The sequence below is a fragment of the Diceros bicornis genome, chromosome 17, assembly GCF_020826845.1.
Source record: "Diceros bicornis minor isolate mBicDic1 chromosome 17, mDicBic1.mat.cur, whole genome shotgun sequence".
NCBI lineage: Eukaryota > Metazoa > Chordata > Mammalia > Perissodactyla > Rhinocerotidae > Diceros > Diceros bicornis.
Window position 1 is genome coordinate 50,491,026 of NC_080756.1, and position 288,358 is coordinate 50,779,383.

A 288,358-nucleotide genomic window follows, 5' to 3' on the forward strand; every position below is an offset into this window, starting at 1 on the left:
TGAATGCTTTATTTAGTCATATTGTGTATGTGTATGTGTGTTTTGCAAAAATGTGAATATGGAAGGCAAAGTTCAAGGGCATTCAAAACATTCTTCAAATTTCTCATCTTTCTGTTTTATTAACAGTTGTTCAGATAGATGATGTTTTGTGCTTCCAATTTTGTGCATCTCTGATCAAAGGGCCATGCTAGGAGTTTCAGTTAGTCCCATCTGAAGTTACTGCTATCTTCTGATGCTGGTTTTCTTCTCATTTAAGAAGAAATTTGCCTTTTCCAGAAATTTAGAGCTTAATAATAAAAAGGAACTAGAGCTTAGAGGGAACAGCTACACAATTTGGCTTTTCAATCATTAATCTCATTCTGCCTCCTTCTAAAACTGAAAAATCTAGATTTTGTAGTCAGTTTCTCTTAACTTGAACACGTTCATCAAGTGCACGTGTAGGATCGCATCTCTTCCATGTGATGCAGTTATAATAATGAACAAGACAGATGTCCTCACTCTATGGGGTTTTTATAGAAGAGACAGACAACTGTGTAAGTATAAAAAAGTATTCTACACCTGTCCAGCTTCCATCATGAGAACTATCTACCCTCCACCAGCCGTAGGGATGTAAATCAAAACAGAAAAAAAAGCTCAACATTACCAATATCTCCATGGGGCAGTAAGATGTTAATAACCAGATCTGAGGTTACAGAATGGCTTTTCTAGAGAAGTAGTGGTGTGCTGCTGCATGTTTCCCAGCTCCTAAATTATAATAACATGTGTCCCCTCCCCCATTACACACACACTTTCCTCCAAGCATCTGCACTCCAAACCTGACACGTTAGGATGGAGAACCCAGCTCAGTGTGTCAGGATTTCTGGGTTGCAGTCCTGGCTCTTCCACTATTTACAGAACCTTGGGAAACAAGGAAAAAGTGTCTAAGAAACTCTATCTGTAGTGATAATGTCATTGAATTCTTACAAGTCTAGGAAGTGAGTGATATTCTTATGGACCATGTGAGGAAAATGAGGCTAAAGATTTGGGGTGATTTGTTCAATTTTTTACAGCCAGGAAGGATTTGAATTTTGGACCTCAAATAATAATATTTAACATTTAATGAGTGCCTACTATACATTTTGCAGGTCTGGTGAGGCACTTTATATACTCTATCTCATTTAATCCTCACAGCAACCTTGGAAGGCAAATGTTATCCCTATTTTACTGTGGTGAATCTGAGGTGTAGAGAAGTGAAGTGACTTGCCGCAAATCACACATAGAAGCTAGGGCTAGTGTTTCAAGCCAGATGTGCCTGGTTCCAGAATTCATGATTTGTGGCAGAGGTTTGTTGAAAATCCAGGGCATTTGAATCCATAGTCCATTTGTGCTCTATGTATTCAGTCATGCCTGATTTTAAACATGGGTCAAACGTTAGCAATAATGTGTCCTTTGGCAAGTCAGTTAACCTGTTTACATTATCTTCATTTGCAAAATGGAGACGATAATAAATAGCAGTCAATGTTGAGAGGTTTCAATATGGTTATACACACAGTAAGTCCTTCAATAAATGATAGTGTCTCTGCCACCTTTTGGCATCCATTACTTTTTCTCCAACCCCTATACCCTATGTTCTCTCAGCAGAGCTTCTTTTATTTCTTTATTTTTGGCATTGGGATAGAGAGCTGGGTATCTATCTCTGTTTTGAGATTGACAAAGCCAATCCAGGATTAGGGTAAAGAGAAGGAAATGCCCAGCAGCAAGTATTCCTGAAGTGTCCAGACTCCACTCATGAATCTGTGCTTATATTATTGAATTAAATTAGTCTCTGGGAGGTATTTCAGTTGACCGCCTGCACGTGGTTATAAGTGGCAGACCTCAGTGGTGATTCAGAGATTAAGGACTTCATCGGGGGACAGAAGTAAGCCAGTTGAGGGCAAACAACAGGCAGACAACTAAACTGGGTCCTAGTGGTGAGGACACTCAGTAGACCATGTCTGTGAAGTAGTTGGGATGAGAGGTGGGGGCATGAGCAAACTGAAGTATGGGGAAGCCTTCTAAAGTGTGACGGTTTAGTTCTGCCTAGAAGTGGGTAAGAGAAGAAAAGAAAAGCGAGGAATTTGGTCAGATCCTGGTGAAATAGGGGTGGGTTTGTCTCTGCATAATCAATTTCCTCTTCTGTTCCACATCTCACTCTTTCTCCTCTACAAGCCATATTAACCACTATCACTGATTTGAAGAGCAATTTAAACTGGCTTCATAGAGCTGTACGTCAGAAGATTGACAAGCCTGTGTCAAACGAAGGTAAACTTCATGAGAGATTTAGTTGTATTTCAGCAGGGTGTCGCTCATAGAAACAGAGTTCTAGAAATAAATCTCTTTTACCTGGAAGGTTGTAGGTCTTCATGAAGTGAGATTCATACACAAAACTCAAGTAGAGGAATAATTCACCAGTATGTCTTAAATCAATAGTGAACATTTTCATATACAACTAGTGGTGTATAAAGGGGAACAACTTTTCTGGAGGTCATTGGTTAATATGTGTCAAAGTTCTTTGTTCTTTACTGTAGATACCCCTTGACCCCATAATTTCATGTTTAAAATGTTTTCATAACAAAATATTGGAAAGTACAGACCAAATAGTTTTTATGCTTGGGAACAACCTAAATGTCCACCAGTATGTGATTATCTAAATAAATTATGGTATAATCCATATGGGTAATAACTATATATGGTTTTAAAATCACATTTTAGATAAATATTTTTTAATTGAAGAAACACATATTAGAAAATAACAGATCAAAAACATTGTGTATGGAATGACAACAACTTTGATAGTAAACATAATATACAGATAAAAATCTAGAAGAATATAGACCAAAATTTTTATAGTGGAATTATGGATGTTTTAAAATAATTTCTAAAATACATTTACCTGCAATAAACATAAATGGAAGAAAGAAATAATCTATTTTTCAAATAGCAACATGTAAGAGAAAGTTTGTACCATGTTATTTAAGAGTTAAAAAATTTAGTGATAATATTTCACGAGAAATATTATTAAAATACATATTGAATATATAAATTAATAAAATTATACATTAATAATATTAATACATTAATAAAATTATACATTAATAAATAATATTAAAATATACGTTTTAATCATTTGTTTTTACCAGTCGTTTCTTTTAAGTATGCTACTTTTTGTTAAAGATATTAGTTTTCATTTTTTTCCAAAGCTGTGTTCCTTTATCTTTTCAGTCCTCAAATATAGTTTTTGAACGTTATTTTGCAAAGAGTACTAAGTGGTTGGTTAGTTGAAATGGAGGAAGGTATAGCTCATGACCATTTTTCCTTTCCCATCAACCTCAGCTTTTATCATACAATTTCCTTTTACCAGTTTGGTCAGGAGGAGGGGCAGAGCATTTTGAGTTGTAGTACCACTCAGAGACAATTCATTTCTGCCTGCTGTCTTGCAGCCTCTCACACATCCAAGGGATCCAGGATTGGAAAGGCTAAGTTCTCCCATCTCGTTTTTGGGTCAGCTTCCTCCACCTGCATGACTGCATGGCACAGACACAGGTAAAGTCTACTTTTATTCCTTCAGATCTTTGTACCTGAGTATACTGTTAGTCCTACTTATAAAGAAAAGATTCTAGGAATATGGCATTTTATTACAGATGACTTGGTATGAACATGGGATTGATGGGAAAACATTCTCTATTGATTGCTTTACAACTGCATTAACTCAAGGATGTGAAAACCGTAGTTCAGCATTCATGGAAAGTAGTTTTCTTTTTCTGAATATGCTACGATTTTAGCTTTGTGTTATCTAAATGAAGAGAGATTTGTGGGATTAATTACTTTTTATTTGGGTCTAATGATTTACATATTATCTTATCAATCTTGAAGGATTCTGTAATAGAAAAGACTCCTTTTCCTTAGGAAATTAGAGAAAATGTGAATAATTAGGTTTAGAAAATTTTATAAATTAAAAAAACTTTTAAAAGAATATAGTTACATGTGCAATTTGTTTTCCATATTTCTTATTTTCTGGATGTCATCTTTTCACACTGATTAATATAAGCATCAAGGTAAATTTCAAATATTTACTGTTTAAAAGTTTCTTGTCATATTAATATCCATTAATAGATTGAATCCTTTATGGATAATAACTAATGACTGCCCGCTGACAAATTTTATTTTCACATAGGCTTCTCTGGCAACATCATACACTAGAAGATTATTTCTAAAATTTTAATATACATGGAATCATTTGGGATTAAAAATACAAGTGTCTAGGTTCCAACCTAAGAGATTTTTATTCAGCACTTCTCGCATGGGGCACTGGAATCTGGAATGTTAACCAGTCTGCAATGGTAACCCTCAATATTTCTTTTGCAGATAGTGTATGGGATACACTCTGGTAGAGTCATGTTGTAATTGAAAATAATACAAGATCTTTTTAATATTGATATGTAGATCTGAATGTGTATAATTTTTTTTAAGGAAAGAAGTTTATATTTTTTCAGAATTTCAAAAACATAGAATTTTTATTTTTTGAATCGATAGTTTAAAATTTTCTCAGTAATGTGGGATGGTATCAATTCTGCATAACATTTGTATATATATGTTGAACATTTTGAGCTATATTGGCTGGATTAGTAGGACTCAGCCTATTCAAACTATTGGTAGATTTTTAAAAATTCTTTCTGTATTTTCTAATAATTATGGCAGTAATCACTAGGAATATAAATGACTTTATCAGAGATATTGAAGATCTTCCATTTCTTATATAAATCAAACTCAGTCTACATGCTTCAGGCACTTAAAGGAGTTAATAAACACACCCCCACATACAGATATACACAATACCTCTTAATCCTGGGTATGTTCCTATAGACTGATGTTCAATTTTTCATTAGAAATCATCCTGTTTAAAAGTTTTAATGAAAAACATATTTCTCTTCTTACTCTAGACATGAGCAATCAGGAAGTGATTTATTCCTCTGTGAGATTTCTTCAGTCTCCATCAGAGTCACAAAATAGATTAAGGCCTGGTAGTATTCAAAGGCCTGGGAAAACGGACAACAAAGGTATGTGTTTTAAGCATCTAGATTCACCTGTCTCTTATGGATTGTCAAACTTTAGACGTTTGAAAAAAGTGTTCCTATCTGTACTTCAAGTTCTCAGATGGTAATATGAAATCATAATTGTGTAGACTAGTAGAACAAATCTTTTATCTTTTAAGTTTGTGAGAATGGAGAAATTAATGAATTCTTTCAAATTTGAGAAGCTAATAGAATGTTTTCATTCAAATTTGTATAAGAGCAATTTATGAAACCTTTAAAAGTAAAGGACAGAGCCAGCCTGCTTGGCCTAGCAGTTACTCTTCGGCCCGCTCTGATTTAGCTGCCCAGGTTCGGTTTCCAGGTACAGAACCACACCATTTGTCTGTCAGTAGCCATGCTGTGCCAGCAGCTCACATAGAAGAACTAGAAGGACTTACAGCTAGAATATACTACGATGTACTGGGGCTTTGAGAAGAAAAAAAAAAGAGAGAGTAAGATTGGCAACAGATGTTAGCTCAGAGTGAATCTTTCAAAAAAAATTAAAAGTAAAGCACAGACTGGAGTCTCAAGGAAAGATTGCATTTTCTAGAGAGATAGAAGTCTTAAAGAATGAGAAATGAAAAATATGCAGTAGAAACACTGTTTTATTCAGACAAAAGATATTTTTGGTGTGTTAAATATTTACCAAACCTTAATGGCAATGAAGAAGCGAAAATGTTCAAATCAAAAGGAGCATTCTAATTTTTCTATTCTTTCTCTCTCCCCTCAAATATTGTCACAAACTCTTAAATGAGAATAACTTTTACTTGTTTAATTTAGTGACAGAGATACAACTTTTAGATACCGAGGACCTCAGAAGTAGGAGGATAAATATACTATTGACTAGAGAAAAATAGAACTGATGAAAAAGAAAGGAAAGTTGATTTCTAGAAACTCCTTTAAGGATGAACCCCAATCACATTTGCAGCTTCAGAATATCCACTATTGGCCACCAATTTCTCAAGAATATTGACTGCTTTCTCCTTCATCTTCGTGGTTAATTGTGATCACAGGAAGGAGTATACATGTCAGTGTGGATTCTCATATATGTGTATTGTGTCTATTGCCATCTGTGCTTTTGTCAGAGATGTAGTTTTGAAAGCCTATAGGACTGTTCTTGTGTGTAGGATTTCTACAATGGGTGTATGTCAGTCAGAAATCTGCAACTTTAGAACTCTAATGACTAGATCACAAATTTAAATCCATTTGTATGATATATTATTGTAAAATTTTTAACGAAGATTGTCTTTTGTTCCAAATTGTGTCCTAGGTGAAGGTTAGTAGTAGACTAGGCTGTATTCCTAATGATTATTTTCTTCCTTCCTTATGTAAAGAGTTTTCAGTGACCTGGCATCTCTTTGTGGTGACTCTTGGGATCCTCTGTCTACTTCTTTTGGTGACAGTCACAGTGTTGGGGACAAAGTGTGAGTAACTGAAATAATCCTTTAAGTCTGAGTCGTAGCAGTAACCACTAACTGTGCAGGTATTAACCAGACTCCAACAATTGTTCCTTGTCTGTAATTGGGGAATATCCCAGGTGGCTCTTTTTTGGTGACTTTTCCTCAGACACATCACAATGTCATTTTCATTTTACTTACCTATCCCACTGAGTGCATCTGTAAAGAGCTGTCTCATTCTGCATAATACATGGTAACATTCCTTCTGATAAGGACTTAGTAATATTCTGCCTTCTGAGTTTAGATCATTGTGAATCTTAGGTAGAAATTCTTTGAGAAGCACTCTTGAAAAGAAATTATGACTTTCTCTAAGAATACAATGAAGAAATGGTTTAGTAAAAAAAGTGATTTTATACATGGACGTTAGATGATCTTCAATTCACCGTTTATCTTCTATTTGAATTCCCTGACATCTTTAAAGAAAATCACTAATATGTTACACTCAGATAAAATTACATATTTGGATCTTCCTCTCTTCTCTCCCATGGATATTCCATCTACTCCAATAATAATGGTACCATTTCTTCATGTTGTTAGTGCAGATTTTCATACTCAGAAGATGTGTCACTAAATGTTGATTGACTGATTTTTACTTTGGTGCCTATTTGTAAATGATGTTCTAACTGTTAAAAAGAAACTAAATTGAACGGTAAGGTGTTACCATTATAAGTTTATGCAGATATCTTATTTTATTTAATATACACTTAAGTTGCTAATAGTGAGAAATTTGATGATTCTATTTCTGTGGTCAGTTTATTGAGGTGTTACTTTCTAAATGTCAAATTACTAATTAAAGTAATGACATGGGTTGGTTGTCAAAGTGAGACTTTTTCTCTTGTATTAAATTTCAACATTTAAGCAGTATGAGTACTTTTTTGTATTGTATCTATGTTATTAATTTTAGTTTTTCAGTATATTCAAGAAAAACATCAACAGGAGGAAATTCTACGAAACCTCCGTCAAAAGAACGACATTATACAAAATGAAAACTACTTAAAGGAGCAACTTTTGACAAATAAGACTTTAGAATATGACATTCTCAAAAATGAAACCCTTCAGCAGAAAAAAGAACTGGACTCACTCTTTATAGGAAAGAAGAGATGTCATAGAAAACAGATCTTTTCAAAGTCCTTGCAAAATACAGGTACAGAAGAACTCGTGAATGAAAGATAGCATGATTTTCTTTATTTCTTCCCCTCCAGAGGCTTTGAGGCCTAATAAAAGCCTTATGGTATATGCTAGAGATCTGTGTCTACTAAACAACTTGAATTTGTGCCCCTTAGATGGAGTACGGGTATCTGGGTTTACTGGTTTCAAATATCGGATTACAACCCCAGAAGCCATGTTTGGATTAGTGGAGCCCTATGTTTCCAGAAACTCAGTGGCATTTTTTGCATTCCTACGGCTCCCAGAAGGTGAAATAGTATATCAGCTCCCCTGAAAATTTGGGTCATTTTGGAACTGTGGGCAAATTAGGCACGCGCACTTTGTTGCTGACATGAAATATGGAGGCTATCAGTGAAAATATATTTAGGCAAAAATGGGCACAAGGCCTTTTATTCGGATGCTGTTGTAAAGATAATTGTGTATGTGTGTGTGTTTCCATTCTGCCTTGACTTCAGGTATTTGGTCTATTTGTGATCAATACATATTCCCTGCAGCACATCTGCAAGATTCGCCGTAGTGTTGATGCTTGTGCAACTCTGTATGATGATACCATTAAAAACATCCAAGAGCTAAGAATATTAAATCTCATACAGTAAACTCTGTTATCATGCATAACAGTGAAATGAATTGACCTGGTTAATCAACAACTACTAAATATTTGTTTAGGATTTAGAGTTTACAAAGACATTTTGCATATTTAATATCATTTAGGTATGGTAGTTAGTAGAAATTCACTGTCTCTGTTACTAGAGGATCAAAAACATTTTAAAAATTTGGTATACTGGGCCGGCCCGGTGGCTTAGCGGTTAAGTGTGCGCGTTCCGCTACTGGCGGCCCGGGTTCGGATCCCTGGCGCACACAAACACACTGCTTCTCCGGCCATGCTGAGGCTGCGTTCCACATACAGCAACTAGAAGGATGTGCAACTATGACATACAACTATCTACTGGGGCTTTGGGGAAGAAAAAAATAAAAGGAAGAGGATTGGCAATAGATGTTAGCTCAGAGCTGCTCTTCCTCAGCAAAAAGAGGAGGATTAGCTCGGATGATAGCTCAGGGCTGATCTCCCTCACAAGAAAGAAAAAAAAAAAAAGAAAAAGAAAATCATTAAAAAAAAATTGGTGTACTGTAAAATACATGTAGAAAAGAAACAAATCCAAAGAATACTGTTTATTTTATTTAGAAGGCATTTCAGAATCTTCTTCTAAATTTTATTTTATTGTTTTTAAAAACAGTTTTATTGAGGTATTATTATTATGCAAAGAACTGCACATATTTAATGTATGGAATTTGATGCACTTGGGCCTGTGCATATATCTGTAAAACCATTCACAATTAGGGTAATAGACATATCTATCACCTCCAAAAGTTTCCTCCTATTCCCTTTTATTTTTATTTTTGTGGTAAGAACACTTAACATGAGATCTACCCTTTTAACAAGTTTTCAAGTACACAATTCAGTATTGTTAGCTGTAGGCACTATATTATACAACATATCTCTAGAACTTATTCATTTTGCATGACTGAAACTGTATACCAATTGAACAACAACTCCTCATCCCCCCCGGCCCCTCCCCCAGGCCCAGCAACCACCATTCTACTCTCCGTTTCTCTGAGTTTGACTATTTTTTATATCTCATATAAGTGGAATCATGCTATATTTGTTCTGTGATTGATTTATTTCATGTGATTAGCATAATATCCTCAAGCTACATCTATGCAGTCCCATATGCCAGGATTTCCTTCTTTTTAAGGCTGAATAATATTCCATTGTATGTATATACCACATTTTCTTTATCCATTCATCCACTGATGGGTTCTATACCTTGGATATTGTGAATATACCTTGGATATTGTGAATAATGCTGCAATGAATATGGGAGTGCAGATATCTCTTGGCCTTCCAGAGTATTGTTGGACCTCATATTATCGTTATTGATAGCTATTAAGAGTTTATTTGTTGAAGGCTGATATATATATTACTCTGCTTAACAGAATACCAGATGACAACAAATTTAATGTTTCACCTTATGTGTTGTAGGCAAACTCTATGAAGACCGCTGGTCCTGTTGTGGAAGAAAGTGTTATTATTTTACCACTGAAAAAAAAGACTGGAAGGGATGTAAACAGACTTGCCGAAATTACAATTTATCTCTTTTGAAGATAGATGATAAAGATGAATTGGTATTATGCATTGTTATATTCACTTTTGTTCTCTTGAACTCTGTCTCTCATTCTTGGACCTAAGATATTGATGGGGGAGTCCAGAAAGAGGGACCTTCAGTTATTCTTTGTGTTGTGTCTCTTGAGTGAGCAAAAACTGTATAGTTAAGAGTCAACCAGGAGACCCCTGCCTGCTAATAGGCATATGATCTTGTTACTAAACATTCAATACACATTATCTATCCTGATGACTGTTATTATTTCTAAAATAGAACTCTCCTTGAAGGTACAGTTTGGGTCTTTGCAATCATCTCCCTCTCTAAGGAGTCTGCAGGAGACTTGCTCACAGCGAAGTATGCTTTTCCTTCCATGAAGTACTTAACCCTTTGATAAATTGCAGCCTGGAACCAGCAGTTATGTCTCCCTATAAAGTGGTAACTAAGAACCTGGAGGTGATATAGTCTAGTAGTTACTGTTTGGAACACAGGAGCCAGACTGCCTAGGATAAAATTCAGTTCTGCCACTTACTAGCTGGATGACCTTGGGTAAATTACCTAACCTCTCTGGGCCCCAATTTTCCCATTTGCAAAATGGAGATAATAATGAGGAACATAAGAGTGATAACAGTTTTACAAGTTAGCTTTACGATGATTTTCATTGCATCTGTATGTAACATTTACTTGATCAGTATTCTTATATGTTACATCAAGATGTATGTCTTTCAAAAAGAATTATAGAAAGAGAAAATACAGTGACAATAATAGCAAAATTATCTTTTTAATTTATTACTGATAAAACTATCCACACAGACAAAATGTGTTTTTATAGAGAAAGGTTTGCAAAGATCAGCCTGAAACCTCTGTCATTTAGGAAAACAACATAAAATTTATATGCAAATCTAATAGATGTTTTAAATCACAACACAAAAGAATTTATGATATCATGTCATAAAATAACTTTATATTTGTTGCAATAAAACAGTTAAAATTAAACCTATATTTTAAAATACATTCAGTCATTTAATCAGACATTATATAACATGTCACTTTGCTACATTACATTTTTGGACAGTAAATACTTCCAAATACTACCACTTTTCTCTTCATCTCTTCCAACTACTGAACTAAAGCCAGGCTTTCTCTTATGAGGCTGAAGGCTGAAGGCTCTCAAGTACATCTCCCCAGGTACACTTTTGTTTTAATAAATTTATTTTGAAGATTCCTTTTTCACTTAAGAATGTGTAATGATCATTTTTCTACATCCTTAAGTATTTTTCTGGGGCATGATTTTGAATGATTTCATAAAGTATCATAAATTATTTAACAAATCTCCTATTGTTAAATATTTAGATTTAAAATTTTTCCATGTTTTAAATAATCTATGAGACTGGCAGCCATTTTTAACATAAATAAATAATCCTGGAGATAATTACTTTGAGAAATGATAATGCAGGGATTGAGGGGAGGGCAGGTTTTCTAGGAAGAAGCGATGAAGGATGAGGTAGCAGTGTAGTGGCCGTAGAAACAGCTGGGCCCTTTACCTATCCTTCTTTTCATTCATCTAACAGGTGGGAATTTAGTCACATGATATGTTTTGTTTCCTTTATAGGCCTTCATTCAACCGCAGACTTATCCTGATAACTACTGGATTGGCTTATCATATAATGCAAAGGAAAGTAAATGGAAATGGATTGACAGTGGCACATCTTCTGGAACGTAAGTCTCTGGAATGCATTCAACTCTAATATTGGTGTTGGGGTTGGAAGGATTGTATCTAAAAGGAATCTTATTTCACACAGCTTAACTCATTTTTAAGTAGAGGTCATTGGTAAGAATAAGTAGAATGATTAATAAAGTGTTTTAGGAAGTATAGTTAAAAAGGAACGGATGCATCATAACAGTTATTAATAATAAGATTATGATGCTAAACACATAGAAGTGTTTAACACTTAACAGAAGAGCATAACACTCAGAGGTATGTGTTATGAGGTGCACAAAATAAAACAAAATCATAAAATAAAGTGATATGGAGAGATTAGACCATCCTGACTTAGCCATAGTGTTCCCTCCCACAACCTCAAATGAATATCTTGAGTATCCTCAAAATTCATTTGAAACTCCTTTACATGATTAGTTTATATTATTTATAAATATAAATATACGTGAATATGCACACAAACACGTATACCTTCACTATAGTTCTATTTTGAAGTGTAGTATTTAGTAAACTCTTGAGTTTACATTCAATTATAATCTGCTGTTAAACTGTTACATGATTTTTTTTATTGATGTCATAATAGTTTATAACATTGTGAACTTTTAGTTGTACATTAGTGTTTGTCAGTCACTGTATAAATGCCTCCCTTCACCCCTTGTACGTACCTCCCAACCCCCTTTCCCCTGGTAACCGCCAAACTGTTCTCTCTGTTTGTATGTTAGTCTATCTTCCACATATGAGTGAAATCATGTGGTGTTTATCTTTCTCTGTCTGGCTTATTTCACTTAGCATAATACCCTCCAGGTCCATCCATGTTGTTGCAAATGGGATGATTTTATCTTTTTTATGGCAGAGTATTATTCCATTGTGTATATATACCACATCTTCTTTATCCAATCATCAGTTGATGGACACTGGGGTTGCTTCCACTTCTTGGCTATAGTGAATAATGCTGCAATGAACACAGGGGTGCATAAGTCTCTTTGGACTGTTGATTTCAGGTTCTTTGGATAGATACCCAGTAGTGGGATAGCTGGATCATAAAGTATTTCCAATTTTACTTTTTTGAGGAATCTCCATACTGTTTTCCATAGAGACTGCACCAGTTTGCATTTCCACCAGCAGTGAATGAGGGTTCCCTTTTTCCCACAACCTCTCCAACATTTGTTATTTTTTTCTTGGTGATTGTAGCCATTCTAACAGGTGTAAGGTCATATCTTAGTGTAGTTTTGATTTGCATTTCCCTGATAAGTGACGTTGAACATGTGTCTATTGGCCAGCTGTATGTCTTCCTTGGACAATGTCTATTCATATCCTCTGCCCGTTTTTGATCCAGTTTTTTGCTTTTATTGTCATTCAGTTCAATGATTTTTTAAAAATCTGAACAATGTATTATATTTTTTATTTCCAGATATTCTATTTTATGTTTCCAAATCTTCTTGCTAGTTACTCATGTTTTCAAGCTGTCTTTTATTTCTTGAAAGATACTAAATGTTCTTATTTTATATTTGGTATCTGGTAATTCTTATATTTGAAGTTTTGTGGGTCCACTCAATTGTTGCTGCTGGCTTTCATTCATGATGCCATTTTCTTTGTAGTGTTGAGTGATTTTTTTTCTCCTTTTTGAGCTGCTGTGGAAATTATTCAAGGACTGAGATGAAGGTGGCTCCTCAAGAAAGAATTTGCTTTTGTTGGATGCCTTGGGGCACTATGAGTCAGGGCCATTTTTAATTCTAAATATGAGCCCTGCAAGTAATGTAGTTCTGGGCTGCAAACCTACAAAATATGTCACGCGGGAAATTACCTTAATGTAATCATAGCCTGTAAGTACACTTTCAGGAAAACAATCTCAGAGGTCACAGAACAGAGAGGCTCATGGGCCAAATTAAGATGCTCAAATTGCACAATTAAATCAATTTAAAACACATCGCACTATGCAAGGGGAAATAAATTGTATTGCTATCGCACTTGGATGGGATGGGATAGGTTGTCACACTTAGGATGAGGTGCAAGTGGGTGAAAGGATCACCTGGATCCTGGGTCATGCAATCTTCATATGGCCTGCCTTTCTTTGCTGCATAACCCTTTCCTGATGATGGTGTGGTTTCTAGCACCAGACTTGAGGTTTGAGTAAAGGGGCCCAACAGACAGAAGGTTCTTGTGGCCAGCATACACATTTTCCCTATCCGGGAGATGCAGGTGTATGTAAGACCGGCCACAGCTGCAGCTTCCTAGTTAACCTTATGAGCAGCTATGGATTTTATTTGAGTTTCTTAGACAGAGGGCCAGAATGAGTGTCACCAATGGGTGGGGAACTTAAGACCTCATGAATGTTGAGAATCTATGTGCATCAGGTATATTTGGAGTATTATATTTAGCGTCTACTTGGTTCTTTGTTCCTTTCCTATGTTCAGCACACACATGCTCTACTTAATGTATCTATACCTAATATGTTTCATAGGTTACTAACTTTCATATACATACTTAACACATCTTATGTGTCATGCCTATGCCTCACAAGCTACTTAGTTTCATTTATCTTCCTTGTTTATTCCTCTTTATTGCTGTAGCATATTTGAATATTCTATAATATAGCAAATGTAAATTACGTGAGGGCTGCTGTATGATTTTGAACTCTTTGGTGGGATTATCTGTTTAAGTTCAAGATACAAAACAGTTCTTGGGTGGTTTGTAGCGAAGATATATCCCTTTGTGATCTCAACTCTGTGTAGCTTTTCTTCTATTTAGAATCTTGGGTGGAATTCATTATTTAGCCTACTACATCCATTAAGGGAAAAACTGACTTCAGAGCTTCATGTAAAAAGTGCAAAAGACTTAAAAAGATTATGATTTATATTATTGTAAGCTGAAGAGTTCAACAGTTGACCATGTATGTTTTCTGTCCTACAGTAATTTTATAATAAGGAGTTTGCCTTCTGGGAGTAGGAGATGTGTGTTTTTAACTTCAACAAGAGTAACAGATATTGATTGCTCTAATACCTATAATTGTATCTGTGAGAAGAGACTTGATTGTGTTTCCACTGCCTGCTTCAATTGACATAAAAGAAAAGGTGAAAAGGAATTTTGCCATTTTTTTCTTTGTTTCCTGTGATAATTTGTGATTACTTACAAATTAATGTTTTTGACAGCAGATCTTATTCCATTATGGAAACAGAGATGAGTTGGAAGAGGAAGAATATGCTCTTCTGGACTATGACTTATGAGATCAGATGCCAGCTGTCTTCTTGGAGAAGAGGGGAAGGTTTTGCTTTTGGAAATCAGTTATCCCTCTCTTAATGGCCCTGAGAAATTCTCTCTTTCTCTTTCCCTGAACCACCCACAGAGCCAATTAGAGAACTCTGGGTCTTTTCCTTATCCATAGGCGAAATCATTTCAATAGCCTTAGGCTTGGAGAGATAGCACAATTAAGAACTAAAAAATAGTTATACTGCCCATCCCCCATCTAGATGCTTATTACCTCTCATTTAAAAAAATTTTTTTTTATTTTGCTATGATTTCAAACTTATTGAATTGTTGAAACAGTAGTACAAGGAACTCTCATATAACCTTTACCCATAGTTAGCATTAGTTTATGTTTAATAAACTAGCTGCGCTTTATAGTTCTCTCTCTCTCTCTTTGCTAGTCCATTTGATAATAAATTGGGGGCATTATGTCCCCTTGTCTAAATATTTTACAAGAACAAGGACTTTGTCTTGTCTAACCATGTACAATTATCAAAATCAGGAAATGTAGCATTTCTGCAGCACTATGATTTCATCTATAATCCATATTCAAATTTTGTCAACTGTCCTGATAACGTCATTTATAGGATCAGGCACTACATTTAGTTGTGATGTCACTTTAGTCTCCTTCAATCTGGGATAGTTCTTCAGGATTTCTTTTTTTTGTAAATTCATTGTGGTGTTTTGTTTTGTTTTTTTTTAAAACATCAAATTCCAGTACAGTGCATCTGCAGAAAGCAGGCCTGGGAAAGAATACTGGAATGAGAGTTAAGAGATCAGGTTTTTTTTTTTTTTTTTGAGGAAGATTGGCCCTGAGCTAACATCTCTTGCCAATCTTCCACTTTTTCTTTTTTCTCCCCAATGCCCCAGTACATAGTTATATATCCTAGTTGCAGGTCCTTCTAGTTCTTCTATGTGGGACGCTGCCTCAGCATGGTTTGATGAATGGTGAGTCGGTCCACTCGCAGGATCTGAACTGGTGAACCCTGGACTGCCGAAATGGAAAGCTTGAACTTAACAGCTATGCCATCAGGCCAGCCCCTCTTCAAGATTTCTTTGTCTTTCATGACATTTGTAATTTAAGAATCAACTTTATTGATTTATACTTTCATGCAATAAAAGGCATCTATTTTAAATCATGACATCAATGGGTTTTTAACAAATGTATACACCTCTTAAATACCATCAAATCAAGACATAGAACATTTTCATCACATCCAAAAATTCTTTTCTGCCCCTCCCCACCCACCTGGCCCCAGGCAACCAGTGATATGCTTTCTGTCATGGTAAATTAGTTTTGCCTATTATAGAATTTCATACATCATGTGCTCTTTTGTATCTAGCTTCTTTTTGCTCAGCATGTTTTTGAAATTAATTCATGTTTTTTCATGTATCATTAGTTCATTCTTTTTGTTACTGAGTAGTATTGCATTGTACGGATATACCACAGTTTGTTCATCCACCTATGGACAGTTGATGTGTTTCCAATTTTTAGTTATTATGAATAAACATACCATGAACATTGTATCCCAGTCTCTGTGTGGGCATGTGTTTTCATTTCTTTTTATTAAATACCTAGGAATTTGATTGTTGAGTCTTATGGTAAGTGCATGTTTAATTTTGTAAGAAACTTCTAGTTTGTTTTCCAATGTGGTTGCATCATTTTATTGTCCCAATAGCAACATACGAGAGTTTTAGTTGCTTCATATCATTGTTAAGACTTGATAAGGTCAGTCTTTTTAATTTTAGCCATTATGGTGGGTGTGTAATGATATCTCATTTTGGTTTTTAATTCACATTTCCCTGAAGACTAATGATATTGAGCATCTTTTCATGTGTTTATTGGCCATTTGTATATCTTCTTTTGTGAAGTGTCTGTTCAATCTTTTGCCCATTGAATTGTCTGTTCTATCTTTTCTAAAATTGGATTTGTCTGTCTTATTATGGAATTGTAAGAGTTCTTTATATAATTTGGATACAAATCCCTTGTTAGATATATGTATTGCAAATACTTTCTCCCAGTCTATGTCTTCTCTTTTCATTTTCTTAGTGGTGTCGTTCAAGAAGAAGAAGTTTCAAAGTTTTGATGAAGCATAATTTATTCATTTTATCCTTTTTTTGTGCTTTTTATGTCCTATCTAAGAAATCTTTGCCTACATCAAGATCACAGAGATTTTTCTTCTATGTTCGCTTCTAAAAGTTTTATAGTTTTAACTTATATGTTTAGCCTATACCCATTTCAAGTTAATTTTTGTGTGTGAGAAAAGGGTCGAGGCTCACTATTATTTCATATAGATATCCAGTTTTGTTGCACTATTTGTTGAAAAGACTTCCCTATCCTCCATTGAATTACTTTGGTGTCTTAGTAGAAAATTAATTGACCATATCTGTGTAGGTCTATTTCTGGATTCTCCATTTTGTCTCAGTGATGTATATACCTAATCTTGCAGTAATACCATACTGTCTCCATTACATAGCTTTATAGTAAGCCTTGGAATCAGATGTGCTAATCCTTTAAATTTGTTCTTTTTCAGAAGTATATTGGCTATTCTGGGATCTTGCCTTTTTTCAAAATTTCTTCAAAAATGCTTGATGAGATTTTGCCTGGGACTGCATTGAATCTGTAGACTAATTTGGGACAATTGCCATCTTAACAATATTAAATGTTAGAATTCACGAACATGATTTATCTCTTCATTAAGTTAGGTTTTTTAAAATTTCTCTCAGCAATTTGATACATTTCAGGATATATGTCTTATACATATTTTGTTAAATTTATATTTTTGATGCTATTGTAAATGGCATTTAAGATTTTTTCAAATTATTTATTGTTAGTTTATAGAAATAAAATTGGTTTTTGTAAATTGACCTCATAACCTATCACCTTGCTAAATTTACTTATTTCTGGTAGGGTTTTTTTCTTTTTTTTGTAGATTCCTTAGGATCTTTCTTTTCAATGTATATAATCATGTCCTAAGAGAACACAGAAAGTTTTACTTATTCCTTTCCTTCATTTTTTCCTCTTCTTTTATTGTACTGGCTAGGGCCTCTGGTTGAGGACAGTGTTGAGAAGTGATGATAGGTAGGCATCCTTGCCTTGTTTCCAGTCTTACGAAGAAAAGTACTTAGTCTTTTGCTATTATGTGAAGTCAGTTGTAGGTTTTGTAGATCCTCTTTATCATGTTGAGGAAATTGCCTTCTATTCTTGTTGATTGAGACTTTCATCATGAACGGGAGTTGAATTTTGTTATGCAATTTTTCTGCATCTATTGAGATGATTATGTAGATTTTCTCTTTGAGTCACTTAATATGGTGAATCACATTGGTTGATTTTTGAATGTTAAACAAAACTTACACTTCTTGGATAAATCTCACTTGGTCATGCTGTATTTATCATCATTTTTTATATATTGCTAGATTTGCATGAGTAGTATTTTGTGGAGGAGTTTTGTGTTTATCTTGATAATAAATATTGGTCTGTTATTTTCTTTTTTAAAACACCTTTTTATGTTTATGGTATTGCAGAACTACTGGTCTTATATATTCATTTGGGATATTTTTGAATATCTCTCTATTTTGGAAGATAGAATTTATTCTTTCATTCCTTAAATGTTTGATCAAATTTACTCGTGAAATAATCTGGGTCTGAAGTTTTCTTTGGGAGAAGGTATTTAATTAGGAATATGATTTCTTTAATAGACTCAGGGCTATTTAGACATTCTGTTTCTTGTCAATTTTGATAATTTTTCTCTATCAAGGAATTTGTCCATTTTGTTTAAATTGTCAAATTTATTGTCATATTGTTTTTCATAGTTGTATTAGATTCACAGGGCTGTTGTAACAAAGTGCCACAAATTTAGTGGCTTAAAACAACCAAAATTTATTGTCTCTTTATTCTAGAGGACAGAAGTCCAACACCAAGGTGTCAGTATGCTTCCTCTGAGACTCTGGGTGGAATCTTTCCTTGCCTCTTCCCGGCTTCTGGTGGTGGCTGTTGATCTTTGATGTTACTTGGCTTGTAGCTGCATTCCTCAATTTCTGCCTCTGTCATCACATGGCATTTTTACCTGTGTGTCTCTGTTTTTACATAGAGTTTCCTCTTCTTAGGAGGACACCCGTCATATTGGATTAGGACCCACTCTAATGACCTCATATTAAGTTAATTACATCTACAAAGACTCTATTTCCAAATAAGGTCACATTCATAGGTGCAAGGGTTAGGACTTCAATGTATCTCTTTGGAAAATACAATTCAACCCGTAACAATAATATTTCCTTATTATCTGTTTGCTGTTTGTAGAATCTGTAATCATGTGTTTTCTTTTCTGACATTATATTTCTAATATTATTGTATTTGTGTTATTCTTTCTTGATCAGTCTAGCTAGAAATTTATACCAATTTTGGTGATCTTGTCGATGAACCAGGTTTTTGTTTCATTAATTGTTTTATACTTTTCTGTTTTCCATTTTACTCATTTCATCTATTATCTTTCTTATTTCCTCTGATATACTATTTTGAGTTTAACTGCTTTTATTCCTGGCCTTTTAAGTGAAAGCTTATATATCCTCGTGTCAAATTAGGTCTTTACCTATATGAGATCAAAGTTAAACCTAGAAAGTTTGTAAAACTTTTGATATACATGTTCAAGCATCTCCCCTCACAGCGCGGTATACTGGACCTAGTTGATGTGCTTCCCCTGGTCTCTCAGCCCGTCTGTCTCACTTACTTGGAGGCTTGCCCAGCTTCCCAGCCAGAGCAGCCACAGCAATGCTTGTTTTGTACCCATGGTTGTAAATCTAGGTTATCATAACCGGTACAATGGCCAGATGTTGGCATGATCTCCATCATGTCCACCTTGGCAGAAGCCACAGCAGATTCAGTGCCCAGGTTGGCCAGATCCCTCAGAGGCTGCGGCTTTCAGAGATGGCCTGAAGTGTTCAAGCAACACAATCTAGAAATGCAAGGATATAAAGGCCCTATTTGGCAAATTTTAACTGGAAAAAGACAAAAGACAGGAAAGAGGCTGCCAATGAACTGCCAGCCCCCTCCTCCAACCTGATGGACTCTTTGAAGATGCAGTGTTTGTGTAAGGGTTCTGCAGAGGTGTTCCATGTAAATGAGTAAAAAACTGTTTTCTTATGAAGCTGTGGCCAGCTTCTGAAAATGTATCATCTTGTACTTCCTTTTCTTCCTTCCCTGTCTCATTTCTCTTTCCTTTTGCCTCTCATTCTTGCTTACTTTGGATTTCATTCTTTCCCCCAGTTAAGTGTGATGACATAATGTTTTCCTCAGGCTCTGTTTCCAAGAAACCCTGGGTTAAGATGGTGCCATCTAATGAATGGCAGGATTGTGGTTATTCAGGGGACTTTGGAATGAGTATTTGGTCCACATCATATAACCCCTCTCTAAATAAGCACATATACCATTAGCCAGTGATAAAGCCTGTAATGTCTACAATATAACAGAAGATATAATTCTATATGATATTCAATCCCTTCATTGGGATCCATACCATACCTAGAAAGGAGGTATAGGGACAGCTGGCCTCATGCCTGTCTTATGCCTGCTTTGGAAATGAGAACTCAAATCTCTTCCCCAGAAAATGTTTAATTATTTTTATTACTACCATTGCATTGCCAAGTGACTTACAGAGTTTAAATTTAATCAAGAATGATTGAAAATTATTTATGAAAAACCTGTTGAATATAAAAATGCTGATAATATGTGATCATCAGATGTATGTAGAAAGCAGATCTTCTGTACTGTGAATAGATATTGGATGTCTAGAAGACATAAACTGCAAAATTTCTATATAAGGAAGAGAGATAAAGGAAAGGAAAGTCCAGAAGACTGGACAGTGCCCACTGTCTAAAGCTAAGAAGCTAGACCCACATGTGACCTCCTAAACTTAAATAGTGCAGAAGGCAAAAGATGGAGGGGTTAGGCAGAGACTGAACATCTGTGATGGGGGATGTCCCTCAATAAGATTGAGTCCTAGCTCCCTATTATGCCTAGTATGGCAGGATTAGTTGATGGGGAGTTATATCAGTGCAATCGCTCAGAGACCCTACGGTGAAGGAAGACATACTGGAGATAGTCCAACCAAATAAAACTTGTATGTAAAGTAAAATAGGAAAGGAACACTTGGGAGGAGTTATCACACTAGATAAGGAACCCCAACCAGTGGAGACGTTAGCTTAATGAGGAAAATGAATGGATGATGGTAGCAGAAAGTGATAAATATCAACTATGGCTTCGTGACCTATTACAGAAGTGAGGACATGATCATAAGTATATGATATGTGTGTATGATAAGCGATTGTATCTTTTTTCTTCTCTTTCCAGTGGCATTTAGTATAAGAAGTGTTAGTGGACTTTATCGTTGCAATGCAGATTTCCAAACTATGAGGGGCCACATCTACAGCTGATGGGGAGGACTGCATATCATTTGGAGGCCTGATATTTGAGGTAGATAGACACAATGACGAATTGGGCTTTTTGTCTCTCCTTGTGCAGAGGGTAAGAGCCTCTTTCTTGGTATAGCTGATTGTTGCCTCATATTAGGTGAAAACATGAAGTTGTTACATAAATTTTAAATATGAATATAAGGATGGGAATGAACATTGAGGTTAGTATATGCCACTCTGGGCCTGTTTGTGCTCAGACCTTGCTCTTCCTCTGCTCAGCTTTGCATTGCAGGGGAGTTAACCCCTTCCAGGCTGCATTTCCCAGTGTCTCAACCAAGCAAAGTCTGAGGAGAAACTTAAGTGCTTTCAATGCTTTACAGGGAGGTGAAAATGAGGGAAAAGAGATTTGAGGCAAGGAAGGATGGGAAACAAATACAAGGTGGTACATGCCTGAGCTGACCACTGCTTCATGAAGAAACAAAGCTGGTAAAGTGGGGGAAGTGGCCGTACAGAAACACAGTAAGTGTAAACAGTACAGGGAAGGGAGGAGTGGACAGGAATTTATGTGCCAATTGCTTTCCATCTCTGTCTCCCACTGGCTATAGTTCATTCCAAGTGGGAAGAAGTAACTGGCACTTCTAGCCTGTAGAGCTGCTGGTGAATCCAGCTCTCATATCCTGTGGTGTGTTGCTTACCAGAGTCTGGAAATGGTGTTCAGAGCTAGACAGTTCAGTTGTAGACTTCAGACAGTAGAATCATTCACCCTAACCTGCAGGTGGTCATTGCAGGGACAACTGTGTGAAGCAAGTGGTTACGAACCAAAGAGACATGTGAAGCTGAGGCTGAGAATCTGAGAAGGTGCAGAAGATGTGTTCCATAAAACTGGGTTTCTGCATTCGATGTGGGTTTTGTCAATAGGAGATGCAAACAGGAATTTGGAAGGTGGGAGGAAGGGAGAAGCCAGGGTAGTTTTAACCCCTCTCTAGTTTAGGTTGCATCTCTAGCAATAGCTGCCTTACTTCATGGTCCTCTCATTGGACAGATCTTCTGTGGTTCTAGCTTCCACCGGTGGTCTTGGTTCTGAGAAAACCACCTCCTTCATTTTTTTCTTTTTTGTGAGGAAGATCAGCCCTGAGCTAACATCTGCCAGTCCTCCTCTTTTTGCTGAGGAAGACTGGCCCTGGGCTAACATCCGTGCCTATCTTCCTCTACTTTATTTGGGACGTTGCCCCAGCATGGCCTGACAAGCAGTACATTGGTGCATGCCCGGGATCCGAACCTGGGCCGCCAGCAGCTGAGCACGTGCACTTAACCACTATGCCACGGGGCCGGCCCCCACCACCTCCTTCTTTTATTCCTAGTTTAGAGGGTAGTAGAGGCTTCCTGGTATTGTTAAACTCTGAATTTCCTTATAGACTCCCAAGCGGTTTCTTAGCTTCTTTGTCACCTGCTTAATCAATTCCCTGAATTCAATTCCCTTTGTTTTAATCATTCAGAGAGGTTTCTGTTTTCCTCCTGGATACACATATATTTTCTCATTTTATCATTATAACAATCATATGAGATAATATCATTACCCTCATTTTATAGATGAGAAAATAGAGGCTTGTAAGATTATTCAATTAATTAATAATTGGAGTTGGGAGTTTGAATCCAGGCTGCCTGACTCTGCTCTTGACGGTGATATATCTCAGATCTTCATCTTTAGCTGAGATATCTCTGCATTATCTTAATAGCCTGAAAATAATGGACATTCTCTTGGGTACAAAGGCAGATATATATATATAGGTTATCACAGGCACTTAAAAATGACAGATGCAATGCTTTCATGCAAGTAATTATTTAAAATAGGCCATTCAGTCTGTGACAGTAGCAGTAAGACCAAGTGGAGATACAAATCGAATCTGAATTAACAAAAAGTTGAACCTGATCCTGAGTTCATCCTCAGTGGGTAGATGCTGACTCATGATGTCAAGAGAAAGATATTGGAAACCAACAATGTGGAATAGGGTTGTTTTCAGTTTTTCCTCTTTTGATTTTATCTGTCATATCTTTGTCAGAATCTCAAAGTAGAATCCAGATATTTTACACAAAAATCCAAAAGATAATTCAGTTTTAGAAGTGGTTATTGTGTGCTTTGAATTCTCTGTGCCAAATGCTGGTTGTTTCACCCCTTACTTGCCCTAGTCATGAGTTTCATTTGGCCTGATACGTTTTTTTCTCTTCCCTTTTCTATAGCTAAAATTATTTTTCTTTCAATAATCAGCTTAAATGGCGCATCCTTGTACAGTTGCTCACCTTCTAGCTCAGTCAGAGTTAACTGCCCATTTTCCTGTTCTATAAAACTCTTTTGTCTTCTATTATGTTCCTTCATCTGAGTTGCCCTGAAAAATATTTTTTACACCCTCTTTCATAATTTGTATGAATTTTAAACAAGTTTATTTCCTCACTTAGTAGCAGTTTGCTTTTGTCATTAAAGCAACACAAAACGGAACACATCAGTGGCTTTTATCAGGGATATCTTAGAAGAGAAGTGAGCATTCTTAAAAAAAGGAGAAAAAATTTCTTCAGTTGAATATTATGAAAACTATCCTCCAGTGGTGAAAAGTATAAGCAGAGGAGTGGTAGCTCTAAGACTTCATTTGAAAAATCTCTCAGAGTATTTATGATAAAACCATTGGAGGAAATAAGGCTCTGGATGGTGTGTACTTTAAGTGTCAAATACACAAAATGTACTTCAAAAGTAAATAACAAGGAAATTTTAAGAATTCATTTTTATTCAAGTAATATTCATTAAGTAACTACTCTGTATAGGAAACTGTGGTAGGTCGAAGAAATTCAAAATAAATATGACATCGTTATTGCCTAAAATCTAGGTGACCGGGCAAAGTGATCATAAATTAAAACATAAATATCCACAATAGCAAAAAACTTATTAATGAGGAATGGATATTATAACTATTCAGAAAATACATATATATATTACATACAGAGTGGCTAAAGTTTAGAAATATAGATAATATTTTCTCTCCCTTTTGAAGATGAACTCATTTGATTAATTCTGGGATGTGCTAAAGGTGCAGGTTTATAAATAAAAATCAGAGACAAAAATCATTGCAGGCAAATCATTGCAGAAGCGTATTCCAAGATTGATGGAAATGTTACATTATTGTACTACATGTATTCCTAATTTGTGTAACACACTGCTAATGTGGAAGAACACAGTGAACATATCATGTAATGTCATTGTATTGTAATGTGATAGCAACAAACCATTATTATATAATTTTGCTTGTTTCCAGATGTGGGGGCCATGTTATATATATAATATAATACATATTTAATAATATAACTTAAATATTTGACCATCACTCTTTTTTTCTTTCATTGAAACAGAAGAAAGTTACGTGGTTTTCTTCCCAATAATTTAGCAAAGTAAAACATAAGAGCAGTGGCACTTCTAAAATGACAATATTTCAGTATTTGCAATCTTTCCTCTCACTAATTAAGAAACAATTCTTCTTCTCTCTCTTTCTCTCACAGTTTAAATTTATAATTATTTCAATGGAGAGAGTTCTGTCGTGTATTTTCTTCATTAACTCTGTCTGCGTCATCTGGGAGGTGCCGTCTGACAGGACATTCTTCCATCCTCTTAGTTCTCGCTTGGATTTCCTCTCACATAACATTAGGGAAAGGTGAGATCTCTACATGAAAACTACACGCAAAATGATTGCAGAGATTCCCAGCTAACCCGCTCCCAATTTTGACTAGATTATTTCTCTCTTCTCTCTTCCTCACCCTTCTTTTCTTTTTGTTCTCTCTCCTTTCTTTCTTCTTTCCCTCCTTACATTATCTAGTCATCTATAGTATTATTATTTCCTCCATTTATCAGTCAAACCTATTTACCTCACAAGTACGTGTTCTTCACTTATGCCCTAGGGTAAGAAAGGAGAAAATGTCCTTTAAAAAAAGTGTAAACGTATATAAGAATTCTAAGAACAGAATCTTTCAGAAAGTCTCTGAAATGTCAAGATCTCTTGTTCTACTGCTGAGGATATTTTCAGTTGTTCTAGACATCAGATCTTTCCCTCCTGTCCAGCCTCTATGAGGGAAATTGAACCACTCTCAATTCTATCTCTGACCAAACTATGGAACTTTCAAGTAAGGTCAAAGGTGTCATCAGCTACCATTTCTAGAGATTTTTCTTAACATCCTTAATTCTATCTGATGGGGATTAGTATTTGAAATTCAAGAACAATAGAGGAAACTGAGAACAATTGAACTTTAGGGAAGGGAAGTGAAGCTCCTGAATTAGAGTATTTTCAAGTAGAATTGAGTTAAACTAAAAGCAGGACATTGAGTAGAAGAATTTTTGTTCTGGTAAAGGAATAATGCTGGGCCCTCCAAGGCTTCTTTTCTTTGGAACGGAATAAAGTGAACTACAAAGATGGAGGAAAGTGGAGAAGTTGTATGTTTACCTTTCTCTTTCTTTAGAAGTAATATTTATGTGAACATTTTGTATCATCCTTTTTAGTTAGACTTTATTCTTAGTTATAAACTATAATAATCTAGATAGGGAATTTTTTGTTCTCTGGAGGTATACAGACAAACTACAATATGAGATTTTTCTTTTTTCCTTATAACATGAAACTTTTAAAGATGAACACTTTATATTTTAGTGTAAGAAAAAAGCCATTCAAGGAAATCAAACTATTCTTTCTTAGGTACTTTAAAACAGAATTAATTGCCCCTTCTTTTTAATTTTCCTTATTTATAATTGTCTTCCTCAATAGAGAATTAATTTTTACCTTTATTCATCTGTTCAATTGTTTATTTTACTATTTGCAAGTCATTATACTTGTTATTCAAATTGTGAAGGTAATTAAGTCATAGACCCTTTCTGTAGAGAGTTCAAATTTCAGACAGCAGAAATTCCTACGAATCGTTGAAACGCAATGTGAAAATAGAAGTAATTGGTCATAATGAAGGTGCTCTGAGAACTCACAGGAGGGATGGAGTTCACTCTGCTGAGGCACAGGGAAGACTTCTCAAAGAAATCCATTCAGTTGGATTTGGATTAATAGTACGTATTTTGCAGTTGGACAAATAGGAGAATGGTATTTCATTCAGAATGATTATAGCAAAAATGCATAAATTTCCACGGACTATTAGCCCCGCTTCAAGGTAGGATATTGGGCATTGCTGGAGGAGCTGTGAATAGGAACAACCAGCATGGTGTTTATCAAGAGCAGGCAAATGAAAGCAATTATTTAAAGAATAGAGGTGAGAATGAATATTGTAGACAGATCAGAAAGTATCTGAAAATTCCTACTGAGGCCCAAACTGAATTCCTTTACTTCTTTGATGCAAGTCCAGAAACAACTCATCCTCCTTCTTTTTCCATTTAAAGTTGTTACTACCTATGGTGTCCCTTAGTGTCACCACTGACTCGGACATGTACCTTAGATGGAATCTTTTAACTCTACTGTATTTGTTTCCTCAAAGGCAATTATTTGAGTTCCTTTGCTTTTAAGGTTTTTTACTGATAATTGCTACAGATAAACTAGCAGACGATAACAATGCCAAACAAGTAATATAGTATAAGATATTTCCTTATTGACTATATACTGTGGTATATAGTTCCTCATTCCTTTTCTGAAAAGTAAAAGAGACCTCTTGGATTCATTACTTTTATATTTATCTTGGGGTATAAATAGTAAGTCCTCAAAAATTTGTTCATGTCTGGTTAAATCTTGTTTAGCTTTAGCGTAGGGTGGCAGAGACTGTTGACCAATCCATGAGCCATTCCAAATCATCTTTTCTCTTGCCATTCTCACGAGTTACTCACCATCCCAGCTCCCCTTGCAGCTAGAGTGACCATGTGACCACTGAAGCTTAAGACAATGTTGGCTAGAGGATTACTGGAATGGCTTACATTGCCTCTGTTCTCTTTTTGTTGTCTTGAATACTGACAAGTTATCTGGAGCTGTGGCAACATGTTGTGGCCACAAAGTTATCAACAAGCCCAAGAACAGATTAGAAAGATTTAGAAAGCCAATGCCGTTGATGATCTTGTTGAATTGTTGGACCAGCCCTTAGTCTCTTGACCTCTGGATTTTTTTAAAATATATGTCCAGATGTATGGTTGTTCTCAATTTCAGTGGGGTCCTTATCACACAGAAGAGGTACCTCATGCTGAATTAAAAATAAAAACAGCTTGCTTGACAAGTGGGAATGAATGACCTTAGGAAGAACAGGATGGAGAAATCAGAATAATTCTGGATTTATTATCATTGTAGCTATAAATTGGTTTTTTATAATCTGACATCACTGTATAATTGGATGTGCTGTGCTACAAAACATGATGGTTTAAGATTAAAAACAGAACAAAACAGGAAACCTTTGTGATTTATGGTTTAAAAATAAAAGTGTCTGATATCTCTCAGGTCTCCAGAACTGCCCCTTCTCAGCCTGCCTTTTTCCTGACAGCTCTGCTTTTATGTGTTCAGATCTGTCGTTTCAATTTTCTTCTGATCACAGTAGGAGGAGAACCTCTCTGAAGTGATAATCTTTTGTCTTAACACCTTATAGTTTTGTTTTCCTCAAATTAAACTATTTCTCCATCCGTCATGGCACAGCAGCATCCCCCAGCCTGCAAAAGACCACAATTGGTGGGAAATTCCCACATAAACTTTACTTAAGAAGGCACTTCCTGGGTAAAGGAATTGTTATAAAGGAGGAAGAAATTCTACTCACATACCATTTTTCTTGACAGTTAATTCCCATATGTTGTACGAGTGTGTGAAGTACAATGATTTTTTTCTTGAACTATTGTGGAGGAGGTTCTCCTTTCCCCATATCTTATCTCAATATGTTTCTCTGCTCTCCCCAGAAACGACTGAGAAGGATATTTACACAAAGGTGAAATCGCATGCCAAAAGGAAGAAAATACAATCCAGAACTTCTGACTGGAAATATGATTATGTAAGCATCTATTTTCACAGAATCATAAAATCATAGGTTTGAACAGGATCTTATATGTCCAAGAATCCAAAGAATTTGTAACTTCCCTGCGAAGTGGTTATCTACCGTGTTGAACACCGTGTTGAATACCAGAGAAATGTAACTCCTTTTTTCCCAAGGTAATGAGTCACAGATTTTAACTACTCCAGAATATTTTTCTTTATTCTGAATCAAAATATTTCTTCTAGCATCTAATATGCACAAACATTACTTATAAGCTTGTTAATGGTGAAGAAGAAATAATTCTCATAAAATGTCTAATGACTTCTGAGGCTAAGTCCAGCATCTCAGAGCAACTGGGTCCATGCATTAATCACAGTGCAGAAAATACAAGAAAGATCATCTTGTTTTATTTGACAGAGTCCATGTATGTTCGCTATTTAAGAGTCTTTTGTTATTTAGGGAGGTAAATACTAATGTCAGAGAACTGTGTGTATGCATTATAGAGTAATGTTTTGGCCATTTTCGCCATTCATTTCCTCTTCTAACTATCCTTCTCAATAATCCAAGTGAGTGTGCTGTGCTGGACCGTGTTTCCTGTATCAACAGATGGCTGGACCAAGGGAAGAAGTGAAAGAAAATCTCTTGGCTTTCATGGCTTTGGAGAGTTTGTGGAAACTCTTTGCATACAACAAGTCTGACTTGTAATTTTTTTGCTCTTGTGGTTATAGCAGCTGTAAAAAAAAATCAAAGAAAATGAAAGCACATGCTGTAATTTGTTGTGAGTGGCATTAGGAAGGGGGGCTTAGGACCAACATGAATCATATCATTCCACTTTAATGATTTATTAGATGTTAAAATTCTGCACATTAGCCATTTCTTCTTAGATATTGTAGGAAGTCATTATTTGTTGATACACATTTATGCATATAAAGTAAAGGCAGCATATAAAGACATGCTCTTTAAGCAACTTGTGGCAGAGACTCCAGCACATGCATAGCAGGTTTCCAGGAAAAGATTTTTCTTTTTTTTTTTGTTGTTAAGGAAGATTTGCCTTGAGCTAACATCTGTTGCCAGTCTGCCTCTTTTTTGCTGAGGAAGATTTGCCCTGAGCTAACATCTGTTGCCAATCTTCCTCTGTTTTCTATGTGAGCCGCCACCATAGCATGGCCACTGAGGAGGAGTGTAGGTTCATGCCCCGGAGGTGAACCCAGGCTGCCAAAGCAGAATGCCCTAAACTTAACCGGTAGGCCATCAGAGCTGACCCAAAAAGATTTTATTAAACTCAAGTTTTTCCGTGTTTTTCACTGGGCAGTGTTCCACATCATGCTGCAGCCATCTCCAATAATTTTATGCTTCTGTAATTTTTTTGACCTAGATAATTAATATTTGTTTTGTTTGAAATACTGTTGCAAAAATACTTTTAATTTATACATTAATTTCTTTCCTCTGGTTTATCACGCCAACAGACTCTTACTTTAATTTAATCACAAATTGTTTACTGCAGGTCAGCTATGATCCAAGCGCTGTGCTAGGTGCCAGTGATACCAAGAACATATTGTGTTGTTGTTGTTGTTGTTTATTGCAATACTTTTTTCCACTAGACTAAAAAATCCTCAAGAACAGAAATTATGCCCAAATACCTATCTGGGTGCATCTGAGACCTCAAAGGAGGCCAGTGTGGGAGGAGATTACAGGTAGTGGCAGAGTGACAGAAAATGAAAAAATTTTAGATGTTCATCTAAAGTTCAAAAGGAAGTCATTAAAAACTTTTAATGGAGGAGAGAAAGAACCAGGGCTCTTTAGAATTTAGCTGATTTCATGTCTTCAAGACGGAAAAATAAAGGTTGGACCAGGAATATCGTATTGTTGTCAGCAAACAAGGAAACACATAAGACGAAGTACATAGAAGTCAGCTTGAAGGGGGCTTTTTGGGGGCAAGTTGCGACACTTTGAGCATTAATAATATTAATAAATTAATTAAAGTAAATTAATTTTATTAAGTGTATTAATATATCTAAATGAATTTATTTCCTCTTTTTAAATGTATGTGTAAAGTATATAGAGTATAGAGAGGTATTTGTTTTAACTGTACAAGTAAAGACAGGAAACTATTGGGAATTGTAAGTCAAACAGTCCGGAAAAAGCAGAATCAAAAACAGAATGATTGGGCTGGTTCAGTGGTGTAGCAGGTAAGTGGGAGCGCTCCGCTGCTGGTGGCCCGGGTTCGGATCCCGGGCGCACACTGATGCACGGCTTGTCAGGCCTTGCTGTGGTGGCGTCCCATATAAAGTGGAGGAAGGTGGGCACAGATGTTAGCCCAGGGCCAGTCTTCCTCAGCAAAAAGAGGAGGATTGGCATGGATGTTAGCTCAGGGCTGAACTTCCTCACACACACACACAAAAAACAACAACAGGATGATCATATACAATAAGAGAGTAGAAAAGGGAAAAGAGAGTTCAATAGTGTGTTTTAAAATGATGATTTCGCTAAATGTCTTAAAAAGGGATCTTGCTGCAAAACTTTGATTCCTCTTTTCCTAGGATATAGAATTTTTAAATGGCCCTAAAATTTAAATAATACAATGAAGCATACCTAACCTATAACAGTGTTAACAGAGAATATCAATATATAATAATAAGATAATACATAATGAAATGTTGGCAAAGTGAAATCTAAAACGCATGTCATTTATAATGGGGATTTTAGGTTATAAAAATCCAACCTATGTGAAAAGTCAGAATTTAAAATGTCCTATTTTTTTCCAGTTTTATTGAAAAATAATTGGCATACATTACTGTATAAGTTTAAGATGTATAGCATGATAGTTTTCATTTAGATATATTTTGAAATGATTACCAGAGAAGGTTCAGCGAACATCCATCATCTCATATAGATACAGTAAGAAGAAAAGAAAAAAGAAAAGCAAAAAGAAAAAAAAAATTCTTGTGATGAAAAGTCTTAGGATTTACTCTGTTAACAATTTTCCTGTCATGCAGCAGAGTTAACTATAGTCATCATGTTGTACATTACATCACTAGTACTTATCTTATAAGTGGAAGTTTGTACATTTTGACCACCTTCCTCCAATTCCTCCTCCACCTACCCTCTGCCTCTCTTAATCACAAGTGTGATCTCTTTTTCTGAGTTTGGTTTTTTTTGGTTCCATATATGAGTGAGATCATTCAGCATTTGTCTTTCTCTGTCTGACTTATTTCACTTAGCATAATGCCATCAAGATCCACTCATGTTGTCACAAATGGTAGGATTTCTTCATTTTTTGTGGCTGAATAATATTACATTATTATATGGAATTGTATACATTGTATACAGTAGTCCTCCCTTTACCAGGGGAACACCTTCCAAGACTCCAGTGGATGCCTGAAACCGTAGGTAGTACCGAACCCTATATATACTATGTTTTTTCCTATACATAAATATATATGATAAAGTTTCGTTTGTAAATTAGGCACAGTAAGAGATTAAAAACAGTAACTAATAATAAAGTAGAACAATTACAACAATAAACTGTAATAAAAGTCACCATAGATCTTTTAGCAACCTCAGCATATGATTTTTTTTCTTCATTAAGTCAAGAACTGTCACCTTTTCACTTAAAGGAAACACTTGACTGCTTCTCTTTGGCATGTCTGAACTGCCAGCATCATTACTCTCGTGCTTTGGGGCCGTTAGTAAGTAAACTAAGGGTTACTCGAACATAAGCAATGCAATAGTCATCTGATAACTGGGATGGCTCCTACATGACTAAGGAGTGGGTAGCTTATACAGCGTGGATATGCTGGACAAAGGGATGATTCATGTCTGTGGTGGGAATGAGCAAGATAAACTGTGGTTTTTATCACACTACTCAGAATGGCACACAATTTACAACATATTAATTTTTTATTTCTAGAATTTTTCATTTAATATTTTTGCACCATGGTTGACTGTGGGTAACTGAAACCGCAGAAAGCAAAATCTGGGATACAGGGGGCCTACTGTGTACACACCACAACTTCTTTATCCATTCATCTATTGATGGATCTGTAGTTTGTTTTCATATCTTCACTGTTGTGAATAATGCCGCCCTGAATAAAGCAATTATTGGAAAGTACAGTCGTAGCCTTAGAGAAGTATAAAAACTTATAGGAATAACAAAAAATGAAGTTTAATAACTGTTATATTTTAGGATAGGTTTAAGTAAAAGAATAGCAATAGATTTTGTAATAATTTTTTTGTGTGTGTGTGAGGAAGATCAGCCTTGAGCTAACATCCATGCTAATCCTCCTCTTTTTGCTGAGGAAGACCGGCTCTGAGTTAACATCTATTGCCAATCCTCCTCCTTTTTTTCCCCAAAGTCCAGTAGATAGTTGTACATCATAGTTGAACATCCTTCTAGTTGCTGTATGTGGGACGCGGCCTCAGCATGGCTGGACAAGCGGTGCGTCGGTGCGCGCCCGGGATCCAAACCCGGGCCCCCAGGAGCGGAGCGTGCGCGCTTAACGGCTAAGCCACCGGGCTGGCCCCTGTAATAATTTTATTCGTGTGTGTGTTTGTTACTTAAGGTGTTTGAGGTGTTCAAAAGAATTAGCTGCACTGACTCTTTAACTGCAGTTTAAATTAACTAAGTCAGTAATTACGTTCAAATTAATATTCAAATGTGAAGATAGGACTCCAATTCTCTTTATTAGCGAATTAGCTATATCTGTGTAATAAATTACCCCATAACTTATCTCACATTTTTGTGGGTCAGTAGCAAGTCATGGCTTAGCTGGGTGACTCTGACTCAGGGTTTCTCACTGTAGCTGCCTGTAGGGTGTGGCCCATGGCTGGGGTCTCATCTCAAGGCTTCATTAGGGAGGATTTGCTTCCAAGCTCACTCAGGTTGGCTCGCCTCAGGTCCTCACTGCCTATTGACTGGAGAGTTCAATTCCTTGCCTTTCGGGCCTCTCCACAGGGCTATTCACATCCTAGCAGTTTGTTTCCCATGGAGCAGAGAAGAGATCGAGAGAGGGATATGGAAACCAGCTCACACTCCTGGAAAGGGGATTACACCACAGCATGAACAGCAGGAGGTGGGAGTGATGATTGGGGGCAATTTTAGAAGCTGCCCACAGAATTAGATATTATGGATTTTATAAAATAAAGATGATTCAAATTACAAATTTTAGTAAATATTATTTTCCATTTGCAAAAGCCTTTGGTCAGGTTTGTAATGATGTTTGCTTCTATGTATCCCCATTAAATGATAAACTCCTTGATGTCGTGCACTGTGACTCATCTCTGTTTTCAGCACTTAATAGAATAGCCACCACGTGGGAGGTGCTCAGGAAATTCAGGTTGAAGAGATGAATTAATAAGTATCATTTGAAACCATCTCTAAGCTTTATTTCATATGGTTAGTGAGAATATTTAGAAATCCAAAGAGCAAGAGTGCTTTCTGAAAACTTATAAGCCCTAAGATGGTTGCTGCCACTTTATAAATTTAATTTCGCTTAATACAGTTTCCAAAGGATCATTTTCACTTCTGATTTTGTAATTTTGTACTATGGCCACCAGATGGCATCACGACATAAACCAAGCTCTAAAATCAAGACAAATTTAAAAATGTCTTGCTCATAAGAATAAAGCAATAAATATATTCTCATAAACTGCTACTGGGAATGTTAGTTAGACCATTACTGTAGACAAATCTAGCAAAATATATTTATAGTCTTAAAAATGATAGTACTTTTTTGAGGTCAGTATTCTACTTCTAGAAATCTATCTTCAGAAAATATGTGGGGCTGGCCTGGTTGCGTAGTGGTTAAGTTCGCGCATTCTGCTTCCATTGGGATCCTGGGCGTGGACCTCTCACCACTCATCAAGCTGCATGTTGAGGTGGCATCCCTCATAGAGGAGCCTCAACTCTACAACTATGATACACAACTATGTAGTGGGGCTTTGGGGAGAAAAGAGAAAAAATAGGAAGATTGGTAACAGATGTTAGTGCAGTGCCAATCTTCCTCCAAAAAAAAAAAAAAGACAGCAAAATGTATCATTAAGAAAAAAAAAGAAAATAATATATGTGAACAAAATGCTACACACTTAGATTTTTACCTCAGCATTATTTGAATTGCCAACTACTATGGAAAATTTTCTGTCCAAAAATGGTAGAAGGGTTAAATATAGGTGATAAAACCATACCGTTGAAAAATATGAAAACTTTAAAATTATTTTTATGAAATAGTCAATGATACGAGAATTGCTTCTGACATAATGTTAATTGAAAAAGTTGGATTGTAAAATAACATATGATTCCTCCTATAAGCAAAATATGCATAGAAAATATGATAAGCAAACATATTGACATAATTTTATAAGGAGATTTTAAGGTGTTTTTCTTCATGTTTATCATTGTTACACCAATTTTCAACATTGACTAGCTGGATATAGAATCTTATGTCATTAATAAAAAGAAGTCAAGTGTGACAACAAAATAACAAGGGAATAAAAGTTTTCTGTGTTTACCATAACTGAAAATTCTTTGTCTTCTACTATGTTAAGCAATAAAGATATTCATTTATTCAATAATTGTCTGGTGGTTTTTATATGCCAGACATTGCACAGGGTGGTGGTGACACAAAAGTGAATAAGACACAATTTCTGCCTTTACTGAACCTATGGTCAACTTGGAGAGAGAGAGATATAAGCAGATATTTTGTAAAATAATATGACAGATACAATGCTAAACACTAATAATGGTATGATAGATTTTCTTGATCCCATTTAATAATCTCAACTCTCCCAATTTGAACTCTTCTAGAATATTTGATTTATGACCATAATATACTGAACTTTGTACATATTTTTCATTGTTTAAGGATTTCCAAGAACATACATGATACATGAGTAAATGATGTTTGCATTATTTATCCAGTGGCTTCAAGTATTTATCTGCTGGAAAAGATATTCTCTACCTGTGAGAAAAGGATAATAGATACTGCTATTAAGATAGATCATGGTATAGATCACTGTTACTAAAACGTCTTGGTTGTTTGAGTTTATGAAATTTGTATTGTGAGGCTGAGATGATTTTACTAATACGGATTTCCACACGATTTTCCTTTTCTCTTGACTCAGTGTTTTAGCAAAATAGAGTGTATATGTGAAGAAGGAGAACATGTGTGAGCAGCTCTTTTTGGAGAGGAGGACTCACTCTGTGAAAAGCTGCCTTTTGGGATGGTTTTCCTCTTTCTAGAAGCAGGTAATGGAATTAGGATGGACAATACAGAGACTTGAAGAGTTCTGAGCCCCACAGCCGTCGAAGGTATTGCTAGGACACTGCATGGTGAATCTAAGGATGTCTTAGGAAGATTAGGAGATCTTTCTTCCTAAGAATAACAGGATAGTTCATGCTGAAAGTCTGGTCCAGGGCCCTTTGCTTGCTAAACGCTTAAGATGCAATCCTGACAAAGGAGAGACATTGAACAATCATTTTGAAAGGTGAGTGGGGAAATGCTTTCATCAAGGTAATGAGAGTGAACACCTTTCCTTATTTAGGCTGCAAATGGTGCCAGAGCTTAGTGGCTGTCTCGTCATTCTCCAGTTCTCCAGAAAACTCCCAGACTGACCACTTTTGAACTCTTGAGCTAGTCACTCCCTCTCTCCTCATTCATTTCCAGGTATCACTGTGAGCTCATACTAGCCCTCTAGAGGCAAAAATCTAGCCTGTCCCAGTTTTGTCTCTGTCTCTCACTATTAAATTTTGTACATGATATCCTTTGAATGTAAAAAAAAAGCAAAGTGGTTTTGTGGAAAGGCTATTTTTTATTTTGAATTTGACAAAACACTTTCTGTTATGAATTACAGGAAAGAGGGATGAGAATGGACACATAATTCATACTCTCATTCCTTACCTATAAAAGTATAAACAAGGATTAAAACTTACTACATAAAATCTTATGTGCATTTACCAATTCAGTGTCCTTTTGTCAGTCACCCAATATCCTGGAGTCCGGGTTTCTTCTTTTATAAAACGAGGATAACAATCTCCTGACTCAATTTGTTGAGGGTTAGATGAGGTGATATATTTGGAACAGCAACAATAACAAAAAAGTCCCCCAAAATCTAAAAAAAATTGTGATTGGCAGTTGAATTCCCTAAATGTCAGTTTTCTTCAGCTAGTAAACAGTGAAATAGAGATGATAACAAGGACAACACAAAGAATTTGTCCATAGTTACTCATCTTTGAAGAGAGTCAAATCACATGAATGTTTTGTGTGGGAGGAAGACAAATCCTCTACCCTCTAGGTCCTTCTGGCTGGTCTAAGAATTAAATTGAAATGAGACAGAATAACAGGAGAAAGTCAAACAAAGCTTTATAACGTGTATACATGGGAGAAATGCAACAGAATTGAGTAACTCAGCCAGAATGGCCAAATCCACCACCTTAAATACCATCTTCAGCTAAAAACAAAGGAGCATGTTGGGGGTAGTGCTTTGGGACTTCAAAGGGGAGGAAGGCAATTCACATGGAAATGCAAAAGCAAATGTTTGATAGACAGAACTTTGATAAGAATGGGCTTAGCAAGGACCCTCACAGTATAGGGATACCCAGTTATCTATGGTGATGGCCTTCCACCTTAAATTCTTTTAGGTGGTTAGGGGGAAGGTCAAAAATTCTTTCTGAGTCTTTTGTTCTTAAACATAATCAAGGCAAAGAGACACATTTTGGGGTGGCAAATTCTGATCCCCCACATTTTGTTATGTTATTTACATACTGGGAGAATCCATATCCAAGAGGCCAACTTTAAAGTAAGCCAAGGATTTAAAGTTTAATCTTGAATCAATATTATTTTAAAAATTTACATTTTGCCTTGTTCCTAGACCTTGCATGAAAATTAGGAAAGAGAGGAGGCCCTTGTTGGGGTCACCGTGCCTCACACAGTGAGAGGTTCCTTGCTCCGGGCCTTGTGGTCAGTAAGTGAGCTCCTTGAGTTTGAAACTTCCTGTGTGGTTTTAGCTCAAATATGTACCCTGGGTAGGTCCAGCCACTGCTCTTCCTCTGCTAGGCCAGCTGTGTTGATAACCTCTCAGGAAGTATCTGGGTCTATTTTTATGTTTTATTTTTATAGAGCATTTTGTAGTGTCTTTTATAATGGACTTTAAGTTACCCTTATGATGGTGAGAGTTGAGTTGGCACAAATAGGTGATCTAAAACTCACTTATGTGTTATTTAATTATTTTATATTTTACTATTGGTGTGAATACACTTTGACAAAGGAATATCAACTGATGACATTCTCTGAGCTTTAACCAATTGATGGCCAGCGAAGGTGGGCCATGAAGGGTGAGGGGCTGGTAGGAAACTAGGTGAGCAATAAGGCAAATGTAAATCCACTAAGTGGAGAAGTCATTGGGACGTATCACTGAAAAGTGATTGCAAAGCTATTTCTCTACCTAGGCTATGAATTGCCCCCCTGTAAGCACTGTGCCTGCTCTTGGTATTATTACCATCAGGGGAGGGTAATGCTCTATTAGCCTGAACCTGGAGATGAGCTTTTTCAGGTTTCAAAAATTTTTATTTATCCCACCTATGGGTTTAACATTTGAGACTTGTGATAGCTGTGACTAATTTGTTTCCATTGTTAGTACCAGTGGATTTCAAACTTTAGTTTCCATCAGAATCACCTGGAGAGCTTATTAAACTACAGCTTGTTGGGCCCCACCTCAAAGTTTCTGATTCAGTGGTTCTGGGGTGGAACCCAAGTATTTGCATTTTTAACAGTTCCCAGGTGATGCTTATGATTCTGGTCTCGGGATTACACTTGAAGAACTTCTGCCCTTGTTTATTTTCAATTATGTCACACTGAAAGTTTTAATCATGCTTACGAATACCCTTTCGGCATTCTGAGAATTCTCTCCCTAGAATTGCTTTCTCTGACAAGAGAAACTGCCATCCATTTCTTCAAATCCCCAATTAGTCTTCCTGTTTCAGAGCCATATTTTCAAATTAAATGCTGTTTCCTCAATAGAATCTGCTCACAGAATGAAGGTTTACATTTTTTTTCCATCATTAAAGTTCATTTCTTCCTTCTGTATCAGAAGCTCCCTGCTTCTCTTGTTCACATGGGAATCCCACTTGTGAACAACGAATTCAATTTGGTTTCATCATGGTCAGGAGGTAAAAATATCCCTTTGTAGTTCCCAACACCACACAGGATGTCCAGGCTTTTTACTGTCAATGCAAATAATCCATAACCAATCTGTGAATTGAAATTGGGTTGAGTTTATTATGAGCCAGATTTGAGGACCATATAACCTGGGCCCTTCCTTCCCCAAGGAGGGAAGGGCACCAAAGAAGTGACGTGTATAGAGCACTTATATACCGTCAAAGAGAATGTATCACATATGATTGTGATGTCCATTTTACAATAGTCATGAGATTTCCCTGTCAGCACAGTGATTGATTGACATAGCTGGTAGCAGGTCTGTTGTCTGGAGCTGGGTGATCAGAGGGTTAGCACAGGAATCAGTTCCTAGCCTAGAGAGAGATGCTTATCCTTAAGGGAATGCCAATGTGGGGGAAGTTACATCTTTATCTTAAGGGCATTTGTTCTTGTCTTTGGGACATAGTAAATGCTTAAAGCAGATATACAATGCATGCTCAAAGGCCATGTCAGGCTCTTTTGGAAAAACAAGGTCAACCTAAATTAGTTTTACACCAAATGGCTTCCTAATATTGCTTGCCATTTACTTATCACTACCTTCTCTTGAGGGAGCTTAAAAGTTTCCAGAACTGTTGAGATGGTAAGTTGTCCAAAGATGACAGAGAGGTGGTAGAAAATGCATGATCCAAGACAGTTGGGTTATTTCTTGCTTTCTGTTCCATTATGTTCAAAGGTTCTTTGGTTAGTATCCATTTCCACTCATCTTGTACTCTGCTTTTCTGCCTTTCCCTTCCGCAATGCCTGGAGAAAAACATCTGGTTCAACAAGTGAGCTTCTACTTCAGTCTCTTAGAGTACTTTCTTTGCAAATTAGTTTCAGTTTTGTCCCAGTCTGGGCGAGAAAGAATGCCTGTCAAGATATGAATGAGAGGAAGGGAAAAACCTGGAGAACAAAAAAACAACTGGGGTAATAACCCTATAATTCTGTCTCTCTATGTGTATATATTCATTCATATATACAATCATACATTCCTTCATTCAGTAAATATTTATTGGGCCCTGGGTGACTTCAGTTAACACTAACCACCCACTTTTTAAAAGAGATTAGTTCTCCTCCCCATGTACTATTTTCTAATTAAATTTAAATGATATATATTTAAATATATGTTAAATATATGTAAATTTAAAATATTTAAATCTATACTATTTTAATGTATGTATATCGAATGTATTTAACATATATGTGTTATAGGCTTTATTTTACCTCTCTTTTATTGACATATAATTGGCATATAACATTATATTAGTTTCAGGTGTACAACATAATGACTCAATATCTGTACATGTTTCAAATGATCACCACAATAAGTCTAGTTAACATCCATCACTGTACATAGTGACAAATTGTTTTTTCTTCTGATAAGAACTTTTAAGATCCACTCTCCTAGCAACTTTCAAATATGCAATAGAGTATTATTAACTATGGTCGCCATGCTATATATTAGATCCCCAGGACTGACATTTTATAACTGGAAGTTTGCACCATTTCACCCCCTTCACGCATTTCACCACCCCGTCCCTCATAGGCTTTATTTTTAATCTCTAATCAAAGATGATATAGAATTGATAATCTATGGTACAAATGTACAGTTTTTCTTGATCTCAGAATCACCAAGAAATTAAAATACATTTTTTTTTTTTTACTTTAAAGTGCTCTACATTATTGAATACACTTCTGGAGATTCTTAACAATGTTTTCCAGTTATTGAATGTTCTCCTCTACTGTGTCTACTTGGTGACAAATATGACACGCAAAACAAAAAAGTTTGTTCAACATTCATAATGCATGACAATGTACAGAAAAAACATCTTTATGAAATAATTAAAAATTATGAGAAATTACTGTAATACATGAAAGTACAAAGAAGAAAAATACCACTGTCTATAATCACTTAAAAATTCTTTTAGACTCCCTTTCTAGTCATTGTTTTTCTTGTTTAATTAAACTAATTGTTTTTTAAAAATATATTGTAAATTCTTTACAAAAATTAAAATTTCAGGTAAATAGAAAAAGTTTTTAAAAATTTGAAATGTTATGTGCCATGTAGAAATAATCATTGTGAATATGCAATCTATATCTGTATAACAGTAAGATATATAGATAGATAAATAGGTAGATACATAGAAGATAGAAATGCATTTAGTAAAATAAGATCATACTATACATGCTATGCTTTAATTTTAAAACAGGATTAAATTTTATTTTAGCAGGATCTAGAATAAAATAAAAGAATGGCAATTAAAAGAATTCATACTTCAAATGAATGCTTCTTTAATAGAAGACATTATTCCCTAGATTTTTCCTCATAAGGCTAAGAGAAAATATTACTTAAAAAATATGTTGAAATCATATGGTATTTGACCTTCTCCCTCTGACTTATTATTTCACTTTGCATAATGCCCTCAATGTCCATCCATGTTGTCACAAATGGCTGGATTTCATCGTTTCTTATGGCTGAGTAGTATTCCATTGTGAAGATCAAATACCATATGATTTACTTCATTAAGTAGTAGATAATAACAACAATAAACAAACACATAAAGACAGAGATTGGATTGGTGGTTACCAGAGGGGAAGGGAGGAGGGAAGAGGGTGAAAGGGATAATTTGACACATGTGTGTGGTGATGGGTTGTAATTAGTATTTGGGTGGTGAACATGATGTAATCTATGCAGAAATAGAAGTATAATGATGTACACCTGAAATGCTATAAACCAATGTTTCCGCAATAAACAAAAAATTAAAAAAATGTTGAAATCATTAGACTTTTATTCTTTTAAACATGTTTTAGTTTTATTTATTTATTATATTATTTAAAAACATTTTCAGGGCTGGCCTGGTTGGCATTGTGGTTAAGTTTACGCACTCTGCTTTGGAGGCCCAGGTTTCACAGGTTTGGATCCCAGATGCAGACATACACACTGCTCGTCAAGCCATGCTGTGGTGGTGTCCCTCATGTAAAATAGAGGAAGATGGGCACAGATGTTAGCTCAGGGCCAATCTTACTCACCAGAGAAAAAAATAAAGCCAACTTTTTTCCTTGCTTGATTGAATATAATTGACAAAATTGTCTATGTTTAAAGTGTACATTATGATGATTTGTTAGACATATACATTGTGAAATGATTTCCACAATCAAGTTAATTAAAACATCCATCAGCTCACATAGCTACCTTTTGTGTGTGCATGAGAATACTTCAGACGTCTTCTTTTAGCAAATTTAAAATATACAATACAGGATTATTGACTATAGTCACCATGCTGCACATTAGATGCTTAGAGCTTACTCATCTTAAAACTGCAAGTTTGTACTCTTTGACCAACATATCCTCAGTTCCCTCACCCTCCAACCCATGGCAACCATCATTCTACTCTGTTTCTAGGAGTTTGACTATTTTTTAGATTTTACTTATAAGTGATACCAAACAGCATTTGTCTCTCTCTGACTTATTTCACTTAGCATAAAGCCTTCAAGTTTCATCCATGTTATTGCAAATGGCAGAATTTCCTTCTTTCTCATGGCTGAATAATGTTCTGTTGTATATATATACCACATTTTCTTTATCTACTCATCTATCAACAAATGGCTAGGTTATTTCAATATTTTGGTTATTGTGAATAATGCTGTAATGAACATGGGAGTGCAGATATCTTTTCAAGATACTGATTTTGTTTCCTTCAGCTATATATCCAGGAGTTGGATATACTAGATCATATGGTAGTTCTATTTTTAATTTTTTGGAGGAGGTTCCACACTGTTTTCAACAGTGGTTGTACTGGTATACATTCCCATCAATAGTGTACAAGAGATTCCTTTTCTCCACATCCTCACGAATACTTGTTATCCCTTGTCTTTTTTGGTGATAGCCATTTTAACAGGTGTGAGGTGATATCTTCCAGTTTTGATTTGCATTTCCATAATTATGAGTGATGTTGAACACCTTTTCATATACCTGTTATCCATTTGAATATCTTCTTTGGAAAAATGTCTCTTCAGATTATTTGCCCATTTCTTAATTGTATTATTTGATTTTTTATTGAGTTGTATGAATTTGTTATATATTTTTGATATTAAATCCTTATTAGCTATGTAGTTTGCAATTATTTTCTCCTATTCTGTAGGTTACCTTTTCATTTTTTTCATTTTGTTGTTTCCGTTGCATGCCAAAGCTTTTTAGTTTGATATAGTCCCCATTCTCTATTTTTCTTTTGTTGCCTATGCTTTTGTTGTCATATCCAAAAAATCATTGTCAAGACAATGCCAACCAAGGAGCTTTTTCCCTCTTTTCCTCTAGAAGTTTTACAAGTTCAAATCTTACATTTAAGTGTTTAATCTATTTCATGTTAATTTTTGTGAGTGGTATAAGATAAAGGTCAATGTCATTCTTTGGCATGTGGATATCCAGTTTTCCCAGAACCCATTTTTGAAGAGATTGTCTTTTACCCATTTTGTGTTCTTGGTATCCTTGTCAAAGATTAGTTGACTGTCTATGTGTGAATTTATTTCTGGGCTCTCTATTCTGAAGTTCCTCTGATATGTGTATCTGTTTTACATGCCAATACTATATTGTTTTGATACTATAGTTTTGTAGTATAGTTTGAAATCAGGAAGTGTGATGTCTCCAACTTTGTTGTTTCTTAGGGTTGTGTTGCTTATTTGGGGTCTTTTGTGGTTCCACAAAAATTTTAGGATTTTTTTTCCTATTTCTGTGAAATTGAACTGGAATTTTTATAGAAATTGCATTGAATTCATAGATCACTTTGGGTTGTATGGATATTTTAAGAATATGATTTTTTGCCAATCCAAGACATAGAATATCTTTCCATTTGTTTGTGTCTTCAATTTCTTTCATCAATGTCTTTTAGTTTTCAGTATACAGATCTTTCACTTCACTGGCTAAATTTATTTCTAAATTTTTTATTCTTTTGGATGCTATTGTAAAAGGGATTGAATTTTTAATTTCTCTTTCAGATATTTTTTGGTTAGTGTATAGAAATGCAACTGATTTTTGTATGTTAATTATGCATACTGCAATTTTATTGAATTAATTTATTAGTTCTTATACGTTTTTAGTAGAGTCTGTAGGGGTCTCTAGATATAAGATTATGTCATTTGCAAAGACATGTTTACTTATTCTTTTCTTAATGTTGCCTTTATTTCTTTTTCTTGCCTAATTGCTCTGGCTAGGACTTTCACTGCTATTTTGAATAGAAGTGGTGAAAGTGAGCACCCTTCTATTGTTCCTGATCTTAGACAAAAGACTTTTAGCTTTTTACTGTTGAGTGTGATATTATCTTAGACCTCTCATATGTCTTTTATTTTGTTGAAATACATTCCTTTTATACCTAATTTGTTGAGAATTTTTATTATGAAAGGATGTTGAATTTTGTCAAATGCTTTTTCTGCCTCTATTGAAATGATTATATGATTTTATCTTCTTTCTGTTAATGTGGTGTATCACATTTATAGATGTGTGTATGTTGAAACATTCTTGCACTTCTGAAACAAATCACACTCGACCATGGTGTGTGATTCTTTTAATGTATTGTTGAAATCAGTTTGCTAATATTTTGTTGAGGATTTTTGCATGGATGTTTATCAGGATATAGACTTGAATTTTTTCTGTAATGTCTTTCTCTGACTTTGACATCAGGGTAATTCTGGCCTAATAAAATGAGTTTGGAAGTATTTCCTTCTCTTTTATTTTTTGGAAGAGTTTGAGAAGGAGTGATATTAATTCTTGAAATGTATGGTAGAATTCACCAGGGAATCCACCTGGTCCCTGGCTTTTTTGTTTTGGGAGCTTTTTGATTACAGATTCGGTCTTCTTACTACCTATACATTTATTCAGATATGCTATTTCTTCAGGATTCAGTCTTGGTAGGCTGTATGTTTCTAGAAATTTATCTATTTTTCTAGGATATCCAGTATGTTGGTATATAGTTGTTCATAGTAGTCTCTTAGAGTCCTCTGTATTTACATGATATCAGTTGTAATGTTCCTCTTTTATTCATAATTTTATTTATTTGGGTCATCTTTCTTTTTTTTCTTGGTTCGTCTAGCTAAACGTTTGTCAGTTTTGTTTATCTTTTCAAAAAGCAGCTCTTAGTTTCATTGATATTTTCTATTGTCTTTCAATTCTCTATTTTAATTATTTCTGCTCTGATGTTTGTTATTTCCTGTTTTCTGTCAACTTTGCTCTTAGTTTCTTCTTTTTCTAGTGACTTGAGATGTAAAGTAAGTTTGTTTATTTGAGATCTTTCTTTTTCTTAAAGTAGGAATTTATCACTGTAGACTTTGTTCTTAGAACAGCTTTTGCTTTATTCCATAAGTTGTGGTATTCTGTGTTTCCATTTTTGTTTATCTCAAGATTTTGGTTGTGTTCCCTTTTGATTTCTTTTTTAATCTGTTGACTTTTCAAGAGTGTGTTGTTTAGTTTCCACATATTTGTGAATTTTTCTCCTTTCCTCCTCTATGGTATAATATTTAGTTTCATACCATTGTGGTTAGAAAAGAATGCCCAATATATCAACCTTCTTAAATTCATTCATACGTGTTTTATGACCTATCATGTGATCTATACTGGAGAATGTTCTGTGTGCACTTGAGAAGAATGTGTATTCTGCTGCTGTTAAATGGATTGTTCTGTATATATCTGTTAGGTCCATTTGGTCTAAAGTGTAGTTTAAGTTCAATATTTCCTTATGATTTTCTGTCTGGATGATCTATCCATTGCTGAAATTGGTGTATTAAAGTCTCCTAATATTATTGCATAGCTGTCTATTTCTACCTTCATATCTGTTTATAATTGCTTAATATATTTAGGTGTTCTGAAGTTGGGTACATGTATATTCACCTTTGTTGTATTTTCCTGTTGAATTGACCCCTTTATCATTATATAATGACCCCCTTTGTCTCTTGTTACAGTTTTTAACTTAAATTTATTTTGTCTGGTATAAAAATAGCTACTTCTGCTTTCTTTTGGTTTCCATTTACATGAAATATTTTTTTCACCTCTTCAGTTTGTGAGTGTGTGTGTCCTTAAAGCTGGACCAAGTCTCAAGAAACCAAGGACCAAGAAACAAGACTCAACTATCAGCTTGCTACAAGAGAAAGCTGATAGTTGAGTCTTGTTTCTTTATCCATTTACCCAGTATACGTCTTTTGATTGTAGGATTTAATCCACTTAGATTTAGAGTAATTATTGATAGGTAAAGACCTACTATTGCTATGTCATTAGTTGTCCTCTGGCTAGTTTGGAATTCCCTTGTTCCTTTCTTCCTCTCTTGCTGTCTTTCTTTGTGATTTGATAATTTTCTGTAGTAAAATGCTTTAATTCTTTTATCTTTATCTTTTGTGTATCTGTTATAGGACTTTGCTTTGTGGTTACCATGAGGTTTACATAAAACATCTTATAAGTATCTGTTTTAAGCTGATAGCAACTTAACTTCAATGGAATGTAAAAAGTGTACTCTTTTTCTCCCCTCCACATGTTTTATGTTTTTGATGTATACAATTTATTTTTTTTTATATTGTGTATCCATTAACAAATTATTGTAACTATAGTCATTTTTAACTTTTTTCTTTTAGCCTTTATGTTAGAATTAAGTGACTTACACACCACCATTACAGTATTAGAGTATTCTGAATTTGACAATAACATAGAACCTGCCCAAGACTGAGGATAGTCCAAGAGAACTTAGAATTTCTACTTTCTCCCAACATTATCATATTTAATGTAACAAAATACAAGTCTACCAGTGGAGAAGGGACAAGAGATTAGAGAGAGTCTCTCTTCTTTTTTTTTTTTTTTTTTTTGCTGACCAGGGCCTGCCCACTCCAGCCATGCCAGTTCATTGTTCATATGACAATTCATTTATTGTTTTTTATTGCAGTAACATTGGTCTATAACATTATGTAAATTTCAGGCGTACATCATTATATCTCAATTTCTGTGTAGAGTACATCAGGTTCACCAGCCAAGGACTACAATCCATCAACATACACATGTGAATAATCACCCCTTTCAGCCTCCTCCCTCCCACCATTCCCCTTTGGTAATTACCAATCCAATTTCTGTCTCTATGTGAATTTTTGTTGTTGTTTTTATCTTCTATTTATGAGTAAGATCATATGGTATTTGGCTTTATCCCTCTGACTTATTTCACTTAGCATAATACACTCAAGTTCCATCCATGTTATCACTAATGGCAAGATTTCATCCTCTTTTATGACTGAGTAGTATTCCATCATCACATCTTCTTTAACCATTCGTTCCTTGATGAGCACTTAGGTTGCTTTCAAGTCCTCGTTATTGTGAATAATGTTGCATTCATATGTCTTTATGCATTCATGTTTTCATGTTCTTTGGATAAATAACCAGCAGTGGAATAACTGGTTCATATGGTAGTTCTGTTCTTACTTTTTTGAGAAAGCTCCATACTGTTTTCCATAGTAACTGCACCAGTTTTCACTCCCACCAGCATGGTATGAGAGTTTCCTTTTTCCTATATCCTCTCTAACACTTGTTATTTCCTGTCTTGTTAATTATAGCCATTGTGATTGGTGTGAGATGATATCTCCTTGTAGTTTTGATTTGCATTTCCCTCTTAATGATGTTCAATATCTTTTCACATGCCTGTTGGCCATCTGTATATCTTCTTTGGAGAAATGTCTGTTCAGATCTTTTGCCATTTTTTAATTGGGTTGTTAGCTTTTTTGTTGTTGAGATGTATGAGTTCTTTATGTATTTTGGATATTAACCCTTTATCAGATATATAGTTTGCAAGTATCTTTTCCCAATTGCTGGGTTAGCTTTTTGTTTTGTTGGTGGTTTCCTTTGCTGTGCAGAAGCTTTTTAGTTCGATGTAGTTCCATGTGTTAATTTTTTTCTAACATTTCTCTTGCCCAGACAGACATGGTACTTGAAAATATGCTACTAAGACTGATGTCAAAGATCGTACTGCCTATGTTTGCTTCTAGAAGTTTCATGGTTTCAGGTCTTACATTCCAGTCTTTAATCCATTTTGAGTCAATTTTTGTGTATGGTGTAAGATAATGGTCTACTTCCATTCTTTTGTATGTGGCTGTGCGGTTTTCCCAGCACCATTCATTTATTGAAGAGACTTTCCTTTCTCCATTGTATATTTTTGGCTACCCCTGTCAAAAATTAGCTGTCCATAGATGTGTGGGTTTATTTCTGGGCTCTTGATCCTTTTCCATTGATCTGTGTGTTTGTTTTTGTGCCAATACCATGCTGTTTTATTACTATAGCTTTGTAGTATATTTTGAAATGAGGGAATTTTGTTTTTTTCCTCCAGCTTTGTTCTTTTTTCTCAGGATTCCTTTGGCTATTTGAGATCTTTCCTTATTCCGTATAAATTTTAGGATTCTTTGTTCTATTTCTGTGAAAAATGTCATTAGAACTTTGATAACAATTGCATTGAATCTGTAGATTGCTTTAGGAAATATGGACATGTGAACTATATTAATTCTTCCAATCCAATAGTATGGAATATCTTTCCATTTCTTTGTGGAGAGACTCTCTTCCACGTGCAGGTGTACAGGACCTGTTGAAATTAGAGAGTGGAACAAAAACACTCAGAGACACCCTCCAGTTCCCCCGATCCCACATTAAGTGCTAGGTAGCAGTAGCACATTGCTAAAAGAACTTCAAGTCTGTGGTGTACTGAATAGACCACAGAAACAATAACATAAATCGACACATGGTCCCACAATAATAGCCTTACAGAATAAGAGATGTCTCCATTTCTGGCCAGACGTACCATGTTTACTGTTCAAAAAAAAAAATTAGTAGATACAAACATGCAAAAATCAAGAAAATAGTCCATTCTCAAAAGAAAAAATAGCTGAAATTAGCTCAGGTATATTCAAGATGCTGGAATTATCAGTGAGAAACTTTTATAATAACTTTTTTAATATGTCAAAAAAACTAGTGGAAAGCATGCATGAAAATATGGTGAAATTATTAGAGAAGTGGAAACTATATAAAAAAGAGCCAAATAGAAATATCACGTATAGAACTGTGGTATCAGAAAAAAAGAATTTCTTCCTTGGGCATACCAGAAAACTAGACTCAAGGTAGGAGAAAAGTTCCAGTAAACTTGAAGATGCTTCAACGTAACTTATCTCAAATGAACCACAAAGAATAAAAAAAGAATGAAAATTAATATAAGAGATTGTGTAACAGCTTTGAGACAATAAGAATGATAGATTTCTCATATGAAACTATGCAAACTAGAAGATGATAAAGTGACATCTTTGCAGTACTGACTATAGAAAATTCTGTCAACTACTATAGGATAAGGAAGAATATCACATAATGTTGAAGGAATCAATGCAATAAGATGACATAACAATACTAAATGTGTATACACCTAATAACAGAACTTGAAAATACATAAAACCAAAACTGATAGAATTGAAAGGAGAAATAAGCAAATCTTCACTTGTATTGGGACATTTCAACATACTTCTTTCAATAATAATTTAGAATATTTAGACAAAAGTAAGTAAGGATATAGAAAATCTGGAAGAGCACTAGAAACTAAATTGACCTAAGTGACATTTATATATATATCACTCCACTCAACAATAGAAGAAAACATATTCTTTTCAGGTGCACATGGAACATTCCCTGGAATAGACAGTAATTCTCTCCCTCCCAAAGTCCACAAATGGTAAAGCCACTTTGGAAGGCAATTAGACATTTCTCATAAAGTTAAATATACACTTACTATAGGACCTAGAATTCACACCTAGATATTTACAGAAGAGAAATGAAAACGTATATCTACACAAAGCCCTATAATGTGAATGTTATGGCTTTTTTATTCATAATCACCAAAAACTAGAAGCAGCCCAAAAGTCCACCAACTTGTGAATGGATAACAATTGAACAATCGGTGAATGAATAACAATTCATACAATGGAAATATCTCAGCTATAAAAAGGAATGAACTACTGATACATACAACAACATTCATAAATCTCAATAGCTTTATGATAAGAGAAAAAAGTCATAATCAAAAGCCTTCAGGGCCGGCCCCGTGGCTTAGCAGTTAAGTGCGTGTACTCCCCTGCTGGCGGCCCAGGTTCGGATCCCGGGCGCGCACGGATGCTTCTGTGCGCCTGCTTCTCCCGCCATGCTGAGGCCACGTTCTACATACAGCAACTAGAAGGATGTGCAGCTATGATATACAACTATTTAGTGGGGCTTTGGGGGAAAAAATAAAATAAAAAAGTAGACCTTTTAAAAAAAAAAGCTTTCATATCACTATGAATCCATTCTTATGATGTTGTAGAAAAAGCAAACTTATAGAGCAAGAAATTAGATTAGTGGTTGCCTGTAGTTGTCTGGAGAAAGGTTGGTGGGAGACAATTGTCTACAAAGAGGCATGAGGTAACTTTTTGGGAGATGGAAATGTTCTATATCTCCCATATGCATGGAGGTACAAACTATATATATCTGTTAAAACTTATCAAACTGTACTCTTAAAAATGATGAAAATTACTGTATGTAAATTATAAATGAATAAAATGTTTTATTTAGGGAGATGCTTGAGCTTATATTAGAAGTTTTATGAGCTTTCTAGGTTTAACTTTGATTTCATATACGTAAAGATCTAAGTTTGACAAGAGCGCCTATTTTGGTAGTAAGACAAAGAACTTAGCTCCCCTGTTCACATTTCACTGTGACATTGAGTAAGCTTTTTAATTTCTGTGAACTCAAATATAAAATTCCCTACCTACTTCACAAAATCTTTATAAAAATAAATTCATTTGTTATTTTTTTATAAGATAATGTAACACATATGTATTCAGTGTTTAAAATGTGCCAGATGCTGTGATTGGCAAGGATAGATTAATAAGCAAGTCAGGTCTCAAACCTCACAGGTTATATAATCTAATGGGAACAGTGAGAAATAAGCACGAAGTCATAATATTTTTATGATAGGGAATATTGGGAATAATAGGAACATATAGTGAGATTATAACCTAGTTTAAGTATCAGTAAAAGCTTTCCTAAATAAGTGATTTTCTTTTTTTTCATCTAATGCCTGAAAAACACATGGTATTTACCCAGCTATGGTTTGGGAAGAGAGAAGAGAGACGAGTGAGAGGAGTGGAATTGTGCAGACAGGAGAAGGAATGGGCTCAAGTCAAAATAGTGGAGTCAATGAAATGAATGCAGAGTATAAAATTAGAGAAAAAAAGCAGAGAATAGCTAGAGTTGTAAGCAGGGGCCGAAGAAAATAGAATAACTATACAACTCACGGATTTGAAATGCCTTGTTATTAAACAAACTATCCATATGTGTTTTGATCTCTGTCTCTGTAATTTTGATTTATCTTTGCTTGTATGAGTATTGAATAATTTTATTTATTGACAAAATAGTAAGCACACAGAAGTTGTTCTAAACGAATTTATTCAATTCTTATTTATATGGTGAATAAGAAGACATTGTTTCTGCTCTGAGGGAGCTAATCTATATTTAGACTCATAATCTCTTCTCATATCTTTTAGGATTTTATTGAAGTGTTTTCTTCTCAAGTGAGATCTTCTATTACTCCGCCCAAACTCTCTATCTCCTCTTCCGATATACTTTTCTTCTCAGTTTTTAAAGTCACAACTTAATATGCTTTTGACTTGTTTACTGTCTTCCTCTTACTGCAAAATAAACTTCACAAGCATGGAGATATTCATTTACTTGATATATTTGTTGACTGCTGTATTCCTAGCTTCTAGAACATAGCCTGGCATAAAATTATGTGATCAGTAAATATATATTAAAAGAATGAATTAATGACTGTGTGACTTTCATGAAGAAAGAAAAATAATTTTTAGATCTACCTGAGAGAATTATACTTTTTAGGTTAAAAATTCCTTAAAAATGTGCATCCCAATTCTTGAAATAAAATTGGCCAGAATTCTGAGAAAAATGTAAAAATTTCTACCTTTTGGTGTTATGCCCATTTTCATAGCTCAGCAATAGTGGGTCGTAGATTCAAATGTACTTATTGAATACAGGATCGTATGATCTGATAGTGTGCAGACTTTAAATATCCTTGTCATTTTACCTATGGTGTGAAGGGAGAGCAACCTGAATGTGACTGTGCGAGGAGACTTCCTCTGCGGGGGTTAGCTGGAACATCACAGAGCAATTAGACTCTCCTTTCTCTGCTCGTATTGTCTCTTTGCTAACTTGCTGGTTAGTAAGACAGAATTCCTGCCCAGGACCTGGAACACCAAACCATGAGGCATAAACCACACAGAGGTGAGATGATATCAGGATAAGAGGCTATAAGTACAATTTAATAATTTATTCTACCCTCTTGGGAATTAAGTTTCATCATATCTATTTTGTATTAAATATAGTTTTCTATAAAATATACATCACGAGAGCTGATTAAGTTACATGCACTGATACTAGAGAGATGCTTGGGGTTTTTTTCTTTGTAGTTTAATGGAATTTGGTCTATGAGATAGGCATGCATAGACCCACACATACAAGAGACAAATGGTGCCAAGGAAACTTTTGGGATAAGCCTCCATATTCTTATCATTAATTAAAGTTTCTACCAGAAATATATGAATATAGTCGTATATCTTGTGCCCATGTTCTTTTTACATATATTTGTAATTCCATTTAGTATATATAGCTCAATAGATTTTTCTGCACTTTTTTGTGCCTCAGTTTCCTCTTCTGTAAAATGGGATATATATCTTTACAGTGTCTATCATAAAGACTTGTGAGGAGTCAACAAGCTAATACATATAAATACCTGGAATAGTGCCTGACACATAATGAGTGCCAATTATTATTATTGTTGTTATTTTTACCTAAATGAAAAGAGCAGTACTGATTGTGCCTAAAAATGATATTGTGGGGAAACTGTGTCAGTTACCAGAAATTAGATTAAGTGGATGGATTCAAAGAGTTGTACATATTCACAGAACCAGATATCAAATCCCTTACAGAACATGTTTTAATGATTACTTTATTTACTGAGGGATTATTTTTTTGGCTGTTGTTTAGCTCTCAATGTATAGGGATCAGCCTGTTTTGAACAAGAGGATTTGATTTGATTTTATGAAAATATCAGTTCAATGTGATCAGTTCTTTGAGCATAAACAATGATATAAATGGTATGGATGTCTGACTTAGAAAATGACAACTCAGAAGACACCATTATTGCCTTAATCTCTTTGTGATATACCTAGCTGCCTTTTTTTTTTTATTGATGTTTTAACGGTTTCTAACATTGTGAAATTTTGGGTTGTACATTTTTATTTGTCCATCACCCCATATATGACTCCCTTCACCCCTTGTGCCCACCCCCCACCCCCACTGCCCCTGGTAACCACAGTCCAGTTTTCTCTGTCCATGTGTTGGTTTATATTCCACATATGAGTGAGATCATACAGTGTTTGTCTTTCTCTTTCTGGCTTATTTCACTTAACATAATACGCTCCAGGCCCATCCATGTTGTTGCAAATGGGACGATTTTGTCTTTTTTTATGGCTGAGTAGTATTCCATTGTATATATATACCACATTTTCTTAATCCAATCGTCAGTCGAGGGACACTTAGGTTGCTTCCACTTCTTGGCTATGGTGAATAATGCTGCAATGAACATAGGGGTGCATAAGGCTCTTTGGATTGTTGATTTCAGGTGCGTTGGATAGATTCCCAGTAGTGGGATGGCTGGATCATAGGGCATCTCTATTTTTAATTCTTTGAGGAATCTCCATACCGTTTTCCATAGAGGCTGCACCAATTTGCATTCCCACCAGCTGTGTATGAGGGTTCCTGTTTCTCCACATCCTCTCCAACATTTGTTGTTTTTTGTCTTGGTGATTATAGCCATTCTAACAGGCGTGAGGTGGTATCTTAGTGTTGTTTTGATTTGCATTTCCCTGATGATTAGTGATGTTGAGCATCTTTTCATGTGCCTATTGGCCATCTGTATATCTTCCTTGGAGAAGTGTCTGTTCATTTTCTCTGCCCATTTTTTGATCGGGTTGTTTGTTTTTTTGTTGTTCAATTGTGTGAGTTCTTTATATATTATGGAGATCAACCCCTTGTCAGATGTATGTTTTGCAAATATTCTCTCCCAGCTGGTTGGTTGTCTGTTCATCTTGATTCTGGTTTCATTTGTCTTATAAAAGCTCTTTAATCTGATAAAGTCCCATTTGTTTATTTTTTCTTTAGTTTCCCTAGTCTGGGTAGGCATGTCATCCAAAAAGATTCCTTTAAAACCAATGTCAAATAGTGTGTTGCCTATATTTTCTTCTATGAGTTTTATAGTTTCAGGTCTCACCTTCAGGTCTTTGATCCATTTTGAGTTAATTTTTGTGAATGGCGATAGCACGTGGTCCACTTTCATTCTTTTGCATGTGGCTGTCCAGTTTTCCCAACACCATTTATTGAAGAGAATTTCCTTTCTCCATTGCATGTTCTTAGCACCTTTGTCGAAAATTAGCTGTCCGTATATGTGTGGTTTTATTTCTGGGCTTTCAATTCTGTTCCATTGATCTGTGTGTCTGTTTTTGTACCAGTACCATGCTGTTTTGATTACTATTGCTTTGTAGTATGTTTTGTAGTCAGGAATTGTGATGCCTCCTGCTTTGTTCTTTTTCTTTAGGATTTCTTTAGCTATTTGGGGTCTTTTGTTGCCCCATATAAATTTTAGTATTCTTTTTTCTATTTCTGTGAAGAATGTCATTGGGATTCTGATTGGGATTGCATTGAATCTGTAGATTGCTTTAGATAATATAGACATTTTAACTATGTTTATTCTTCCAATCCACGTGCATGGGATATCTTTCCATTTCTTTATGTCATCGTGGATTTCCCTCAATAATGTCTTGTAGTTCTCATTGTATAGGTCCTTCACCTCCTTGGTAAGATTTATTCCTAGGTATTTTATTCTTTTTGATGCAATTGTAAATGGTATTATCTTTTTGAGCTCTCTTTCTGTTAGTTCATTATTAGCATATAGAAATGCAACTGATTTTTGTAAATTGATTTTGTACCCTGCAACTTTGCTGTAGTTGTTGATTGTTTCTAACAGTTTTCCAACAGATTCTTTAGGGTTTTCTATATATACAATCATGTCATCTGCAAATAGTGAGAGTTTAACTTCTTCGTTACCTATTTGGATTCCTTTTATTCCTTTTTCTTGCCTAATTGCTCTGGCCAAAACCTCCAGTACTATGTTGAACAGGAGTGGTGAGAGTGGGCAGCCCTGCCTCGTTTGTGTTCTCAGAGGAATGGCTTTCAGTCTTTCCCTGTTGAGTATGATGTTAGCTGTGGGTTTGTCATATATGGCCTTCATTATGTTGAGGTACTTTCCTTCTATTCCCATTTTATTGAGAGTTTTTATCATAAATGGATGTTGTATCTTGTCAAATGCCTTCTCTGCGTCTATTGAGAAGATCATGTGGTTTTTATTCTTTGTTTTGTTGATGTGATGTATCACGTTGATTGATTTGCGGATGTTGAACCATCCCTGCGTCTCTGGTATAAATCCCACTTGATCATGGTGTATGATCTTTTTAATATATTGTTGTACTCGGTTTGCCAATATTTTGTTGAGGATTTTTGCATCAATGTTCATCAGCGATATTGGCCTGTAATTTTCTTTCTTTGTATTGTCTTTGTCTGGTTTTGGTATCAGGGTGATGTTGGCCTCATAGAATGATTCAGGAAGTGTTCCATCTTCCTCTATTTTTTGGAATAGTTTGAGGAGGATGGGTATTAAATCTTCTTTGAATGTTTGGTAAAATTCACTGGACTTTTATTTTTTGGGAGGTTTTTAATTACTATTTCAATCTCTTTACTTGTGATTGGTCTATTCAGATTCTCCATTTCTTCTTGGTTCAATTTTGGGAGGTTGTATAAGTCTAAGAATTTATCCATTTCTTCTAGATTGTCCAATTTGTTGGCATATAATTTCTCATAGTATTCTCTTATAATCCTCTGTATTTCCATGGTATCTGTTGTAATTTCTCCTCTTTCATTTCTAATTTTATTTACTTGAGCCTTTTCTCTTTTTTTCTTAGTAAGCCTGGCTAAGGGTTTGTCTATTTTATTTATCTTCTCGAAGAACCAACTCTTTGTTTCATTAATCCTTTCTACTGTTTTTTTGGTCTCAATATCATTTATTTCTGCTCTGATTTTTATTATTTCTCTCCTTCTGCTGGCTTTGGGCTTTGTTTGTTCTTCTTTTTCTAGTTCTGTTAGGTGTAATTTAAGGTTGCCTATTAGGGCTTTTTCTTGTTTGTTAAGGTGGGCTTGTATCGCTATGAGTTTCCCTCTCAGGACTGCTTTTGCTGCATCCCATATGGTTTGATATCGCATGTTATCATTTTCGTTTGTTTCCAGATAGTTTTTGATTTCTCCTTTAATTTCATCAATGATCCATTGGTTGTTCAGTAGCATGTTGTTTAATCTTCACATTTTTGTCACTTTCCCAGTTTTTTTTTCCTGGTTCATTTCCAGTTTCATAGCCTTATGGTCTGAAAAGATGCTTATTATGATTTCAATCTTCTTAAATTTATTGAGGCTTGCTTTGTTTCTCAACATATGGTCTATCCTAGAGAATGTTCCATGCGCACTTGAGAAGAATGTGTAGTCAGCTATTTTTGGGTGGAGTGCTCTGTATATGTCTACTAGGTCCATCTCGTCCAGTTTTTCATTTAAGTCTAATATTTCTTTATTAACTTTTTGTCTGGATGATCTATCCATTGCTGTAAGTGGGGTGTTAAGATCCCCTACTATTATTGTGTTGTTGTTGATTTCTCCTTTTAGGTTTGTTAATAGTTGTTTTATGTACATTGGTGCTCCTATGTTGGGTGCATATATATTTATAAGTGATATGTCTTCTTGATGGAGTGTCCCTTTTATCATTATATATTTCCCTTCTTTGTCTTTCTTAACCTGTTTTATCTTGAAGTCTACTTTGTCTGATATGAGTATGGCAACAGCTGCTTTCTTTTGTTTGCCATTAGCTTGGAGTATTGTCTTCCATCCTTTCCCTCTGAGCCTGTGCTTGTCTTTAGTGCTAAGATGTGTTTCCTGAAGGCAGCATATTGTTGGGTCTTGCTTTTTAATCCATCCTGCCACTCTGTATCTTTTGATTGGAGAGTTCAATCCATTTACATTTAGGGTAATTATTGAAATATGAGGGCTGAATGTTGCTGTTTTGTCACTTATTTTCTGGTTCTTTTGCATTTCCTTTGTTTCTTGTCCCATTTGTTTTGGACTGCCAATTCAGTTTGGCTGTTCTGTCTTATGATTCTTCTAGTTTTCTCTTTGTTTATCATATGTGGTTTTGCTTTGATTATTTGTTTAGTGATTACCTTGAGGTTTGGGCAAAAAATCTTGTATGAGATAGTCCATTATCTGATAGTCTCCTATTTCCTTATACTAAGTCAATTCAGTCACTTTCCTCTTCCCCTTCTAAGTTGCTCTTGTTATACCTTATTCTATCTTGTGTTGTGGCTGTGTGTTTACAGTGATGAGGTTAAATTTATTTTTGGTGAATTTCTTCCTTTGATCTTTGAGTTTAGTATTTAAGTGGTTGCTAACCTATTCTGGTAAAGATCTACTATTTCTCTGATTTTGTCTACCTACTTTTCTCCTTCCTCCAAGCTTTGTGTTCCCTTTCTCTTCTTTTTTTCAGGCCTGAGGGCCTTCTTGAGTATTTCTTGTAGTGGGGGTCTCGTGGCCATGAACTCCCTTAGCTTTTGTTTATCTGGGAGAGTTACTATTTCTCCATCATATTTGATGGATATTTTTGCTGGATAGAGTATTCTTGGCTGAAAGTTTTTGTCTTTCAGTATTTTGAATATATCATTCCAGTCTCTTCTAGCCTGAAAAGTTTCTGTTGAGAAATCCGCTGAGAGCCTGATGGGAGTTCCTTTGTACGTTATTTTTTGTTTTTGTCTAGCTGCCCTTAATATTGTTTCTTTGTCGTTGACTCTGGCTAGCCTTACCACTAGGTGTCGTGGTGAAGGCCTTTGTCTGTTAATGTATATAGGTGTCCTGTTGGCTTCGCTTACTGGTATTTCCTGCTCCTTCCCCAGATTTGGGAAATTCTCAGCTATTATTTCCTTGAATAGGCTCTCTGTTCCTCTTTTCCTCTCCTCTCCCTCAGGAATACCTATAATTCTTATGTTACATTTTCTAATAGAGTCAGATATTTCTCGGAGTCTTTCTTCATTTCTTTTTAGTCTTAGTTCTCTCTCCTCTTCCATCTGGAGTATATCTGTATTCCTATCCTCTAAAGTACTAATTCTTTCCTCCATATTGTCAGCTCTGTTCTTTAAAGATTCCAGATTCTCCTTTATCTCCTCCATTGTGTTCTTCATCTCCATCAGCACTGATTGGTTTTTCTTTATGATTTCAATCTCTTTTGTGAAGAAACTCCTACTCTCATTTAATTGTTTGTCTGTGTTGTCTCGTATTTCGTTGAGTGTTTTTATGATAGCTATTTTGAAATCTCTGTCATTTAGTTTATGGATTTCTGTGCCTTCGGGGTTGATTTCTGGGTGCTTGTCATTTTGTTTCTGGTCTGGTGATTTCATATATTTTTGCGTTGTGGTTCCTGTGTTGGTTTTGATTTTCCTCATCCTGGAAGTCTCTGGTTGCAATTTCCACCTGCCGCCACTGTCTGGTGGTAAAGGGCTGTGTAGTCTAAGCCCCCTGCGCTCTGCCCCAGTTTTTCTGCTGCGATCCGCAGTTTTGTTTTGTTTTGTTTTGTTTTTCCCCACTGCGATCCACGGGTCCAGTCCAGTTTGTTCAGGTCTGCCTCCGATCGCTAGGTCTGGTCGAGCTGCAGACCCAGGGTTGCCAGGAGGGGGGAGCTCTCTCTTTTGCCCTCTGGGTCCCTGACGTGGGAGGCTTCTCGTTTGCCCCTCTTTATCCGCTCTCTGGGGTGCTGAGATGTTGATGGTAGCCCTGTGGCTCCTCTGAGCCCTCTGTGCGGGAGTTTCCCACAGGCTGAGAGAGCCCGAAGAGCTACAGTTTCCCGCCGAGGGCCGCCCCTCCCCCCTCTCTGGGAGCCGCGCGGACCGAGATCGCTGATCTGATGGGGAGGGAGAGGAGTTCTCCTTACCTTTCCCCACTTCCTCAGGGGGCCCAGCACGTTCCGCTCTCAGATGTGCGGCAGTGTGGATCCCTCCGCTCTAGCTTTTCACTGTCTGGGATTCCGTTGTTGGTCTGTGGCTATTGCTTTTGTTGTATCTTGTGGGGGAAGAATTCACGGGAAAGCTCACTCCACCATGATGCTGACGTCACTCTCTAGCTGCCTTTTTTTTAACACTTTTATTCAATTGGTAAATTGAAGTTACAGAACATTATATTGATAAAGAAGAATTGAAAAATGCATTCTCAACACACTTATCAGGCAACAGCAGGTACTTAATAAACACTTGTCCTAGAAACCTGAAATTATGTGGTTATTAATTGTTATAGTCCTTTTTGAGAGCTATTATTTGAAAATTATTGATATTTATTTAAAATTGGATATTAATCTTTGTTTAGATTATAACACAAATATTTATTTTATGAAGTTATTATGATGAGAGTGAACTTTTGTTCTCCTTTATTTCCTAGAAAACAGTGAAAAGAAGATGGTTTACGTGGAGTTTGCACTCATCACCTCTAACTCACAGACAGATGACAGACTTGAACTGTCTAAAGGAGAAGGTAAATATTTGCATATGTTTCAGACTTTATAAGATCTTATTTGAAGTTTCTGTTCACATAACTCCTGTCAAAAGAATATATTCTTAGCGTCCTCCTCTGAATGAAAAAAGTCCTGTTAATCTCCAAAATTTAATTTTGGAGGAAAATGAGAAGAGGAAAGCAAGAATGAAAGCAGTAGTGTTATGTGGATTGATGCCCATTTTGAAGCCTCCCTTCCTCTGACAACTTTTCTCCATTCGATCTCATGATTACCCACATGCCCACTGCAGAATAAGCTTCACAATGTCAAATAATGTTTTCTCTTTAGTTTACTAATATATCAACAGCACTTAGGTGTGGCTTATTACTTGCAGAAAGTTCAGAGTTTTGCAGAATTCGATAGGTCCAATAGAAGAGTATCCTAACCTGAACTTGAGTATACTTCTCTTAGAAAAATACCTGTTTTCCTTTGAAATGGTGCCTTCACTTCAAATTGTCATCCCTGGAAGTTGGAGGTAACTTAGTACAATGTGTTTTAGAGGCAGATGGAATTTGGTTTTAATATTTTCCACCAATAATTAGCTATGCAACAGTAGACCAATTACTTAATTACTAATATCTACACCTCAGATTCCTCATCTGTAAAATGAGAATGACAAAAATCTTAGAGTTATTGTTGGGACTAATGGAGTTTATATTAGTAAAGCCATTACCACACGATAGGCATTCAACTTTTGGTAGTTGCTATTAATTTATATATATATATAAGTGTGTGTATATAAAGTATATATTTATGTGTATATATAGAGAGTATGTTCCAAATACTACTTTTTTTTTCCCCGGACTATGCATTTTTCTTCTTGAGGTTTAGCAAAGAAGAACTTTTCACCAGGACAATCTTCACATAGTTTCTCAGTTTGTTCCTGAGTGATTCATTCAACTAGTTAAGAACATTTATTGTCTTTGAGTCATGGTACTAAAGCAAGACCAGTCAGCAGGCTTTTGTGATATTTCAGACCACATGTGGCTGTGACTTGGAGCATCATGATGAAAGCAAGACAGAAGATCAGGGATGCCTTTAAATTTAGACCTGATTTTTTTCTTTAGAAGACTTTTCTAGGACCTGCAATGTGTTTTCCCATTTCCTCCTTTCTCCATTTCATAAAGATCTCATTTTGCCATAGTCTGGAATTTTTCCCTTACCATTTGGATTGAATTTTGGCTAGTTCCTAATTGACTATACTACACACTATTTCCTGGATGTTTGCTTATTTTCCAGAGACATTCTCTGTTACTACATTCCTGAATGGTGGACTGGGGAGGGATCCTAGTAGTCATGGAAATTTTAAAATCAACAGCTTTTATTATTGGTAATCCTCTTTTCTACCCTAAAAATAATAAGATTTAGGGGGAAAGTAATTCCAAATAAGGGAAATGCCATGTAGATCGTAGCATTTGAAGAAAAGAACAGATTGGTAATTTTAAGAAGTATATGGTTATTTTGAAAAGAAAAGGGAAAATTATACCCTTTCCCCGAGCTCCTCTACATTACTAAGTAATCTTTAAGGCAGTAGCACCAATTTTAAAATCAGAGGCAAATACTTCTAATACATGGTAAGTTTTCTATAAATGAAATACTTGTGTGAGCTGAATGGGTTATAATACCTATGTAATGACAATGCTAATTCATGCAGTAGTTCCATTCTTAACCTGTATGCTTTTTTGAGACAAAGCTCTGAGATAACAGCTTGTTGACTGAAGCCTCGCAATAATTCCTCTGCAATTTACACGTTCTCTTGGACAGATTTCCAAGCAACGTCTTCTGGATGTATTGCTGCAGTAATATTGGGAATTATGTGTTTCATTCTTTTGGGAATATCAGCATTTTTTGCAACTAAGTGTAAGTATTCTATAGAAACGTTGTTCCTCATGTTGAATTTTATCTAAATACTTTTTCCCCCAAAGGGAGGATGAAGGGTAAGTCTAATGAGATAATCACATTCTGACAGTAGAAATATTTTTATTTCTAGGCCTTTCTGGACTTGAGGAAAAATATGCATGAATTCAAAGCAGAAAGTCTTTAGTAAACAGTTATTAGCAAGGAGAACTACATGTTTATTCCATTTAATATCCTTTCCATTTCACTGTGAATCATGCACATTTACTGTCTGAATCCAATAGCATTAATATTTCTCTGTTTATTTTATGTATTCCTGATGACATTGGTTTGAAGACAAATCTAAAAGAGTTCTTTATACCATTTTACTGTAATTTTGCACACTTCTGTATTTCTACAATTTGGATATTTTCCCCTTAATATTGAGATTGAATCTCAGTTTATTATTAATAGTGGATATAATGACTCTGGAAGTTTTTCAGGCTCACTGGATCAATCTTTTAATTTCTCTTTGAAATTACTATCAATAATTTTACTTATGTTAATTATACCCAGTAATATTTGGGTGACTGTTTTCATCACTATATTTATAACTTCTTTACCTTCTCCCTCCTCCCACCCCTGTCACACATGCGCTACTCTTGGTAAGGAATACTTACAGCATGGTGTGTATTCTTTCCTATCTTTCCCTACATCCACCTGCAGGGGGAGCCACCTAATTCATTGTTTGCATTATAATGGGGGCTATATTATATGCACTTTCTTGCGTCTTGTCTTTCTCATTTGAAAGTAAGTTTTGACAATCAAGCTGTAATTCATTCTTTTTCATGATAACCTCATAGTCCATGTTGAGAATTTACTGTAGTTTATTGAACTAGCCCCTCTGGGTGGGCATTGACTTTATTCCAAATTTTTACTGTTATAAATAATCCTACAACATACATTTTTACAGACTGATGCTTTAATTTTTGTGGGCTAGATTCCCAGAATTGGAATAAATTCTCAGAGTTAGGATTTCTGGGCTCGAGAGTCTGTATGTTTTAAATAAAATACATTTTGCAAGATTACTTTCTAAACATGAGGTATTAATTTGCATTTCCACTGTCAAAGCATAAGATCTTTTTCCTCACAGCGTGCTAGCAATAAACATTTTTAGTCTTCTAATGTTTGCCAGATTGAAGGGCAAGAGTAATAGATGCTCAACTCCAACTAATTTAAACAAAACAAAGGAATTTATAGGCTCATTTAACTGGTGACTGCAAGGGCAGTTTTGGATTCTAGTAAAGCTGCATTTATGAACTCCCAACAATGCGGTCAGGGCTCTCTCCTCTGAGGGCTCTTAGATTTGGTCAGCCACCTTTGACTTTATTTTCAGAATAGTTTTCTCCACTGGCAGAAACTCATATAATGTCAGCCGAACCACCATAATTATGATAGGTTTCTGTCATATCAGTGAAAATGCCCTGTGCATGACGCTTCTAATCAGTTTATCCTTAGTCATGTGCTTCATCCCTCCAAAACACAGTGAAGAGCATTTTCCTCAGGAGAAAGGAATTATATTACCAAAAGAAGGGGAAAAGGGAGATGAATACCTACTCAGAGAAAGTTATTTCCTGCTTCTTTCCAGTGTCATTACATGCAGGGAAACATGAACACACAAAAACCTACTCAAGAACAATATATTTAATGGATACAGTCTCCTCTCCTTTTTTCCCTATCATTTTCCCAGTTTCAAGGTAATTAAGAGTCACTTCCTATAATATTCTTTTGTAATTCAGATCTTAGCATCAAATATTTGAATTAATCTTTACTTAATCCAAGAAAGCTATGTTCCACTCTGTTTAAGAGTTCAAATATGTAAATCCAAGGATTGCTGTTTAGCTAAGGAACTATATCTTAATCATAATAATTTATAAGGATGATTTTCCCAGAATCTCTTAAATTACTGTCTGATGGAATCATTTGGATCTGAATAATTAGAACATTTATAACAATATGAGAAGATATATTGAGCAATTTAGTCTAAGTTTATGTTCTTTGGAGAACTGAAATAATCAAAATATCTAAATTTTGTTATAATTTTCCAGGGATCCCAGGTTCATCAGAACTCATCTACATATAGAGGTGTATTAAAAATAACAGAAAGTAGTATTCATGCACATTTAAAGATTAGTCAGAATCAGAAGCATATACCTCCGTTTTTTTTTTACTATTTTTATTATTAATAAATATTTAAAAATCATCACATTATTTAGGCCTGTGCTATAATTAAAAATTAGACTATGTAGTAGATCATGAATAAGGACATCATAGACCATATTTTTTCCCAGCATTATTGAAATATAATTGACATATATCATTGTGTAAGTTTAAGATATACCACATAATTATTTGATATATGTATACATTGCAAAGTGATTATCACAATAAGGTTAGTTAATACATCCATCATCTCACATAGTTTGATATGATTTCATCACATGTCTGAGGTGTGAGGTCATATCTCATTATGATTTTGATTTGAGTTTCACTAATAATTAGTGATGTTAAACATCTTTTTATGTGCCTGTTGGCCATGTGTATATCTTCCTTTGAAAAATGTCTGTTCATTTCCTAAGTCCAATTTTTGATCAGATTGTTCATTTTTTGTTGTTGAGTTGTATGGGTTCTTTATATATTTTGCATATTAACCCCTTATCACATATATGATTTGCAAATATGTTCTCTCAGTTGGTGGGTTGTCTTTTTGTTTTCTTCATGGTTTTCTCTGTTGTGTAGAAGATTTTTAGTTTGATGTTGTCTCATTGGTTTCTTTTTTCTTTTTTTTTTCCCTTGCCTGAGGAGACATGGTATTCAAAAAGATGCTACCAAGACTGATGTCAAAGAGAGTACTGCCTATGTTTTCTTCTAGGAGTTTTATCTTTTCAGGTCTTATATTCAAATCTTTAATTCATTTTGAGTTAATTTTTGTGTATGGTGTACGATAATGATCTACTTTCATTGTTTTGCATGTGGCTGTCCAGTTTCCCCAACACCATTTATTGAAGAGACTTTCCTTTTTCCATTGTACGTTTTTGGCTCCTTTGTCGAAAATTAGCTGTCCATAGATGTGTGCTTTTGTTTCTGGGCTTTCAGTTCTGTTCCATTGATCTGTGTGTCTGCTTTTGTGCCAGTACTGTGCTGTTTTGATTACTATAGTTTTGAAGTGTATTTTGAATTCAGGGATTGTGAGGCCTCCAGCCTTGTGCTTTTTTCTCAGGATTTCTTTGGTTACTCAGAGTCTTTTGTTTTTCCATATAAATTTTAGAATTCCTTATTCTATTTCCATGAAAAATTTCATTGGGTTTCTGGTTGGGATTGCATTGAATCTGTAGATTGCTTTAGGTAACACGGACATTTTAACTATGTTAATTCTTCCAATCTATGAGCATGGAGTATCTTTCCATTTCTTTATGTCTTGTTGCATTTCTTTCCATAATATGTTATAGTTTTCAGTGTATAGCTCTTTCACTTCCTTGGTTAAATTTATTCTTAGGTATTTCATTCTTTTTGATGTGATTGTAAATGAGATTGTATTCTTGATTTCTAGTTTGTTGTTAGTGTATAGAAAGAGAACTGATTTTTGTATGTTGATTTTGCAAGCTGCAACTTGACTGTATTCATTAATTATTTCTAATAGATTTTTGGATTCTTTAGGGTTTTCTAAATATAGAATCAGATCATCCACACATAGTGACAGTTTTACTTCTTCCTTTCCAATTTTGATCCATTTTATTTCTTTTTCTCGCCTAACTGCTTTGGCTTGGACTTCCAATACCATGTTGAATTATCATGGCAAGAGTGAGCATACTGGTCTTGTTCCTGTTTTCAGAGGAATGGTTTTCAGTTTTTCATTGTTAAGTATGATGTTGGCTGTGGGTTTGTTGTATATGGCCTTTATTATGTTGAGCTACTTTCCTTCTATACCCATTTTATTGAGAGTTTTTATCATAAATGGATGTTGGATCCTGTCAAATACTTTCTCTGTGTTTAGCAAGATGATCATGTGATTTTTTTATTCTTCATTATGATAATGTGGTATATGACATAGAGTGATTTCGGATGTTGAACCATCCTGCATCCCTGGAATGAATCCCATCTAATCATGGCGTATGATCCTTTTAATGTATTGTTGTATCCGATTTGCTAATATTTTGTTGAAGATTTTTGCATCTATCTTCATCAACAATATTGGTCTGTAATTTTCCTTTTTTGTGTTGTCTTTGTCTGGTTTTGGTATCAAGGTAATGTTGGCCTTGTAAAATGAGTTAGGAAGCATTCCCTCCTCTTCAATTTTTTTGGGAGAGTTTGAGAAGGATAAGTATTGAATCTTCTTTGAATGTTTGGTATAATTCTCCAGAGAAGCCATCTGGTCCTGGACTTTCATTTTTTTGGGAGGATTTTTGATCATTCTTTTAATCTCTTGTGATTGGTTTATTCAGATTCTCTATTTCTTTTTAATTAGGTTTTGGGAGGTTGTATGATTCTAAGAATGTATCCATTTCTTCTAAGTTATCCAATTTGTTGGCATACAGCTTTTTATAATATTCTCTAATAATCCTTTGTATTTCTGTGGTACCCATTGTAATTTCTCCTCTTTCACTTCTGATTTTATTTATTTGAGCCTTCTCTGTTTTTTCTTAGTGAGTCCAGCTATCTTTTCAAAGAACAAGCTCTTAGTGTTGTTAATCCTTTCTATTGCCTTTTTAGTCTCTGTTTCATTTATACCTCCTCTGATTTTATTATTTCTTTCCTTCTGCTGACTTTGGGCTTTGTTCTTGTTTTTCTAGTTCTTTAAAATATAGTGTCAGATTGTTTATTTGAGCTTTTTCTTGTTTTTCTGAGGTGGGCCTGTGTTGCTATAAACTTCCCTCTCAGTACCGCTTTTGTTGCATTCCATAAGTTTTGGTATTTTGTGTTTTCATTTTCATTTGTCTCCAGGTATTTTTTTATTTTTCCTTTCATTTCTTCATTGATCCAATGGTTGTTCAATAGCAAGTTATTCAGTCTCCACATGTACATGACTTTCCAGTTTTGTTCTTGTAGTAGATTTCTATTTTCAGACCATTTGGTTAGAAAAGATGCTTGATATGATTTCAGTCTTCTTAAATTTATTGAGGCTTGTTTTGTTTCCCAACAGATGGTCTGTCTTTGAGAATATTCCATGTGCACTTGAGAAGAATGTGTATTCTGCTGCTTTTGGATAGAATGTTCTATATATATATCTTAAGTCCTTCTGGTCTACTGTTTCATTTGAGGCCACTGTTTCCTTGTTGACTTTCTTTCTGGAAGATCTATCCACTGATGAAAGTGGGGTGTTAAAATCCTTTACTATTATTGTGTTGCTGTCAATTTCTCCCTTTAGGTCTGTTAATGGTTGTTTTATATACTTTGGTGCTTCTATATCTGGTGCATATATATTAATAAATGTTATGTCTTCTTGCTGGAATATCCCTTTTATCATTATATAATGCCCATCTTTGTCTCTTTTTATACCTTTTGTCTTGAAGTCTGTTTTTTCTGATATAAATATTACTCTACCCACTTTCTTTGGTTGCCATTTGCTTGGAGTGTCATCTTCCATCCCTTCACTCTGAGCCTATGTTTGTCTTTAGAGCTGAGATGGGTCTCCTGGAGGCAGCATATTGTTGGATCTTGTTTTTTTTTTTTTTTTTTTTTTGTGAGGAGATCAGCCCTGAGCTAACATCCACCAATCCTCCTCTTTTTTTGCTGAGGAAGACGGCCCTGGGCTAACATCTGTGCCCATCTTCCTCCACTTTATATGGGACGCCGCCACAGCATGGCCCACCAAGCAGTGCGTCGGTGCGCGCCCGGGATCCGAACCAGCGAACCCCGGGCCGCCGCAGCGGAGCGCGCGCACTTAACTGCTTGCGCCACCGGGCCGGCCCTGGATCTTGTTTTTTAATCCATCCCACCACTCTGTCTCTTTTTACTGTTGAATTCAATCCATTTACACTTAGATTCTTGATATATACGGGCTTAATGCTACCATTTTATCTTCTGTTTTCTGGTTGTTCTATATTTCCATTGTTTCTTTCTCCTTGTATCTCTGTCTTCCATTTCATTATGGTTGTTTTCTGTGATGTGTTTCTCAGTTTTCTCTTTATTTATGATTTGTGACTCTGCTCTGATTTTTTGTTTTGTGGTTACCATGAGGTTTTTATAAAAGGTATGATAGATGAGATAGTCCTTTTTCTGCTGGTAGCATCTTATCTCCATTAACCTGTGCAGGGTCTATACTTCTCTTCCCCTTCTATATTTTTCTTGTCACAAATTATGATTTTTTTGTATTGTGAGTTTTTTACCAAATTGAAGTGGTTACTGTTATTTTTGAAACTTTCTTTCTCTTTAAGCTTTATGTTAAGTGTTTACTAACCTATTCTAATATAGAATCACAATTTTCTGATTCTCTCTCTTTACCACCTTGATAAAATCTTTGTAAATCTTAGCCTTTTTGTTTCAGGTAGGAGGGCTCCTTTCAACATTTCTTGCAAGACAGGTCTACTGGCAATGGACTCCTTTAGCTTTTGTTTGTCTGATAAAGCTTTTATTTCTGTTTCATAGATGAAGGATAACTCTGATGGATAGAGTATTCTTGGCTGAAAATTTTGTCTTTCAATATTTTGAATATATCATTCCATTCTCTCCCAGCCTGTAGAGTTTCTGCTGAGAAATTTCTGATAGTCTGATAGGGGTTCCTTTGTAAGTTATTTTCTTCTCTCTGGCCACCCTTAATATTCTTTCTTTGTCATTGACTTTGGACTGTTTTAATACTATATGCCTTGGAAAAGTATTTTTGCATTGAGATAATTAGGAGTTCTATTATCTTCATGTTCTTGTATATCCGGTTCCTTCCCCAGATTTGAGAAGTTCTCAGCTATTATTTCTTTGAATAAGCTGTCTGCTTCTTTCTTCCTCTCTTCTCCTTCTGGGATACCTATTATCCTTATACTGCTTTTCCTAGTTGAGTTGGATATTTCTGGTAGAATTTCTTCATTTTTTAAAAATCTTAGTTCTCTCTCTTCCATTTGCATCATTTCTATATTTTTATCTTTGAGCTTGCTAAGTATCTCTTACACATGGTCTTCTCTATTTCCAATGCTTTCTACTTTATTTTTCATCTCATTAATTGTGTTCTTCATCTCCAGAATTTCTGTTTTTTTTTTTTTTTTTTTTTTTTAGTATTTCAATCTCTTTGAGGAAGAGGTGAATCTCTCCTTCTATTCATTAATTTTATTTCTGAGCCATTTGGAATTCTCTGTCAGTTTCATTGTATCTTTTTTACTTTAAGTTTGCTTTCTGGAGAGTTGGCATTTTCTGTCTCTTCTACAATGTCACTATAGTTATTCACGGTGCTTGATGAGTTGATCCTTTGCCAGCACATTTGTGGTAGTAAACACCTTTCTTATTTTGGTATGGCTATGCTTCCTTTGATTCTGAGCTGCCTCTGGTTGTATTTGAGAGCCTGCACTTTTCACCATCCAGTGTCTCTACCAGAGACATTGCCAGTGGCCTCCTTGTGCTGCATGTGACTTTGAGGTTCCTAGTGGCTTGTTGCTTATGATGTCACTGCAGTCTCGGGTGTTGCCACTGGAGTCACCAGGCTGTGAGCACTTCTGCTGCTTCTGGGGTTGCCTGGCTCTTGTGTTACCCCATTGGCTCTCCATGGGCTTGAGTGCTGCCGCCCTGTGTGCTATCTTAGCTGCTGCTCCCAGGTTATCTGGGAGTGCTGGCAGCACTGCTGCCTGAGTTGCTGGGTTCACAGGTGTTGCTGTTACTGCCAGGGGCCCAGGATTTTGGCTGCATCCCCTGCTGCTAGTAGAGTCAGTATCATGGTAACACCACTGCGGGCTGGGTCATGGGTTCTGCTGTGACACCTGAAACCTCAGGTCACAGGTACCATCTGCCACTGCTGGGGGAGTGGCAGGGACTAAGCTATGCATGCCATTGCTGCCTCTGCAGCCTCTGGTCACTGATCTGCACTGTTGTACTTTTCAAAGTCTCAGAGGTCAGGGAACCACTGCCACTGCTGGTGGTATACGTGATTTGGATGCAGCCCTTGATACTGGAGAGACACGATTTGTAGTCATCACTGCCTAGAGAGGGGGTGGGGACTGGGTTGCTGACATCACTGTGCTTCCTGAAGCCACGAGTCATGGGTGCCACCTGCCACTGCTTCATTAGAGTTGGGGGCTAAGCCACAAGTTCCGTTGCTGCTCCTGCAGCCTCTGGTAACAGGCATTCACCCTGGTGTGCTTTTTGAAACCTCAGGTCAGGGCCCCACCACCCCTGCCTGGGATATATGCATTTTGACTACTGGACAGACCAGGGCTGCTGCTGGGGGAGGGGGCTGGGTCATCGGCACCACTGTGCTTCTGGAAACCTCAAGTTGTGGGCGCCACCTGCCAGTGTGGGAGGTGGGCCAAGGACTAAACTGTGAGTGCCATTGCTGCTCCTGCAGCCTATAGCTGCCTGTGTGTGTCACTGCTGGGAGAATCCACGTTTGGTATTGATGCCACTGGTGGAGTGGGAGGGGGCTGTTCCCCTAGTACCACTACCTCCTGGAGGTCTAGTACACCCACATTCAGAAGTATAGATGCACGGGTCTCTCAGGCATTCTGGTGTGCTGAGCGAGGAGTCCTTCGTTGGTCAATGGATGTCCCACTGGCTGTTACTTAGAGGGGAGAGACAGAGGGAACAATTCACTCTGCCATGATATTGGCATCACTCTCCTTTTTTTTTGTGATGAGAAATTTAAAATCTCTCTTAGCAATTTTCAAATATACAATACAGGATTGTTAACTATAGTAACTATGCTGTACATTACATATCCAGAACTTATTCATCTCATGACTGAAAGTTTGTACCCTTTGACCACTTTTACCCATTTCCTCCATTTCCCACCCCCTACCTATGCAGCCAGCATTCTGTTCTCTCTTTCTATGGGTTTGGTTTTTTTAGATTCCATTTTAAGTGAGATTATACAGTATTTGTCACTCTCTGTCTGACTTATTTACTTAGCATAATTCCCATAAGATTAATCCATGTTATTGCAAATGGGAGGATTTCCTCCTGTTTTTTATGGCTGAATAATGGTCTATCATATATATATATATATGATAGACCATATATGTATATATATACCACATTTTCTTTGCTTATTCATCTGCTGATGGACAATTAGGTTGTTTCCATGTCTTCGCTACTGTAAATAATGCCACAATGAATGTGCAGATATCTCTTTGACATAGTGATTTTGTTTCCTTAGGATATATACCTAGAAGTGAAGTTGATGGTCATATGGTAGTTCTATTTTTAATTTTTTGAGGGACTTCCATAGTGTTTTCCAAACTGGCTGTACCAATTAACATTCCCACCAACAGTATACAAGGGTTCACTTTTCCACACATCCTCACCAGCATTTGTTATCTTTGCCTTTTTGTAATAGCCATTCTAACAGATGTGAGATGATATCTCATTGTAGGTTTAAGTGCATTTCCCTGATAATTAGTGAGTTGAGCACCTTTTCACATTTCTGCTGACCATTTGAATATCTTGTTTGGAAAAATATCTGTTCACCTCCTTTGCTCATTTTTTGATTGTATTATTTGTTTTTTTGCTATTGAGTTATAATTCCTTACATATTTTGAATATTAATCCTTTGTCAGATGTATGGTTTGCAAATATTTTTTTCCCATTTTATAGGTTGTCTTTTAATTTTGTTGATGCTTTCTTTTGCTGTGCAGAAGCTTTTTAGTTTGATGTAGTCTCACTTGTTGGTTTTTTATTTTGTTGCTTGTGCTTTTGGTGTCATATCCATAAAATCATCACCAAGACCAAATGTCAAGGAACTTTGTCCTTATGTTGTCTTCCAGGAGTTTTATGGTTTCAGGTCTTATGTTTAAGTCTGTAATTGATTTCAATTTAATTTTTGTAAGTAGTGTAAAATAGGGACCTACATTCATTCTTTTGCATGTGACTATCCAGATTTTCCAGCACCATTTATTGAAGAGACTGTTTTTCCACCACTGAGTAGTCTTGATTCCTTGTCAAATATTAGTTGACCATATATGCATGGGTTTATTTCTAGGCTCTTGACTCTGTTCCATTGTTCTGTGTCTGTTTTTATGCCAGTACCATACTGTTTTGACAACTATAGCTTGTTTGTGATATAGTTTGAAATCAGGAAATATAATGCCCTCAGCTTTGTTCTTTTTTCTCAGGATTGCTTTGCCTATTTGGGGGCTTTTGTGGTTCCATACAAATTGTACGATTGTTTTTCAATTTCTTTGAAAAATGCCTTTGGAATCTTGGTAGGGATTGCATTGAGTGTAAATCTGGCTTTGAGCAGTATCGATATTTTAACAATATTAATTCTATCAATCCAAGAACACAGGATATCTTTTCATTTATTTGTGTCTTCTTCAATTTCTTCATCAATGTCTTACAGTTTTTGGTGTGGAGATCTTTCACCCCCTTGATTAAATTTATCATAAAATATGGTGTTGTTTTGATGCTTTGAAAGTGGGATTGTTTTCTTTATTTCTTGGTCAGAAAATTCATTGTTGGTGTATAGGAATGCAACTGATTTTTGTATGTTGATTTCTATCCTGCCACCTTACCTACTTGTTTATTTGTTCTAACATCTTTTTGGTGGTGTCTTAAGATTTTCTATATATGCAATCATGTCATCTGCAAATGGAGATGGTATTACAACTCCCTTTTCAGTTTGGATGCCTTTCATTTCTTTTCCTTGCTTGATTTCTCTGGCTAGGACTTCCAGTACTTTGTTGATTGAGAGTGGTGAAAGTGGGCACCCTTGTCTTATTCCTATCTTAGAGGAATAACTTTCAACCTTTTAACATTGAGTATAATGTTTGCTGTGCATTTGTCATATATCAAATTCTTTTTCTGCACCTATTGAAATGATCATGTGATTTTTATCCTTCATTCTATTAATGTGATGTATCGCCTTGATTGATTTGTGTATTTTGAACCACGCTTGCATCCTAGGAATGAATCCCACTTGATCATGGTGTATCATCCTGACAAGGTACTGTTGAAATTAGTTTGCTAGGGAATTTTGCATCTATATTCGTTAGAGATATTGGCCCATAGTTTTCTTTTCTTGTAGTATCCTTTACTGTCTTTGGTTTCAGGGTAATACTGGCCTCATAAAATGAGTTTTGGAGTGTTTCCTTCCCTTCAATTTTTGGAAGAGTTTGAGAAGGATTTGCTTCTTAAGGACATTTCTTTAAATGTTTGGTAGAATTCACCAATGAAACCACCTGGTCCTTGGATTTTCTTTGTTGAGAGGTTTTTGATTACTGACTCAATCTCCTTACTTATTATTGGTCTGTTCAGATTTTCTATTTCATCATGATTCAGTCTTGGTAGGTTGCATGTTTCCAGGAATATATCCATTTCTTCCAGGTTGTCCAATTTTTTGGCATATACTTGTTCATAGTGGTCTGTTATGTCCTTTATATGTCTGGGTATCCATTACAATGTCTCTGCTTTCATTTATAAGTTTATTTCTTTGGATCCTCTCTTGTTTTTCTTGGTTAGTCTAGCTAAACTTGTCTCAATTTTGTTTATCTTTTCCAATAACCAAATCCTATTTTTGTTAATTTTTCTATTTTTTCCTGTTCACAACTACACCTATTTCTGATTTAATCTTTATTATTTCCTTCATTTTATTAACTTTGGGCTTAGTTATTATGCGTTTTATAGTTCCTAGAGGTATAAATTTATGTTGTTTGTTTGAGATCTTTCTTTTTTCTTTATGTATGCATTTATCACAGTGAAGTATCTCTCTTACAACCATCTTTGCTGCATCTCATAAGGTTTGGTATGCTGTATTTGCATTTTTGTTTGACTCGTGATACTTTTTTATTTCCCTTTTGATTTCTTCTTTGATCCATTGGTCGTTCAGCAGTGTATTAGTTTCCATGTATTTATGAAATTTTCAGCTTTCATCTTGTTAATGATGTCTAGTTACATTCAATTTTGGTTGGAGAAGATACTTGCTATTATTTATCCTTAAATTTTTTGAGACTTGTTTTGTTGCATGACATATTATCTATTGTAGAATATGTTCCATGGGCACTTGCGAAGAATGTGTATTCCGCTACTATTGGATGGAGTATTGAGTATAGGTTTGTTAAGTTCGCTTGGATTGTAGTGTTCCAATCCCCTGTTTCCTTATTGATTTTCTGTCAGGATGATCTAGCCTTTGTTGAGAGTGAGATATTAAAGTCCCCAAATGTTATTCTATTGCTATTTATTTCTCCTTTTATTTCTCTTAATATTTGTTTTATATATTTAGGTAGTTTGATGTTATGGTATGGATGTTGTCAATTGTTATATCTTCTTGATGAATTGACCCACATTGTCATCATAATGCCTTCTTCCTCTTTTGACTAATTTTACTTAAAGTTTCTTTTGACTGATATAAATATTGCTACTTCTTCTTTCTTTTGATTACCGTTTGCTTGAAATATCATTTTCCTTCTCTTTACTCTTAGTCTGTATGTGCCCTTTAATTAAAATGAGTCTCTTGTAGGCAGCATATTGTTGGATTTTGTATTTTTATCCATTCAACTGTTCTATGTCTTTTGCTTAGAGAATTTAAAATATTTATGTTTAAAGTAACAATTGTTAGTTAAAAAGAAACTATTTACAGTTTGTTAATTGTAATTCTGTTAATTGTATTCTGACTGTTTTATGGGTCCTATGGTTTTTGCTTCCTCTCTTGCTGTCTTCCTTTCTGATTTCATGACTGTTTGTAGTGGTATACTTTGCCTCACTTCTTATAATCTTTTGTGTATCTACTACAGAGTTTTCCTTTTTGTTTACTATGAGGCCTACATAAAACATCTTATATTTATAACATCATGTTTTAAACTGATAAGAACTTAACTTCAGTAGCATACATAAGCTTCACACTTTTAATTCCCACCTCACATTTTAGGTAATACATGTCACAATTTACATCTTTTTTACATTGTTTATCCATCAATGAATTATTTTAGTTATGGTTATTTAATATATTTGTTTTTTAACTTTTAAACTAGAGTTGTAAATAAATTATGCACTACTCTTACAATATCAGGGAATCTGACTTTAACTATATATTTACCATTTCTACTGAGTTTTACACATAACATCATGTTTTTGCATCATTTATTTCCTCTCAGAGAACTGCCTTTAACATTTCTTATAAGGCAAGTCAAGTTGTGAAGATCTCCTTTAGCTTTTATTTGTTCAGGAAAGTCTTTGTTTCTCCTTCATTTCTGAAGGGTAGCTTTGTCAGGTATAGTATTCTTGGTTGAGTTTTTCTTTCAATATTTTGAATATTGTTCCAATCTCTCCTGCTCTGCGAAGTTTCTTTTGAGAAAACCATCTATTGTCTTATGGAGTTTTTCTGTATGTGTAAAGTCATTTTTCTCTTAATGCTTTCAAAATTCTTTCTTTGTCTTCATCTCTTGACAATTTAATTCTAATGTACCTCATTGTAGCCCTTTTCAGATTCAATCAATTTTAGGTCCTTCATGCCTCATGAATCTAGATCACCATTTCTCTCACCATGTTTGAGGAGTTTACAGCAATTATTGCTTTAAATATACTTCTTGTCACTTTCTTTTTCTCTTCCCCTTCTGGGATTCCCTAAAGCGTGTATTATTTCTATTGATGATGTCCCATAAGTCCCTTTGGCTTTCTTTTCTCTTTCATTCTTTTTTTCCTTTTGCTCCTCTGAATGTATAATTTCAAGTGACCTATCTTCTAATTCACTAATTCTCTCTCTCTCTCTGTTTTTTTTTGGTTTGATCAAGTGCCATTGAAGCTCTCAATTCATTTCTCCAGGACAGTCATTGTATTCTTAAACTCTAAGATTTCTATTTGAGTTGTTTTTTTTTTTAATGGCTCCTTTCTTTTTTGAACTTCTTGGTTTTTTCATGTAATGTTTTCCTAATTTTGTGTAGTTGTCTTTCTGTGTGTTATTGTAGATCATTAAACTTCTTTAAGAGGATTATTCTGAATTCTTTATCAGATAGTTCATAGATTTCCATTTCTTTAAGGTCAGTCATTGGAGCTTTATTAGTTTCCTTTGGTAGTATCATGTTTACCTGACTCTTTGTGATCCTTGATTCCTTTTCTTGGTTTTGCACATTTGAGTAAGTGATCTTCTCTTCTAGGCTTTACAGATTTGCTTGGCAGGGACAGCCCTTTATCAGTCAGCTCAGCTTGGGGTTGTTGACAGTCTGCTCATATTATCCTTCAGCAGGTGGGCCTTGATGTTGAGGTCTCTATTTGGGTGGGGTCTTTATCTGGGTGAGGCCACTAGCTGTTCACTGAAATAAGGAGTGGTTCTGCTGGCCAGGAAATGTGGTTGTATAGGCCTGCTGTGTGGCTCCACATTCAAGTAGGGCCATAGGATGTGCTTCCTCATTGGGCGGAGTTCCTGGCTATGCTCCATAGTCTCATGGGGCCTCTGGCTGGGCTGTACCTTTGTCAGGCAAGGTTGCTGGCTGTGTTCCCTGGCAGGGTGATACCACTGGTTGGACTTCTCAGGTGGGTTAGGCTATGGGCTTGGCTCTGCAATCATTCATGGTTGGGTGAGATTCAGGCTGAAGTCCTTCAATGGATGGTATTTCTGGCTCGACTCTGCATTTAGGCTAGGGCTCAGAGCGAGCTTTTTGGTCAGACAAAGCTTCAGGTTTGTTCTGCAATCAGTTGGGGCTGCAGTCTGTGACCTGAAGTTGGGCAATGCCACAGGCTGTGCTCTGCTGTTGTGTAAAGTCACTGGCCAGCCTCTTTTGTTGGGAAGGGACTCCTTTGTGTCCTGCAGTTGCATACAGCTAGAAACCGTGTGCCACAGTCAGGCAGGGTTCTGTCCAAGTTCTTTCATCAGGTTGGGCCACAGGCAGTGCTCCATAATTGGACAGGGTCACTGGCTTGACTCCTTGCTTGGGTGAGGCCACAGTTGTGTTCAGCTATCAGGCAAGGCCATAGGCTGGGTTGTGATGTGGGGTAGGGCTGTAGGCTGAGGTCCATGGATGGGTGGTACCATAGACTGTGTCCTGAGGCTATCCAGAGTCACTGTTAGGATCCCTCTTTACGTAGAGCCAGAGGCTTTAATTAACAGTTGAACAAGGTTGCTGGCTTAATTCTCTGCCCAAGTGTTGCTGTAGGATGGGCTCTACAGCCTCCTCAATTCTCTAGTCTGGCTTCCTGGTAGAGCAGGACTAGAGGCTATCCTCTGCAGCTGTGTGGGGCTGCCAATTTGATTTCTTGCCAAGGCAGGGCTATAAAATGGGCTCCATAGCCAGTATGGCTTGCTGGCTGGTGATCTGAACTAGGCAGAACTGCCCCTTGAGCTCCCTGGACAGACAGGGCCACTAGCTCAGCTCTGTAGATGGGCAGAACCACTGGCTGGGCTTTCTACTTGGATGCTGCTGCAAGCATGACTGTAGGATGGGCTACTCAGCTTCCCAAGTTCTCTAAATAGGCTTTCTGCTCTGGTATTCAGCAGTAGGTGGGCCTTTGAATTAGCTTCCCTGTCTGGGAAGGGCCATAGAACAGGCTCCATGGTCAGCATGGCTCGCTGACTGGTGACCTGAACCAGGAAGAACTGTCCATTGTGCTCCCTGGCCAGATGGGGCCACTGACCTGGCTTTGTAGATGGGCAGCGTCACTGGGACACTGCTGTAGGTAAGTATATGATCCACCAATGTCTGAGCACTGATTATAGTCAAGCTGCACCGACTTCCCCAATGATCCCGTGAGTTGAGACCCAAATGGGCGTCCTGGGAAGTCCTCTAAGTGCTTCTTCGTGTTGAAAGTGGACGTCTACCTTCAGCTCTCTTTTACCCACTGGAGAAACCATAAGCCCAAGGGACCCTCTCGGTGAGGCACTGTGCTGGCATGGGGGAGGGGCAATGCAGTCAGAATGTCTGTTCCTCTTGCTCCTCTAATGCAGTGCTTCTCAGTCTCTGTGGTTCACATGGGTACTTCAGACTCACTCCCGGTTTCTGGGATTTTTCACAGTGGTGCTTTGTCTATGGATATTTGCTGGGTGGTCTTATGAAGAGGACTGAAGTTGAGAATGACTTACATCACCATTTTGATGATGTCATGCTCTCATATAATTCCTAAAATATGAGAAACAAGATGGAAATTATGGGAGAAAATATTTGATTTTTTTTCTGATTTAATATTATACATGTATTTTCTTCGTTTTGAAAATGAAAAGGAAATCTTTGTTTAACAAGATTATATTTTACGTATTATCTCATCTTGTTCTGATGAATTTGAGACTTTCAAACTTCTTGTAAATATCAGAATATGTTGGATAATGACATGCAGGAATATGGGAACTCCATGATTCACATGAAAAATAGACACTTTTCAAAGGATGAGTTAAATTCAGGTATGTAGTAAAGTATGAGCATTAGTAATTAAAAATTGGTGTAACAAGTTATTGCCGGGCAACCTCCATTTTGTTATTCAACTAATGATCTACAAAAATTAAGTATGGTAGAAATATTTTTCTAGGGGATTTCAATTTCTTACCACATGGGCTGCTGACATCTTTAAATTGGGGATAATCAAAGTTTAGTAGTTTCTGTTCATTGGCCCATCAGCTAATTGACTTTGCAAATAATAGGGGAAATGAAATAGTTTTTAAACTTTTTTCAGAGCCATATCAATCAGGAGAGGGATTTTTTTAGTGCATTTACTTTATAGTATGCATATGGTATACTATAATTGTTTCATAGTTTCATATTTGGCTATAGGACAATATTGTCCATTGATCCTACCATTGTATGTATAGTTTTGCTAACTAAACTTCTTTAAAACAAATCCCAACTCCTGACCTGCTCATATAGGTGAAATTCACCTTGCAGGCAATTCCATCTTGTCTCTCAAAGTCATGAACAGAATGAAAATCAGGGAATTTCCCTAAAGTTTCCTTAAGTCATCAACTGAAACAGCCAATTCAATAGTACTTATATCTGTATGCATTTACTCATTTTGAATAAACACTGTGGTAGGCCTTTCACCTTCTGTACATATTGCACATCACTACCAGTTGCCTTAAATTTTTCCTGCTATAGTATAATTCGGTTACCTTGGTTTTGCCTTCTGTGAAAATAACTTTGAGGATGACTTTTTAGTAAAGTATATTTTTTGTTTTTACATTTTTCAGATAGCAAAATTTGATGAGTAGGAGAAGGGAGAAATGGAATGTTTTCTTTCTTTAAACAAATAATAACTGTTCTTTTATGAAGCTAGAAAAGTCATGGAGGAAAAGGGTTCTTAGTATAGGTACAAAAAATAAATGATGAAAACAATGCAGTTTGTAAACTCTTGAATATTTCCTTCTTTTGCACTCATTTCGTGGTGCCCATGGCATTGGAGAAAGCTTTGCAGAAAAAGAAAACTACTGTTTCCCTCTGAACAACAAATATGTTATTTTTGCCTCCTGAGGCAGCAATGATGTCCTCAGATTTTATGGAGTGCAATAACACTGCAAGACAGGGAAGTGTGTCTGGATCACAGCTTCCAAGAGCAGAAACTTTCCAAAGAGAATCAAACTAACTTTTATTTTTTTAAAGAAAAGTACAGAGAGCCATACAAAACCAAATTATCGTGCTCTGGAGAGAAATGCTACTATTTTTCTGACAGAGATAAAAACTTTGAAAAGAGTCATAAATTCTGCGTCAGCCTGGGCTCCCATCTTTTGAAGACAGAGGATAAGGATAAACAGGTAAAGAGCTTTGAAATTGTAATTTTTTCCATATATTTTGTATCTAAGGAGAAAAATTGGATTTTAAAAACAGCTGAAAACAATATGTTTGTTAAATGACGATGAGTTATCATTGCAAGTCAAATGGAATGATTTATGGGAAATAAAAGGGCTCCTTTGTTCTTGAGAATTACAGTACCTGAGTTATATTTTTGTTTAGGGATAAAGCTTTAAGCTCTGGTGATGCTCTGTCTGCTCTAGGAAGCAAACTGAGGTTTCTGAACAAAAGGGCATCTCTCATGAAGCTATCTTGGGAGTTGTCCTGTTTTCATCTTATGTTTTGAGGTTCTTTGATAATAATGGATCTTTTAGTGTGTGAATACTTGTGGCATATAGAGAATGATTAGGCAATGATAATCAATCCTAATAGAAATATAAAAAGAGTTTAAAAAATATTATCATCCTTTGTGTTCACACTATTTTCATGGTTGTATTGTTAAAAAGAGACAGAAGGCAGGGCCGACCTGATGGTGTAGCGGTTGGGTTCATGTACTCTGCCTCAACCACCAGGGGTTCGGCGGTTCGGATCCTAGGCACGGACCTACACACTCCTCAGCAAGCCAAGCTGAGGTGGCGTCCCATATAGATCAACTAGAAGGATGTACAGTTATGACGTACAACTATCTGTGAGGGCTTTATGTAGAAAAAAGGAAAAAAGGAGGAAGACTGGCAACAGATGTTAGCTCAGGGCCAATCTTCCTCAAAAAAATAAAAATAAAAAAGAGACAGAAGGACTGAATCACATGAGTAGTTCTCTCTTCACAGAAATTTATTCAACCTTTAGTGTCCTTTTTTCACTGGATTGGATTATCTCCAAATGGGATGTCAGCCCCTGGAGGTGGGAAGATGGCTCCTGGATGCATTATAATTTGTGAGTATTCAAGACACACTTGAGATCTCAGTTTATTTGTTATTAACTATGGAAATGAGTTACTCAGACAAGTTTCACAAAGCGAGGTTTTCTTACCTCAACAGCAACTCTAACAGATTAGTTATAGTTTCATAAAACATCCTGGGCATTAGAAACACACTGCAGACTTCCCTGCTTCTACACTTGTATTCCTGTGGTTTCCTCAACCAGCTATGCTTTTCCCTTAGTGCTCCAGTTAAAATTTATGTTCTCTTTGAAGCCATTCTTGATCTCCTATTTTGGACTTCATTCCTCCTCTATGATCCTAAATCACTTGTTTCCCTTTTACCATTTCATGTCCAATCTAGAATTTAGCGACTCTCATTTCTTGTTCACCCACAGCACACAACACATAATACTTGGGGGTTGTTTAACAAAATTTTCAAAATTTATCAATATGGATAGTAATAAACTTTTCTAGATTTGGAAATATATAGAGAGAAGGTAGCTACAAATTTGGAGTTTCAGTGACTAGTCCCATGATCTAAATCAGATAGTTATACAGTGTTATGCTGTATTTATTTTCACTATCTATGTAGATAGTCTTTACTATCTAGCAAAGAACAGTCCATATCACAAACAAGTACAGACTAACAAGAAACAGTTTGAAAATGACTTGGATTGGGCTCAGTGTAATATTTTTTTCCATTTTTTCATGATATATTTCTCTATGGTCTGCGGAATTATAGAAGTTTAGAACTATAAATAATGTTGGAGATCAGATGAATGTTTTTTTACAGATGCTACATAAACTAACAAAGTCCTAACAACTATTAATGGCAGAGTACTTCACTCTTTGCTGTATTTTGTTCCAAATTATCAGTTTCTCACATGTAATATGCTGTTTTATATATCCTCATATTTGCATATGCTATACTGTTTATCTGGAATACCTGTAACTCCACTCTTCATCTGGTTAGATCCTATTCAATAATTTATTAGACAATTAGATCAGTCATTTATTCATTCATGCATTCATTGATTTAATCCTTCATCAGCCATGTACCAGGTTCTGTGTAGTGGATGGATATATAATGGAAAGCAAGGTGGACATAGTCCCTCCTCATGCATGCAGGTAAGTGCTCTGTGTTCTTGACGTTGCTTTATTTGTGAGGTTAATTGCATGTCTAAGGGAACTTGTAATTTGTTGTAGATATTTTGAGTATTAGAGTTTCATCTGCATGGGAAGTGGGTTGATAACCAGCTTCTTTGACTTGATTTCAAGTTGCATTTATTTTGATAGAAAATAAATATTATAATTCAGAAACGATTAATGATATTCCTTTTTCCTCTATTTTAGCTGAATTTCCTTGCCACATATTGTATCCGTTATATACTTTGTGAAGAAATGACCAATACTTTTGAGTTGTTTTTGAATTGATGTTTGGAAATACACCGTCTGAAATCAAGATGGACTATGACTTGGCTGTTTACATACATTTTCCTTTTTCTGGGAAGTATATGAGTACCTTCAGATAGAATGAGTCTCATTTCTGTAACTTCTGTTTAATCACTTTTAGGTTTCAAAAATTTTCACAATTAATATAAAAATTAATAGTTAAAAATAAAAATAAAAAGAATAAAGAAGTACATAGAACAAAAACTGACTCTACATTCCCTTCTCCTAATTTCTTTGCCTCTCCAGTGTACACTGTTAATTTGGTTTGTATCTTTCCAGACATTTTTTTCTAGCATTTGCTACAAATAATGCATGAACCTTTGTTATGTATATATCTCTGAATGTGTCTAAATATTTCTATAAAGTAGAAATCTAGAAGAGAAACTGCTATGTCAAATTGTATGCATCTTTTAAATCCTGAATTATAAAGAAATATTTACCTTCTACAAATGCTGTCAACTAGCACTCACACCTAGTTTTTCAAACCCTTAATAATATTTTGTATTATCAATTTTCTTTTTGTTAGGAATATTAGCCCTGAGCTAACATCCAATGCCAATCCTCCTCTTTTTGCTGGGGAAGATTGGCCCCAGGCTAACATCCATGCCCACCTTCCTCTCCTTTATATGGGATGCTTCCACAGCATGACTTGATAAGTGGTGCTTAGGTCTGGGCCCGGGATCTGAACCTGCGAACCCCGGGCTGCTGAAACAGAGCGCACGAACTTAATCACTATTCCACTGGGCCGGTCCCTATATTATAAACTTTTCAATGGACGCAACTGTTCTTTTATTGTTGTTTTAACTGGTACTTTCAATATTATCTGAGAGATAAATCATCTTTTCTTTTGCTTATTAGTCACTCATTCTTCTGTGAATGGCTGTTTTCTTTATTTACTGATTTTTCTGTTTATTTATTTTCTTGCTTTTTTTAGTGATTACAGAAAATGCCATATGTCTTTTTATGTTTTTACAAAGTATAAATTTATTGTTTATTGGTTTAGTTTTTCATGATTTTTATTAGATATATCGTATATTGTCATATATATGAGATAATATTTTCTTTTATGACTCTTGGAATTCATGCCTCACTTTGGGAGGCGTTGTATCCCCAGTATTTAAAATAATCTTCTACCTTTTTATTGTTCTAGGGAAGTTTTAATTTTTGGAATAGGTGAGGGTTTCTGTGAACTGAAATAAGTACTCAGTTACTTGGATTTTAACTAATATTAAATTTATTGAAGCACTTGTCTCTTGTAAAGCTAATGTATCAAACCAAAAATTTAGTATATAGAATTCAAATATTTTAAAGCAGAGTTCCCCTCACAAGGAGACCAACTAGCAGCTACCTATAGACAAGACACCATTGTGAAAATCCCAGAACATGGAGGAGAGGCTGAAGCAGCCCCTGGATCACAGAGACTGAGCAGGGATCCATCAGAAGGGTAAGAGGAGTGGCTACATTCTGACCACATCGCCCATCCCTCAGGCCAGCACAGCACTGCACAGTGAGTGCCCTCCTGGGCCTACAGTTTCTCCAGTGGGTAAAAGAGAGCCCAAAGTGGACATCCAGCTCCCCCAGCATTGTGGGTCACTTCCCAGGAGGACCACTTGGGGCTTACCTCACAGGGATTGTGGGAGGAATCTGTGGGGCTTGACACTGGAAATCAAATTGGGACAGAGAAGGGGAGTGGGGCTGAGAAAAACCAGCACTTGGATCTTGGCAGGCCATGTTCCTCCTCACAGTGGCACCTGAGTAGAGATTCCAGCCACCAGCTTTGCCCAGCTGAAGAACCAAGCAGGTGGCCCCATCTGTCAGAGAACTCAGTGTGCAGTTCTGCCTGATTTGGGACACCAAACAATAAGGTGTGCAGACCTTGGAGCCTGTTCTGCTGCCTCTCCCAGGTGAGAAAGATAATTCATAGCCCCTCCTACTGCTGAATACAGTCCCAGCCCCATCCAATTGGAAACCTAACCAGAGAACCTGGGAAGCTGTATAGCCCATTCTACAGCCTGCTTACACTGGCATTTGAGCAGACGACAGTTGGCAACTATGCCCATCTGTAGAGCTGAGCTGGTGGCCTTAGTCTGGCCAGGGCAATCAGTGTGAAGTTCTGCCTCATTTCGGGCCTCCAGCCAACTAGCTGTGCCTGTCTTGGGGCCTGATCTGCTGCCCTGCCTAGGCAGGGAAGTGGGTTGGTGGCTCCTCCTACTGTTGAGTATAGCCTTTCGTCCCACTGAACTAGGAAGCCTAACCAAAGTACTCAGGAGGCTGCACAGCCCATCCCACAACCCAAGTCGCAGCAGTGCCAGAGCAGAGCTCATCCGCAAAGCTGAGCTGGTGTCCTTATCTGGCCAGGGAGCTTGGTGAACAGTTGTGCCTGATTTGAGTCCCCAGCCAATGAGCCATACTGGCATGGAACCGCTTCTATGGCCCTGCCTGTGTTGGGAAGCAAATTCAAAACCCTGTGTAGGCCTAAATATAGCCTCCTGCCCTCGCTGACCAGGAAGCCTAATCAGAACATCTACAAAGCTGCATAGCCTATCCTATAGCCCCACTTACAATGGCACCCAGGCAGAAAGCCCAAGCAGTGGCTCTGCCTATCTGCAAAGCTGAGCTGGTAGCCCTCTCTGGCCAAGGAGCTTGGTGGGCAGCTCTGCCAGACTTGAATACTCAGCCATTGAGCTGTAATAGCCATGGAGCTCAATTTAGGCTTCACCCAGGCAGGGAGACAAATTTGCAGACACAACCAACTACTGAATAGAACACTCAATACCCATCAACTAAGAAGTCTGGTCAGAGAATCTGTGCAACCACTGAGACCATCATGCAGCCATGCCTGGGCAGGGAACTAAGCCAGCAGTCCTATCCAAGTGTTCCCACCCAGTGGCACCCCCCAACCTCAGATCTCAGGCAGTAGCCTCACCCCAAAAGAAACCCCAATAGCAATCCCGATCCGCGCAAGGATTATACCTGCTGACCCGCCCAGAACCTCAAGCTAAGCTGAATGATGAAGGACTGTTTCTGCTGAAGTGAACATGTAAAATCTGGAAGAGGAGATGGCTTACTCAAATGTGTAGATACTAAGAATAATGGATCATGAAGAATCTGGTAAACATGACACCACCAAAGGAAACTAATAAGGCTCCAATAACTGACCCTAAAGAAATGGAGATCTATGAACTATCTGACAAAGAATTCAGAGTAATCCTCTTAAAGACATTTATTGATCTACAATAACCCACAGACAGACAACTAAATGAAATTAGGAAAACAGTGAATGAAAAAAATAAGAAGCTCAACAAAGAAGTAATCATTAAAAAAAAAAAAAAAAAACTAACAGAAATCCTAGAGTTAAAGAATACAGTGACTGACCTGAAGAATTCAATAGAGACTTTCAACATCACTTGACCAAGCAAGAAAAAAAAAAGAATTAGTGGACTGGAATATAGCCCATTTGAAATTATCCAACAGAGGAACAAGAAGAGAAAAGAGTGAAGAAAGCCTATGGCACTTACGAAACACCATCAAAAGAAATGGTATAAGCATTATGAGAATCCCAGGAGAAGAGAAAGAGAAAGAGACAGAAACTATATGTAAACTAATAATATCTGAAAATTACTGAAACTTGGTGAGAGAAAGGGACATCAATATTCATGAGACACAAAGGACCCCAAATAAGTTGAACTTGAAAGGGCTACATCAAAACACATTATAGTTAAATTGTTAAAAGTCAAAGATAAGGAGAACTTTGAAAGAAGCAAGAAAGAACAACATATCACATACAAGGAAACCCCCATAGGCAGATTTCTCAACAGAAAATTTGCAGGTCACGGGAGAGTGGGATGATATATTCAAATTATTGAAAGAAAAAAACAGTTCACCGAGAGTACTATACAGAGCAAACCTGGCCTACAGAAATGAAGGACAGGTAGACTTTCTTGAATAAAAACAAGCTGAAGGAGTTCTTCACCGTTAGACCCGCCTTATAAGAAATGCTAAAAGGAGTTCTTGAAGATGAAATAAAAGGATGCTAATTAACATTACAAAAGCATATGAATGTATGTGTAAAACTCCCCGGTAAAGGTAAATGTATATTCAAAGTCGGATTCTATAATGATGGTGCATAATTCACTTACAACTCTAGTTTAAAAGTTAAAAAACAAACATATTAAAAATAACTATAACTATAATAATTTGTTAATGGATACATAATAAAAAGTAACACCAATAACCTAAAATGTGAGGGGGGATAAGTAAAAGCTTAAAGTTTCTGTATGCTATCAAAATTAAGCTGTTATTAGCTTGAAATAGGATATTATAAATATAAGATATTTTATGTAAGCCTAGTGGTAATTACAAAGGAAAAATGTTTAGTAGATCCACAAAAGATTATGATAAAGGAGTCAAAGCACATCACTATACAAGGTTATCAAATCACGGAAAAGACAGCAAATAAGCTAGTAACAAAGGGTCTAAAAAACAGTCAGAAAACAATGAACAAAATTCTTCCCTATCAATAATTGCTATAGATGTAAATGGATTAAATTTTCCAATAAGAAGATATAAAATGGTTGAATGGGTAAAAAAACAAAACCCAAAGATATACTGCCTACAAAAGACTCACTTTACCTTTAAAGACACACATACACCAAAAGTAAAGGGATGGAAAAAGTTATTTCAAGTAAATGAGAACCAAAATAAATCAGAAATAGGTAGATTTTTATCAGACTAAATAGATTTTAGGCTAAAAATGGTCAAAACCAACAAAGAAGGTCATTAAATAATGATAAATGGGTCAATTAATCAAGAAGTTATAACAATTATGAATATTTCTGCATCCAACATTAGACCATGTAAATATATAAAGCAAATACTAACAGAACCAAAAGTAGAAATAAACAGCAATACAACAAAAGTTGAGTTCTTTCATACCCCACTCTCAACAATGTATAGATCATCTAGACAGAGAATTAATAAGCAAAGAGTGGATTTGACAACACTATTGACCAAATGGACATGACAAATGCATACAAAACATTCCATCCAGCAACATCACAATACGCAGACCTCTTGAGTGCACATGGAACATTTTCTAAAATAGATCATATGACAGGCCACAAAGAAGTCTTAGCAAATTTAAAAAGATTGAAATCACGGCAAGTACCTTTTCTGACCACAATGATAAGAAAGTAGAAATCAATAGCAGAAGGAAAATTGAAAAATTCACAGATATGTGGAAATTAAACAGCACTCTGCTAAACAACAAATGGAACTAAAAATCAAAAGGGAAATAAATCAAATGAGAAATAAAAAATATTTTGAGACAAGCAAAAATGAAAACACAACATATCAAAACTTATGAGATGCAGCAAAAGCAATTCTAAGAGGGAAGTTTGTAGGGATAGATGCATACATCAAGAAAAAAGAAAGTTCTTAAGTAAACAATTTAACTTTAAACCTCAAGGAACTAGCAAGAGAATAAAAACTAAGCCACAAGTTAGGAAAAGGAAGGAAATCCTAAAGATTAGAGCAGAAATAGATGAAATAGAGAACAGGAAAAAATAGAAAAATGAATAAAACATGATCTGGTACTTTGGTAAGACGAACTGGCAAACTTCTAGTTAGACTAACCAAGAAAAAAGAGAGAAGACTCAAATAAATAAGATTAAAAATGAAAGTGGAGACATTGCAATTGATAGCATTGGAATACGAAGCACATAAGATACTACTAAGAACTACTATGAACACTACTATACTATGAAGTATATGTCAACAAATTGGACAACCCAGAAAAAAATGGATAGGTTTTTAGAAACACACAACTTATAAAGATTGAATCATGAAGAAATAGAAAATCTGAACAGACCAGTAACATGTAAGAAGATTGAATCAGTGATCAAAAACCTCCCAACAAAGAAAAACCCAGGACCGGATGATTTCACTGGTGATTTTTACCAAACATTTAAAAAAGAATTAATGCCAATCCTTCTCAAACTCTTCCAAAAAATTGAAGGAGAAGGAACACTCTGAAACTTATTTTACAATACCAGCATTATCCTGTTACCAAAGGCAGACAAGGATACTACAAGAAAACTATGGGTCAATATCCCTAATAAATATAGATAACCAAATTCATTAGCACCTAAACGGATTATACCTCATGATCAATGTAAGTCATCCTCAAGATGCAAGGATGGTTAAACATACACAATTTAATAAATATGTTCTATCATATCAATAGAATGAAAGATAAAAGTCACATGCTCATCATAATAGATCCAGAAAAAGATTTTTACAAAATGCAACACCCTTTCATAATAAAAACTCTCAATATACTGGATATAGAAGGAATGTATCACAATGTAACAAAGTCCATATATGACAAGCCCCCACCTAACATCATTCTTAATGGTGAAAGCTTGAAAGTTTTTCTCCTAAGATTAAGAATACGACAAGGGTACCCACTTTTACCACTCTTATTCAACATAGTACCGGTAGTCCTAGCCAGATCAATCAGGCAACAAAAAGAAATAAAAAACATCAAAATCAGAAAGGAAGAAGTATTATTGTCTTTATATGTTGATGACATGATCTTATATCTGGAAAATCCTAATGACTCCACCAAAATTGTTAATTCCTATCAACAGTTAGGTGAGGATAGTATTTAGAAAAGTGGATCATTGCTCAAGCAATGAAATCATATCTGGTACAGAGGCTACAACTGGAGGTACCTCTTGGTTAAGCTTACAATAATTCTTATCATTCTCCAAGATTAATCAGTCTTCTGCACAATCCAAATAAGCAAATTGAATGAGGATGTGGTGGGAATCACCACCTCTGTATACTTCAAGTCCTTAATGGCAGCACTAATTTTTGCAGTTCTTTCAGGAATGCAATACTGCTTTGGTTTACTATTTCATATTGAAACCGGCAAAAAGTTGGCCACTGATGATTAAGTAGCTAGGGACTAAAGACTCAAGTTTTTTTCTTTTTTGCAATTACTGGCTATAGCTTTTAGCTATTTACCTGCCCATTGTTAACTGTGCTGTTTAGGCAATATGCTATCTGACTCCCACTAGATTCCTATAGATAACATCTCCTTGAAGCCTGGGTCACCATGGTAATGGGTGTTTGAGCTGTTTTTCAGGAATTAGAACCCCGTGTCCACTTCAGGCCAGTGGAGACCACCCACTCATCAACTGGGCCGGAGCAGATGTCCGGTAAGTTACATTTTGACGTCAAGAGGCTAAAAACTCCACGCTTGGGTCATGCCAACACTGCCATTTTGTTAACATGCGTCCTATGAAGAAGCATGAAAACTGACGATGCTTGTGCAGATCATCACCTCACCTCTTCTCATCTCCAGTCATCTATCTCCACATTTCAGACCACCTTGCCCCGTCCAGATAAATATCCCTGAGTCCCTATTTTCGGGGAAGAGGATTTGAGACTCATTCTCCCATTTCCTCACGTGGCTGCCTTGTGATTAAACTCTCTCTGTCTCTCTCTGCAATCTCGTCGTTTTGGTGATTGGCTTTCTGGGCGGCGGGCAAAATGAACCTGGTTCGGTAACACTATGTAGAAAATGTTTTAGTGGCTTTCACTTGGCCTTTTCCACCATGATAGCCCTAAATCCATAGGTCAGGAAACCAACATGGTGATTCTTTGATGAGTATATCTCTTTCAGTTGTGCATTCTGAAGCTGGAGAAATAACCACAGGATGGGTTCAAGGACCCACTGTGCTCACAGTGAGACAGATCTGAGCTAAAACTTGATTTATCACCTGACCTCCATAAGACCCTGTTCTGGCTTTTGGACCATGGTGATGTTTTGGTTCTCCTAGAATTAGTGTCAGTTCAGAGCTAGTGTCTAGTAGGCCCCAAAAGTTCTGCTTATTTTCATTACCCCAATGCACCTTTACTATCCTCGTAAAAGGTTATAGGTATCTTTGGAGAAGGCTGGGAGAAAGATAAACAGTATAAATATTTGGTAGTGTTCCAAGGTCCTTCCTCAAGGAGACCTGTTCTCCTCTTCTTTCAGGGAGTCTGGGTCTATAAACTGGCTCAAGTCTGGGATTTGACTGAGAGAATGACTCTCTGTTTTTATTATTCAGGTTAGACATTTGTTCACTTGACCTGGAACTTTTCTATTTATACAGATCAAGTAAGAATGTATTACGTTTCTCATCTATTTCGCCTCTACGAACACTGTGATCAACTAGCCAATGCCATAGATCTGCACAAGTAAGACAATTCTGACTGCTGCTTTGAATCTGCTGCCAATTATGGGAACTGTGCCCACCTTTCATTTGGCAATTAAGGGCCACAACTTGGCCCTTGCACCCTGGGATCCAATTATTCCCAATGTATTTAGGTTTTCCAATTCAGTGACTACAGTTCCCTCTGTAAGTTCTGGCCTACATGGAAGAGTTACCACAGAGCTCTTCAAGATGGCTGGGACGCCCCTCACACATTTATTTCTCACAGTAGGAGTGAAAGGTATGTCTTCTGTACCCTTCCCATGTGCTTGAGTATGTCTTAAATGATAAATCCTCTCTAACATTCCAATCTCCCTAAGCCTTTGAATTCCTTCCTCTTCATTAAACCAAGGTGGGTCTGGCATTTCCAATTTGCTCACTGTGGGCCACCTTTTGGTTCATGTTTCAGCCAACCAACCAAACAAACAAATTGTTAGAGTCCTTCCTAACACCCCAAGCTGCAACGTTAAATGCTGAATCTCTGCTTTGTGAGCCTGCATTAATATATTCAGCCTCATCCAACTTTATGTTCCTTCCACCATTATCCCACACTCTTAGTATCCATTCTCACACAAGTTTTCTGGATTTCTGTGTATATAAATTAGAAAACTCTGGTATTCTTTTCAAATGTAGCTCATCTCATCCTAGGTCACACCCTGAAGGACCTGCTAGGACTTGAATCTAGTTATACATGCAGAAGCAAAGAGGTGTATTGAGGAGTGTCCTGAGGAGAAACAATATTGTCTCCCATGGCTACTGCTTCAGGGGAGGCCATCACAGTTTACTCAGGCAATGCAGGGTTGATCTCATCAGACAGGGATGGAGAAGCTGCTATCAGTGGGGGTAGGGAAGCTGCCACTAGAGTTGGAGAGGCTACTCGTGCTGTGAGTGAGGAGGCCTCTTCCACTGGCAAAGAAGACTCTTCAGAATTTATGGACTCAAGGTCTCCAGCTTCACCAGGGTCTTCCTACATGCCCCCATTTCAAATTAACAGCATCTCATTCTCTCCCTATCAATGCCCTTACTTTAACAGTAGACACACTGTGAAGTTGAGAGTTCAATTTGTGTTGCGATTCAACTAGAAGCAGGATGAGATTCTGCATTAGATTTTCAGCAATCTCAGCCCTGTGGCTGTAAGGGGTAGGGGCTCCTCCAGGGCTCACAGAGAGGCTTTCAGGTTATGTATGTGGTGCTTGAGTGGCTGCTCCATTGTACATCCCCACCAACAATGTACACAGATTCCAGTTGCTCCACATCCTTCCAACACTTGCTATTTTCTGTTTTTTCAATAGTAGCCACTGTAATAGGTATGAATCTGAAGCCATATTCGTGTCACTGAAGTCATAGAATTAGTTGGGAAGCATTTTCTTCTTTCAAAATTTTCCGGAGGAATTTGTATAGAATTGATAATATTTCTTGTTTAATGTTTAGTAGAATTATCTGATGAAGCTGTCTGGCCTTGGACTTTTGTGGGTTTTTTTTTTTTTTTCCTGTGGAGTTTTTAACTAAAACATCAATTTCCTCAATACAGATAGGGCTTATTCAGGTTGTCTATTTTTCTTGAATGAGCTTTGGAAGTTTGTGGCTTCTAAAGATTTGCCCCATTTCATCTAAGTTGTTGGATTTATCGGTATAAAATTGTTTGAAATGTTCTCTTATTTTCCTTTTAATGTCTGTAGAATCTTTAGTGATGTAACCTCATTCTTGGTTTTGGTAAGTCATGTTTTCTCTCTATTTTTCATGCTCACTCTGGTTAGACATTTATCAATTTCATTGTTCTTCTCAAAGTACCATCTTACCAAGAGCTCCTATGAACCTACTTTAATAACTAGATCTAATTAATATTAATCCTCACATAATTCTGTAACTGATATTTTATTTTATTCTTACAAAATGAATTGAAAGAGAACTTTCCACTCCATATAATAAAAATTTGAATATCATGAATGGAAACTACCATTAACGTACGTGTTCCCTCTACGAGATTGTAAAACTCAGGCCATCTTACTTCTTTTCTTTTCCTAATGATTAACATTTTATTTATTTCTTTTGTTTTGTTTGTTTGTGAGGAAGATTGGCCCACAGCTAACATCTGTTGCCAATCTTCCTGTATTTTTTTTTTCTTATTGAGATCATAATAGCTTATAACATTGTGAAATTTCAGTTGTACATTATTATTTGTCACTCACCATATAAATGCACCCCTTCACCCTTTGGGCCCATCCCCCAATCCCCTTCCTCTCTGGTAACCCCCAAACTGTTCTCTCTGTTGGTATGTCAGTTTATTTTCCACATATGAGTGAAATCATACGATGTTTGTCCTTCTCTGTCTGGTTTATTTCGCTTGACATAACACCCTCAAGGTCCATCCATATTGTTGCGAATGGGACTTTTTTTTATGGCTGAGTAGTATTCCATTGTGTATATATATATATATATGTATATATATATATATATCACATCTTCTTTATCCAGTCATTAGTTGATGGACACTTCAGTTGCTCCCACTTCTTGGCTGAAGTGAAGAATGCTGCAATGAACAGAGGGGTGCGTAATTCTCTTTGGATTGTTGATTTCAAGTTCTTTGTATAAATACCCAGTAGTAGGATAACTGGGTCATATGGTATTTCTATTTTTAGAAATAGAAATGTTTGATTTTTGTTGTTCAGTTATGTGAGTTCTTAAAGTATTATGGAGATTAACTCCTTGTCAGATATATGATTTTCAAATATTTTCTCCCAGCTGGTGGGTTGTCTTTTCATTTTGATCCTGGTTACCTTTGTCTTGCAGAAGCTCTTTAGTCTGAGTAAGTCCCACTTGTTTATTTTTTCTTTTGTTTCCCTTGTCCAAGTAGACATGGAATTCAAAAAGCTCCCTCTAAGACTGACGTCAAAGAGTGTACTGCCTATTTTTTCTCCTAGGAGTTTTATAGTTTTAGGTCTAACTCTCAAGTCTTTGATCCATTTTGAGTTAATTTTTATGTATGGCCAAAGATAATGGTCTACTTTCATTCTTTTGCATTTGGCTTTCCAGTTTTCCCAGCACCATTTTTTGAAGAGACTTTCCTTTCTCCATTGTATGTTCTTAGCTCCTTTGTCAAAAATTAGCTGTCTGCAGATGTGTGGTTTTATTTCTGGGCTTTCAATTCTGTTCCATTATCCTGTGCATCTGTTTTTGTGCCAGTACCATCCTGTTTCGATTATTATAGCTTTGTAGTATATTTTGAAGTAGGGATTATGTTGCCTCCAGTTTTGTTCTTTTTCTTCAGGATTGCTTTAGCTTTTGGGGGTCTTTTGTTGCCACATAAGAATTTTAGAATTCTTTGTTCTATTTTCATGAAGAATGTCATTAGGATTTTGATTGGGCTTGTGTTGAATGTTTAGATAGCTTTAGGTAGCATGGACATTTTAACTATGTTTATTCTTCCAATCCATGTACATGAGATAGCTTTCCATTTCTTTACGTCATCATCAATTTCTTTTAATAATGTCTTATAGTTTTCATTGTACAGCTCTTTCACCTCCTTGGTTAAATTTTCCCCTGGACATATTTTTTGTTGTTGTTGTGATTGTAAATAGGATTGTCTTCTTGAGTTCTCTTTCTGTTAGTTCATTATTAGAGTATAGAAATGCAATGATTTTTGTAAGTCGATTTTGTACCCTGCAACTGTGCTATAGTTATTGATTATTTCTAATAGTTTTCAATGGATTCTTTAGGGTTTTCTATATCTAAAATCATGTCATCTGCAAACAGCAAGAGTTTCACTTCTTCATTGACTATTTGAATTCCTTTTATTCCTTTTCTTGCCTAATTGCTCTGTCCAAAACCTCCAGTACTATGTTGAATAAGAGTGACAAGAGTGGGCACCCTTGTCTTGTTCCTGCTCTCAGAGGGATGGCTTTCAGGTTTTCCCCATTGTGTATGATGTTGGCTATGGGTTTGTCATATATAGCCTTTATTATGTTGAGGTGCTTTCCTTCTATAGCCAGTTTATTGCGAGTTTTTATGATAAATGTATTTTGAATCTTGTCAAATGCTTTCCCTGCATCTATTGAGATGATCATGTGGCTTTTATTCCTAATTTTGTTAATGTGGTGTATCACATTGATTAATTTGAAGTTGGATGTTGAACCATCCCAGTGTCCCTGGTATAAATTCCATTTGATCATGGTGTATGATCTTTTTAATGTATTGCTGTATTCGGTTTGCCAATATTTTGGTGAGGATTTTTGCATGTCTGTTCATCAGCAATATTCGCATCTAATTTTCCTTGTTTGTATTGCCCTTATCTGGCTTTCATAGCAGGGTGATGTTGGCTTCATAGAATGTGTAAGGAATACACATTCCATCTTCCTCTATTTTTTGGAAAAGTTTGAGAAGGGAAGGTATTAAATCTTCTTTAAATGTTTGGTAAAATTCTCCAGAGAGGCCATCTGGTCCAGGACTTTTATTTTTTGGGAGGTTTTTAGTATTGTTTCCATCTCTTGACTTTTGATTGGTCTATTCAGATTCTCTGTTTCTTCTTGATTCAGTTTTGGGAGGTTGTATGAGTCTAAGAATTTATCCAATTCTTCTAGACTGTACAATTTGTTGGCATATAGTTTTTCATAGTATTCTCTTATAATCCTTTGTGTTTCTGTGGGATCCATTGTAATTTCTCCTATTTCATTTCTGATTTTATTTATTTGAGCCTTCTCTCTTTTTTTCTTAGAGAGTCTAGCTAAGGGTTTGTCAATTTTGTTTGCCATTTCAAAGAACCAGCTCTTAGTTTCATTGATCCTTTCTATTGTTTTTTGGTTTCAATTTCATTTATTTCTGCTCTAATTTTCGTTATGTCTTTCCTTCCTCTGACTTTGGGCCTTGTCTGTACTACTTTTCCTACTTCTGTTAGGTGTAGTTTAAGATTGCTTATTTGAGACTTTTCTTGTTTGTTAAGGAGGGCATGTATTGGTAAGCATTTCCCTCTCAGGAACTGTTTCCCTCTCAGGACTGCTTTTCCTGCACCCCATATGAGTTGGTATGGTGTATTTTCATTTTCATTTATTTATAGGTATTTTTTAATTGCTCCTTTACTTTCTTCTATGGTCCATTGGTTGTTCAGTAGCATGTTGTTTCTCTCCACATCTTTGTCACTTTCCCAGTTTTTTTCTTGTATTTTATGTAATTTTATAGCATTATGGTCAGAAAAGATGCTTGTTATGATTTGAATATTCTTAAATTTATGAAGGTTTACGTTGTTTCCCAACATGGTCTATACTTGAGAATGTTCCATGTGCATGTGAGAAGAATGTGTATCCTTCTGTTTTGGGATGCAGTGCTCTATATATGTCTGTTAAGTCCATCTGGTCTAGTTATTTATATAAGTCCACTATTTACTTATTGACTTTCTGATCTATCCCTTGATGTAAGTGGGACATTAAGTTCCCCTACTATTATTGTATTGTTGTTAATATCTCCTTATAGGTTTGTTAATACTTGCTTTCATACTTTGGTGCTCCTGTGTTGGGTGCATATATATTTGTAAGTATTATGTCCCTTTTATCATATGTATTGCCCCTCTTTGTCTCTCATTACCTGTTTTATCTTGAAGTCTACTTTGTCTGATATAAGTATGGCAACACCTGCTTGCTTTTGTTTGCCGTTAGCTTGGAGTAGTATCTTCCATCCCCTCTCTCTGAGCCTGTGTTTGTCTTCAGATCTTATATGTCTTTCCTAGAGGCATCATATTTTTGGGTCTTGTTTTTAACCCATCCTGCTACTTTGTGTCTTTTGATTGGAGAATTCAATCTATTTACATTTAGAGTGATTATTGATATATGAGGGCTTAATGCTGCCATTTTATTGCTTGTTTTCTGAATCTTCTGCATTTCCTTTGTTTCTCATCCTGTGTGTTTCTGACTACCCGTTCAGTTTGGTAGATCTCTATGATGGTTTTCTTAGTTTTCCCTTTATTTATCATTTGTGTCTCTATTCTGATTATTTATTTATTGGTTACCATGGGGTTTGCATAGGGCATCTCATAGATGAGATAGTGCAATTCTGATAGTCTCTTATTTCTTTAAACTAAGTTGATTCCATCCCTTTCTTCTTCCCCTTCTAAGTTATTGTTGCACAGCTTATTCCATATTGTGTTGTGAGTTTGTGGTTAAAAAGATGAGATTATATTTAGTTTTGGTGTTTTCCTTCCCTTTATTATTGATGTTATAATTAAGTGTTTGCTAACCTGTTCTGATAGAGAGCTGCAATTTTTCTGGTTTTGTCTACCTATTTTTCTACTTGCTCAAGGCTTTGTATCCCTTTTCTCTGTTTTTTTTTTTTTTTTTTTTTTTTTTTTTTTTGGTATGAGGGCCTTCTGGAGCATTTCTTGTGGGGGGTGGGTCTTGTGGTGATGAATTCTCTTGGCTTTTGTTTATCTGGGAAATTTTTTATTTCTCCATCATATCTGAAGGATATTTTCACTATATAGAGTATTCTTGGCTGAAATTTTTTGTCTTTCAGAATTTTGAATATATCACTCCACTCTCTTTTAGCCTATTAGCTTTCTGCTGAGAAATTTGCTGAAAGCCTCATAGAAAATCCTTTGTAAGTTATTTTCTTCTGCCTTACTGCCCTTAATATTTTTTCTTTGGCATTGACTTTTGCCAGCTCTACTACTATATGCCTTGGAGAAGGCCTTTTTATATTAATATAATTAAGAGTTCTAATAGCTCCTTTATGTGTATTTCCAGCTCTTTCTGAAGGTTTGGGAAGTTCTGAACTATTCTTACTTTGAAAAGTTTTCTGCTCCATTTTTCTTTTCTTCTCCCTCTGGAATACCTATAGTCCTTATGATGTACTTCCTAATTGAGTTGGATATTTCTCAGAGAATTGTTTCATTTCCTTTTAGTCTTAATTCTCTGTCTTCCTCCATCTGAAGCATTTCTATATTTCTGTCCTCCAGCCTGCTGAGTCTCTCCTCCATAATATCTGCTCTCTTATTAAGTAAGTTCAGATTTGTCTTTATCTCATCTATTTTGTTTTCATCTCCAAATTTCTCATTGGTGTTTCTTTTTAGTTTCAATCTCTTTTGTGAAAAAGTTCCTGGTTTCATTGAACTTTCTATCTGTATTTTCTTGTAACTCATTGAGTTTTTTATGATAGCTATTCTTCATTCTCTGTCATTTAGATAACTTTCTGTGCCTTCAGGATTGATTTCTGGGTGCTTGTCATTTTACCTCTGTTTTGGAGTATTAACATATGTTTTCATACTGTGTGAAAATAGTAATAGTGTCTGTTCGCAGATTCCACCTGCCGCCACTGGGTGGAGGTCAAGAGCTGTGTATTCTGAGCCCACCGTGATTCCTGGCTTGCTTGCTCACAGCTGCTGCTTTTATATTGTATGGATGGGTGCTCTGGCCAACCAGCTGAGCTGGAGCACTGGGTAGGGAAAGGGGTGCTTTCTTTCACCTGCATGATCCCCGGGGATGTTCTCATTCTGCGCTTGCTATCTGCTCTCCTGGGGTGCAGGCTTGATGAAAACATCCCCATAATAGCTTAGCCACCTCTGTGTGGGGCTTTCCCATGAGCTGTGAGGGAACTTGGAGAGCAAAGGTGTTCCCGCTGAGGGCTGCCCCTCTTGCCTCTCCTCTCAGAGCTGTGTGTGTGGGGCCGTGCCAAGGGTCATTGCTGTTGGGGGAGGGAGAGGAGATCCCCTTACCTTCTTCCACTTCCTCCAGAGGTCCACACCTCCATCTTCAGATGTACGGCTGCATGGGTCTCTCACACATCTTTTGGTTTGTGTGAATGTCCTCTGTTGGTGTATGAATGTCCATTTTGTTGTATATTGGGGGAAAGTCTAAAGGAAGAGCTCACTCCACCATGATGCTGATGTCACTCTCTGAAAATTCTTAATTATAGCCCTACTACACAGAACTATTTTCCCTTTCAACCTGTGAATAGACTTTATCCTTTAGTGTCACAGAGCCTGAATAGCAATCTGAAATACTTTTTGCCATTATTTTTTTATGCTTACATATTTCCTGAAATGGCCCTTTCATTTAGTTGCCTAGAAATTAGAGGAAGGTTGGTTACTGTCTGATTGACTGCTGGAGGCCAGTTTGGACAATATAAAGCATTAAAATAGCTAGTATTGTAAAGGCAAGAAGGACAAATGAGGTAGCTAATTAGGGGAACAGGAAACCTCAAATAAGAGGTCTTTTGAGTTTTTACTCTAAGAGCTGGGAAATTTAATATCACTCAGTGGTGTAAAAGGTTAGGCATTATGACAAATAACCATGGAGGTAGGAACCTGACCAGGTGAGGTTACTTCCTACAAAGAAGTGATGCAGACCATCTTTCCCTGGGAGCTGGTGGTTATTCCAGACACCCTTTACTTCAGCTTAGGACAGGAAGAACAGCGTGCTGCTGTGAAATGATAAGCCACTGAGGTTTGAATGTGTGACCAGAAAGCTTGCAGGTGTGACTAGAAGCTGTGTGCTAAGCTTCTAGCTGACAAAGTTAATGTTGTCAGGAAGGGATGGGTAACATGTGTGGTTTCCCAAATGAAAAAAGGCTTTGCAGCAAAGCAGCCAGGAAATAAATACTTTAATGCTTTATTTAGTCATATTGTGTATGTGGATGTGTGTTTTGCAAAAAAGTGATTATGGAAGACTAAGTTCAAGAGCGTTCAAAACATTCTTCAAATTTCCCATCTTTCTGTTTTATTAACAGTAGTTAGGATAGATGAATTTTGGTGCTTGCAATTTTGGGCTTCATTTTTCAAAGGGCCATGCTAGGAGTTTCAGTTAGTCCCATCTGAAGTTATTGTTGTTATCTTCTGATGCTGGTTGTCTTCTCATTTAAGAAGAAATTTGCATTTTCCCTGAAATTCAGAGCTTAGTAATAAAAAGCAACTAGAGCTTAGAGGGAACAGCTACACAATTTTGCTTTTCAATCGTTAATCTCATTCTGCTTCTTTCTAAAACTGAAAATTTACATTTTGTAGTCCAGTTCTCTTAACTTTAACATGTTCATGGAATACACATGTAGGCATCATATCTCTTCTAAGTGCTGCAGTTATAATAATGTACAAGACAGATGTACTCACCCTATAAAGTTTATATAGAGCAGACAGACTATTATGTAAGTATATAAAAGTATTCTTTACCTACCTGGCTTCTATCATGAGAACTGTCTACCCTCCACCAGCTGAAAGGGTGTAAATCAAAAGAGAAAAAAAGCTCAACGTTACCGGTATCTCCATGTGGAAGCAAGATGTAAATAACCAGATCTGAGGTTACAGAATGGCTTTTCTAGAGAGGTAGTGTTATGCTGCCGCATGTTTCCCAGCTCTTAAGTTATAGTAATGTGCATCCCCTCCCCCAGTACACACACGCTTTCCTCCAAGCGTCTGCACTCCAAACATGACATATTAGGGTGTAGAACATAGCTAGTGTTTAGGATTTCTAGCTTGCATTCCTGGCTCTTCCACTAGATATAGTATCTTGGGAGAGAGGGAAAAAAAGAACATTTACCTATTTTTAAGTCTAATAAGTCCTATCTATAGTGATAATCTCATTGAATTCTTCCAAGTCTACGAAGTTAGTGATATTCTTGTCGAGCACATTCAAATTTTTAAAGCTAGCAAGGATTTGAATCTTGGACTTTAAATAATAATATTAACATTTAATGAGTGCCTGCTATATATGTTCCAGGTCTGGTTAGGCACTGAATATACCCTATATCATGTTAAATATTAATTAACCTAATATTAATTTAAATATTATTAAAGTATTATCCCTATTTTACTGTGGTGAATTCAAGGTTTACAGAAGTGAAGTGACTTGCCACAAGTCACACATAGAAGCTAGGGCTGGTGTTTCAAGCCAGATCTGCCTGGTTCCAGAATTCATGCTTTGTGGCAGAGAGTTGTTGAAAATCCAGGTCCTTTATAATCCATAGTCCATTTGTGCTCTGTGTATTCAGTCAGGCCTGATTTTAAACACGGGTCAAGAATTAGCAATAATGTGTCCTTTGGAGGGTCAATTAACCTGTTAACATTAATTTCTTCATTTGTAAAATGGCGACAATAATAAATAGCTGTCAGCATTGAGAGGTTTCAATCTGATTATACACACAGTAGGTCCTCCAATAAATGACGGTGTCTCTCTCTGCCACCTTTTGGCAACCATTACTCTTTCTCCCACCCCTGCACTCTATGTTCTCTCAGCAGAGCTTCTTTTACTTCTTTATTTTTGGAATTGGGTTAGAGGGCTGGGGATCTTTTTCTGTTTTGAGATTGAGAAAGCCAAACCATGATTAGGGTAAAGAGAAGAAAATACCCAGCAGCAAGTATTCCTGAAGTGTCCAGACTCCACTCATGAAACTTTGCTTATGTAATTGAATTAAATTAGTCTCTGGGAGGTATTTCAGGGGACCACCAGCACATGGTGACAAGCAGCAGACCTCAGTGGTGATTTGGTGATTCAGAGATTGAGGACTGCATCAGGGGACAGAAGTAGGCCAGTTGAGGGCAAACAACAGGCAGACATCTAGACCAGATCCTAGTGGTGAGAACACTCAGTAGGTCATGTCTATAAAGTAATTGGGAGCAGAGGTGGGGCCATGAGCAAACAGTATGACTGTTATTTTTGGCTACAGCTGGGTAAAAGAAGAAAAGAACTAGGAAGGAATTTGGTCAGAGCCTGGTGAAATAGAGGTGGGTTTGTCTCTGCGTGATCAATTTCCCCTTCTGTCCCACATCTCACTACTCTTCTTCCACACTCCATGTTACCACTATCATTTGATTTGAAGAGCAATTTAAATTGGCCTCACAGAGCTACATCAGAAGATTGACAAGGCCTATATCAAACAAAACTGAACTTGAATGAGAGATTTGGGTGTATTCTGGCAGGGGAACATAGAAACAGAGTTCCAGAAATAAATTTCTTTTAGCTGGAAGGTTGTAGGTCTTCGTGAAGTAAGATTCGTACACAAAACTCAAGTAGAGCAATAATTCACCACTATCTCTTAGAAATCAATAGTGAACATTTTCACACACAACTTAGTGGTGTATAAATGGGAACAACTTTTCTGGAGGGCATTTGATAATGTGTATCAAAGTTCTTCATTGTATATACCCCTTGACTCCATAATTTCATGTTTAAAAAATTTTCCTAAGAAAGTATTCAAAAGTACAGCCTAAATATTTTTCATACTAGCAAAAAATTGGGGACAACCTAAATGTCCAACAGTAGGAGATTACCTAAATAAATATGGTATAATCCATATGGGTAATAACTATATATGGTTTTAAAATCATATTTTAGGTAAATATTTTTATTTTTTTATTTTTTATTTATTTATTTATTTATTTATTTTAATTTTTTGTTTATTGCAGTAACATTGGTTTATGACATCGTAAAAATTTCAGGTGTACATCATTGTACTTCTATTTCTGCATAGATTACATCGTGTTCACCACCAAAATACTAATTACAACCCATCACCACACACATGTACCGAATTATCCCTTTCACCCTTCTCCCTCCCCCCTTCCCCTGTGTTCATTGCAGCGTTATTCACAATAGCCAAGACTTGGAAGCAACCTAAGTGCCCATCAAGGGACGAATGGATAAAGAAGCTGTGGTATATATACACAATGGAATACTACTCAGCCATAAGAAACGATGAAATCCAGGCATTTGTGACAACATGGATGGACATTGAGGGTATAATGCAAAGTGAAATAAGTCAGAGGGAGAAGGTCAAATATCGTATGATTTCCTTCATTAAGTAGTAGAAAATAACAACAATAGGTAAATATTTTTTAAGTGAATCAGTTGTTATTTATTTGAAAATAATAGAACAAAAACATTGTGTATGGGGTGACACCAACTTTGATAGTAAATCTAATGTACAGATAAAAACCTAGAAGAATAAAAACCAAAATTTTTACAGTAGAATTATGGATGTTTTAAAATAATTTCTGAAATACAATTATCTGTAATAAACATAAATGGAAAAAAGAAATAATCTTTTTTTCAAATAACAACAGATAAGAGAAAGTCTTTAACAGGTTATTTAAGACATAAAGAGAAGTAATTATATTTCTTATGTATATATATAAATATTTATACATATACATTTTAATCATTTGTTTTTACTAGTAGTTTCTTTTAAGTATGCTGGTTCTTGTTAAAAATATTAGTTTTTGTTTTCTACAAAGCTGTGTTCCTTTATCTTCTCAGTCTTCAAATAGAGATTTTGAATGTTATTTTGTGAAGAGTACTAAGTGGTTGTTTAGTTGAAATGGAGGAAGATATAGCTCATGACCATTTTTCCTTTCCCGTCAACCTCAGCTTTTATCACACAATTTCCTTTTGCCACTTTGGTCAAGAGGAGGGGCAGAAAATTTTGAGTTGTAGTACCACTCAGAGACAATTCATTTCTGCCTTCCATTTTGCAGCCCCTCACGCACCCAAGGGATCCAGGATTGGAAAGGACAACTTCTCCCACCTCGTTTTTGGGTCAGCTTCCTCCACCTGCATCACTGCATGACACAGACACAGGTAACATCTGCTTTCATTCCTCCAGATCTTTGTACCTGGGTATACTATCAGTCCTACTTATAAAGAAAGGATTCTAGGAATATAGCATTTTATTACAGATGACTTGGCATGAACATGAGATTGATGGGAAAGCATTCTCTATTGATTGTTTTAGGGCTGCGTTAACTCGGAAGGATGTGAAAACTGTAATTCAGCATTCACGGAGAGTTATTTTCTTTTTTTCAGTATGCAATGATTTTTGCTTTGTGTTACCTAAATGAAGAGGGATTTGGGGGCTTAATTACTTTTTATTTGGGCCTAATGATATACATATTATCTTATCAATCTTAAAGGATTCTGTAATAGAAAAGACTCCTTTTCCTTAGGAAATTAGATAAAATGTGCATAATTAAGTTCAGAAAATTTTGTAAATTAAAAAAACATTTAAAATAATGTAGTTACATGTGCAATTTGTTTTCTATATTTCTTGTATTATGGATATAATCTTCTCACACTGATTAATATAAGCGGCAAGGTAAATTTTAAATATTTACTATTTAAAAATTTCTTTTTATATTAATACCATTAATAGATTGAATTCTTTATGAATATTAACTAATGACTGCCCACTGATAAATTTATTTTCACATAGGCTTTTCTGGCAACATCATACACTAGAAGATTATTTCTAAAATTTTAATATACATGAAATCATTTGCGATTAAAAATACAAGTGTGTAGGCTGCAACCTGAGGTTTTTATTCAGCACATCTTGCACGGTGCACTGGAATCTGGAATGTTAACCAGTCTTCAATGTTAACCCTCAATAATTCTTTTGCAGATGGTGTGTGGGATACACTTTGGGAAACATTCCAGTAGAGTCATGTTGTAATTGAAAATAATGCAAGAACTTTTTAATATTTATATGTAGATCTGAATGTGTATATTATTTTTTTAAGGAAATATATTTATATTTTTTCAGAATTTCAAAAACATAGAATTTTTGTTCTTTGCATTGATAGTTTTAAAAGTGTCTCAGTAATTTGGGATGGTACCAATTCCGGTTAACGTTTGTATATGTGTGTTGAACATTTGGAACCATATTGGCTGGGTGAATAGGACCCAGCCTGATCAATCTATTGGTAGATTTTTACAAAATTCTTTCTGTATTTTCTAATAATTATGGCAGTAGTCACTAGGAGTACAAGTGACTTTATCAATATTGAAAACTTTTCCACTTCTTATATAAACCAAGCTTAGTCTACTTGCTTTAGGCACTTAAAGGAGTTAATAAGCAAACTCCCATATACATATACACATATACACACATATCTCTTAATCCTGGGTATGTTCCTGTAGACTGACATTTTAGTTTTTCTTAGGCAGAAATCATCCTGTTTCAAAGTTTTAATGCAAAATATATTTCTCTTCTTACTCTAGACATGAGCAATCAGGAAATGATTTGTTCATCCTTGAGAGTTCTTCATTCTCCTTCAGAGTCACAAAGTAGATCAAGGCCTGGAGGCACTGAAAGCCCTGGCAAAATGGATGACAGAGGTATATATTTTAAGCATCTAGATTCACCTGTCTCTAATGGATTGTCAAACTTTAGACTTTTGAAAAAAGTGTTCCTATCTGTACTTCATGTTCTCAGATGGTAATATGAAATCATAATTTTGTAGCCTAGAAGAAGAAGTCTTGTTTGTTTTTTTTTTAGGTTTGTGAGAATGGAGAAATTAATGAATTATTTTTATTTATTTATTTTAAAGATTTTATTTATTTTATTTTTTTTCCCCCTAAAGCCCCAGTAGATAGTTGTATGTCATAGCTGCACATCCTTCTAGTTGCTGTATGTGGGACGCGGCCTCAGCATGGCCGGAGAAGCGGTGAGTCGGTGCGCGCCCGGGATCCGAACCCGGGCCGCCAGCAGCGGAGCACACGCATTTAACCGCTAAGCCACGGGCCGGCCCTAATGAATTATTTTAAATTTGAGAAGCTAATAGCATGTTTTCATTAAAATTTGTTTAAGAGGAATTCATGAGGCCTTTAAAAGTAGCAGACAGAACCACCCAGGATTGCCTAGTGGTTAAAGTTTGGCCCAGTCTTCTTTGGCTGCCCGGGTTTGGTTCTGAGGCACGGAACCACACCAGTCATCTGTCGGCAGCCATGCTGCAGTGGCGGCTGACACAGAAGAACTAGAGGGACTTGCACCTAGAATATACAACTACATACTGGGGATTTGAGAAGAAAAAAAAAAGTGAGGAAGATTAACCAAAGATGTTAGCTCAGAGCAAATCTTTCAAAAAATAACATTAAAAGTAAAGGACAGACTAAAGTCTCAAGAAAAGATTGCATTTTCCAGAGAAATAAAAGTCTTAAAGCATAAGAAATGGAAAATATCCATTAGAAACTATGTTTTTAATCAGACAAAAGATATTTCAGGTGTCTTAAATATTTACCAAAGCTTAATGGCAATGAAGAAGAAAAATGTTCAAATCAAAAGGAGCATTCAAATTTTTCTGTTCTTTCTCTCTCCCCTCAAATATTGTCACAAACTCTAAATTGAGAATAACTTTTACTTGTTTAATTTAGTGACAGAGATACAACTTTTAGGTACCGAGGACCTCAAAAACAGGAGGATAAATATAGTATTGACTAGAGAAAAATAGAATTGATGAAAAATAAAGGAAAGTTGATTTCTAGAAATTACTCTAAGGACGAACCCCAATTACATTTGCAGCTTCAGAATATCCACTATTGGCCACCAATTTCTAAAGAATATTGACTGCTTTCTTCTTCCTCTTCATGGTTGGTTGTGATCACAGGAAGGAGTATACATGTCAGTGTAGATTCTCATGAATGTGTATTGTGTCTATTGCCATCTGTCCTTTTGTCAGGGATGAACTTTTGAAATCCTATAGGACTGTTCCTGTGTGTAAGATTTCTAGAATGGGTGTATGTCAGTCAGAAATCTGAAACTTTAAAACTGTAATTATGAGATCACAAATTCAAATCAATTTGTATGATATATTTATGTAAAATTGTTAGAGAAGATTGTCTTTTTGTTCCAAATGGCGTCCTAGGTTAAGGTTAGTAGTGGGCCAGGCTCTATTCCTAATGATTATTTTCTTCCTTCTTAATTTGAAGAGTTTTCAGTGCCCTGGCGTCTCATTGTAGCGACTCTTGGGATCTTCTGTTTACTTCTTTTGGCGACAGCCAGAGTGTTGGGGACAAAGAGTGAGTAATTGAAATATATCCTTCAAGTCTGAGTAACAGCAGTAAGCACTAACTGTGCAGATATTAACCAGGATCCAACAACTGTTCCTCAGCTGTAATCTGAGAATGTTCCAGGTGGATCTTTTTTGGTGATTTTTCCTCAGACACATCACAGTGTCATTTTCATTTTACTTATCTATCCCAATGACTGTGTCAGTAATGAGTTTTCTCATTCTGTATAATACATGGTAACATTCCTTCTGATACAGGACTTAGTAATATTCTGCCTTCGGAGTTTAGATCGTTGTGAATTTTAGATAGACATTAGTTGAGAAACAACTGTTCAAAGGAAATTATGACTTTCTCTTGACTTTTTCTAAGTATACAGTGAAGGAATGGTTTATCAAAAAGAGTGACCCTATGCATGGATGTTAGATGATCTTGAATTCAACATTTGTCTTTTATTTGAATTCCTTGACATCTTTAGAGAAAATCACTGGTATGTTACACTCAGATAAAATTACATATTTGAATCTTCCTCTCTTTTCTCCTGTGGATATTCCAACTACTCAAATAATAATAGTGCTATCTCTTCAGGTTTGTTAGTGCAGATTTTCATACTCAGAAGATAGGTCACTAAATGTTGATTGACTGATTTTTACATTGGTACCTATTTGTAAATGATGTACTAACTGTCAAAAAGAAACTAAACTGAATAGTAAGGTGTTACCATTATAAGTTTATGCAGATAGCTTATTTTATTAATTCTATACTTAAGTTGCTAATAGTGAGAATTTTGATGTTTCTATTTCTGTGGTCAGTTTATTGAGGTGTTACTTTCTAAATGTCAAATTACTAATTAAAGTAATTAAATGGGTTGTTTGCCAAAGTGAGACTTTTTCTCTAATATTAAATTTCAACATTTAAGCATTATGAGTACTTTTTTGTGTTGTATCTATGTTATTATTTTAGTTTTTCAGCATATTCAAGAAAAACATCAACAGGAGGAAATTCTACGAAATCTCAGTCAAAAGTACCACAATATAAAAAATGATAGCTACTTAAAGGAGCAACTTCTGACAAAGAAGACTTTAGAATATGACATTCTCAAAAATGAAACTCTTCAGCAGAAAAAGGAACTGGACTCACTCTTTATAGGAAAGAAGAGATGTAGAAAACAGGAGAGCTTTTCAAAGTCTTTGCAAAATACAGGTATTTTGGATACAGGAGGAAATCTTGAATGAAAGATTGCGTGATTTTTTCATTATTTGTTCCCCTCCAGAGGCTTTGAGGCCTAACAAACAGGTGTACGGTATATGCTAGAGATCTGTGTCTACTGGACAACTGTACACTGTGCCTGTTGGATGTAGTGGGTATTTGTGTTTATGTGTTTCAAACATGGGATTAAGACCCCAGAAGCCATGTTTGGAGTAGTAGAGCCCTATGTTTCCCAAAATTCAATGGCAGTTCTTGCATTCCTACTGCTCCCAGAAGGTGAAATACTATGTCAGCTCCCCTGAAAATTTGGGTCATTTTGGAACTGTGGGCAAATTAGACACTCCCATTTTGTTGCTGACATGAAATATCGAGGCTATCAGTAAAAATATACTTAGGCACTAGTGGGCACAAGGCCTTTTATTTGGATGCTGTTGTAAAGATAATTGTGTGTGTGTGTGTGTGTGTGTGTGTGTGTATGTGTGTATGTTGCCATTCTGCCCTGACTTCAGATATATGGTCTATTTGTGATCAATACATATTCCCCAGTACATCTGTAAGATTCGCCATAGTGTTGATGCTTGTGCGACTCTGTGTGATGATACCATTAAAAACATCCAGGAGATAAGAATATTAAATCTTATACTGTAAACTCTGTTATCGTGCATGACAATGAAATGAACTGACCTGGTTAATCAACAACTACTAAATATTTGTTTAGGATTTAGAGTTTACAAAGAGATTTTGCATATTTACTATCATTTAGTTATGGTAGTTAATAGAAATTCACTGTCTTTATTACTAGAGGATCAATAATATTTTTAAAATTTGGTATATTGTAAAATACATGAGGAGGAAAAAATCTAAAGAATAATGTTTATTTTATTTAGAAGGCATTCCAGAATCTTCTTTTGAATTTTATTTTATTATTTTTAAAACATCTTCATTGAGGTATTATTATTATGCAAAGAACTGCACATATTCAATGTATGCAATTTGATGCACTTGGGCCTGTGCATATATCTGTGAAACCATTCACAATGTGGGCAATAGACACATCCATCACCTCCAAGTTTTTCTCCTGTTCCTTTTTTTGTGTATGGCAAGAACACTTAACATGAGATCTACCCTTTTAACAAGTTTTTAAGTGCACAATTCAGTATTGTTAACTGTAGGCACTATGTTGTACAACAGATCTCTAGAACTTATTCATCTTGTATAACTGAAACTATATACCCATTGAACAACAACTCCTCATTCCCCTACCCCACCCCACCCCAGCCCTGGCAACCATCATTCTACTTTCTGTTTCTCTGAGTTTGACTATTTTTTATGTCTCATTAAGTGGAATCATGCAGTATTTGTCCTTCTGTGATTGGCTTATTTCACTTAGCACAATATTCTCAAGCTTTATCTATGCTGTCGCATATGCCAGAATTTCCTTGTCTTTAAGGCTGAATAATATTCTGTTGTATGTATGTACCACATTTTCTTTATCTCTTCATCCATCGGTGGACATTTGGGTTGTTTCCATATCTTGGTTATTGTGAATAATGCTGCAATGAATATGAGAGTGCAGATATCTCTTGGCCTTCTAGAATATGGATGAACCTCACATTATCATTCTTGATAGCTATTAAGAGTATTTATAGAGGGCTGATAAATATATTACTCTGCTTAACAGAATACCAGACGACAAGAAGTTTAATGTTTCACCTTATATGTTGTAGGCAAACTCTGTGAAGACCACGGGTCCTGTTGTGGAGGAAAGTGTTATTATTTTACCACTGAAACAAAAGACTGGAAGGGATGTAAACAGACTTGCCAAAGTTGCAGTTTATCTCTTTTGAAGATAGATGATGAAGATGAACTGGTATCATGGATTGTTATGTTCACTTTTGTTCTCTTGCACTCTGTGTGCCATTCTTGGACCCAAGATATTGAGGACAGGAGGGAGTCCAGAAAGAGGGACCTGTAGTTATTCTTTGTCTCTTGAGTGAGCAAAAATTGTTAAGATAGTTAAGAGTCAACCAGGAGACCCCTGCCTGCTAATAGGCATATGATCTTGTTACTAAACATTCAATACACATTATCTATCCTGACAACCTTTATTATTTCTAAAATAGAAACCCCCTTGAAGGTGCAGTTTGGGTCTTTGCAATCACCTCCCTCTCTAAGGAGTCTGCAGGGGAACTTGCTCATGGAGAAGTATGCTTTTCCTTCGATGAAGTACTTAACCCTTTGGTAAATCGCAGCCTGGACCCAGCGATTCTTTCTCCACATAAAGTGGCAGTTACGAGCCCTGAGGCAGTGTAGTCTGGTAGTTACTATTAGGAATACAGGAGCCTGGGATAAAATCCAGCTCTGCCACTTACTGGCTGGGTGACCTTGGGTAAAGTACTTAACCTCTCTGGGCCCTAGTTTTCCTATTTGCAAAATGAAGATAATAATGAGGAACATAAAAGTGATAACAGTTTTACAAATGAGCCTTATGGTGATTTTCACTGCATCTTTAGGTAACATTTACCTGATCACTATTCTCATATATTACATCAAGATGTATAGCTTTCAAAAAGAATTATAAAAAGAGAAAATGCAGTGACAACAATATCAAAATTATTTTTTTAATTTATTACTAATAAAAACTATCTACAAACATAAAATGTGTTTTTATAGAGAGATGTTTGTAAAGATCAGACTGAAACCTCTATTTATCGTTTAGGAAAACAACACAAAATTTATATGCAAATCTAATAGATGTTTTAAATCACAACATAAAAGAATTTATGAGATCAAGTCATAAAATAACTTTTTATGTTTGTTGCAGTAAAACACAGTTAAATTTAAACCTATATTTTAAAATACATTGTCATTTAATCAAACATTATGTAATATGTCACTTTGATATATTACATTATAGGACAGTAAATATTTCCAAATACTGCGCTTTTCCCCCTCACCTCTTCCAATTACTGAACTACCGCCAGTCTTTCAGTTTTGAAGCTGAAGGCTGAAGTCTCCCAGGCACATCTCCCCAGATATACCTGTTGTTTTAATAAATTTATTTTGAAGATTCCTTTTTTCACTTAAGAATATGTAATATCATTTTTCTCCATGCATAAGTATTTTTCTGGAACATGATTTTTGAATGGTTCCATAAAGTTCATAAATTATTCAACATATCTCCTATTGTTAGATATTTAGATTTTAAATTTTTCCATTTTTTAAATAATCTATGAGACTGGCAACCATTTTTAACATAAATAATCCCGGGGGCCAGCCTGGTGGCATAGTGGTTAAGTTCGTGTGCTTCGCTTCTGTGGCCCAGCATTCGCAGGTTTGGATCCCGGATGCAGAACTACATGCTGCTCATCAAGCCATGCTGTGGCAGCATCCCACATACGAAATAGAGGAAGATTGGCACAGATGTTAGCTCAAGGCCAATGTTCCTCACCAAAACAAATAAATAAATAAAATAATCTTGTAGAAAATTACTTAGAAAAATGAAAATACAGAAATTATGGGGAGAGAAGGTTTTCTAGGAAGGAGGGTTGAAGGATGATGTAGCAGAGTAGTGGCCTTAGAAACAGTTGGGCCCTTTACCTATCCTTTTCATTCATCTGACAGGTGGGAATTTAGTCACATGATATGTTTTGTTTCCTTTATAGGCCTTCCTTCAACCCCAGGCTTATGGAAATCTCTACTGGATTGGATTATCATATAATGCAGAGGAAAGGAAGTGGAAATGGATTGACAATGGCACATTTTCTGGAATGTAAGTCTCTGGATTGCATTTGAACTCTAATATTGGTGTTGGGGCTGGAAGGATTGTATCTAAAAGAAATCTTCTCGTATTTTGCACAGCTTAACTCATTTTCAAGTAGACATCATTGGTAAGAATAAGTAGAATGATTAGGAAAGTGTTTTAGGAAGTATAGCTAAAAAGGAAGAGATGTGTCACACAGAGTTATTAATAACAATAAAATTATGATGCTAAACACATGCTCAGAAGTATGTGTTATGAGGTACACAAAATAAAACAAAATCATAAAGTGAAGTGATATGGAGAGATTGAACCATCCTGACCCAGCCAAAGTGATCCCTCCCACAACATTAAATGAATATTTTGAGTATCCCAAGAATTCATTTGAAACTCCTTTACATTATTAGTTTATATTATTTATAAAAATAAATATATGTGAGTATACACACACACACACACACACACCTGCACTATGGTTCTTCTGTTTTGAAATGCAGAGTTTTGTATACTCTTGGGTTTACATTTAGTTATAATCTGCTGTTAAACTGTCCAATGATTTTTAAAAAATCCAAATTATATGTTACATTATTTATTTCTAGAAATTGTTTCATGTTTCCAAATCTTTCTAGTTACTCATATTTTCAAGCTGTCTTTTATTTCTTGAAAGATACTAAGCATTCTTATTTTATATTTGGTATCTGATAATTCTTAGATTTGAAGTTTTGTGGGTCCACTCTATTGTTGCTGCTGGCTTTTGTTCATGATGCCATTTTCTTTGTAGTGTTGAGTGATTTTTTTTCTCCTTTTTGAGCTGCTGTGGAAATTAGTCAAGGACGGAGATGAAGGTGGCTCCTCAAGAAAGAATTTGCTTTTGTTGGATGCCTTGGGGCTCTATGAGTCAGGGCCACTTTTTTTATTATTATTTTTATTGAGGTCATAATAGTTTATAACAGTGTGTAATTTCAGTTGTACAGTATTATTTATCCGTCACCATATATATGTGCCCCTTTAACTCTTATGCCCACCCCCTAACCCTCTTCCTCTCTGGTAACCACTACTCTGTTCTCTTTGTCCATGTACTTCTTTATCTTCCACATATGAGTGAAATCATATGGTGTTTGTCTTTTCTGTGTGGCTTAATTCACTTAACATAATACCCTCAAGTTCCAACCATATTGTTTCAAATGGGACAATTTTGTCTTTTTTTATAGCTGAGTAGCATTCCATTATATATATACACCACATCTTCTTTATCCATTCATCAATTGATGGGAACTTGGGTTGATTCCACATCTTGGCTATTGTGAATAATGCTGCAATGAACATAGGGGTGCATAAGTCTCCCTGAATTGTTGATTTCAAGTTCTTTGGATAATACCCAGTAGTGGGATAGCTGGGTCGTGTGCTACTCTTAATTTTTGAGAAATCTCTATACTCTTTTCCATAGTGGCTGCAGCACTTTGCATTCCCACCAGCAGTGTATGTGGGTTCTCTTTTCTCCAAATCCTCTCCAACATTTGTTCTTTTTAGTCTTGTTGATTACAGCCATTCTAACAGATATAAAATGATATTTCAATGTAGTTTTGATTTGCATTTTCCTGATGATTAGTGATGTTGAACCTCTTTTCATGTGCTCATTGGCAATCTGTATATCTTTTTTGGGAAAATGTCTGTTCATATCCTCTGCCCATTTTTTGATTTGGTTGTTTTTTTTTTTTTTTTAAAGATTGTATTTTTTTATTTCCCCCCGCCAAAGCCCCAGTAGATAGTTGTATGTCGTAGCTGTACATCCTTCTAGTTGCTGTATGTGGGACACAGCCTCAGCATGGCCGGAGAAGCGGTGCGTAGGTGGGCGCCCAGGATCCGAACCTGGGCCGCCAGCAGCGGAGCGAGCGCACTTAACCGCTAAGCCACTGGGCCGGCCCAGATTTGGTTGTTTTTTATTGTTGTTGAATTGTTTATGAATTTTGGAGATTAATCCCTTGCCACATATATGACTTGCAAATATTTTCGCCAGTTGGTGGGTTGTCTTTTCGTTTTGTTCCTGGTTTCCTTTGCCCTGAAGAAGCTCTTTACTCTGATGAAGTCTCATTTGTTCATTTTTTATTTAGTTTCCCTTGTCCGAGTAGACAAGGGTATTTGAAAAGATCTATCTAAGACTGATGTTAAAGAGTGCACTGTCTATATTTTCTTCCAGGAGTTTTATGGTTTCACGTCTTCCTTCAAGTCTTTAATACAGTTTGAGTTAATTTTTGTGTATGGCAAAAGATAAAGGTTTACTTTCATTCTTCTGCTTGTGGCTGTCCAGTTTTCCCAGCACCATTTATTGAAGAGGTTTTTATTTCTCCGTTATATGTTCTTGGCTCCTCCTTCGAAGATTAGCTGTCTGTAGATGTGTGGTTTCATTTCTGGGCTTTCAATTCTGTTCCATTGGCCTGTGTGTCTGTTTTTGTGCCAGTACCATATTATTTTGATTACTATACCTTTGTAATATATTTTTAATTCAGGGATTGTGATGTCTCCAGCTTTGTTCTTTTTTCTCAGGATTGCTTTAGCTATTCGGGGTCTTTTGTTACCCCATATGAATTTTAGGATTCTTTGTTCTAGTTCCATGAAGAATGTCCTTGAGATTCTGATTGGGATTGCATTGACTCTGTAGATTGCTTTAGGTAGTGTGGACATTTTAACTATGTTTATTCTTCCAATCCATGTTCATGGAATATCTTTCTATTTCTTTATGTCATCATCTATTTCTTTCAATAATGTCTTATAGTGGTTTTTATTCCTCATTTTGTTAATGTGGTGTATCACATTGATTGATTTGCACATTTTGAACCATGCCTGCATCCCTGATGTAAATCCCACTTGATCATGGTGTATGATCCTTTTAATGTATTGCTGTATTTGGTTTACCAATATTTTATTGAGGATTTTTGCATCTATGTTCATCAGTGATATTGGCCTCTAATTTTCCTTCTTTGTATTGTCTTTTTCTGGCTTTGAGATCAGGATGATGTTGGCCTTGTAAAATGTGTTAGGAAGTGTTCTGTCTTCTTCAATTTTTTGGAATAGTTTCAGAAGGATAGGTATTAAATCTTTTTGAATGTTTGGTAGAATTCTCCAGAGAAGCCATCTGGTCCTGGATTTTTATTTTTTGGGAGGTTTTGATTACTGTTTCAGTCTCTTTACTTGTGATTGGTCTATGCAGATTATCTAATTCCTCTTGATTCAGTTTTGGGAGTTTGTATGAGTCTATGAATTTATCCATTTCTTCTAGATTGTCCAACTTGTTGGCATATAGTTTTTCATAGTATTCTCTTATAATCCTTTGTATTTCTGAGGTGTCCATTGTAATTTCTCCTCTTTCACTTCTAATTTTATTTATTTGAGCCTTCTCTCTTTTTTTCTTAATGAGTCCAGCTAAGTATTGGTCAATTTAGTTTATCTTCTCAAAGAACCAGGTCTTAGTTTCATTGATCCTTTCTACTGTTTTTTTTTTTGGTTTCAATTTCATTTATTTCTGCTCTAATTTTTATGATATCCATCCTTCTGCTGACTTTGGGCTTTGTTTGTTCTTTTTTTCCTACTTCTGTTAGGTGTAGTTTAAGATTGCTTATTGATATTTTTCTTGTTTATTAAGGTAGGCTCATATTGCTATGAATTTCCCTCTTAGGACCGCTTTTGCTGCATCCCATATGTGTTGGTATGGTGTATTTTCATTTTCATTTGTCTCCAGATATTTTTTGATTTCTCCTTTGATTTCTTCAGTGATCCATTGATTCTTCAGTAGCATGTTGTTTAGTCTCCATATATTTGTCACTTTCCCAGCTTTTTTCTTGTAGGTGATTTTTAGTTTCCTAGCATTATGGTTGGAAATGATGCTTGATATGATTTCAATCTTCTTATTTATTGAGGTTTGCTTTGTTTCCCAACATATGGTCTATCTTTGAGAATGTTCATGTGCAGTTGAGAAGAATGTGTATTCTGCTGTTTTTGGATGGAGTGTTCTATTTATATCTATTAAGTCCATCTGGTCTACTTTTTCATTTAATTCCAGTATTTTCTTGTTGACTTTCTGTCTGGATGGTGTATCCATTAATGTAAGTGGGGTTTTAAGGTCCCCTAGTATTGTTGTGTTGCTATTAATATCTCCTTTTAGGTCTGTTAATAGTTGCTTTATATACTTTGGTGCTCCTGTGTTAGGTGCATATATATTTATAAGCCTTATGTCCTCTTGCTGGAAAGTCCCTAGGTCGCTGCAGTTTGGGGAAGGAGGGGATATCTCCTTACTGCCTCCTGGAGGGTCCAGCACCTCCACCTTCAGGCGTATGGTTGCATGGGTCTCTCAGACGTCTATTGCGTTGTGTGAGTGTCCTCCATTGGTTTATGAATGTCCTTTTCATTGCGTCCCAGGGAGGAGAGTCTAAGGGAAGAGCTCACTCTGCCAAGATCCTGACATCACCCGTTTTCCAGGGCTACTTTTATTTCTAAATATGGGCCCTGCAAGTAGTGTAGTTCTGGGCTGCAAACCTACAAAAACGATTTAAGGAAATTACCTTAAGGTAATCTCAGCCTGTAAGTACACTTTCAGGCAAACAATCTCAAGGTCACAGAACAGAAAGGCTCATGGACCAAATAAACATACTTAAATTGTATAGTTAATTAAATTAATTTAAAACACATTGCACTATGTCGAGGGAAAGAAATGGAATGACTGTCACACTTGGATGAGTTGGGTAGGTTGTCACATTTAGGATGAGGTGCTTGAGGGTGAAACAATCACCTGAATCCTGGGTTAAGCAATCTTCATATGGCCTGACTCTCTCTGCCCCATAACTCTTTCCTGATGATGGTGTGGTTTCTAGGACCAGACTTGAGATTCAAGTAAAGGGTCTCAACAGACAGAAGGTTCTTGTGGCCAGCATACACATTTTCTTTATTGGGGAGATGCAGGAGCATGTAAGCCTGACCACAGCTGCAGCTTTCTAATTAACCTTATGAGCAGCTATGGATTTTATTTGAGTTTCTTAGACAGAGGGCCAGAATGAGTGTCACCAATGGGTGGGGAACTTCGGACCTCATGAATGTTGAGTATCTATGTGTGTCATGTATATTTGGAGTATCATATTTAGTGTCTACTTTGGTCTTTCTTCCTTTTCTACGTTTAGCACACATATGCTTTACTTTCTGTATCTATACCACACGTCCCATAGGTTACTGACTTACTTATCCATACTTAATACATCTTATGTGTTCTGCCTATGCCTCACAAGCTACTTAGTTTCATTTATCTTCCTTCTTTGTTTCTCTTTATTCCTGTAGCCTATTTTAATGCTCTTAAATAATATAGCAAATGCAAATTATATGAGAGATGATTTATGGTTTTGAACACTTAGGTGGGATTATTCGTTTTCTCTTCTAAGTGCAAGGTTCAAAGACAGTTCTTGGGTGGTTTATACTGAAGATATATCCCTTTGGGGTCTCAATTCTTTATAGCTTGTCTTCTGTTTAGAATCTTGGGTGAAATTCATTATTCAGCCTACTACATCAATTGAGGGTAAAATGACTTCAGAGCTTCACTTACCCTTTTGAGTTCCCATCTTTACTTAACCCTCTGCCTGAGTATGAATTTGTTTCTTTCCAGTTCATAAATTTATTGAAGAAGTTTTAAATTTATTTTCAGCATTTTTAATTATTTCAATAGGAAGTTAGTTCTGGTGTCTAACCCACCACTTTGCTAAAATAGAATTCCTGCATTTAGATATTTTTCAATGGATTGTCATATTTTAGCTAATAATTATTGACTATGGGGTAGAGAAGGAAAAGAAACAAAACAAATTAAAACATCAATTAAACAATTTCATCTCTGGCTATATTCCAATTCTGCTTTTTCTCTTTAAGGTATATGGTTATCTCTGTCACAGAAATTCAGTTCTTCTCCTTTTTAATCTCTTGCTTTTACTGAAAAAATTAACATAAGAGAGCAGATTTGCTATATATCCTGATCCCTTAGCAATATTACAAGGTAATTTTGCCTTCTGAAAAAAAATTCCCAGTATGGAATAGAATCGAAGATTACGGGTGTGATCCAGAGGCTCTTATTCTATTTAACAGGATAAGAGCAAAAGAAAATCTTTCAGTGATGAAGTTGTGATTAACATTTCCATATTCCAGATCTTTAGGCAACACACTTAAAAAGATGATGATTTATGTTATTGTAAGCTTCAGAATTCAACAGTTGACCATATATGTTTTATGTTCTACAGTAAATCTACAATAGTGAGTTTGCCTTCTGGGATAGGACAATGTGCATTTTTAAGCTCAAGAAGAATAACAAATATTGATTGCTCCAAAACCTATAATTGTATCTGTGAGAAGAGAATTGACTGTGTTTCCACTGCCCACTTCAAGTAGACACAGAAGAAAGGGTGAGATGGAATTTTGTCCCTTTTTGTTTGTATTTTTCCTGTGATAATTTGTGATTATTTACAAATTAATGTTTTTGACAGCAGGACTTACTCCATTATGGAAAAAGAGATGAGTTGGAAGAGGAAGAAAATGCTCTTTTGGACCGTGATTTAAGAGATCAGATGCCGGCTGTCTTCTTGGGGAAGAGGGGAAGATTTTGTCTTTGGAAATCAGTTACCCCTCTCTTTAATGACCCTGAGAAATTCTCTCTTTCTGTTTCCCTGAACTACCCACAGAGCCAATTAGACAGCTCTGGATCTTCCTTATCCATAGGATAAATCATTTCAATAGGCTTAGGCTTGGAGAGATAGCACAATAAAGAACTAAAAAAATAGTTATCCTGCCCATCCCTCATTTAGATGCTTACTTCTCATTTAAAATTGAAGCGATAGTACCAAGAACTGTCATATAACCTTTACCCATAGTTACCATTTGTTTATATTTTGCTCTAGCTGCACTTTACAGTTCTCTTTCTCTCTATATACTGATCCATTTGATAATAAATTGGGGACATTATGTTCCTTTGTCTAAATATTTTACAGGAACAAGGACTTTGTCTTTTATAACCATAGTACAATGATCAAAATCAGGAAATTGAGCATTTCTACACTACTATGATTTCATCTATAATCCATATGCAAATTTTGTCAACTGTCCCGACAATGTCATTTATAGGTATTTTTCCTTCATGTTCAGGATCATGCAATACATTTAGTTGTGATGTCACATTAGTTTCCTTTAATATGGGACAATTTCTCAGGATTTCTTTGTTTTTCTTGACCTTGACATTTTAATAATCAACCTTACTGAGTCATACATTCATGCAATAAAATGCATCTTTTTTAAATCATGAGATCAATGGGTTTTTAACAAATGTGTACACCTCTTAAATACCATCAAATCAAGACAAAGAACATTTTCATCACCTCCAAAAGTTCTTTTCTGCCCCTCCCCACCCACTTGGCCCCAGACAACCAGTGATATGCTTTCTGTCACTATAAATTAGTTTTGCCTATTATGGAATTTCATACATCATGTGCTGTTTTGTCTCTGGCTTCTTTTTGCTCAGCATATTTTTGAAATTAATTCATGTTCTTTCATGTATCATTAGTTCATTCTTTTTGTTACTGCGTAGTATTGCATGGTACGGATATACCACAATTTGTTCATCCACCTATGGACATTTGATGTGTTTCCAGTTTTTGGCTATTATGAATTAACTTACCATGAACATTTATGTGCCAGTCTCTGTGTGGACATGTGTTTTCATTTCTTTTTATTAAATATCTAGGAATTTGATTGTTGAATCTTATGGTAAGTGCATGTTTAATTTTGTAAGAAACTTCTAGTTCATTTTCCAATGTGGTTGCATCATTTTATTTTCCCAGTAGCAACATATGAGAGTTCCAGTTGCTTCATATCATTGCAAGATTTGATATTGTCAATCTTTTTAATTTTAGCTATTTATGGTGGGTATGTAATGGTATCTCATTGTGGTTTTTAATTTGTATTTCCCTGAAGACTAACGACATGGAGCATCTTTTCATGTATTTATTGGCAATTTGTATATCTTCTTTTGTGAAGTATCTGTCCAATATTTTGCCCATTGAATTGTCTATTCTCTCTTTTTTAAAATTGTGTTTGTCTGTCTTATTATGGAATTGTAAGAGTTCTTTACATAACTTGGATACAAATCCCTTGTTAGATATATGTCTTGCAAATACTTTCTCCAAGTCTGTCTTCCTTTGTCATTTTCTTAATGGTGTCTTTCAAGAAGCAGAGGTTTTAAAGTTTCGATGAAGCCTAGTTTATCGTTTTCTTCTTTTTTTGTGCTTTTTATGTCCTATCTAAGAAATCTTTGCCTACATCAGGATCACAGAGATTTTTCTTTTATGTTTGTTTCTAGAAGCTTTATAGTTTTAACTTATATGTTTAGCCTATACCCCTTTCAAGTTAATTTTTGTGTGTGAGAAAAGGGTCGAGGCTCACTATTATTTCATATAGATATCCAGTTTTGTTGCCATAATTGTTGAAAAGACTTCTCTATCCTCCTTTGAATTACTTTGGTGCCTTTGTAGAAAATTAATTGACCATATCTGTGTGGGTCTATTTCTGGATTCTCTATTTTGTCTCATGATCTATATAATTAATCTTGCAGTAATAGTACACTGTCTCCATTACATGGATTTATAGTCAGCCTTGGAATCAGATGTGCTAATCCTCAAAATTTGTTCTTTTTCAAAAATATATTGGCTATTCCTGGATTTTGCATTTTCTCAACATTTCTTCAGAAGTGCTTGATGAGATTTTGCCTGGGATAGCATTGAATCTGTAGATTAATTGGGGAGAATTGCTACCTTAACAATATTGAGTGTTATATTTCATGAATATGATTGCTCTCTCCATTTGGTTAGGTCTTTTTAAGTTTCTCTCAGCAATGTGATACATTTCAGGATATAGGTCTTATACATATTTTGTTAAATTTATATTTTTGATGCTATTATAAATGGCATTTAATGTTTTTTTCAAATTATTTGTTATTAGTTTATAGAAATGAAGTTGGTTTTTGTAAATTGACCTCATGTCCTATCACCTTGCTAAATTTACTTATTTCCAGTAGGTATTTTTTCCTTTTTGTAGATTCCTTAGGATTTTTCTTTTCTATGTACATAATCATGTCCTATGAGAATATAGAAAGCTTTATTTATCTTTTTCCTTCACTTTTTCTCTTGCTTTATTGTACTGCTTAGGACCTCTGATATAGTGTTGAAGAGAAGTGATGATAGTAGGCATCCTTGCTTTGTTCCAGTCTTACAAAGAGAAGTATTTAGTCTTTCACTATTATGTGTACGGTCAGCTGTAGGCTTTTTGTAGATCCTCTTTATAATGTTGAGGAAATTGCCTTCTGTTCTTGTTGATTGAGACTTTCATCATGAATAGGAGTTGATTTTTGTTATATGATTTTTTTACATCTATTGAGATGATTATATAGATTTTCTCTTTTAGTCACTGAATATGGTGAATTGCATTGAGTGGTTTTTGAATGTTAAACAAAACTTAGACTTCTTGGATAAATCCCACCTGGTCATGCTGTATTTATCATCTTTTTTTATATATTGCTAGATTTGTTTGGGTAATATTTCAAGGAATTTTGTGTTTATATTCATAATGGATATTGGTCTGTTATTTTCTTTTTTAAAATATATTTTTATGTTTATGGTATTGGAGAAATGCTGGCCTTATATATTCATGTGGCATTTTTTTCAATATCCATCTGTTTTGGGAGGATAGGATTTGTATTTTCATTCCTTAAATGTTTGATCGAATTTACTAGCGAAATAATCTAGGTCTGAAATTTCTTTGGGAAAAGGTATTAAAAATTAGGAATACCATTTCTTTAATAGACTTAGGGTTATTTAGACATTCTGTTTCTTGTAAATTTTGATAATATTTATCATTCACGAAATTTGTCAATTTTGTTTAAATTGTCAAATTTATTGACGTTGTTTTTCATAGTTGTATTAGTTTCCTAGAGCTGCAGTAACAAAGCACCAAAAATGTGATGGCTTAAAACAACTGAAATGTATTCTCTCACTGTTCTGGAAGATAGAAGTCCAGCACCAAGGTGTCAGTATGCTTCCTCTGCGACTCTGGATGGAAACTTTCCTTGCCTCTTCCTGGCTTTTGGTGGCCGTTGATCCTTGGCATTACTTGGCTTGTAGCTGCATTCCTCAATTTCTGCCTCTGTCATTACATGGCATTTTTACCTTTGTGTCTCTGTCTTTACATGCAATTTCCTCTTCTTATAAGGACACTAGTCATGTTAGATTAGGGCCCACTCTAATGAGCTCATCCTAAGTTGATTACATTTACAAAGACCCTATCTCCAAATAAGGTCACATTCATAGGTGCCAGGGTTAGGACTTAAACATGTCTTTTTGGAAGACACAATTCAACCCATAATAATAATATTTCATTATTATCTGTTTACTGTTTGTACAATCTGTAATCATATCCTTTCTTTTCTGATATTGTTTCTACTTCTAATATTGCTGTATTTGTGTTTTTCTTTCTTGGTCAGTCTAGCTAGATCTTTATATCAATTTTATTTATCTTGTCGATGAACCAGCTTTTTATTTCCTTGATTTTTTTTGTTTTTACATTTCCCTTCTTATTTATTTCATCTTTTATCTTTATTATTTCCTCTCTTCTACTTTTTTTAACTGCTTTTGTTTTCCTGGCTTCTTAAGTGAAAGTTTATATATCCTCTTGTTAAACTTCAATCTTTACCTATATGAGATCAAAGTTAAACCTAGAAAGTTCATAAAGCTTTTAATGCATCTCCCATCACTGAACAGTATAGTGGACCCAGTTCATGTGCTTTCCCATCACTGGGCAGTATACTGGACCTAGTTCATGTGCTTTTCCTGGTCTCTCAGCCCGTCTGTCTCACTCACCTGGATGCGTGCCCAGCTTCCTATCCAGAACAGCCCCCGCAATGCTTGTTTTGTATGCATGGTTGTACAACTAGGTTATCATAACCTGTACAAGACCAGATGTTGGCATGGCCTCCATCATGTCCACCTTGGCGGGAGCCACAGCAGAGTCAGTGCCCAGGTTGACCAGATCCCTCAGAGGCTACGGCTTTCAGAGGTGGCCTGAAGGGTTCAGGTAACACAATCTAGAAATGTACGGATATAAAGGACCTATATGACAAATTTTCATTAGAAAAAGACAGAAGACAGGAAAGAGGCTGGCAATGAACTGCTAGCCCCTCCTCCCACCTGTTGGACTCTTTGAAGATACAGTGTTTGTGTAAGGGCTCCTCAGAGATGTTCCATGTGAATGAGTAAAAAATTGTTTTCTTGTGAAGCTGTGGCCAGCTTCTTAAAATGTATCATCTTGTACTTCCTTTTCTTCCTTCCCTGACTCACTTCTCTTTTCTTTTTGCCTCTCGTTCTTGCTTCCTGTGCATTTCACTCCTTCCCCCCCTTAAGTGTTATCACATAATATTTTCCTCAGACTCTGTTTTACAAGAAACCCTGGGTTAAGATGATGCCATCTAATGAAAGACAGAATTGTGGCCATTCAAGGGAGTTTGGAATGAGGATTTGGTCCACATCATATAACTTCTCTCTAAATAAGTACATATACCATTAGCCAGTGAGAAAGGCTATAATGTTTACAATACAACAGAAGGGAGAATTCTATATTATCTTTAATCCCTTCATTGGGATCCATACCATACCTAGAGAGGACATAGCAGGACATGCCTGTCTTACGCCTGCTTTGGAAATGAGAACTCAAATCTCTTCCCCAGAAAATGTGTAATTATTTGTACTACTACTACTGAATTGTCAAGTGAGTTAGGGGATTTAAATTTAATAATGAATGACTGCAAATTATTTATGAAAAACCTGTTGAATGTAGAAATGCTGATAATATGTGACCATCAACTGCATATAGAAAGCAGATGTCCTGTACTGTGAATAGATATTGGATGTCTAGAAGATATAAACTATGCTGTTTTTATATAAGGAAGAGAGATAAAGGAAAGGACAAGTCCAGAAGACTGGACATTGCCCATTGTCTAAAGCTAAGAAGCTAAGACTCACATGTGACCTCCTGAACTTAAATAGTGCAGAAGACATAAGATGGAGGAGTTAGGCAGAGACTGAACATCTGTGATGGGGGAGGTCCCTCAATACGGTTGAGTTCTAGCTCCTTACCATGCCTAGAATGGCAGGATTAGTTGACAATGACTAATTGGGCTTTGTGTCTCTCCTTGTTGGGGAAAGGGTTAGAGTTTCTTTTTTGGTATAGCAGACAGTTGCCTCATATTAGGTGGAAGCGTGCAGTTGTTACATAAGATTTAAATATGAATAGAGGATGGAAATGAACGTTGAGGTTACAATATGTAACTCTAGGCCTGTTTATGCTCAGACCTATAGCTTGCTCTTCCTCTGCTCAGCTTTGCATTACAGGGGAGTTAACCCTTCCAGGCTGCATTTCCCAGTGTCTTAACCCAACAAAGCCTGAGGAGAAACTTAAGTGCTTTCAATGCTTTACAGGGCAGTGAAAATGAGGGAAAAGGGAAGTGAGGCACAGAAGGATGGGAAACAAATACAAAGTAGTACATAACTGAGTTGACCACTGCTCTATGGAGAAACAAAGCTGGTCACTTGACCATTGGGGATGTGGCTGTACAGAAACATTGCAAGTGTAAATAGTCCTTGGAAGGGAGGAGTGGACAGGAATTTGTGTGCCGATTGCTTTCCATTTCTGTCTCCTCTTAGTTATAGTTCATTCCAAGTGGAAACAAGTAACAGACACTTCTAGCCTGTACAGCTGCTGGTGAATCCAGCTCTCATATCCTGTGGTGTGATGCTTGCCAGAGTCTGGACATAGTGATCAGAGCTAGACAGTTCAGTTGTAGACTTCAGACAGGGGAATCATTCAGCCTCACCTGCAGGTGGTCATTGCGGGGACAACTATGTAAAGCAAGTGGTTAAGAACTTGAGAGACATATAAATCTGAGGCTGAGAATCTGAGAAGGTGCAGAAGATGTGTTCCATAAAACCAGGTTTCCAGATTCAAGGTGGATTTTGTCAATAGGAGACGCTAATGAGAATTTGGAGAGTTGGAGAAAGGGAGAAGCCAGGGTAGTTTTAACCCCTCTCTACTTATGTTGCATCTCTAGCAATGGCTGCATTACTTCTATGCTCCTCTCATTGGACAGATCTTCTGCAGTTCTAGCTTCTGCCAATGGTCTTGGTTCTGGGAAAACCACCTTCTTTTATTCCCAGCTCAGAGGGTAGTAGAGGCTTCGTGGTACTGTTAGCCTCAGAATTTCCTTATAGACTCCCAATTGGTTTCTTAGCCTCTTCATCACCCACTTTATTAATTCCCTGAATTAAATTCCCTCTGTTTTAAAAACTCAGAGAGATTTCTGTTTTCTTTGCTGGACTCTGACTGATACACATATATTTTCACATTTTATCATTATAACAATCCTATGAGATGATATCATTATCTCCATTTAATAGATGAGGAAACTGAAGCCTGTAAGATTATTCAATTAATTAATAATTGGAGTTGGGGTTTAAACCCTGGCTGGCTGACTCCACTCTGAAAACGATTATCTCTGAACTTTAGCTCAGATGTCTTTTCATTATCTTAATAGACTGAGAACAATGATTAATAAGTACAATTAATGAGAATAATGGACATTTTCCTGGGTACAAAGGCAGATATATATACGTTATCCTAGGCACTTAAAAATGGCAGGTGAAATGCTTTCATGCAAGTAATTATGCTAATTATTTAAAATAGGCCATTTAGTGTGTTACAGGAGCAGTAAGACCAAGTGGAGATACAAACTGAACCTGATTTTAAAACAAGTTGAACCTGATGCTGAGTTCATCCTCAATGGGTAGATGCTGCCTCATGATGTAAAGAGAAGGATGTTGGAAATCAACAGCTTGGGATAGGGTTGTTTTCAGTTTTTCCTCTTTTGATTTTTTCTGTCATGTCTTTGTCAGAATCTCAAAGTAGAATCCAGATAGTTTACACAAAAATCCATAAGATAATTCAGTTTTAGAAGAGGTTATTGTGTACTTTGAATTCTCTGTGCCAAGTGCTGGTTGTTTCACCCATTACTTGCTCTAGTCATGAGTTTCATTTGGCCCAATGTGCTTTTTCCCTTCCCGTTTCTACAGCTAAAATTATTTTTCTTTCAAGAATCAGCTTAAATGGCACATCCTTGTACAGTTGCTCACATTCGAGCCCAGTCAGATTTAATTGCTCATTTTCCCCGCTCTATGAAACTCTTTTGTCTTCTGTTATGTCACTTTGAGTTACATTAAGTAAATGTTCCTTCATCTGAGCTTCACTGAAAAATATTTTTTACACCCTTTTTCATATTTTGTATTAATTTTAAACAAGTTTGTTTCCTTACTTAGTAGCAGTTTACTTTTGTCATTAAAGCAATACAAAATGGAACACATCAGTGACTTGTACCAGGGATATCTTAGAAGAGAAGTGAGCATTTTTAAAAAAAGAAGAAGAAATTTCTTTGGTTGAATAAGAATAAAACCATCCCTCCAGTGCTGAAAAGTGTAAGCAGAGGAGTGGCGGCTCTAGGGCTTCAATTGAAAAATCTCTCAGAGTATTTATTATGATAAAACCATCAGAGGAAATAAGGCCCTGGATGGTGTGTACTTTAAGTGTCAAATAAACAAAATGTGCTTCAAAGGTAAAGAATAAGGGAATTGTAAGAGTTCATTTTTGTTCAAGAAATATTTATTAAGCAACTACTCTGTATAGGAAACTGTGGTAAGTACTGTAAATTCAAAATGAATATGACATAGTTATTGCCTAAAATCTAGGCTACTTGGCAAAGTGATCATTAATTAAAAGATAAATATCCACAATAGCAAACAACTTATTAATGAAGAATGGATATTATAATTAGAGAGAAGTTCCGAATATACATAATATATATTAAATACAGAGTGGCTAAATTTGGAAATATAGATAATATTTTCTTTTACTTTTTGAACGTTAATTCACTTGATTACTTCTTGGGTGTGCTAAAGGTGCAGGTTTACAAATAAAAATCAGAGACAAAAGTCATTGTAGGCACCTCATCACAGAAGCATGCTCAGGGATTGATGAAAATGTTACATTATTGTACTACATGTATTCCTAATTTGCATAATACATTGCATATGATGAACAACACAGTAAACATATTACGTAATGACATTGTATTGTAAAGTGATAGCAACAAACCATTGTTATATAACTTTGCTTATGTTTCCAGAGGTGGGGACCGTATTGTATATATAATATAATACATATTTCATAATATGACTTAAATATTTGACCATCATTCTTTTATTCTTTCCTTGAAAGTAAAGAAATTTGTGTGGTTTTCTTCCCAATAATTTAGCAAAGTAAAACATAAGAACAACACTTGTAAAATGACAGCATTTCAATATTTGTAATCTTTTCTCTGGCTAATTAAGAGATAATTATTCTTCTCCCTCATAGTCCCACAGTTTGAATTTATAATATTTTCTAAGCAGAGAGTTCTCTGGTGTATTTTCTTCATTAACTCTGTATGCCCCAATGTGGGAGGTGCTGTCCAACAGAATATTCTTCCATCCTCTTAGTTCTCGCTTGGATTTCCTCTCACATAACATTAGGGAAAGATGTGATCTCTACATGGAAACCACACGCAAATTGATTACAGAGATTCCCAGCTAACCCGCTCCCAATTTTGACTAAATTATTTCCCATTCTTCTCTCCTCCTCCCCCTTCTTTTCTTTTTTTCTCTCTCTTTTCATCTTCTTTCCTTCCTTACATTATCTAGTCATCTATGGTATTATTTTTTCCTCCATTTATCAGTCAAAACTATTTACTTCACATGTACTTTTTCTTCACATGTGCCCTAGGGTGAAGAAAGGAGTAAAGCCCCTTTAAAAGAAGTGTGAACATATATAAGAATTCTTAGCAGAACAGAAAGTCCCTGAAATGTCAAGATCTCATATTCTGCTGCTGAGGATATTTTCAGTTGTTCTGGACGTCAGATCTTTCCCTCCTGTTCAGCCTTTATTAGGGAAATTGAGCCACACTCAGCTCTATCTCTGCCCAAACTGTGGAACTTTCAGGTAAGGTCAAAGGTATCATCAGCTACCATTTCTAGAGATTTTGTCAACATCTTTAATTCTATCTCATGGGGATTGGTATTTGAAATTCAACTACAGTAGAGGAAACTCAGATCAATTGAACTTTAGGAAAGGGAAGTGAATCTCCTGAATTAGAGTATTTTCAAGTAGAATTGAGTTAAATTAAAATCAGGTCATTGAGTAGAAGAATTTCTATTCTGGTAATGGAATAATGCTGGGCCCTCCAATGTTTCTTTCCTGTGGAACAGAATAAATTGAATTACAAAGACTGAGGAAAGTGGAGAAGATGTAAGTTTACCTTCCTCTTTCTTTAGAAATAATATTATTTTTGTGAATATTCTGTGTCATCCTTTTTAGTTAGACTTTATTCTTAGTTATAAACTATAATAATCTAGATAGGGAATATTTGTTCTCTGCAAGTATATAGACAAACTATGAGATGAGATTTTTTTTTTCCTTATAAGTTGAAAACTTTTAAAAGATGAATGCTTTATATTTTAGTGTAGGAACAAAGCCATTCAAGGAAAACAAACTATTCTTTCTTAGACACCTTGAAACAGAATTAAATTAATTTTCCTTGTTTATAATAGTCTCCCTCAATAGAGCATTAATTTGTTCCATTATTCAACAATTGCTTATTTTACTATACGCAAAGCATTATACTTATTCAAATTATGAAGGTAAGTTAGTCACAGAACCTTCCCTTAGGGAGCTCAAATTTCAGAGAGCAGAAATTCATACAAATAATTGAAATACAATGTGAAAATATAAGTAATTGTGTCATAATGAAGATGCTCTGAGAACTCACAGGAGGGGTGAGGCACAGGGAAGACTTTTCAGAGGTATATATTCAACTGGATTTGGAGAAAGAGTATGTATTTTTCGGTTTGACAAAATGGAGAATGGTATTTCATTAAGAACGATTATAGAGAAAACGCGGAACTTTCCATGGACTATTAGTGCTGCTGGAAGGTAGGATATTGGGCGTTGCTGGAGAAGCTGTGAATAGGGACAACCAGCATGGTGTTTAGCCGGAGTAAGCAAATAAAAGCAATGATTTAAAGAATAGATGTGAGAATGAATATTGTAGAGAGATCAAAAATAATCTGAAAATACCTGCTGAGTTCCAAACTATTTTTCTTTTCTTCTTTGATGCAGCATCCCTCTTTCTTTTTCCATTTAAAGTTGTTACTATCTGTGATGCCACTCAATGTCACCACTGACCCAGACACGTACCACCGGTGGAATCTTTTTAACTCTACCGTTTTTGTTTCCTCAAAGGCGATTATTTGGGTTCCTTTGCTTTTAAGATTTTTTACTGATAATTGCTACATATAAACTGGCACAGGATAACAATGCCAAACCAGTGATATAGCATAAGATATTTCCTTATTTTCTATATACTGTGGTATATAGTTCCTCATTCCTTTTCTGAAAAGTACAAGAGTCCTCTTGGATTCATTACTTTTACATTTATTTTTGGGTATAAGTAGTAAGTCCACAGAAATTTGTTGATATCTGGTTAAACCTTGTTTAGCCCTAGAGTAGGGTGGCAGAGACTGTTGTCCTATCCATGAGCCATTCCAAACCACCTTTTCTCCTGCCATTCCCATGAATTACTCACCATTCCAGCTCCCCTTGCATCTAGAGTGACCGTGTGGCCACTGAAGCTTAAGACAAAGTTGGCTAGAGGATTTCTGGAATGGCTTACATTACCTCTATTCTCTTTTTGTTGTTTTGAATATTGACAAGTTATCTGGAGCTGTGGCACCTATGCTGTGGTCATGAGGTTATCAAGACACTGAAGGACAGATTAGAATGATTTAGAGAGCCAATGGCATTGATGATGATGTTGAACTGTTGGACCAGCCCTTAGTCTCTTGATCTCTGGATCTTTTTTTTTTTAATTGATGTTTTAATGGTTTTTAACATTGTGAAATTTTGGGTTGTACATTTTTGTTTGTCTATCACCATATATACGACTCCTTTCACCCCTTGTGCCCAACCCCCACCCCCACTGCCCCTGGTAACCACAGTACAGTTTTCTCTGTCCATAAGTTGGTTTATACTCCACATATGAGTGAGATCATACAGTGCTTGTCTTTCCCTTTCTGGCTTATTTCACTTAACATAATACGCTCCAGGCCCATCCATGTTGTTGCAAATGGGAAGATTTTGTCTTTTTTTATGGCTGAGTAGTATTCCATTGTATATATATACCACATTTTCTTAATCCAATCGTCAGTCAAGGGACACTTAGGTTGCCTCCACTTCTTGGATATGGTGAATAATGTTGCAATGAACATAGGGGTGCATAAGCCTCTTTGGATTATTGATTTCAGGTTCATTGGACAGATTCCCAGTAGTGGGATGGCTGGGTCATAGGGCATCTCTATTTTTAATTCTTTGAGGAATCTCCATACTGTTTTCCATAGAGGCTATACCAGTTTGCATTCCCACCAGCTGTGTCTGAGGGTTCCTGTTTCTCCACATCCTCTCCAACACTTGTTCTTTTTTGTCCTGGTGATTATAGCCATTCTTACGGGCATGAGGTGATATCTTAGTGTTGTTTTGAGTTATATTTCCCTGATGAGTAGTGATGTTGAACATCTTTTGATGTGCCTATTGGCCATCTGTATATCTTCTTTGGAGAAGTGTCTGTTCATTTCCTCTGCCCATTTTTTGATTGAGTTGTTTGTTTTTTTGTTGTTCAGTGTGTGACTTCTTTATATATTATGGAGATCAACCCCTTGTCAGATGTATGTTTTGCAAATATTCTCTCCCAGATGGTGGGTTGTCTGTTCATCTTGATTCTGGTTTCGTTTGTCTTATAGAAGCTCTTTAATCTGATAAAGTCCCACTTGTTTATGTTTTGTTTAGTTTCCCTAGTCTGGGTAGGCATGTCATCTGAAAAGATTCCTTAATGACCAATGTCAAATAGTGTGTTGCCTATATTTTCTTCTATGAGTTTTATAGTTTCAGGTCTCACCTTCAGGTCTTTGATCCATTTTGAGTTAATTTTTGTGAATGGTGATAGCACATGGTCCACTTTCATTCTTTTGCATGTGGCTGTCCAGTTTTCCCAACATCATTTATTGAAGAGACTTTCCTTTCTCCATTGTATGTTCTTAGCACCTTTGTCGAAAATTAGCTGTCCTTATATGTGTGGTTTTATTTCTGGGCTTTCAATTCTGTTCCATTGATCTGTGTGTCTGTTTTTGTACCAGTACCATGCTGTTTTGATTACTATTGCTTTGTAGTATGTTTTGAAGTCAGGGATTGTGATGCCTCCTGCTTTGTTCTTTTTTCTTAGGATTTCTTTAGCTATTCGGGGTCTTTTGTTGCCCCGTATGAATTTTAGTATTCTTTTTTCTATTTCTGTGAAGAATGTCATTGGGATTTTGATTGGGATTGCATTGAATCTGTAGATTGCTTTAGGTAATATAGACATTTTAACTATGTTTATTCTTCCAATTCACGTGCATGGGATATCTTTCCATTTCTTTATGTCATCATGGATTTCTTTCAATAATGTCTTGTGGTTCTCATTGTATAGGTCCTTCACCTCCTTGCTAAGATTTATTCCTAGATATTTTGTTCTTTTTGATTAAATTGTAAATGGTATTATGTTTTTGAGCTCTCTTTCTGTTAGTTCATTATTAACATATAGAAATGCAACTGATTTTTGTAGATTGATTTTGTACCCTGCAACTTTGCTGTAGTTGTTGATTATTTCTAATAGTTTTCCAACAGATTCTTTAGGATTTTCTATATATAAAATCATGTCATTTGCAAATAGTGAGAGTTTCACTTCTTCCTTACCTATTTGGATTCCTTTTATTCCTTTTTCTTGCCTAATTGCTCTGGCCAAAACCTCCAGTACTATGTTGAACAGGAGTGGTGAGAGTGGGCAGCCCTGCCTCGTTCCTGTTCTCAGAGGAATGGCTTTCAGTCTTTCCCCGTTGAGTATGATGTTGGCTATGGGTTTGTCATAAATAGCCTTTATTATGTTGAGGTACTTTCCTTCTATTCCCATTTTGTTGAGAGTTTTTATCATAAATGGATGTTGTATCTTGTCAAATGCTTTCTCTGCGTCTATTGAGATGACCATGTGGTTTTTATTCTTTGTTTTGTTGATGTGATGTATCACATTGATTGATTTGCCAATGTTGAACCATCCCTGCGTCCCTGGTATAAATCCCACTTGATCATGGTGTATGATCTTTTGCTGTATTTGGTTTGCCAAGATTTTGTTGAAGATTTTTGCATCTATGTTCATCAGCGATATTGGCCTGAAATTTTCTTTCTTTGTGTTGTCTTTGTCTGGCTTTCGTATCAGGGTGATGTTGGCCTCGTAGAATGATGTAGGAAGTATTCCATCTTCCTCTATTTTTTGGAATAGTTTGAGAAGGATGGGTATTAAATCTTCTTTGAATGTTTGATAAAATTCACCAGAAAAGCCATCTGGTCCTGTACTTTTATTTTTTGGGAGGTTTTTTTAATCACTATTTCAATCTCTTTACTTGTGATTGGTCTATTCAGATTCTCCATGTCTTCTTGGTTCCGTTTTGGGAGGTTGGATGAATCTAAGAATTTATCCATTTCTTCTAGATTGTCCAATTTGTTGGCATATAATTTCTCATAGTATTCTCTTATAATCCTCTGTATTTCTGTGGTATTCATTGTAATTTCTCCTCTTTCATTCCTAATTTTATTTACTTGAGCCTTTTCTCTTTTTTTCTTAGTAACCCTGGCTAAGGGTTTGTTGATTTTTTTTATCTTCTCAAAGAACCAACTCTTTATTTCATTAATCCTTTCTACTGTTATTTTGGTCTCAATTTCATTTGATTCTGCTCTGATTTTTATTATTTCTCTCCTTCTGCTGACTTTGGGCTTTGTTTATTCTTCTTTTTCTAGTTCTGTTAGGTGTAATTTAAGGTTGACTATTTGGGCTTTTCCTTCTTTGTTAAGGTGGGCTTGTATTGCTATGAGTTTCCCTCTCAGGACCGCTTTTGCTGTATCCCATATGGTTTGGTATGGCATATTTTCATTTTTGTTTGTTTCCAGATAGTTTTTGATTTCTCCTTTAATTTCATCAATGATCCATTGGTTGTTCAGCAGCATGTTGTTTAATCTCCACATTTTTGTCACTTTCTCAGTTTTTGTTTCATGGTTCATTTCCAGTTTCATAGCATTATGGTCTGAAAAGATGCTTGTTATGATTCCAATCTTCTTAAATTTATTGAAGCTTGCTTTGTTTCCCAACATATGGTCTATCCTTGAGAATTTTCCATGAGTGCTTGAGAAGAATGTGTAGTCAGCTGTTTTTGGATGGAGTGCTCTGTATACGTCTACTAGGTGCATCTCATCCAGTTTTTCATTTAAGTCTACTATTTCTTTATTGACTTTTTGTCTGGATGATCTATCCATTGATGTAAGTGGGGTATTAAGATCCCCTACTATTATTGTGTTCTTGTTAATGTCTCCTTTTAGCTTTGTTAATAGTTGCTTTATGTACATTGGTACTCCTGTGTTGGGTGCATATATATTTATAAGTGATATGTCTTCTTGATGGAGTGTCTCTTTCATCATTATATATTTCCCTTCTTTGTCTTTCTTAACCTGTTTTATCTTGAAGTCTACTTTGTGTGATATGAGTATGGCAACACCTGCTTTCTTTTGTTTACCATTATCTTGGAATATTGTCTTCCATCCTTTCACTCTGAGCCTGTGCTTTTCTTTAGAGCTGAGATGTGTTCCCTGGAGGCAGCATATTGTTGGGTCTTGCTTTTTAATCCATCCTGCCACTCTGTATCTTTTGATTGGAGAGTTCAATCCATTTACATTTAGGGTAAGTATTGATATATGAAGGCTTAATGTTGCTGTTTTGTCACTTATTTTCTGGTTATTTTGCATTTCCTTTTTTTCTTGTCCCATTTGTTTCAGACTGCCAATTCAGTTTGGTTGTTCTGTCTTATGACTCTTCTAGTTTTCTCTTTGTTTATCATATGTGGTTTTGTTTTGATTATTTGTTTAGTGTTTACCTTGAGGTTTGTGTAAAAAATCTTGTGTATGAGATATTCCATTATCTGATGGCCTCCTATTTCCTTATACAAAGCAATTCAATTACTTTCTTCTTCCCCTTCTAATTCGTTCTTGTTATACCTTATTCTACCTTGTGTTGTGGCTGTGTGTTTACAACGATGAGGTTAAATTTATTTTTGGTGAATTCCTTCCTTTGATCTCTGATTTTGGTATTTAAGTGGTTGCTAACCTATTCCGGTAAAGATCTACTATTTTTCTGAGTTTATCTACCTATTTTTCTCCTTGCTCCAAGCTTTGCATTCCCTTTCTCTTCTTTTTTCAGGCCTGAGGGGCTTCTTGAGTATTTCTTGTAGTGGGGGTCTCGTGGCCAAGAACTCCCTTAGCTTTTGTTTATCTGGGAGAGTTACTATTTCTCCATCATATTTGATGGATATTTTTGCTGGATAGAGTATTCTTGGCTGAAAGTTTTTGTCTTTCAGTATTTTGAATATATCATTGCAGTTTCTCCTAGCCTGTAAAGTTTCTGTTGAGAAATCCGCTGAGAATCTGATGTGACTTCCTTTGTACGTTATTTTTTGTTTTTGTCTAGCTGCCCTTAATATTGTTTCTTTGTCGTTGACTCTGGCTAGCCTTACCACTAGGTGTCGTGGAGAGGGCCTTTGTCTGTTAATATATTTAGGTGACCTGTTGGCTTTGCTTACTGGTATTTCCTGCTCCTTCCCCAGATTTGGGAAAATCTCAGCTATTATTTACTTAAATAGGCTCTCTGTTCCTCTTTCCCGCTCTTCTCCCTCAGGAATAACTGTAATTCTTATGTTACATTTCCTAATAGAGTCAGATATTTCTTGGAGACTTTCTTCATGTCTTTTGAGGCTTAGTTCTCTGTCCTCTTCCATCTGGAGCATATCTGTATTCCTATCCTCTAAAATGCTAATTCTTTCCTCCATATTGTCAGCTCTGTTCTTTAAAGATTCCAGATTCTCCTTTATCTCCTCCATTGTGTTCTTCATCTCCATCAGCACTGATTGGTTTTTCTTTATGATTTGAATCTCTTTTGTGAAGAAACTCCTAATCTCATTGAATTGTTTGTCTGTGTTGTCTCGTATTTCGTTGAGTGTTTTTATGATAGCTATTTTGAAATCTTTGTCATTTAGATTATGGATTTCTGTGTCTTCAGGATTGGTTTCTGGGTGCTTGTCATTTTCCTTCTGGTCTGGTGATTTCATGTATCTTTGCATTGTGGTTCCTGCGTTGGCTTTGTTTTTCCTCATCCTGGAAATCTGGTTGCAATTTCCATCCACCGCCACCGTGTGGTGGTAAAGGGCTGTGTAATCTAAGCCCCCTGCACTCTGCCGCGGTTTTTCTGCTGCGATCCTCGGTTTTTCCACTGCCATCTGCGGGTCGGGTCACTTGATCTGGTCTGCTGCAGATCGCTTGGTCTGGTCTGGTCGGCTGAGCTGCAGGGTCTGGTTTGCGGGGAGCGGGGGGGCTCTCTCTTTTGCCCTCTGGGTCTCTGGCATGGAGGGCTTCTCATTCACCCCTCGTTATCCAATCTCTGGGGTGCTCAGATGTTGATGGTAGCCCTGTGGCTCTTCTGAGTCCTCTGTGCTGGAGTTTCTCACTGGCTGAGAGAGCCCGAAGAGCTATGGTTTCCCCACCGAGGGCCGCCCCTCCCCCCACACTGGGAGCCACATCGACTGGGATCGCTGATCTGATGGGGAGGGAGAGGAGTTCTCCTTACCTCTCCCCACTTCCTCCAGGGGCCCAGCAAGTTCCACTCTCAGATGTGCAGCAGTGTGGATCTTTCTGATCTAGCTTTTCCCTGTCTGGGATTCCCTTGTTGGTCTGTGACTGTTCCTTTTGTTGTATTTTAATGGGGGTAAGAGTTCATAGGAAAGCTCACTCCACCATGACGCTGATGTCACTCTCTTCTGGATCTTTTTAAGTATATGTCCAGATGTATGTCTAGGAACCATTTACCCATTGCTCTCAATTTCAATGGTCTCCTCATCACACAGAAGAGGGAACTCATACTGAATTAAAAGTAAAAGCAGGTTGTTCCACAAGAGGGAATTAATGGCCTGAGGAAGAACACAATGGAGAAACTAGAATAGTTCTGGATTTATTATCATTGTAGCTATAAATTGGGTTCTTATAATCTGGCATTATAGAATAAGAATGTGTACTGTGCTACAAAACAAGATGGTTTAAAATTAAAAACAAAACAAAACAAAGTAAAACAGGAAAGCTTTGTGATTTGTGGTTTAAAAATAAAAGTGTCTGACTTCTCTCAGGCAGCCAAAGCTGCAGCTTCTTAGCCAGCCTTTTCCCTGACAGCTCTGCTCTTGTGTATTCAGACCTGTTATTTCAATTTTCTTATGATAGTAGTAGAAGGAGAACCTCGCTGAAGTGATAATCTTTTATCTTAACACCTTATAGTTTTGTCCTGCTCAAGTTAAACTATTTCTCCATCCATCATTGGCACAGCAGCATCCCTCAGCCTACAGAAGACCACAATTGGTGGAAAATTCCAATATAAACTTTACTTAGGAAGGCCCTTCCTGTGTAAAGGAATCGTTATAAAAGAGGAAGAAATTCTACTCACGTATGATTTTTATTGACAGCTAATTCCCATATGTTGCGTGAGTGTATGAAGTGTAATGATTTTTTCTTGAACTATTGTGCAGGAGGTTCTCCTTTCCCCATCTCTTATCTCAATATGTCTCTCTACTCTCCAGAAATCATTGAGAAGGATATTTACACAGAGGTGAAATCTTATGCCAAAGGGAAGAAAATACAATCCAGAACTTCTGACTGGAAATATGATTATGGCAAGCATCTGTTTTCACAGAATCATAAAATCATAGATTTGAACAGGATCTTATATGTCCAACAATCCAATGAATTTGTAAATAATTTCCCTGCCAAATGGTTGTCTACCATGTTTGAACACCTTCAGGGAAATGTAACTCATTTTTACCCCAGGTAGTCAGTCATAGACTTTAACTGCTCCTAGAATATTTTTCTTTATTCTGAATCAAAATGTTTTTTATTGCATCTGATATGCACACACACTAATTATAAGCCTTTCAATGGTTAAGAAGAAGTAATTCTCATAAGATGACTAATGACATCTGAAGCTGAGTCCAAATCTCAGAGCAACAGATCTTCATCTCTCCCTGGGTCCATGCCTTAATCACAATGCAGAAAATACAAGAAAGATCATCTTGTCTTGTTTGACAGAGTCCATGTGTGTTTGCTATTTAAGAGTCTTTTGTTATGTAGGGAGATAAATACTAATGTCAGAGAATTGTGTATATGCATTATAAAGTAATGTTTGGGCCCTTTTCGCCATTCTTTTTCTCTTCTGACTATCCTTCTCAATAATCCAAATGAATACCATGCCCTGGACTGCGTTCCTGTTCAACAGATGGCTGTACCAGTGGAAGAATTGAAAGAAAATCTCTTGGCTTTCATGGCTTTGGAGAGTTTGTGGAAACTCCTTGCATACAACAAGTCTGACAGGTAATTATTTTTGCTCTTATAGTTATAGCAGTTGTAAAAAGAAATCAAAGAAAATAAAAACACATTTTGTAATTTGTTGTGAGTGGCATTAGAAAGGGGGGCTTAGGACAAACATGAATCATATCATTCCACTTTAACGATTTATTAGATGTTAAAATTAGGCACATGGTCCATTTATTCTTGGATATTGTAGAAAGTCATTATTTGTTGATATATATTTATATATGTATATATATAAAGCTGGGGCAGACATGCTCTTGAAGCAACTTGAGGCAGAGACTACAGCACATGCATCCCAGGTTTCCATGAAAAGATTTTCTTAAACTCAAGTTTTTCAATATCTTTCACTGGGCAGTGTTCCACCTCATGGTGCAGCCTTCTCCAATAATTTTATGCTTCTGTAATTTTGTTTTGACCTAGATAATTAATATTTGTTTTGTTTGAAACACTGTTTCAATAATACTTTTAATTTATACATTAATTTCTTCCATTTGGTTTATCACGCCAACAGACTCTTACTTTAATTTAATCACAAATTGTTTATTGCAGGTCAGCTATGATCCAGGTGCTGTGCTAGGTGCCAGTGATACCAAGAACATATTGTGTTGTTGTTTATTGCAATGCTTTCTTCCACTAGACTAAAAAGTCCACAAGAACAGAAGTTATGTCCAAATACCTATCTTGGTGCATCTGAGATCTAAAAGGAGGCCAGTGTGGGAGGAAATTACGGGTAGCGGGAGTGGGAAAGAAAATGAAAAAATTTTAGATGTTCATCTAAAGTTCAAAAGGAAGTCATTAAGAACTTTTAATGGAGGAGAGAAAGAACCAAGGCTCTTTAGAACTTAGCTGATTTCATGTCTTCAAGAGGGAAAAATTCAGGTTGGACCAGGAACATCTTCTTGTTATCAGCAAACAAGGAAACATTTAAAAGAAAGTCCATAGAAGTCTGCTTGAAGGGGGCTTTTTGGGGGCAGTTGTGACACTTTCAGCATTAATAGTAAATTAATATTTGTTATTATTAGATAATAATAAATTAATTAATTAAAATAAATTAATTTTATTGTGTTAATCTATCTAAATGAATTTGTTTCCTCTTTTTAAATATATATGTTTATAAAGTATAGAGATGTATTTGTTTTAACTGTATAGGTAAAGACAGGAAAATATTGGCAATTGTAAGTCAAATAGTTCAGAAAAAGCAGAATCAAAAACAGGATGATTATGTACAATAAGAAAGTAGAAAGAGGAAAAGAGTTCAGTAGCGTGTTTTAAAATGATGATTTAGCCAAATGTCTTAAAAAGGAAGCTCACTACAAAACTTTGATTCCTCTTTTCCTAAGATATAGAATTTCTAAATGGCCCTAAAATTTAAATAATACAATGGAGAATACCTAACTTGTAACAGTACTAACAGATAATATCAATATATGATAATGATAGGATAATACATAATGAAATGTTGGTTAAGCGAAACTTAAAACACATATCATTTATAATTGGGATTTTAGTTTATAAAAGCACAACCTATGTGAAAGATCAGAATTTAAAATGTCCTATTCTTTTCTGGTTTTATTGAAAAATAATTGATGTACATCACTGTACAAGTTTAAGATGTACAGCATGATGGTTTGATTTACATATATTGTGAAATGATTACCACAAAAAGTTCAGCTAACATCCATCATCTCATATAGATACAATAAGAAGAAAAGCAAAAATAAAAAACGTTCTTACAATGAGAGCTCTTAGGATTTACTCTAACAGCATTCCTATATATCATACAGCAGTGTTAACTGTAGTCATCCTGTTGTAGATTATGTCCATAGTACTTATTTATCCTATAACTGGAAGTTCGTGCATTTTGACCACCTTCCACCCATTCCTCCTCCTCCTCCCCTCCACCTCTCTTAACCACAAGTCTAATCTCTTTTTCTATGAGTTTTGTTTTTTTTTTAGATTCCACATATAAGTGAGATCATCTAGCATTTGTCTTTCTCTGTCTGACTTATTTCGCTTAGCATAATGCCTTCAAGATCCATCAATGTTGTCGCAAATGGTAGGATTTCCTCACTTTTCATGGCTGAATAATATCCATTATTGTCTGAAATTGTATACAATTGTATACAGTAGTCCCCCCTTTCCCAGGGGAATACATTCCAAGACCCCCACTGGATGCCTGAAACTGCAGATAGTACTGAACCCTGTATATACCACGTTTTTTCCTATACATACATATACATGATAAAGTATAATTTATAAATTAGGCACAGTAAGAGATTAACAATAATAATAAAACAGAACAATTACAACAATATACTATAAATTACTATGGCAATAAAAGTTACCATAGATCTTAGCAAACTCCACATAGGATTTTTTTTTCCTTATTAAGTTGAGAACTTTCACCTTTTCACCTATAGGAAATGCTTTACTGCTTCTCTTTGGCGTATCTGAACTGCCAGCATCACTACTCTTGTGCTTTGGGGCCATTAGTAAGTAAAATAATGGTTACTTGAACACAAGCAATGTAATAGTCATCTGATAACTGGGATGGCTACTAGATGAACAAAGAGATGACTCATGGCTGGGGTGGGATGGAGCAGGATAATGCAAGATTTTTATCACACTACTGAGAAGAGCATGCAATTTAAAACGAATGAATATTTTATATCTGGAATTTTTCATTTAATATTTTTGCACTGTGGTTGACTGTGGGTAGCTGAAACCAGGGAAAGCAAAACCATGGATACAGGGGGACTGCTGTGTACACACCACAACTTCTTTATCCATTCATCTATTGATGGATCTTTAGTTTGTTTCTGTATCTTCACTGTTGTAAATAATGCTATTATGAATGTGGGGGTGTAGATATCTTTTTGAGTCAGTGTTTTCATTTCTTTTGGATAAATTCCGAAAAGTAGGATGGCTGGATCAAATGGTAGTTCTATTTATAATGTTTTGAGAACCTCCACACTGTTTTCAGTATTGTCTGTACCAATTTACAATCCCACCAGCAGTACACAAGTGGTCTTTCTCCACATCCACTGCAGAATTTGTTGTCTCTTGTTTTTTTTTTTCTGCTGAGGAAGATTTGCCCTGAGCTAACATCCATGCCAATCTTCCTCTATTTTATATGTGGGTCACCGCCACAGCAAGACTGATGAGTGGTGCAGGTCCACACCCAGGATCCAAACCCGCGAACCTGGGCTGTCAAAGGGGAGCGTGCCGAACTTTAACCACTATGCCTCTCTTGACATTTTGATACTAGACATCCTAACAGGCATGAGGTGATATCTCATTGTGGTTTTAATTTGCACTTCCCTAATGACAGAGCATCTTTTCATGTACCTGTTGGTCTTTTGTATATCTTCTTTGGAAATATGTCTATTCAGATCCTTTGCTGATTTTTTAATTGGATTATTTATATTGTTGCTATTGAGTTGTATGAGTGCTTTATATATATATATATATTTTTTATTGTGGTCACACTGTTTTATAACATTATATAAATTTTGGGTGTACAACACTATATTCCAATTTCTGTATAGATTACATCATGTTCACCACCCAAAAACTAATTACAATCTGTCACCACACACATGTGCCTAATCACCCCTCTCACCCTCCTCCCTCACCGCTTCCCCTCTGGTAATCACCAATCCAATCTCTGTCTCTCTGTGATTGTTTGTTGCTGTTTTAATTTAATTTAATTATTTTTCCCCCAAAGCCCCAGTAGATAGTTGTATATCATAGTTGCACATCTCTCTAGTTGCTGTATGTGGGATGCGGCCTCAGCATGGCCGGAAAAGCGGTGTGTCAGTGTGCGCCCAGGATCCGAACCTGGGCCGCCAACAGTGGAGCACGCGCACTTAACTGCTAAGCCACAGGCCAGCCCTGTTTGTTGCTATTTTAATCTTCTACTTATGAGTGAGATGATACAGTATTTGACCTTCTCCTTCTGACTTATGTCCCTTTGCATAATACCCTCAATGTCCATCCATGTTGTCACAAATGGCCAGATTTCATCCTTTTTTATGGCTGAGTAGTATTCCATTGTGTGTATATACCACATCTTCTTTATCCATTTGTCCCTTGATGGGCACCTAGGTTGTTCCAAGTCTTGGCTATTGTTAATAATGCTGCAATGAACGTAGGGGTGCATATATCTTTATGCACTCGTGTTTTCACATTCTATGGATAAGTACCCAGCAGTGGAATAGTGGGTCATATTGTAGTTCTATTCTTAACTTTTTGAGGAATGTCTATACTGTTTTCCATACTGGCTGCACCAGTTTGCACTCCCACCAGCAGTGTATGAGAGTTCCCTTCTCTCCACATCCTCTCCAACACTTGTTATTTCCTGTCTTGTTAATTATAGCTATTCTGACAGGAGTGAAGTGATATCTCATTGTAGCTTTGATTTGCATTTCCCTGATAGTTAGTGATGCTGAACATCTTTTCGTGTGTCTGTTGACCATCTGTATATCTTCTCTGGAGAAATGTCTGTTCAGATCCTTTGCACATTTTTAATTGGGTTTTTAGTTTTTTTGTTGTTGAGTTATATGAGTTCCTTATATATTTTGGCTATTAACTCCTTATCAGATACATGGTTTGCAAATTTATTTTTTGCATTCTGTAGGTTGTCTTTTCACTTTGTTGATGGTTTCTTTGGCTGTGCAGAAGCTTTTTAGCTTGCTGTAGTCCAACTTGTTTATTTTTGATTTTGTTGCTTGTGCTCTAGGTGTCATATCCAAAAAATCATTACCAAGACCCATGTCAGGGAGTTTTACTTCTATGTTTCTTCTAGCAGTTTCATGATTTCGGGTCTTACATGTAAGTCTTTAATCCATTTCAGGTTAATTTTTGTGAGTGGTTTAAAATAGGGGTCCGATTTCATTCTTTTACATGCAGTATCCAATTATCCCAGCACTGTTTATTGAAGAGAGTGTCTTTTCTCCACCGAGTATTCTTGGCTCCTTTGTCACATATTAGGTGACTGTATATTCTTGGGTTTATTTTTGGGCTCTTGTTTCTGTTCTGTTAGTCTATTTGTCTGTTTTTTGTGCCAGTACCATATTGTTTTGATGACTATGACTTCATAGTATGGCTTAAAATCAGCAAGTGTGATGCCTTCTACTTTATTCTTCTCTCTCTTTGGCTATTTGGGGTCTTTTGCTGTTCCATATAAATTGTAGGAGTTTTTTTCTATTTCTGTAAAAAAATGCCATTAGACTCTTGGTAGGGATTGCATTAAATCTATAGATGGCTCTTGGTAGTATTGATAAAATAGCCTATTTTTGTAACAAACAAAGAAACTTTTAAAGTTAAAGTAATTAACTCTAAAACAAGAGCTAATGTAATGACCTGTAGCTTGAGTTAAGTCAACTGTGGGTAAAGCAAACATGTCCCAAACAATGACTAAAAATCAGTTGTTTGATAAACTTTTTCCTGAAATATTTTGCTTTTTGGTCTATGTAGATCACTACAAGCTCAGGAAGGTATCAAAGGATGTACTAAAACAACTATTGGAAAGTACAACTATAGCCTTAGAGAAATATAAAGCATTAGAGGAATAACAAAGAAAATGAAGTTCAAAAACTTATATTTTAGGATAGGTTTAACTATAAGAATAGCAATAGGTTTTGTAATAATTTTATTTGTAGATGTTTGTTACTTAAGTGTTTGAAGTGTTCAAAAGAGTTAGCTAGACTAACTCTTTAATTGCAGTTTAAATTTTGTATAGGACTTAATTTGAGTAATTAAGTTGAAATTAATATTCAAATGTGAAAATAGGTTTCCAATTCTCTTTACTAGTGAATTAGTTATTTCTGTGTAATAAATTACCCCATAACTTATCTCATATTTTTGTGGGTCAGTAGCAAGGCATGGCTTAGCTGGGTGGCTTTGACTCAGGGTTTCTCACTGTAGCTGTCTGTGGGGTGTGGCCCAGGGCTGGGGTCTCATCTCAAGGTTTCAGTTAGGGAGGATATGCTTCCAAGCTCGCTGTTGGCTGACCTCAGGTTCTCACGGACTGTTGACTGGAGAATTCAATTCCTTGCCTTGTGGGCCTCTCCCTAGGGTTTTTCACATCCTAGCAGTTTGTTTCCCAGGGAGTGGAGAAGAGATGGAGAGAGAGACACGGAAACCAGCTTATACTCCTGGAAAGAGGATTACATGATGGCATGAACAGCAGGAGTTATGGGTGGGGTGAGGATTGGGGGCCATTTTAGAAGCTGCCCACATAATTAGATATTATGTAATTTATAAAATAAGGATGATTGAAATTACAAGTACTGGTAAATATTATTTTCCATTTGCAAAAGGCTTTGGTCAAGTTGTAATGAGAAGTTTGCTTTTATATATCCTCGTTAAATGATAGACTGCTTGAGATCGTGCTCTGTGACTCATCTCTGTCTTCAGCACTTAATAGAATAGCCACCATGTGGGAGGTGCTCAGGAAATTCAGGTTGAATAGATGAAGTAATAAGTAGCATTTGAACCCATTTGTAAGCTTTATTTATAGGGTAGTGAGGATATTTAGAAAGCCGAATAGCAATAGTGTTTTCTGAAAACTTATAAGACCGAAGACAGTTTGCTGCCTCTTTATAAATTTAATTTCGCTGACTACAGTTTGCAAAGGATCGTTTTCACTTCTGATTTTGTAATTTTGTACTATGGCAACCAGATGGCATCACCACATAAACCAAGCTCTAAAATCAAGGTTTGTAAATTTAAAAATGTCTTACTCATAAGAGTAAAGTAATAAATATATTCTCATAAACTGCTACTGAGGATGTTAGTAGACCATTACTACAAATAAATTTAGCAAATATATTTGTAGTCTTAAAAATGGTAGTACTTTTTGAGCTAAAGATTCTGCTTCCAGAAATCTATCTTCAGAAAATAATATGTGAACAAAATTCTACAGGCTTAGATTTTTACCTCAGCATTATTTGAATTGCCAGCTAATACAGAAAATTTTGTGTCCCTCACTAGTAGAAGGGTTAATTATATATGATAGAACCATACAATTGAAAAATATAAAAACTATTAAATTATTCTACTAAGTATTCAATGATATGAGAAATCATTCTGACGCAATGTTAATTGGAAAAATTGGATTATAAAATAATGTATGATTCCTAGTACGTAAAAAATATAAATAGAAAATATGGAAAGGAAACATACTGACATAATTTTATAGGGAGATTTTAAGGTGTTTTTCCTCATATTTGTCCCTGTTGCACCAATTTTCAACAGTGACTAGCCGGATATAAAATCCTATGTTATTAATAAAAAGAAATCAAGTGTGACAACAACATAGCAAGGGAATAAAATTTTTTTTGTGATTACCATAACTGAACATACTTTGCTCTGTACTATATTAAGGCATAAAATTATTCATTTATCAATATTTTCCAGTAGTTTTTATATGCCAGACATTGCACTGGGTGTTTGTCATACCAAAGTGAATAAGACACAGTTTCTGCCTTTACTGAACGTATGGTCAACTTGGAGACAGAGACATATATAAGCAGATGTTTCATAAAATAATATGACAGTTGAGATGCTAAAGACTAATATGGTCTAATATATTTTCTTTATCCCATTTAATATTCACAACTCTCCCAATTTGAACTCTTCTAGAATATTTTATTTATTACTATAATATACTGAACTTTGTGTATAATTTTCATTGTTTAAGGATTTCCAAGAACAAACATGATACATGAGTAAATAATATTTGCTATATTTATCCAGTGGCTACAAGTATTTATCTGCTGGAAAAGATATTATCTACCTCTGAAAAAAGTATTATTGATACTGCTATTAAGGTAGATTATGGTATAGAACACTGTTACTAAAAAATCTTGGTTGTTTGAGTTTATGAAATTTGTATTGTGAGGCTGAGATGATTTTACTAATATGGATTTCCACAGGATTTTCCTTTTCTCTGGAACTCAGTGTGTTAGCAAACTACAGTGTGTATGTGAAGAAGGAGAACGTGCGTGGGCAGCTCTTTTTGGAGAGGAGGAGTTATCCTTTGAAAAGCTGCCTTTTGGGATGGTTTGCCTCTTTTTAGCACCAGGTGATTGAATTAGTATGGACAACAGTAAGGCTTGAAGAGTTCTGAGCCCCACAGCTGCCGAAGGTATTGTTAGGACTCTGCACCATGGACCTAGGAGTGTATTAGGAAGATTAGGAAATCTTTCTTCCTAAGAATAACAAAAGAGTTCATGCTGAAAGTCTGGTCCAGGATCCTTAGCTTGCTAAACATGTAAGATGCAATCCTGACAAAGAAGAGACATTGAACAATCATTTTGAAAGGTGAGTGGGGAAATGCTTTCATCAAGGTAATGAGAGTGAACATCTTTCCTTATTTAGGCTGCAAATGGTGCCGGAGCTTAGTGGCTGTCTCCTCATTCTCCAGTTCTCCAGAAAACTCCCAGACTGACCACTTTTGAACTCTTGAGCTAGTAACTTCCTCTGTCCTCATGCATTTCCAGGTATCACTGTGAGCTCATACTAGCCATCTGGAGGCAAAAATCTAGCCTGTCCCAGTTTTGTCCCTGTCTCTCACTACTAAATTTTGTGCATGATATCCTTTGAATGTAAAAAAGCAAAGTGGTTTTGTGGAAAGGCTATTTTTTTTTTAATTTGACAAAACACTTTCTGTTATGAGTTACAGAAAAGCAGGATGAGAATGGACACATAATTCACACTCTTACTCCTTACCTATAAAAGTATAAACAAGGATTAAAATATATGACATAAAATCATATATGTGCATTTATCAATTGAGTGCCCTTTTGTGAGTCACCCAATATCCCGAAGTCTGAGTTTCTTTATTTACAAAATGAGGATAACCATCCTCCTACCCAGTTTGTTGAGGATTAGATGAGGTGATATGTTTGGAACAGCAACAATAACAAAAAAATCCCCCAAAATCTAAAAAAATTGTGCTTGGCACTTGAATTCCCTAAACGTCAGTTCTCTTCATCTAGTAAACAATGAAATAGAGATGACAACACAAAGAATTCATCCATACTTACTCATCTTTTTTTTTTTAATTTTTTGTTTATTGCAGTAACATTGGTTTATGACATTGTAAAAATTTCAGGTGTACATCATTGTACTTCTATTTCTGCATAAATTACATCATGTTCACCACCAAAATACTAATTACAACCCATCATACTTACTCATCTTTGAAGAGAGTCAAAAAATACTAAAAAACAAACAAATAAAAAATAAGTTCTGTGTCCAAATACTACATTTTTAATCATCAGACACTTTAATACAATATTACATTTTTACATGAGTGTTTTGTAAGGGAGGAAGACAATTCCACTACCCTCTAGGTCCTTCTGGCTGGTCTAAGAATTAAATTGACATGAGACAGAATAACTGGAGAATGTCAAACAAAGCTTTATAACATATGTACATGAGAGAAACCCAGGAAAACTGAGTAACTCAGCCAGATTGGCCAAAGCTGCCACCTTAAATACCATCTTCAGCTAAAGACAAAGGAGGATGTTGAGGGTAGTGCTTTGGGACTTCAAAGGGGAGGAAGGCAATTCACATGGAGATGGACAAGCAAATGTTTGGTAGACAGAACTTTGATAAGAATGGCCCTTAGCAAGTACCCTGCCAGTCTATGGATACCCAGAGTTATCTATGGTGATGGCCTGTCCTGGGGACAGGTGTTCTATCTTAAATTCTTTTTAGGCAGTTAGGGGGAAGGTCAAAATTTCTTTCAGAGTCTTTTGTTCTTAAAAATAATCAAGGCAAAGGGACACATTTTGGGGTGGCCAATTCTGATCCCCCACAGTTTATGTTATTTATGTACTGGGAGAAGCCATACCCAAGACGCCAACTTGAAAGTAAGCCAAGGATTTACAGGTAAATCTTGAATCAATGTTATTTTAAAAATTTGCATTTTGCCTTGTTCCTAGACCTTGCATGAAAATTAGGAAAGAGAGGAAGCCCTTGTTGGGGTCACTGTGCCTCACACAGTGAGAGGGTCCTTGCTCTGGGCCTTGTGGTCTACAGTAAGTGAGCTCCTTGAGTTTGAGACTTCCTGTGTGGTTTTAGCTCAAATACATACTCCAGGTAGGTCCAGCTACTTCTCTTCCTCTGCTGGGCTAATGTGTTGATAACCTCTCAGGAAGTATCTGGGTCTATTTTTATGTTCTATTTTCATAGAGCATTTTGTAGTGTCTTTTATAATGGACTTTCAGTTACCCTCATGAGGGATGAGTTGGCACAGACAAATAGGTGATCTAAAACTCACTTATGTGTTATTTAATTATATTTTATATTTTACTATTGGTTTGAATACACTTTGACAAAGCAATATCAACTGATGACATTCTCTGAGCTTTAACCAATGGATGGCCAGTGAAGGTGGGCCAAGAAGGGTGAAGTGATGGTAGGAAACTAGGTGAGCATGAAAATATGCAAGTGTAAATCCACTAAGTGGAGAAGTCGTTAGGACGAATCACTGAAGTGTGTGCACACAGCTATAGCTCTACCTAGGCTAAGAATTGACTACCTCTAAACATAGTGCCTGCTCTTGGTATTATTACTATCAGGTGAGGATGATGCTCTATTAGCCTGAACCTGGAGATGAGCTTTTTCAGGTTTCAAAAATTGCATGAAAGCAGAAACAATATATAATTCAGTCTAGTTCTTATTCTATAAAAATATATTGAGATGGCTCATAAATGATTCCACATATAGCCCCATTTTGTATCTAGGTTAATAAATAACTTTATATTCAGTACATCCCTACTTCCAAATTATGGTCAACCTCTGATTAACTGAAACTTTTTAGTTTCTCATTTTTTATTTATCCCACCAGTGGGTTTAATGTTAAGGACTTTTGAGGGCTGTGCCTCATTTATTTCCATGATTAGTACCAGTGGATTTCCAACTTTTGTTTGGATCAGAACCACCCGGAGAGCTTGTTAAACTACAGATTGTTGGGGCCCACCTCAAAGTTGCTGGTTCAGTGATTCTGGAGTGGGGCCACACTTGAAGAACTTCTGCTCTTGCATATGTTCCGTTGTTTCACAGTGAAAGTATTAATTATGCTTACCAATACCCTTTGGTCAATCTAAGAATTTCTTCCTTAGAATTGCTTTCTTTGACAAGTGAAACTGCTGTTCATTTCTTCAAAGTCCCAATTAGCCTTTCCATTTCAGAGCCATATTTTCCAATTAAATGCTATTTCCCCATTAGAATCTGTTCTCAGAATGAAGGCTTATGTATTTTTTCCCTCATTAAGTTTCATGCCTTCCTTCTGTAGCAGAAGATCGCTGCTTCTCTTGTTCACACAGGAATCCCACTTGTGAACAAGGAATTCAGTTTATCTCCATCTTGGTCAGGGGGTAAAATTATCCCTCTGTGGTTCACAACCCCATACAGGATGTTCCAGTATTCTACTTTCTCTTGAGGAGAGCTTAAGAGTGATGAGAACTGTTGAGATGACCACCAGAGGGGAAGAGGGGAGGGAGGAGAGCGAAAGGGATAATTTGGCACATCTGTGTGGTGATGGGTTGTAATTAGTATTTGGGTGGTGAACATGATGTAATCTATGCAGAAATAGAAGTATAATGATGTACACCTGAAAATTATACAATGTTATAAACCAATGTTACTTCAATAAACAAAAAATTAAAATAAAATAAATTAAAATAAAACGTTGAGAAAATAAGGAACTGATACACACTGTAAGCTTCAAATGTTTTCAAGCATAAGATACAATAAGAACTAAAACTAAGAAATGGCAGAGGAAATAGAGATAAGAGGATGAAATTGCAAAACTGAATCTATAATAATATCTCAATGGCTAGCGTTGTGGTGCCAAGAAGGTGGTGAAGTCAAAGAATTCGAAAAGATGATAATAAACAGACTGCAAAGAAAAAAAAAATTAAGAACTGTTGAGATGGTAAGTTGTCCAAAAATGACAGATAGGTCGTAGAAAATGCATGACCCGGGACCATTGGGTTATTTCCTGCTTTCTGTTCCATTATGTTCAAAGGTTCTCTTCTTCGTATGCATTCCCACACATCTACTCTGCTTTTCTGCCTTTCCCTTCCTCAATGCCTGGGGAAGAACATCTCATTCAACAAGTGAGCTTCTGCGTCAGCTATTAGAGTACTTTCTTTGCAAATTGTTTTTAGCTTTGTCTCAGCCTGGGTGAGAAAGAATGCCTGTCAAGGTATGAGTGTGAGGGAAGGAAACACCTGGAGAACAAAGAAACAACTAGGCTAATAACCCTATAACTCTATCTGTCTACATTTGTCTATTCATTCATATATTATTTCATTCAGCAAATACTTCTTGAACAATGGGTGACTTCAGTTAACCCTAACCACCACTTTTTACAGAGGTTAGTTTCCATGTACTATTTTCTAATTAAATTGAAATGGTATATATCTAAACACATATTAAATGTGCATATGTAAATTAAACATATATTTAAATCTATATTATTTTAATATATATGTGTCAATTGTATTTAATATGTATGTAATATAGGCTTCATTTTTACCTCTTTTTTATTGAGATATAATTGACATACAACATTATATTAGTTTCAGGTGCACAACATAATGACTCAATGTTTGTATATATTGCTAAATGATCACCACAATAAGTCTAGTTAACATCCGTCACCATATACAGTTACTGAATTTTTTTGGGTGATGAGAACTTTTAAGATTTACTCTCTTAGCAACTTTCAAAAATGCAATACAGTATTATTTACTATAGTCACCATGCTGTACATTACATCCCCATGATTTATTTATTTTATAATGGGACTCTTGTACCAAAAGCTAATTCTTTTAACATGTCAGCAAAATTGATTGTTCCCCCCAAAGGTAAGAAGACACAAATTACCAATATCAGGAATGAAGCAGGAACAACTAAATAGATGCTACAGACATTTAAATCATAATGAGAAAATATTATGAACAACTTCCTACTAATAGATTTGGTAACATATAAACTGTATTCTTGAAAGATACACTCCTAAAGTCCATGTAAGAAGCAGTACTTAACCTAACTAGTTCTATATCTATTAAAGTAATTCAACTTCTAGTTAAAGTAAAACTCATATAAAGAAAACTCTACACTACACTAAATTCTACCAAACGCTTATGAAAAACATAATGCCAATTCTACATAACTCTTCCAGATATTACATGAGGAGGGAACACTTCTCAATTGATTTTATGACACTAATACAAAAGCATTATTCTGCTTTAGAGTATTGCTCTGATACAAAAACCAGACAAAGATATATGAAGAAAAAAATTACAGACCAATATGCCTCTTGGGTATGGAGAAAATTTCCTTAACAAAATGTTAGCAAATGCAATTCAGCAAAATAAAAAAAAAAAAAAAGGTTAATACATCATGACTAGTGATGTTTACCCTAGGAATTCAAGGTTGTTTCAGCTTTTGAAAGTTAATTAATATGATTTTTTATTTCAACACACCAAAAAAGAGTAACTATATATTTAACATATTACATGCAAAAAAATACATGACAAAATTCAACATCCGTTCTTGGTAAAAGCTCTTAGAAAACTATGAATAAAAGAGAATTTTCCTCAACCTGCTAAAGAGCATATACAAAAAACCTATATCCCACATCATACTTGAAGGTGAAAAACTTAATGCTTTACCCTGAGATAGGGAACAAGCAAGGATATCCATTCATTATTTTTTTCAGTGTTCTACTGGAGGGTCCAACCATTGTAGTTAATCTAGAATAAGAAATAAAACACACCTGAAATTTATACAATGTTATAAACCAATGTTATTGCAATAAACAAAAAATTAAAATAAATAAATAAATAAAAGAACCCCCCCCAAAAGAAATAAAACACATACAGATTAGAACAAATAAAATAAAATTTTCTTTATTTGCAGATGATCTGATTGAATAAAAAGTATTTACTCAAAGAATCTATAAAAACTATGATAACTAATAAATAATTATATGAAGTTATAGGATATGTAGTCAATGTATAATTGTATCTCTATACATGTGTGACAGGCAGCCCTTAAAATGGCCTCCGGTGATTCCTGCCTTCTCTTATTTTTGCCCTTGTGTAATCTCTTCACCTTGAGTATAGATTGGGCTTTGTGACTATCTTCTAAGAATAGTATGTGGTAAAAGTAATGATATGTCCCTTCTGTGATTTGGTTACAAAAAGACTATGGCTTCCATCTTGGGTGCTCTCTCTCACTCTCACTCACTTGCTCTGAGGGCATCCAACCACCATGTTCTGAGCTACCCTATGGAGAGGCCCACATGGCAAGAAGCTGTTGGCATTAAATCTCAATTAGAAAATGGTTAAATGATTTAAATAGACACTTCACCAAAGAAGATATACAGATGGAAAAAAAAATGGTAAAAACGTAATTGGTTATTAAGGGAATGTAAATTAAAACTACAGTGAGATACTGTGCAAAGATGAAAATGATGGATGATACCGAGTGCTGACGAGGATGTGGAACATCTGAAAACCCTCATATGAATGAGAAATGGTACAGCCACTTTGGAAGACAATTAGGTATTTCTTATGAAGTTAAATATACACTTACCATATAACCCAGAATTCACACCTAGGTATTTACACAAGAGAAATGAAAACATATATCTACACAAAGCCCTATAATATGAATGTTATGGTTTCTTTATTGATAGTCTCCAAAAACTAGAAGCAGCCCAAAAGTCCACCAATTTGTGAAGGGACAACAATTGAACAATTGGTGAATGAATAACAATTCATACAATGGAATAATCTCAGCTATAAAAAGGAATGAACTACCGATACATACAACAACATTCGTAAATTTCAATAGCTTTATCATAAAAGAGTCATAATCAAAAGCCTTCATATCATCATTAATCCATTCCTATGATGTTGCAGAAAAAGCAAACTTATAGAGAAAGAAATTAGATTAGCAGTTGACTGTAGTTGTCAAGAGAAATGTTGGTGTGATATGATTGTCTACAAGGAGGCATGGGGTAACTTTTTGGGAGATGGAAGTGTTCTATATCTCTATTATGCATGTGGGTACAAACTATATGTATCTGTTAAAACTCATCAAACCGCACTCTTAAAAATGGGTAAAATTACTGTATGTAAATTATAAATCAATAAAATGTTTTATTTAGGGAGATGCTTGAACTTATATTAGAAGTTTTATGAGCTTTCTAGGTTTAACTGATCTCATATAGGTAAAGATCTAAGTTTGACAACAGGGCCTATTTTGGCAAAAAGACAAAGAACTTGGCTGTCCTGTCCACATTTTGCTGTGACGTTGAGTAAATTTTTTAATTTCTCTGAGCTCAAATGTAAAATACCCTACCTACTTGATAAAGTCTTTATAAAAATAAATTCATTTATTATTTGTTTATTAGATAACGTAACATACGTATTCAGTATTTAAAATGTGCTAGATGCTATGGTTGGCAAGCATAGATTAATGAGCAGGTCAGATAGGTCTCAAACATCATGAGTTATATAATCTAATGGGAACAGTGAGAAAAAAACACTAATGCGTAATATTTTTACGATAGGGAATATTGGGAATAATGGGAACATATAATAAGATTATAACCTAGTTTAAGAATCAGTAAAAGCTTTCCTAAATAAGTGATTTATTTATTTATTTTTTTCATCTGAGACCTGAAAGACACATGGTATTTAACCAGCTTTGGCTTCGGAAGAGAGAAGAGAGATGAGTGAGAGGAGTGGAACTGTGCAGACAGGAGAAGAGATTGGCTCATAGCAAGAAAGTGGAGTCAATGAAATGAATGCAGAGTATAAAATTAGAGAAAAAATGAGCAGAGAATAGCTAGAGTTGTAGGCAGGGACTGAAGAAATAATTTATAAAATAGAGGAACTATGCAACTCACAGATTTGAAATGCCTTATTTGTTATTAAACAAACTATCCATATGTGTTTTGATCTTTTTCTCTATAATTTTGATTTATCTTTTCTTGTATGGGTATCGAATAATTTTATTTTTTGACAAAATGGTAAGCACATAGAAGTTGCTCTAAATGTACTTATTCAATTATTAATTATATAGTAAATAATAAGAGATGGTTTCTGTTCTGATGGAGTTAATCTATATTTAGACTCATAATCTCTTCTCATATCTTTTAGGATTTTATTGAAGTGTTTTCTCAAGTGAGATCTTCTATTACTATCCCCAAACTCTCTATCTCCTCTTCTAATATATTTTTACTCTTAGTTTTTAAAGTTACAGTTTAAGGGGCTTTTGATTTCTTTACTGTCTTCCATGTTATTACAAAATAAACTTCACAAGCATGGAGATATTCATTTACTTGCTATATTTGTTGATTGCTGTATTCCTAGCTTCTAGAACATAGCCTGGCATAAAGTTATGTGATCAGTAAATATATTTTAAAAGAATGAATTAATGACTGTGTGGCTTTCATGAAGAAAGAAAAATAATTTTTAGATCTACCTGAGAGAATTATACTTTTTAAGTTAAAAATCCCTTAAAAATGTGCATACCAATTCTTGAAATAAAATTGACCAGAATTCTGAGAAAAATGTAAAAGTTTCTACCTTTTAATGTTATGCTCCTTTTCATAGCTCAGCAATAGTGGGTCGTAGATTCAAATGTACTTATTGAATACAGGATCATATTATCTGATATTGCAGACTTTAAATGTCCTCGTCATTTTACCTATGGTGTGAAGGGAGAGCAACCTGAATCTGACTCTGTGAGGAGACTTCCTGTGCAGGGGGTTAGCTGGAACGTCACAGAGCCATTAGATTCTCCTTTCTCTGCTCTTATTGTCTCTTTGCTAACTTGCTGGTTAGTGAGACAGATTTCCTGCCCAGGACCTGGAACACCAAACCATGAGGCATAAACCACACAGAGGTGACATGATCTCAGGATAAATGGCTATAAGTACAATTTATTATACCCTCTTGGGAATTGTTTCAATGTGTCTGTTTTGTAGTAAACATAGTTTTCTATAAAATACACATTGTGAGCACTGATTAAGTTGATGATACTAGAGAGATGCTTGGGGTTTTTTTCTTTAGTTTAATGGAATTTGGTCTATGAGATAGGCATGCATATACCCACACATACAAGAGACAAGTGGTGCCAACGAAACTTTTAGAATAAGCCTCCGTATTCTTATTATTAATTAAACTTTCTACCAGAAACATAGAATATAGTTGTCTATCTTGTGCACATGTTCTTTTTACATGTATTTGTAATTCCATTTAGTATATATAGCTCAATAGATTTTTCTGTGCTTTTTTTGTGCCTCAGTTTCCTCTTCTGTAAAATGGGATACATATCTTTACAGTTTCTATCATACAAAGTTGCAAGGAGTAAACAAAGTAATGCATATAAATATCTAGAATAGTGCATGGCACATAATGAGTACTAATTATTACTATTATTACTGTTATTTTTACCTAAATGAAAAGAGCAGTACTGACTGTGCCTAAAAATGATGTAGTATGGGAAACTATATGTCAGTTACCAGAAATTAGATTAGATGGGTGGATTCAAAAACTTGTACATATTCACAGAACCAGATATCAAATTCTCTTACAAACAGGTTTTAATAATTACTTTGTTTACTGAGGGATTAGTTTTTTTGATTATTGTTGAGCTCTCAATGTATAAGGATCAGCCTGTTTTGAACAAGATGCATTGATTTGACTTTACGGAAATATCAGTTCAATGTGATCAGTTCTTTGAGCTTAAACAATGATATAAATGGTATGGATGTCTAACTTAGAAAATGACAACTCAGAAGACACCGTTATTGCTGTAGTCTCTTTGTGATATATCTAGCTTCTTTCTTTTAACACATTTATTCAATTGGTAAATTGAAGTTACAGAACATTATATTGATAAAGAAGAATTGAAAAAGTCATTCTCAGCACATATATCATGTAACATCAGGTACTTAATAAATTCTTGTCCAGGCAACATGACATTATGTGTTATTAATTGTTATAGTCCTTTTTTGAGAGCTATTATTTGAAAATTATTGATATTTACTTAAAATGGGATATTAACCTTTGTTCAAATTACAATGAAAATTGCTATTTTATGAAGTTATTATTGATGAGAATGAACTTTTGTTCCACTTTATTTCCTAGAAAACAGTGAAAAGAAGATGGTTCACATGAAGTTTGCACTTATCACTCCTAATTCACAGACAGGTGAGAGCCCTGTGCTATCTCAAGGAGAAGGTAAATATTCGCGTGTATTTCAGACTTGACAAGATCTTACTTTGAAGTTTCTGTTCACATAACTCCTGTCAAAAGAATATATTCTCAGTGTCCTCATCTGAATGAAAAAGTCCTCTTACTCTCCAAAATTTAATTTTGGAGGAAAATGAGAAGAGGAAGTAAGAATGAAAGCAATAGTGGTATGTGGGTTGATGCCCGTTTTGAATCCTCTCTTCCTCTGACAACTTTTCTCCATTCGATCTCGTGACTACCCCCATGCCCACTGCAGAATAAGCTTCACAATGCCAAATAATGCTTTCTATTTTGTTCACGAATGTATCACCAGCACTTAGGTGTCTAGCACATAATAGATGCTCAAGAAATATTTTTGAATGAGTTGTTTATTTATTCATTCATTAATTGAATGCTTTTTCAATGGAATGGTGTGTTAAGCATTATGATAGATATTAGTATTGCATAGATAAAAGAGAGAAATTCTGCCCTTAAGGATCTTATAGTCCAGTGAGAGAGATTGCAAGTATACAGGTTTGGGTAAATGCTACATAGGAGTAAAATTGGGGCAATTTGAGATCAAAGAAAGGCACCCTTTTGAGACTTGAGTCAGGAATAAAAGTGAATTAAGCAGATTGATCTTCTCAATTGGGGTAACTCTGATGGGGATGGAGATGGAAGAATGTTCCAGGTGAAGGGAACAGCATAGACATGGGAGTGTGGTGGAGCAGTGGCCAGCAGAGTTATGAAGTCAGGATAGTCAGACTGTTTCAAATAATCCAGGAGAGAAATCAATGTTCAAAATACAACTGTTCAAAATACAGCCGTGACAGTGGGAATGGAAAGGAAAGGATTTAGTACAGAGATGTAAGGCTATAGAAGCATCAAGATTTCGTGAGTTGTAGAATGAGAGGCGTAAGAAGAGACAAAAATCAAGGATGATTCCTAGGCTTTTGACTTGGGAAATTTGGTAGATTATGGTGCCATTCAACAGGATGTGAAACGCAAGTGGAGAATTATGATGGCAGATGGGCAGCAAGGTAAGGAGTTTAGCTTTGGGCAGTGAGTTTTCAACAACCGTACAGAATTCTTGTGAGATGCCTGATCGAGATATCAGACACATGAGTCTGCAGACTAGGAAATTGATCTTGTGGGATGTATACACTTGGGAGTCACTGCAATGAAAGTGGCAGATGAAGCCATGGCAGTTGATGAGATCATTCATTGAGATGATGCAGATTAGTAAGAGAGAAAACGCTAAAGACAGATATTAGATAACAATCACTTGAAGATTGCACACACACACACAACTAGGAAATGACACAAAGAAAGCTATGAGTGTTATTATGGAATGAAAAGGAGAAATATACTTTTTTCTCCCCTCTCAGATACAGGATTTTCTGGCACCATGAAATGAGTTGTGGACTGTCTCTCGCCCTGACTCCACGCTGCTTTTGTATTTTGTTTTCTATATGAATTTATGTGATATTAGGGCAATCTGTCCTTTCAGCTTTTCTACGACTTGCTTTTAAAACAATATGGAGCTATTGTTTGTGTGTGTATGTGTGAGAGAGGGAATATTTTAGACTCATTTTCATTAATGGTTATAGGCAAGAATGGGATTCAAAATATTAACAACCTGTATGACATAGGCCCAACCAACCTGAAAATATGTCAGTCTGGAAACATCGGTCGTGTCCTGGTATCTATAAAACATTTAAAAACATTTCTTCCGGAATAAGTCTTGGTAAATTAAAAACTTTTGGGACTTTGTTCATTTCATCTAAGTTTTCAAAAGAATTCTAACCTATTTAAATTATAATTCTTCAGCACTCTCTGTCCCTCTTGTCTGAGTTATTTCTTATAGTATTTACCGTCTTCTAATGAACTATGATTTTTTTGTGTGTGTGAGGAAAATCGGCCCTGAGCTAACATCTGCCAATCCTCTCCTTTTGCTGAGGAAGACTGGCCCTGGGCTAACATCCATACCCATCTTCCTCTACTTTATATGGGACACCGCCACAGCATGGCTTGACAAGTGGTGCGTCGGTGCGCGCTCGGGATCCGAACCGGCGAACCCCAGGCCGCCGCAGCAGAGCGTTTGCGCTTAACCGCTTGCGCCACCGGGCCCGCCCCTGAACTATGATTTTTTAACCTATTTAATCATTACCTACCCTCCCCCAGTTATAATATTAGTTCCATGAAAACACAGATTTTTGCTTTTTTCACTACTTCATTCCTGATGCTAAGACCAGTGTCTGGGACACGTTATGAGCTAAATAAACGGTGTCTGGGACACATTGCTTGAATGAATAATGTTTAAGAACCAGTTTTGACTTTGTAGATCCTGTTTTGTATTTACTTTCTGTTTAATTTCTCTTCATATCAGTTACTGTATCCCTTTTTCTCTTCTCCTAACATCTTAAATTGGATGCTTGACTTAACATAAAACTTGTATTTTTTATATAAATATTTTTATCTCACATACTGTGTTTTTTTTGCACTAAAACAAAATATGTCCATTTTTGAAGACAATTACTCTGAATTCCAATAGCCAAAATAAAGCACCTTTGGTACTTAGGTATGTTTCTCTTTTGCACATGTATATTTTCCTTTGCATAATTGAAAATAGTGCTGTATGCAATCTGGTGACTGGCTGATTTTAACTTAAAATGTGATCTCAGTACAAATTTATCCATTATTAGCTTTGAACTAGTGTAGAGCCTCTACACTGTTTGTGTATAGACTAGAGGTCTACATGCACAATATAGTCATTTAAAGGTATTCCTAAATGATGTAACTAAATATGTAAATATTAAAGTTATTTTTCAAAGAATACCATGGCTTTGGGGCCCTCTTCCACCTATACAAATGTGAAGAACTTGACTAATTATAAATTATAATCCTAGAATATGTTTTGTCTTGAAGTAGTCAATAGGAAAAATGCTCTGGCCTTTGGGAAATGAAGCAAGAGGACAATAAAAAAAATATATATTTTATTTAAAATTTCAGGCTCAGTGTCTACCTAGATCTGGAGCTGCTGATTCTATTGTTTATAGCAGTATAATGATATCCCTCTTTGCTTAGGTCTCAGAAATTTTCTGGCCAAAGCGTAGTACCAGTTATCTGGGAATTATCATTATTGTCCTCTGCAGGACGTGCATGACTCAACATGCTCTGAATATTCTCTATTTAACAGAAGCCTACTCTATACACAATGTCCTACGTACCTGGTCAATAGTAACTCATTTAGTTTTCCTATCTAGTCAATGAATTAGGTCCTGTCATTACCTGCATTTTACAAATGAAGAAGCAGACACAAAGAATTTAAGTAACTTGCCTAACCTAAGTCACACAGCTAAGTGGCAGAGCCAGGGTTCAAACCCAGACATCTTGGTTCTGGAACCCATACTCTGAAATCCATGCTGTCTCTTCTAGTTGAGTTTACCTCGACCAGAAGTGTTACCAGATTCTAAAGTCTGGGTAAGTAAGCCTGAGGATGGGTGGGGCTGTGGGCTACTACCTGTGCTCTTGATTATCTGGGGAATGACATATCTTTCCTTATACCAACATGTCTTGCCTGGCATCTATATTTTCTTCCTGGGATAATGACTATTCCAGCAGTTGTGTCAATATGCTAATTACTGCTGGGGCATTTCTCTTTTATTAAGCAGCAGAGAAGAACAGGTTGGAAAGGTGTCAGAAAAATGCAGGATTCTACTCTCCTTCTCAGCCTCAGATCCAAGGAAGTCCACAAATAGAAAGAATTCCTGAACATGACAGGAATAAAGGTAAGTACATGTTTCTGAATTTCTATCATGCTCTAAATATTAGAACACTGAGAATTTTGTCTTGATCGTCTAAGACACCTGTAGAGAAGTTCAGATCTATGATTGCAGCTGCATTTTAATATGTCTTATACAAGAAAAAGTACTCTTCAATACTATTAATTCAAATTATCTAGCAAAGAAGTGATTATCTGGATCATCTCAAGGGAGCTTTTGAACATACCCTGGAAGAAGGAATGGCTTATTACTTGCAGCAAGTTCAAGATTTTGCAGAATTCAATAGATCCAATAGAAGAGTATCCTAACCTGAACTTGAATATAGCTTCTTAGAAAACACCTGTTTTCCTTTGAAATGGTGCCTTCACTTCAAATCGTCATCCCTGGAAGTTGGAGGTAACATAGCACAATGTGTTTTAGAGTCAGATGGAACTGGGTTTTAATATTTTCCACCACTAATTAGCTCTGTAATGGTAGGCCAATTACTTAATTACTAATATCTACGCCTCAGATTCCTCATCTCTAAAATGAGAATGACAAAAATCTTAGAGTTATTGTTGAGACTAAATGAGATTATGTAAGTAAAGCTGTTACTACACGATAGATATTCAATTTTGGTAGTTGCCATTAATTTATGTATATATATAATATGTATATACATATATAAAATATATGTATGTAAAATATATATTTATGTATATAAAATTTTTGTATATATATAAAGCAAGTTCCAAATAATACTTTTTTTTTTTTCCAAACTATTCTTCTTGAGGTTTGGCAAAGAAGAAGTTTTCACCAGGACAATAATCACACAGTCAGTTTCTCAGTTTGTTCCTGAGTGATTCATTCAAGTAGTTAAAAATATTTATTGAGTATCTTTGAGTCACGCTACAAAAGCAAGACCAGTCAGCAGGCTTTTGTGATAGTTCAGACCACATGTGGCTGTGATTTGGACTAGCATGATGAAGCAAGACAGAAGATCAGGGATGCCTTTAAATTTCTATTTGATTTTTTTCTTTTGAGGACTTTTCTAGGAACTGCAATGTGTTTTCCATTTCCTCCTTTCTCCATTTCATAAAGATCTCATTTTGCCATAGTCTGGAATTTCTCCCTTAGCATTTGGATTGAATTTGGGCTAGTTCCTAACTGACTATACTATACAGTATTTCCTGGCTGTTTGCTTATTTTCCAGAGACATTCTCTGTTACTACATCCCTGAATGGTGGACTGGGGAGGGATCCTAGTAGTCATCTAAGGTTTAAAACCAATAGCTTTTATTATCGATAATTCTCTTATGTACCCTAAAAAATAATAAGATTTAGAGGGAAAGTAGTTCCAAATAAGGAAAATGCCATGCAGATAGTAAGCTTTTGAAAAAAAGAACAGATTAGTGATTTTAAGAAGTAAATGGTTATTTTGGGGAAGAAAAGGGAAAATTATACCCTTTCCCCTGAGCTCCCTTACACTACTAAGTAACCTTTAAGGCAGTAGCACAAACAATTTCAAAATAAGAGGCAAATATTTTTAATAGACGGTAAGTTTTCTATAAATGAAATACCCATGTGAGCTGAGTGGGTTATAATACCTACATAATGACAATCCTAATTTATGCAGTAGTTCCATTCTTAACCTATATGTTTTTTTGAGACAAAGCTCTCAGATAACAGCTCTTTGACTGAAGCCTTGCAACACTTTCTCTACAATTTACATACTTTCTTGGACAGAGTTCTGAGCAGCATCTTCTGGATGTATTGCTGCAGTAATATTGGGAATGTTACTGGGAATATCAGCTGTTTTTGCAACTAAGTATAAATATTCTACAGAAATGTCATTTTTCATGTTGAATTTTATCTAAATATTTTTTTGCCCAAGAGGAGGATGAAAGGTGAGTCTAATGAGAGAATCACATTCTGACAGTAGAGATATTCTTATTTCCAGGCCTTTCTGGACTTGAGGAAAAATATATATGAATTCAAAGCAGAACATCTTTAATAAACAGTTCTTAACAAGGAGAACTATGTGTTTTTTTCACTTAATATCCTTTCATGTTTGTTTATTTATTTTACTTATTTATTTTTTTTGGTTTATGGTGGTAACATTGGTTTATAAACCAATATCCTTTCTATTTCACTGTGAATCTCACACATTTGCTCTTTGAATCCAATAGCATTTATGTTTCTCTGTTTATGTATTGCTGATGACATTGGTTTGAAGACAAAACTAAAAGAGTTCTTTATACCATCTTACTTTAATTTCGCACACTTCTTTATTCCTATAATTTGAATATTTTCCCCTTAATATTTAGATTGAATCTCGGTTTATTATTAATAGTGGATATAATGACTGGCAGTTCTTCAGGCTCACTGGATCAACTTTTTATTTTCTTTTTAAAATAGCAACCAATAATATTAATTATATTAATCATACCCAATAATATTTTGGTGACTATTTTCATCAATATATTTATAACTTCTTTACATTCGGCCTCGTCCCACCCCTGTCACACATGCACTACTCTTGGTGACAAAATATCTGCAACTTGAGCGTATATTCTTTCCTACCTTTCCCTACATCCACCTGCAGAGGGAGCCACCTAATTCATTGTCTGCATTATAATGGGGGGCTATATTATATGCACTTTCTTGCATCTTGTCTTTCTCATCTGAAAATAAGTTTTGGGAGTCAAGCTGTAGTTCACTCTCTTTAATGACAACCTCATAGGCCATGATGAGAATTTACAGTATTTTATTCAAGCAGCCCCTCTGGGTGGGCATTCACTTTATTCCAAATTTCTGCTGTGTAAATAATTCTACAACATATATTTTTACAAACTTTTGCTTTAATTTTTGTGGGATATATTCCCAGAGTTAGAATAAATTCTCCAAGTTAGGATTTCTGGATTGAGAGTATGTATATTCCAAATAAAATATGTTTTGCAAGATTACTTTCTAAACATGAGCTATTAATTTGCATTTCCACTGTCAAAGCATAAGAATCCTTTTCCTCACAGCGCGCTAGCAATAAATATTTTTATTCTTCTAATAGTTTGCCAAATTGAAGGGCAAGAGTAATAGATACTCAAATCAAACTAATTTAAACAAAACAAAGGAATTTATAGGCTCATTTAACTGGTGACTGCAAGGGCAGTTTTGGGTTCTAGTACAGCTGCATTTGTGAACTCCAACAATGTGGTCAGGACTTTCTCCTCTGAGGGCTCTTAAACTTGCTCAGCCTCCTTTGACTTTGTTTCCAGAAAGGTTTTCTCCACTGGCAGCCCTGGGCTCCTATAATGTCAGCCAAACCACCATAATTATGATAGTTTTCTGTCATATCTGTGAAAAAGTCCTGTGCATGACTCTTCTGATTAGCTTCTCTTTGGTCATGTGCTCAATCCATTTCAAACCCCATAAAGAGCATTTTCCTCAGGAGAAAGGAATTATATTACCAAAAGAAGGGGAAGAGGGGGATGAACACCTGCTCAGAGAAAGTTGTTTCAAAATATTTGCGCGTAGCTTCTTATAATTGTCTTTAAGAGCCCCTGTCTCTTTCCAGTGTCATTACACGCAGGGAAACACGCACACACAAACCTATTCAAGAACAGTGTATTTAATGGATGCCATCTCCCCTCCTTTTTTCCCTGTCATTTTCCCAGTTTCAAGATAATTAAGACTCACTTCCTATAATATTTATTTATAATTCAGATCTTAGCATCAAAGATTTGAATTAATATTTATTTAATCTAGGAAAGCTCTGTTCCACTCTAAGAGTTCAAATATATAAATCCAAGGATTGTTGCTTAGCTAAGGAAATATATCTTAATTATAATGATTTATAGTGATGATTTTCCCAGAATCTCTTAAATTCCTGTCCCATGGAATCATTTGGATCTAAATAATCAAAGCAATTATAACAGTATGAGAAGATACATAGAGGAATTTAATCTAAGTTTATGTTCTTTGGAGAACTGAAATATTCAAAATATCTAAATTTTATTATAATTTCTCTATGGGTCCCAGACTCATCAGAACTCATCTAAATATGGAGGTGTATTAAAAATAACAGAAAGTAGTATTTATGCACATTTAAAGATTAGTCAGAATCACAGGTGTATCAAACATATAATTCCTTTTTTTAAGAACATTTTTAATATTACTAAATATTTAAAAGGTCATCACATTATTTAGTCCTGTGCTATAATTAGAAATTATACTACATATTAGTTCGTGAATAAGGACATCACAGTACATATTTTTCCCAGAATTACTGAAATATAATGGACATATATCATTGTGTGAGTTTAAGATATACAACATAATTATTTGACATATGTATACATTGCAAAATGATTATCACAATAAGGTTGGTTAATACATCCATCACCTCACGTAGCTTGATATGATTTCGTCACATGTATGAGGCGTGAGGGCATATCTCATTGTGGGTTTGATTTGTATTTCCCTAATAATTAGTGTGTTGAACGTCTTTTCATGTGCCTGTTGGCCATCTGTATACATTCCTTGGAAAAATGTCTGTTAATATCCCCTGCCTACTTTCTGATCAGGCTGTTTGTTTTGTTGTTGTTGAGTTGTAATTCTTTACATATTTTGGATATTAACTCCTTATCAGATATATGATTTACAAATATATTCTCCCAGTTGGTGGGTTGTCTTTTCATTTTGTTGATGATTTCCTTTGTTGTACAGAAGCTTTTTCGTTCGATGTAGTCCCTTTTGTTTATTTTTCCTTTTGTTTCCCTTGCCTGAGGAGTAATGATATTCAAAAACACTGCTAAGAGGGGCCGGCCCTGTGGCAAAGCAGTTAAGTGTGCATGCTCCGTTGCTGGTGGCCCGGGTTCGGATCCCAGGTGCCACCGAGGCACGGCTTGTCAGGCCATGCTGTGGCAGCGTCCCGTATAAAGTGGAGGAAGATGGGCATGGATGTTAGCCCAGAACCAGTCTTCCTCAGCAAAAAGAGGTGGATTGGCAGATGTTAGCTCAGGGCTGATCTTCCTCACAAAAAAAAAAAAAGAAGAGAGAAGGAAATCAAAACGTGCTGATTTCTTATTAAAAAAAGTACTGCGAAGGGGCTGGCCCGGTGGCGTAAGCGGTTAAGTGTGCGCTCCGCTGCAGTGGCCCGGGAATCACAGGTTTGGATCCCGGGTGCGCACCAATGCACCGCTTGTCAAGCCATGCTGTGGCGGTGTCCCATATAAAGTGGAGGAAGATGGGCATGGATGTCAGCCCAGGGCCAGTCTTCCTCAGCAAAAAAAAGGGAGATTGGCAGATATTAGCTCAGGGACAATGTTCCTCAGGCGAAAAAAAAAAAAGTACTGATAAGAATGATATCAAAGAGTGTCTATGTTTTCTTCTAGGACTTTATGGTTTCAGGTCTTACATTCAAGTCTTTAATTGATTTTGAGTTAATTTTTGTGTGTGGTGTAAGACAAGAGTCTACTTTCATTCTTTGGCGTGTAGCTCTCCAGTTTTCCCACCATTTAAAGAAGAGAATTTCCTTTCTCCATTGTATGTTCTTGGCTCCTTTGTTGAAGGTTAGCTGTCCACAGACATGTGGTTTTATTTCCAGGCTCTCAATTCTGTTCCATTGATCTGTGCATCTGTTTTTGTACCAGTACCATACTGTTTTGATTTCTATAGCTTTGTAGTATTTTTTGAATTCAAGGAGTGTGATACTTCCACCTTTGTTCTTTTTTCTCAAGATTGCTTGGCTATTTGGGGTCTTTTGTTGTTCCATATAAATTCTAGAATTCTTTGTTCGATTTCCAGGAAAAATGTCACTGGGTTTCTGATTAAGATTGCATTGCATCTGTGGATTGCTTTAAGTAATATGGACGTTTTAACTATGTTAATTCTTCCAATCCAAGAGCACAGAATTTCTTTCCATTTCTTTATGTCTTCTTCAATTTTTTTCAATAACATCTTATAGTTTTCAGTGTATCTGTTTTCTCCTCCTTGGTTAAATTTATTCCTTGGTATTTTATTCTTTTTATTGCAATTATAAGTGGGATTGTATTCTTGATTTCTCTCTCTGCTAGTTTGTTATTAGTGTATAGAAATGCAACCGATTTTTGCCTGTTGATTTTATACTCTGCCACTTTATTGTATTCATTAATTATTTCTAATAGTTTTTTTGTGGATTCTTTAGGGTTTTCTATAGAGAATCAGGTCATCCACAAATTGTGACAGTTTTACTTCTTCCTTTTCAGTTTGAATCCTTTTTATTTCTTTGTCTTACCTAACCACTCTGGCTATGACTTTCAATACTATGTTAATAAGAGTGAGCATCCTTGTCATGCTCCGGATCTCGGGGGAATGGCTTTCAGTTTTTCACCATTGTGTATGATATTGGCTATGGGTTTGTCATATATGGCCTATGTTATGTTAAGGTGCTTTCTTTCTATACCTGTTTTATTGAGTGTTTTTATCATAAATGGGATGTTGGATCTTGTCAAATGCTTTTTCTATGTCTACTGAGATGATCTTGTGATTTTTTTCTTCCTTATGTTAATGTGGTGTTTCACATTGATTGATTTCAGATGTTGAACCATCCCTGCATCCCTGAAATAAAATAAATCTCAATTGATGGTAGTGTACAATCCTTTTAATGCATTCTTGTATTTTATGTGCTAATATTTTGTTGAGGATTTTTGCATCTGTGTTCATCAGTGGTATTGGCCTATAATTTTCATTTTTTTTGTTGTCTTTATCTGGTCTTGGTATTAAGGTAATGTTGGCCTCATAAAAGGAGTTAGAAAGCATCCCCTCCTCTTCAATTTGTTGGTAGAGTTTGTAAGGATAGGTATTAAATCTTCTTTGAATGCTTGGTAGAATGCACCAGAGATGCCATGTGGTCCTGGACTTTTATATTTTGGGAGAGTTTTTGATTACTGTTTCAGCCTCTTCACTTGTGATTGCTGTATTCAGATTCTCTATTTATTCTTGATTCAGTTTGGGTGGTTGTATTATTCTAAGAATTTATCAATTTCTTCTAGGTTACCCAATTTTTTGGCATGTAGCTTTTCATAGTATTCTCTTATAATCCTTTGTATTTCTGTGGGATCCATTGTAATTTCTCCTCTTTCATTCTTGATTTTATTTATTTGAGCCATCTCTCTTTTTATCTTAGTGAGTCTGGCTACAGATTTGTCAATTTTGTTTATCTCTTCAAAGAATGAGGTCTTAGTTTCATTGATTCTTTTTATTGTCATTTTAGTGTCTATTATATTTATTTCTGCTCTGATTTTTATTATTTTTTTCCTTCTACTGACTTTAGCCTTTGTTCTTCTTTTTCTAGTTCTTTAAGGTCTAGTGTTAGATTATTTATTTGATATTTTTCTTGTTTTTTGAGGTGTGCCTATATTGCTATAAACTTCCCTCTTAGTGCTGCTTTGGCTGCATCTCATAAGTTTTGGTATGTTGTGTTTTCATTTTCATTTGTCTCTAGGTACTTTTTGATTTCTTCATTGATCCAATCCAACAGTTGTTCAGTAGCATGTTATTTAGTCTCCACATATTTGTGACTTTTCCAGTTTTCTTCTTGTAGTTGATTTCTAGTTTCATACCATTTGGCTGGGAATGATGCTTGATATGATTTCAATCTTCTTAAATTTGTCATGGCTTGTTTTGTTTCCCAACATATGGTCTATCTTTGAGAATGTTCTATATGCACTTGAGAAGAACGTGTATTCTGCTGCTTTTGGATTGAATGTTCTGTATACATCTCTTAAGCCCTTCTCATCTACAGTTTCATTTAAGGCCACTGTTTGCTTGTTGACTTTCTGTCTGGAAGATCTATCCATTGATGAAAGTGGGGTATTAAAGTCCCCTACTATTGTGTTGCTGTCAACTTCTCCCTTTAGGTCTGTTAATAGTTGGTTTATATACTTTGGTGCTTCTATGTTAGGTTCATAGGTATTAAATGTTATGTCTTCTTGGTGGAATATACCTTCTATCATTATATAATATTCATCTTTTTCTCTCAATATCTTTTTTGTATAGAAGTCTGTTTTGTCTGATATCAGTATAGCTATACCCACTTTCTTTTGTTGCCATTTGCTTGGAGTATCATCTTCTATACTCTGAGCCTATGTTTGTCTTTAGAGCTGAGATGGGTCTCCTGGAGGCAGCATATTGTTGGGTCTTGTTTTTTAATCCATCCAGCCACTCTGTGACTTTTTGTTGGTGAATTCAGTCCATTTACACTTAGATTATTGATATATCAGTGCTTACTACTGCCATTTTATCTTTTGTTTTCCAGTTGTTCTATATTCCCATTGTTTCTTTTTCCTTGTATTTCTGACTGTTGTCTCAGTTTGCTCTTTAGTTATGATTTGTGACTCTGCTTTGACATTTTGTTTTGTGGTTACCATGAGATTTGTATAAAACATCTCATAGAGAAGATAGTTCTTTCAGCTGATAGCATCTTATCTCCATTAGCCTATGCAGGTTCCATCCTTTTCCTCTTCCTCTTCTATGTTTTTATTGTCACAAATTAGACATTTTTGTCTGGAAAGTTTGTTAGCAAATTGAAGTGGTTAATGTTATTATTGATGCTTTCTTTCCTTTTAGCATTTATGTTATAATTAAGTGTTTACTAACCTATTCTGATATACGGTTGCAATTTTCTGATTCTCTCTCTCTATTAATCAACTTGCTCAAAGCTTTGTAAACATTCGCCTTTTTGTTTCAGGTAGGAGGGCTCCTTTCAACGTTTCTTGTAAGGCAGGTCTAGTGGCAGTGAACTCCCTCAGGTTTTGTTTGTCGGGGAAATCTTTTATTTCTTCTTCATATCTGAAGGATAACTCTGCTGGATAGAGTATTCTTGGCTGATAATTTTGTCTTTCAGTATTTTGAATATGTCATCCCACTTTCCCCTAGCCTATAGAGTTTCTGCTGAGAAATCTACTGATAGCCTGATGGGGAATCCTTTGTAAGTTTTTTTCTTCTCTCTAGCCACCTTTCACATTCTTTCTTTGTCACTGACTTTTGACAGTTTTACTATAATGTACCTTGAAGAAGGCCTTTCTGCATTGAGATAATTAGGAGTGCTATTAGCTTCATGTATTTGTGTATCCAGTTCCTTCCCCAGGTTTGGGAAGTTCTCAGTTATTATTTCTTTGAATAAGCTCTCTGTTCCTTTCTCCCTCTCTTCTCCTTATGGGATACCTGTTATTCTTATGTTGTTCTTCCTAATTGAGTTGGAAAACTCTTGTAGAATTTCTTCAGTTTTTAAAAATCTGATTTCTTTCTCCTCTTCCACCTGAATCATTTCTAGATTTCTATCTTCAAGCTTGCTAAGTCTTTCTGCCATATGGTCTTCTCTATTTTCAACGCTTTCTACTTTATTTTTCATCTCATTAATTGTGTTCTTCATTTCCAGAATTTCTGTTTGGCTTTTTTTTAGCGTTTCAATTTCTTTGATGTGGAAGTAAATATTTCCTTCTGTCCATTAATTTTATTTCTGAGCTCATTGAACTGTCTTTCTGAGTTTTATGGTAACTCATTGAGTTTCTTCTTAACAGCTATTTTGAAGTCTCTGTCAGTTAGATTGCAATCTCTTGTAACTTCACGTTTGATTTCTGGAGAGTTGTCATTTTCATTCTGTTTGACTGTGTTACTATAGTTCTTCCTGATGCTTAGTGAGTTGATCCTCTGTCAGCACACTAGTGGTAGAGAACACCTTTCTTATTTGGGTAAGGCTTTGTTGACTTTGATTCTGAGCTGCTTCTGGTTGTATTTGAGAGCCTGCACTTTTCACCATCCAGTCCCTTTGCCAGAGGCATTATCAGTGGCTTACTTGTACTGCATGAGCCTCTGAGGTTGCTGGTGGCTTGCTGCTTACAATGTCATTTCAGTCTCAGGTGTTACCACCAGGTCACCAGGCCACAAGCACTTCTGCTGCTTCTGGGGTCGCCTGGGTCTTGTGTTCCCTCATTGGTTCTCCATGAGCTCGTCACAGGCTTGAGTGCTGCTGCCCCATGCACTATCTGAGCTGCTGCTCCCAGGTTTTCTGGGAGTGCTGGCAGCACTGCTGCCTGTTGCTGTCACTGACAGGGGCCTGGGGTCTTGTGTGCAGCCCCTGCTGCTAGTAGAGCCAGTGTCAGGGGTGTCACTTCTGGGAGATGGGTCATGGGTTCTACTGTGGTGCCTGAAACCTCAGGGCTTGGGTACCACCTGTCACTGCTGAGGGAGCAGGGGACTAAGCCGAAGTGCCATTGTTGCTTCTGCAGTCTCTTCTCACTTGCATACACTGGTGTACTTTTTTTATTTGGTGAAGAAGATTGTTGCTGAGCTAACATCTGTGCCAATGTTCCTCTATTTTTGTATGTGGGACACCTCCACAGCATGTCTTGATGAGAGGTGTGTAAGTCCACACCCAAGATCCAAACCTGTGGACCCCGGGCCGCTGGAGTTGAGCTCGCAAACTTAACCACTACTGCAGTGGGCTGGCCCTACACTAGTGTAATTTTTTAAACCTCAGGTCAGGGCATCACCACCTGCTGGTGGTACCCACGTTTTGGATGCAGTCTTTTCTGCTGGGAGGACCAGGTTTGGAGTCACTGCTGCCTGCGGAGTGGGATGGGGCTGGGTCAGTGGCACCATTGTGCTTCTGGAAGCATCAGGTTGTGGGTGCCACCTGCCACTGTAAGAGGTGGGCCAGGGGCTAAGCTGCAAGTACTATTGCTACTCCTGCAGCTATGGCTGCCAGTGTGTACCACTGCCAGGACAATCTACATTTTGGATTGTTGCCACAGATAGAGGAGGAAAGGGCTGTTTCCCGAGTTCCACTGCCTCCTTGAGGTCCAGTACACCCACCTTCAGATGTGTAGATGCACAGATCTCTGAGGCATTCTGGAGTGCTGTGCAGGGATTCCTTTATTGGTCAATGGGTGTCCCACTGGTTGGCACTTAGAGGGGAGAGATGAAATAACTCTCTCTGCCATGATGCTGATGTCACTCTTCCTTTTTTTTTTTTTTCTTTTTGATGAGAGCTTTTAAATTACACTCTGTTAGCAATTTTCAAATGTGCAATACAGGTATGTTAACTATAGTAACTAAGCTGTATATTACATCCCCAGAACTTATTCATCTCATAACTGGAAGTTTGTACCCTTTGACCACCTTCACCCATTTCTTCCATCTCCCAACACCCACCTATGCAACCAGCATTATGTTCTCTCTATGGGTTTGCTTTTTACATTCCATTTATAAGTGAGATCATACAGTTTTTGTCTTTCTCTGTTTGACTTTTTTACTTAGCATATTGCCCCTAAGATTAATCCATGTTGCTGCAAATCAGAGGATTTCTTTCTTTTTTTAATGGCTGAATAATGTTCTATTGTATATATATACCACATTTTCTTTACTTATTCATCTGTTGATGGACAATTAGGTTGTTCCCATGTCTTGACTACTGTAAATAATGTTGCAGTGAATGTGAAGATACCTCTTTGACATAGTGATTTTTTTTCCTTTAGACATATACCCAGAAGTGATGTTGATGATCATATGGTAGTCCTCTTTTTAATATTTTGAGGAACCTCCATAGTATTTTCTGCACTTATGCCAATTAACATTCCCACCAACAGTATACAAATGTTCACTTATCCACACATCCACACCAGCAATTATCTTTGTCTTTTTGATAATAGCCATTCTAACTGGTATGAGATGATATCTCATTATAGTTTTAATTTGAATTTACCTGATAATGAGTGATGTTGAGCACCTTTTCATGTTTCTGTTGACCATTTGAATATCTTGTTTGGAAAAATGTCTGTTCAGCTCCTTTGCCCATTTTTTAATTGTATTATTTGTTTTTTTGCTATTGAGTTATAATTCCTTACATATTTTGAATATTAATCTCTTATCAGATGCATGGTTTGCAAATATTTTTTCTCATTTTGTAGGTTGTCTTTTCATTTTGTTGATGGTTTATTTTGCTGTACAGAAGCTTTTTAGTTTGATGTAGTTTCATTTGTTGACTTTTTATTTTGTTGCTTGTGCCTTTGGTGTCATATCCATAAAATCATCACCCAGACCAATGTCAAGGAAATGTTTCCTTATGTTTTATTCTAGGAGTTTTATGGTTTCAGGGCTTATGTTTAAGTCTTTAATCCATTTCAATTTAATTTTTGTAAGTAGTGTAAAATATGGTCTACTTTCATTCTTTTGCATGTGAGTATCCACTTTTTCCAGCACCATTCATTGAAGAGACTGTTTTTCCTCCATTTAGCAGTCTTGGTTCCTTGTCAAATATTAGTTGACCGTATATGCGTGGGTTTATTTCTAGGCTCTTGATTCTGTTCCTTTGTTCTGTGTCTGTTTTTAGGACCGTACCATACTGTTTTGATTACTATAGCTTTTGTATGAAATAGTTTGAATTCAGGAAATGTGATGCACTCAGCTTTGTTCTTTTTTCTCAGAATTGCTTTGTCCATTCAGGATCTTTTGTGGTTCCATGCAAATTGTAGGATTGTTTTTCTATTTCTGTGAAAAATGCCATTGGAATCTTGATAGGGGTAGCATTGAATATAAATCTGGCTTTATAATATAAACTGAATTTTATAAAATAAAAGGGATTGCATTGAATTTTATATTGTAAAAGGAATTGCATTGAATATACATCTAGCTTTATGTATGTAAATCTGGCTTATTAGTCTGCATTCAACATAAATCTGGATATTTTAACAATATTAATTCTATCAATCCATGAACACAGGATATTTTTCAATTTATTCATGTCTTCTTCAATTTATTTGTCAATGTTTTACAGTTTTCAGTGTAGATATCTTTCACCTCCTTGGTTAAATTTATTACTAAATATTGTATTGTTTTGATGCTTTGAAAATGGGATGGTTTTCTTTATTTACTCTTCAGAAAATTCATTGTTAGTGTATAGGAATGCTATTGATTTTTGTATGTTGGTTTTGTATCCTGCAATGTTACCTAACTTGTTTATTTGTTCTAACATCTTTTTGGTGGATTCTTAAGATTTTCTATGCATATGCTCATGTCGTTTGCAAATGTTGATGATTTTACTTCTCCCTTTTCAGTTTGGATGCCTTACCTTTATATTTCTTGCTTGATTTCTCTGGCTAGGACTTCCAGTTCTTTGTTGTCTTATTCCTATCTTAGAGGCAAAGGTTTCAACCTTTTAACATTGAGTATGATGTTAGCTGTGGGCTTGTCATATATCAAATGCTTTTTCTGCATCTATTGAGATGATCATTTGATTTTCATCTTTCATTCTATTAATGTGATGTATCACATTTATTGATTTGTGTATGTTGAACCATCCTTGCATCCTAGGAATGAGTCCTACCTTATTACGGTATATGATCCTGATAAGGTACTGTTGAAATTAGTTTGCTCATATTTCATTGAGAATTTTGCATTTATATTTATTAGGGTTATTGACCCATACTTTTCTTTTCTTGTAGTATCCTTAACTGTCTTTGGTATCAGGGTAATACTGGCCTCAAAAATGAGTTTTGAGTGTTTCCTTCACTTCAATTTTTGGAAGAGTTTGTGAAAGATTTGCATTAATTCTTTAAATGTTTGGTAGAATTCACCAATGAAATCATCTGGTCCTTAAGTTTTCTTTGTTGAGAGGTTTTTGATTACTGATTCAACCTCCTTACTCATTATTGATCTGTTCAGAATTTTTATTTCATCATGATTCAATCTTGGTAGGTTGCATGTTCCCAGGAGTATATCCATTTCTTACAGATTGTCCAGTTTTTTGACATATTCTTTTTCATAGTGCTCTCTTATGTCCTTTGTATTTCTGGGTATCCATCACAATGTCTCTGCTTTCACTTATAATTTTATTTCTTTGTGTCTTCTCTCTTTTTTCTTGGTAAGTCTTGGTAAAGTTTTGTCAATTTTGTTTATCTTTTTAAAGAATGAAATCCTATTTTTGTTAATTTTTGTATTATTTTCCTGTTCTCTATTTCACTTATTTCTGCCTTACTCCTTATTATTTCCTTCATTCAATTAACTTTGGGCTTAGTCATTATGATTTTTATAGTTCCTAGAGGTATAAAGTTATGTTGTTTATATAATATCTTTCTTTTTTCTTTATGTATGCATTTATCCCAATCAATTATCCCTCTTACAACTGTCTTGGCTGCATTCCATAAGTTTTGGTATGTTGTGTTTCCATTTTTGTTTGACTCCTGATGCTTTTTTATTTCCCTTTTGATTTCTTCTTTGATCCATTGGTTGTTCAGCAGGGTATTGTTTAGTTTCCACATATTTGTGATTTTTTCAGCTTTCATCCTGTTATTGATGTCTAGTTACATTTAATTGTGGTTGGAAAAGATACTTGGTTTTATTTATCCTTAAATTTTTTGAGACTTTTTTAGTGGCCTAACATATTATCTACCCTAGAAAATGTTCCATGTGCACTTGAGAAGAATATTCTTATTCTGTTGGATGGAATATTCTGTATGTGTTTGTTAAGTTCATTTGGTCTATAACGTTGTTCAAATCCTCTGTTTCCTTATTGATTTTCTGTCAGGATGATCTATCTTTTGTTGACAGTTGGCTATTACACTCCCCCAATTTTATTGTATTGCTATTAGTTTCTCCTTTTATTTCTCTTAATGTTTGTTTTATATATTTATGCAGTTTGATGTTAGCATATAAATATCTTCAGTTGTTATATCTTCTTGATGAATTGACCCTCATGTCATCATAATGACTTCTTCCTCTTTTGACCATTTTTACTTAAAGTTTCTTTTGACTGATGTAAATATTGCTGCCTCTTCTTACTTTTGATTATTATTTGCTTGAAATATCTTATTTTTTCTTTTTACTCTCAGGCTATGTGTGTCCTTAAGTTAAAATGAGTTTCTTGTAGGCAGAATATTGTTGGATTTTGTATTTTCTTCCATTCAAGTCTCTATGTGTTTTGATTAAAGAATTTAAAATATTTACATTTAAATTAACAATTAGTTAAAAATATACTATCGACACTTTGTTAATTGTATTCTGATTTATAGATCCTATGTTTTTTGCTTCCTCTCTTGCTGTCCTCCATTCTGATTTCATGACTTTTTATAGCGGTGTACTTTGACTCTGTTCTCATAATCTTTTGTGTATCTACTATAGGATTTTCCTTTTTGTTTACCATGAGACTTACATAAAATATCTTACATTTATAACATCCTACTTTAAACTGATAAGAACTTAACTTCAATAGCACACATAAGCTTCACACTATTACTTCCTCCTTCATATTTTAGGTTATAAATGTTACAGTTTACATCTTTTTTACATTTTTTATCCATTAATAAATTATTATAGCTATGTTTAATTTTAATACATTTGTTTTTTTAACTTTTAAACTAGAGTTGTAAAGGAATTATGTATTACTATTACTGTATCAGAGAATCTGACTTGCACCATTTCGATTTCCAGTGAGTTTTACACATACATTCATATTCTTGCATCACTTATTTCTTCTTGAAGAACTACCTTTAACAATTCTTATAAGTCAGATCAAGTTGTGAAGAACTCTTTTAGCTTTTCTTTTTTCAGGAAAGTCTTTATCTCTCCTTCATTTCTGAAGGACAGCTTTGCCAGGTATAGTATTCTTGTTTGAGTTTTTCTTTCAATATTTTGAATATTGTTGCAATCTCTCCTGCTCTGGAAAGATTCTTTTGAGAAATCCATCTATTGTCTTATGGGTTGGTTTTTTTTTTTTTTTTTTTTTGCGTGTGATGAGTCACTTTTCTCTTGATGCTTTCAAAATTCTTTCTTTGTCTTCAACTTTTGACAATTTAATTTTAATGTGCCTCAGTGTATTCCTTTTCAGATTCTACCGATTTTAGGTTCTCTGTGCCTCATAAATTTAGAGGGCCATTTTTCTCACCATGTTTGTGGAGTTTTCAGCAATTATTGCTTTAAATATACTTCCTGTCACTTTCTTTTTCTCTTTCCCTTCTGGGATTCCCATAAAGCACATATTGTTTCTATGGATGATCTTCCGTAAGTCCCATTGGTTTTCTTTACTCTTGCATTCTTTCTTTTTTTTCGTTGGTCTGACTGTATATCTGACTGTATAGTTTCAAATGACCTATCTTCTAGTTCATTAATTCTCTCTCTTTTCTTTTTGGATATAGTGGTCAAGTGATATTGAAGCTCTCAGTTGATTTCTTCAGGTCAGTCATTTTATTCTTAAACTCTCAGATTTCTGTTTGTTTGAGTTTTTTTAATTGCTTTTATTTCTTTGTTGCACTTCTTGTTTTTTTCATGTAATGTTATCCTAATGTTGTTTAGTTTTCTTTCTGTGTATTATTGTAGATCACTAGACTTCCTTAAGAGGATTATTCTCAATTCTATTTCAGATAGTTCATAGATCTCCATTTCTTTAAGGTCAGTCATTGGAGCTTTATTAGTTTCCTTTGGTGGTGTCATGTTTACCTGATTCTTTGTGATCTTTGATTGATTTCTTTTGTTGGTTTTTCACATTTGACTTAGTCATCTCCTCTTTCAGTCTTTATATATTTGCTTGGCAAGGACAGCCCTTTATCACTCAGCTCAGCTTGGGGTTCTAGACAGGTCTGTTCATATTATCCTTAAACAGGTGTGCCTTGCTATTGACGTCTCTCTTTGGGTGGGGTCTTTATTTGGTGAGGCCACTGACTGTTCACTGAAATAAGGGGTGGTGCTGCTGGCCAGGCTCTGTGGTTGTATAGGCCTGCTGTGTGGATCCACATTCAAGTAGGGCCATAGGTGAGCTCCTTCATTGAGTGGGGTTGCTGGCTATTCTCCTTGGTCTGAAGGGGCCTCTGGCTGGGCTGTACCTCTGTCAGGCAATTTTTCTGGCTGTGTTCCCTGGCAGGGTGTTACCACTGGTTGGACTACTCAATTGGGCTAGGCTGTGGGCTTGGCTCTGCAATCATTCCTGGTGGGGTGGACATTCAGGGTGGTGTCCTTGATTGGATGGTATCTCTGGCTGTACTCTGCATTTAGGCCGGGTCTCTGAGCGGGATTTGTGGGCTGACAAAGCTTCAGCTTTGCTATGAAATAAATTGGGGATGCAGACTGTGACCTGAAGTTGGGCAGGGCCACAGGCTATGCTCTGCTGTTGTGCAAAATCACTGGACAGGCTCTTTGATTGGGAAGGGCCTCCTGTGTGTCCTGCAGTTGCATGAGCCTAGAAACTGTGTGCCATGGTCAGGCAGTGTTCTGTCTAAGTTCTTTCATCAGGTGGTGCCACAGGCAGTGCTCTGGGTCACTTGCTTTGCTCCTTACTTGGACAAGGCCATAGGTTGTGTTCAGCCATCAGGCAAGGCTATAGGCTTGGTTCTGCTTGGAGTGGGGCAGTATGCAGGGTTCCACGGATGGGTAGTACCGTAGACTGGGTTCTGAGTCTATCCAGAGTCACTGTTACGCTCCCTGTTTATGCAGAGCCAGAGGCTATATTTAAGAGTTGAACAAAATTGCTGGCTTGATTCCCTACCCAAGTCTTGCCGTAGGGTGGGCTCGAAAGCTGCCCAATTCTCTAGTCTGGCTTCCTGGTAGAGCAGGACTAGATGCTATACTCAGCAGTTGGGTGGGGCTGCAAATTTGATTTCCTGCCCAAACAGTGCTGTAAAATGGGCTCCATAGCCAGCATGACTTGCTGGCTGGTGAGGTGAACAAGGCAGAACTGCCCCCTGAGCTCCCTGGCCAGACAGGGCCACTAGCTCAGCTCTGCAGATGGGCAGAGCCACTGGCTGGGCTTTCTATTTGGATGCTGCCACAAGCATGACTGTGAGATGGAATCATGCAGCTGCCCAAGTTCTTTCAATAGGTTTTCTGGTCTGATAAGACTGGAGGCTATATTCAGCAGTAGGTGGGCCTTTGAATTAGCTTTCCTGCCTGGTCAGAGCCATAGAACAGGCTCCATGGTCAGCATGGCTTGCTGGCTGGTAACCTGAACCAGGCAGACCTGTCCATTGTGCTCCCTGGCCAGATGTAGTCCCTGGCTCGACTTTGTAGAAGGGTAGAGCCACTAGGACGCCGCTGTAATTAGGTATATGGTCCACCAAGGTCTGAGCAAAGGTTATAGTCAAGCCACACAGACTTCCCCAATGATCCCTGCAAAGTGAGATCCAAGTGGGCCTCTTGGGAAGTGCTCTAAGTGCTTCCCCCTTGTGAAAATGGATGTCTACCTTCAACTCTCTTTGTCCCACTGGAGAAACCATACGCCCAGAGGGACCCTCAGGGTGAGACACCATGCTGGCCTGGGGGAGGGGCACTGCAGTCAGAATGTATCTGGTCCTCTTGCTCCTCTAATGCCGTCCTTCTCAGTCTCTGTGGTTCATACGGGTGCTTCAGACTCACCTCCAGGTTCTGGGATTTCCACAATCGTGTCTCATCTGTAGATAGTTGCTGCTTGGTCTTGTGAAGAGGACTGAAGTTGTGAATGACTTACATCACCATTTTGATGATGTCACTCTCTCATATAATTCCTAAAATATGAGAAACAATTAAAATTATAGGAAAGGAATCTTGATTTTTTTTCTGATTTTTAATATTATGCATGTATTTTTTCATTTTGAAAATGAAAAAGAAATCTTTATTTAACAGGGTTATATTTTACCTATTAACCTGTCTTGAACTGATGAATTTCAGACTTTCAAGCTTCTTATAAATATCAGAATATATTGGATAATAACACCCGGGAATATGGGAACTCAATGATTCACATGAAAAATAAATGCTTTTCAAAGAATCACTTAAATTCATGCATGGAGTAACAAATAGGCATTAGTAATTAAAAATTCGTGTAACAAGTTATTGCCAGGCAACCTCCATTTCTTTATTAAAGTAATGATCTACAAAAGTTAAGTGTGGTAGAGATTTTTTCAAGGGGATCGCAGTTTCTTACCACTGCCAACATCTTTAAACTGGGGATAATCAAAGTTTAGTAGTTTCTGCTCATTGACCCAACAGCTAACTGACTTTTCAAATAATAGAGGAAATGAAATAGTTTTTGAACCTCTTTCAGAGCCATATCAATCAGCAGAGGAATTTTCTCAGTGCATTTAATTCATAGTATATGTATGGTATAGTATAATTGTTTAATAGTTTCATGTTTGGCTATAGGACAGTATTGTCCACTGATCCTTTGTAAAGCTCTACTACTCTGTGTATAGTTTTGCTAACTAGACTTCCTTTAAAAAATCCTTACTCCAGACTTGCTCCTGTGGGTGAAATTCACCTTGCAGGCAATTCTATCCTGTCTCTCAAAGTCGTGAATAACCTGAAAATCAGGGAACTTCTCTGAAGTTTCCTTAAGTCATCAACTGAAACAGCCAATTTAATAGCACTCATGTCCTTATACATTTGCTGATTTTGAATAAACACTGTGGTACGACTTTCACCTTCTGTCCATATTGCCCATCACTACCAGTTGCCTTAAAATTTTCCCGGCTAGAGTAAAATTCAGTTACCTTGGTTTTGCCTTCTCTGAAAATAACTTTGAGGATGACTTTTTAGTAAATTATACTTTTTATTTTTACATTTTTCAGATAGCAAAATTTGATGAGTAGGAGAAGGGAGAAATGGATTATTTTCTTTCTTTAAACAAATAATTACTGTGCTTTTATGAAGCTAGAAAAGTCATAGAGGAAAAGAGTTCTTAGTGTAGGTACAAAAATTAAATGATGAGAACAATGTAGTTTGTAAACTCTTGAATATTTCCTTCGTTTACTCTCATTCTGCAGTGCCCATGGCATTAGAGAAAGTTTCACAGAAAAAGAAAATTACTGTTTCCTTCTCAACATCAAATGTTATTTTTGCTCCTGCAGCAACAATGATGTCCTCAGATTTCATGGAGAGCAATAACACTGTAGGACAGGGAAAGGTGTCTGGATCACAGCTCCCAAGAGCAGAAACTTTCCAATGAGAATCAAACTAACTTTTTTTTTTAAAGAAAAGTATGGCGAAGCATACAAAAACAAATGGTCTTGCTGTGGAGAGAAATGCTAGTATTTTTCTGACAGAGATAAAATCTTGAAAGAGAGCCATACATTCTGCATCAACCTGGGCTCCCATCTTTTGTAGATAGAGGATAAGGATGAACAGGTAATGAGTTCTGAAATGGTAATTTTTTCCATATATTTTGTAACCAAGGAGAAAATTGCTTTAAAAAATTTTAAAAACAGCTGAAATAATGTGTTTCTTAAATGACAATGATTTATCTTTGCAAGTCAAATGGAATGATTTGTGAGAAATAAAAGGGCTCCCTTGTTATTGGGAACTACAGTGTCAGTTATATTTCTGTTTAGGGACAAAGCTTTAAGCTCTGGTGATGATGCTCTGTGTCTGCTCCAGGAAGCAAACTGAGGTTTCTGAACGAAAGGGCATCTCTCGTGAAGCTATTATAGGAGTTGTCCTGTTTTCATGTTGTTGTGTTTTGAAGTCCGTCGATAATAAAGGATCATTTAGTGGGTGAATATTTGTGGCACATAGGGAATGATGAAGCAATGACAAACAATCCTAATAGAAAGTATAAAGAGAGCTTAAAAAATTATCATTCTTTGTGTTCACATTATTTTCATGATTGTATTGTTAAAAAGAGACAGAAGGACTAAATCGCATGAAGGGTTCTTCCTTCATAGAAATTTATTCAATCTTTGGTGTCTTATTTTTGCTGGATTGGGTTATCTCGAAAAGGAATTGTCATCCCCTGGATGTGGGAAGAGGGCTCCTGGATGCATTATAATTTGTGAGTATTCAAGACATACTTGAGATCTTCAGTTTATTTGTTATTCACTCTGGAAATGAGTAATTCAGACAAGCTTCACAAAGCAAGGTTTTCTGACCTCAACAGCAACTCTAAGAGATTAATTTTAGTTTCATAAAACATCCTGGGCATTAGAAAGACACTGCAGACTTTCACACTTCTGTTCTTGTATTCCTGTGGTTTCCTCAACCAGCAATACTTTTCCCTTAGTACTCTCAGTTGAAATTCACTTTCTCTTTAAAGCCATTCTTGATCTCCTATTTTGGAATTAGTTCCTCTTCTATGGTCCTAAATCACCTTTTTTTCCTTTTACCATTTCATGTCCAATCTAGAGTTTAGTGACTCTCCTCTCTTGATCACCCACAGTACACAACACATAATACGTGGTTGCTGTTTCACAAAGTTTAAAAATTTATCAATATGGATAGTAATAAACTTTTCTAGATTTGGAAATATATAGAGAGAGGGTAGCTGGAAATTTAGAGTTCCAATGACTAGTCCCATGGTCTAAATCAAATAGTTATACAGTGTTAACGCTGCATTTATTTTCACTATCTATTTAGATAGTCTTTACTATCTAGCAAAGCACATTCCATATCACAAATAAGTATAGACTAACAAGAGACAATTTGAAAATGAGTTGGATTGGGCTCAGTGTAATTGTTTTTCTCCATTTTTTCATGATATATTTTTCTATGATGCGTGGACTCATGGAATTTTAGACTATAAATAATGTTGGAGATTAGATGAATTTTTTCTTTTTACAGATGCTACATAAACTAAGAAAGTCCTAACAAATATTAATGGAAGAGTCCTTTCCTCTTTGCTATGTTTTTGTTCCAAATTTGCAGTTTCTCACATGAGATATGCTGTTTTATTTATCTCCATATTTGCATATGCTATACCCTTTATTTGGATTACATTTAACTCCACTCTTCCTCTGGTTATATCCAATTAATAATTTATTATATAATTATCTCAGTCATTTATTCATTCATGCATACATTGATTTAATCCTTCATAAGCCATGTACCAGATTCTGAGCAGTGGTTGGACATATAATGGAAAGCAAGGTGGACATAATCCCTCCTCACAAAGTGTGTGTATCTTCTTTAAGACTCAGCTTAAGTGTGACCACATCCAAATAGCTTTTCATGGCAAACTCTTTCCGTTTCGTCTGAGTTAGAAGCCCCTCTTCTGTGGCCAGTGCATGTGTCATTCTCTCAGAACGTGAACTCCTTGAGGACAAGAATAGATTTTCTCTGCATCAGTATTTCAGGGCCTTGATGTGTGGTGGTGTTATAGAAATGTTAGTTGAGTGAACAGACAGAGAAATACGTAAATGTATAACTCCCTTCTTGTTTACATAGTTTATCCACTGAGAATATGATTTATACCTGATCATTAGGTTCAGTTTTTCTTTTTTCCCCTCATTAACAGAGCTCTACAGGGTTCAAATATAAATAACAACTGTGTGTATATCACAGCAACAAAAGTGGTTGCTACTCTCTGTACCAAGCAGTTTTTCTTTATCTGTGAGAAGAATTATACTAATTTTGATCTCAAATTGAGTGAAGATAAATGAAGTAATGAGCAATCTGGTGCATTTACTTTTTACCTGCAGGATGCAGGTAAGTGCTCTGTGTTCTTGACATTGCTTTATTTGTGAGCTTAATTGCCTGTGTAAGAGAACTTGTAATTTGGTATAGATATTTTGAGTGTTAGAGTTTCATCTGCATAGGAAGTAGGTTGATAAGTGGCTTCTTTGACTTGATTTCAAGTTGCATTTATTTTGATGAAAAATAAATATTGTCATTCAGAAATGATTAATGATATTCTTTTTTCCTCTATTTTAGTTGGATTTCCTTGCAACATATTGTATCCCTTATATACTTTGTGAAGAAAGGACCAATACATTTGGGTTATTTTAAAATTGATGTTCAGGAAATACACTTTCTGAAAGGAAAATGGACTATGACATGTCTATTTACATGTATTTTCCTTTTTCTGGGAAGTGTATGAGTACCTTCAGATAGAATGAGTCTCATTTCTGTAACTTCTATTATATCACTTTCGGGTTTCAAAAACTTTCACAATTAATATAAAAATTAAGAGTTGAAAAATAAATGTAAAAAGAATATAGAAGTACCTAGAACAAAAACTGACTCCACCTTCCCTTCTTCTAATTTCTTCACCTCTCTAGTGTGCACTGTTACTTTTGTTTGTATTTTTCCAGACATGTTTTTCCAACATTTGCTACAAGTAAAGTATGAACCTTCATTATGTATATATCTCTGAATGTATCTAAATATTTCTGTAAGTAGAAATCTAGAAGAGAAACTGCTATGTCAAATTGTATGCATCTTTTAACTCCTGAATTATAAATAAATATTTACCTTCTACAAATACTGTCAATTAGAACTCATAGCTATTTTTTCAAACCCTTACTAATATATTATATTATCAATATTTTAATGGGCACCAATGTTATTTTATTGTGGTCTTAACTAATATTTTCAATATTACTTGAGAGATAAAGCATTTTTTCTTTTACTTTTTGGTCACTCATTTTGTAAATTGCTATTTTATTTTCTTTATTACTGATTTTTCTATTTGTTTGTTTTCTTCCTTTTCTTTAGTGATTACAAAAAATGCTTTATGTCTTTTTATATTTTTGCTCAGTATATTTTTATTATTTTTGGCTTAGTTTTTCGTGATTTTTATTATATACATTATATTTATGTCAATATATTTACGTCATATATATATGACAATGTTTTCCTTTATGACTCTTGGAATTCATGCCTCACTTAGGAAGGCATTTTATCCCTAATATTTAAAATAATCTTTTACCTTTTTATCGTTTTAGAGAACTTTGAAATTTTGGAATAGGTGAGGGTTTCTGTGAACTAAAATAAGTACTCTTACTTGGATTTTAGTTAACATTAAATTTATTAAAGCACAAGACTCTTGTAAAGCTAATATATAAAGCCAAAAATTTAGTATACAGAATTAAAATATTTTAAAGCAGAGTCCCTCTCACAAGAAGACCAACTAGCAGCTCCCTCTAGACAAGACACCATTGTGAAACTCCCAGAACACGGAGGAGAGGCTGAAGCAGCCCCTGGATCACAGAGACTGAGCAGGGCTCCATCAGAAGGGGAAGAGGAGTGGCTACAGTCTGACCACATCGCCCCTCCCCCAGGCTGGCACAGCACTGCACAGAGAAGGCCCTGCTGGGCCTATAGTTTCTCTGGTGGGGAAAAGAGAGCCTCAGGTGGACATCCAGCTCCCCCAGCATTGTGGGTCACTTCTCAGGAGGACCACTTGAGTCTTGCCTCACAGGGACTGTGGGAGGTATCTGTGGGGCTTGAATGCTGGAAATGAAATTGGGACAGAGAAGGGGAGTGGGGCTTAGAGCAACCAGCACTTGAATCCTGGCAGGCCATGTTTCTCCTCACAGTGGCACCTGAGTTGACGTCCCAGCCAGCAGTTTTGCCCAGCCACAGAACCAAGCTGTTGGCCCCATCTGTCAGAGAACTCAGTGCACAGTTCTGCCAGATGTGAGATTCCAAACAATAAGGTGTTCAGGCCTTGGAGACTGTTCTGCTGCTTCTCCCAGGCAGGAAAAATAATTCCTAGTTCCTCACACTTTTGAATACACCCTCAGCTCCATCCAAACAGGAAACTTAAGCAGAGCACCTGAGAAGCTGTATAGCCCATTCTACAGCCTGCTTACAGTGGCATTTGAGCAGAGACCACAGTCAGTGATTACGCCCATCTGCAGAGCCCAGCTGGTGGCTTTAGTCTGGTCAGGGCAATCAGTGCAAAGTTCTGCCTCATTTGGGCCCCCAGCTGACCAGCTGTGCCTTTCTTGGAGCCTGATCTGCTGCCCTGCCTATGCAAGGAAGTGAATTCATGGTTCTGCCTACTACTGAGTATAGCCTTTAGTTCCACCCAACAAGGAAGCCTAACCAAAGCACCCAGCAGGCTGCATAGCCCACCCCACAACCCAACTCACAGCAGTGCCTGAGCAGAGAACAAAGCCAGTAGCTCTGCTCATCTGCAAAGCTGATCTGGCCGGGGAGCTTGGTGAATATTTCTGCTTGATATGGTTCCCCAGCCAATGAGCTGTACTGGCGTGGAGCCTGTTCTATGGCCCTACCTGGGTTGGGAAGCAAATTCAAAGCCCTACCTAGGCCTGAATGTAGCCTACACTCCTGGACAACTAGGAAGCCTAATCAGAAGATCTGCAAAGCTACGTAGCCTATCCTATAGCCCCACTTACAATGGCATGCAGGCAGAAAGCTCAGGCAGTGGCTCTGCCCATCTGTAAAGCTGAGCTGGTGGCCCTGTTTGGTCAAGGAGCTTGGTGGACAGCTCTGCCATATTTGAGTACTCAGCCATTGAGCTCTAATGGTCATGGAGGACGTTTTAGGCTTTACCCAGGCAGGGAAGAAAATTTTCAGGCCCAACCAATTCTGAATAGAGCACTCAGTCCCCCTCAACCAAGAAGTCTGACCAGAGAACGTGAGCAACCACTGAGACAATCCTACAGCCATGCTTGGCAGGAAACTAAGCCAGCAGTCCTATTGAAGTATTCCCAGTCAGTGGCACCACTCCAACCTCAGAGCTCAGGCAGTGCCCTCACCCAAAAGGAAACCCAAATAGCAATCTCTATCTACCCAAGGATGCTACCAGCTGACCTGTCCAGAACCTCAAACTAAGCTGACTGATGAAGGACTGTTTCTGCCAAAGTGAACTTGTAAAATCTGGAAGAGAAGATGACTGACTCAAATGTGCAGATACCAAGAATAATGGATCAAGAAGAATCAGGTAAACAAGACACCACCAAAGGAACCTAATAAGCTGCAATAAATGACCCTAAAGAAATGGAGATCTCTGAACTATCTACCAAAGAATTCAGAATAATCCTCTTAAAAACATTTATTGATTTACAATAACACACAGACAGACAACTAAATTAGGAAAACAATGAATGAGAAAAGAAGAAGTTCAACAAAGAAATGGAAACAAACAAAAAACCCCAGAAATCTTAGAGGTAAAAAAATACGATGAATGACCTGAAAAATTTCAGTAGAGAGCTTCAACATCAATTGACCAAGGAAGAGAAAAAGAAAAGAATTAATGGACTGGAGTATAAGGCATTTGAAATTATCCAGCACAGGAACAAAAAGAAAAAAGAGTGAAGAAAGCTTATTGTACTTATGGAAGACCATCAGAAGAAATGATATATGCATTGTGAGAATCCTAGGAGAAAAGAAAGAGAAAGAGACAGAAACTATATGTAAACAAATAATGTCTGAAAATTTCTGAAACTTGGTGAGAGAAATGGACATCCATATTCATGATACACAGAGAACACCAAATAAGTTGAATTCGAGAAGGGCTACATCAAAACACATTATAATTAAATAGTTAAAACACAATGGAATACTACTCAGCCATAAGAAACGATGAAATCCAGCCATTTGTGACAACACGGATGGACATTGAGGGTTTTATGCAAAGTGAAATAAGGCAGAGGGACAAGGTCAAATACCATATGATTTCCTTCATTAAGTAGTAGATAACAACAACAATAAACAAACACATAGAGACAGAGATTGGATTGGTGGTTACCAGAGGGGAAGAGGGGAGGGAGGAGGGCGAAAGGGATAATTCGGCACATGTGTGTGTTGATGGGTTGTAATTAGTATTTGGGTGGTGAGCATGAGGTAATCTATGCAGATATAGAAGTATAATGATGTACACCTGAAATTTATACAATGTTATAAACCAATGTTGCTGCAATAAACATAAAATTAAAAAAAAAAAAAGTCCAAGACAGAGACAATTTTGAAAGAAGCAAGAAAAAACAGCATATCACGTACAAGGAAACTCCCATGGGAAGATTTCTCAACGGAAACTTTGCAGGCCAGGAGAGAGTGGGATGATATATTCAAAATATTGAAAGAAATAAACAGTCCACCAAGAATACTATAGAGAGCATCACTGCCCTACAGAAATGAAGGAGAAATAGACTTTCCTGAACAAAGACAAACTGAGGGAGTTCTTCACCACTAGACCTGCCTTACAAGCAATGCTAAAAGGAGTTCTTCAAGAGGAAATAAAAGGATGCTAATTAACATTATAAAAGCATATGAATATACGTGTAAAACTCCCTGGTAAAGATAAATATACAGTCAAAGTCGGATTCTCTAATGATGGTGCATAATTCACTTACAACTCTAGTCTAAAAGTTAAAAGAAAAACATATTAAAAATAACCATGACTATGATTTGTTAATGGATACACAATATAAAAAATATGTAAGATTTGTAACCTCAATAACCTAAAACTTGGGGGGGGGGGGGAATAAGTAAAAGTGTAAAGATTATGTATGCAGTCAAAATTAAGTTGTTATTAGGTTGAAATAGGATGTTATAAATATAAGATATTTTATGTAAGCCTAGTGGTAATTACAATGGAAAAATGTTTAGTAGATGCACAAAAGATTATGATAAAGAAGTCAAAGCATATCGCTGTACAAAGTCATCAAATCATAGAAGAGACAACAAATGAGATGCTAGTAAAAAAGGATCTACGAAACAGTCAGAAAACAACGAACAAAGTGGCACTAGTAAGTTCTTCCTTATCAATAATTGCTATAGATGAAAATGGATTAAATTTTCCAATGAAAAGACATGAAATGGTTGAATGGATAAAAAAAGAAGACCCAATGATATACTGCCTACAAGAGACTCACGTTAGCTTTAAAGACACACATATACTAAAAGTGAAGGGATGGAAAAAGTTATTTCAAGTACATGGAAACCAAAAGAAAGCAGAAGCAGGTATATTTTTATCAGACTAAATAGACTTTAAGCTAAAATTGTTCAAAACTGGCAAAAAATGTCATTGAATAACGATAAATGTGTCAATTTATCAAGAAGATATAACAATTACGAATATTTATGAATCCAACATTAGAGCAACTAAATATATAAGACAATACTACCAGAACCAAAAGTAGAAATAAACAGCAATACCATAACAGTTGAGTTCTTTCATACCCCACTCAACATTAGATCATCCACACAGAAAATCAATAAGCAAGCAGTGTATTTGACAACACTACTGACCAAATGAACCTAACCAATGTGTACAAAACATTCCATCCAACAACATGACAATACATGTTCCTCTTGAGTGCACATAGAACATTTTCTAAAATAGATCATATGATAGGCCACAAACAAGTCTTAGCAAATTTAAAAAGACTGAAATCATGGCAAGTACCTTTTCTGACCACAATGATAATAAAGTAGAAATCAATAGCAAGAGGAAAATTGGAAAATTCACAGATATGTGAAAATTAAACAACACATTGCTAAAGAACAAATGGAATTAAAAATCAAAAGGGAAATAAATCAAAAGGGAAATTAAAAACGTTTTGAGAGAATCAAAATTGAAAACACAGCATATCAAAACTTATGAGAGGCAACAAAAGCAATTCTAAGAGGAAAGTTTATCAGGATAAACACATAGATCAAGAAAAAAGAAAGCTCTTAAATACACAACTTAACTTTAAACCTCAGGGAGCTAGCAAAAGAATAAAAACTAAGCCCAAAGCTAGTGGAAGGAAGGAAATCATAAAGATTAGAGCAGAAATGAATGAAATAGAAAATAGGAAAACAGTAGAAAAATGAAGAAAACTACGATCTGGTTCTTGGAGAAGATAAAACGAAAAACTTTTTCTTAGACTAACCAAAAAAAAAAAAAAATAGAAGACTCAAATAAATAAGATTAAAAATGAAAGTGGAGACATTGCAACTGATTCTACAGAAATACAAAGTACATAAGAAACTACTATGAACAAGTATATGCCAACAAATTGGACAACCCAGAAAAAAATGGATACAACCAAAAATGGTCATCTGTTTTTTAGAAACAGACAACCTACAAAGATTGAATCATGAAGAAATAGAAAATCTGAACAGACCAGTAACAAGTAAGAAGATTGAATCAGTGATCAAAAACCTCCCAACAAAAAAAAAAGCCCAGAACCAGATGATTTCAGTGGTAAATTTTACCAAACATTTAAAAAAGAATTAAGTCCAATCCTTCTCAAACTCCTCGAAAAAATTGAAGGAGAAGGAACACTCTGAATCTTATTTTACAAGGCCAGCATTATCTTGTTACCAAAGACAGATAAGGAGATTGCAAAAAAGAAAACTAGAGGTCAATATCCTTGATAAATATAGATGAAAAAATTCCAAAGAAAATATTAGCTAATCAAATTCATCAGCACCTAAAAGGATCATACCTCATGATCAATGTAAGTCATCCTCAAGATGCAAGGATGGTTCAACATACACAAATTAATAAATATGTTCCATCATATTAATAGAATGAAAGATAAAAGTCATTTGCTTATTATAATAGATCCAGAGAAAGCATTTTACAAAATACAATGCTCTTTCTTGATAAAAACTCTCAACATACTGGATATAGAAGAAATGTACCACATGTAGTAAAGGCCATATATGATAAGCCCCCACCTAACATCATACTCAATGGTGAAAGGTTGAAAGTTTTCCCCTAGATTAGGAATAAGACAAGGGTGCCTACTTTCACCACTCCTATTTAACATAGAACTGGTAGTCCTAGCCAGATCAATCAGGGAAGAAAAAGAAATAAACAGCATCAGGATCAGAAAGGAAAAAGTATTATTGTCTTTATATGTTGATGACATGATGTTGTATATGGAAAATCCGAACGAATCAACCAAAAAACTTTTAGTTCTAATCAACAGTTAGGAGAGTGTAGTATTTAGAAAAGTGGATCATTGCTCAAGCAATGAAATCATATCTGGTACAGAGACTACAATTGGAGGTACTACCTGGCTAAGCTTAAAATAATTCTTGTCATTGTTGAAGATTAATCTGTTTTCTGTACAATCCAAATAAGCAAGTTGAATGAGGATGTTGTGAGAATCACCACCTCTGTATACTTCAAGTCCTTAACGGTGACAGTAATTTTTGAAATTCTTTCAGGAATGCAAGACTGCTTTTGTTTTACTATTTCCTAGATTAAGATAGGTTTAGTGGCTTTCACCTTTTCCACCATAATATCCCTCACTCCGTAAGTCAGGGAAACAACATGGTAATTCTGCTGATGAGTATATCTCTTTCAATTGTGCATTCTGAAGCTGGAGAAATAACCACAGGATGGGTTCAAGGACCCACTGGGCTCACGTGAGACAGATCTGAGCTAAAACTTTATGGATCACCTGACCTCCATAAGCCCCTGTTCTGACTTGTGGGCCATGGTGATGTTCTGATTCTCCTAGAATTAGTGTCAGTTCAGAGCCAGTGTATGGTAATCCCTAAAAGTTCTGATTATTTTCTTTTCCCCAATGCACAGTTATCCTGGTGAAAGGCTATGTGTCTCTTTGGAGAAGGCTGGGAGAAAGATAAACAGTACAAATATTTGGCAGTGTTCTAAGAAAGACCTCAAGGAGACCTGGCCTCCTCTTTATTCAGGGAGTCTGGGTCTATAAACTGGCTCAAGTCTGGGATTTTATTGAGGGGATGACTCTCTCTTTTTATTATTCAGGTTAGACATTTGTTCACTTGACCTGAAATTTTTCTATTTATACAGATCAAGTAAGAATTGACGTGGTTTCTCATATATTTCACTTCTAGGAACACCGTGATCAACTAGCCAATGCCATAGGTCTGCACAAGTCAGATAATTATGACTGCTGCTTTGACTCTGCTGCCTATTATAGGAACTGTGCCCACCTTTCATTTGGCAATTGAGGGCTACCACTTGGCCCTTGCACCCTGGGATCCAATTACTCCCATTGCGTTTAGGTTTCCCAATTCAGTGACTACGGTTCCCATAGTAAGGTCTGGCCTACATGGAAGAGTTATCACAGAGCTCTTCAAGGATGCTGGGACTCCTCTCACAGATATATTTCTCACAGTAGGAGTGAAAGTTGTGTCTTCTGTACCATTCCCATGTGCTTGAGTATGTCTTACACGATAAATCCATGCTAACTTTCCAGTCTCCCTAAGCCTTTGAATTCCTTCCTCTTCATTAAACCAAGGCGAGTCTGGCATTTCCAATTTGTTCACTGTGGGCCACCTTTTGGTTCGTGTTTCAGCCAACAAAGCAACCAACCAAATTATTAGAGCCCTTCCTAACACGCTGAGCTTCAACATCAAATGCTGAATCTCTGCTTTGTGAGCCCACATTAATACATTCAGCCTCATCCAACTTTATGTTCTTTCCACCACTATCCCACACCCTTAGTATCCCTTCTCACACAAGTTTTCTGGATTTCTGTGTATATAAATTAGAAAACTCAAGTATTCTTTTGGAGTATAGCTCATCTCATCATAGGTCACACCCTTAAGGGCCTGCTAGGACTTGAATCTAGTTATACATGGAGAAGCAAAGAGGCGTATTGAGGATGTGTCCTGAGGAGAATCAATATTGTCTTGCATGGCACTGCTTCAGGGGAGGCCATAACAGTTTACTCAGGCAACGTAGGGTTGGTCACCTGAGACAGGAATGGAAAAACTGCTATCTTCAGGGGTAGGGAAGCTGCTACCACTAAAGTTGGAGAGGACACTTGTGCTGTGAGTAAGGAGGCTTCTTCCACTGGCAAAGAAAACTCATCAGAATTTATGGACTCAAGGTCTCCAGCTTCACCATGGTCTTCCTACATGCCTCCATTCCAAATTAACAGCATCTCATTCTCTCCCAATCAATGCCCTCACTTTAACAGTAGATACTCTGTGAGGTTGAGAGTTCAATTTGTGTTGTGATTCAACTAGATGCAGGATGAGATTCTGCGTCAGATTTTCAGCACTCTCAGCCCTGTGGCTGTAAGGGGTAAGGATCTCCTCCAGGGCTCACAGAGAGGCTTTCAGGTTATGTATGCCTTGCTTGAGTGGCTGCTCCGTTGTACATTCCAATCAACATTGCACAAGGATTCCAGTGTCTTCACATCCTCATCAACACTGCCTATTTTCTGTTTTTTTTTTAATTGTTGCCACTTTAATAGGTATGAAGAGTGTAGCTAAAGTCGCAGAATAAGTCAGGAAGCATTTTCTTCTTTCAACATTTTCTGGAAGAATTTGTTTAGGACTGATAATATTTCTTGTTTAATGTTTAGTAGAATTCTCCAGTGAAGCTGTCTGGCCTTGGAGTTTTGTGGGTTTTTTGTTTATGTTTTTTTTTTTTTTTTTTTTTTCCCTGCGGAGAACTTTTTGACTAAAACATCAATTTACTTAATACATATAGGGCTTATTCAGGTTGTCTATTTTTTCTTATGTGAGCTCTGTGAGTTTGTGACTTTTTAAGATTTGCCCTATTTCATCTAAGTTGTTAGGTTTATTGGTATAAAATTGTTCACAATGTTCTCTTATTTTCCTTTGAATGTCTCTAGATCTTTAGTGATGTAACTTCATTCTTGGTTTTGGTAATTTGTGTCTTCTCTCTATTTTTCATGCTCAGTCTGGTTAGACCTTAATCAATTTTATTGATTTTCTCAAGGAACCTTCTTACCAAGTACTCTTTTAAATCTATCTTAATACCTAGGTCTAGTTAATATTAATCCTCACATAATTCTCTAACTTACAAGCATTTTATTTTATTCTTACAAAATAGGTTGAAAGAGAGCTATCCATTCCACGTAATAAAAATTTGAATATCATGAATGGAAACTACCATTAATATATGTATTCCTTCAACAAGATTTCTAAACTATAGCCATCTCACTTCCTTTTTTTTTTTTTTGTTCCTGCTCACATGGGTCATTTACTTTATTTAATTAGACTCGCATTAAAAAACAAGTAACACTGGTATGTGTCCAAAACAATTGTAAATGGGAAAAACTACTGAAATATTTGTGGACAATCTCAAATGTTCCCTGCATTGATTCCCTTCTTTTTATTTATTTATTTATTTTTTAATTTTTTGTTTATTGCAGTAACATTGGTTTATAACATTGTAAAAATTTCAGGTGTGTGGTGATGGGTTGTAATTAGTATTTTGGTGGTGATCACTTCCTTTTTTTTAATGATTAAAATTTTATTTATTTGTTTTGTTTGTGAGGAACATTGGCCCTGAGATAACATCTGTTGCTAATATTCCTCTTTTTTTTTCTTATTGAGGTCATAATAGCTCATAACATTGTGAAATTTCAGTTGTACATTATTATGTGTCAGTCACCCTATAAATGCACCCCTTCATCCCTCGTGCCCACTCCAAACCCCTTCCTTTCTGGTAACTACCAACCTGTTCTCTCTGTCCGTGTGTTAGTTTATCTTCCACATATGAAGGAAATCATATGGTGTTTATTGTTCTCTATCTGGCTTATTTTGCTTAACATAATATCGTCAAGGTCCATCCACGTTGTTGTGAATGGGCCAATTCTGTCTTTTTTATGGCTGAGTAGTATTCCATTGTATATATATACCATATCTTCTTTATCCAATCATCAGTCGATGGACACTTGGGTTGCTTCTGCTTCTTGGCTATAGTGAATAATGCTGCAATGAACATAGGGGTGCATAATTCTCTTTGGATTGTTGATTTCAAGTTCTTTGAATAAATGCACAGTAGTATGATAGCTGGGTCATATTGTATTTCCATTCTTAATTTTTTGAGGAATCTCCATACTGTTTTCCATAGAGACTGCACCAATTTGCATTCCCACCAGCAGTGTATGAGGGTTCCCTTCTCTCCACAACCTCGCCAACATTTATTATTTTTTGTCTCAGTGACTATAACCATTCTAATGGGTGTAAGGTGGTATCTTAGTGTAGTTTTGACTTGCATTTCCCTGATGATTAGTGATGTTGAACATCTTTTCATGTGACTATTGGCTGTGTCTATATCTTCTTTGAAAAAATGTCTTTTCATATACACTGTCGATTTTTTTATTGGGTTTTTTTTGTTATTCTTGTTCAGTTGTGTGAATTCTTTAAGTATTATGGAGATTAACCCCTTTTTGGATATATAATTTTCAAATATTTTCTCCCAACTGGTGGGTTGTCTGTTCATTTTTATCCTGGTTTCTGTTGCCTTACAGAAACTCTTTAGTCTGAGGAAGTCCCACTTGTTTATTTTTTCTTTTGTTTCCCTTGCCCAAGTAGACATGGAATTCAAAATGATTCCTCTAAGACCAATGTCAAAGAGTGTACTGCCTACATTTTCTTCTAGAAGTTTTATAGTTTCAGGTCTAACTTTCAAGTCTTTGATCTATTTTGAGTTAATTTTTCTGTATGGTGAAAGAAAATGGTCTACTTTCATTCATTTGCATGTGGCTATCCAGTTTTCCCAGCACCATTTTTTGAAGAGGCTTTCTTTTCTTCATTGTATATTCTTAGCTCCTTTGTCGAAAATTAGCTGTCCGCAGATGTGTGGTTTTATTTCTGGATTCTCAATGCTGTCCCATTGATCTGTGTGTCTGTTTCTGTACAAGTACCATCCTCTTTTGATTATTATTGCTTTGTAGTATATTTTTAATTCAAGGATTATGATGCCTCCAGCTTTATTCTTTTTTCTCAGGATTGCTTTAGCTTTTGGGGGTCTTTTGTTGCCACATATGAACTTTAGGATTCTTTGTTCTATTTCCATGAGGAATTTCCTTGGGATTTGGGTTGGAATTGCATTGAATCTATAGATGGATTTAGGTGGTATGGACATTTTAACTCTGTTTATTCTTCCAATCCATGTATATGGGGTATCTTTCCATTTCTTTATGTCATCGTCAACTTCTTTTAAGAATGTCTTATAGTTTCCAGTGTATAGCACTTTCACCTCCTTGGTTAAATTTATTCCTAGATATTTTATATTTTTTTGTAGCTATTTTAAATGGGATTGTCTTCTTGACCTCTCTTTCTGTTAGTTCATTATTAGAGTGTAGAAATGCAGCTGATTTTTGTAAGTTGATTTTGTACCTTGCAAATTTGCTGAAGGTGTAGATTATTTCTAATAGTTTTCCAATGGATTCTTTAGGGTTTTCTATATTTAAAATCATGTCATCTGCAAACAGCAAGAGTTTCACTTCTTCATTGCCTATTTGAATTCCTTTTATTCCTTTTGTTGCCTAATTGCTCTGTCCAAAACCTCTGGTACTATGTTGATTAAGAGTGGCAAAAGTGGGCACACTTGTCTTGTTCCTGTTCTCAGAGGGATGGCTATCACGTTTTCCTCATTGAGTATGATGTTGGCTATGGGTTTGTCATATATGGCCTTCATTATGTTGGGGTGCTTTCTTTCTATACCCATTTTATTGAGAGTTGTTATCATAAATGGATGTTGCAACTTTTCAAATGTTTTCTCTGCATCCATTGAGATGGTCATGTGGTTTTTATTCCTCATTTTGTTAATGTAGTGTATCACATTGATTGATTTGTTGTTGGATGTTGAACCATCTCGGTGTCCCTTGTATAAATCCCAATTGGTCGTGATGTATGGTCTTTTAAAATTATTGCTGTATTTTGTTTGCCAATATTTTGTTGAGGATTTTTGCATCTATGTTTAGCAGTGATATTGGCCTCTAATTTTCCTTGTTTGTATTCTCATTGTGTGGCTTTAATATCAGGGTGATGTTGGCCTCATAGAACGTGTAAGGAAGTGTTCCATATTCCTCTATTGTGTGGAAAAGTTTGAGAAGAATAGGTATTAAATCTTCTTTGAATGTTTGGTAAAATTCTCCAGAGAAGCCGTCTATTCCTAGACTTTTATTTTTTGGGAGGTTTTTGATTACTGTTTCCATCTCTTGACTTGTGATTGTCTATTCAGATTCTCTATTTCTTCTTGATTCGGTTTTGGGAGGTTGTATGAGTATAAGAATTTATCCAATTCTTCTAGATTGCCCAATTTGTTCGCATATAGTTTTTCACAGTGTTCTCTTATAATCCTTTGTATTTCTGTGGGATACATTATAATTTCTCTTCTTTCATTTCTGATTTTATTTATTTGAGCCTTCTCTCTTTTTTTCTTAGTGAGTCTGCTTAAGGGTTTGTCATTTTTGTTTATCTTTTCAAAGAACCAGCTCTTAGTTTTGTTGATCTTTTCTATTGTTTTTTGGTTTCAATTTCATTTATTTCTGCTCTAATTTTTATTATTTCGCTCCTTCTGTTGACTTTGGGCTTTGTTTGTTCTTCTTTTTCTAATTCTGTTAGGTGTAATTTAGGATTGCTAATTTGAGATTTTTCTTGTTTGTTAAGGGGGGCTTGTTTTGCTATGCATGTCCTTGTAGGGCTGCTCTTGCTGCATCCCATATGAGTTGGTATGGCGTATTTTCATTTTCATTTGTCTCCAGATATTTTTTAATTTCTCCTTTAATTTCTTCAATGGTCCATTTGTTGTTCAATATCATGTTTGTCTCCAAACCTTTATTACTTTCCCAGTTTTCTTCTTGTAGTTGATTTCTAGTTTCATAGCATTATGGTCAGAAAAAATGCTTGTTATGATTTCAGTCTTAAATTTATAGAGGCTTACCTTGATCTCAACATATGCTCTATTCTTGAGAATGTTCCATGTGGGCTTGAGAAGAATGTGTATCCTGCTGTTTTGGGATGTACTGCTCTATGTATGTCTGTCAAGTATATCTGGTCTAGTTTTTTGCTTAAATACACTATTTCCTTGTTGATTTTATGTCTGGATAATCTATCCATTGATGTAAGTGGAGTGTTAAGGTCTCCTACTATTATTGTATTGTTTTTAATATCTCCTTATTGGTTTGTTAATAGTTGCTTTACGTACTTTGGTGCTCCTGTGTTGGGTGCATATATATTTATAAGTGTTATGTCTTCTTGGTGGAATGTCCCTTTTACCATTATGTCTTGCCCATCTTTGTCTTGCACTACCTGTTTTATCTTGAAGTCTACTTTGTCTAAGTATGACAACACCTGCTTTCTTTTGTTTTCTATTAGCTTGGAGTTTTCTCTTCCATCCCCTCACTTTGAACCTGTGTTTGTCTTCAGAGCTGAGATGTCTTTCTTAAAGGCATCATATTGTTTTGTCTTGTTTTTAATCTATCCTCTCACTCTGTGTCTTTTGATTAGAGAATTCAATCTATTTACATTTAGAGTGATTATTGATTTATGTGGGCTTAATGCTGCCATTTTATTGCTCATTTTCCAGTTTTTCTGTGTTCCATTATTTATCATCCTCTGTGTTTCAGGCTACCAATTCAGTTTGGTAGTTCTCTGTGAAGGTTTTCTTAGTTTTCTCTTTATTTATCATTTGTGTCTTTGTTCTGGTTATCTCTTTAGTCGTTACCATGAGGTTTGTATAAAAAATCTCATAGATGAGATAGTCCATTTTCTGATAGCCTCTTATTTCCTTAGACCGGTCAATTCCATCTCTTACCTCTTCCCCCTCTGAGTTATTATTGTCACAGCTTATTCCATCTTGTATTGTGAGTTCATGGTGAAAATTATGAGATTATATTTATTTTTGGTGTTTTCCTTCCCTCTATCTTTGATGTTATAATTGTTCACTAACCTTTTCTGATAGAGAGCTACAGTTTTTCTGATTTTGTATACCTATTTTTCTCCTTGCTCAAGGCTTTGTATCTCCATGTCCTTGTTTTTGTTTTTTCTGGTATGAGGGCCTTATTGAGCATTTCTTTTGGGGGCGGGGGTGAGCCTTGTAGGAATGAAGTCTCTTAGCTTTTGTTTATCTGGAAAGTTTTTATTTCTCTATCATATCTGAAGGATATTTTCACTAGATAGAGTACTTTTGGCTGAATTTTTTTGTCTTTCAGAATTTTGAATATATCATTCTACTCTCTCTTAGGCTGTAAGTTTGCTGCTGAGAAATCTGCTGAAAGCCTGATAGACAATCCTTTGTAAGTTATTTTCTTCTCCCTTGCTGCACTTAATATTTTTTTCTTTGTCATTGACTTTTGCCGTATTTACTAATATATACCTTGGAGAAGGTCTTTTTACATTGATATAATTGGGAGTTCTAATAACTTCTTTCACTTGTATTTCCAGCACTTTACGAAGGTTTGGGAAGTTCTCAGCGATTATTACTTTTTTTTTTTTTTTTGGTGAGGAAGATTAGCCCTGAACTGACATCTGATGCCAATCCCCCTCTTTTTGCTGCAGAAGATTGGGTGGGGATAGCATCCGTGCCTATCTTCCTCTACTTTATATGGGATGCTGCCACAACATGGCTTTACAGGTGGTGTGTTGGTGCACGCCCGGGATCCAAACCTGTGAACCTCAGGCACCAGAGTGGAGCATGTGCGCTTAACTGCTAAGCCACTGGGCTGGCAACCGGCTATTATTACTCTGAAAAGCTTTCTGCTCCACTTGCCTTCTCTTCTCCCTCTGGAATTCCTGCAGCCCTTATGTTGCTTTCCTAATCGAGTTGGATCTTTCCCAGAGCATTTGTCCATTTCTTTTCAGTCTTAATTCTCTCTCTTCCTCCATCTGAAGCATTTCTATATTTCTATCCTCCAGATTGCTGAGTCTCTCCTCCATAATGTCAAGTCTTTTTTTCAGGGAACCCGGATTTTTCTTTATCTCATCCATTTTGTTTTTCATTTCCAAAATTTCTGATTGGAGTTTCTTTTTAGTTTTAATCTCTTTTGTGAAGAAATTCCTGTTTTCATTGAACTTTATATCTGTATTTTTTTGTAACTCGTTGAATTTTTTTCTGATAACTATTTTGAATTCTCTGTCATTTAGATTATAAATTTCTGTGCATTCGAGATTTATTTCTGGGTGCTTGCCATTTTCCTTCTTTTCTGAGTATTAATATATTTTTTCATACTGTTTGATAGTGTGGATTTGTACCTCCATGTAGTAATAGTGTCTGGTCACAGATTCCACCTGCCACCACTGGGTGGGGGTCAAGAGCTGTGTATTCTGAGCCCACAACAATTTCTGGCTTGCTTGCTCACAGCTGCTTCTTTTCTAGAGCACACACGCATGTGTGCTCTGGTCAACTGGCTGAGCTGGAGTGCTGGGTTGGGGAAGGGGAACTTTCTTTCACATGTATGATCTCAGGGACGTTCTCACTCTTCTCTCTCTATCTGCTCCCCCAGGGTGCTGGCTTGATGATAGCTTAGTCACCTCTGTTTGTGGCTTTCCCACGGGCTGTGAGGGAACCTAGAGAGTAAAGGTGTTCCTGCTGAGGGCTTCCACTCCCCCCCTTCTCTCAGAGCTGTGTGCATGGTCCCATGCACAGGGTCACTGCCATTGGGGGAGGAAGAGGAGATCCCCTTACCTCTTTCCACTTCCTCCAGAGGTTCAGCATCTCCATCTTCAGATGTACGGCTGCATGGGTCACTCAGACATCTTTTGTGTTGTGTGAATGTCCCTCTGTTGGTATATGAGTGTCCATTTTGTTCTATATTGGGGGAGAGTCTAAGGGACGAGCTCACTCCACCATGATGCTGATGTCACTCTCTCAAAATTCTTACTTATAACACTACTTCACAGAACTATTTTCCCTTTTAACTTGTGAATAGACTTTATCCCTTAATGTCACAGAGCCCAAACAGAAAACTGAAATACTTTTTTTGCCATTATTTTTTCATGCTAACTTATTTCCTGAGATGGCCCTCTCATTTAGTTACCTGGACATTGGAGGAAGGATGGTTACTCTCTGATGGACTGTTGGAGGCCAGTTTGGACAATATAGAGGATTTTAACTTTAGAACATTAGAATAGCTTTTATTGTAAAGACAAGAAAGACAAATGAGGCAGTTAATTAGGGGAACAGGAAACCTCAAACAAGAGGTCTTTTGAGTTTTTACTCTAAGAGCCAACACATTTAATATCACTCAGTGGCATAATGGTTATGCATTAGGACAAATCATTATGGAAATAGGTACCTGGACAGGTGAAGTTACTCCTCACAATAGAGTGATGCAGACCATCTTTCCCTGGGAGCTGGTGGTTATTCCAGACACCCTTTACTTCAGCTTAGGACAGGAAGAACAGCGTGCTGCTGTGAAGTGATAAGCCACTAAGGTTTGAAGGTGTGACCAGAAAGCTTGAAGATGTGACTAGAAGCTGTGTCTTAATCTTCTAGTCAAAAAAGTTAATATTGTCAGGAAGGGATGGGTAAAATGTGTGGTTTCCCAAATGAAAAAAGGCTTTGCAGCAAAGCAGCCAGAAATAAATACATGAATGCTTTATTTAGTCGTATTGCATATGTGTATGTGTCTTTTGCAAAGAAGTGAAATCGGAAGACCAAGTTCAGGAGCATTCAAAACATTCGTAAAATTTCTCATCTTTCTGTTTTATTAACAGTTGTTGGGATAGATGAAGTTTGGTGCTTCCAATTTTGTGCTTCACGGATCAGAGGACCACGCTAGGAGTTTCAGTTAGTCCCATCTGAAGTTACTGCTGCTATCTTCTGATGCTGGTTGTCTTCTCACTTAAGAAGAAATTTGTCTTTTCTAGAAATTCAGAGCTTAGTAATAAAAAGAAACCAGAGCTTAGAGGGAACAGCTATACAATATGGCTTTACAATCATCAGTTTCATTAAACCTCTTTCTAAAACTAAAAAATCCAGATTTTGTAGTCAATTTCTCTTAACTTGAACATGTTCATCAACTGTACATGTAGGTATCATATCTCTTCTAAGTGCTGCGGTTATAACAATGAACAAGACAGATGCACTCAGCCTGTGGAATTTATACAGAGGAGAGACAACTACCTAAGTGTAAAAATGCATTCTGTACCTGTCTAGCTTCCATCATGAGAACTGTCTACCCTCCACCAGATATAGGGGTGTAAATACCAACAAAAAAAAGCTCAACATTACCAATATCTCCATGGGGAAGCAAGATGTAAATAACAGGATCTGAGGTTACAGAATGGCTTTTCTAGAGAGGTAGTGGTGTGCTGCCACATGTTTCCCTGCTCCTAGATTATAGTAATGTGCGTCCTCTCCCCCATACACACATGCTTTCCTCCAAACATCTGCACTCCACACCTGACGTGTTAGGATGGAGAACCTAGTTCAGTGTATCAGGATTTCTAGGTTGCAGTCCTTGCTCTTCTACTATTTATAGTACTGTGGGAGAGTGATAAAAAATGAACAGTTACCTATTTTGAAGTCTAAGAAATCCTATCTGAAGTGATAGTCTCATTGAATTCTTCCAAGTCTGTGAAGTGAGTGATATTCTTGTTGAACACATATAAATTTTTACAGCTAGGAAGAATTTGATACTTGGACCTCAAATAATAATATTTAACATTTAATGAGTGCCTACTATATATGTTCCAGGTCTGGTTAGGCACTTTATATACCCTATCTCATATTAAATATTAATATTAATTAATTTATTACTAATTTAAATGTTATTAAAGTATTATCCCTATTTTACTGTGGAGAATCCAAGGTATGGGGAAGTGAAGGGACTTGCTGCAAGACGCACATAGAAGCTAGAGCTGGAATTTCAAGCCAGATCTGCCTGGTTCTAGAATTCATGATTTGTGGCAGAGGTTTGTTGAAAATCCAGGCCCTTTAGAATCTATAGTCCATTTGTGCTCTGTGTATTCAGTCAGACTTGATTTTAAACATGGGTCAAGAATTAGCAATAATGTGTCCTTTGGCAAGTCAATTAATCTCTTAACATTAATTTCTTCGTTTGTAAAATGGGGACAATAATAAACAGCAGTCAGTGTTGAGAGGTTTCAGTATGGTTACACACACAGTAGGTCCTCCAATAAATGATAGTGTCTCTCTCTGCCACCTTTCGGCAACCATTACTCTTTCTCCCACCCCTACACTCTATGTTCTCTCAGCAGAGCTTCTTTTATTTCTTCATTTTTGGCATTGGGTTAGAGGGCTGGGATCTCTCTTCTGTTTTGAGATTGACAAAGCCATTCCGGGATTAGAGTAAAGAGAAGAAAATGCCCAGCAACAAGTATTCCTGAAGTGTCCAGACTCCACTCATGAAACTTTGCTTATATAATTGAATTAAATTAGTCTCTCAGAGGTATTTCAGCAGACTCCCTGCACATGGTGACAAGTGGCAGACTTCAGTGGTGATTCAGAGATTAAGGACTTCATCGGGGAACAGAAGTAGGCCAGTGAGGGCAAACAACAGGCAGACAACTAGACTGGGTCATAGTGGTGAGAACACTCAGTAGACCGTGTCTGTAAAGTAGTTGGGAGGAGAGGTGGAGCCATGAGCACACTGAAGAATCGGGAAAGCCTTCTAAAGTGTGATGCTTTAGTTGTGGCTAGAGGTGGCTAAGAGAAAAGAATAAACAAGGAATTTCGTCAGGCCTGGTGAATTAGGGATGGGTTCGCCTCTGCATAATCAATTTCCCCTTGTGTCCCACACCTCACTCCTCTTCCTCCATGCTCCATATTAACCACTGTCATTTGATTTGAAGAGCAATTTAAATGGGCCTCACAAAGCTATATGTTAGAAGATCGACAAAACCGGTCTCAAATGGAAGCGAACTTCAATGAGTGATTTGGGTGTACTCTAGCAGAGTCTGGCTCATAGAAACAGAGTTCTAGAAATGAATTTCTTTTAGCTGGAAGGATGTAGATCTTCATGAAGTAAGATTTGTACGCAAAACTCAAGGAGAGGAATAATTCACTAGTATCTTTCAGAAATCAATAGTGAACATTTTCATACCCAACTTAGTGATATATAAATGAGAACAACATTTTGGAGGGCATTTGATAATATGTGTCAAAGTTCTTCATTGTATATACGCTTTCACCCCATAATTTCACGTTTAAAAAATTTTCCTAAGAAAATATTCAAAAGTACAGGTTAAATACCTTTTATACTAGCAAAAAATTGGCAACAACCTAAATGTCCCACAGTAGGAGATTGCCTAAATAAATTATGGTATAATCCATATAGATAATAACTATATACGGTTTTAAAATCACATTTTAGATAAATATTTTTTAAGTGAAGAAATTCTTATTATTAAAAAATCACAGGTCAAAAATACTGTGTATGGAATGACAACAACTTTGGCAGTAAACCTAATGCATGGATAAAAACCTAGAAGAATATACACCAACATTTTAATAGTGGAGTTATGGATGTTTTAAAATAATTTCTAAAATACATTTATCTGCATAAACATAAATGGAAAAAAGAAATAATCTTTTTTCAAATAGCAACATATAAAAGAAAGTTTCTAACAGGTTATTTAAGAGGCAAAGTATCTAGTAATAATATTTGTTATGTATATGTATATATATACATTTATACATATACATTTTAATCATTTGTTTTTACTAGTAGTTTCTTTTAAGTATGCTAGGTTTGTTAAAGATATTAGTTTTTGTTTTCTCCAAAGTTGTGTTCCTTTATCTTTTCAGTCCTCAAATAGAGATTTTGAATGTTATTTTGCAAAGAGTATTAAGTGGTTGTTTAGTTGAAATGGAGGAAGATGTAACTCATGACCATTTTTCCTTTCCCGTCAACCTCAGCTTTTATCATACAATTTCCTTTTACCACTTTGGTCAAGAGGAGGGGCAGAACATTTTGAGTTGTAGTACCACTCAGAGACAATTCATTTCTGCCTTCGTCTTGCAGCCTCTCACGCACCCAAGGGATCCAGGATTGGAAAAGCCAAGTTCTCCCATCTTGTTTTTGGGTCAGCTTCCTCCACTTGCTTCACTGCATAGCACAGACACAGGTAACATCTGCTTTCATTCCTCCAGATCTTTGTACCTGATTATACTATTAGTCCTACTTATAAAGGAAATATCCTAGAAATATGGCATTTTGTTACAGATGACTTGGCATGAACATGAGATTGATGGGGAAGCATTTTCTCTTGATTTCTTTAGGGCTGCATTAACTCGGAAGGATGTGAAAACCGTAGTTCAGCATTCACGGAAAGTTATTTTCTTTTTTTCAAGATGCTACGATTTTTGTGTTACCTAAATGAAGAGGGATTTGGGGGCTTAATTACTTTTTATTTGGGTCTAATGATTTACATATTATCTATCATTCTTAAATGGTTCTGTAATAGAAAAACTCCTTTTCCTTAGGAAATTAGAGAAAATGTGCATAATTAAGTTTAGAAAATTTTATAAATTAAAAAGTTTTAAAAGAATATAGTTACATGTGTAATTTGTTTTCTATATTTCTTCTTTTGTAGATATCATCTTTTCATACTGATTAATATAGGCAGCAAGGTAAATTTTAAATATTTACTGTTTAAAAATTTTTTCGATATTAATATTTTTAATAGATTGAATTCTTTATGGATATTAACTAATTACTGCCCACTGACAAATTTATTTTCACATAGGCTTCTCTGCCAACATCATACACTAGAAGATTATTTCTAAATTTTAATATGTTTGAGTCATTTGGGATTAAAAATACAAGTGTCTAGGCTCCAACCTAAGCGATTTTTATTCAGCACCTCTTGCGTGGGGCACTAGAATCTGGAGTCCTAACCAGTCTGCAATGTTAACCCTCAATAATTCTTTCGCAGATGGTGTATGGGATACACTTTGGGAAACACTGTGGTAGAGTCACGTAGTTGAAAAGAATGCAAGAAGTTTTTAAATTTATATGTAGATCTGAACCTGTATATTGTTGTTTTAAGTCAAAATATTTATATTTTTTCGGAATTTCAAAAATACAATTTTTGTTTTTTGAATTGATAGTTTTAAAAGTGTCTCAGTAATTTGGGATGGTACCAATTTTAACATGCTTAACGTTTGTATATGTATGGTGAACAATTTGAGCTATATTGGCTGGGTGAATAGGACTCAGCCTATTCAATCTACTGGTAGATTTTTACAAAATTCTTTCCGTATTTTCTAATAATTATGGCAGTAATCACAAGGAGTATAAGTGACTTTATCAGAGATATTTCAAACTTTTCCATTTCTTACAGACATCAATCTCAGTCTATGTGTTTTACACACTTAAAGGAGTTAATAAACATACACGCATATACATACAAATAGACACACATGCCTCTTATTCCTGGTATGTTCCTATAGACTGACATTTTAATTTCTCTTTAGACAGAAAACATCCTGTTGCAAAGTTTTAATGCATAACATATTTCTCTTCTTACTCTAGACATGAGCAATCAGGAAGTGATTTATTCCTCCTTGAGGGTTCTTCAGTCTCCTTCAGAGTCACAAAATAGGTCAAGGCCTGGTGCTACTCAAAGACATGGGAAAACTGATGACAAAGGTATATGTTTTAAGCATCTAGATTCACCTGTCTCTAATGGATTGTCAAACTTTAGACTTTTAAAAAAAGTGTTCCTATCTGTATTTCAGGTTCTCAGATGGTAATATGAAATCATAATTGTGTAGACTAGTAGAACAAGTCTTTTTTCTTTCAAGTTTGTGATAATGCAGAAATTAGTGAATTCTTTTAAATTTGAGATGGTAATAGAATGTTTTCATCCAAATTTGTTTAAGAGGAATTCGTGAGGCCTTTAAAATAAAGCACAGCCTAGAGTCTCAAGAAAAGATTGCATCTTCCGGAGAAATAAAAGTCTTAGAAATGAGAAATGAAAAATATGCATTAGATACAATACTTTTTTCTAGAAAAAAAGTATTTTAGATGTCTTAAATATTTACCAAACCTTGATGGCAATGAAGAAGCAAAAATATTCAAATCAAAAGGAGCATTCTGATTTTACTATTCTCTCTGTCTCCCCTCAAATATTGTCACAAAACGCTAAACTGAGAATAACTGTCACTTGTTTAATTTAGTGACAGAGATACAACTTTTAGATACTGAGGACTGCAAAAGCAGGAGGATAAATATAGTATTAACTAAAGAAAAATAGAATTCATGAAAAAGAAAGGGGAGCTGATTTCTGGAAACTCACTTAAGGTTGAACCCCAATCACTTTTGCAGCTTTAGAATATCCACTATTGGCCACAAACTTCTCAAGAATATTGACTGCTTGGGCCTTCCTCTTCATGATTAATCCAGATCACAGGAAGGAGTATACATGTCAGGGTGGATTTTCATAAATGTGTATTGTGTCTACTGCCATCTGTGTTTTTGTCAGGGATGTACTTCAAAATCCTATAGGACTGTTCTTGTGTGTAGGATTTCTACAATGGGTGTATGTCTGTCAGAAATCTGAAACTTTAAAAGTTTAATTATGAGATCACAAATTAAAATCCATTTGTATGATATATTTTTGTAAAATTTTTAGAGAAGATTGTCTTTTTGTTCCAAATGGTGTCCTAGGTTAAGGTTAGTAGCAGGCGAGGCTCTATTCCTAATGATTATTTTATTTGTTCTTTATTTAAAGAGTTTTCAGTGCACTGGCATCTCATTGCAGTGATTCTTGGGATCCTCTGTTTACTTCTTTTGGTGACAGCCACAGTGTTGGGGACAAAGTGTGAGTAACTGAAATATCTCCTTCAAGTCTGAGTGACAGCAAGAACCACTAATTGTGCAGATATTAACCATGCTCCTACAATTGTGCCTTGGCTGTATTTGGGGAATACCTAAGGTGGCTCTTTTTTAGTGATTTTTCCTCAGACACATCACAATGTCATTTTCATTTTATGTACCTATCACAATGACTGTATCTGTAATGAGCTGTCTCATTCTGTATAATACACGGTAACAATCCTTCTGATAAAGAGTTAGTAATATTCTACCTTCCGAGTCTAGATCGCTGTAAATTTTAGATAGACATTCTTTAAGAAACAACTATTCAGGGCCCGCCCTGTGGCTTAGCCGTTAAGTGCGCGCGCTCTGCTGCTCGCGGCCCTGGTTCGGATCTCGGGCGCGCACCGACGCACTGCTTCTCCTGTCATGCTGAGGCCGCGTCCCACATACAGCAACTAGAAGGATGTGCAGCTATGACATACAACTATCTACTGGGGCTTTGGGGGAAATAAAAAAAAATTAAAAAAAAAAAGAAACAACTATTCAAAAGAAATTATGACTTTCTCTTGATTTTTCTTAAGTATACAATGAAGAAATGGTTTAGTAAAAAGAGTGATTTTTTTTTTTTTTTTTTTTTTTGTGAGGAGATCAGCCCTGAGCTAACATCCGCCAATCCTCCTCTTTTTTTGCTGAGGAAGACGGCCCTGGGCTAACATCCGTGCCCATCTTCCTCCACTTTATATGGGACGCCGCCACAGCATGGCTTACCAAGCAGTGCGTCGGTGCACGCCCGGGATCCGAACCAGCGAACCCTGGGCCGCCGCAGCGGATCGCGCGCACTTAACCGCTTGCGCCACCGGGCCGGCCCCAAAAGAGTGATTTTATACATGGATGTTAGATGATCTTGAATTCAACCTTTATCTTTTATTTGAATTCCTTGACATCTTTAGCGAAAATCACTAATATGACACACTCAGATAAAATTACGTATTTGGATCTTCCTCTCTTTTCTCCTATGGATATTTCATCTACTCCGATAATAATGGTGCCATTTCTTCATGTTGTTAGTGTAGATTTTCATACTCAGAAGATGTGTTGCTAAATGTTCATTGATTGATTTTCACTTTGGTGCCTATTTGTGAACAATGTGCTGTTAAAAAGAAACTAAAGTGAATGGGAAGGTGTTACCATTATAATTTTATCCAGATACCTTATTTTATTTATTCTATGCTTAAGTTGCTAATAGTGAGAAATTTGATGTTTCTATTTCTGTGGTCATTTTATTGAGGTGTTACTTTCTAAATGTCAAATTGCTAATTAATATAATGATATGGATTGGTTATCAAAGTGAGACTTTTTCTCTTGTATTAAATTTCAACATTTAAGCATTGTGAATTCTTTTTTGTATTATATCTATGTTATTATTTTAGTTTTACAGTGTATTCGAGAAAAACACCAACAGGAGGAAATTCTACGAAATCTCAGTCAAAATTGCCACAATATACAAAATGCTGCCTACTTAAAGGAGCAGCTTTTGAATAAGACTTTAGAATATGACATTCTCGAAAATGAAACCCTTCAGCAGAAAAAGAAACTGGACTCACTCTTTATAGAAAAGAAGAGATGTCATAGAAAACAGGAGAGCTTTTCAAAGTCTCTGCAAAATACAGGTATTTTGGATACAGGAGGAAATCTTGAATGAAAGGTTGCATGTCTTTTCTATATTTTTTCCCCTTCAAGAAATTTTGAGGCCGGGCCGGCCCGTGGCTTAGAGGTTAGGTGCGCGCGCTCCGCTGCTGGCGGCCCGGGTTCGGATCCGGGCGCACACGGACGCACCGCTTCTCCGGCCATGCTGAGGCCGCGTCCCACATACAGCAACTAGAAGGATGTGCAGCTATGACACACAACTATCTACTGGGGCTTTGGGGGGAAAATAAATAAATAAAGAAAGAAACTTTGAGGCCTAACAAACAGCCTTATGATATATGCTAGTGGTCTACGTCTACTGGACAACTTTACACTGTGCTTGTTAGAAGGAGTATGGGTATCTGGGTTTACTGGTTTCAAATATGGGATTAAGACCCCAGAATTCATGTTTGGATTAGTAGAGCCCTATGTTTCCAGAAACTCAGTGGTGGTTCATGCATTCCTACTGATCCCAGAGGGTGAAATAGTATGTCAGCTCCCCTGAAAATCTGTGCCATTTTGGAACTCTGGGCAAATTAGACACTCCAACTTTGTTACTGGTGTGAAATATGGAGGCTATCAGTAAAAAAAAAAAGGCTACAATGGGCACAGGGACTTTTATTTGGATGCTGTTGTAAAGATAACTCTGTGTGTGTGTGTGTGTGTGTGTGTGTGTGTTTCCATTCTGCCCTGACTTCAGGTATTTGGTCTATTTGTGATCAATACATATTCCCTGCAGCACATCTGCAAGATTCACCATAGTGTTGATGCTTGTGCAACTCTTTGTGATGATACCATTAAAAACTTCCAAGAGATAAGATATTAAATCTCATACAATAAACTCTATTATCAGGCATAACAATGAAATGAATTGACCTGGTTAATCAACTACTAAATATTTGTTTAGGATTTAGAGTTTGCAAAGAGATTTTTCATATATAATGTCGTTTGGGTAAGTTGGTTAGTAGAAATTCACTGTCTCTATTACTAGAGGATCAATAATAGTTTAAAAATTGTGGTATACTGTAAAATACATGAGGAGAAAAAAATCCAAAGAATAATGTTTATTTTATTTAGAAGGCTTTCCAGAATCTTTTTTTTGAATTTTATTTTATTATGTTTTAAAACAGCTTTATTGAGGTATTATTATTATGCAAATAACTGCACATATTTAATGTATGCAATTTGACGCACTTGGCCTTGCATATATTGTGAAACCATTCACAATGTGGGCAATAGACATATCCATCACCTTCAAAACGTTCCTCATGTTCATTTCATTTTTTTGTACGTGGTTAGAACACTTAACACGAGATCTACGCTTTTAACAAGTTTTTAAGTGCACAATTCAGTATTGTTAACTGTAGGCACTATGTTGTACAATGGATCGCTAGAACTTATTCATCTTGTATAACTGAAACTATGTACCCATTGAACAACAACTCTTCATTCTCCCGCCCCCACCCCACCCCAGTCCTGGCAACCACCATTCTACTTTCTGTTTCTCTGAGTTTGACTCTGCTTTACATCTCATGTAAGTGGAATCATGCAGTATTTGTCCTTCTGTGATTGGCTTATTTCACTTAGCATAATGTCCTCAAGCTTTATCTATGCTGTCAAATATGCCAGGATTTCCTACTTTTTAAGCCTGAATAATATTCCATTGTATGTGTATGTCACATTTTCTTTATCCATTCATCCATTGGTGGACATTTGGGTAGCTTCCATATCTTGAATATGGTGAATAATGCTGCAATGAATATGGGAGTCCCGATATCTCTTGGCCTTCCGGAATATTGATGAACCTCATATTATCATTCTTGATAGCTACTAAGAGTATTTATAGAGGACTGATAAATATATTGCTCTGCTTAACAGAATACCAGATGACAGAAGTTTAATATTTCACCTTGTATGTTGTAGGCAAACTCTATGAAGACCACTGGTCCTGTTGTGGAGGAAAGTGTTATTATTTTACCACTGAACAAAAAGACTGGAAGGGATGTAAACAGACTTGCCAAAGTTGCAGTTTATCTCTTTTGAAGATAGGTGATAAATATGAACAGGTATCATGGATTGTTATATTCACTTTTGTTCTCTTGCACTCTGTGTGCCATTCTTGGACTCAAGATATTGAGGACAGGAGGGAGTCCAGAAAGAGGGACCTTCAGTTATTCTTTGTGTTTTGTCTGTTGAGTGGGCAAAAATTGTATAGTTAAGAGTCAACCAGGAGACCCCTGCCTGCTAATAGGCATATGATCTTGTTACTAAGCATTCAGTACATATTATCTATCCTGATGACAGTTATTATTTCTAAAATAGAAACCCCCTTGAAGGTGTAGTTTGGGTCTTTGCAATCTTCTCCCTCTCTAAGGAGTCTGCAGGAGACCTTGTTTACGGAGAAGTATGCTTTGCCTTCAATGAAGTACTTAACTCTTTGGTAAATTGCAGCCTGGAACCAGCAATTATTTCTCCCTATAAAGTGGCAACTAAGAACCCGGAGGCAATATAGTCTAGTAGTTACTGTTAGAAATACTGGAGCCAGACTGCCTGGGGTAAAATCCAGTTCTGCCACTTACTGGCTGGGTGACCTTGGGTAAATTACTTAACCTCTCTGGGCCCCAGTTTTCCTATTTGCAAAATGGAGGTAATAATGAGGAACATAAAAGAGATAACAGTTTTACAAGTTAGCCTCTTGGTGATTTTCATTGCATCTGCAGGTAACATTTACTTGATCAGTTTTCTTATATATTACATCAAGGTGTACTTCTTTTGAAAAGAATTGCAAAAATAGAAAATACAGTGACAATAATATTAAAATTATGTTTTTAATTTATTACAAATAAAAACTATCAACATACACAAAATGTGTTTTTATAGGGAAATGTTTGTAAAGATCAGCCTGAAACCTTTATTTATTATTTAGGAAAACAATACAAAATTTATATGCTAATCTAATAGATGTTTTAAATCACAACATAAAATAATTTATGATATCAAGTGATAAAGTAACTTTTTATGTTTGTTTCAGTAAAACACAGTTAAATTTAAATCTATATTTTAAATACTTTCAGTCATTTAATCAGACATTATGTAATATGTCACTTTAATATATTACTTTATTAGACAGTAAATATTTCCGAATACTGCCCGTTTTCCCTTCACCTCTTCCAACTACTGAACTACAGCCAGGCTTTCTCTTATGAGACTGAAGGCTCTCAGACACATCTCCCCAGATACACTTGTCATTTTAATAAATTTATTTTGAAGGTTCCTTTTTTCACTTAAGAATATGTACTGATCATTTCTCTACATCCTTAAGTGTTTCTCAGGAGCATGATTTTGAGTGGTTTCATAAAGGTCATAAATTATTTAACACATATCCTATTGTTAGATATTTAGACTTTAAATTTTTCCATGTTTTAAATAATCTATGAGACTGGCAGCCATTTTTAACATAAATAAATAATCCTTGAGGAAATTACTTTGCAAAATGAACATGCAGGGATTGAGGGGAGAGAAGGTTTTCTAGAAGGAGGGATGAAGGATGATGTAGCAGAGTAGTGGCCTTACAAACAGTTGGGCCCTTTACCTATCACTTTCATTCATCTGACAGGTGGGAATTTAGTCACACAATAAGTTTTGTTTCATTTATAGACCTTCATCCAAGCCCAGACTCATCCTGATTACTACTGGATTGGATTATCATATAATGAGAAGGAAAGTAAATGGAAATGGATTGACAATGACACAAGTTCTGGAATGTAAGTCTCTGGAATGCATTCAAACTCTAATATTGGTGTTGGGGTTGGAAGGATTCCATCTAAAAGGAATATTCTCTTATTTTGCACAGCTTAACTCATTTTCAAGTAGCCATCACTGGTAAGAATAAGTAGAATGATTAAGAAAGTGTTTTAGGAAGCATACTTAAAAAGGAAGAGATGCATCATACAGAGTTATTAATAATAGTAAAATTATGATGCTAAAAACATGCCCAGAAGTATGTGTTATGAGGTACACAAAATAAAACAAAATCATAAAGTAAAGTGATATGAAGTGATTAGACCCTCCTGACTTAGACAGTGATCTCTCCCACAACCTCAGATGAATATTTTGAGTATGCCAAGAACTCATTTGAAACTCCTTTACATTATTAGTTTATATTATTTATAAATATAAATATATGTGAGTAAACACACACACACACACACACACACACAACTGCACTATGGCTCCTCTATTTTGAAGTGCAATATTTTGTAAACTCTTGCGTTTACATTTAGATAAAATCTACTGTTAAACTGTTCAATGATTTTTTTTAAAAGTCTGAACTATGTATTATATTATTTACTTCTAGATATTTTGTTTATGTTTATAAATCTTTCTGGTTACTCATTTTTTCAAGCTGTCTTTTATTTCCTCAAAGATACTAAAAGTTCTTATTTTATATTTGGTATCTGATAACTCTTATATTTGAAGTTTTGTGGGTCTACTCTATTGTTTCTGCTGGTGTTTGGTCATGATGCCATTTTCTTTGTAGGGTTGAGTGATTTTTTTTTTTTCTTTTGGAGCTGCTGTGTAAGTTATTCAACTTGCTGAGATTAAGGTGGCTTCCTCAAGAAAGAATTTGCTTTTGTTGGATGCCTTGGGGCACTATGAATCAGGGCCACTTTTTTATTATTATATTTTCTATTGAGGTCATAACAGTTTACAACAGTGTGCAATTTCAATTGTATAGTATTATTTATCCGTCACCATATATATGTGCCCCTTTACCCCTTATGTCCATGGGCAACCCCCTTCCCCTCTGGTAACCACCAGTCTGTTCTCTTTGTCCATGTATTTGTTTATCTTCCACATATGAATGAAATTATATGGTGTTTGTCTTTCTCTGTCTGGCTTGTTTCACTTAACATAATACCCTCAAAGTCCATCCGTGTTGTCACAAATGGTGCGGTTTTTTGTTTGTTTTTCCTGAAGAAGATTAGCCCTCGTTAACTTCTGTTGCCAATCCTCTTCTTTTTCGCTGAGGAAGATTGGACCTGGGCTAACATCTGCGCCCATCTTCCTCTGCTTTATTTGGGACGCGGCCACAGCATGACTTGATAAGCGGTGCATAGGTTTGCATGGGGAATCAGAACCTGTGAACCCCAGGCCGCTGAAGCGGAGCACGTGAACTTAACCACTATGCCACCACGCCACCCCCACGATTTTGTATTTTTTAATGACTGAGTAGTATTCCATTGTGTATATATACCACATCTTCTTTATCCTTTCATCAGTCAATGGGCACTTGGGTTGCTTCCATGTCTTGGCTACAGTGAATAATGCTGCAATGAACATAGGGGTGCATAAGTCTCTTTGAATTGTTGATTTCAAGTTCTTCGGATAGATATGTTATCAAATGGGATAACTGGGTTGTATGGTATTTCCATTTTTAATTTTTTGAGAAATCTCCATACTGTTTTCCGTAGCAGCTGTACCAGTTTGCAATCCCACCAGCAGTGTATGCGAGTTCCCTCTTCTCCACATCCTATCCAACATTTGCTCTTTTTTGTCTGGTGATTATAGCCATTCTAACAGGTGTAAGGTGATATCTCAATGTCATTTTGATTTGCATTTCTCTGATGATTAGCGATGTTCGACGTCTTTTCATGTGCTTATTGGCAATCTGTATATCTCCTTGGGAAAATGTCTGTTCATATCCTCTGTCCATTTTTTGATTGTGTTTTTTTTTGTTGTTGTTGAGTTGTGTGAATTCTTTATAAATTTTTGAGATTAACTCCTTGTCAGATATATGATTTGCAAATATTTTCTCCCAGCTGGTGGGCTGTATTTTCACTTTGTCCCTGGTTTCCTTTGCCTTGCAGAAGCTCTTTAGTCTGTGGAAGTCACATTTGTTTATTCTTTCTTTTGTTGCCCTTGTCTGTGTAGACATGGGATTTGAAAAGATTCTTCTAAGACTAATGACAAGGCCTGTACTGCTTATATTTTCTCTAAGAGTTTTATAGTTTCACATCTTACCTTCAAGTCTTTAATCCATTTTGAGTTAATTTTTGTGTACGGCAAAAGATAAGATCCACTTTCATTCTTTTGCTTGTGGCTGTCCAGTTTTCCAAACACCATTTATTGAAGAGACATTCCTTTCTCCGTTGTATGTTCTTGGCTTCTCTCTTTAAGATTAGCTGTCCGTAGGTGTGTGGGCTTTCAATTTCTGGGCTTTCGACTCTGTTCCATTGACCTGTGTGTCTATTTTTGTTCCAGTATCATGCTGTTTTGATTACTATACCTTTGTAGTATATTTTTAATTCAGGGATTGTGATGCCTCCAGCTTTGTCCTTTTTTCTCAGGATTGCTTTAGATTTTTGGGGTATTTTTTTGCCCCATATGAATTTTAGGATTCTTGGTTCTATTTCTGTAAAGAATGTCTTGGGATTCTAAGTGGGATTGCATTGATTCTTTAGATTACTTTAGGTAGTGTGGACATTTTAACTATATGTTTATTCTTCCAATCTATGAGCATGGAATATCTTTCCATTTCTTTATGTCATCATCGATTTCTTTCAATAATGTCTTATAGTGATATTTATTCCTTATTTTCTTAATGTGACGTACCACATTGATTGATTTGTAGATGTTGAACCATCCCTGCATCCCTGATATAAATCCCACTTGATTGTGGTATATGATCCTTTTAATGTATTTCTGTATATGACTTGCCAGTATTTTTTTGAGGATTTTTGCATCTATGTTCATCAGTGATATTGCCCTGTAATTTTCCTTCTTTCTGATTTTGTTGTCTGGCTTTGGGATCAGGATGATGTTGGACTTGTAAAATGTGTTGGGAAGTGTTCCAACCTCTTCAATTTTTTAGAATAGTTTGAGAATGATAGGTAGTATATCTTCTTTGAATGTTTGGTGAAATTCATCAGAGAAGCCATCTGCTCCTGGACTTTTATATTTTGAGAGGTTTTTGATTACTGTTTCAGTCTCTTTACTTGTGATTCGTCTGTTCAGATTCTCCATTTCTTCTTGATTCAGTTATGGGAGGTTGTATGAGTCTACAAATCTATCCATTTCTTCTAGGTTTTCCAGTCTGTGATCATATAGTTTTTCCTGGTATTCTCTTATAATCCTTTGTATTTCTGCGGTATTTGTTTTAATTTCAACTCTTTCACTTCTAATTTTATTTATTTGAATCTTCTTTCTTTTTTTCTTAGTGAGTCCAGCTAAGGATTTGTCAATTATATTTATCTTCTCCAAGAACCAGCTGTTAGTTTCATTGATCCCTTCTACTGTTTTTTTCATTTCAATTTTCTTTATTTCTGCTCTAATTTTGATCATTTCCCTCATTCTGTTGACTTTAGGCTTTATTTTTCTTCTTTTTCCCATTCTGCTGGTTGTAGTTTAATACTACTTAGTTGAGATTTTTCTTGCTTGTTATGGTGGGCTTGTATTGCTACGAATTTCCCTCTTAGGACCACTTTTGCTGCATTCCATATGAGTTGGTATGCTGTGGTTTCTTGTTCATTTGTCTCTAGATATTTTTTCCTTTATCTTTTGATTTCTTCAATGATGCATTGGTTTTTCAGTAGCATGTTTTTTAGTCTCCATATATTTGTCACTTTTCCAGATTTTTTCTTGTAGTTGATTTCTAGTTTCCTAGCATTATGGTCAGAAAAGATGCTTGATGTGATTTCATTCTTCTTATTTATTGAGGCTTGCCTTGTTTCCCAACATACAGTCTATCTTTGAGAATGTTCATGTGCACTTGAAAAGAATGTGTATTTTGCTGTTTTTGGATGGAGTGTTCGATATACATATATTAAGTCCATCCAATCTAGTTTTTCATTTAATTCTGCTATTTCCTTATTGACTTTCTGTCTGGTTGATCTATCCATTAATGTAAGTGGGGTGTAAGGTCCCCTACTATGGTTATGTTCCTATTAATGTCTGTTTTTAAATGTGTTAATAGTTGCTTTATGTACTTTGTTGCTTCTGTGTCAGGTGCATATATATTTATAAGTCTATTGTTCTCTTGGTGGAGTGTCCCTAGGTCGCTGCAGTTGGAGGAGGGAGAGGATATCCCCTTACCTCCTTCCACTGCTTCCTGGAGGGTTCAGCACCTCCACCTTCAGGTGTATGGCTGCGTGGATCTCTCAGACATCTATTGTGTTGTGTGAATGTCCTCTGTGGATTTATGTGTGTCCTTCTCATTGTATCGTAGAGAGGAGAGTCTAAGTGAAGAGCCCACTCTGCCATGATGCTGACATCACCCAGTTTCCAGGGCTACTTTTACTTCTAAATATGGGCCCTGCAAGTAGGGTAGTTTGGGGCTGCAAACCTACAAATGATGTCATGCAGGAAATTACCTTAATGTGACCATAGCCTGTAACTACACTTTCAGGCAAACAATCTCAGAGGTCACTGAACAGAAAGGTTCATTGCCCAAATAAATATACTTAAATTGCACAGTTAATTAAACCAATTTAAAACACATCACACTATGCCAGGGCAAAGAAATGGGATAGCTCTCACACTTGGATAGGATGGGACAGGTTGTCACACTTAGGATGAGGTGCAAGTGGGTGAAAAGATCACCTGAATCTTGGGTTAGGCAATCTTCATATGGCCTGCCTCTCTCTGCTGCATAACCCTTTCCTGATGATGGTGTGGTTTCTAGCACCAGACTTGAGGTTTGAGTAAAGGGGCCCAACAGACTGAAGGTTCTTGTGCCCAGCATAAACATTTTCTCTATTGGGGAGATGCAGGAGCATGTAAAACTGACCATAGCTGAAGCTTTCCAATTAATCTTGTGAGCAGCTATGGATTTTATTTGAGTTTCTTAGACAGAGGGCCAGAATGAGTGTCACCAAAGGGTGGAGAACTTGAGACCTCATGAATGTTGAGTATCTATGTGCATCATGTATATTTGGAGTATTATATTTAGTGTCTACTTTCTTCTTTCTTCCTTTCCTATGTTTAGCACACATATGCTCTATTTTCTGTGTCTATACCTAACATGTCTCATAGGTTACTAACTTACTTATCCATACTTAATACATCTTATGTGTTCTGCCTATAGCTTACAAGCTACTTAGTTTCATTTATCTTCCTTGTTTGTTTCTCTTCATTCCTATAGCAGATTTGAATATTCTTAAATAGTACAGCATATGAAAATTACATGAGAGATGGTTTATGGTTTTGAATACTTAGGTGGGATTATTCTTTTACTCTTCTGCTTAAGTGCAAGGTTCAAAGACAGTTCTTCAGTGGTTTATACTGAGGATATATCCCTTTGAGGTCATAACTCTTTGTAGCTTGACTTCTATTTAGAAACTTGGATGGCGTTCATTATTCAGCCTACTACATCAATTAAGGGAAAAACTGACTTCAGAGCTTCAATTACCCTTCTGGGGTCCCACCCTTACTTAACTCTCAGCCTGAGTATGAATTCGTTTCTTGCCAGTTCATAAATTTGTTCAAGCAGGTTTAAATTTTTTTTATTCGTCATTTTACTGTTTCAACACTAAGATAGTTCTGGTACATAATCCATCACTTTGCTCAAGCAGAAGTCCTGCTTTTAGATATTTTTCAATTGATTGTCATGTAATAACAATCATGTGGTAGGGAAGGAAAAGAAATCTAACAAATAAAGACATCAATTAAACAGCCCCATCTTTTGGTATATTCCAATTCTACTTTTTCTCTTTAAGGTATATGCACGTGGGACCTGGTTATCTCTGTCACAGAAATTCAGTTCTTCTCCTTTTTAATCTCTCACTTTTACCTTAAAAAATTAGCATAAGAAAGCACGTTTGCTATATATCGTGATCCCATAGCAATATTGCATGGTAATTTTGCCTTCTGACTAAAAATTTCCAGTGTGGAATAAAATGGAATATTATGGGTGTGATCAAGGGGCTGTTATTCTAGTTAAAGACTAAGAGCAAAAGAAAATCTTTTAGTGATGAAGTCATGATTAACATTACCATATTCCAGATCTTTAGGCAACACACTTAAAAAGATGATTTATGTTATTGTAAGGTTAGAATTCAACAGATGACCATATATTTTTTCTTTTCTACAGTAATTTGACAATAATGAGTTTGCCTCCTGGGAGAGAAGAATGTGTGTTTTTAACCTCAACAAGGATAGACAATACTGATTGCTCTAAAACCTATAATTGTATATGTGAGAAGAGAATTGATTGTGTTTCCACTGCCTGCTTCAAGTAGACACAGAAGAAAAGGTGAAATGGAATTTTGTCCTTTATGTCTGTTTTTTTCCTGTGATAATTTGCGATTATTTACAAATTAATGTTTTTGACAGTAAGACTTATTCCATTGTGGAAAAAGAGATGAGTTGGAAGAGGAAGAAAATGCTCTTTTGGGCTATGATTTAAGAGATCAGATGCCGGCTGTCTTCCTGGGGAAGAGGGGAAGATTTTGTCTTTGGAAATCAGTTATCCCTCTCTTTAATGGCCCAGAGAAAGTCTCTCTTTCTCTTTCCTTGAACTACCTACAGAACCAATTAGAAAACTCTGGATCTGTTCCTTACCCATAGGGTAAATCATTTCCATAGCCTTATGCTTGAGGAGATAGCACAATTAAGAACTAAGAAATAGTTATCCTGCCCATCTCCCATCTAGATGCTTACCTCTCATTTAATTTATTTTTTACTTTGCTATGATTTCAACTTATTGAATAGTTGAAACAATAGTACCAGGAACTCTCATATAACCTTTACCCATAGTTGCCATTTGTTTATATTTCGCTCTAGCTGCGCTTTACAGTTCTCTCTCTCTCTCCATACCGATCCACTTGATAATAAACTGGGGGCATTTGTCCCTTTGTCTAAATATTTTACAAAAACAAGAACTTTGTCTTGTATAACCATAGTACAATTATCAAAATCAGGATATTTAGCAGTTCTACAGTACTATGATTTCATCTATAATCTGTATTCAAGTTTTGTCAACTGTCTGGACAAGGTCATTTATAGGTGATTTTCCTTCATGTTCAGGATCATGCAATACATTTAGTTGTGATATCACTTTAGTCTCCTTTAATCTGGGACACTTCTTCAGGATTTCTTTGTCTTCCTTCTCTTGACATTGTAAAAATCAACTTTACTGAGTCATACTTTCATATAATAAAATGCATCTATTCTAAATCATGAGATCAATGGGTTTTTAACAAATGTATACACCTCTCAAATACCATCAAATCAAGACAGAACATTTTCATCACCTCCAAAAGTTCTTTTCTGCCCCTCCCCACCCACCTGGCCCCAGGCAACAAGTGATATGCTTTCTGTCACTATAAATAAATTTTCCCTATTATAGATTTTCATACATCATGTGCTCTTTTGTATCTGACTTCTTTTTGCTCAGCATGTTTTCGAAATTAATTCATGTTCTTTTGTGTATCATTAGTTCATTCTTTTTGTTACTAAGTAGTATTCCATTGTAGGGATATACCACAATTTGTTCATCTGCCTACAGACATTTGATGTGTTTCCAATTTTTGGCTATTATGAATAAACTTACCATGAATATTTATGCACCAGGCTCTGTGTGGACATGTGTTTTCATTTCTTTTTATTAAATACCTAGGAATTTGATTGTTGAATCTTACGGTAAGTGCATGTTTAATTTTATAAGAAACTTCTAGTTTGTTTTCCAATGTGGTTGCATCATTTTATTTTCCCAGTAGCAACATATGAGACTTTAGTTGCTTTATATCATTGGCAAGACTTAGTATTGTCAGTCTTTTTAATTTTAACCATTATGGTGGGTGTGTAATGGTATCTCATTGTGGTTTTTAATTTGCATTTCCCTGAAGACTAATGACATTGAGCACCTTTTCATGTGTTTATTGGCCATTTGTATAACTTTTTTTGTGAAATGTCTGTCCAATCTTTTGCCCATTGAATTGTCTGTTCTCTCTTTTTTAAAATTGGGTTGGTATGTCTTATTATTTGGTTGTAAGAGTTCTTTATATAACTTGGATACAAATCCCTTGTTGGATATATGTATTGCAAATACTTTCTCCCAGTCCATGTCTTCCCTTTTCATTTTCCTAATGATGTCTTTCAAGAAGCAGAAGTTTTAAAATTTTGATGAAGTGTGATTTATAATTTTTTCCTTTTTTTTGCACTTTTTATGTCCTATCTAAGAAATCTTTACCTATATCAAGATCACAGAGATTTTTCCTCTATGTTTGCTTCTAGAAGTTTTATAGTTTTAACGTATATGTTTAGCCTATACCCATTTCGAGCTAATTTTTGTGTGTGAGAAAAGGGTCAAGGCTCACTATTATTTCGTATGGATATCCAGACTTTTTGCATTATTTGTTGAAAAGACTTCCCTATCCTCCATTCAATTACTTTGGTGCCTTTGTAGAAAATTAATTGACCATATCTGTGTGGGTCTATTTCTGGATTCTCTACCTCATCTCAGTGATCTATGTGCATATTCTTGCAGTATTAGCATACTGTCTCAATTACGTAGCTTTATTGTAAGCCTTGGAAGCAGGCATGCTATTCCTCCAAATTTGTTCTTTTTCAAAAGTATATTGGCTATTCTGGGATTTTGCATTTTCTCAACATTTCTTCAAAAATGCTTGATGTAATCCACGCAGAAATAGAAGTATAATGATGTACACCCGAAATTTATACAATGCTATAAACCAATGTTACTGAAATAAACATAAAAATTAAAAAAGAAATACTTGATGAGATTTTGCCTGGGACAGCAGTGAATCTGTAGATTAATTTGGAAGAATAGCTGTCTTAACAATTTTGAGTGTTAGAATTCATGAATATGATTCCTCTCTTCATTTAGTTAGGTCTTTTTGAATTTCTCTCAGCAATATGATACATTTCAAGATATAGGTCTCATACATACTTTGTTAAATTTGTATTTTTGATGCTATTATAAATGGCATTTAACATTTTTTCAAATTATTTGTTAACAGTTTATATAGATGAAATTGTTTTTTGTAAATTGACCCGATGTTCTATCACTTTGCTAAATTTACTTATTTCCTGTAAATTTTTTTTTTTTACTTTTCGTATTCCTTAGAGTTTTTCTTTTCTATGTACATAATCATATCCTATGAGAATATAGAAAGTTTTATTTATCCTTCCTTCATTTTTTCTCTTGTTTTATTGTACTGGTTAAGACCTCTGGTTGAGAAGTGACGATAGTAGGCATCCTTGCCTTGTTCCAGTCTTACAAAGAGAAGTATTTAGTCTTTCACTATGATATGTGAGGTCAGCTATAGGTTTTTTGTAGCTCCTCTTTATCACATTGAGGAAATCCCTTCTATTCTTATTGATTGAGACTTTCATCATGAATGGGAGCTGATTTTTGTTATACGATTTTCTGCATCTATTGAGATGATTATATAGATTTTGTCTTTTAGTCACTTAACACCGTAAATTGCATTGATGGTTTTTGAATGCTGAATAGAACTTACACTTCTTTGATAAATGCCACTTGGTCATGCTGTATTTATCCTACTTTTGTATATATTGCTAGATTTGCTTGGGTAATATTTTCTTAAGGAATTTTGTGTTGATATTCATAATGGATATTGGTCTGTTATTTTCTTTTTTAAGATGTCTTTTTATGTTTATGGTATTGGACAAATACTGATGTTATATATTCATTTGTGATATTTTTGAATATTCATCTCTTTTGAGGGGCTAGGATTTGTATTTTCATTCCTTAAATGTTTCATCGAATTTACTAGTGAAATAATCTGGGTCTGAAGTTTTCTTTGGTAGAAGGTATTTAATTAGGAATACCATTTCTTTAATAGTCTTAGAGTTACTTAGACATTCTGTTTCTTGTCAATTTTGATAATTTTTATTTTCAAGAAACTTGTCCATTTTGATTAAATTGTCACATTTATTTCCATATTGTTTTTCATAGTTGTATTAGTTTCCTAGGGCTTCTGTGATAAAGTATCACAAATTTCACAACTTAAAACAACCAAAATGTATTCTCTCACTGTCTGGAAGACAGAAGTCCAACACCGAGGTGTCAGTATGCTTCCTCTGAGATGATGGGTGGAAACTTCCCTTTGCATCTTCCTGGCTTTTGGTGGCTGTCGGTCCTTGGCATTACTTGGCTTGCAGCTGCATTCCTTAATTTCTGCCCCTGCCTTCACATGGCATTTTTACTGTGTGTCTCTGTCTTTACATGCTGTTTCCTCTTCTTATGAGGACACTAGTCCAATAGGATTAGGGCCCAGTCTAATGACCTCATCCTAAGTTGATTACATTTACAAAGACCCTATCTCCAAATAAGGTCACATTCATAGGTGCCAGGGTTAGGACTTAAACATATCTTTATGGAAAACACAATTCAACCCATAACAATAATATTTCCTTATTATCTGTTTACTGTTTGTGGAATCTGTAATCATGTCCTTTCTTTTCTGATATTTGTATTTATAATATTTTTATATTTGTGTTTTTTGTTCTTGATAAGTCTAGCTAGAGATTTTTATCAATTTTATTGATCTTGTCAATGAACCAGCTTTTTGTTTCACTGATTTTTTTATGTTTGTCCATTTCCCATCCTATTTATTTCATCTTTTATCTTTATTATTTCCTCTCTTCTACTTATTATAACTGCTTTTATTCCTGGCTTCTTAAGTGAAATCTTATATATCCTCTTGTCAAACTTAGATCTTTACCTATATGACATCAACATTAAACCTGGAAATTTCATAAAGCTTTTAATATACAGGTTCGAGCATCTCCCATCACTGGGCAGTATACTGGATCTAGTTGATGTGCTTCCCCTGGTATCTCATCCTGTCTGTCTCATTCACCTGGATTCTTGCCCAGCTTCCTAGCCAGAGCAGCCTCAGAAATGCTTGTTTGGTACTCATGGTTGTAAAACTAGGTTATCAAAACCTGTACAATAGCCAGATGTTGGCATGGCCTCCATCATGTCCACCTTGGCAAGAGCCACAGCAGATTCAGTGCCAAGACTGACCAAGATCCTTCAGAGGCTGCAGCTTTCAGCGGTGGCCTGAAGGGTTCAGGTGACACCATCTAGAAATGCAGGGCTGTAAAGGCCGAATATGGAAAATTTTCACCATAAAACGACAGAAGACAGAAACGAGGCTGCGAAAGAACTGCTAGCCCCCTCCTCCAACCTGATGGACTCTGAATACACAGTGTTTATTTAAGGGCTCCTCAGAGCTGTGAATGAGTAAAAAACTGCTTTCTTATGAAGTTGTGGCCAGCTTCTGAAAATATATCGTCTTGTGCTGCCTGTTCTTCCTTCCCTGACTCACTTCCCTTTCCTTTCGCCTCTCCTTCTTGCTTCCTTTGGATTTTACTCCTTCCCCTCATGAGTCTTATCACACTCAGGCTCTGTTTTCCAAGAAACCTTGGGTTAAAATGCTGCCATCTAATGAAAAGCAGGATTGTAGCCATTCAGGGGAGTTTGTAGTGATGATTTGGTCCACATCATATAACCCGTCTCTAAATAAGTACATATACCATTAGCCAGTGAGAAATGTTGTAGAACATTTCTCTGTAGAGAAAAGCTGTAACGTCTACAATATAACAGAAGGTAGAATTCTATATGATCTTCAGTCCCTTCTTGGGATCCATACCATACCCAGAGAGGAGGTGTAGTGACACCTGGCCTCATGCCTGTCTTATGCCTGTTTTGGAAATGACAACTCAAATCTCTTCCCCCACGGAATGTATAATTATTTTTACTACTACCATTGCATTGTCAGGTGATGTATGGAGTTTAAATTTAATCATGAAGGACTGAAAATTCTTTATGAAACACCTGTTGAATGTAGAAATGTTGATAATAAGTGATCATCAGGTGCATATAGAAAGCAGATCTTCTATACTGCGAATTGATATTGGATGTCTAGAAGGTATAAACTATGATGTTTTTACATAAGGAAGAGAGATAACGGAAATGACAAGTCAAGAATTCTGGACATTGCCCATTGTCTAAAGCTAAGAAGCTAGACCCACAAAAGACCTCCTAAACTTAAGTACTGCAGAAGACATAAGAGGGAGGAGTTAGGCAGAGACTGAATATCTGTGATGGGGGATGTCCCTCAATGCAATTGAGTCATAGCTCCCTATTATGCCTAGTAGGGCAGGATTAGTTGATGGGGAGTTATTATCAGTGCAATATCCCAGAGACCCTAGGGTGAATAAGGACATAGCAGAGATCTTCCAACTAAATAAAACTTTTATGTAAAGTAAAATAGGAAAGGAACACTTGGGAGGAGTTATTACCTTAGATAAGGAACCACAACCAGTGGAGACATTAGCCTCCTGAGGAAAATGAATGGAGGGTGGGAGTAGAAAGTGATAAATATCAACTTTGGCTTCATGACATCTTACAGAAGTGAGGATATGATGATAAGCATATGATATGTGTATATGGAAAGCACCTATACTTTTTTTCTTCTGTTTCCAGTGCCATTTAGTATAGGAGGTGTTAGTGGACTTTATCATTGCAATACAGATTTCCAGACTATGAGGGGCCACATCTAGAGCTGATGGGGAGGACTGCATATGATTTGGAGGCCCCATATTTGAGGTAGATAGACACAATGACCAATTGGGCTTTTTGTCTCTCCTTGTCGGGGAGAAGGTAAGAGCCTCTTTCTTGTTATAGCAGAAAGTTGCATCATATTAGGTGAAAGCATGAAGTTGTTACATAAGTTTTAACTGTGAATATAGGATGGGAATGAATATTGAGGTTAGAATATGCCAGTCTGGGCCTGTTTGTATTCAGATCTATACCTTGCTCTTCTTCTACTCAGCTTTGTATTGCAGGGAAGTTAACCCCTCCAGGCTGTGTTTCCCAGTGTCTCAACCAAACAAAGCCTGAGGAGAATCTTAAGTGCATTCAATGCTTTACAGGGCAGTAAAATGAGGGAAAATGGAAGCAAGGCAAGGAAGGATGGGAAACAAATATAAGGTGGTACACACCTGAGCTGACCACTGCTCCATGAAGGGAAAAAGCTGGTCAAATGGGTGATATGGCTGTACAGAAACACTGTAAATGTAAATAGTCCATGGAAGGGAGGAGTGGAGAGGCATTTATATGCCAATTCCTTTCCATCTGTCTCCTGTTGGTTATAGTTCATTCCAAGCGGAAACTAGTAACCGGCACTTCTAGCCTGTACAGCTGCTGGTGAATCTACCTCTCATATCCCGTGTTGTGATGCTTACAGAGTCTGAAAATGGTGATCAGAGCTAGACAGTTTGGTTCTAGACTTCAGACAGTGAAATCATTCAGCCTCACCTGCAGGTGGTCGTTGTGGGGACAACTGTGTAAAGCAAGTGGTTAAGAACTCGAGAGACATGTGAAGCTGAGGCTGAGAATCTGAGAAGGTGTATAAGATGGGTTCCGTAAAACCAGGTTTCTGGATTCAAGGTGGGTTTTGTCAATAGGAGACGCCAATAGGAACGTGGAAGGGGTGGGAGAAACAGAAAGGCCAGGGTAGTTTTAACCCCTCTCTACTTTAGATTGCATCTCTAGCAATAGCTGCATTACTTTTATGGTCCTCTCATTGGACGGATCTTCTATGGTTCTAGATTCTGCCAGTGGTCTTGGTTCCAGGAAAACCGCCTCCTTCTTTTATTCCTAGTTCAGAGGGCAGTAGAGGCTTCCTGGTATTGTTAAACTCTGTGTTTCCTTATAGACTCCCAAGCAGTTTCTTAGCCTGTCACCTGCTTAATCAATTCCCTGAATTCAATTCCTTGTGTTTTAACCACTCAGAGAGATTTCTGTTTTCCTTGCTGGATACACATATATTTTCTCATTTTCTCATTATAACAATCATATGAGGTAATATCATTATCCTCATTTTATAGATGAGAAAATTGAGACTTGTAAGATTATTCAATTAATTAATAGCTGAAGTTGGGGGTTGGAACCCACGCTGCCTGACTCTTCTCTTGACAGTGCTATATCTCTGATCTTTATCTTTAGCTCGGATATCTTTGCATTATCTTAAGAGCCTGAGAGTAATGGACATTACCCTGGGTACAAGGACAGATATATATATATATATATATATATATATATATATATATATATATATATATATATATATAGGTATCACAGGCACTTAAAAATTGCAGGTGCAGTGCTTTCACGCAAGTAATTATTTAAAGTAGGCCTTTCAGTGTGTTACAGGAGAAGTAAGACCAAGTGGAGACACTAATTGAATCTGATTAAATAAAAGTTGAACCTGATCCTGAGTTCATCCTCAGTGGGTAGATGCTGACTCATGATATCAAGAGAAGGATATTGGAAATCAATAATGTGGAACAGGGTTGCTTGCAGTTTTTCCTCTTATGATTTTATCTGTCATGTCTCTGTCAGAATATCAAAGTAGAATCCAGATATTTTACACAAAAATCCGTAAGATAATTCAGTTTTAGAAGTGGTTACTGTGTGCTTTGAATTCTCTGTGCCAAATGCTGATTGTTTCACCCATTACTTGCTCTAGTCATGAGTTTCATTTGGCCCAATACGCTTTTTCCCTTCCCATTTCTACAGCTAAAATTATTTTTCTTTCAATAATCAGCTTGAATGGCACATCCTTGTATAGTTTGCTCACATTCCAGCCCAGTCAGAGTTAACTGCCCATTTTCACTACTCTATGAAACTCTTTTGTCTTCTATTATGTCACTTTGGATTACATTAAGTAAATGTTTCTTCATCTAATTTGCACTGAAAAATATTTTTACACCCTCTTTCATAATTTGTACGAATTTTAAACAAGTTTTTTTCCTCACTTAGTAGCAGTTTGCTTTTGTCATTAAAGCAGTACAAAACAAAATATATTAGTGGCTTTTATCAGGGATATCTTAGAAGAGAAGTGAGCATTTTTAAAAAAAAGGAGAAGAAATTTCTTTTGTTGAATATAAAGAAGACTATCTTCCAGTGGTGAAAAGTATAAGCAGAGGAGTGGTAGCTCCAAGACTTCATTTGAAAAATCTCTCAGAGTATTTATTGTGATAAAATCATCAGAGGAAGTAAAGCTCTGGACGCTGTGTACCTTATGTGTCAAATAAACAAAATGTACCTCAAAAGTAAATAATAAGAAAATTTTGAGTTCATTTTTATTCAAGAAATAGTTATTAAGCACGTACTCACTTAATAAAATAAATAAAATGAAATATTATAAAAATGACAATATTTCAGTATTTGTAATATTTTCCTTGGCTAATTAAGAGGTAATTATTCTTCTCCCTCACTCTCCCAAGGTATAGGAAACTGTGGTAAGTACTGGAAACTCAACATGAATATGACATAGTTATTGCCTGAAATCTAGGCTACTTGGCGAAGTGATCATTAATTAAAAGATAAATATCCACAATAGCAAATAACTTATTAATGAAGAATAGATATTATAATTATGGATAGGTTCAGAATATATGCAATATATATTAAATACAGGGTGACTAAGTTTGGAAATATAGTTAATATTTTCTTTTCCTTTTTAAAGAGTAACTCACTTCATTACTTCTAGAGTGTGCTAAAGGTTCAGGTTTATAACTAAAATCGGAGCCAAAAATCATTGCAGGCAACTCATCTCAGAAGCATGTTCAAGGATTGATGGAAATGTTAAGTTATTGTACTATATTTATTCCTAATTTGCATAACACATTGCTAATGAGGAAGAACACAGTGAACATATCATGTAATGTCATTGTTTTTGTAAAGTGATAGCCACAAACCATTATCATATAACTTTGCTTATGTTTCCAGACATGGGGGCCATGTTGTATATATAACATAATACATATTTCATAATATAACTTAAATGTCTGACCATCCTTCTTTTATTCTTTCATTGAAAGAAAAGAAACTTGTGTGGTTTTCTTCCCAGTCATTTAGCAAAGTAAAACATAAGAACAAGGGCACTTATAAAATGACTATATTTCAGTATTTGTAATCTTTTCTCTGGCTAATTAAAAGATAATTATTCATCTCCCTCATAGTCCCACAGTTTGAATTTATAGTGTTTTTTAAGCAGAGAGTCCTCTGGTGTATTTTCTTCATTAACTCTGTCTGCCCCAATGTGGGAGGTGCCGACCGACAGAACATTCTTCCATCCTCTTAGTTCTTTCTTGGATTTCCTCTCACCCAACGTTAGGGAAAGGTGAGATCTCTACTTGGAAACTATACACAAAATGATTACAGAGATTCCCAGCTAATCCGCTCACAATTTTGACTAGATCATTTCTCATTCTTCTCTCTTCCTCCTCCTCCTTTTCTTTTTTCCTTCTCTCCTTTCTTTCTTCTTTCCTTCCTTACATTATCTAGCCATCTATGGTATTGTTTTTTCCTCCATTTATAAGTCAAAACTATTTACCTCACATGTAAGTGTTCTTCACCTGTGCCCGAGGGTGAAGAAAGGAGAAAAGTCCTTTAAAAAAAGTCTAAACGTATATGAGATTCTGACCAGAGCAGAAACTTTCAGAAAGTCTCTGAACTGTCAAGATCTCTTATTCTACTGCTGAGGATATTTTCAGTCATTCTGGACATCAGATATTTCCCTCCTGTTCAGCCTTTATTAGGGAAATTGAACCACTCTCAACTCTATCTCTGACCAAACTGTGGAACTTTCAGGTAAGGTCAAAGGGGTCATCAGCTACCATTTCTAGAGATTTTGTTAACATCCATAAATCTGTCTGATGGGGATGATATTTGAAATTCAAGAACAATAGAGGAAACTCAGAACAATTGAACTTTAGGGAAGGGAATTGAATCTCCTGAATTGGAGTATTTTCAAGTAGAATACAGTTGAATCAAAAGCAGGTCATTGAGTAGAAGAATTTCCATTCAGGTAATGGAATAATGCTGGGCCCTCCAAGGCTGCTTTCTTTTGGAATGGAATAAAGTGAATTACAAAGACTGACGAAAGTGGAAAAGATATAAGTTTACCTTCCTCTTTCTTTAGAAATAATATTATTTTTGTGAATATTTTGTATCATCCTTTTTAGTTAGACTTTATTCTTAGTTATAAACCGTAATAATCTAGATAGAGAATTTTTTGTTCTCTGGAGGTATAGAGACAAACTACAACATGAGATTTTCTTTTTCCTTATTAGGTGAAAATTTAAAAAAAATGTAAACTTTGTATTTTAGTGTAGGAACACAGCCATCCAGGGAAATCAAACAATTCTTTCTTAGACACCTTGAAACAGAATTAATTACCCCTTCTTTTTATTTTTCCTTGTTTCTAATTGTGTCTGCCTCAATAGAGCATTAATTTGTTCCTTTAATCATTTGTTCAACAAATGTTTATTTTATGACATGCAGGTCATTATACTTGTATTCAAATTATGAAGGTAATTAAGTCACAGACCCTTCCCTTAGGGAGCTCAAATTTCAGAGGGCAGAAATTCCTACAAATAATTGAAAAGTAATGTGAAAACACAAGTGACTGAGTCACAATGAAGGTGCTCTGAGAACTCACAGGAGGGATGGAGTTCACGCTGCTGAAGCACAGGGAAGACTTTTCAAAGAAATCCGTTCAACTGGATATGGAGGAGAAGTACGTATTTTGCGGTTGGACAAATTTCATTCAGAATGATTACAGCAAAAATGCACAACTTTCCACGGACTGTTAGCCCTATTGGAAGGTAGGATATTGGGCATTGCCAGAGCAGCTGTGACTAGGGACGACCAATATGGTGTTTAGCCAGAGTAGGTAAAGGAAAGCAATTATTTACAGAATAGAGGTGAGAATGACTATTGCAGAGAGAGCAAAAATTATCTGAAAATTCCTGCTGAGGCTCAAACTGATTTCCTTTCTTCTTTGATTCAGAAACTCATCCTTCTTGCTTTTTAAATTTAAAGTTGTTACTACCTGTGGTGTCCCTCAGTGTCACCACTAACCCGGACATGTACCCCAGGTGGAATCTTTTTAACTCTACCATTTTTGTTTCCTCAAAGGCAGTTATTTGGTTCCTTTGTTTTTAAAGTTTTTTACTGATAATTGCTACAGATAAACTAGCAGAGGATAACCATGCCAAAGCAGTGATATAGTATAAGATATTTCCTTATTCTCCAGATACTGTGGTACATACTTCCTTGTTCCTTTTCTGAAAAGTAAAAGAGGCCTCTTGGATTCATTACTTTTACATTTATTTTGGGGAATAAGTGGTAAGTCCTCAAAAATTTGTTGAAGTCTGGCTAAATCTTGTTTAGCCCTAGCGTAGGGTGGCAAAGACTGTTGGTCTATCCATGAGCCATTCCAAATCACCTTTTCTCCTGCCATTCCCGTGAGTTACTCACTATCACAGCTCCCCTTGCAGCTACAGTGGCCATGTGGCCACTGAAGCTTAAGACAAAGTTGGCTAGAGGTTTTCTGGAATGGCTTACATTGCCTGTATTCTCTTTTTGTTGTCTTGAATACTGACAAATTACCTGGAGCTATGGCAGCTATGTTGTGGCCATGAGGTTATCAACACTCCTGAGGACAGATTAGAAAGATTTAGAGAGCCAATGGCATTGATGTTGTTGCTGAACTGTTGGACCAGCCCTTAGTCTCTTGACCTCTTGATTTTTTTACATATATGTCTAGATATATGGTTGTTCTCAATTTCAATGGGCTCCTCATCGCAGAGAAAAGGGAACTCATACTGAATTAAAAATAAAATCAGGTGTTTGACAAGTGGGAATCAATGGCCTTAGGAAGAACAGGATGGAGAAAACAGAATAATTCTGGATTTATTATCATTGTAGCTATAAATTGGGTTCTTATACTCTGGCATTACTGTAGAGTTGGATGTTCTCTGCTACAAAATAACATGGTTTAAGATTTAAAACAAAGCAAAACAGGAAGCCTTTATGATTTGTGGTTTAATAATAAAAATGTCTGATATCTCTCAGGCAGTCAGAATAGCCCCTTCTCAGCCTGCCTTTGTCCTGACAGCTCTGCTTTTATGTGTTCAGATCTGTTATTTCAATTGTCTTCTGATCATAGTAGGAAGAGAACCTATTTGAAATGATAATCTTTTGTCTTAACAAAAGATTTTTTTACAGTTTTGTCCTCCTCAAATTAAACTATTTCTCCATCCATCATTGGCACAGCAGATTCCCTCAACCTATGGAAGACCACAATTGGTGGGAAATTCCAATATAAACTTTACTTAAGAAGGCCCTTCATGTGTAAAGGAATTGTTATAAAGGAGGAAGAAATTCCTACTCACGTATGATTTTCATTGACAGCTAATTCCCATATGTTGCATGAGTGCATGAAGTACAATGATTTTTTTCTAAACTATTGTGGAAGAGGTTCTCCTTTCCCCATATCTTATCTCAATACGTTTCTCTACTCTCCAGAAATGACTGAGAAGGATATTTACACAGAGGTGAAATCTCATGCCAAAGGGAAGAAAACACAATCCAGAACTTCTGACAGGAAATATGATTATGGTAAACATCTATTTTCACAGAATCATAAAATCATAGGTTTGAACAGGATCTTGTACGTCCAACAATTCAAAGAATTTATAAATTTCTCTTTATATCTTCCCTGCCAAGTGGTTATCTACCATTTTGAACACCTCCAGGGAAATGTAACTAATTTTTTCCCCAGGTAGTCATTTACAGATTTTAACTGCTCCTAGAATATTTTTCTTTATTCTGAATCAAAATATTTCTTCTTGCATCTGATATGCACAAACACTACTTATAAACCTCTCAATGGTGAAGAAGAAGTAATTCTGATAAGATGCCTAATGACTTCTGAGGCTGAGTCCAACATCTCAGAGCAACAGTTCCTCATCTCTCCCTGGGTCTGTGCATTAATTCCCATGCAGAAAATACATGAAAGATGATCTTATTTTATTTGACAAATCAATGTATGTTTGCCACTTAAGAGTCTTTTTGTATTTTGGGAGATAAATACTAATGTAGGAGAATTGTGTATATGCATTATAGAGTAATGTTTGGGCCTCTTTCGCCACTCTTTTTCCCTTCTGACTATCCTTCTCAATAATGCAAGTGAATATCCTGTGCTGGACTGTGTTTCCTCTATCAACAGATGGCTGTACCAGGGGAAGAACTGAAAGAATATCTCTTGGCTTTCATGGCCTTGGACAGGTTATAGAAACACTTTGCATACAAAACGTCTGATTTGTAATTATTTTTGCTCTTGTAGTTATAGCAGTTGTAATAAAATTCAAAGAAAATAAAAACACACCCTCTAATTTCTTGTGAGGCTCATTAGGAAGGGGAGCTTAGGACAAACATGAATCATATCATTCCACTTTAATGATTTACTAAATGTTAAAATTTTGCACATTAGCCATTTATTCTTAGACATTGTAGGAAGTCATTATTTGTTGATATATATTTTATACGTGTATATATATAAAGTAAGGGCAGACATGCTCTTTAAGCAAATTGAGGCAGAGACTGCAGGACATGCATAGCAGGTTTGCATGAAAAGATTTTCTTAAACTCCTCTTTTGCAGTGTCTTTCATTGGGCAGTGTTCCACATCATGCTGCAGCCATCTCCGATAATTTTATGCTTCTGTAATTTTGTTTTGACCTAGATAATTAATATTTGTTTTGTTTGAAACACTGTTGCAATAATACTTTTAATTTATACATTAATTTCATTCATCTGGTTTATCATACCAACTGACTCTTACTTTAATCAGAAATTGTTCAGGGCCGGTCTGGTGGCACAGCAGTTCAGTGCTAGCCTTCCACTTCAGTGGCCCAGGGTTCGCAGCTTCGGATCCCAGGCATGCACTGATGCACCACTTGTCAAGCCATGCTGTGGCGGCATCCCATATAAAGTAGAGGAAGATGGGCACAGATGTTAGCTCAGGGCCAATCTTCCTCAGCAAAAAGAGGAGGATTGGCATTGGATGTTAGCTCAGGGCTAGTCTTCCTCACAAAAAAGAAAAAAGAAAAAAAAAAGAAATTGTTTACTGCAGGTCAACTATGATCCTGGTGCTGTGCTAGGTGCCAGTGATACCAAGGAAAATTGTTTTTGTTGTTGTTGTTTATTACAATACTTACTTCCTGTAGACTAAAAGTTCCTCAAGAACAGAAATTTTGCCCAAATACCTATCTTGGTGCATCTGAGATCTAATAGGTGGCCAGCGTGGGAGGAGATTTTGGGTAACGGAAAGAGTGACAGAAAATGAAAAAATTTTAGATGTTCATTTCAAGTTCAAAAGGAAGTCATTGAATTCTTTGAATGGAGGAGGGAAAGAACCAGGGCTCTTTAGAATTTAGCTGATTTCATGTCTTCAAGAGGGAAAAATTAAGGTTGGACCAGTTTTATTGAAAAATAATTGACATACATCACTGTATCAGTTTAAGATGTACAGCATGATGGTTTGATTTACATATATTGTGAAATGATTACCACAGAAGATTCAGCTAACATCCATCATCTCATATAGATCCAATAAGAAGAGAAGAAAAAAGAAAAACAAAAAGAAAAAAAAATTCTTGTGATGAGAACTCTCAGGATTTACTCTCTTTAATACTAGCCTATATATCATACAGCAATGTTAACAATAGTCATCACGTTGTACATTACACCCTGGTAATTATTTATCTTATCACTGGAATTTTGTACATTGTGACCACCTTCCTCCAATTCCTCTTCCCCCCAGACTCCACTCCTATTAACCACAAGTCTGATCTCTTTTTCTATGAGTTTGGTTTTATTTTAGATTTCACATATAAGTGAGATCATTTAGCATTTTTCTTTCTCTGTCTGATTTATTTCACTTAGCATAATGCCTTCAAGATCCATCCATGTTGTCGCAAATGGTAGGATTTCCTCATTTTTTATGGCTGAATAGTATCCATTATTGTAAGGAATTGTATACAATAGAGTATATTGTATACAGTAGTCCCTCCTTTTCCAGGGAATACATTCCAAGACTCCCAGTGGGTGTCTGAAGCTGCAGATAGTACCGAGCCCTGTATATACCATGTTTTTTCCTATACATACACATACATGATAAAGTTTAATTTATAAATTAGGCACAGTAAGAGATTAATAACAATAACTAATAATAAAACAGAACAATTATAGCAAAATATTGTAATAAAATCTACCATAGATCTTAGCAACTTCAGCATAGGATTTTTTTTCCATTATTAAGTCGAGAACTTTCACCTTTTCACTTAAAGGAAGCGCTTCTCTTTGGCGTATCTGAATTGCCAGCATCAGTACTCTTGTGCTTTGGGGCCATTAGTAGGTAAAAAAAAGGGGTTACTTGAACACAAGCAATGCAATAGGCATCTATAACTGTGATGGCTCCTAGACGGACAAAGAGATGACTCATGTCCGGGGTGGGCTGGAGCAGGATAATGCAAGATTTTTATCACGCTACTCAGAAGGGTACGCAATTTAAAATGAATTTTTTATATCTGGAAATTTTCATTTAATGTTTTTGTACTCTGGGGGTAACTGCGGGTAACTGCGGGTAACTGAAACCAGGGAAATCAAAGCCATGGATACAGGGGGACTACTCTGTATACACCACAACTTCTTTATCCATTCATCTATTGATGAACCTTTAGTTTGTTTCTGTATCTTCACTGTTGTAAATAATGCTGTTATGAATGTGGGGGCAGAGATATCTTTTCAAGTCAGTGTTTTCATTTCCTTTGGATATATTCCAGAAGTAGGATGGCTGGATCAAATGGTAGTTCTGTTTTTAATGTTTTGAGAACCTCCATACTGTTTTCAGTATTGGCTTTTACAATCCTCCCAACAGTACACAGGTGTTCTTTCTCCACATCCACTCCAGGATTTGTTATCTCTTGTCTTTTTTTTTTTTTTTTCCTGCTGAGGAAGATTTGCCCTGAGTTAACAATTGTGCCAATCTTCCTCTATTTTATATGTGGGTTGCTGCCACAGCATGGCTGATGAGTGGTGCACGTCCACGCCCGGGGTCCAAACCCGCAAACCCGGGCCGCCAAAGGGGAGTGCAGGGAACTTTAACTGTTACTCCATGGTGCTGGCCCCTCTCTTGTCTTTTTTTTTTTTTTAATGAGGTCATTGCTTTTTCTTTTTTTAATTTTATTTACATATTTTTTCCCCCAAAGCCCCAGTAGATAGTTGTACAGCATAGTTGCACATCCTTCTAGCTGCTGTATGTGGGACGTGGCCTCAGCATGGCCGAGGAAATGGTGCGTCAGTGCGCGTCCAGGATCCGAACCCTGGGCCGCCAGTAGTGGAGCGCGTGCACTTAACCGCTAAGCCACGGGCCAGCCCTCTCTTGTCTTTTTGATACTAGCTATCCTAAAAGGCATGAGGTGATATCTCACTGTGGTTTTAATTTGCATTTCCCTAATGACATGAGCATCTTTTCATGTACATGTTGGTCTTTTGTATATTCTCTTTCGAAATATGTCTATTCAGAACCTTTTCCCATTTTTTAATTGGATTACTTATATTTTTGGTATTGATTTGTATGAGTTCTTTACATATATATATATATTTATTGTTGGTTTATAACATTATATACATTTCAGGTGTATGTCATTATATTCCAATTTCTGAATAGATTATATCACGTTCACCACCCAAAGACTAATTACAATCCATCACCATACACATGTGCCTATCACTCCTTTCATCCTCCCCCTTCCCTCTTTCTCCTCTGGTAAACCAATCCAATCTTTGTCTTTATGTGATTGTTTGTTGTCATTTTTATCTTCTACTTATGAGTGAGATCATATGGCATATGACTTTCTCCCTCTGACTTGTTTAGTGTAGCATAATACGCTCAAGGTCTGTCCATGTTGTCACAAATGGGCAGATTTCATCCTTTTTTATGGCTGAGTAGTATTCCATTGTGTATATATACCACATCTTCTTTATCCATTTGTCCTTTCATGGGCATCTATGTTGCTTCCAAGTCTTGGCTATTGTGAATAATGCTGCAATGAACATAGGAGTGCAGGGATCTTTATGCATGCGTGTTTTCGTGTTCTTTGGATAAATAGCCAACAGTGGAATAGCTGGATCATATGGTAGTTCTATTTTTAACTTTTTGAGGAATCTCCATACTGTTTTCCACAGTGGCTGCACCATTTTGCATTCCCACCAGCAGTGTATGAGAGTTTCCTTCTCTCCGAGTCCTCTCTGACACTTATTGTTTCCCGTCTTGTTAATTAGCCATTCTGACGGGTGTGAGGTGGTATCTCAGTGTAGTTTTGATTTGCATTTCTCTGATAGTTAATGATGTTGAACATCTTTTCCTGTGCCTGTTGGCCATCTGTATATCTTTGGAGAAATGTCTGTTAGGGTTTTGATCATTTTTTAATTGGGTTTTAGCTCTTTTGTTGTTGAGATTTATGAGTTCTTTATATATTTTGGATATTAACCCCTTACCAGATAAATGGTTGGCTAATATCTTCTCCTAATTTTTAGGTTGTCTTTTTGTTTTGTTCATGGTTTCCTTTGTTGTGCAGAAGATTTTTAGTTTGATGTAGTCCCATTTGTTTATTTTTTCTATTGTTTCCCTTGCCTGATCAGACATGGTACTTGAAAATATGTTGCTAATACTGATGTTGAAGTGCATACTGCCCATGTTTTCTAGAAGGTTCATGGTTTCAAGTCTACAACAAGTCTTTAATTGATTTTGAGTTAATTTTTGTGTATGGTGATACACAAAGATAATGGTCTATTTTAATTTTTTTCTTTTTTGCATGAGGCTGTCCAGTTATCCCAACACCATTTATTGAAGAGATTTTCCTTACTCCATTATATGTTTTTGGCTCCTTTGTCAAAAATTAGCTATCCACAGATGTGTGAGTTTATTTCTGGGCTCTCAATTCTGTTCCATTGATCTGTGTGTCTATTTTTGTGCCCATACCATGCAGTTTTGGTTACTATAGTTTTGTAGTATATTTTGAAGTTAAGGAGTGTGATACCTCCAGCTTTGTTCTTTTGTTCTTTGTTCTTTTGTCCTTTGGCTATTTGCTGTCTTTCGTTATTGCATATAAATTTTAGGAATCTTTGTTCTATTTCTGTGAAAAATGTTGTTGGGACTTTGATAGGGATTACATTGAATCTGTAGATTGCTTTAGGAAGTACGGACATTTTAACTATGTTAATTCTTCCAATCCAAAAGCAAGGAGTATCTTTCCATTTCTTTGTGTCCTCTTCAATTTTTTTCAACAACGTTTTATAATTTTCAATGTGCAAATCTTTCATCTCTTTGGTTCTGTGTATTCCTAGGTATTTTATTCTTTTTGTTGCAATTGTAAATGGGATTGTATTCTTAATCTCTCTTTCTGCTACTTTGTTGTTAATGTATAGAAATGCAACTGATTTTTGTATGTTGATTTCGTATCCAGCAACTTTACTGTATTCATTTATTATTTGTAAAAGTTTTTTGGTGGATTCTTTAGGGTTTTCTCTATATAAAATCACGTCATCTGCAAACAGTGACAGTTCCACTTCTTCCTTTCCAATTTGGATCCCTTTTATTTCCTTTTCTTGTCTGATTGCTCTGGCTAGGACTTCCAATACTATCTTAAATAGGAATGGTGAAAGTGGGCATCTTTGTTTGGTTCTTGTTCTTAGAGTGATAGCTTTCAGTTTTTCAATATTTAGTTTAATATTAGCTGTGGATTTGTCATATATGGCATTTATTATGTTCAGGTACTTTCCTTCTGTACACATTTTATTCAGAGGTTTTATCATAAATGGGTGCTGTGTCTTGTCAAATGCTTTCTCTGCATCTATTGAGATGATCATGTGATTTTTATTCTTCATTTTGTTAATGTGGTGTATCACATTGATTGATTTGTGGATGTTGAATCATCCCTGCATCCCTGGAATAAATCCCACTTGATTGCAGTGTATGATCTTCTTAATGTATTTTTGTATGTGATTTGCTAGTATTGTGGAGGATTTTTTCATCTATGTTCTTCAGTGATATTGGTCCATAATTTTCTTGTTTTGTGTTGTCCTTGTCTCGTTTTGGCATCACGGTAATGTTGGTTTTGTGGAATGAGTTAGGAAGCTTCCCCTCCTCTTCAATTTTTTGGAAGAGTTTGAGAACTGTAGGTATTAATTCTTCTTTGAATGTTTAGCAGAATTCACCAGGGAAGACATCTGGTCCTGGACATGTATATTTTGGAAGGTTTTTGATTACTGTTTCAATTTCCTTACTGGTGATTGGTCTGTTCAAATTCTCTATTTCTTCTTGATTTAGTTTTGGAAGGTTTTATGATTCTAAGAATTTATCCATTTCTTCCATATTATCTAATTTGTTCCCATATAGTTTTTCGTAGTATTCTTTTATAATCTTTTGTATTTCTGAGGTGTCCATTGTAATTTCTCCTCTTTCATTTCTGATTTTACTTTTGTGAGCCTTCTCTGTTTTTTTTTAACGATGAGTCCAGCTAAAGGTTTATTCATTTTGTTTATCTTTTCAAAGAACCAGCTCTTGGTTTCACTGATTTTTTTTCTATAGTGTTTTTAGTCTCTATTTCATTTATTTATGCTCTCATTTTTGTTAGTTCCCTCCTTCTACTGATTTGGGGCTTTGTTTGTTCTTCTTTTTCCAATTCCTTTAGGTGCACTGTTAGATTGTTTATTTGAAATTTGAGATAGGCCTGTATTGCTATCAATTTCCCTTTTAGAACCACTTTTACTGTATTCCATATATTCTGGCATGTCGTATTTTCATTTTCATTTGTCTCCAGGTATTTTTTGATTTGTCCTCTGATTTCTTCATTGACCCAATCATTGTTCAGAAGCATTTTGTTTAATAGCCACATATTTGTGGCTTTTCTTAGTTTCTTCGCATATTTGATTTCTAGTTTCATATCATTGTGGTCAGAAAAGATCTTGGTATTATTTTAATCTTCTTAAATTTATAGAGACTTGTTTTGTGGCCTGTGATCAATCCTGGAGAATGTTCCATGTGCATTTGAAAAGAAGGTGTATTCTTCAGTTTTTGGATGGAATGTTCTTGTCTAAGGCCAATGTTTCCTTATGGGCCTTCTGTTTGGATGATCTATCCATTGGTGTAAGTGGAGTGTTCAAGTCCCCCACTATTATTGTGTTACTGTCTATTTCTCCTTTTATGTCTTAATAATTGCTTTATATATTTAGGTGTTCCTCTGTTGGGTGAATGGATATTTATGAGTGTTATTTCCTCTTGTTGGATTGTTCCATGATCATTATGCAGTGCCCTTTTCTGTCTCTTGTTATAGTTTTTGTTTTAAAGTCCATTTTGTCTGCTATGAGTATTGCTACCCCAGCTTTCTTTTCGTTGCCGTTTGCATGGAGTATCTTTTTCCATCCTTTCACTTTCAGTTTTTGAGTGTCTTTAGGTCTGAAGCGTGTCTCTTATATGCAGCGTATATAGGGGTCTTGTATTTTCACCCAAACAGCCACCTTATGCCTTTTGATTGGAGCATTTAGTCCATTGGTATTTAAAGTAGCTATTGATAAGTCTGCATTTACTACCATTTTTTCACTTTTTTCTGGGTGGTTTAGTAGTTCTTCTCTGTTCCTTTCTTCTGCTCTTGCTCTCTTCCCTTGTGGTTTAATGGCTTTCTTTAGTATTATGTTTTGGTTCCTTTCATTATCTTTTTGTGTACTTATTAAAGGTTTCTGGGTTTTGATTACCATGAGGTTCATATATAATAACCTACGTATATAGCAATCTGTATTAAGTTGATGGTCTCTTTAGTTTGACCTCTTTCTAAAAGCTCTAATCTTTTACACTTGTCCTCCTTCATTTTATGTTTCTGATATCATATCTAACCTATTTTTTGTGCATTTGTATCCATTACCTTCTTATCATAGACATAGATAATTTTTTTTCCTATTTGTGGTCTTCTCTTTCCCCCTTAAATAAGTCCCTTTAGCATTTCTTATAGGCCTGGTTTCTTGGTGGTAAACTCCTTTAATTTTTGCTTGTCTGGGAAACTCTTTATCTCTCCTTCCATTCTGAAATACATCCTTGCCACATAGAGTATTCTTGGCTGTAGGTTTTTACCTTTTAGCATTTTAAGTACATCACGCCACTCTCTTCCAGCGTGTAACATTCCTGCTGAGAAGTCATCTGATAGCCTTATGAGGTTTCCATTGTATGTAGCTTGTTGCCTTTCTCTTGCAGCTTTTAGGATTCTCTTGTTATCTTTAATTCTGGACATTTTAATTATGATGTATCTTGGTGTGGGCCTCTTTGAGTTTATCTTGTTTGGTGCTCTCTGTGCTTCCTGTACCTGGATGTCTGTTTCCTTCCTTTAGTTAGGAAATTTTTCAGCTATTATTTCTTCAAATCGATTCTGTGCCCCTTGATCTCTCTCTCTTCTTCTGGGACACCAATGAGACAGATGTTAGTGTGCTTGATGTTGTCTCAGAGGTCCCTTAGAGTGTCCTCACTCTTTTTAATTCTTTTTTCTTTTTTCTGTTCAGCTTGGGTGATTTTCTCTAGTGTTTTGCCCAGCTCATTGATCTGTTCTGTATCCTTTACTCTTAAGCAGATATTTTGTAAAATGACAGATGTGATGCTAAAGACTAATAATTGTATAATACATTTTTATGCTGTTTAATATTCTCAACTCTCCTAATTTTAATTCTTCTGGAATATTTGATTTATGATCATGATATACTAAAGTTTATACATATTTTTCATTGTTTAGGAATTTCCAAGGGCAGTGGCGGCCAGACAGCGCGGCGGTGCGGGCTGCGTGGAACAGCAGCGCGGCGCCGAGAGCGCCCGCCGCTCGCCGAGCCGAGCCCAGCCAGGCAGGAGCGCCCGGTCCCAGTGCCCGCAGCCATGCCGGCCGGCCTGTGCGCCGCGCGCACCTGTGCGTCTCTCGCCCTCTGTCTCCTGGGCAGCGGGGCCCAGGATGTCGGGCCACGCGCTTCATCTGCACCTCGGTGCCCGTGGACGCCGACATGAGCGCCGCGTCGGTGGCCGCCGGCGGCGCGAAGGAGCTCCGCAGCAACGTGGAGGAACTGCGGCACAACGTGCGGCAGCTCCGCGAGACCGTGCTGCGGCAGAAGGAGACCATTCTGAACCAGAAGGAGACCATCCGCGAGCTGACCACTAGGCTGGGCCGCTGCGAGAGCCCCAGCACGCTGGACGCGGGCGCCAGCGAGGCCCAGACGGGCGGCGGCTGCAAGCAGCCTGGCTCCGGCAAGAACACCATGGGCGACCTGTCCCGGACGCCGGCCGCCGAGACGCTCAGCCAACTCGGGCAAACTTTGCAGTCGCTCAAAACCCGCCTAGAGAACCTCGAGCAGTACAGCCGGCTCAATTCCTCCAGCCAGACCAACAGCCTCAAGGATCTGCTGCAGAGCAAGATCGATGACCTGGAGAGGCAGGTGCTGTCTCGGGTGAACACTCTGGAGGAAGGCAAGGGGGCCCCCAACAACGACACCGAGGAGAGGGTCAAGATTGAGAGCGCCTTGACCTCCCTACACCAGCAGATCAGCGAGCTGGAGAAGGGCCAGAAGGACAACTGTCCTGGAGACAAGTTCCAGCTCACATTCCCACTTGCGACCAACTACATGTACGCCAAGGTGAAGAAGAGCCTGCCGGAGATGTATGCCTTCACCGTGTGCATGTGGCCCAAGTCCAGCGCGGCGCCGGGGGTGGGCACACCCTTCTCCTACGCCGTGCCCAGCCAGGCCAACGAACTGGTCCTCATCGAGTGGGGCAACAACCCCATGGAGATCCTCATCAACGACAAGCTGGCCAAGCTGCCCTTTGTCATCAATGATGGCAAGTGGCACCACATTTATATCACCTGGACCACCCGGGACGGGGTCTGGGAAGCTTACCAGGATGGCACCCAGGGTGGCAATGGTGAGAACCTGGGGCCCTATCACCCCATCAAGCCACAAGGCGTGCTGGTGCTGGGCCAGGAGCAGAACACACTGAATGAAGGATTTGATGCCACCCAAGCGCTCGTGGGTGAGCTGGCCCATTTCAACATCTGGGACCGCAAGGTGACCCCAGGAGAGGTGTACAACCTGACCACCTGCAGCACCAAGGCTCTTTCTGGCAACGTGATCTCCTGGGCCGAGTCCCACATCGAGATCTACGGTGGAGCCACCAAGTGGACATTCGAAGCTTGTCACCAGATCAACTGAGGCTCCAAGCTGGGCTGAGCCTCCCAGCCTTTGGCCTCCAGCCGCCGCCCACATCCCCCTGCTTGTGTGGTGATGATCCGTCGTCTCTTCGCTCCCTTTGTCCTAGGAATGACTCAAGGCAGTCGCCCTCGCACATGCGCACACGGAGACGTGCACACTCTTATGCACACAGCCTGCTTCCGTCCTCACACACAGAAGCAGGCCTGGCTCCCATCTGTCCCGAGGAGGTCCCACTTCTCACTAGGAGCCCCATGCTGCTCCTCAGGCACGCCCCGCTCACCACTAACTCAGGTGGCTGCGACATTTTGAACAATGCAAAAGTGGATGAGAGGACTTGCGTGTGTGTGTGTGTGTGTGTGTGTGGGTGTGTGTGAATGTGTGTGTCTGTGTCTACAAGTGTGAGCCTTGGGGGAGGCCTTTTCTCTAAGAATGAGGTATTTCATTTCCTTCTTTCTTTGTGGCTTTGGGAAATCTCATGACTGGTCGAATATCTGTATTTGCCAACTTTGTTAGCTGCCTGCGTGCCTGGGGGCTGGTGGGACTTCTGCAGTGCATTTGTCTTCATTTGCAAACCTTTTTCAGAGCAACATATCTCTACTAAAGTCACGCGTCTCTTAATGACAGGGATACGTTCTGAGATGCGTCGTTAGGCCATATCGCCATTGTGCAAACATCAGAGTGTACTCACACAAACCTACCTGGTGCAGCCTCCTACACACCTAGGCTCTACGGTACTGATCTTACAGAACCCCCGTCCTTTATGTGGTCTGTTGTTGACTGAAACGTCATTATGCAGTGTATGACTATTGATAAAATAAATGTCTTTTCTCGCTTTGTTCAAGGCTGGGTGGGCCTCTCCATGGAGAATTTTTATTTTGTAATAGAAGTGAATTCTCTCTGAAGGGTTGAAGGCAGACAGTGTCCTCAGATGACACCACATGCTCACAGGGGGCAGAAGAGGTGGGGCTGGCCTCAGGATCAGGCAGTCCCTCTTCTTCCCACCAGTGCCTGGCCAGCATCCTGCTGTTGGCATCTGCGGGCAGTACTGGGCCCAGGAGGCTGACCTGAAGGCCCAGCTCTGCTGGCTCTGGCCCAGGATCCCGTCTTTGGCCCTCAGCCTTCCCGCTTCCTTGCACCCTGCATGCTTCGGATCCATCCTGCCTTTCAACCACCAACTGGTTCTGCTACCACACCAGTGCCCCTGAGAGAGGAGCGTCCCACCCACAGCCCAGGAAGCCAGGACCCCAGGGCCCCTCGCCTTTTGCCTCTGGCAGTGGGAGACCAGAGGTTTCAGTGGGTTATCTCAAGAGAGGACATTTTAGACAGGGATACCCACACTCTGATTGAGACCCAGCCACACAGAGCCACTGAGACTTGAACCCGACCAGTTGATGGGAAAGTCTGTGCTAATTCTGACAGCCATATTCTCCCACACACCCAGGCCCAGATGAGCTGGCTCAGCAAGTCCTCCAAGGGGGCAGGGCCTCCAGAGACCTCTCATGTGGAGCCAGGCATGGCCAGGCCAGGGCCTGAAACACACTCCCCCATCTTACAGGGTTCAAGTCTTGCAGTAGCCCCAACCTGTCACCAGCTGGTGGCACTGAGACCTGACCAGTGTCCCGAAGCTTTGATTTTTTTTTTTCTTCATGTAAAGCAACCATGTACATTCCCTTCTAGTCCTTCTGAAGTGTGTGTGTGTGTGTGTGTGTGTGTGTGTGTGTGTCTGTGTGTGTGTTGAGTGAGAGAGAGGAGGAGTGCTCAGACGGATCATGCCCAGGGTGGGGGAGCTCCCCCTTTGTTGCACCATCTGGGGGTCGCACGCCCTGAGGGCACCCTGGACTCTGTCCCCAGGAGTCTAATTAGCAAAAGGCTGTCGAGTCTTTCTAGAAATTCTACTGCACTGCCTGACTCATCTACAGCTGCAGACATTTCTTCAGGAGGAGCAGGTGCTTCTGTCTTCTGTTCCTTCCAGGGGCACCTGTCTCCTTAAATGCAGGTCCATGTTGTGTTGGAAACCTAGTGCATCTGTGTGTGTCTGTGTTGGTGTCTGTATCGGTGTCCATGTGGGTGTCTGCACGGTACCCAGTCGCCGTTCTGCAATGCATCGCTCTCGTTCAGAACGTGTGGTCCAGGCACCACGCTGCGTGTTGTGGTTAAACAGTGGCTTTTTCTGAGACCACTGTGCTTTGTCAGAGCACGTCGGGTTGTGGCATCTTTGGATCTGCAGGAGTCTTCTCTGTTTGCATGTTCCTTGGGGTGGCGTGTCCCTTGCTCCCTCAGTCCGATGTGTGTTCCCCTGCTGGCATGGACTTCTCTGGTTATGTGTTGTGTGCCAAGTACCACTCATTGTTCTGTGACCATGTAGCCACTGAAAATGGCTGGGAAAACAAGTGTCGGAGGAGGTCGAGAGAGAGAGATCAATTTCCCTCTCCCTCTCCCCAGTCCCTAAACACACCAAGAAGTATTTTTAACATGTAGGTTGAGAACAAGCCTAAATAATACTGTGGTTGCGAGAGAGCAAGAGCTTGGAATCACCCCTCCACACCAGATCGGCCCCACCCCTCACTTCAGCCATCTCGGAGCTGTTGCGTAGGCAAGGCCCACAGCGTGCTAGGTGCTCTCCTGTCAGCACCTCCCACCAGCCCCCTACCTGACCCCAGACCACCTTCTGCCCAGAGTGGGCACGGTGGGAGCTGTCCGTTCAGGACTACAAGCCATCCTCTGCCATAACTAGAGATGAGCAGAGCATATCCCAGATGCTTATGCCTCTGTCCCTTCTGCCTCCCGACCCGTTCACCTTCCTCGCCCCCTCCCCGATGCATTCATGTGCCAGGGGCAGAAACTGACATTTAGCTCCCCCCTCCACCCCTAACTGGAGCCTGTGCCAAGCCCCTCGACTCCCTCACTGTGTTAACACTTGGCGCTTTGCTGGCCCCGAGAAAGGTAGATGACACAGCCACAAATCTAAACCACATAGTTTCCATCTTCTCCTTAATCTGATTGATGTTCCCTCTTGCACTGAATAATACATGCCTATCTCAGGTAAGCTGTTTTATAAAATAAGAAGATAAAAAAGCGCTGTCTCGACAGTGTTTGCTTTTGCCGTGCTGGTGTCCCACAGCTCCCTGGGTGTCTGAGGTGGGAGAGCTGCCGACGGAGGCTCTCCGGGCCCTTGGGGGCTTAGATCCCACTTGAATTGTAAGCCTTCTTGCTTTTGATAACACAGTATTATTTCTCTTACTGTAGAAAAAAAAGTTTATTACCAAACAAGAGTATTTTTATGAAAGAAAAGGACAAACCTATAAATTGACCTATATCTCCCTTGAAAATACTTTCAGGCTCCGCCCAAACGTAGGACTGAAAGCTTGTATTTTGGAAGAAAGAGATGCATTTTGTGTGCTTTCTTGTCCTTTTGTAGATTCCCAGTTTGTTTTCTAAGACTGCAAAGATCACTTTGTTACCAGCTCTGGGACCTGAAACCAAGGGAGTGTCTTGTGGGCAGTGAAGGGGAAGGGAGAGGCTAGCGTGAGGTTCACAGTCATTACAATGAGCTCCAAAGAGGGGCCACCTGTTCTCAAAGGTGTGTTGGGGACCATTATGTAAAGTTGGCCATTGATGGTGGACCCTTTGTCTTGGAGCTGACTTGTTAAGTGGATCGAATTGAGAACTTGGCTATCGGTTCCAACGCTGATAGAAGAAACTAGGGTTACTTATTATTAACATCAAGAGGACAGAATCCTGTGTAATCTTATGGCAACCAAAATATGGCTTGAAGCAGCCATGGTTTTGTCTCTTAAAACACAATGTATAAATTTATTCAACAAACAACAGGAAATGTCTTGCTTCCCTGCATAGGGGACTTAAGTGCAGTTTGTTGAAGGGGAACAAGTCATTGAGGAGAAACAAAGCCCAATACTTAAGAGTCCCAATTTTGTCTTATTCACCAAAAAAAAAAAAGAAAGAAAGAAAGAAAAAAATAACCCACCACCACAACAAAGCAAACCCCCTATAGTTGATATTGTGATAATGTATATACTGTATAATATGAAAGAGAATCGATGTATCTTACTTTTTCATTATTTGCTAACCAAAGCTGTACATTTTTCATATGATCTGCAGCCTTTTGGGTTTCAAATGGGTCAAAACCATGGGACCTGCCACCTCTCATCAGCAATTCTGGAAATGCACTATTTCTACTGGTATTCTTGCTTGCTTTCTTTTTTTTTTTCACTTTCTTGCTGAAACGACATGAATTGTTGAGTTTATTTTTACACAGTAAAGAGTGAAGAAAGACAAAAAAAAAAAAAAAAGGAAAAGAATTTCCAAGAACAAACATGACACATTACTAAATAATATTTGCAATATTTATCCAGTGGCTATAAGTATTTATCTGCTGGAAAAGATATTATCTACCTGTGAGAAAAGGATTATCAATACTACTAGTAAGGTAGATTATGGTATAGAACACTATTACTAAAAAAGGCTTAGTTGTTTGAGTTTGTGAAATTTAAATTGTGAGGATAAGATGATTTTTAGTAATATAGATTTCCACAGGGTTGTCTCTTTTCTCTGGAACTCAGTGCTTTAGGAAAATAGAATGTATATGTGAAGTTGGAGAACATGTGTGGACAGCTCTTTTTGGAGAGGAGGACTAACCCTTCGAAAAGCTCCCTTTTGGCATGGTTCCCCTCTTTCTACAAGCAGGTGATTCAATTAGCATGGACAACACTGAGGCTTGAAGAGTTCTGAGCCCTACAGCCAGCTAATGTATTGTTAGGACTCTGCACCATGGACCTAGGGGTGTATTAGGAAGATTAGCAGATCTTTCTTCCTAAGAATAACAGAAGAGTTCGTGCTGAAAGTCTGGTCCAGGGCCCTTGGCTTGCTAAACATTTAAGATGCAATCCTGATGAGGGAGAGATATTGAGTAATCATTTAAAAAAGTTTAAAGGTGAGTGGAAATGCTTTCATCAAGGTAATGAGAGTGAACACCTTTCCTTATTTAGGCTGCACATGGTGCTGGAGCTTAGTGACTGTCTCCTCATTGCCCAGTTCTCCAGAAAACTCCCAGACTGACCACTTTTGAACTCTTGAACTAGTCACTTCCTCTCTCCTCATTCATTTCCTGGTATCACTGTGAGTTCATAACAGCCATCTGGAGGCAAAAATCTAACGTGTCCCAGTTTTGTCCCTGTCTCTCTTTTAAATTTTGTGTGTGATATCCTTTGAATATAAAAAAACAAAGTGATTTTGTGGAAAGGCTATGTTTTTCTTGTTTTTGGAATGAAACTGTATTGAAATGAAATTATATTTAATAAAAGAAACGTTTGACAAAACAGTTTCTTTTATTAAATACAGAAGATCAGGATGAGAATGGACACATAATTCACACTATTATTCCTTACCTATAAAGGTATTAACAAGTGTTAAAATATACCACATAAAATCATGTATGTGCATTCATCAGTTGAGTGCCCTTTTGTCGTCACCCAATGTCCCTAAATCTGAATTTCCTCATTTATAAAATGAGGATAACAATCCTCCTACCCAGTTTGTTGAGAGTTAGATGAGGTGACATATTTGGAACAGCAATAATCACAAAGAATCCTCCAAACCTGAAAAACTGTGCTTGGCACTTCACTTCCCTAAATATCAGTTTTCTTCAGCTAGTAAACAATGAAATATAGATGACAACACAAGAATTCGTCCCTACTTACTCACCTGTGAAGACAGTCAAAAATATTAAAAAACAACCTACAAACAATTTCTGCACCCAAATGCTACATTCTTAATCGTTGGATACTTTAATACAATATTAGATTTTCACATGAATGTTTATGTTATTTATGTACTGAGAGAAGCCATACCCAAGATGCCAACTTTAAAATAAGCCAAGGATTTACAGGTAAACCTTGAATCAATATTATTTTAAAAATTTGCCTTTTGCATTATTCCTAGACCTTGCATGAAAATTAGGAAAGAGAAGAGGCCCTTGTCGGGGTCCCTGTGCCTCACACAGTGAGAGGTTCCTTGCTCTGGGCCTTGTGGTCTACAGTAAGTGAGCTCCTTGAGTTTGAGACTTCCTGTGTGGTTTTAGCTCAAATATGTCCCCCAGGTAGCTCCAGCTACTTCTCTTCCTCTGCTGGGCTAATGCGTTGATAACCTCTCAGGAAGTATCTGGGTCTATTTTCATGTTTTATTTTCATAGATTGTTTTATAGTGTCTTTTGTAATGGACTGTGAGTTACCCCATGATGGTGGAGGGTTCAGTTGGCATAGACAAATAGGTGATCTAAATCTCACTTATGTGTTATTTTACATTTTACTATTAGTTTGAATACACTTTGACAAAGTAATATCAACTGATGACATTCTTTGAGCTTTAACAAATTGATGGCCAGTGAAGGTGGGTCAAGAAGGGTGAGGTGCTTGTAGGAAACTAGGTGAGCATGAAATAATGCAAATATAAAATCCAGCAAGTGGAGAAGTCATTGGGGACGTATCACTGAAAAGTGAGTGCAGAGCTACATCTCTACCTAGGCTATGAATTGAACCCCTGTAAGCACTGTGCCTGCTCTTGGTGGTATTACCATCAGATGAGGACTATGCTCTATTAGCCTGAACCTGGAGAGGCGCTTTTTCATGTTACCAAATTGAGATGAAGGCAGAAACAAAGTATAATTCAGTCTAGTTCTTATTCTATAAAAACATAATGAGATGCCACATAAATGGTTCAGCATACCCCACTTTGTATCAAGGTTAAGAAAGAATTTTATATTCGGGTACATCCTTGCTTCCAAATTATGGTCAACTTCTGATTATTTAACACTTTAGTTTCTCATTGTTTACTTATCCCACCTATGGGTTTAATGTTAGGGAATTTTCAAAAGCTGTGACTCATTTGTTTCCATTGTCAGTACCAGTGGATTTCAAACTTTAGTTTGCATCAGAATCACATGGAGACCTTGTTAAACTACAGATTGTTGGGCCCCAGCTCAAAGTTTCTGACTCAGTGATTCTGGGATGGGTCCCAAGAATTTGGAGTTTTAACAGTTTCCCAGTAATGCTCATAATTCTGGTCTCGGGGCCACACTGGAAGAACATATACTCTTGTATATTTTCAATTATTTCACAGTGAAAATATTAATTATGCTTACCAATACCCTTTGGTCAATCTGAGAATTCCTTCCTTAGAATTGCTTTCTCTGACAAGAGAAACTGCTATTCATTTCTTCAAAGTCCCAATTAGCCTTTCCATTTCAGAGCCATATTTTCCAATTAAATGCTATGTCCCCAATAGAATATGCTCTCAGAATGAAAGTTTATATTTTTTTCCCTCATTAGGATTCATTTCTTCCTTCTGTAGCCAAAGGTCCCTGCTTCTCTTGTTCACACTGGAATCCCACTTGTGAACAAGGAATTTAGTTTAGTTTCATCTTGGTCAGGGGCCAAATGTATCCCTTTGTGGTTCCCAACACCACATAAGATATCCAAGTTTTCTACCCTCTCTTGAGGGAGCTTAAATGTGTCCAGAATTGTTGAGATTTGACGACAGATAGGTAGAAAGACGACAGATAGGTCATAGAAAATGCATGACCGGGACAATTGGGTTATTACTTGCTTTCTGTTCCATTATGTTCAAAGGTTCTCTGGTTAGTATCCATTCCCACTCATCTGTTACTCTGCTTTTCTGCCTTTCCCTTCCCCAATGTCTGGGGAAAAACACTCCACAAGTGAGCTTCTACTTCAGTCTCTTAGAGTACTTTCTTTGCAAATTAGTTTCAGTTCTGTACCAGGCTGGACAAGAAAGAATGTCTATCAGGGTATGAGTGAGAGGGAGGGAAAAACCTGGAGAACCAAAAATCAACTGGGGTAATAACCCTATAACTCTGTCTATGTTTATATATTTGTTCATATATACATTCATACATTCCTTCATTCAGCAAATATTTATTGAGCCCTGGGTGACTTCAGTTAACACTAAGCACCACTTTTTAAAAGAGATTAGTTCTCTTCCCCATGTCTATTTTCTAATTAGATTAAAATAAAATATATTTAAATATATGTTAAATGTTTATGTGGAAATTAAATGTATATTTAAATCTATACTATTTTAATATATGTGTGTCAAGTGTATTTAACATATATGTGTTATAGGCTTTATTTTTACCTCTTTTTTATTGGAATATAATTAGCATATAACATTATATTAGTTTCAGATGTACAGCATAATGACTCAGTATTTTTACACGTTGCAAAATGATCACCACAATACGTGTAGTTAACATCCATCACTATACGTAGTTACAAATTTGTTTTTGTAATAAGAACTCTTAGGATCTACTCTCTTAGCAACTTTCAAATATGCAATACAGTATTGTTAACTATAGTCATCGTGCTGTACATTTCATTCCCAGGACTGACTTATTTTATAACCAGAATTTTTCACCTTTTGGCCCCCTTCACCTATTTCACCCCCTGCCTTCCTATTTATTTTTAATCTCTAGTCAAAGATGATATATAATTGATGATCTATGGTACAAATGTACAGTTTTTATTTATCTCAGAATCACCAAGAATTAAAAAATATGTATATATATTTTTTGCTTTAATGTGCTCTACATTATTGAATACATTTCTGGGGTTTCTTAACAATGTTTCCCGGTGATTGGATGTTCTCCTCTACTGTGTCTACTTGATGACCAATATGCAAAACAAAAGTGTTTGTTCAACATTCCTAATTACATGACAATGTACAGATAAAACATCTCTATGAAATAATTAATATTTATTATAATACATAGAAGTACAAAGAGGAAAAATTTCCCCATCTATAATCACTTAAAAATTCTTGTAAACTCCCATTCTAGTCATTGTTTTCTTGTTTAATTAAACGGACAATTGATTTTTAAAAATACAGTATAAATTCCTTTATTTAAAAAAAATTAAAATTGTAGGTAAATACAAAGAAGAAAGTTTTTAAAAATTTGAAATGTTATATATCACATAGAAATAATCATTGTGAATATACAATCTATGAATGTATAATGTATAAGTAGGATATATAGATACATGAGTAGGTGGATACATAGAAGATAGAAATGCGTTTAGTAAAATAGGATCATACTATACCTGCTATGCTTTAATTTTAAAACAGTATTAAATTTTATTTTAGCAGGATCTAGAAGAAAACAACAGAATGTAAATTAAACTAAAGGAATTAATACTTTAAATTAATGCTTATTTAAGATCAGACATGTTTTCCTAGATTTTTCCTCTTAAGGTTAGGAGAAAAATATTACTAAAAAAATATGTTGAAATCATTAGACTTTTATTCTTTAAAACATATGTTTTAATTTTATTTTATTTAAAAATATTTTCCCCAGCTTTATTAAATATAATTGACAAATTGTGTAGTTTTAAAGTGTACAATGTGATTATTTGTTAGACATATACATTGTGAAAGGATTTCCACAATCAAGTTAATTAACATATCTATTATATCACATAGTTACCTTTCTGTGTGTGTGTGAGAATGCTTCAGATCTATTCTTTTAGCAAATTTCAAATATACACTACAATATTATTGACTATAGTCACCATGCTGAACATTAGATCCTAAGAACTTATGCATCTTAACACTGAAAGTTTCTGTTCTTTGACCAACATGTCCTCATTTCCCTCAACCCCCAACCCACGGCAACCATCATTCTACTCTCTGTTTCTATGATTTTGACTTCTTATAGATTCCTCATGTAAGTGGTACCAAACAGTATTTGTTTCTCTCTGACTTATTTCACTTAGCATAAAGGCTTCAAGTTTCATCTATGTTATTGCAAATGGCAGAATTCCTTTCTTTCTCATGGCTGCATAATGTTCTGTTGTATGTATATATATATACCACATTTTCTGTATCCATTCATCCATCAACAGACACTTAGGTTGTTTCCATGTTTTGGTTATTGTGAATAACGCTGTAATGAACATAGGAGTGGAGATATCTCTTCAAGATACTGATTTTGTTTCCTTCAGCTATATTTCCAGGTGTTGGATTGCTAGATCATATGGTAGTTCTATTTTTAATTTTTCGAGGAGCATCCACACTGTTTTCCACAGTGGTTGTACCAATTTACATTTCCATCAATAGTGTGCAAAAGTTCCCATTTCTCCACATCCTCACCGATATTTATCTCTTGTCTTTCTTGATGATAGCCATTCTAACAAGTGTGAGGTGATATCTTCTGGTTTGGATTTTCATTTCCATAATTACAAGTGACAACGAGCACCTTTTCATGTACCTGTTATCCATTTGAACATCTTCTTTGGAAAAATGTCTATTCAGATTCTTTGTCCATTTTTAAATAGAACTATTTGATTTTTTTATTGTTGTATGAATTTGTTATATAATTTTTTATCTTAACCCGTATTAGATACATAGTTTGCAATTATTTCCTCCTATTCCATAGGTTGCATTTTCATTTTGTTGACTGTTTCCTTTGTGTGCTGAAGCTTTTTAGTTTGATATGGTCCCTGTTGTCTATTCATCTTTATGTTGCCTATGCTTTTGTTGTCATATCCGAAAAATCATTGCCAAGACAATGCCAACCAAGGAGCTTCTTCTTTGTTTTCTTCTAGAAGTTTTACAATTTCAAATCTTAAATTTAGGTTTTTAATATATTTCATGTTAACTTTTGTGAGTGGTATAAAATAAGGGTCAATTTCATTCTTTTGCATGTAGATACCCAGTTTTCTCAGCACCATTTGTTGAAGAGACTCTCATTTACACATTTTGTGTTCTTGGTGCTCTTGTCGAAGATTAGTTGACTGTATATGTGTGAGTTTATTTCTGGGCTCTCTATTCTGTTCCAGTGATATATGTGTCTGGTTTTTATACCAATATCTTATTGTTTTGATTACTATAGTTTTGTAACATAGCTTGAAATCAGGGAGTGTGACACCTCCAGCTTTGTTCTTCTTTCTTAGGGTTGCATTGGTTATTTGGGGTCTTTTGTGGTCTCATACAAATTTTAGGATTTTTTTTTTCTATTTATGTGAAAAGTGCCAGTGGAATTTTGATAGGAATTGCATTGAATTCATAGATCACTTCTGGTAGGATGGATATTTTAACAATATGATTTTTTGTCAGTGCAAGATATAGAATATCTTTCCATTTGTTTGTGTCTTCTTCCATTTCTTTCATTAGTGTCATAGGTTTCCGTATATAGATCTTTCACCTTATTGGTTTAATTTATTTATAAGTATTTTATTCTTTTTGATACTATTGTAAAAGGGATTGATTTTTTAATTTCTCTTTCAGATTTTTTTTTAGTGTGTAGAAATGCAACTGATTTTTGTATATTAATTTTGTAGACTGCAATTTTACTGAATTAATTTATTAGTTCTAACTTTTTTGGTGAAGTCTATAGGGACTTCTGCAAACAAAGACAATTTTACTCATTCTTTTCTTAATGTCTCCTTTATTTCTTATTCTTGCCTAATTGCTCTCATTAATACTTCCAGTACTATTTTGCATAGAAGTGGTGAAAATGAGCATCCTTGTCTTGTTCCTGGTCTTAGAGAAAGGGCTTTAGCTTTTCATTGTTGAGTGTGGTATTACTTTTGGCCTCTCATATGTTTTTTATTTTGTTGAAGTACATTCCTTCTATACCTAATTTGTTGAGAATTTTTACTATGAAAGGATGTTGAATTTTGTCAAATGCTTTTTCTGCGTCTATTGAGATGATCATATGATTTTATCTTCATTCTGTTAATGTTGTGTGTCACATTTGTTGATTTGTGTATGTCGAAACATTCCTCCATTCCAGGAATAAATCCCACTTGATCATGATGTATGATTCCATTAATGTATTGTTGAATTTAGTTTGATAATATTTTTGGATATAGGCCTGAAAATTTTTTTTTATCTTTATCTGGCTTTGGTATCAAGGTAATGATGGCCTGATAAAATGAGTTGAAAGTGTTTTCTTCTCTTTAATTTGTTGGAAGAGTTTGAGAAGAATTACTATTAATTCTTCTTGAAATGTCTGGTAGAATTCACCAGTGAATCTATCTGGTCCTTGGATTTTCTTTGTTAGAAGCTTTTTGATTACTGATTCAATCTTGTCTTACTACTTATACATTTATTCAGATATTCTATTTCTTCATGATTCAGTCTTGGTAGGCTGTATGCTTCTAGAAATTTATCTATTTTTCTAGGTTGTCCAGTTTGTTGGTGTATAGTTGTTCATGGTAGTCTCTTATGATCCTTTGTATTTACATGGTGTCAGCTGTAATGTCTCCTCTTTCATTTATAATTTTATTTATTTGGGTCATCTTTTTGTTTCTTCTTGGTCAGTCTAGCTAAATATTTGTCAGTTTTGCTTATGTTTTCTAAATGCAGCTCTTAGTTTCATTGATAATTTCTATTGTCTGTCTATTCTCTATATTACTTATTTCTCCTCTGATTTTTGTTATTTCCTGTTTTCTGTTAACTTTGTGCTTAGTTTGTTCTTCTTTTTGTAGTTCCTTGAGGTGGAAAGTTTGTTTGTTTATTTGAGATCTTTGTTTTTCTTAGTGTAGGAATTTATTGCTGTAGACTTTCCTCTTAGAACAGATTTTGCTTCATTCCATAAGTTTTGGTATGTTGTATTTCCATTTTTGTTTGTCTCAAGATACTATTTGTTTTCCCTTTTGATTTCTTCTTTAATCCATTGACTGTTCAAGAGTGTCTTGTTTAGTTTTCACACATTTGTGGATTTTCCACCTTTCCTCCTGTATGGTATGATCTTTAGTTTCATCCCATTGTTGTTAGAAAAGAATACTCAATATATCAATTTTCTTAAGTTTGTTCATACTTTTTTTATGACCTATCATGTGATCTATGCTAGAGAATGTTCTGTGTGTACTTGAGAAGAAGATGTATTCTTCTGCTGTTGAATGGATTGTTCTGTGTATATCTGTTAGGTCCATTTAGTCAAAAGTGTAGTTTAAGTCTAATATTTCCTTATGATTTTCTGTCTGGATGATCTATCCACTGTTGAAAGTGGGGTCTTGAAGTCTCCTAATATTATTGCATAGCTGTCTATTTCTGCCTTCAGATCTGTTCATATTCACTTAATATATTTAGATGCTCTGAGGTTAGGTACATGTATTTTTACAGTTGATGTATTTTCTTGTTGAATTGACCCCTTTATCATTATATAATGACCTCCTTTGTCTCTTGTTACAGTTTTGACTTAAATTTATTTTGTCTGGTATAAAAATAGCTACTTCTGTTTTCTTTTGGTTTCCATTTACATGAAATATCTTTTTCCACCTCTTCACTTTAGGAGTGTGTGTGTCTTTAAAGCTGGGCCGAGTCTCTTGTAGGCAGCAGATAGCTGTGTCTTGTTTATTTATCCATTTATCAACTGCATGTCTTTTGATTGGAGAATTGAATCTATCTATATTTAGAGTAATTATTGATAGATAAAGACCTACTATTGTCATGTCATTAGTTGTTCTCTGGCTGTTTTGGAATTCCCCTTTACCTTTCTTCCTCTCTTGCTCTCTTTCTTTGTGATTTGATGATTTTCTGCAGTAAAATCCTTTAATTCCTTTATCTTTAGTGTATCTGATATAGGATTTTGCCTTTGTGGTTACCATGAGGTTTACATAAAACATTTTATATTTATAGGTATTAATTTCAAACTGATATCAACTTAACTTCAATTGCATGTTAAAACTGTACTCTTTTATTCCCCTTCCTCTTATTTTGTTTTTGATGTAACAATTTACTTTTTTTATATTGAGTATCCATTAAGAATTTATTGTAACTATTGTTATTTTTACCATTGTTATTTTAGCCTTTGTATTAGAGTTAAGTGACTTACATACCACCATTACATTATTAGAGTATTCTGAATTTGACAATACATAGAACCTTCCCAAGACTGAGGATAGACCAAGAGAACTTAGAATTTCTACTTAACGTAACAAACCACATGTCTGTCACTGGAGGGTGGGCATGAGTTTGGAGAGAGACTCCTTTCTTTTTTTCTTTTCTTTTTTTTTTTATTGACCAGGGCCTGCCAACTCAAACAAGACAGGGATATGACAATTTATTTATTTATTTTTTATTACAGTAACCTTGGTTTATAACATTATATAAATTTCAGGTGTACATCATTATATTTTGATTTCTGTATAGATTACATTGTGTTCATCACCCAAAGACTAATCCACATGAGCCTAATCACCCCTTTTGCCATCCTCCCTTCCCCATTCCCCTTTAGTAATGACCAATCCAATCTCTGTCTCTATGTGATTGTTTGTTGTTCTTTTTATCTTCTATTTATGAGTGAGCTCATATGGTATTTGACTTTCTCCCTGTGACTTATTTCACTTAACATGATATCCTCAAGGTCCATCGATGTTGTCAAAAATGGTAAGATTTCATCTTTTTTTATGGCTGAGCAGTGTTCCATTGTCATATCTTCTTCATCCATTTGTCCATTGATGGGCACTTAGATGGTTTCCAAGTCTTGGCTATTGTGAATAATGCTACAATGAACATAGGGGTGCATATATCTTTACACATTCGTGTTTTCGTTTTCTTTGGATAAATACCCACCAGTGGAATAGCAGGATCATATGGTTGTTCTATTCTTAATTTTTTGAAGAATATCTGTACTGTGTTCCATAGTGGATGCACCAGTTTGCACTGGCAGCAGCAGTGTATGCAAGTTCCCTTTGCTTCACATCCTTTCCAACACTTGCTATTTCCTGTCTTGTTAATTATAGCTGATCTGACAGTCGTGAGGTGATAGCTCATTGTAGTTTTTATTTGCATTTCCTTGATAGTGACGTTGAACATCTTTTCAAGTGCCTGTTGGCCGTCTGTATATCTTCTTTGGAGAAATGTCTGTTCAAGTCTTTTGCTAATTTTTAATTAGGTTGTTAGCTTTTTTGTTGTAGAGGTGTATGATTTCTTTATATATTTTGGATATTAACCCGTTATCAGATATGGTTTGCAAATATCTTGTCCCATTGTTAGGTTATCTTTTTGTTTTGTTGATTGTTTCCTTCACTGTGCACAAGATTTTTAGTTTGACGAAGTCTCATTTGTTTATTTTTTACTATTGTTTCTCTTACCCAGACAGACATGGTACTTGAAAATATGCTGCTAAGACTGATGTCAAAGAACATACGGCCCATGTTTTCTTCTAGAAGTTTCATGGTTTCAGGTCTTACATTCAAGTCTTTAATCCATTTTGAGTTAATTTTTGTGTATGTTGTAAGATAATGGTCTACTTTTGTTCTTTTGTGTGTGGCTGTCCAATTTTCCCAACACCATTTATTGAAGAGACTTTCCTTTGTCCATTGTATGTTCTTGGCTCCCTTCCCAAAAATTAGCTGTCCGTAGATGTATGAGTTTATTTCTGAGCTCTCAATTCTGTTCCATTGATCTGTGTGTCTATTTTTGTGCCAGTACCATGCTGTTTTGATTACTATAGCTTTGTAGTATATTTTGAAATTGAGAAGTGTGATACCTCCAGCTTTGTTCTTTTTTTCACAGGATGCATTTTGCTATTTGGGGAATTTTGATGTTCCATATAAATTTTAGGATTCTTTGTTTATTTCTTCGAAAAAATGTCGTCAGAACTTTGACAGGAATTGCATTCAATCAGTAGATTGCTTTAGGAAGTATGGACAAAAATATACGCATTTTTGAAGAACATTACTTTGAATTCCACTATCTAAAATAAAATACCCTTGTTACTTTGGTATATTGCTCTTTTACACATGTATATTTTTCCTTTGCATAATTGAAAATAGTCGCTTATGCAACCTGATGAATGGCTTATTTTAGTTAGAAATGTGATCTCAATACAAATTTGTGCATTATCACTTTTGAACTAGTGTAGAGCCTCTACACTGTATGTATGTAGACTAGAGGTCTACACACATAATATAGTCATTTAAAGGTATTCATAAATGATATAACTGAATATGTAAACATTCAAGTTATTTTTAAAAGAATAGCATGGCTTTGGGGCCGTCTTCCACCTGAACAAATTAACAGAACTTGACTAATTATAAATTATAATCCTAGAATATTTTTTGTCTTTAGGTGGTCAATAGGAGAAGTGCTCTGGCCTTTGGGAAATGAAGTAAAGGGACAACAACAAAAAAATATTTTATGTAAAATTTAGGGCTACGTGCTTGCCTAGTTCTGGAGCTGCTGATTCTATTGTTTATAGCAGTATACAGATATCCCTCTCTGCTTAGGTCTCAGAAATTTTCTGGGCAAAGCATAGTTCCAATCATCTTGGAATTATCATTATCATCTTCTGCAGGATGTGCATGACTGAACATCCTCTGAACATTCTCTATTTAACAGAAACTTCTTATATAGGTAAGTTCTATGTACCTGGTCATTAGTAGCTCATTTAGTTCTCATAACTAGTCAATGAGTTAGGTCCTTTCATTATCTGCATTTTACAAATGAAGAAACAGACACAAAGAATTTAAGTAACTTGCTTAATGTAAGTCACACAGCTAAGTGGCAGAGCCGGGGTAAAACCTAGACATCTTGGTTCTGGAACCTATGCTCTGAAATCCATGCTGTCTCTCTTTGTCGAATTTACCTCGACCAGAAGTGTTGCCAGATTCTAAAGTCTGGGTAAGCAAGCCTGAGGATGCGTGGGGCGGTGGGCTGCAACCTGTGCTCTTGACTGTCAGGGGAACAACATGTCTTTCCTTATGCCAACACATCTAGCCTGGCCTCTATATTTTCTTCTCTGAGATAATGACTATTCCAGCAGTTGTTTCAATATGCTAATTAATGCTGGGGCATTTCTCTTTTATTAAGTGACAGAGAAGAACAGGTTGGAAGGGCCTCACAAAAATGCAGGATTCTACTCTCATTCCCAGCCTCAGGTCCAAGCAAGTCCACAAATAGAAAGAATTCCTGAACATGACATGAATAAATGTAAGTACATGATTCTGAATTTCAATCATGCTCTAATTGTTAGAACATTGAGAATTTTGTCTTGATCTGTTAAGAAATCTGTAGAGAATTTCAGACTATTATTGTAGCTACAGTTTAATATGTCTTATATAAGAAAAAATACTCTTGAATACTATTAATTCAAATTATCCAGCAAAGAAGTAATTATCTGGATCATCTTAATGGAGAATTTGAAGTTACGTGGAAAAAGGAATGGCTTAGTACTTGCAGAAAGTTCAAGGTTTTGCAGAACTCAATAGATCCAACAGAAGAATATCCTAACCCAAACTTGAGTATACTTCTCTTAGAAGACACGTGTTCTCCTTTGAAATGGTGCCTGCGCTTCAAACTTTCATCGCTACAAGTTGGAGGTATCATCGCACAATGGGTTTTAGAGGCAGATGGAACTGGGTTTTAATACTTTCCACTAACAATTAACTGTGCAACAGTAGGCCAGTTATTTAATTACTAATATGTACACCTCACATACCCTCATCTATAAAACGAGAATGACAAAAATTTTAGAGTTATTTTTGGGACTAAATGAGATTAAATAAGTAAAGCCATTACCACATGATAGGCATTCAATTTTGCTTAGTTTCTATTTATTTATATGTATATATAATATGTATATACATATATAAAGTGTATGTATATAAAGAATATATTTATGTACATAAAATTAATATATATATACATAAAGTATGTTACAAATAATAATTTTTTTTTCCAAACCATGCACTTTTCTTCTTGAGGTTTAGCCAAGAAGAACTTTCCACCAGGACAATTTTTACATAGTCAGTTTCTCAATTTGTTCCTGAGTGACTAATTCAACTAGTTAAAAATATTTATTGTTTTTGGGTCATGGTACTAAAGCAAGACCAATCAGAAGGCTTTTGTGATAGTTCTGACCACTTGTGGCTCTGACTTGGACCAGCATGATGAAAGCAAGACAGAAGATCAGGAGTGCCTTTAAATTTCTAGCTGATTTTTTTCTTTTGAGGACTTTTCTAGGACTTTCAATGTGTTTTCCATTTCCTCCTTTCTCCATTTCATAAAGATCTCATTTTGCCATAGTCTAGAATTTCTTCCTTAGCATTTGGATTGAATTGTGGCTAGTTCATAATTGAGTAAACTATACAGTATTTCCTGGCTGTTTGATTATTTTCCACAGGCATTCTCTGTTACTACATCCCAGAATAGTGGACTGGGAAGGGATCCTAGTAGTCATCTAAGTTTTAAAACCAATAGCTTTTATTGTTGGTATTTCTCTTTTCTACCCTAGAAATAATAAGATTTAGGGGGAAGGTAGTTACAAATGAAGGTAATGCCATACATATTGTAAGCATTTCAAGAAAAGAACAGATTAGTCATTTTAAGAAGTAAATGGTTATTTTAAAAAGAAAAGTCAAAATTATACCCCTCCCCTGAGCTCCCTTACAGTACTAAATAATCTTTAAGACAGTAACACTAACAATTTTAAAATAAGAGGCAAATACTTCTAATAGATGGTAAGTTTTCTATAAATGAAATACTCATGTGAGCTGAGTGGGTTATATTACCTACGTAATGACAATACTAATTCATTCATTTGTTCCATTCTTAACCTGTATGCTTTTTTGAGACAAAGCTTTCAGACAACAGCTCCTTGATTGAAGCCTTGCAACGATTCCTCTACAATTTACGTGTTATCTTGGACAAAGTTCTAGCAGTACCTTCTGGATGTATTGCTGCAGTAATATTAGTAATTACTTATTTCATTCTTTTGGGAATGTCAGCATTTTTTGCAACTAAGTGTAAGTATTCTGCACAAATATCCTTCTTCATGTGGAATTTTATCTAAATAATTTTCCCCCCAAAGGGAAGATGAAGGGTAAGTGTAATGAGATAATTATACTCTGACAGTAGAAATATTCTTATTTCTAGGTCTTTCTGGACTTGAGAGAAAATATTCATGCATTCAAAGCAGAAAATCTTTAGGAAACAGTTCTTAACAAGGATAACTATGTGTTTATTCCATTTAATAGCCTTTCCATTTCACTGTGAATTATACACATTTACTCTCTGAATCCAATAGCATTAATATTTCTCTGTTTATTTTATGTATTCCTGATGACATTGGTTTGAGGACAAATCTAAGAGTTCTTTATACAATCTTACTTTAATTTTGCACACTTCTGTATTTCTATGATTTGGATATTTTCCCCTTAATATTGAGATTGAATCTCAGTTTATTATTAAGTAGATATAATGACTCTGGAAGTTTTTCAGGCTCACTGGATCAGTCCTTTATATTCTCTTTGAAATAACAATCAATAATATTACTTATATTAATTATACCCAATAATATTTGGATGACTATTTTCATCAATGTATTTGTAACTTCTTTTCATTCTCCATCCTCCCACCCCAGTCATACATGTGCTACTCTGGGTAACATGTATTTGCGACCTGGATGTGTATTCTTTCCTAACTTACACTACATCCACCTGCAGAGGGAGCCATGTCATTGGTTGTTTGCATTGTAGTGGGGGGCTGTGTTATATGCACTTTCTTGCGTATTGTCTTTCTCATTTGAAAATAAGTTTTGGGAATCAAGCTGTAATTCATTCTTTTTAAAGACAACATCATAGCCCATGATGAGAATTTACTATAGTTTATTCAACCAGCCCCTCTGGTTGGGTATTCACTTTATTCCAAATTTTTGCTGTTATAAATAATACTACCATCTATATCTTTGCAAACTGATATGCTTAAATTTTTGTGGGATAACTTCCCAGAGTTAGAATAAATTCTCAGAGTTGGGATTTCCAGGTTTGAGAATATGTATATTATAAATAAAATATATTTTGCAAGATTACTTTCTAAACATGAGCTATTAATTTGCATTTCCACTGTCAAAGCATAAGAACTCTTTTCTTCACACCGTGCTAGCAATACATATTTTTATTCTTCTAATAGTTTACCAGATTGAAGGGCAAGAGTAACACACACTCAACTCAAACTAATTTAAACAAAACAAAGGAATTTATAGGCTCATTTAACTGGTGACTGCAAGGGCAGTTTTGTGTTCTAGTACAGCTGCATTTGTGAACTCCAACAATGTGGTCAGGGCTCTCTCTTCTGAGCGCTCATAGACTTGGTCAGCCACCTTCGACTTTATTTTCAGAAAGATCATCTCCACTGGCAGCCCTGAGCTCATATAAGTCAGCGGAACCACCATAATTGTGATAGTTTTCTGTCATATCAGTGAAAAAACCCTGTACATGACTTTTCTGCTTAGCCTTTTTTTAGTGATGTGCTCAATCCCTTACAAACACTATGAAGAGCATTTTCCACGGGAGAAAGGATTTATATTACCAAAAGAAGGGAGAAAGGAAGATGAACACCCACTCAGAGAAAGTTATTTTGAAATACTCACACATAGCTTCTTATAGTTGTCTTTAAGAGCCCGTGCTTCTTTCCAGTGTCATTACGTGCAAAGAAACACACACACACACACACACACACAAACCCATTCAAGGACAATATATTTAATGGATGCAGTCTGCTCTCTTTTTTTCCCTATCATTTTCCTAGTTTCAAGGTAAAGAGTCATTTCCCATAATATTCTTTTATAATTCAGACCTTAATATCAAATATTTGAATTAATCTTTATTTAATCCAGAAAAGCTGTGTTCCACTCTAAGAGTTCAAATATATAAATCCAAGGATTGCAGTTTAGCTAAGGAACTATATCTTCATTATAATGACTTATAAGGATGATTTTCCCAGAATCTCTTAAATTCCTGTCCCACGGAATCATTTGCACCTGAATAATTAAAGCAATTATAATAATATGAGAAGATACATAGAGTAATTTAACCTAAGTGTATGTCCTTTGGAGAACTGAAATAATCAAAATATCTAAATTTTATTATAATTTCTCCAGGGATCCCGGGTTCGTTGGAACTCATCTACATATGGACATGTATTAAAAATAACAGAAAGTAGTGTTTATGCACACTTAAAGATTAGTCAGAATCACAGGCATATAACTCCTGTTATTTTAATCTTCTATCATTAATAAACATTTAAAAAGTCATTTATCTAGTCCTGTGCTATGATTAGAAGTTAGACTATATTAGATCATGAATAAGGATATCATAGTACATGTTTTTTCCCAACATTATTGAAATATAATTGACGTATATCATTGTGTAAGTTTAAGATATACAACATAATTATTTGATATATGTATACATTGAAAAATGATTATCACAATAGGGTTAGTTAATACATCCATCACTGCACATAGTTCGATATGATTTCATCCCATGTATGAGGTGTGAGGTCATATCTTATTGTGATTTTGATTTGAGTTTCCCTAATAATTAGTGATGTTGAACATCTTTTCATATATCTGTTGGCCATCTGTATATCTTCCTTGGAAAAATGTCTGTTCATATCCTTTGCCCATTATTTCATTGGGTTGTTGAATTTTTTGTTGAGTTCTATGAGTTCTTTATATATTTTGGATATTAACCCCTTATCAGATATATAATTTACAAATGGCTTCTCCCGGTGGATGGTCTGTCTTTTCATTTGTTGACTGTTTCCTTTGTTGCGCAGAAGCATTTTGGTTTGATGTAGTCCCGTTTGTTTATTTTTCTTTTGTTTCCCTTCCCTGAAGAGACAGGATAATCAGGAAGATACTGCTAAGACCAGTGTTAAATAGTGTACTTCCTATGTTTTCTTCTAGGAGTTTTATAGTTTAAGGTCTTACGTTCAATTATTTAATCCATTTTGTGTTAATTTTGTGTATGGTGTAAGTAAATCATCTACTTTCATTCTTTTGCATGTGGCTGTCCAGTTTTTGCAACACCATTTATTGAAGAGACTTTCCATTCTCCATTGTAGGTTCTTGGCTCCTTTGTTGAAAATTAGCTGTCCATAGATGTGTAGTTTTATTTCTGGGCCTTCACTTCTGCTCCATTAGTCTGTGTGTCTGTTTTTCTTCAGTACCGTGCTGTTCTGATTACTACAGCTCTGCAGTATATCTTGAAGTGAAGGAGTCTGATACCTCCCGCTTTGTGCTTTTTTCCTCAGGATTGCTTTGGTTATTCAGAGTCTTATGTTGTTCCATATAAATTTTAGGATTCTTTTTTCTATTTCCATGAAAAAAGTCATTGGGATTCTGGTTTGGTTTGCATTGAATCTGTAGATTGCTTTAGGTAATATGGATATTTTAACTATGTTAATTCTTCCGTTCATGAACATGGGATATCTTTCCATTTCTTTATTTCTCCTTCCATATCTTTCAATAAAATCTTATAGATTTCAGTGTATAGGTTTTTCACCTCTTTGATTAAATTTATTCCTTGGTGTTTTATTCCCTTGCTGCCATTGTAAATGGGATTGTATTCTTATTTCTTTTTCTGCTAGTTTGTTGTTAGTGTATAGAAATGCAACTTATTTTTTGTATGTTGGTTTTGTACCCTGCAAGTTTACTGTATTCACTACTTATTTCTAATAGTTTTCTGGTCGATTATTAAGGGTGTTCTAAACATAAAATCAAGTCATCCACAAATAGCGACAGTTTTACTTCTTTCTTTGAAATTTTGATCCCATTTATTTCTTTTTCTTGCCTAATTGCTCTGGCTAGGACTTCCAATACTGTGTTGAATAAGAGTGGCAAGAGGGAAAATCCTTGTCTTGTTCCTGTTCTCAGAGGAATGGCTTTCAGTTTTGCACTATTGAGTATGATGTTGGCTGTGGGTTTGTCATATATGGCCTTCATTATGTTGAGGTACTTTCCTTCTATATCCATTATTGAGACTTTTTATCATAAATGGATGTTGGATACTGTCACATTTTCTCTGTGTCTAGTGAGATGATCATGTGATATTTTATGGTTCCTATGTTAGTGTTGTGCATTGCATAGATTAATTTGCAGATGTTGGACCATCCCTGGGTCCCTGGAATAAATCTCACTTGATGGTGGTGTATGATCCTTTTAGTGCATTGTTGTATTCCATTCACTACTATTTTGTTGATCATCTTTGCATCCTGGTTCTTCAGCAAGATAGGTCTGTAATTTTCCTTTTTTGTGTTGTCCTTGTGTGGTTTTGGTATCAAGGTAATGTTGGCCTTGTAAAATGAAGTGCGAAGCATCCCCTCCTCTTGAATTTTTTGGAACAGTTTGAGAAGGGTAAGTGTTAAATCTCTTTGAATGTTTGGTAGAATTCTCCATAGAAGACATCTGGTCCTGGACTTTCATTTTTTGGGAGTTGTTTTAATTTTTTTTGTGAGGAAGACCAGCCCTGAGCTAACATCTGATGCCAATCCTCCCTTTTTTTTTGATGAGGAAGATTGGCCCTGGACTAACATCCATGCCCATCTTCCTCCACTTTATATGGGACGCTGTCACAGCATGGCTTGACAAGCGGTACATCAGTGAGTGCCCAGGATCCGAACCTGAGAACCCCAGGCCGCTGAAGAGGAGCACATGCACTTAACCGTTGTGACACCAGGCCAGACGCTGGGAGATTTTTTGATTAATGTTTCAGTCTCTTTACTTGTGACTGGTTTATTCAGATTCCCTATTCTCATTGATTCAGTTGTTGGAGGTTGTATGATTTTAAGAATTTATTCATTTCTTCTAAGTTATCCAATTTGCTGGCATATAGCTTTTCATAATATTCTCTTATAATCCTTTTATGTCTGTGGTATCCACTGTAATTTCTCCTCTTTCATTTCTGATTTTATTTATTTGAACTTTCTCTCTTTTTTGCTTAGTGAGTCCAGCTAAGAATTCGTCAAATTTGTTTATCTATTCAAAGAACCAACTCTTAGTTTCGTTAATCCTTTCTATTGTTTTTTAAATCTCTATTTCATTTATTTCTGCTCTGACTTTTAGTGTTTCCTTCCTTCTCATGACTTTCAGCTTTGTTTGTTCTTCTTACCTAGTTCTTTAAAGTATATTGTCAGATTGTTTGTTTGGGATTTTTCTTGCTTTTTGTGGTGGGCCTGTATTGCTAGAAACTTCCCTCTTAGTACTGATTTTGCTGCATTCCATAAGTTTTGATATGTTGTGTTTTCATTTTATTTGTCTCCAGGTATTTTTGATTTCTCCTTTGATTTCTTCTTTGATCCAATGGTTCTTCAGTAGCATGTTATTTAGTCTCCATATAGTTATGACTTTTCCAGTTTTCTTCTTGTAGTTGATTTCTTGTTTCATAGCATTTGGTCAGAAAAGATGCTTGATGTGTTTTCAATCTTAGATTTATTGAGGGTTATTTTGTTTCCCAACATGTGGTCTCTCTTTGAGAATGTAACATGTGCCCTTGAGAAGAATGTGTATTCTACTGCTTTTGGGTGGATTGTTCTATATATATTTCTTAAGTCCTTCTGATATACTGTTTCATTAAAGGCCATTGTTTCCTTGTTGACTTTCTGTCTAGAAGATATACCCATTGAAGAAAGTGGAGTCTTAAATTCCCCTCCTATTATTGAGTTGCTGTCAACTTCTCCCTTTAGGTCTGTTAATAGCTGCTTTATATACTATGGTACTTCTATGTCAGGTGCATATATGATAATGCATTATGTCTTCTTGATAGAATGTCCCTTTTATTATTATATAATGCCCATCTTTGTCTCTTATTATCTCTTTTGTCTTGAAGTCTGTTTTGTCTGATATAAGTATAGCGACGCCCACTTTCTTTTGGTTGCCATTTGCTTGAAGTATCATTTTCCATCCCTTCACTCTGAGCCTATGTTTGTCTTTAGAACTGACATGGGTCTCGTGGAGGCAACATAATGTTGGGTCTTGTTTTTTAATCCATCCAGCCACTCTGTGTCTTTTGATTGGTGAATTCAATCCATTTATATTTAGATTATTGATATATGAGGATTTAATGCTGTCATTTTATCTTTTGTTTTCTGGTTGTTCTATATATCCCTTGTTTCTTTTTCCTTGCATCTTTGTCTGCCTTTTCAGGTTGGTGGTTTTCTGTGATATATATCTCAGTTTCCTCTTCATTTATAATTTGTGACTGTGCTCTGATTTTTTATCTGGTGGTTACTGTGAGGTTTGTATAAAAGATCTCATAGGTGAGATAGTCCTTTTTCTGCTGATAACATCTTATCTCCAGTAGCCTGTGCATGTTTCGTCATTTTCCTCTTCCCCTTCTATGTTTCTGATATAAGTAAGGCTACACCCACTTTCTTTTGGTTGCCATTTGCTTGGAGTATCATTTTCCATCCCTTCACTCTGAGCCTATGTTTGTTTTTAGAACTGAGATGGGTGTCCTTGAGGCATCATATTGTTGGGTCTTGTTTTTTAATCCATCCTGCCACTCTGTGTCTTTTGAGTGGTGAATTAAATCCATTTACATTTAGATTATTGATATATGAGGGTTTAATGCTGTCCTATGAGGGTTTAATGCTGTCCTTTTATCTTTTGTGTTCTGGTTGTTCTATATGTCCATTGTTTCTTTATCCCTGTATCTCTGTCTGCCATTGTAGTTTGGTGGTTTTCTGTGATATATTTCTCAGTTTCCTCTTTTTTTTTACGTTTGTGACTCTGCTCTGATTTTTTGTTTTGTGGTTACCAAGAGGTTTGTATAAAAGATCTCATACATGAGATAGTCCTTTTTCTGCTGATAACATCTTATCTCTGTTAGCCTGTGTAGGTTCCCTCTTTCTCCTCTTCCCCTTCTATGTTTCTATTGTCACAAATTATCCTTTTTTGTATTGTGAGTTAGTTACCAAATTGAAGTGGTTATTGTTATTTTTGATGCTTTCTTTCCCCTTAACCGTTGTGTTATAATTAATTGTTTACTAACCTGTTCTGATATAGAGTTGCAGTTTTCTGATTCTCTCTGTCTTTTTCTCACCTTGCTCAGTGCTTTGTAAATCTTAGCCCTTTGTTTCAGGTAGGAGGGCTCCTTTCAACATTTCTTGTAAGGCAAGTCTAGTGGCAATGAACTCCCTCAGTTTTTGTTTGTCTGGGAAAGCTTTTATTTTTTCTTCATACCTGAAAGTTAACACTGCCTGATAGAATATTCTTAGCTGATAATTTTGTCTTTTAAAATTTGGAATATATCATTCCACTCTCTCCCTGCCTGTAGAGTTTCTGTTGAAAATATGCTGATAGCCTGATAGGGGTTCCTGTATAAGTTATTTTACTCTCTCTGGTCGTCCTTAATATTATTTTCATTGACTTTTGACAGTTTTAATATTACATGCCTTTTTACTTCTTTTTGCATTGAAAGAATTAGGAGTTCCAGTAGCTTCATGTCCTTGTATATCCTGTTCCTTCCCCAGGTTTGGGAATTTCTCAGCTATTATTTCTGTGAACAAACTGTCTGTTCATTTCTCCCTCTCTTCTCCTTTTGGGATCCCAATTATCCTTATGTTGCTTTTCTTAATTGAGTTGAATATTTCTTCTGGAATTTATTCATTTTTTAAAAATCTTAGTTCTCTCTCTTCCATCTGAATCATTTCTAGATTTCTATCTTTGAGCTTGCTAAGTCTCTCTTGCATATGGTCTTCTCTATTTCCATTGCTTTCTTCTTTATTTTTCATCTCATTACTTGTGTTCTTCATCTTCAGAATTTGTTTTTGTTTTTTTTTTTTTAGTGTTTCAATCTCTGTGATGAAGAGGTGAATCTCTCTTTCTGATCATTAATTTTATTTCTGAGTTCATTGAACTGTCTTTCTGAGTTTTCTTGTAACTCATTGAGTTTATTCATAGCAGCTATTTGGAATTCTCTGTCACTTAAGTTGCAATGTTTTGTGACTTCAAGTTTGGCTTCTGGAGAGCTGGCATTTTCTTTCTATTCTACTGTTACTGTAGTTTTTCATCTTGCTTGATCAGTTGATCCTCTGCCAGCAAATTTGTGGTAATAAACACCTTTCTTATTTGGGTAAGGCTTTGGTTACTCGATTCTGAGCTGCTTCTGGCTGTATTTGAGAGACTGCACTTTTCACCATCCAGTGCCTCTGCCAGAGATGTTGTCACTGGCCTCCTTGTGCTGCATGTGCCTCTCAGGTTTCTGGCAGCTTGCTGCTTATGATATCACTGTAGTCTCAGGTGTTGCCACCAGGGTCACCAGGCTGTGAGCACTTCTGCTGCTTCTGGGGTTGCCTATGTCTCATGTTCCCCCACTGGCTCTCCATGGGCTCTTCATGGGCTTGCGTGCTGCTGTCCCCTGCACTACCTGATCTGCTACTCCCAAGTTATCCAGGGGTGCTGACAGCACTGCTGCCTGAACTGCTGGGTTCTCAAGTGTTGCTGTTACTGCCAGGGGCCTGGGGTCTTCTTTGTAGCCCCTGCTGCTAATAGAGCTGGTGTCAAGAGTGCCGCCACTGGGGGCTGGGTCATGGGTTCTGCTGTAACATCTCAAGCCTCAGGTCACAGGTACAACCTACCACTGCTGGGGAGGGGCAGGGCCCGAGCCATGACTGCCTCTCCTGCTTCTGCATCCTCTGGTCACTGACCTGCACCAAAGTACTTTTACAGCCTCAGGAAGGGCATCACCACCCCTGCTGGTGGTATCCATGTTTTGGATGCAGCTCTTGCTGCTATAAAGACTCAGTTTGTAGGCGGTCCCCACTGCCTGAGGGTGGGGTGGGTGCTTGGTTGCTGGTGTCACTGTGCTTCCTGAACCCTCAGGTCATGGGCACCACCTGCCACTGCTGTGGTGGGGGTAGGGGCTAAGTCAAAAGTACAATTGCTCTTCCTATAGCCTCTGCTCACAGACACGTGCCCCGGTGTGCTTTTTTCAAACCTCAGGTCAGGGTCCCCCCAACCCCTTCCTGGGATATCTGCATATTGAACGTTGTCCCCACTGCTGGAAAGACCAAGACTGCTGCTGGGAGACGGGCCAAGGTCATCGGCACCACTGTGCTTCCAGAAGACTCAGGTTGTGGTTGCCACCTGCCACTGAGGCGGGTGGGCCAAGGGCTAAGCTGCGAGTGCCATTGCTGCTCCTGCAGCCTATGGCTGCTGGCTTGTGCCACTGCCGAAAGAACCCATGTTTTGGATTGATACCACTGTTGGAGAGGGTGGGGTCTGTTCCCCTACTACCACTGCCTCCTGGAGATCTTGGACACCCACCTTCAGATGTATAGATGCACGGATCTCTGAGGCATTCTGGTGTGCTGTGCAGGGAGTCCTTTGTTGGTCAACAGTTGTCCCACTGGTTGTACCTTAGAGGGGAGAGACAGAAGGAACAAGTCACTCTGTCATGATGCTGATGGCACTCTCCTTTTTATTTTTAAGATGAGAGATTTTAAAATCTACCGTCTTAGCACCTTTCAAATATACAATACAGGATTGTTAACTATAGTAACTATGCTGTACATTACATGCCCAGAACTTATTGTCTAATGACTGGAAGTTTTTACCCTTTGACCACCTTCACCCATTTACTCCATCTCCCACCTCCACCTATGCAACCACCATTCTGTTCTCAGTCTCTGTGGGTTTTTTTTTTTTTAGATTCCATTCTAAGTGATAGATACAGTATTTCTCTTTCTCTGTCTGACTTATTTACTTAGCATAATTCCTCTAAGATTAATCCATGTTATTGCAAATGGGAGTATTTCCTTCTTTTTTTTATGGCTGAATAATGTTCTATTGTATATATATATATATATGACATTTCCTTTACTTATTCTTCTGTTGATTGACAATAAGGTTGCTTCCATATCTTGGCTACTGTAAATAATGCTGCAAGGAACGTGCAGATATCTCTTCAACATAGTGACTTTGTTTCCTTTGGATATATACCCAGAAGTGAAGCTGTGATCACATGGTAGTACTATTTTTATTTTTTTGAGGAACCTCAATGGTGTTTTCCATGCTGGCTGTACCAATTAACCTTCCCACCAACAGTATACAAGGGTTCACTTTTCCACACATCCTTACCAGCATTTGTTATCTTTGTCTTTTTGCTAATAGCCATCCTAACAGGTGAGAGATAATATCTCATTGTGGTTTTAATTTGCATTGCCCTGATAAATAGTGATATTGAGGACCATTTCACATTTCTGTTGACAATTCGCTTATCTTGTTTGGATAAATGTCTATTCAGGTGCTTTACGAATTTTTGTGATTGTGTTATATGTTTTTTGGCTACTGAGTTATAATTCGTTATATATTTTGAATCCCTCATCAGCTGTATGGTTTGCAAATATTGTTTCCCATTTTCTAGGTCATCTTTTCGTTTTGGTTTTGGCTTCTTTTGCCATGCAGAAACTTTCCAGTCTGATGTAGTCTCACTTGTTGATTTTTTATTTTATTGTTTGTGCTTTTGGTGTCACATCCATAAAATCATCACCAAGACCAATGTCAAGGAGCTTTGTCCTTGAGTTTTCTTCTAGGAGCGTCATGCTTTCAGGTCTTATGTTTCAGTCTTTAATCCAATTCAGTTTTGTAAGTGCTGTAAAATAGGGGTCCACTTTCATTCTTTTGCATGTGAATATCCAATTTTTCCAGTACCATTTATTGAAGAGACTGTTTTTTGTCCATTAGTCTTGGTTCCTTGTTAAATATTAGTTGATCATATATGCATGGGTTTATTTCTAGTCTCCTGATTCTATTCCATTGTCCTGTGTCTGTTTTTATGCCAGTACCATACTGTTTTGATTACTATAGCTTGTGTGGGATATAGTTTGAAATCAGGAAACGTGATGCCTTCAGCTTTGTTCTTCTTTCTCAGGGTTGCTTTTTTCATTTACAGTCTTTTGTGGTTACATGCAAATTTTTGGATTGTTTTTCTTTTTCTGTAAAAAATACCATTGGAATCTTGATAGGGATAGCATTGAATATAAATCTGGCTTCAGGTAGTATGGACATTTTAACAATATTAATTCTATCAATCCTTGAACACAGGATATCTTTCCATTTATTTGTGTCTTCAAATTCTTCATCAATATCTTATAGTTTTCAGTATAGAGATCTTTCACCTCTTTGGTTAAATTTATTCCTAAATATCATGCTTTGTTGATGCTTTGAAAATGGGATCTTTTTTTTATTTCTTGTTGAAAAAATTCATTGTTAGTGTCTAGGAATTCAACTTATTTTTGTTCGTTGATTTTGTATCCTGCAGCCTTACCTAACTTGTTTATTCTAACAGCTTTTTGATGGAGTCTTCAGATTTTAGATATATATCATCATGTCATCTGCAAATAGAGACAATTTTACTCCTCCTTTTTTAATTTGGATGTCTTTTATTTCTTTTTCTTCCTTGACTTCTCCGGCTAGAACTTCCAGTACTATGTTGAATAAGAGTGGTGAAAGTGGACACCCTTGTCTTCTTCCTATCTTAGAGGAAAAGCTTTCAACCTTTTAACATTGAGTGTGATGTTAGTTATGGGCTTGTCATATATCAAATGCTTTTTCTGCATCTATTGTGATGATCATGGCATTTTTATCTTTCATTCTATTAATGTGTTGTATCACATTTATCTATTTGTGTATGTTGAACCATCGTTGCATCCTAGGAATGAATCCCATTTGATCACAGTGCATGATCCTTATAAGATACTATTGATAGCAGTTTGCTAATATTTTGTTGAGAATTTTGCATCTATATCATTATGGATATTGACCCATAGTTTTCTTTTCTTGTTCAGATTTTCTATTTCTTCATGATTCAGTCGTGCTAGGTTGTGTGTTTCCATGTTTCTTCTAGGTTGTCCAATGTTTTGGCATACTTGTCCATAGAACCTGTTCATACTTATTCATAGTAGTCTCCTATGTCCTTTATATTTCTGTGGTGTCCATTACAAGGTCTCTCCTTTCATTTATAATTTTATTTATTTGGGTCCTCTCTCTTCTTTCTTGGTTAGTCTAGTTAACGTTTTGTCCATTTTGCTTATCTTTTCAAAGAACTAAATCCTAGTTTTGTTAATTTTCTATTGTTTTCTTTTTCTCTATTTCACTTATTTCTGCTTTAATCTTTATTATTTTCTTCATTAAATTAAATTTGGCTTAGTTGTTATGATTTTTATAGTTCCTAGACGTGTAAAATTATGTAGTTTATTTGAGGTCTTTCTTTTTTCTTTATATGTGTGTTAATCACAATAAAGTTTCCCGTTACAACTCTGTTTTCTGCATCACTTAAGATTTGGTATGTTGTGTTTCTATTTTTATTTGATTTATGATATTTTTTAATTTCTCTTCTGATTTCTTCTTTGATCCATTGGTTGTTCAGCACTGTGTTGTTTAATTTCCACGTATTTGTGAATATTTCAGCTTTCATCCTCTTATTGATGTCTAGTTACATTTAATTGTGGTTGGAAAAGATACTTGGTATTATTTATCTATAAACTTTTTTGAGACATGTTTAGTTGCCTAACATATTATCTATCCTAGAAAATGTTGCATGTGCACTTGGGAAGAATAAGCATTCTGCTACTGTTGGAGGGAATAGTCTGTATCTGTTTGTTAAATTCATCTGGTCTTTAGTGTTCAAGTCCTCTGTTTCCTTATTTATTTTCTGTCAGAATGATCTACCCTTTGTTGAGAGGGGGATATTAAAATCCCCAAATGCTATTGTATTACTATTTATTTTTCCACTTATTTCTGTTAATATTTGTTTTGCATATTTAAGAAGTTTGATGTTAGGGCATAAATATTTATAATTGTTATATCTTTAGATGAATTGACTCATATATCATCATATAATGGCTTCTTCCTCTTTTAACCATTTTTACTTAAAGTTTCTTCTGCCTGGTATAAATATTGCTACCTCTTCTTTTTTTTCATTACCATTTTCTGGAAATGTTTTTTTCCTTCTCCTTACTCTCAGTCTACCTGTGTTGTTAAATTCAAGTGAGCCTCTTCCAGGTAGCATATTTTTGGATTTTGTTTTTTTATTCATTCAACTGTACTATGTCTTTTGGTTAGACAACTTAAAATATTTACATTTAAAGTAACAATTATTAGTTAAAGAGATACTATTGACAGTTTGTTAGTTGTATTCTGACTGTTTTATGGATCCTATATTTTTTGCTTCCTCTCTTGCTGACTTCTTTTTTTATTTTACACTTTTTTTAGTGGTATACTTTGAGACATTTCTCGTAATCTTTTGCCTATCCCCTACAGGCTTTTCCTTATTGTTTACCATGAGGCCTACATAAGATGTCTCGTATTTATAGCATCCTATTTTAAACAGATAAAAACTTACCTTCAATAGCATACATAAACTTCACACTCTTACTTCCCACTTCACATTTTAGGTTGTAAATGTTACAGTTTACATATTTTTATATTGTTTATTCATTAATGAATTATTATAGTCATGGTTATTGTTATTGCATTTGCTTTTTAACTTTTAAACTGGGTTGTAACTGAATTGTGCACTACTGTTACAATATCAGAGAATCTGACTTTGATGAAATATTTACATTTCCAATGAGTTTCATATTTTTGCATCATTTATTTTCTCTTGAAGAACTCCCTTTAACATTTCTTATAAGGCAGGTCAAGTTGTGAAGAACTCCTTTAGCTTTTCTTTGTTCAGGAAAGTCTTTATTTCTCCTTCATTTCTGAAGGACAGCTTTGCCAGATATAGTATTCTTGGTTGACAGTTTTTCTTTCAATATTTTGACCATTGTTCCAATCTCTCCTGGCCTGCAAAGTTTCTTTTGAGAAATCCATCTGTAGTCTTATGTTTTTTTTGTATGTGATGAGTCACTTTTCTCTTGATGCTTTCAAAATTCTTTCTCTGCAACTTTTGACAATTTAATTATAACCTGCCTCAGTGTAGCCCTTTTCAGGTTTAACCAATTTTAGGTCCTTTTTGCCTCATGAATCTAGATGACTATTCCTCTCTCCAAGTTTGGGGATTTTTCAGTAATTATTTATTTAAATATACTTCCTGTCATTTTCTTTTTCTCTTCCCCTTCTGGCATTCCCATAAAGCATACATTGTTTCTATTGATGATGTCCCATAAGTCCCACTGGCTTTCTTTACTCTTTCGTTCTTTTTCTCTTTGTGTCTCTCGACTGTATAATTTCAAAGGACCAATCTTCTAGTTTACTAATTCTTTTTTTTGGCTTGGTCAACTGCTATTGAAACTCTATTGATTTCTTCAGGTCAGTCACTGTATTCTTAAACTCTAGCATTTATGTTTTTTTGAGTTTTGTTTAAATAGTTTTTATTTCTTTGTTGAACTTCTTGTTTTTTTTCATGTGATGTTTTCCTAATTTTGTTTAGTTCTCTTTGTGTGTGTTATTGTAGATCACTAAACTTCTTTAGGAGGATTATTCTGAATTCTTTATCAGATAGTTCATAGATTTCCATTTCTTTAAGGTCAGTCATTGGAGCTTTATTAGTTTTCTTTGCTGGTGTCATGTTTACCTGATTCTTTGTGATCCTAAATTCCCTGTGCTGGTTTAGCACATTTGAGTAAGTGATCTTCTCTTCAAGGCTTTATATATTTGCTTTACAGGGACTGTTCTTTATCAGTCAGCTCAGCTTCGGGTTCTCCACAGGTCTGGTCATATTGTCTTTGGGTAGGTGTGCTGTTCTGTCAACTTCACTGTTTGTGTGGGGTCTTTATTTGTATGAGTACACTGACTGTTCACTGAAATGAGAGGTGGCACTGCTGGCCAGGCTTTGTGGTTGTATAGTCCTGCTGTGTGACTTCACATTCAAGTAGGGCTGTACGGTGAGCTCCCTGATTGGGTGGGGTTGCTGGCTATGCTCCATGGTCTGGTGGCGCTACTAACTGGCCTATACCCATGTCAGGCAATTTTGCTGACTGTGTTCCCTGGCAGGGTGGTGGCACTGGTTGGACTCCTCAATTGGGCTAGGCTATGGCCTTGGCTCTGCAATCACTCCTGGTGGGGTTGAGATTCAGGCTGAGGTCCTTGACTAGTTGGCGTTTCTGGCCGGACACTGCATTTAGGCCAGGTCTCAGGCAGGGCTTTGTGGTCAGACAAAATATCAGGTTTGCTATGCAATCACTTGGGACCGCAGACTGTGTCCTGAAGTTGGGCATGGCCACAGGCTGTGCTCTGCCATTGTGCAAGGTCACTGGCCTGGCTCTTTGGTTGGGAGGGAGGGGTCTCCTGAGTGTCCTGCAGTTGCATGGGGCTAGAAACTACATGCCACAGTCGAGCAGAGTTCTGTCCAAGTTCTCTCATCATTTGGGGCCGCAGGCAGTGCTCTGTAATTAGACAGGGTCACTGGCTTGGCTCCTTGCTTGGGAGAGGCCACAGGTTGTGTTCAGCAATCAGGCAAGGCCATAGGCTGGGCTTTTCTGTGGGGTGGGGCTGCAGGCTGGGCTCTCTGGATAGGTTGTACCATAGACTGTGTTCTGAGGTTGTCCAGGGTCACTGTTACACTCCTTGTTTACACAGAGCCGGAGGCTATATTTAACAGTTGGACAAGACTGCTGGCTTGGTTCCCTGCCCACGTGTTGCTGTAGGATGGGCTCCACAGCTGCCCCAATCCTCTAGTCTGACTTCCTGTTAGAGCAGGACTGGAGGCTGTACTCAGTAGTTGGACGGGGCTGTAAAGTTTATTATCTGCCCATGCAGGCTGTTAAATGGACTCCACAACCAGCATGGCTTGCTCACTGGTGACTTGATCCAGGAAAAACCACCCTTGAGCTCCCTGGCCAGACAGGGTCACCAGCTCAGCTCTGCAGATGGTCAGAGCCACTGGCTGGTCTTTCTACTTGGATGCTGCTCCAAACGTGACCATAGGATGGGCTACACAGCTGCCCAAGTTTCTCTAAATAGGCTTTCTGGTCTGGTAAGACTGGAGGCTATATTCAGCAGTAGGTGGGCCTTTGAGTTAGCTTCCCTGCCTGGGCAGGGCCATAGGGCAGGCCCTATGGTCAGCGCAGCTCACTGGCTGGTGACCTGAACCAGGAAGAACTGTCCATTGTGCTCCCTGGCCAGATGGGGCCACTGGCTCACTTTTGCAGATGGGCAGCGCCACTGGGACACAGCTGTAAGTAGGCATATGTCCAACCAATGTCTGAGCACTGGTTATAGTCAAGCCACACAGATTTACCCAATAATCCCTGTGATGTGAGGCCCAAGTGGACCTGCTGGGAAGTGCCCTAAGGGCTTCCTCCTAGTGAAAGTGGATGTCTACCTTCAGCTCTCTTTTTCCCACTGGAGAAACCATAGGCCCAGGTGGACCCTCTGATGTCAGGCACTGTGCTGGCCTGGGGGAGGGGCAAGGCAGTAGAATGTATCTGGTCCTCTTGCTCCTCTAATGCCGTCCTTCTCAGTCTCTGTGGTTCATACGGGTGCTTCAGCCTCACCTCCACCTTCTGGGATATCCATAATGGTGTCTCGTCTGCAGATAGTTGTGGGTTGGTCTTGTGAAGAGGACTGAAGTTGGGAATGACTTACATCAACAATTTGATGTTGTCACTCTCCCATATAATAGCTACAATATGAGAAAGAAGATTAAAAATATGGGAGAAGGAATTTGATTTTCTTTTCTGTTTTTTTAATATTATGCACATATTTTCTTCATTTTGAACATGAAAAGGAAATCTTAGTTTAACAGGGTTATGTTTTACTTCTTAACCTAATTCTCTTGTACTGATGAATTTCAGACTTTCAAGCTTCTTGTAAATAATCAGAATATGGTGGATAATGACACCCAAGAATATGGGAACTCCATGATTCACACGAAATATAAATGCTTTTCAAATGATCAGTTAAATTTAGGTATGGAGTAAAATATATGCAGTAGTAATTAAAAATTGTTGTAACAAGTTATTGCCAGGCAACCTCCATTTCACTATTAAATTAATGATCTACAAAAGTTAAGTATGGTAGAGATATTTTTCAAGGGGATTGTGATCTCTTACCACATGGTCTGCCAACATCTTTGAATTAGGGATAATCAAAGTTTAGTAATTTCTATTCATTGACCCAACAGCTAATTGACTTTGCAAATAATAGGGGACATTAAATAGTTTTTGAACCTCTTTCAGAGCTGTATCAATCAGCAGAAGCATTTTTTCAGTGCATTTAATTTATAGTATGCATATAGTGTAGTATAATTGTTTTGTAGTTTCATATTTGGCTATAGGATAATATTGTCCATTGATCCTTTTTAAAGCTCTACTATTGTAAGTATAGTTGTGCTAACTAGACTTCCTTAAAACAAATCCCAACTCCTGACTTGCTCATATGGGTGAAGTTCACCTTGCAGGTAGGTCCATCCTGTCTCTCAAAGTCATGAATAATCTGAAAATCAGGGAACTTCCCTTCCTTAAGTCATCAGCTGAAACAGCCAATTCAATAGAACTTGTATCCATATACATTTACTGATTTTATGTAAAAACTGTGGTGGGACTTTCACCTTCTGTCCATATTGCCCATCACTACCAGTTGCCTTAAAATTTTCCTGCTAGAGTGCAATTAAGTTACTTTGGTTTTTCCTTCTGTGACAATACTTGAGGATGACTTTTTGGTAAATTATGTTTTTTTTTGTAACATTTTTCAGATAGAAAAATTTGATAGTAGGAGAGTGGAGAAATGGATTGTTTTCTATCTTTAATCAAATAATTACCAGTTTTATGAAGTTAGAATAATCATGGAGGAAAAGGGTTCTCAGTGTAGGCACAAATATTAAATGATGAGAACAATGCAGTTTGTAAACTCTTGAATATTTCCTTCTTTTGCACTCATTCCTTGGCACTTGTGGTATTGGAGAAAGCTTTGCAGAAAAAGAAAACTGTTTCCCTCTGAACAACAAATGTGTTATTTTTCCCTCCTGAGGCAGAAATGATGTCCTAAAATTTCATGGAGAGCAATAACACTGTAGGACAGGGAAGGGTGTCTGGATCACAGCTCCCAAGACCAGAGACTTTCCAAAGAGAATCAAACTGATTTTTAATTTTTTTGAAAGAAAAGTATGGAGAAGCATCCAAAAACAAATGGTCTTGCTGTGGAGAGAAATGCTACTATTTTTCTGACAGAGACAAAAACTTTGAAGAGAGTCATAAATTCTGCATCAAGCTGGGCTCCCGTCTTCTGAAGACAGAGGATAAGCATGAACAGGTAATGAGTTTTGAGATGGTAATTTTTTCCATATATTTTGCACCCAAGGAGAAAACTGTTTTAAAAAATTTTTAAAAACAGCTGAAAACAATAACAATGTGTTTGTTAAATGAATGAGTTACCTTTGCAAGTCAAACGGAATGATTTATGGGAAATAAAAGTGCTCCCTTGTTTTTGAGAACTACAGTATCGGAGTTATATTTCTGTTTAAGGGCAAAGCTTTAAGCTCTGCTGATGATGCTCTGTGTCTGCTCCAGAAGCAAACTGAAGTTTCTGAACCAAAAGGCATATCTCATGAAGCTGTCATGGGAGTTGTCCTGTTTTTATGTTGTTGTGTTTTGAAGTTCGTTGATAATAATGGATCTTTTAGTGTGTGAATACTTGTGACACATAGGGAATGATTAGGCAATGATAATCCTAATAGAAATATAAAAAGAGTTTTAAAAATTATCATTCTTTGTGTTCATATTATTTTCATGGTTGTATTGTTAAAAAGAGACAGAAGGACTAAATCACACAAAGGGTTCTTCCTTCACAGAAATTTATTCAATCTTTGATGTCTTATTTTTGCTGGATTGGATTATCTCGAAAAGGGATTGTCAGCCCTGGATGTGGGAAGATGGCTCCTGGATGCATTATAATTTGTGAGTATTCAAGACACACTTGAGATCTTCAGTTTATTTGTTATTAACTAAGGAAATGAGTTACTCAGACAAGTTTCACAAAGCTAGGTTTTCTGACCTCAACAGCAATTCTAGCAGATTAATTTCAGTTTCATAAAACATCCTGGGCATTAGAAAGACACTGCAGATTTCCCCACTTCTATACTTGTATTCCTGTGGTTTCCTCAACTAGCAAATCTTTTCCCTTGGTACTCTCAGTTTACATTCACTTTCTCTTTGAAGCCATTCTTGATCTCCTATTTTGGAATTAATTCCTCCTCTATGCTCCTAAATCACTTTTTTTCCTTTTACCCTTTCATGTCCAATCTAGAGTTTAGTGACTCTCATCTCTTGTTCACCCACAGCACACAACATAAAATTCTTGGTGGTTGTTTAACAAAGTTTTAAAAATTTATCATTATGGATAGTAACAAATATTTCTAGATTTGGAAATATATAGAGAGAGGGTAGCTGGAAATTTGGAGTTTCAATGACTAGTCCCATGGTCTAAATCAAATAGTTATACAGTGTTACGCTGTATTTATTTTCACTATCTATGTAGATAGTCTTTGCAAAGCAAAGCACATTCCATATCACAAACAAGTCTAGGCTAATGAGACAATTTGAAAATGAGTTGGATTGGGCTCAGTGTAATATTTTTTCCATTTTTTCATAATATATTTTTCTATGATCCATGGAATTATACAATTTTAGAACTATAAATAATGGAGATCAGATGAATTTCTTTTTACAGAGGTTACAGAAACTAACCAAGTCCTAACAACTATTAATGGCGAGTGCTTTCCTCTTTGCTGTATTTTTGTTTCAAATTCAGTTTCTCACATGAGATATGCTGTTTTATACATCTCCATATTTGCATATGCTATACCCTTTATCTGGATTATCTTTAACTCCACTCTTCCTCTGGTTAGATCCTATTCAATCATTTATTAGATAATTAGATCAGTCATTTACTCATTCATGCATGCATTGATTTAATGCTTCATAAGCCATGTACCAGGTTCTGTGTGGTTGCTGGATATATAATGGAAAGCAAGGTGGACATCGTCCCTCTTCATAAAGTGTATCTTCTTTCAGAGTCAGCTTAGGGGCTGGCCTGGCTGCACAAGCAGTTAAGTGAACGCACTCTGCTTCGGTGACCTGGGGATTGCAGGTTCAGATCCCGGGAGAGCACTGATGCACTGCTTGTCAAGCCATGCTCTGGCGGCATCCCAAATAAAGTAGAGGAAGATGGATACGGATGTTATCAGGGCCAATCATCCTTAGCGAAAAAAAAAGAAAAAACAAGAAGAAGGTTGGCATCGGCTGTTAGCTCAGGGATGATCTTCCCCACACACACACACACACACACACAAGAGTCAGCTTAAATGTTACCACATCCAAATAGCTTTCCCTGGCTAACTCTTTCCCCCTTGTCTGAGTTAGAAGCCCATCTTCTGTGGCCAGTGAATGTGGTATTCCTTCAGAATGTGAACTCCTTGAGGACAGGAATAGATTTTTCTCTGCATCTGTATTGCAGGGCCTTGATGTATGGTGGTGCTATCAAAATGTTTGTTGTGTGAACAAACAGAGAAATACTTAAATATACAACTCTCTTCTTGTCCAAATAGTTTATCCACCAAGAATATGATTTATATCTGATCGTTAGGCTCAGTTTTTCTTTTTCCCCCTCATTAACAGAACTCTGCAAGGTTTAAATATAAACAACAATAACTGTGTGTATATCACAGCAACTAAAGTGGTTGCTGCCCCCTGTACCAAGCAGTTTTTCTTTATTTGTGAGAATTATACTAAATTTGATCTCAAATTGAGTGAAGATAAATGAAGTAATGAGCAATCGGGTGCATCTACTTTGTACCTGCAGGATGCAGGTAAGTGCTCTGTGTTCTTGACACTGCTTTATTTGTGAGCTCAATTGCTTGTGCAAGAGAAGTTGTAATGTGATCAAGACATTTTGAGTGTTAGAGTTTCATCCACATGGGAAGTGGGTTGACAAAAGCAGCTTCATTGACTTGATTTCAAGTTGCATTTGTTTTGATGAAAAATAAATATTATAATAAAGAAATGATTAATGAGATTCCTTTTTCCTCTATTTAGCTGGATTTCTTGCAACGTATTGTATCCCTTATACAGTTTGTGAAGAAATGGCCAATACATTTGAGTTATTTTTGAACTGATGTTCAGGAAAAACACCTTCTGAAATCAAGATGGACTATGACATGGCTATTTATGTACATTTTCCTTTTTCTGGGAAGTATATGAGTACCTTCAGATAGAATGAGTCTCATTTCTCTAAATTCCATTATATCACTTTTAGATTTCAAAAACTTTCACAAATAATATAAGAATTAATAGTTGAAAAATAAAAATAGAATAGAAGTACATAGAACAAAAACTGACTCTATACACCCTTCTCCTCTCCAGTGTACACTGTTAGTTTGGTTTGTAACTTTCCAGACTTTTCTAGCATTTTTTACAAATAATGCATGAACCTTTATTATGTATATATCTCTGTGAATGTATCTAAATGTTTCTATAAAGTAGAAATCTAGAAGAGACGCTGCTATGTCAAATTGTATGCATCTTTTAAATCCTGAATTATAAGTGAATATTTACCTTCTAAAAATGCTATTGGTTAGCACTCACACCTGTTTTTTCAAACCCTTACTAATATTTTATATTATCAATCTTTCAGTGGGCACAAATGTTCTTTTCTGTTGTTTTAACTGATAATTTCAATATTACCTGAACGATAAAGCATCTTGTCTTTTGTTTATTGGTCACTCATTCTTCTGTGGATGGCTGTTTTATTTATTTTTTTTTTTGTGAGGAAGATCAGCCCTGAGCTAACATCCATGCTAATCCTCCTCTTTTTGCTGAGGAAGACCGGCTCTGAGCTAACATCTATTGCCAATCCTCCCCCTTTTTATTTTTTTCCTCCCAAAGCCCCAGTGGATAGTTGTATGTCATAGTTGCACATCCTTCTAGTTGCTGTATGTGGGACGTGGCCTCAGCATGGCCGGAGAAGCGGTGGTCGGTGCGCAGCCGGGATCCGAACCCGGGCTGCCAGTAGCAGAGTGTGCACCCTTAACCGCTAAGCCACGGGGACGGCCCTTTATTTTCTTTATTTACTGATTTTTCTATTTGTTTTCTTCCTTTTTTTAGTGATTACAGAAATTTCTTTGTGTCTTCTTATATTTTTACTCAGTATATTTTTATTATTTTTGACTTAGTTTTTCATGATTTTTAATATATATATTATATATATGTCATATATATTTATGTCATATTTATAACAATATTTTCCTTCTTGGCTCTTGGAGTTCAGGCCTTACTTATGAAGGCATTTTATCCCTAGTATTTAAAATAATCTTTTACCTTTTTATTGTTTTAGGGAACTTTTAATTTTTGGAATAGGTGAGGGTTTCTGTGAACTGAAATAAGTACTCTTTCTCACTTGGATTTTAATTAATATTAAACTTATTGAAGCACTTGTCTTTTGTAAAGCTAATATATCAAACCAAAAATTTAGTATGTAGTATTCAAATATTTTAAAGCAGAGTCCCGGGCCGGCCCGGTGGCTTAGTGGTTAAGTGTGCGTGCTCCGCTATTGGCGGCCCGGGTTCGGATCCTGGGCGCGCACCTACGCACCGCTTCTCTGGCCATGCTGAGACAGCGTCCCACATATAACAACTGGAAGGATGTGCAACTATCACATACAATTATCTATTGGGGCTTTGGGGGGAAAAAAAGGAGGAGTATTGGCAATAGATGTTAGCTCAAAGGCGGTCTTCCTCAGCAAAAAGAGGAGGATTAGCACGGATGTTAGCTCAGGGCTGATCTCCCTCACAAAAAAAAATAAAAAAATAAATAAAGCAGAGTCCCCCTCACAAGAAGACCAATTAGCAGCTCCTTCTAGACAAGACACCATTGTGAAATTCCCAGAACACAGAGGAGAGGCTGAAGCAGGCCCTGGATCACAGAGTCTGAGCAGGACTCCATCAGAAGGGGAAGAGAAGTGGCTACAGTCTGACCACATCGCCCCTTCCCCAGGCCAGCACAGCACTGCACAGAGAGGGCCCTCCTGGGGCCACAGTTTCTCTAGTGGGTAAAAGAGAGCCCAAGTTGTACATCCAGCTCCCCCAGCATTGTGGGTCACTTCTCAGGAGGACCACTTGGGGCTTACCTCAGAGGGAGTGTGGGAGGAATCCATGGGGCTTGACCACTGGAAATCAAATTGGGACAGAGAAGTGGAGTGGGGCTGAGAGCAACCAGCACTCGGATCTTGACAGGCTATGTTCCTCCTCACAGTGGCCCATGAGTAGAGATCCTAGCCAGCAGCTGTGTCCAGCTGCAGGACAAAGCTGGTGGCCCCATGTTTCGGAGAACTCAGTGCGCAGTTCTGCCTGATTTGGGACCCATAACAATGAGGTGTGCAGACCTTGGAGCCTGTTCTGCTGCTGCTTACAGGCAGGAAAGATAATCTATAGCCCCTCCTCCTGCTGAATACACTCCCAGCCCCATCCAAACAGGAAACCTAAGCAGAACACCTGGGAAGCTGTATAGCCCATACAGCTTCTACAGCCTGCTTACAGTGGCATTTGAGCAGAGACCACAGTTAGTGACTATGCCCATCTGCAGAGCCAAGTGGTGGCCTTAGTCTGGCCAGGGCAATCAGTGAAAAGTTCTGCCTTGTTTGGGCCCCCAGCTGAGCAGCTGTGCCTGGGCAGGGAAGTGGATTCATAGTTCCGCCTACAGCTGAGTATAACCTTTAGTTCCACCCAACAAGAAAGCCTAACCAAAGCACCCAGGGGGCTGCATAGCCCACCCTACAACCCAAGTCACAACAGTGCTTGAGCAGAGAGCAAAGCCAGTAGCTCTGCTCATCTGCAAAGCTGAGCTGGCCAGGGAGCATGGTGAATAGTTCTGCCTGATTTGGATCCCCAGCCAACTAGCCATAAGCGTGTGGAGCCTGTCTATGGCCCTGCCTGCGTTGGGAAGCAAATTGAAAGCCCTAACCAGGCCTGAATATAGCCTCCAGCTCTGGCCAACCAGGAAGCCTACTCAGAACATCTGTAAAGCTTTATAGCCTATCCTATAGACCCACTTATAATGGCACCAAAGCAGAAAGCCCAGGTAGTGGCTCTGCTCATCTGCACAGCTGAGCTGGTGGCCCTGTCTGGCCAAGGAGCTTGGTGGGCAGCTCTGCCAGATTTGAGCACCCAGCCATTGAGCTATAATTGCCATGGAGCTCAAATTCGGCTTCACTCAGGCAGGGGGGCAATTTTGCAGACCCAAACAACTGCTGAATAAAACACTCAACCCCCTCAACTAGGAAGTCTGATAAGAGAGTCTGAGCAACCACTGAGACAATCTTACATCCATGCTTGGAAGGAAGCTAAGCCAGCAGTCCTATCCAAGTGTTCCCAGCCAGGGACATACCCCGGACCTCAGAGCTCAGGCAGTGGCCTCACCCAGCAAGAAACCCATATAGCAATCCCCATTGCCCGAGGGTGTTACCAGCTGACCTATGGAGAACCTCAAGCTAAGCTGACTGATGAAGGACTGTTTCTGCCAAAGTGAACAAGTAAAACCTGGCAGAGGAGATGCCTGACTTAAATGTGCAGATACCAAGAATAACGGATCACAAAGAATTAGGTAAACATTAACACCACCAAAAGAAACTTATGAGGCTCCAATAACTCACCCTAAAGAAATGGAGATCTGTGGGGGGAGGTCAAGATGGTGGCGTAAGCAGACTCGGAACTCACCTCCTCCCGTGGACACAGCCAATCTACAACTACTCGTGGAAAAATTACCCCTGAGACAGAACTGAAAACTTGATAAGAGGAACTCCTGCAACAACGGACAATCCTAACAGGTAGAAGAGGCAGAGACTCCCTTCTGGAGAGGAAAAATGCCACCTTCACAAGCCGCCAGCTTCATGGCTGCCGGGAGCAGCGCACAGGTACTCAGCCTCCCTGGAGGCGGGGGGCCCTGAGCCGGGGAGCGCCCCGCTGTGGGCATTTTGTGGACCCAACACAATAGAGACCAGTGGAGTAATATCTGACTGTGCCTGCTACTAAAGCATTGGGGAGTACCCCCAGAAAACCCGGTTCACAAAGAAACTAAAACTGGCTCCTAAAGGGCCCGTGCGCAAACTCACCCATTTCAGAAAGCATCCTAAAATCACCAGAAAGAAAGGTGCACAGTGCTTTGGTGACAAGAGACTCACCTAATAGGCCCTGAGTGCATCTCAGTGAGGGCTGAGACCTCTCCAGGGACTGGGACATGGGCGGTGGCCATTTTTGTGGCCTGGTGTGGGCGTGCTGACACAGATGCCATTGGAGTTCTCCCTGAGGCCTGCTAGCCCAGGGTCTGCCCCACCCGCTAGAGCACAGATTTAATCCAGCTCAGCCAGGGCAGGCAGCCCACCCTAGAGACTGGCCCCACCCAACAACAAGCCCTCAGGCAACTTGTGGGCCTGCATAGATTGGTGACAGGATTCTCTGCAGCCTGGCAACTGAGCCGACTTGAGCGGGGCAGGGTGTGCACAAGGAGCCGGTGGAGAGTGTGGGGCAGTGGTGGAGTGTGTGGGGCTCCTGCCGTGGAGAGACTGGGTCCGCTTGGGGAGGTCGGGGCGCTCACACGGGGCAGGACTGTGTTGACTGTGTGTGTGGACCTGTGGGCGGCAGGGCTTCTCAGCCGCAGAAGACTTGTGCTTCTCAAAGACCCACATAGGAGGTTTGCCCCACCTTCCAAAGCCTGAAACAATTGGGTGCTCCTGTGCCTGAGGCCAGCCCCACCCAGCTGCAATCCTCAGAGAGCTGACAAGAGACCTAATAGGCTAGAGGCTTACAGCAATTGTAAGGCCCTGAGCCTAACAACCTGCCACTCTGGGGGTCTACTCACTTAAAAGAAATACTGCAACACAAATGTGGTATTAGAACTTGCAGCAAACTGTGCTGGGGCTCCCCACACCTCATAAAGAGACTGAAGGGCCCACAACAACTACAAGCAGCTGAGCATTACAACAGCTGGCCAGGAGCATAACTCAGCCTCCCTGGGTGCCTACAGGGAGAGCACACAGGCCACAACAGAAGGACACACGTAGCCCACATAGGGGTTGAGAACTGAGGGAAGCACACTGGAAGCCTCCTAAGGCATCACTTACATAAGGTCACCTATCCAAGAGCAGGAGATGTAGCTGACCTACCTAATACGTAGACACAAGCACAGGGAAAGAGGCAAAATGAAGAGGCAAAAGAATATGTTCCAAGTAAGGGAACAGGACAAAACCCCAGAAAAGGAACTAAGTGAAACAGAAATGAGCAACCTACCCGACAGAGAGTTCAAACTAAGAGTGTTAAGGATGCTCACTGATGTGGGGAGAAGCATAGATGAACTCAGTGAGAATGTCAACACAGAAATGAAAGATATAAAAAAGAACCAATCAGAAATGAAGAATACAATACTGGAAATGAAAAATTCATTAGAGGGACTCAAAAGCAGAGTAGAGGATACAGAAGAACGGATCTGTGAGCTGGACGAAAGACTAGAAGAAATTAACCAAGGTGAACAGGTAAAAGAGAAAAGAATTAAAAAGAGTGAGGACAGTCTAAGGGACCTCTGGGACAACATCAAGTGCACTAACATCCGTGTTATAAGTGTCCCGGAAGGAGAAGAGCGAGACAAGGGGGCAGAGAATCTATTTCAAGAAATAATAGATGAAAACTTCCCTAACCTCAGGAAGGAAACAGACATCCAGGTACATGAAGCACAGAGAGCCCCAAACAAGATAAACCCAAAGAGGCCCACACCAAGACACATCATAATCAAGATGTCCAGAATTAAAGATAAAGAGAGAATCCTAAAAGCCGCAAGAGAATGTCAAGTTACATACAAAGGAAACCCCATAAGGCTATTAGCTGACTTCTCAGCAGAAACTTTACAGGCTAGAAGAGAATGGCATGATATATTTAAAGTGCTAAAAGGAAAAAACTTACAGCCAAGAATACTCTACCCAGCAAGGTTATCATTCAAAATGGAAGAAGAGATCAAAATTTTCCCAGACAAGCAAAAATTAAAGGAGTTTGTCACCAAGAAACCAGTGCTACAAGAAATGTTAAAGGGAGTGATTTAAGGGGAAAAGAGAAGACCACAAATAGGAAAAATTATCTATTTCCATGATTAGAACGTAATGGATACAAATGCACAAAAAAGAGGTTAGATATGATAAAAAAATAAAACATAAAAGGAGGGAGGAGGGGAGTTAAAGAGTACAGCTTTCAGACAGAGGTCAAACTAAAGTGACCATCAATTCTGTATAGAAGAAGAAAGGAACAGAGAAGGACTACTAAAACACTGAGAAAAAAAAAAAGTTAACAAATGGCAGTAAGTACATACTTATCAATAGCTACTTTAAACGTCAATGGAATAAATGCTCCAATTAAAAGGCATAGGGTGGCTGACTGGATAAAAAAACAAGACCCATATATATGCTGCATGCAAGAGACACACTTCCGACCTAAAGACACTCACAAACTGAAAGTGAAGGGATAGAAAAAGATACTCCACACAAATGGCAATGAAAAGAAAGCTGGGGTAGCAGTACTCATATCAGACAAAATAGACTTTAAAACAAAAACTGTAAAAAGAGACAAAGAAGGGCATTAGGTAATGATCAAGGGAACAATCTAACAAGAGGATATAACACTTGTAAATACCTACGCACCCAATGTAGGTGCACCTAAATATATAAAGCAATTATTAACAGACATAAAAACAGAAATAGACAGTAACACAATAATAGTAGGGGACTTGAACACTCCACTTACACCAACGGATAGATCATCCAAACAGAAGATCAATAAGGAAACATAGGCCTTAAACGACACACTAGAACAGATGGACCTAGTAGATATATACAGAGCATTCCATCCAAAAACCGAAGAATACACGTTCTTTTCAAATGCACATGGAACATTCTCCAGGATTGATCACATATTAGGCCACAAAACAAGTCTCCATAAATTGAAGAAGATTGAAATAATACCAATCATCTTTTCCGACCACAATGGTATGAAACTAGAAATCAAGTATAGGAAGAAAATCAGAAAAGCAACAAATACGTGGAGATTAAACAAAATGCTACTGAACAACGACTGGGTTAATGAAGAAATCAAAGAAGAAATCAAAAAATACCTGGAGACAAATGAAAATGAAAATACGACATGCCAGAATTTATGAGATACAGGAAAAGCAGTTCTAAGAGGGAAGTTTATAGCGATACAGGCCTATCTCAACAAACAAGAAAAATCTCAAATAAACAATCTAACAATGCACCTAAAGGAACTGGAAAAAGAAGAACAAACCAAGCCCAAAATCAGTAGAAGAAGGGAAATAATAAAAATCAGAGCAGAAATAGATGAAATAGAGACCAAAAAAACAATAGAAAAAATTAATAAAACCAAGAGCTGGTTCTCTGAAAAGATCAACAAAATTGACAAACCTTTAGCTAGACTCACCAAGAAAAAAAGAGAGAAGGCACAAATAAGTAAAATCAGAAGTGAAAGAGGAGAGGTTACAACAGACACCTCAGAAATACAAAAGATTATAAGAGAATACTGTGAAAAGCTATATACCAACCAATTCGACAATCTGGAAGAAATGGATAAATTCTTAGAATCATACAACCTTCCAAAACTGGATCAAGAAGAAGTAAAGAATTAGAATAGACCAATCACCAGTAAGCAGATCGAAACACTAATCATAAACCTCCCCAAAAATAAAAGTCCAGGACCAGACGGCTTCCCTGGTGAATTCTACCAAACATCCAAAGAAGACTTAATACCTATCCTTCTCAAACACTTCCAAAAAATTGAGGAGGGGAGGAAGGTCCCTAACTCATTCTATGAAGCTGACATTATCCTGATACCAAAACCAGACAAGGACAACACAAAAAAAGAAAATTACAGGCCAATTATCACTGATGAACATGGATGCAAAAATCCTCAATAAAATACTAGCAAATCGCATACAACAATACGTTAAAAAGATTATACACCATGATCAAGTGGGATTTATTCCAGGGATGGTTTAACATTTGCAAATCAATCAATGTAATACACCACATTAATAAAATGAAGAATAAAAATCACATGATCATCTCAATAGATGCAGAGAAAGCATTTGACAAGATACATCATCCATTTATGATAAAAACTCTGAATAAAATGGGTATAGAAAGAAAATACCTCAACGTAATAAAGACCATATATGAGAAACCCACAGCTAATATCATCCTCAATGGTGAAAAACTGAAAGCCATCCCTCTAAGAACAGGAACCAGACAAGGATGCCCACTGTCACCACTCCTATTTAACATAGTATTGGAAGTCCTAGCCAGAGCAATCAGGCAAGAGAAAGAAATAAAAGGGATCCAAATTGGAAAGGAAGAAGTGAAACTGTCACTATTTGCAGATGACATGATTTTATATATAGAAAACCCTAAAGAATCCACCAGAAAACTTTTAGAAGTAATAAAAAAATATGATAAAGTTGCAGGATACAAAATCAACATACAAAAATCAGTTGCATTTCTGTACACTAACAACGAAGTAGCAGAAAGAGAAATTAAGAATACCATCCCATTTACAATTGCAACAAAAAGAATAAAATACCTAGGAATAAA

The 288,358-nt window shown here is 36.4% G+C and overlaps 5 protein-coding genes across 20 annotated transcripts; all 5 read left to right on the top strand.

The window, feature by feature from the left end:
- The first annotated feature begins 218 nt into the window (after positions 1–218).
- LOC131416326 (killer cell lectin-like receptor 2) lies at positions 219–229,242 on the top strand. Of its 15 annotated transcripts, none has more exons than XM_058558777.1 (13): positions 219–533; positions 2,188–2,280; positions 3,380–3,561; positions 4,959–5,075; positions 6,425–6,514; positions 7,452–7,691; positions 9,756–9,898; positions 11,486–11,592; positions 14,504–14,664; positions 21,183–21,305; positions 28,137–28,228; positions 33,165–33,282; positions 35,330–35,453. In XM_058558777.1, the coding sequence occupies exons 4-9, from the start codon at positions 4,961–4,963 to the stop codon at positions 14,649–14,651; spliced, it is 843 nt and encodes a 280-aa protein (XP_058414760.1). In that variant the 5' UTR covers positions 219–533; positions 2,188–2,280; positions 3,380–3,561; positions 4,959–4,960; the 3' UTR covers positions 14,652–14,664; positions 21,183–21,305; positions 28,137–28,228; positions 33,165–33,282; positions 35,330–35,453. The 15 variants fall into 15 exon arrangements, with proteins under 15 accessions (XP_058414760.1, XP_058414774.1, XP_058414765.1 ...); XM_058558791.1 differs by having other exon boundaries at positions 3,459–3,561; XM_058558782.1 differs by lacking the exons at positions 33,165–33,282; positions 35,330–35,453 and adding an exon at positions 59,063–59,197.
- On the top strand, positions 77,388–81,546 carry LOC131416328 (killer cell lectin-like receptor subfamily G member 1). The gene is made up of 5 exons (XM_058558796.1): positions 77,388–77,523; positions 78,713–78,864; positions 79,669–79,774; positions 80,812–80,888; positions 81,114–81,546. Exons 1-5 carry the CDS (start codon positions 77,439–77,441, stop codon positions 81,192–81,194), a joined length of 501 nt encoding a protein of 166 aa, XP_058414779.1. The 5' UTR covers positions 77,388–77,438; the 3' UTR covers positions 81,195–81,546.
- LOC131416327 (T-cell surface glycoprotein YE1/48-like) lies at positions 101,161–217,254 on the top strand. Of its 2 annotated transcripts, none has more exons than XM_058558794.1 (8): positions 101,161–101,268; positions 101,919–102,021; positions 202,840–202,956; positions 204,041–204,130; positions 205,557–205,796; positions 207,736–207,878; positions 209,470–209,576; positions 215,903–217,254. In XM_058558794.1, the coding sequence occupies exons 3-8, from the start codon at positions 202,842–202,844 to the stop codon at positions 216,048–216,050; spliced, it is 843 nt and encodes a 280-aa protein (XP_058414777.1). In that variant the 5' UTR covers positions 101,161–101,268; positions 101,919–102,021; positions 202,840–202,841; the 3' UTR covers positions 216,051–217,254. The 2 variants fall into 2 exon arrangements, with proteins under 2 accessions (XP_058414777.1, XP_058414778.1); XM_058558795.1 differs by lacking the exons at positions 101,161–101,268; positions 101,919–102,021 and adding exons at positions 201,332–201,430; positions 201,899–201,935.
- On the top strand, positions 103,443–118,324 carry LOC131416329 (killer cell lectin-like receptor 2). Its single transcript, XM_058558798.1, has 7 exons — positions 103,443–103,557; positions 105,148–105,237; positions 106,189–106,428; positions 108,162–108,304; positions 110,100–110,206; positions 116,461–116,622; positions 116,707–118,324. The coding sequence occupies exons 1-6, from the start codon at positions 103,443–103,445 to the stop codon at positions 116,606–116,608; spliced, it is 843 nt and encodes a 280-aa protein (XP_058414781.1). The 3' UTR covers positions 116,609–116,622; positions 116,707–118,324.
- A 9,397-nt stretch (positions 229,243–238,639) lies between the features above and the next one.
- Positions 238,640–239,961, top strand: LOC131416325 (neuronal pentraxin-1-like). The gene is given in 2 exon segments (XM_058558775.1): positions 238,640–238,721; positions 238,724–239,961. Coding segments are annotated over 2 exon segments (1,320 nt in total).
- Positions 239,962–288,358: the final 48,397 nt, after the last annotated feature.

Coding starts and splice junctions, on each gene's coding strand:
- LOC131416326 (XM_058558783.1), top strand. CDS start 4,961: ATGAGCAATCAGGAAGTGATTTATTCCTCTGTGAGATTTCTTCAGTCT. Junction 5,076..6,424: donor TGGGAAAACGGACAACAAAG/GTATGTGTTTTA, acceptor CCTTATGTAAAG/AGTTTTCAGTGACCTGGCAT. Junction 7,692..9,755: donor AAAGTCCTTGCAAAATACAG/GTACAGAAGAAC, acceptor TATGTGTTGTAG/GCAAACTCTATGAAGACCGC.
- LOC131416328 (XM_058558796.1), top strand. CDS start 77,439: ATGTTGGATAATGACATGCAGGAATATGGGAACTCCATGATTCACATG. Junction 78,865..79,668: donor CAGAGGATAAGGATAAACAG/GTAAAGAGCTTT, acceptor CTCTCTTCACAG/AAATTTATTCAACCTTTAGT. Junction 80,889..81,113: donor GTCCCTCCTCATGCATGCAG/GTAAGTGCTCTG, acceptor CCTCTATTTTAG/CTGAATTTCCTTGCCACATA.
- LOC131416329 (XM_058558798.1), top strand. CDS start 103,443: ATGAGCAATCAGGAAATGATTTGTTCATCCTTGAGAGTTCTTCATTCT. Junction 108,305..110,099: donor TAGATGATGAAGATGAACTG/GTATCATGGATT, acceptor TTTCCTTTATAG/GCCTTCCTTCAACCCCAGGC. Junction 110,207..116,460: donor AATGGCACATTTTCTGGAAT/GTAAGTCTCTGG, acceptor TATGTTCTACAG/TAAATCTACAATAGTGAGTT.
- LOC131416327 (XM_058558794.1), top strand. CDS start 202,842: ATGAGCAATCAGGAAGTGATTTATTCCTCCTTGAGGGTTCTTCAGTCT. Junction 202,957..204,040: donor TGGGAAAACTGATGACAAAG/GTATATGTTTTA, acceptor CTTTATTTAAAG/AGTTTTCAGTGCACTGGCAT. Junction 205,797..207,735: donor AAAGTCTCTGCAAAATACAG/GTATTTTGGATA, acceptor TGTATGTTGTAG/GCAAACTCTATGAAGACCAC.